This window comes from Pogoniulus pusillus, chromosome 16 (genome assembly GCF_015220805.1).
Source record: "Pogoniulus pusillus isolate bPogPus1 chromosome 16, bPogPus1.pri, whole genome shotgun sequence".
Lineage (NCBI taxonomy): Eukaryota > Metazoa > Chordata > Aves > Piciformes > Lybiidae > Pogoniulus > Pogoniulus pusillus.
Window position 1 is genome coordinate 18020207 of NC_087279.1, and position 286511 is coordinate 18306717.

Here is a 286511-nt window from a genome sequence, read left to right on the forward strand (position 1 = left end):
GCTGCACTAAGCATTTTTTTGGATTTCCTGATTGAAACATTGAAAGGGTCTTCAGCTGGTTTACCATCACACCATACTGCCACTCCAATTGCAAATGGACACATCTAATGAGGTTTAATTAATGTATAGTTGTACCTTACTTCCCTGTATTAATTTCCCTGCAGATGCCTTTATTGACTTTAGCCTTTTATTCAGTTAGAAAGGGCAAAAGATACTTTGGATTAATACATAAGAATCTCAGCAAAGTGGGGTCAGGGTAAAGGGAAAGAATCATAGAATCAACCAGGTTGGAAGAGAGCTCCAAGATCATGCAATCCAACCTGGCACCCAGCCCTGTCCAATCAACTAGACCATGGCACTAAGTGCCTCATCCAGGCTTTGCTTGAATGCCTTTAGCACAAGGAGCAATGGGTGTAAGCTGCAGCACAAGAAGTTCCACCTCAAGACAAGGGGGAACTTCTTTACTGTAAGGGCCACATAGCACTGGCACAGGGTCCCCAGAGAGGCTGCGGAATCTCCTTCCCTGGAGACTTTCAAGGCCTGTCTGGATGTCTTCCTCTGTGATCTGTGCTAGATTGTGTGGTCCTGCTCTGGCAGGGGGGTTGGACTCAATGATCTCCTTGGGTGCCTTCCAACCCATAATATCCTGTGATCCTGTAATCCTGTGACCTCCAGGGACAGCAAATCTGCTGCCTCTCTGGGCAGCCCATTCCAATGCCAATCACTCTCTGTGAAGAACTTCCTCCCAGTATCCAGCCTATACCTCCTTCAGCACGACTTGAGACTGTGTCCCCTTGTTCTGCTGCTGCTTGCCTGGCAGAGGAGACCAAACCCACCTGGCTACAACTTCCCTTCAGGTAGTTGTAGACAGCAATGAGGTGACCCCCTGAGCCTCCTCTTCTTCAGGCTGCACACTCCCAGCTCCCTCAGCCTCTCCTCACAGGGCTGTGCTCACCAGCTTTGTTGCCCTTCTCTGGATACATTCCAGTACCTCAACATCTCTCTTGAACTGAGGAGCCCAGAACGGGACACAGGACTCAAGGTGTGACCTGACCAGTGCTGAGTACAAGGGAATAATAACTTCTTTGCCCTATTGGCCATGCTGTTCTTGATAGAGGCTAGGATGTCATTGGCTCTCCTGGCCACCTGGGCCACTGCTGGCTCATGTTCCAGAAACTACAGAGCGAGTGCTTGGCCACAGCACCCACTTAGAACTAGGACTAACTTGACCAAGCAGTGAATAGCTTGCAAAGAAGGGCCTCACCTCTGGTTCTTACAGGCCAGAGCAACATAGAGGGGGTAAGTGATGTTGCTGGCACAGAGCCCCTTCTGACACTAAAACAGGATACTTCTGCTCTTACAAGAGGGTATTCTTAGCCTCCTGCTTTGTCCATTCACTGCTAAACAGACATGAAAAGAAAGAGGGGACAGGGGAAAGCTTCAGGGTGTTTAAGAACGATCAGCACTGAAAAAGCCATTAAGGGCTTGGTTTTAAACCCACCAGCATCTAAGACACTCGCAGCCAAGTGCCAGCCATCCAATATGCGAGCACAGTTGGATAACGCTAAGGGTGATGGCTAGCTGCAAACAGACCCTGGGCAACGCTTAGTTTGCTGTGAATTTCCATGCTCTTTGGAGAGTTTAAATCAGAACTTTAATGGGCTTTTGATGTTGTTTTAGTTTGGTGAATAGTTTCTGGTTGTATCTGCTTATTCAGTGAAATGGTGAGGAAGCGCTGCTACAGTGGAAGATGACAAGAGACTATAGAAGCCTATCTCAGCTGCATTTGCACAGCAGAAGCCTTTAAAAATCACTGCACTATGAACAAGACATTTCCATATTTCACGGCTATTTTTTGCTGGATGCCTAAAGTTGATGATGCAGCAAAAAAAAAAAAGAAAAAGAAGCCTTGAATGAAGGGAGGGGGGAGAAAAAAAAAAGTCCTTCTGCTGTTCCTTTCTTTCTAACAATTTACATCTCAGCCATGTTGCTTGGCAAAGCCAACAAAGCAAAGTGTGTTGTGGCTGTAAAATGATAAGCACATGGGCTCCACTGAGGATATTTTCTCCCTGGTATCTGGGTAGCAAAAATGGGGATTCGTTCTGAATGTTCCATTTTGTAGTGGAGACTCATTCTTTGCTTAGCTGCTTGTCTTTACCCAAAAAGCTTATCAGGGCAGTGCTGTCTTGTGTGAGAATCACAGAACGTTAGGAGCTGGAAGGGACCTCGAAAGCTCATCCAGTCCAACCTCCCTGACAGAGCAGGATGTCCTATAGTAGATCACACAGGAATGCATCCAGGCAAGTTTTGACTATCTCCAGAGAGGGAGACTCCACAACCCCCTTGGGCAATCTGTTCCACTGTTCTGTCACCCCCACAGTGAAAAAACTTTCTCATGTTTATGTGGAACTTCTTCTGCCTCCACATCCATTGCCCCTTGTCCAGTCATTGGGCATCACCAGGAATCACAGAACTTTAGAGGTTGGAAGGGACCTTCAGAGATCATTGAATCCAAGCCCCCTGCCAAGGCAGGATCCCCTAGGGTAGTTCACACAGGAACACTCCAGGTGGGTTTTGAACACCTCCAGGGACAGTGACTCCACCACCTTCCTGGGCAGCCCATTCCAATGCCAATCACTCTCCCTGGCAAGAACTTCCTCCTAACACCCAGCCTAGGCCTCCCCTGGCATAACTTGAGACTGTGTCCCCTTGTTCTGTTGCTGGTTCCCTAGCAGAAGAGACCAACCCCACCTGGCTACAGCCTCCCTTCGGGTAGTTGTAGACAGCAATGAGGTCTGTCCTGAGCCTCCTCTTCTCCAGGCTAAATACTGGAATTCCAGCATATACCAGAATGCTCAAATAAAAGCAGAGGTTCCTCTGCAATTAGCTCAGTTCCTACAGCATCATTAAAAAAGACAGCTCTAGGGTATTTTTTCCAAGGAGGGATTTGAAAAGACTTGTTTGGACTGTGACTAGGAAAAATATCCCATCCGTGCCTAGTACCAGTGGAAACTCCCACTTCAGTAACTGGCTGGCCAGAAGGAATTGGTGTGGCTTATTCTTGCAGCCCACTCAGCTACTCATTAATTATTGTTTTGAGTACTACATTTGCAAAATTAACAGTGGAAAATGATGTGTTCTTCAGCACTTGTGGAGTTTTGGAATGATTAACAGCATCTCAAGAGACAACTTTGGTTATGCTTTCTGTATGCTATGTCTTAACCTTATGGGATGCAGAGAGCCATGAAGATGATCAGAAGGCTGGAGCATCTCTCCTGTGAAGACAGGAGAGTTAGGGTTCTTCAGCCTGGAGAAGAAATGCTCCAGCATTTGAAGGGGTCATAGAATCATAGAATCAGAGAGGTTGGAAGAGACCTCCAAGATCATCCAGTCCAACCTAGCACCAAGCCCTAGCCAGTCAACTAGACCATGACGGTGACTCCACCACCTCCCTGGGCAGCCCATTCCAATGGCAAATCACTCTCTCCATGAAGAACTTCCTCCTAACACCCAGCCTATACTTCCCAAGGCACAACTTGAGACTGTGTCCCCTTGTCCTATAGGATAACTAGAGAGGGACTTTTTACAAGGTCATGTGGTGACAGGATAAGGGGAAATGATGTTGAGGTGCTGGAATGTGTCCAGAGAAGGGCCACAAAGCTGGTGAGAGGCCTGAAACACAAACCCTATGAGGAGAGGCTGAGGGAGTTGGGGGTGTGCAGCCTGCAGAAGAGGAGGCTCAGGACAGACTTCATTGCTGTCTACAACTACCTGAAGGGACACCGTAACCAGGTGGGGGTTGGCCTCTTCTCCCAGGCAACCAGCAACAGAACAAGGGGACACAGTCTCAAGTTGTGCCAGGGGAGGTCTAGGCTGGATGTTAGGAGGAAGTTGTTGGCAGAGAGAGCGATTGGCATTGGAATGGGCTGCCCAGGGAGGTGGTGGAGTCACCATCCCTGGAGGTCTTCAAGAAAAGCCTGGATGAGGCACTCGGTGCCATGGGTGCTAGGTTGGACTGGATGCTCTTGGAGGTCTCTTCCAACCTGGCTGATTCTATGATTCTGTGTTAGGAAGAAATTCCTCACCATGAAGGTGGTGAGGCACAGGAACAGGTTGCCCAGACAAGCTGCGGCAGCAGCCCTGGAAACACTCAAAACCAGGCTGGAGGGGGTCCTTGAGTAACTTGGTCTAGTAGTAGATGTCTCTGCCTATGGCAGGGGGGCTGGAACTAGATGATCCTTAAGGTCCCTTCTGACCCAAACTATTCTGTGATTCTGTGATACCCGGTCAGTGGCACACAGCCCAGCACCCCAGGGGCCTTTCTTGTGCATCACAGAGAGCAAATGTCACTGAAGAAGTTCTCCTTAACTCAGAATTATCTTGTCCTTGACCTACCTTCAATAGCTGTGAAGGGGATGCATTATTTTCCCTTAGATCAGCAGAGAACTGCAGTTATCTTCCACTAAAGGATTGGAATTTCTCTAGGTTAACACTATTACAGTTACCACAGGCAGCCCCAGACTAGCTTAGGGGCTGCCTCTGGGGCACAGGTTTAAACTGCAGGTTGAGACACTAAATTAAGGAAAGCTGCTTCATCCAAAACCTTGGCTTCTGAGGCTGAGGCATGTCTCACACACCCCACAGAGGAGCTGAGCTGGAGGCCACGGCGCAGAGCTGGCGGTCAGAAGATCAGCCAACTCCTCCCAGGTCACTGAAATCATTATTGCTCACTCCCTCCATCTATAAAATCCCAGGATTCTAACACTTGTCTCAGACGGGTGTGTGAAGATCCGTGGCTGCAATAAACCTTGCGGCTGTTGGCTGGAGCACACCATACCAACACTCACTGTTTTTACTAAGGAATAATTCTTTGCATATGACCAAACTAAACTGAAGGAGATTTTGGAGGGTAGCTCCATGCTGTCTGAGTTACAGTGAGACACTGGCTCAGCATAAGCAAATGGTTTGAATAAGACAATCCACTACCAAAGTCTGAAATACAGAAAAAGGCCATTTGATTGGTTTTTAACAGTGGAAAAAAAATCACACTGGGTTTATTTTGTCTTCACATGCATTTGGTTCTGGGAGCAGTGAAAGAGCATCAGAAGTACTCAAAACCACTGGAAAAGCAAAGAGAACAACTCACATTAATCTGACCCTTGACAGAACAATGTGAACAAAGGCCACTTTCATCAGATTTCCACTATGTTCATAGGAGAACTGGGAGCAATTCTGGATATAAAATCCAAAATATGAGATCTGTTGCAGATTGCATCTGCTGAAATATCTGCAGAAGCTAGCAAGTCCTCCTGCAGACTGAGGTGGAGTTTGTGGAAACAGCTACAGCTTTCCAGCAAGTAACATTTTCCTGGCTTTGGCTCTGTTTGGGTCAAAATTTGAGGGATTATTGGCTAAAAGCAAAAGTCAAGGGATGTAAACCCATATGAAATGCAGTGACCCTAATGCTCATACCCTAACACACATGTGTCTAACACTAGAATTGAATCCAAAACCAGTGGAGCCACCAAATCCCTCCTGTCCCTTCACCGTTCCTGTTTTGATTGAAAGCCCTCTCTAGGCTAAAGAAGCGGGGGGGGGAATGACAATTAGGTCAGAGCTCTGAGCTCCCTTTAGAGACACTGAGGTCACTGTGGTTGTTACCAGAATAAAGTCTTTGGCTGCAATGAGGACACTTGGAAAGAAGCTGGTGCCACGTGCTCCAGCAGGGACTCACTGGCCCCAGAAAGGCTGTGGTATAAGGTTTAATCAGGTTAGCTAGGTTTTCTTTCTTGATTTCACAGCCTCCATTCAGCACACCAGATTATAAACTTTCAACATGTAATTGGACCTGACTCAAGGAGCCAATTGTATTACAGCGAGCTTTAAAAGGGGGAATGGCAAGGGCTAAAGTTTTCATTCAACGAATGCAATTTCTATGCACAGAAATCAATTCAATTGACATCAGTTGAGCTTTAATGCTGAATTAAAGAGCTGCCAGGTTTCCCCCATGGGGCTTTTACAGTCCAGGTTTTATGAATTCATTAAAATGCACACACAAACTTTTAGGGAAATAGCATTACACTGTAATAAGAGCTACAAATCGACCATATTCCTCGGAGAGAGAAGTCTAATTTGAGTTGCCTAGTTGGCAAAATTGTTTTCCATCGTTTTGCATTTATTAGCAGAGGGTGTCATATTTTCCCTTGTTTCCATTTTGGCTCCTTGCTGTTTGCTTAGCAATGGACAGCATCATCTTTAGAAATACCAAGGAGAGATGGAGTCTTTCAAAGCTGCGTGTCTGAAAGACTCAGTGGACACTTAGAATCATAGAATAGAATCATAGAATCGACCAGCTTGGAAGAGATCTCCAAGATCATCCAGGCCAACCTAGCACCCAGCCCTAGCCAGTCAACCAGACCATGGCACTAAGTGCCTCATCCAGGCTTTGCTTCAACACCTCCAGGGATGGTGACTCCAGCACCTCCCTGGGCAGCCCATTCCAATGCCAATCACTCTCTCTGCCAACAACTTCCTCCTAACATCCAGCCTAGACCTGCCCTGGCACAACTTGAGACTGTGTCCCCTTGTCCTATCATTTATAGATTGATGGTCTCTGCCAACTGGAAGTTGGAGTCCCTCAACCAAGAGGGAGATAGGCAGGATTTCTACAAAGACAAGTGTGCTAAAGGAGAACTCGGCTTTAATGTGAGCTGAAACTGGATATGAGGCCAGCGCAGAAGTGACAGAGCCAGATATTTTAGAAGCATATCTGGAGTTTCAGTACCCTTCCCCTCCATTAATCTCACAAGCTCAATGAAACGAAGTAGACTTGCAGCAGCCCACAGCTTCCATCTTCTCCACATTAGCTTCAGGCACAATTAGACTCATAAATACTGGTTTCCTCTGAGATATTGACAATGGCTGGGAAGCTGCAGGGGCAGCCACAGAAACTATGCCCATGGCAAAGTTCTTTAAACAGGCCAGCATCGTGGGGTTGTCTCTGTGTTTGTGGTGCTGTGCTCCTCCTATCACACACATCACAGCACTCTTTCTGATAATGAGCATTCACAGGGTTTTGTTAATATGCTCTCTAATTGGATTGATGACCCTGGTGATTGGAGGTCTTGACCTAGCCATAAAACAAGTGGGACTCCGATAGCACAATTTCCTCATCCTGCTGTTTTCCTAGCAGGATTTGGCTCCAGCCTTTGACAGATGAGGGAGTCTCTAGGGCTAATTCAGCCCCTGCAGAGAAGGCACAGTTGATGTCATTTGGGATGGTGAATTTTGCAATGGGGGCACACATGCCTGTGCAAGGAGACTCTACAGACGAATCTGACAGGCAGCCAACCCTCTCTTGAGTGGTAATAGATAACAGTCACTGCCAGCTCCCATTTCCAGGCTAACTTAGTGATGTGGAATAACTCCATATGCTCTAAACAGATCAGTTGTCCCACTCTGATGGGTCAGGAGGACCTAGAGAAGCAACAGAAAGAGTCACAAAGGTAATAATCCAGGACAGGGCCTTTTGCTCCTGAGGTAGAAGATATTCCAGAAGATATTTCTGGATGGGACTCCCTCCAAGCAAGCAAAACTGAATGGCACCTCCATCTCTAGAGACAGCATACAAATTATGCAGAGTAGCTTAAGAGGACATGTTGGAAAACAGATTTATACAAAAGACATTTGCATCTCTTCAGCTGATTCTCCAGATGCCAAAGCAGACAACAGATCACAGTGCAGCACGGTGGGCACTGCACCGAGGAGTTACTCATGCCATTTCCTCACTGTTTTACATAGACTAAGTTCCTTGTGAAAGGTTCAACCTTCTCCATGAAAGGTTGTGAAGAAGAACCTAGGAGAAGATTAGTTCAAAGTCTGCATCAATGCATTTTGCTGGACAGCTATTGCTGTTAAATAACAGAGATTTTCCTTTTTCTCCCTCTCTGCATCCTTTCTTTTTTCTTTTCCCAGCAGGGGTTTGCATACAACCAGGGAAATAAATACATTGCAGATTTGATGACAAGCCAGCTAAGATAGCAGAGATGGAGTATGGGGGTTCTTTCCTCCTTCCCCCCCTTACCTCCCCCCATTCCCAATGGATCATTCTGAGTCTTTCTAGATGAAAATAGGACAAGCTATTGTCTCTTCACACTTAGACATCTCAAAGGAGAAAAGGGACAGCCAGAGGTAACTAGACCAAGAATTCTTACAATGAAACCTGGTGGACTGCAAGCCAAGAAGGTAGCACATCTTTGACTCATATCCCAAAACATTGAATATCCAGGTGGAAGGTTCCAACCAAGCTGTTTGGAGACCCAGCAGCAGCAGGACTGGGAGCCATCTTTTTAACCTGTAAATTGACACAAATGGGGAAATTACAGGCTCAGCAGGAGGGGATTACGCCTGAGGCATGCAAGATGTGATTCATGCAGCCAAAGCAGTGAGAAGGGGAAGGCTCAGAGACTCGATTCCCTGCCCAACCCCTTTTCCCAGGTCAAGAAGCAAACTGGGTTGGAAATGGCAGTTGCCTCAGCAGGGCACAAATCCTGCTGCTGGCCAAGCCCTGCAGGCAGTAGCAGAAGCCACATGCTGAATCAGCTTTCCCGAGGCCACCTGGTTCACATGCCAGAAGCTGCCAACTCCAAATGTAAGCCTTTCAAGCTAGAAAATCTGAAGATACTTGACAGGGTGGCTGTATGTGCAGAAAATGCATGTGACAGATAGACTGCTAGATAGATCTTAATAAGACTTGTTCTTAAAGCCAAATGTTCCAAGAACCTGATCCAGAACAGAAATATCCTGAGGGTCTAGGAAGAATATGCATTAGTTTTAATAGCCTTGTTGGTGCTGGCCCCTTCCATTGAAAGGCTTTTGGAAATGAAGTGCAGGAGACAGTTGGAAATGTGCAAATATTAACAGAGCAAATCTCCATATATTTAATCCCCCTCTCCTTTATACTCCCACACACATCGCCCCCCTCTAGACCTGCTTCTGTCTGCACTGGACCATGAGAATTCATTTCCTGGGAGACTTTCTCTGGCTGTAGTGGATGGAGAGGGAATGTGCGGGCTGCAAAACCTGGCGGCACCCAGGCTGTCCAAAGAGCTGTGGAAGAAGGGCTCCGTTCCTCAGCAGCAGCAGCAGCAGCAGCAGCAGCCAGCTTTGCATTCTCCCGTTCCGGGCTGTAACCACCCAGGCTTTGCCCAGCCCTCCTGCCCCGGGAGGAGCGGCGGGTCCGGCAGCCGTGGAGAGCTTCACTCGTGGGGTGCGAGTGACACCCTGTGGCTACCTCTCCCCGGGAGCTTCTGGATGCCTTAGCTCCCACAAAGAGCAAGGGGATGGGAGTGGGATGAGCTCAAAGCCTCCCCACGGGGTTTCTTTCCTCTCAGCGTCCACGAAGCAGTGCTTGTCCCCGCGGGGACGAGGAAGAGGAGCTGCTGCTTGGCTCAAACAGCAAATGGCTCTGAGCCTCCCGTGAGCTTCAGCCAAAGCCGAGGCTTTGGAGCGGCCCCAGTGGTGGTTTTCTGTCTCTGTGTGGCTAATTCCTTTTGACCAGCTGCTCTCCTGCCCATGGTCCTAGCTGGCACTGCACAACTCATCACCAATCAGTGTGATTCCAGGGCCTTTCTGGAATGAGTATAGCAGGAAAGTTAGCCTTTATTTCCAAGGATAACTTTGCTTGTGAACTTGCCAGTTGTGCCCAGACAACGGTGGGGAGTTTTTCCAAAGACAGGAGAATCACTCTGTACTTAGAGTCATAGAACTGGTTTGGTTGGAAATGACCTCCAAGATCATCCAGTCCAACCCCACCGTGGCCATTAAACCATGCTCCAAAGTGCTATGTCCACCCATTTCTTGACCACTTTCTAGGGATAGTGACTCCATCACCTCCTCGGGCAACCTACTGCTGAAATTGATTGCCCAAGTGGGGTGTTTGCAGATGGGGACTTTGGGTAGAATCTAACAAGTTCTTCCAAAACAAATGAAGAAAAAAACCCAAACAACTTTTTTTCTCTCTCAGTTCTTATTTTGTTGTGGGTTTTTTTTCTTTTCTTTTTTTTAGTGTGTAGCACTTCGAGCGTGAAGGAGGTTCAGAAGCCAATGTAAAGTGGAGCAGAGAGATCCAGACATCTTTTAATCCAGATCCACTCTCCAAGCTGTTCAGGTAAACACAGTAAAACCAGCATGATGCAGCTGCAAAACTACTAATCCAAAGTGGCCCCAGGCTTGCCAACAGCCAGTCAGGCTTAGATGGAGGTCTGTCCCCACTCAGACCCAAGCCCCAGCTCTGCATGTGCTTCTTTCCATGGGCAATTGCATATTTAGACCACTGTCTTAAACATGTTTTTTTTTTTACATGATGACATTAGCTAATGAAGATGTCTTATTCCCAACGCATAGAAGCAATCATCCAATCCACCACTGCTTAATTCTGCAGGCACAGAACATTCTGGTTTGCTGTTGTGAGCAGGGAGGGAAAAAAATATCTCTTAGCAGAAGAAAAACCCCACAGTGCAATCACAGAGTTGCTGTATTACTTGTCTGGATCAAGCGTTGTTTTGTTCAAAATGTCAAATGCTGGGTGTCTGTGTTTCAGCAATCCAGAGAAGAGGTATCTTGAAAATCATCCTTCTGTCACTGAATTTCCAAATTACAGGGGGAAAGCAAGTGAAAGGAGCTCTGCCATTAGATTTGCCAACTCTTTCCATTTCAGCAGCAGGCCAACAGTTTTCACATTAATTCACTGCCCTCGGCCCTGGTAGGTGTTTATGATCTTAGGTTTTTTGCTGCAGTAGGATGGAGATAGTGATTAATCTCTTTATTAGGAGTGGGTTGGAGAAGAGATTGCAGTGTATATTCATTCTACTGAACCATCAAACTTTGGGGTACCTGCCCCTCATAGAATCACAGGAAGGGCTAGGTTGGAAGGGACCTCAAGGATCATCCATCTCCAACCCCCCACCATAGGCAGGGACACCTCCCCACTAGAGCAGATTGCTCAAGTCCTCATCCAACCTGGCCTTAAACACCTCCAGGGAAGAAACAGCCACAACCTCCCTGGGCAACCTTTGCCAGTGTCTCACCACCTTCACTGGAAAGAACTTCCTCCTAACATCTTGTCTAAATCTCCCCTCTGCCAGTTTAAACCCATTCCCCCTTGTCCTGTCATTACAAGACCTTGTCAGTAGTCCCTCCCCAGCCTTCCTGTAAGCCCCCTTCAGCTACTGGAAGGACACTATAAGGTCTCCTCGAATCCTTCACTTCTCCAGACTGCAGAGCCCCAACTCTCATAGTCTGTCCTCACAGCAGAGCTGCTGCATCCCTCTGAGCATCTTCGTGCCCCTCCTCTGGACTGGCTCCAACAGTTCCATGTCCCTCTCATGTTGGGAGCTCCAGAACTGTACACAGAACTCCAGGTGGGGTCTGACAAGAGCAAAGGGGCAGAATCTCCTCCCTTGCCCTGCTGGCCACACTGCTCTTGCTGCAGCCCAGGACACAGTTGCTGTCTGGGCTGCATGTGCACACTGTCAGCTCATGTTGAGCTTTTCATCACTCCAGACCCCCAGGTCCTTTTCCTCAGGGCTGCTCTCCAGCCATTTGCCACCCACCCCTCCTGATACTCTCACAGTATTCCTCTCAATTGGATAATTTTAGATCTTTGCATACCTGCTAATATCCTCTGCAAAAGAAGGTGGGGGAAAAGTAGATTGCAAATTTGCATACATTTGCACACATTTGCATACATTTCAGCACATTCCCTCACATATACACACTGTCCTGGTAAGGTGTGACTGTCCACCAAACTCCAGTATGAAAGCACTACCACCTTCCCCTGTGAATCCATGAATGAGGCACACATGGGCAGCATGAGAGATTCAGAAATGCTCATGGGCTGAACAGTCCACAGCACAGCATCTCAGTAATGGAGCAGACCAGCCCCAAATACAGATTATATTAAGTAATGCCATATGTCTCAGCTTCTATCTGTCTCAAAACCCATACCAAAAGCACAGACCACACCACAGAAGCACCTCCCATTCTGCTTCTATTGGATGGCTGTCTGCAGACCCTTCTAAAGTCTATGGGTTGTACCCTAAACTATTTGATTCCTCCTTCCACAAGTGTGAAAACATGGACAAACAAACCCCAAGCTTGTACATTCCAGCAACCATATATAAAATCATAGAATCAGTCATGGTTGGAAGGGACCACAAGGATCATCTAGTTCCAAGCACACTGATATGGGCAGGGACACCCTACCCTAGATCAGGCTGGCCACAGCCTCAGCCAGCCTGGCCTTAAACACCTCCAGGGATGTGGCCTCAAGCACCTCCCTGGGCAAACCATTCCAGCCTCTCACCACTCTCATGCTCAACAACTTCCTCCTCATGTCCAGTCTGAATCTCCCCACCTCCAGCTTTGCTCCATTCCCCCTACTCCTGTCACTCCTTGGGAGCTTAAAACATCCCTCCCCATCTTTTTTGTAGGCTCCCTTCAGATACTGAAGGGCCACAAGAAGGTCACCTGGGAGCCTCCTCTTCTCCAGACTGAACAGCCCCAACTCTTTCAGTCTGCCCTCACAGCAGAGCTGCTGCAGCCTTCTGAGCATCCTCGTGGCCTTCACAAGAATGATAAGAGTCATAAAATCTGACCAGCCAAGAAATCACAGAGGCTTGGATTCTGCCAGGCATTTTCCAATGCAGTAGCCTAATTCAATCATTCTCCATCTTGAGAGAGATTATTATGACAAATGTCACTTTCATGGTCCAATCTGAAGTTCAGTGATGGTCCTGGAGGACAGTGAATCAGGTTCTTATTTTTCCAGGATCAGAAGACTAAAGCTTCACTGAAAATCAAAACAAGAGAAAATATAAGAGGCCACTGGCATCACCTCCTTCTAATCCTTCAGGTTGTGAAAATTGTCTTCTTCATGTAAATAGCTTCAGTAATTAGGATTGTTGAACACACAGTGCTAAGGAATGTGCAGTTCATGATTTTTGCAATGAGAACATAGTAAATTATGCCTTTTGATATCTCTTTTAGAAATGTGGATTATCAAATTTTTATGTGCTGGTTGTGTGTGCTGCCTCTATCCATACATAGCAAATGCACTTAAAATACTAACATTTCCTCGTGATAGCTTTGATTGGTGAGATTTTGCTTTAAAAAAGAAAAAGGGAGGAGAGGGAAATCAGATAAAAGAAGCTGGCTTGGGGGAGTTCTGATAGGAATATTTGTGAGTCCAGATTCACTCAACTTTCAAATGATCCACCAAATGATTGAGCCCCTTCTGAGCAATCAAGGAATAAAACTGATTGCTGTGGGCCAGACCTCCAATCTTAGTTGCAGCGACTTGAATAAACCCACTGCTTTACAGCAGGTAGCATTTGGCCCTGAAGTGCAGGAGCACAGGAAAACCTTTCTCTTTTGTCATGTGTGCAGCCTGTTTGGGGTGGCTACTCCTTCAGAAGCTCTGTCCCTGGGCGCATCAGGTCTCAGGCTGACCCTGTGCTCAGCTTTAGTAAATGATGAGCAGAAGACATGGAACATAACACCCAGGATGTTATTCTTCACAGAGAGCTACCATCCTTATTACAGCTCTCCCATACCTGTCAGGTTTCCCTCTGGCTGTAGGAAGGACTAAATATGAGGGTTCAGCCTCAGAAATCTGAGGTCCTGTCTTAGACTTGCCCTGGCTTCTAAGCAGATGGTTCATTTTAAGGGAGCCGAAGCTCCAGTAATTCCCCTCATGCTGCTGCCTCAGATCCATCATCCTTTAGCTATTAACAGCCAGAGGGAGACAGGCCATCTCTGCTTCTGGAAAGGGGCTGGAAGATCAGCCAAGGCAATCCACATATAAATCCAGCACCACCAGGTCTTTCCCTGCAGCTATATACTGTCTCACATGTGATTTCAGGCAACATTTTCAGATCTACTTTCTGATAACACCACCACTTAAGACACTATCCCAATGTTAACACACACACAAAACCCTTCTCCCTGCAATCAAGTATTTCCTTCCACCAAGAGAGCTACCAGGTTGTGGGCACATCTGCTGGTTTCTTTGGACTTTAATGTCATCCAAGCAATAACAGCATCAAGAGAAAGAAAACAAAACACAGAAAACCCTCTAGTGAGGTCGGTGCTGCTGTGTCTGCCTCTGGTAACTACTGTGAGCATTAAGATGAAGCTCTCCAAGCATGAATAATAATTATTTTTATTTAACTCTAAAAGATAGATTAAAGCACCCCAGCCATTTGTAATGGTATTTGTAATGCAGATAAAGTGTTTGCACTCCAGTTTCCAACCCCTCCAACAAAACAAGTGCACTAGGGTTGCATTTTTCTTTCCCCCCCACCAAAAATATTTATATTGGAAGCAACTTAAACTGAATTTAGAAACACAATGCAAGTGGGAAAGTTACTGGCTGTTATCAGCATGACAAGTGCAACCTGTTTCTTTGATAAATGGTGCTCGAAGAAAGACACAAAGCTCATCTGCTTTGTGTTTTAAGTTTAATTAAGTAGTGAATTAATGTTTGCAAAGTGCTTTGAGATCCTTCATCAGATGGTGCTCATACAAGTGCAATGCACTTCCAGCATGAAACACATTTCCAGGAGCTGTACTAACCTATTCATGTCTTTCTGACAGCCTGATCTGCAGCCTGGTCAGGGAAGAGATCCCTGCTGACTTCAAGGTGTGGCAGACCAAGCCTGCAGGACACAAGTCTTGATTTAGTAGGCAAGTCCCACAGAAGAGAGCTGAAATATTTCTATGCTTAGTGTTAGGCACACATTTAAGTAGCTTGCTTCAGAGAGCATATTTTGATATGCATGCTAATGACAGAGCTTTGGGCCAGAAAAGGACATTAGCACAGCCTGGCCAATCTCCTCTTCATTTCAGGCCATGGCATTTCATCCAATAACCCTGTGCTCAGTGTACAACCTCTGTCTGCTAAAACAGGTCTTCCAGAAAGTGCTTCCAGGTTTGCTTTAAGGCCAGATGAATACAAGGAATCTAGCAGCTTCTTTGAGCTAGTGGTTAATCAACCCCACTGTTTGAAAGGTGAGCCTTACTTCCTTATTCCTCCTCTGAATTTATCTGGCTTCAGCTCCCAGATGTTAGTTTCCACTATCTGTTTCTACCCTAGACAAGGGAGACCTTTAGCAGAGAAATGTTCTGCAGTGGCATTTGCTGAAGTAGCATTGGTTATTCTGTCAGGATCTAAATGTGGTAGGTCTGGGATAGAGACAACAGTGCTCCAAAGACCCTATAGCCTACAAAGACAGAAACAGGTAAGTGAGGGAAGAGTAAGACTAGGGACACGACTGCCACTGGGAAAGCATCCTCTTAGCTCTGGTTTGTGGCTCTTATTTGCACTGAGAGGGCTGGAAGTGCACAAAGCCCTCTTTTTTGTTTTTTCCTGGCCTGTTGCAGCCTGTGCCTTGGCAGCTCTGGGTTCCCAGGAGGAGCAGCAGAACGAGGACTGATTCACTGTAGCAAACCTGGAACCCAGCAGGGCTGAAATCCCACCGCATTTCCATGCCAGTATGGAAGTTTTTGGGAGATGTGGATAACACTGAGGCCAGCTTCACAATATTGCTCCTGCCGTGGGAACATGTAGTCAAAGTCAATGGGAACTGCATTTGGCCCACCACACTGGCAGGCAGCTGAAGCACAGCGCCGAGGACCTGCTGGAACTTAGGAGCTGGATACAAACTCAAACCTCTAAACTAAACACGTTTAGAAAGCCATATGCCACCAACCCAGGCAACAAGGAGAAACAGTCTGCTTGCTCAGAGCCCGCTGCAACTCCCACGCGTGGCAACGGAGGTGGAGCTAAACAGGGCCCTTGGAAGGTAACTCCTGTTTCTTATTTTACTGTTATCTCCAGGCTCTTCTCATAAAGGCTCCACTTCAAAAAGGCAAAGAATTTGTGAACAGACAGGGGATGTTCCCTGCTGCATGAGCATCCAGCATTTCCATGTCTGGGATGCCTAACTGCTCCGTGATGGCTCTGCCCATGCTTCCGAACACCATCTGCAGCACCTCCCAGCCCCAGTGCGAGGGCTTCATTTCATTTACTGTTGGTTTGGTAACAGCTGCTGCTACTGTTTGAGGTGGCAAGAGGGCAAAAAAAAAAGTGCTTATTGCTTTAGAGCTCTTCAGGAAAGCCTTGTAGTGTCTTTGGCAGCAGGCAGGCACTCCCTGGAGCAATGTCCAGTGCTGCTTTCGGGTTGTGCCCTTTGGTGTTGTAACAGTGCCCTCTCTGCTTCTACGCAATGCCAAGGGCAAGGGGGCAGAGCTCAGGGCCAGGCTGCAGCACCGGGAGCACCAGAGGAGCAGCTGGGAGCAGCTACTGGACACAAACAAACCCTGACATAATAATTGCATGATGTGTATCTCTGGGAACAGCGAGGGTGAAGCAGGCAATGCTTCAGCACTTCCTGAAGCATGAGGTTTTGCATGAGGTGGCTTAGGTGATCCGACACGCATCCAAAATGCCACTTGCCTCCCCCTCTCAGTGCATCAGCTAAGAGATGTCTGGAATGAAAACTGGGGTCCGTGTTCAGATTTGAGTAACAGCTCTGTGTAATGCAAGACATAATGCAATTGCCACCCACTTTTAATATGCTTTAACACAGGCTACAACAAACCCAGGTCTAGTTCTTATTTTTACTCTGGTTTGGGTTTCTTTTTCCCTGCAGTTGTCAAGGGAGTAACACAAAGCAACGTAGTAGCACCCTGCTGCAGAGGACCCGGGGTGCTCAGTTGTGCATCAGCCTACAGAACTAGCAAGTGACAGGAGAGAATGTGGTGGGAGCCAATGCTTTTGGGTGGGGCAGAACTAGGCAGAGTGGTGCTGCAGAACTTGGTAAGCTAGCAGTGGGGTGACAGTCACAAAACACAGGTGTCACAGCTGTCACGGCGTGGATCTCACTTGGCAGATGAAGCTGGCAGTTTGGGACAGGTTACCTAGGAAATGTGACATTAAAATTACAACAGCAACAAAATCAAGATGTTTAACAAGGTTTAACCCCAGGTTCCTAATGGAGAAAGAGCTGGGGCAGAGCTCACTGCCTCAGAATTTCCAAACCATGAGGACCTCAGACATTTAACAAGCAGTTCTCTGCACCTGTAGGATATGAGTGGAGAGAAATTCAGTGACAAGCACATACAGATGCAGGAGCTGCCATTGCACATCACCTTTCTGCCCATGAAGCTGTGGTTTCATACACAGCTGAAAGCTTTAAACCTCAGCCTTGCCAAGCCACGCTAGGTTCAGCTGACACAAATACTTTGGAGAGTGAAATTTTTTTCTGGGTGAATCTTCCAACCTGGTTGATTCTATGATTCTATGATTCTATTCTATTTTGCCTCCACCTGATTATAATCAGGATGTGGCCAACCTTTTTTTTTTTTTTAAAGGCTACTATTTTGAATTGTCTCTCTCCTCCAACTCTTTGGCTCCTTTGACCTACTGCCATAATGTGCTCGCAGGGAAAATCAATTGTGGGCACTCTCAGCCTTTGGGCATTGTGAAGGACAGGACTATCTCCAGGCTGCCATTCATTCCATCAGCCACCGCTCGGGGAAAGCACAATTTGCTGCAAGCCGATAGCAGCACGCTGACACTTAGTGGGATGGAAACGTGCTCCTGCCTGACAAGGAACAATCACGCATTGCATTAAAAGAAGAAAAGGGACAGGACAGGGAGGAGAAAGGAAAAGAGGTAGAGAAGAGAAAAGGAAGAAAAGGAGGAACAACCAAAAAAAAAAAGGGAATGGTTAGCTATTCAGAAGATGCCCTGTAATTTGAGTGTCAGTACTAAAATGTTAGGTCAGATGTTTTGATTGCATGTCAGTAGGAATTGTATCTGGAGAGCCAAGCTTCTCACTTCACTGACAGAGCAAACCAATGGGAAAGTAGTCCAAAGTGTCTGATTTCGGTGCCCAGAGTCTTTTACTGATGTCTCAAATGAGCACAGGAAGTGCCACTGCGTGAACAAATATATTTTCCCCGGGTATTTGAATAAGCATATCAAAAATTGGAAAGTACACTCAAACTCAGCTGAAAGAGCAGCTTGGAGCCAAGTCCCTACTGCCCACCAGCAAGAGCTGGCAAGTCCATAAAAGAAGCAAGTCTCTCCTTCTTCTTTTTGCTCTTCCTCTTCTCCTCCTCCTTCTCCTGCTCCACCTCCTCCTCCTCCTCTTTCTCCTTCTCCTTCTCCTTCTCCTTCTCCTTCTCCTTCTCCTTCTCCTTCTCCTTCTCCTTCTCCTTCTTCTCCTCGTCTCCTCCTTTCTCCTTCTCCTTCTTCCTCTTCTCCTATTCTCCTCCCTCTTCTCCTTCTTCCTCTCCTTCTCCTTCTCTTCTTCTCCTCCTCCTACTTCTTCTTCTCCTTCTTCTTCTCCTTCCTCTTCTCTTCTTCTCCTCCTTCTCCTTCTTCTTCTCCTCCTTCTCCTTCTTCTTCTCCTCCTTCTCCTCCTCCTCCTCCTCCTCCTCCTCCTCCTCCTCCTCCTCCTCCTCCTCCTCCTCCTCCTCCTCCTCCTCCTCCTCCTTCTTCTTCTTCTTCTTCTTCTTCTTCTTCTTCTTCTTCTTCTTCTTCTTCTTCTTCTTCTTCTTCTTCTTCTTCTTCTTCTTCTTCTTCTTCTTCTTCCTCTTCCTCCTCCTCCTCCTCCTCCTCCTCCTCCTCCTCCTCCTCCTCCTCATCCTTCCTCTTCTTCCTCCTCCTCTTCCTCCTCATCCTTCCTCTCTTCCTCTTCTTCTTCTTCTCTTTCATCTTCTTCTTCTTCCCCTCTTTCCTCTTCTTCTTCCCTTTCCTCTTCTTCCTCCTCTTCTTCTTATTCCTTTTCTTTGTTTAACTCTGCCAGTGAGATCACCTTGACGCTCTTCCCTCTGCAGGCTGTGTCTCTGGCAGAACAGCAGAGTTAATTTGCTCTCTCACATGACTGGATGTAATACAGTTCCATAACCTTTTACCACTCCGCCGCTCGCATGCCATACCTGTGTCTTACTTATTGCTCATCACATTATGCAGGGAACCCAGAGCCCCGCTAAGATGTTTTAAATACATCCGCATCAGGAATACGCTTTCATAATCCAGGCAGCACAAAGTCATTATCTCAGCCTCATCTGCATATTAGGATTCATTCTCTCAGCCCGAGAATGCAGTGCTGAAATAGCCAAGCATAAAAGAGACAGAGAATTTTCCTCAGGTGGCATCTCGTAAATCATCGCTTTCTAATTTATGGATTTTTTTCCCCCCCTCTGGATCTTCATCTATTTATTTATTTATTGCTTTTCAGAACACACAGTAATTAATATTATCTCCTCTGCTGACGGGGGAAAAAAAAACCCAACGTTGTCTGAGCATGTTCAGTAAGTTCTTTTCATTAAGAATGAGTGCAGAGGGGGGTGGGTGTGGATCGAGAAGAATGTGATTCAGGTTTGGCCAAGGGTGCTGCAGAACGTGGTAAGCTGGCAGTGGGGTGATGGTCACAAAACACAGGTGTCACAGCTGTCATGGTGTGGATCTCAGCGGCAGATGAAGCTGAAGTTTAGGGCAGGTTACCAAGGGAAGGCACTTCTGAGTGCTGGGTGATTCAGGTTTGGCCAAGGGTGCTGCAGAACGTGGTAAGCTGGCAGTGGGGTGATGGTCACAAAACACAGGTGTCACAGCTGTCATGGTGTGGATCTCAGTGGCAGATGAAGCTGAAGTTTAGGGCAGGTTACCTAGGCAAGGCACTTCTGAGTGCTGGATGATTCAGGTTTGGCCAAGGGTGCTGCAGAACGTGGTAAGCTGGCAGTGGGGTGATGGTCACAAAACACAGGTGTCACAGCTGTCATGGTGTCAAGTGGCTGGGGCCAATCTCTTTTTGCTGGTCAGCAGCAATAAGACAAGGAGCAACAGCTACAAACTGGAACATAGAAGGTTTCACCTCAACACGAGGAAAAGTTTCTGCACAGTGAGGGTGACAGAGTCCTGGAACAGGCTGCCCAGAGTGGTTGTGGAGCCTCCTTCTCTGGTGACTTTCAAAGCCCACCTGGATGCATTCCTGTGTGAACTACCCTAGGGGATCCTGCCTTGGCAGCGGGGTTGGACTCAATCTCTGGAGATCCCTTCCAACCTCTAAGGTTCTGTGATTGTGTGTGATTCTGTGACTGTGTAAGCATGCTCTGGGTTGTGTTCTATTTGAGGCACAGCCTGGTTTCCTCATTGTGTGCCTGTAAAGGTGACAGGTGTTCCATTAAGACCAATAAGTTTCACTGTATGCATAAAAGTAGGAAGTTTGGAAGGCTACCTGGAAACAAAGATTAACATTTTCTCAACCTGCTAGTAGTTTTCAGTACCTCTACTTATACATGTCCAGGCTGATAAAGGTTAGGGTGACCTGATTTAGAAAGAGTAGATTCTCAGCACTTCTGTTGAAGCTGAATGCCAAACAAGAAAAAAAATCACTACTGTGATGGAAAATGTAAGCCAAAGCTTTTTACTTGCAAATCTCCAGTTCAATTCTGGCTCAGGCAAGTAGGCACTGGAAGTTGTTCCTGTCAGACAGTTGCATCAGTGGCATCTGGAAAATGAGCTGCTAAGTTTCAGCTTCATTTCTAGTGAATACATTACTGAAACCTCATTCAGTGGATATATCCTGGTACCTACCAACTGCAAGTGTCTGTGAATCATCAGGGATGCTTTTGTACAAATGATGCTACCACAAAAGCAAATGGTAGTGATTGCATCATTCTATCCTTCAGCATGAAAATCAGGCACTAAGTCATAAAATCCATTTTGTTTCTTGAGGCCAAGAGCATAGGAGGGGAAAAAACCCACATTTTGGAATCCAGAGCTAAAAAGGTTTTTCTAGCCTGTGAGCAACTCCTGAAGTGATGCTGTGAGATGCTTTGAGGACTGACAGAGGCAATGCCCTCAAGGGGAGACAGTGAGAGCAAATTAATTACAATGTCAAAGTTAAACTGGAACAAAAGCAAGTGGAGGCATAGCCAGCTGTGAGCACAATGAACAGGAATTTTGCAGCAATTAATGGGACTGTACCCTGATAAAGGTTACTCTGTCACTGCTAACAGTATGTGATTCTTTCCCCTGTACCCATATCTATATTGTTTGTCAGGAATGAACTTTAATAAGATTATGCTGTCAGAACTCATCACCAGAGTGACCACACACATGGTACAGTAGATGCAGTGCAAAGATCTGCTTTGACTTTCTCCTCTGTGGTGCCCAGCCAGTTTCAAACATGCATTAGAACCCTTAGCAACAAGAGAATCATAGAATCATAGAACCAACCAGGTTGGAAGAGACCTCCAAGATCATCCAGTCCAACCTAGCACCCAGCCCTGTCCAATCAACCAGACCGTGGCACTAAGTGCTCCATCCAGTCTTGGCTTCAACACCTCCAGGGATGGTGACTCCATCACCTCCCTGGGCAGTCCATTCCAATGCCAATCACTCTCTCTGCCAACAACTTCCTCCTAACATCCAGCTTAGACCTCCCTTGGCACAGCTTGAGACTCCCTCATCTTCAGCTGCTATCTACCAGTACCCCCAGGTCCTTCTCTGCCTGGCTGCTCTCCAGCCACTCTGTCCCCAGCCTGTAGTGCTGCTTGGGGTTGTTGTGGCCATAGTGCAGAACCCTGTACTTGGCCTTGTCAAACCTCATCCCATTGGCCTCTGCCCACCCATCCAGCCTGTCCAGGTCCCTCTACAGGGCTCTCCTACCCTCCAACAGATCCACAACTGCTCCTAGCTTGGTGTCATCTGCAAACTTACTGATGCTGTACTCAATCTCCTGGTCCAGATCATCAATAAAGATATTGAACAGGACTGGGCCCAGCACTGATCCTTGGGGAACACCACTAGTGCCAGCTGCCAACTGGAAGGAGTCCCACAACCCCATGGCAGGACCCATCTACATCATAATGGGAAGGAGAGGTGCAGAGACAGGGTGGTAAGAGGTGAGATGCATATTGTGGTAGCATCTCTACTAATAGCTTTTGATAACTATGTCAGGGGCTATTTTCCAGCAGTGGTTGAAGTTCAATGTGAAATTGCTCACACAACTGGATTCTCAACTTGGCCAAAAAACAGCAGTGGTGGAGCATAGTGATGTGAGGCTTCCACACCAAGCCTGCACCTGGGCTAGGGTGTGGAATCTAGACACAAAATTACACCTATCCATCTGGGGTCATAAATCTGCACATGCATGTCCATTTTATCCCCACATCTTCAGTTCCTTTTCCATCCCACTTTCCTTATGCCCATTAAGAAAACAGATAAGATTTTCAGCCACCTTGCCAGATTATTTCTGGGAATTAAATAATGCCTGTAAAGCTCTCTGTGATTCTCGGCCAGCAGGTGCCATAGGCACAGAGATTATAATTAAACTGCTAAACTCTGCAGTTGGATTTACTCAAAGTGCTGCCCATGATTGTGTGCTGCACTTTGAAACAGAGCCACACACACCTCCTTCCCACCAAAGGGACAGACATGTCCAGAGAAGGGCAACAAAGTTGGTGAGGGGCCTGGAGCACAAATCCTATGAGGAGAGGTTGAGGGAGCTGGGCCTGTTTAGCCTGGAGAAGAGGAGGCTCAGGGGTGATCTTATTGCTGTCTACAACTACCTGAAGGGGCATTGTAGCCAGGTGGGGGGTGGCCTCTTCTCCCAGGCAACCAGCAATAGAACAAGGGGACACAGTCTCAAGTTGTGTCAGGGTAGGTATAGGCTGGATGTTAGGAAGAAGTTCTTCACAGAGAGAGTGATTGGCATTGGAATGGGCTGCCTGGGGAGGTGGTGGAGGCACCGTCCCTGGAGGTCTTCAAGAAAAGACTGGATGAGGCACTTAGTGCCATGGTCTAGTTGATTGGATAGGGCTGGGTGCTAGGTTGGACTGGATGATCTTGGAGGTCTCTTCCAACCTGGCTGATTCTATGATTCTATGATTCTATATGTGTGCCCTTAAGGCTCCTTGACAAAAGAGCAACCAGCAAACTCCATCAAGCTCAGGAGGCAGCTCAAGGAAACAAAAGTCTCCTTGGTAGTTCTCTGGGGCAATAAACCCACTGAAAACCACCTCCCATGACCCAACACAACAACATTAAGTGACACTGAATATTGTTGTTTTATTCAGCACAGAGGGCTGAACCTAGACCTCTGATCCATAATGGAAGAGCTCAGTGAGGCCATTTCATCTTGTCAAGAGATTCTTCATAGGATGAACCTACCTGCAAGACACAATTTCACATGAGGACCCTTTATCACAAGGTCTCCTCCATCAGGCTGGAGGGACATGCCATTTGTAAGCCCTCAGCTCTCAAAAATCCTTTTGGCTCTTATAAGAAAGGCACAAATGTTTGTATCTCTAATCTACCATCTCCAAACAACAGAAAGAGTATCTCTGAGGTCAAGTGGCCATCAAAGCATTAAGCAAATCATCTTCCTGTCATTCTTTCCACAGACAGTTACTGCTGATGCTGTACACATTCTCATGACCTGAGCTAATATTTGGATCTCTGGAGAGAAAAAGCCTGAAAATACTTTAGTGAGCACTTTGACAGAAGGGAGGTGCATCCCAGCCCAGCCTGCTTCAGTCCAAGGTGAACAGAGTAAGGTGAACAGCCATGGTGACAGTCACAGCACTGGCATCACGAGCTTGCTCTGTTTGCTCTTTCTCCTCTGCTACAGCCAGACTCCCAGGAACTGTTCCCATCCCTTTCTCCAGATATTCTTAACCACTGTAGGGAGGGCAGGACCCATGTTGGGTGTTCACATTTCCTAGCACTGTGGCTTTACAGGAGTCAAGGATATAGGGACAATAGGAGCCTGGGGAGGATTGGTGAACTGCAGTGGTAACACATGATGGAGGAAGTGATAATATCTGTAGGACACTTATTTATTAACCATTTTGCCATCACAATACATGCAATTACCTTCTGACAAGACACTGCCAACGGGAACAACATCTGTAGGTATACCAGGGTCTTCAAAATGAGTACAGTTTCATTTCCATTATGGTTTGCTTCTGCTGAGAATGGCAGTAAACAGTAGTTAATAAAGGAAAGCCAGCTTTTATGGGCGAGGAAGACAGTAAATATATGCAAAATGGTTTGTTGAATCTAGCAGTGGGGTGCCATAAGAGGCTTCATAAAGCTGAGATGGAGTTTAGCATCACTCTTCTAAGACTGGGAGAGATACAAAATAAATCTCTCTTGAGTCTACTTACAGACTGGCCCAGTTCAGACAGTGTATACACAGTCAGCGCTTCCTCCTCTGCAGACTTTGTGTTAATCACTGCTAATGCCAGCCATCAGATCACTAATCATTTGAAACAAGGAGCTGCAGATACTAAGACAGAGATTCAGGAGGAGATAAATAGCACAGATCTCCCCCAGGTGTAGGAAGAAAGTTTGTGCCCACCTGCCACTGACGCTGCCTCGTGCAGCACAAGGCTGTTTGTCTTCCTAATCTTTATTCTGACAGGAGCTACTCTACACAGGCATACAGAAGGGAGTAGCAAGCTTGAGAAACCTTCACATGACACCAAGCTAGGAGCAGGTGTGGATCTGTTGGAAGGTAGGAGAGCCCTGAAGAGGGACCTGGCCAGGCTGGATGGGTGGGCAGAGGCCAATGGGATGAGGTTTAACAAGGCCAAGTGCAGGGTTCTGCACTTTGGCCACAACAACCCCAAGCAGTGTTACAGGCTGGGGACAGAGTGGCTGAGAGCAGCCAGGCAGAGAGGGACCTCGGTGTACTGGTAGAGAGTAGCTGAAGATGAGGCAGCAGTGTGCCCAGGTGGCCAAGAGAGCCAATGGCATCCTGGCCTGCATCAGGAGCAGTGTGGCCAGTAGGACAAGGGAGTTTGTTCTGCCCCTGTACTCAGCACTGGTCAGGCCACACCTTGAGTGCTGTGTCCAGTTCTGGGCTCCTCAATTCAAGAGAGATGTTGAGGTGCTGGAACATATCCGTAGAAGGGTAACAAAGTTGGTGAGGGTCTTGGAACACAAATCCTATGAGGAGAGGCTGAGGGAGCTGGGGGTGTTTACCCTGGAGAAGAGGAGGCTCAGGGCTGACCTCATTGCTGTCTACAACTACCTGAAGGGAGACTATAGCCAGGTGGGGTTGGTCTCTTCTCCCAGGCAAGTAGCAACCAAACAAGGGGACACAGTCTCAAGTTGTGCCGGGGGGAGGTCTAGGCTGGATGTTAGGAGGAAGTTGTTGGCAGAGAGAGTGATTGGCATTGGAATGGGCTGCCCAGGGAGGTGGTGGAGTCACCATCCCTGGAGATGTTCCAGCAAAGCCTGGATGAGGCACTTAGTGCCATGGTCTGGTTGACAGGATAGGGCTGGTTGCTAGGTTGGCCTGGCTGATCTTGGAGGTCTCTTCCAGCCTGGTTGATTTATGATTCTGTGGACACATGAACACAGGGATGGATATAGCCAGACCCTGGCCACGTCCCTCTGCAGCAGATGGGAAGAGCACAATAAACCTACCTCATGGCTATGCCCTACCACACTCAACCACATGTTTTGTAGCAGTTTGATTATCTGCAAGTGCCCATAGCCATGCACTGAATCACTGCAGCAGCCTTGGTGAGAAGCCACGATGTCTTAAGATATCCCACATCACCCTTCTGGTCCAACCTGATTCTTTCTGTTGACTAACCCGAGAGCTGAAGCAACACCATTTTCTCTTGCCATTGGGGAAGGTTTAAGAGCAGCTGCAGAGGCAGAAACCGTGGTTCTGCTGATGGTCATTCCTGTCTCAGTTTATCACTTGCAGTCCTGAGAACACGTCCTGAGTTGTCTAAAACAATCCACTTCTCTGCTCAGAGCAGAGGCGATGAAAAGGTTACGCCACTGTGGTGCAAATTTTCCTTGTAGATCAGATTCAGAAGCCTGTGCCTAGCAGCCACCTCCTCTGACATGTTTAAGATCTCAAACCAAGGGCACGTGCCTGCAGATGTCAGGGTGTGGATTTACAGAGCAGTTTAGGATTGGGGGGAGCTTTGGCTGAATGTGCATGTACTACCAACATCAACTTCATCTCATCTAATGGCAACACTGAGTGTCCTTTACAATACAGGATCTGCCATTTGAACACAGGCTGACCTCAGAGCTGCTGGAAGGGGGTAGACAGCAGTACAAAAGCAGTACCCAGTGATGCTTCAAGGCAGGACATCACAATAGAACAAGCAACTAAACTGGATGTGCAGGGGAAGAGGGAGAATAGACTCGTGGCTTGATCTTGCCTGGAGCTGATTTCAACATACTCCATGGGAGTTAGGACTATTCTGTACTTAACAGTGGGAGTTCAGGTAATTGTGAGATTGAATCTTACAGGAGATCATGACTTGCCAAAGGGGAAGTCAAATAACATCAAAGCAATCAAAGGAATTCTTCAGGAACTACTGAGTGAAACTCTCTGGCTCAAAACAGAACCCTAGGATAGATTAATTAGAATTGGTGAATCTAGATGCAGGATCTGCAAATATCACAAGTTATGTCCATTTCTATTTCGTTCTTGTTTCCAAGACTCTGTCTGGAAACCCTGATCTGGCTGAAGTGAAACAAGGAACAAAGAAAAGTGGAGGCATGCTGCCAGGTGATGAAGAGCTGTCTAGACACAGGGAGGGTGAATGCCTTTGGAGCAGATGAGCAGGGGCTAAATCCTGCCTTTGTTCAGTGAATAAACTGAGACAGAGCCAAGCAGGCTGGACCCATAAAGCTTGAGTCTAAACAAGTCTGGAGATATCTACATAATGAGACTCTCTCTAGCTGAATTCCTTATCACAGCTCTGAGACCCACACAACTGCCAGCGGGACTGGTTCCAGACCAGCCTTTGCAATGCCACAGTACAGAACAACATCACAACCATTATCCCACCCATCAGAGAAGAACTGCATCCCCCTCGAGGTCTCACCATCATATTACATCCCAAGCAGAAGGCAGTTGTGAAATCCTGCAGCACTCATTTTGCTATGGAGGAAGGCCAAGGTGCACTATCACTACTCAGGCAAAAGCACAATTCCAGTCTCATCTTCAAGACCACTTTTCAGAGTAACCCTTCAAGTCCTATCAAACATGTCATAGAATCATAGAATTGTAGAATCAAGCAGGTTGGAAGAGACCTCCAAGATCATCCAGTCCAACCTAGCACCCAGCCCTGTCCTGTTAACTAGACCATGGCACTAAGTGCCTCATCCAGGCTTTGCTTGAACACCTCCAGGCCCCTCACCAGCTTTGTTGTCCTTCTCTGGACTCATTCCAGTACCTCAACATCTCTCTTGAGTTGAGGACCTTATGGCTTTGAAGAGTGGGTCCTGCCTTAAAAGCTGTTCACTAAATGAGAAAGCCATATGACATAGGTAAAAATAAGACACACAAAACTTGGGAACTGCTCTCATTAGAAGTACTAGATCCATCATTATAGACATTCCAGTTTACTTACACTACATATGTCCTCCTAACAACTTTGCTCAGGTTGAACTATCAGTGATTCCTTAAGGCCCCTTCTTAGGCACATGTAGGAGGTTTATGATGAATGAGCTTCCAAGAGCTCAGATATTTAATCTGCAGCCACCACGATTAGTGATGATTAAGATCCTCTTGTTTTCACAGTGTTTCTTAAATAAAGGATAAGCACATCCTGTCCAACTCTGTTAAACAGTGAGACACATGGCAATTGGTGGTGAATGGTGCCACATCCAGCAGGCATCCAGTCACTGGTGGTGTTCCCCAAGGATCAGTGCTGGGCCCAGTCCTGTTCAATATCTTTATTGATGATCTGGACCAGGGGATTGAGTCCAGCATCAGTAAGTTTGCAGATGATACCAAGCTAGGAGCAGGTGTGGATCTGTTGGAGGGTAGGAGAGCCCTGTAGAGGGACCTGGACAGGCTGGATGGGTGGGCAGAGGCCAATGGGATGAGGTTTGACAAGGCCAAGGGCAGGGTTCTGCACTTTGGCCACAACAACCCCAAGCAGCACTACAGGCTGGAGACAGAGTGGCTGAGAGCAGCCAGGCAGAGAGGGACCTGGGGGTGCTGGTAGAGAGTAGCTGAAGATGAGGCAGCAGTGTGCCCAGGTGGGCAGGAGAGCCAGTGGTATCCTACACTCTATCAGGAGCAGTGTAGCCAGTAGGACAAGGGAGGTTATTCTTCCCCTGTACTCAGCACAGGTCAGGCCACACCTTGAGTGCTGTGTCCAGTTCTGGCCTACTCAATTCAAGAGAGATGTTGAGGTACTGGAAGGCTCAGCGGTGACCTCATTGCTGTCTACAACTACCTGAATGGAGGCTGTAGCCAGGTGGGGTTGGGCTCTTCTGCCAGGCAACCAGCAACAGAACAAGAGGACACAGTCTCAAGTTGTACCAGGGGAGGTCTAGGCTGGATGTTAGGAGGAAGTTGTTGTCAGAGAGAGTGATTGGCATTGGAATGGGCTGCCCAGGGAGGTGGTGGAGTCACCGTCCCTGGAGGTGTTCCAGCAAAGCCTGGATGAGGCACTTAGTGCCATGGTCTGGTTGATTGTCTAGGGCTGGGTGCTAGGTTGGCCTGGATGAGCTTGGAGGTCTCTTCCGACCTGCTTGATTCTATGATTCTATGGTGGAACAGTTAAGAAAGGTACTGACCGTGGCCAGGCAGGGATCAGTACAGATGAGCACACACACATGTGCACACCTATGCGTGCTACTCCAGTCATACATGGGAAAACAAAAGCATACTTTGGTGGATACAGATAAATACCCAGTCATGTGTACTCCTTCTGTCAGACCTTAACTGCAAGCAGGCGTAGTATCTAGGGGTTTCCACTAAAACACCAGCTTGATTTCCCACCAGGAAACGTGGGGAAATTAAATCAACCTGCCTGGGTACTCGGTGAAGATAATTCCCTATTCACAAGTGACGAATCAAACAGATAGGCCTAACCAAAGAGTACTTGCTGAGAAGTCACAAGAGAGAAGGAAGAGGAACAGAATAAGAGGCAAGAAGGAAGCCCCGTTCACAAAGAGCCCCTTCCCAAGGCATTCCCTGCAAAGGGGCAGCTGGCTTTGCTCCTTTTCTAATTGCACCACACGGTTTTAGCAAGCAACATGGGTGTTGTAAGGTAGCCTACAGCACTGCAGGTTGAAGCAGACGTCTTTACATCCATGCCTGGGAATCCAGATGTTCTCCCCATCATCCACTCCTTTTAGCTGCTTCCCTGCAACTTTCACTCGTTAGCAGGAGCACCGTGTAGGATCCCATGACAATGCCTATCAGGAGCCCCAGAAGCTTATTCAAAGCTGTGTTTTCCCCCATAGCTTGTCTCACAACTTCCATTCTCTGTAAGCTCCAGGATCACAGGAAGTTTCCCCAGGCTTTTCACAATGTGGGTTTTTATCCTTTACTTCCTTGAGTACACAACACGGCTGACTTTAGCAGAAATTGCCCCAAAATGTTCCATAACATAAAAGTGAATTTTCCCTGTGACTTTCTATTCAATCTCCTCGCTTCGCACCACACATCGAGGCAATGTTTTTATTCTTCTTGTTTTCTGCCCCTCAAGTGCTCTTCAGATGCAGCTGATCTTTTCTCCTAGGCTTCAGTCCACCAGGCAAATACATATATATATATTTAGAGACATCCATGCATGTATACATAGCTTTAAGAATTAACAAATAGGTAAATAAACAAACAGAAAAACCTGTTCCACGCTACAACTGCTCCATGAATTTATAACATATGGTGGCAGAGCACTATAAAAACTGCAAACTATAAAGAGGGTTCCACAGCCCCATTCATTTATCATGTTACAATGAGTAATTTGTGCACTAGGCAGGAAGGAGAGGGCCCACACAGTTGGAGAGTGCATGTGTATTTCTGAGGCTCACACTAGAGAGCCTTTAACAAAACACACACATGATTTGAATTCCAAAGCAAAGGCACCAAGAGGCAATGCACAGGCTAATATTGTTGTAACGGTGTATGCAGAGCTCAGGAAGAAAGCAGGCTGCCTGACATCCTTTAGAGGTAAGAGGACTTTCAAACACTCTGCATTGCTGTGTAGTTCAGCCCCTGTCCATTTAGAAGTTCAGTTCAAATCTACAGCTCTGAATTTTCTCCTTAATGCTGTTACAGATTTGACAAGATGGTTCCTAAAGAAGAAACCAAGACTGGGTGCTGCTTCTGTTTTCACTCTTCCTTTGCCTCCCTTCACGTACCTGGTGAGGGTTTGCTGAGCCATATTACCAGGTGGGTCCATGTCCCAAGCTGTGTTTTACTCTTGTATCCACACACCATGCAGAGACAAAACAAGAATAGTGCATATTGTTCATCTGACATACCTCTGGGCCACAGGACTATTTTAGGTAAGCAAAGAGGAAAAAATACATGTCCAGAGAAGGGCAACAAAGCTGGTGAGGGGCCTGGAACACAAGCACTATGAGGAGAGGCTGAGGGAGCTGGGGTTGTTTAGCCTGCAGAAGAGGTGGCTCAGGGCTGACCTCATTGCTGTCTACAACTACCTGAAGGGAGGTTGTAGCCAGGTGGGGTTGGTCTCTCCTCCCAGGCAACCAGCAACAGAACAAGGGGACACAGTCTCAAGTTGTGCCAGGGGAGGTCTAGGCTGGATGTTAGGAGGAAGTTGTTGTCAGAGAGAGTGATTGGCATTGGAATAGGCTGCCCAGGGAGGTGGTGGAGTCACCATCCCTGGAGGTGTTCAAGCAAAGCCTGGCTGAGGCACTTAGTGCCATGGTCTAGTTGATTGGATAGGGCTGGTTGCTAGGTTGGGCTGGCTGATCTTGGAGTTCTCTTCCAACCTGATTGATTCTATGATCCTATGATTCATTTAAGCACTCTATTTCTGCAGAGGATTTCTGACCAGTGTACTCTCTCCCCTAGTGCATTATTAAATCACCTGGATTCTCCACATAGCACAGAGCCCCATAATTCACATCTACCTGTTCCTGATTCAACATTTCTTTCTCTCTCTCTCTCCCTCTTTTTTTTGTTTCCAGTTGGCAAAGAGCTTTTATGAAACATAAAACCCATGCCACATACTCTGTCCCGGAAATGGATTTCTTTTCCCACTGGGGCAAGTGAATGATGTAGCCTGCGTCCCTGATGTCATGTCCCAGTGCAAATGGTTGAGATCTTTTTGTCTCAGCAAATGCCCCATGGAAGCTTCAGCTGGGTTTAGGCCCTAGGGTCATTGCTAAGCAGTTTCTCTTTCATCCTTTTTTAGCACCAGCAGACGCAGCTTGAAACATGTATACAAGATGCCGCTTTACAGCATCCCTTATTCACTGGTACCTTGGAGACTCCAGTTCATTGAAAGTAATAAAACCAGATCATCAAAAAGAATTCCTTTGAACAGGCTTTGGGCTCTGCTGTGCTACTTGGTTACAGATATTCATCTTCCTGGAAACTGTGCTGTTTGATACAGCATACTGGCGTGAAAGCATCAGCAGCCTCCCTGGTGCATTAACCCCTCGAGTGTTGAAACCACAATCCTTGAGTAGCAAAATAGCTACCACTTATAATTGCTTGAGGGGAGCAGCAAATTTTATTCTCCCAGATGCAGGGAGGCTGCACAGTGGGGTCAGATGTTTTCCCTGTCCTTATCCTTCTCCACTGAAGCAATGGGTTGTGTAGCGAAGGGAAGAGGGAGGTAAGGGAAGTAGCCTCTGTTGGTTACAGCTACAGGCAGGCTGTAAGGTGATTCCTGTATCAAAGAGTGCACTTAATCCAAACTGAAAACATGGATATGCTGAAAACATAGGTCTTATGGTACTTGGAGTGTTAACCTTTTGTTAACCTTACAGATCTTAGGCATCTTCTAGAGTTTTGATGTCAAGGCTTTAACCCAAACTAGGTTGGACTGCATGATCTTGGAGGTCTCTTTCAACCTGTTTGATTCTATGATTCTATGAAACCCTTTTTATTTGGCAGGGGTAGAGTGGTCACTGTTGTCAGAGTTGCCAGAGTTCTGGCACTTTTTCACTGCATCCAAACCCTCCTTCCTTTCACTTCTCTCAGCTAGGTAAAAGAGAGAGTTAATGGTGATACCATGACCATAGGTCTATCATCTCTGAGTTTCATTTCTCTAAATGAGGAAAGACCAAGGACAATGCAGCTGGGCTAATTTCTCCTGAGCTTCCTGTTTGAGGCACTGTCATACTTTATTGCATACTATTTGCATCTGTGTTCGTGGCACAAGAGGAGCACAGCCTGGCCTCCAAAAGGGCTGCTGTCAACCCCTGCCCTGAGATCTCTTTGCTTTGTTCTAGCTTCAGCCTAGGGCAGCAAACCCAGCTTCTCTGCAGAACTCCTCCTCTAGCACATCTGCTAGCTCCAAGATTGTCCCTTAAATTGCAGTTTGTTAGCTGCTGGGAAGGAGTAGCAGAGGAGGGCCACTCTATCCAGCTGACCTTTTCCTTATTCTTTCTTCCAGAGTACTCCATTCATGACTATACCAGAGACCCAGCTTAGAAAGTTATTTGATACGACCTTGCACAGCCACCCTCATGCTCTGTCTCTCATACTGCACTATGCTTGCTGAGGGTGAGTGAAGAGAATGCTGCTTTCTTAGCTCACTCCTTATTTCATCACTTCTTTTGTCAGCTTGGATGGTAGGAACACACACAGTGCTGTTTCACTCGTGGCTTGCAAATAGATGCAAAAAGGAGAACATTTAAGTTCCTGCTCTGAGTGTGCCTCTTTGTTCCCTGCCTGCATCTGAGCCGTGTCTGCCTTGCAGCACCCATGTCACCAGAGAGGCTGTCTCAGGCTCACAGATCACACACCAGCAGCTGGCTTCAGAGCATCTTTCTGTTTCCAGACCAGGCTCTATCAGGGACAATGCAAGAAGGAAAATGGCTGGAGTTTCAAATCAGCTGAGAATAAATCAATGCAGGATCCCCGGGAGGTCATTTCCACAGAATCGCTCTGCGCTAGAACAGCAAGCGGAGGAGCAGCAGAGTAGTACCTGGCATTGATCACATCTGATTACTTACTAAAGTTTATAAGGAAAGATGTTGGAGGAGAAAAACAGCAGGGGCACCTTTTATGACTAGACTAGAAGGGTTTGAGGAAAAGAAGCTCAAAATGGACTCCTGCAATGTTCCCTAGGTTTCACCACCAGTTCATGCATTTTGAAGCTAAGGTGGAACTGTCACCTCTGAGGGGTGTGAGTAGAGCAGGGTGCAGGCAGCATTACCTGCACAACCATTACACAAACGTTACAAAAAGATGTATCTTAACTGAAGTGCACATACAGGTGCAGAGGTACAGACACACGCCCCTGTGCATGTGTCTGAGGACAGGCAGTTCTCTGTGCGTGCATGGACATGTGTTTGCATGTAGCCATAAACCTGCCATTAGAAGACACAGGTTTCAGTACAGCAGCTGTATGTATGTGCAGTGGTGCATTTACAACCACAGGCCAGTATGTCTCCAGCCATGTCCATGTCTGAACACAGCCCACATCCTCCCTACTCCTCCCCACCACAAAAAAAAAGGCCTGGTTTGTATGCAGAGAGTCTAAAGCAAATGGGACCTCTGCAGAACTGCTCCTAAGCTGCTGTGGTGTTAGGTAAGAAAGCAACATCTCTTCATAAAACCCAGCATAAGCCCTACATCAAAACCAGTATAAAACAATTCTAACCCCCCAGGCTACTGCAGGATTATACAGTTGTGAAATACATTATCCAGCCTTTAAAGTCATCTTTGATTCTCTGCCTGGGGTCATCCAGACAGCCCAGAGTCTCAGCCACATCAGGCAAAAAAGTAAGAAGTTGAGCTTGCAGGTGTTCCCAGGAAGGCAGTATGTCCAGGTCCAAGTCCTTCCTGCAGACAGAGACCAATGGCATTACTCTGGAATTCCCTCTTTGCCAGAATGACATCTCAGCAGAGAATTAGCTCCAGTACAAACTGCTGTTAGAGAGAGATCTACTGTGTTTGGTGGCAGGAAGAGAAAAAAAACCCAAGAGTTACTGAGCTCCTGTGACTGAGTCATTGCACAGGAGGCCCAGAAGCAGATAGGCTATTCCCTAGCCATAAAGAAGCAAGACACAGTAATTTCCAGTAACAGTCTTTAGAAGGATTTGAAGGCAGAGTTTTCCATTTTATCCACTTCAACTCTAGCCTCCAGTTGCCGTTTCTGGTTAGCCAGCCAAGCTTCTAACTGGATCTCCTGTTGGACGTTATCTCTGAGGCACACCAGGGCTGAGAGAAGGGGACCAGGCTGCTACCTTGCCAACACAGCCCAACCATCAGGCCTCATTCTGCAGGCAGAGGATGCTATATGCAAAACCCCATCCAAAGAACCATGCAGTCATCAGTCATAGAATCATAGAATCATAGAACTGTAGAATCAACCAGGTTGGAAGAGACCTACAAGATCATCCAGGACAACCTAGCAACCAGCCCTGTCCAATCAACCAGACCATGGCACTAAGTGCCTCATCCAGGCTCTTCTTGAACACCTCCAGGCATGGCGACTCCACCACCTCCCTGGGCAGCCCATTCCAATGCAAATCACTCTTTCTGCCAACAACTTCCTCCTAACATCCAGCCTAGACCTCCCCCAGCACAACTGGAGACTGTGTCCCCTTGTTCTGTTGCTGATTGCCTGGCAGAAGAGACCAACCCCCATCTGGCTACAGCCTCCCTTCAGGTAGTTGTGGACAGCAATGAGGTCCCCCCTGAGCCTCCTCTTCCCCACAGTGAGCTGCTTAAGCCTTCACTCCAAGGCAGCAGCAAACCCAGCCAGTCCTGCCTGAGTCTCTCATATTGGATTGTCTTTTGTGTCCTCACACACCATGCTGCTGGTCCCTTCTCACAGGTAAATAGTGATAGAATAAAAGGCCATGGCCTCAAGCTGTTACTGGGTGGGTTTAGACTGGACATTAGGAAGCATTTTTTTCCCAGCAAGAGTGGCCAAGCATTGGAATAGGCTGTCCAGGGAGGTGGTTGAGTCACCTACCCTGGATGTGTTTAAAAGTCGTTTAGGTGTGGTACTTGAGGATGTGGTTTAAGGGTGAATTTTGTAGAGTAGTGGTAACAGTTGGAATTGATGATCCTGGGTGTCCTTTCCAACCCAAATGTTTCTGTGATTCTGTGATCAGTAGTCATGGCTGTCCATCCTCAGCCTGATTTCTTTTATTCTTCCCAACAAGCCCAGGAGAGGGCTAAAATCTCCAGGGAAAACAAAGCAGTGCGAATCAGCTCGTCAGCAGCTTAAACAAAGGATAAGCCAAACCAACACTGCCAGCACTGCTAATTCCAGCTTCATTTTGACAGGCAGCTGGATACTTCGAATGAAAGAAAGTAAAAGTACCCTGGAAAGCTCTGCAGCGAGTCTTTGGTTGACACTAGAAGTGCTCAGGCCAGGAGGTCCTTGTGTTGTGGGGGAAGGAGGCCTCCTGTGATACCATCTAGTGAGTACCTTCTATAAGACACCTCAAATTCAGATAATGAAGGTGTTGGGCTGTCCCCAGCATCCTGTCAGGATCCTTCAGGCAGCAGGAGACAGTATGATGTGAAGAAAATATGCTATGCTTTTCTATAGACAGTAATGGTAACTCCAAGTATTATTTTGTCTGCCTGAATGATTTAGACAACCTTTTTCTTCTCTTAGCTGCAACAGCCATTTGCCCACTCCTTTGGTTGCTTACCAGCTCCTGCAATGGTGAATTTTGTTATTCTTACTTGGGGAAAATTGGTACAATTAGCATCTGTGTTCCACACAAGAGCAACAAACACTGAAAGGAGCTCAAAATGAAATTTCCATAAAATCAAAGACCAGCTCCACTCCTGTGCAAAAGACCAGTGCCAGAACACTTCATCCAGTCACTCCTGGACAAGTTTCCCTGCAATCTCTCCTTGGCCTTGTTACTAACCCAAAAACCAATTTCCTTAGTGTGGGAACTAAGAGCAACTACTGGTTCTTAAGAAGTGATGAGCTGGGGTTGTTTAGCCTGGAAGAGGCTCAGGGCAGACCTCATTGCTGGCTACAACTACCTGAAGGGAGGCTGCAGCCAGGTGGAGTTGGTCTCTTCTGCCAGGCAAGCAGCAACAGAAGAAGGGGACACAGTCTCAAGTTGTGCCAGGGGAGGTCTAGGCTGGATGTTAGGAGGAAGTTGTTGGCAGAGAGAGTGATTGGCATTGGAATGGGCTGCCCAGGGAGGTGGTGGAGGCACCATCCCTGGAGGTGTTGAAGCAAAGCCTGGATGAGGCACTTAGTACCACGGTCTAGTTGATTGGATAGGGCTGGTTGCTAGGTTGGCCTGGATGATCTTGGAGGTCTCTTCCAGCCTGGTTGATTTATGATTCTATGAAGCCCCTGGCCTTGTACAGCATATCCACTGGTGCTTACATGTCAGTGTTGTTCCTTATGGGCTACAGCTGTGAAGTGCCTGCAGTCAGTTTATCCTTCTGTTGCTGGAAATTTATGGGGTGGGAGATAGGGAGAAAAGTAGTCTGTGCTTACAGAGGAGCAGCAGGGATTGTCTTGTGAGCTGTGTGCTTCCAGAGCTGAAGCCACCTTGACTATGCCTGCGTGTGCAGCTGACCGCTGCGGTGTCCCTGCTCCTCTGACCTTGGGATCAGCCTAACCAATGAGCCAGCTAATAAGTTGGTGTTAACATAAGCAGAGGCAGTGGCAGTCAGAAGAAAAGACATCAGAAATAAAACCTGAGGAAAGGAATTAGGGGAAGAGAATTCATTAATTTCCTCTTTGTGGTGACACATGCTTTCCACTCACTTCTTTTCTTTCAAATGACATTTTACCTTCTAGTAGTTTACTGAGAGCATCTCTAGCACTGCCTTCCCTCCCCACAGCCAGTTCCCTGAAGAACAAAATCAAATTTAAGCTACTAAAGTTGGACCTTTCTGAAGCAAAAAGAATCTTTAAAAATGGATTTTTTTTAAAGGTCATTTTGAACTTTATCTGAGCACACATGAAGACACAGGCCATTCAGCTAAATAATGCCACCTGACCACCTCCTGTCACCACTACCAGGATGAGAACATCATTTACGTGAGGGGGAGAGGGGAAAGCTTTCCACTCATTCCTTTTGTTCCTCCTCTTTTAATGCTGTTCATTTCTATAGCTGCTTATCCATTTCCCATTTCACAGAACCACAGAATTTCTTAGATTGGAAAAGATCTTCAAGCTTATCAAGTCCAGTCATGAGTTTCACACTGACAAGTCCTTCACTAAACCAAATCCCTCAGCATAACATCTCATCACTGTGAATCGCTGTGGTTGGAGAGGACCACCAGGATCATCCAGTCCAACCTTCATCCCAGCATCCTTAATCACTAGATCATAGCCTCAAGTGCCACATCCACTCTCCTTTTAAACACCTCCAGGGTGGAGACTCCACCACTTCCCTGGGCAGCCTGTTCCAGTGTCTGACCACCTGCTCAGGAAAGAACTTCCTCATAACATCTAACCTAAACTTCCCCTGATGCAGCTTGAGGGCATTTCCTCTTGTCCTATCATTAGTAAACTGGGAGAAGAGACCACCTTCAGGCCCACTACAACCTCCCTTTAGGTAGCTGTAGAGGGCAATAAGTTCCCCTCTTTTTCCTTTTTCCCTTTCTTATTTCCCTTAATAGTCCATAGGAAGGGTCAAGAACTCCCATTTAAATGGGACATCCTGACTTTCACACAATCACCAAATACATCTAGTTGGAAGAGACCTCAAAGATTACCCAGTCCAACCCTCAATCCAGCACCGGACAGTTAACACTAAACTATGTCCTTAGGTGTCAGGTCCACAGGCTGCATAAATACATCCAGGGATACTGACTCCACCACTGTCCTGGGCAAATCATCCCAGTGTTTGATAATCCTTTATGTGAAGAATTATTTCCTAACATCCAGCCTGAACTTGCCCTGGTCAGCTGGAGAAGAGGCTGGACCCCAAACAGGACAGACTGACCTCCTTGCTCTCATGAGATCAAGCTGCATTCTCCAGACTCTACCTGGTTCTCTCTCTAAGCACATCCTGCCAGTGTCAGAGCAGTCCATCCTCCTGCCTAGGTCTCTTTCCCTCTTCCAGTAATCCTGGTTTACAAATTAAATAAAGTATAATCTATTTTCATGTATCTAAGCACATGCTTAACTTCAGTCAACCACATGAGCCTCTTTTGTGGGTTTGTGCCTCACTGTGCATGAGTACAGCCTGTGAGACCAAAACTCTGCTCTGGGGGAAGCTCAGTGAAGTACTGCAGAGTAGGCATCTGACAGCAAAACCTTCACTACTGACCTAAACCTCCTAGAATTAATTAACAACATCTTCAACATTATCTTAACTGCAAAGGCTGGCATGGAGAGATGGCTTTGCACAGCCACATTCCAGTCTGAAGAAGCAGGGCTTCTTAGAACCATGGGCTTTGTTTCCAGAAGTGTCAGATCCAGCTCCTTGCTGCCAGCTGAAGAAAAGAGAGTTGCACCCAGATTGCTGTGTGATGAAGCCATGCAGCGGAGCTCAGTGCTGTGAAACTGCCTGATGAGGAGAGGCTGAGGGACCTGGGGCTGCTTAGTCTGGAGAGGAGAAGACTGAGAAGGGATCAAATAAATGTTTCTAAATATCTGAGGGCTGGGGCCAGAAGGGGGGACAGGCTCTGCTCACTTGCTCCTTGGGATAGGACAAGGAGCAATGGATGGAAGCTGCAGAACAGGAGATTCCAGCTCAGCACAAGGGGGAACTTCTTGACTGTAAGGGTCCCACCAGAGCACTGGCACAGAGCTCTGTGGTAAAGGGTTGGACTTGATGATCTGTGAGGTCTCTTCCAACCTTGGTGATACTGTGTGATACTGTGTGTGAAAACACTGCATGCTACTTACTGTACCCAGTCCTCTCCCATCATGCCTTTAACAAGGCCATAATTCTTGTAGAGACACTTCAAAATGTCTCATGACTTGCTTTGTGAAAATGGGGACTTCCTCAAGTGAAATGTCAGCACTCCACCTCCTCCCGCGATGGCATCCACGTCCTACTTCACAGCCGCCTGGCCTCCTTCAACAAGTTTCCCCTTCACAACGTTCAAATGTTTAATTTGCCAAGTGCTGTGGGAATCCCAAAGGTTTGGAAGAACTATCTATTATAAATGACAAAACATGACATTATTCTAGGTAGTCTGCCTCCTCGATGTCATCTGTGTTCTACACTGCTCCTTTAATGAGGCTGTCTTCCCGATCCTGTACATAACAGGAGAAGATCCTGATGCTAGTGCTCTAAAAATTAAACCACCCAAGTGCTTACAGCACAGAAAAGCCTGCTTGCTTTCTAAACCCTAAACCCCATCATGTTCAGAGGAAGGGCTGTTAATATTCTGTTATTTAGTGGTGCAGGCATTCAGAAGGAGGCTACTCCCAGCCGCCCAGCGCAATTCAGCAAGTGTTCCCCTGAAACCTAACAACACAGTGCCCTCTGCTGCATTTTTCTCTGACATATTAAAAGGAGGGAAAAAAAAAAAACCCAACCCAAAACAACCCTGGCGTGCTTTGCAGCCTATCCTCCGGCTCAAATTGAGATAAGCAGATGGTTTGTTAGTACTTATCAATGACTCAGTAACATCCAAGGTACTACATAAAACACTTTAGCCGGAGAGAAGTCAAAATAACAAAACGGATTCCATACGAGGGAGAGCAAAAGCAATTGAAAAATCAAGTAGGGAGTGCAGAAGTGCTAGCAGCTCCATGCCTTAGCCCAGCTGTCCTTCCTCTCTGAGCAGAACTCCAAACCCAATTATTTTAGTTAAATAACTGGCTGCTATAATCTCCTTGCTTTGTCTCTTCCACTACTACTCTCAGCCCCATCCACCACATCCTCCTATGACAAAACCCTTACAAGAGCACGAGCAAAACCGAGCACACACAAGATTGGTAAGAGCAAAGATCAAGCTATCTGCAGTCTCCATGCCAGGTGATATGCACCAAATGGAGCTGGCTGCAAGCAGCATCACTTCAGGAGAGATAGACAGGCTGGGAAGAAGTCATTTCTGTCATCTTGCTCTTAATTTTGACATAGTGCTGGCTGTCGACACTGCAGGGTACAGGGATCTATGTGGATTACTGTAGAAGAGGAGGACAAACAGGAGGCAGCCTTGGGAAACTGCAAAGCCAGCGACAGCACTTCAGCAATTCTTCCCTTTGAGCTGCTATCGCTTTGGACTCAGTTAATTAAAATCAATAAATGCATTTGCTTTGATTTGGATTTTAGGCCTTCACTGAACAGTACTAAGGCTTTCTTTCATAGATTCACCAATGATAAAGTCAATAATTTAAAATGAGGTAGACATACTGTGAATATTGTCTTGGCAATCTAATGCACCAGGAGGACTCCAGGCAGTGCACAGGCATTAGGATTTAAAGCAGCACCCCGCTGGTGGCGTGGCTGAGGAGAGAACGTGTTTGTGATACTCCAAAAGTCTATGCTCAGACCAGTGTTTGGGAATGTTTCACTCTGGTTCCTGGGTTGAGCTACAAGAAGAAGCGATGCCACCCGCAAACCGAATCAAGTGTCAGCCAGATAATAATCCCTAAAGAGCTGACTGTTGAGTCTCGCCATCAAAGAGCACAAAAATCAATTGTCTCTAAAACTGTGCCATTAAGAAATGTTTATTCTGTGCAGAGGCAGCCTGATACTGGAGATTGTCAAACTCGTGTTTCCAAGCCATTATTTGCAACAGAAGCTTAAAAAGAAGGTAGAGTTTCTTTTCCCATCACTGTTCTAAGCAAAACACAAAATGGGAGAGATTCATCTTAAAATGCTAAGATTTGACAACAGTCTCGGTTTGTGTCTGGGTTCAGCTGCTATCTAACAAGGACAGGAAATCTGTGCCAGCACAAATATGGTTTTGTTTGATCCTTCCCTGAAATCTCTAAATTCATAGAAAATGCAGGTCTGTTATGACATCTCTTCTTCACAACACCTTCTCTTGTGCTTCCTGCACCTTTTCTGGGTCCTAGCCAGGCCTGGAAGCATCAAATAACCACAAGAAAGATTGTTCCTTCAGATCACCACCCAGGAGCAGGAAATACTATGAGCCTCTTGGGCGGGCCTGTTTTTACTGAAGGAACCACCCTACTTAGCAGAGGCAAAACCTTGAATGGATCCAGATATTCAGCCAACAACTTCTCTTTGTCAGCATCAGCCACTACTACGAATCAACTCATTACACTGAAGCAAAGAAAATCCTTTTGACACACAGAGTTACCAGCACTGCTGTGATCAGCTGAGAGCACAGTACATGTGAACCCAAAGGCATAAAGGGCAGAGTTCTCAACTCCAAGTATTGAAAGATGTGCAGTTTCTTTGTCCACAGGATGAGAAAAAAACAGAAATGAAAGGATAATTGCAAAATGGATGGGAATCTGGATGCACAGAAAGATCTCTCTCTGATGCAGCTACCCCAAGGGTAAAAATCTGGGAGAATCCCTGCTCTTTTCAGCCCAGTCTTTAATTACCTAAAGGGAAAAAAAATGGTGCAAATAAACTTTAAGAGACAAGACATATTTGATAATAAATACATGACAAAAGGCAAGGTAGAAATCTGTGCTTTTGAATTTATTATCTGACCTCCCTGCTGAGCACTCCTGTGCAGCTGCAGGATAAAATAAATTGATCTAGCTAAAGAAACCATAAGAAACATTTGAATATTCCCAGTCCTGAAATACTAACCTGTGATACTTCTGACCAGATCTCTCTCTCAAGTGGAGAATGGCACAGTCAGAGTGGACAGATCAAGACACTGTGAATTTCAGTGGAAGTGAGAAATCCAAAAGGGAGTAGACTCTGGGCCAAGACCTCCACATTGCAAATGCAAAAGAGTTGCCTTGCTAAAGCTTACTGGGATGAAGAAAAAAACAACCAACCAAACAAAAAACAATCAACCAAACCAACCCAGCCTTCATTAAAATACTCTCCTGGGAAATGTGCAGCACATGATTACTTAAATGAAATGGGTTTGCTTAGAAACACAGCCAAGTTCCCATATTTCTATAAGATTAAAGACTTTTTGTATCTTTTATTTCTCCATTTCTTTCCTTTTTCTTTTGAAAAACATTCATAAGAAACTTAGCATAGAAAGGTAACCTCAGTGCACAGGAGATGGACACCATGCAGTTCATTAAAGCTGACAAATAAAGGGCTCATCCTGTAAAGCAACTGAGCACCAATACTTTCTTGTCAACCCTAGTAGAGCTCCTGGCTTGCAGTGCTTAGCACAAGTCATAGAATCATAGAATCAAGCAGGTTGGAAGAGACCTCCAAGATCATCCAGTCCAACCTAACACCCAGCCCTAGCCAATCAACTAGACCATGGCATTAAGTGCTTCACCCAGGCTTTCCTTGAACACCTCCAGGGCCAGTGACTCCATCACCTCCCTGGGCAGCCTATTCCAATGCCAATCACTCTCTCTGACAACAACTTCCTCCTAACATCCAGCCTAGACCTCCCCTGGCACAACTTGAGACTGTGTCCCCTTCTTCTGTTGCTGGTTGCCTGGGAGAAGAGGCCAACCCCCGCCTGGCTACAGCCTCCCTTCAGGTAGTTGTAGCCAGCAATGAGGTCACCCCTGAGCCTCCTCTTCTGCAGGCTGCACACCCTCAGCTCCCTCAGCCTCTCCTCATAGGCCTTGTACTGAGGAGGCCATTATTTTGCAGGTTTATGTCCAGCTTGAGTCACTCTGACTTCATTAAAGCTTCATCTGAGCAAAGAGTGCACAAATCCTTGGAGCCCAACAGCCTCATTGTTTTCCCTCTTGCTGCAGCCACCTGAGGAGGAAGACCTGGCACTCTCTGCACTAATGTTTATTGTAAAAGACATCTAACATCAGCTACAAACCATGTGCCCTGCACCTGCAGGAGACATTCCCCGAGCCTAAATGCTAGCAATCTAATTGGGATGCATTCAGAGAAACTTCATGCTCACCTTGGCCCTGTATAGTAATGCTATTAATAGAAACTAAACAGTGTTCAAGTTTAGTTTCTAACTTGAAAACTGTTAGAGCTGTACACTTTAGATGGAAAGGGTGATGGGTAAGATTAGATGAGACACATTCAGCAGACTCCCAGGGCCAAATTTTGAAACAGAGGACCACCAACATTGCATCTGCAGAAGAGCAGACACACACAGTCGACTCTCATTTGCAGGCACAAACTAACAGATGGTTTGCAAGGCCAGGAAAGCAAACTTAAAGCACTCACTCTGTCTTTTACAACTTCACAAGCATGAATTCTGCATGGAAAAAAAAATGTATGTGTACATCATTAACAGATGCAGGTCCTAACTGTTCCACTTTGATTATTTCTTTTTAACTGCCTTGTTTCTGATGCCATTTAAAAAAGAAGCAAAACGGCTTCTAACTGTTTATATCTTAAAGAAAAATCGTTCCTGGTGGGTCTTGAGCTCCCCCCATTGACTTCTCAATAGCAGCTAATATCCAGGCCTTATTTCAATGCTCTGCCGCTGTCCAGACCAGCTTTTCTGGGTGGGATGTTGAATCTTTGCAACAATGGAGATGTGATTGCCCTCTTGCTGTGTCCACGCTCACTGTATTTTAGCTGTACCACTGCTAACAGAAGTTATTGCTATGCCCAGCCCTTCCTGGAGAGTGCTGATACTCAGCTGAAGAGCTTATTTTCCTCTTTCTTCAGTGGAGGAAGAATAGTAATTTCTCCCTAAGATCTTCCCCCCCCCCTTCCTGGCCAAAATCTCTTAGGATGTGAAAGACTCTCCCAGTCTCAGAATGGGAGTTATTATGCACTCTGTATTGTGCGTACCAGCAGCACTCCAACGAGCTGATCACAATATACCTAATGGTGCCAAAACTTGTGAATGTGCCAGGAGGCTTTTGACATCATTTTTGCCACGAATACTAATCCATAAACTCTGAGCTGCAGGCCATCTGCATGCCACTGAAATAAGTGGCTATCAAATCAGATTTTCAGCAGCCTCCAGCGTGGCTCAGTTTCCATTAACTCTCTGTTGTTAGTGTTGACAAAGGGCGTAACGATGCTCATGGCTAAGGATTTTGGCTGTCTCCTGGCTTATGACTAATTTCTACAGTAATTCAAGGATAGTCATTTGTTGGTTTTTTTTTTTTTTCTGAAGAAATAATCAGCCTCTCTTGTCTTCCTTCTCCCCATGAAACACTCGTGGCTTTGGGAAGATCTAGAGCTCCTTCTCCAAACCCAGAAATGGAGTTCTAAAATGCAGCACCCTTATTATTCTCCTGGTACAAGCATAGTAAGCTCCTCGAAGGTCAAGGAAAGCATTGGGATAATACAAGAAAGAATAAGGTCACAGTTTAGGGCTTTTGTCACCTTCTTGATATTTAAGACACATTCTCTACTCTTTCTTAGCTGAGTTACAGCATTCTGGACATACAAGAGACAGCAGCCTTAGGGAATACCACTTCACAGACAGATCCACAATGGAATATAAAGCTGGAGGTAGGTCATGCTCTTTCCTTTCCTGTGCTATGACATAAGAACTGAGCCAGAGAACAAAGGAATATGGCTAGGAGAGAGCTCTCTGGCTATTCTTTACTATTAAATCAACTCCCTTCAGCAGCATTGAGAGTCACAGCTATCTGAATATACTTGAGGAATGGGAGCAAGCCCAGGTGACAAGAATTTGATTCTAAACAAAAGGACAGCTAAAGACTGTCACCCAAAACCAAGTCCCTCATTTTTTTTTTTCTCCTATCAGTCAGCTGCTTCTTTCAAATAGCTTCTTCCAAACAACTTCATTTGGAAACTCTTCCAAAAAACCTGCTGTCTGCATCACTTTGTTTCTTGCAGTCTTTTTAATGGCAGACACTGCGTCACTCTGTGTTTTTCAGAATGGTGTGTAGTTTTACACTTTTAAATATAGGATCAGACGTTTATGATGTGAAGTAGCCTTCTCCTCATGTGCAAGAGCTGTGGAAATTGTGCATATTCTAGTCTAGTCTAGTCCAGTCCATAAGCCTCCCTTACAAGTTTCTACCTCGATGCCTTCCCATGGCCCATTAAGCAACCTCATTAAAAACTGTTTTATGTGGTTTGCTTTTCGCTAGTCCTGAGACTAAGGTGAGTAATGTACAGGAGAGGACTGTATTAATGAGACCAGTTCCTTTTATTCTGCCTGTTTATATTAGAGAAAGCAGATCAAGGCCTTTCATGTGGAAGGTAGGGAAGCTTACTCTCATCCTGTCAGCTCTTTGTCTAGCTTCTTACTGGCCTGCGAGGAGCCACAGTTCAAGCATGTTTAAACCTTAATTAAATAAGTCTTTCACACTCCTCTGTCTTAAAAGAGTTTCCCAGTTCTTTCCATAAGCCACCTGCTCCTTCCTCAAAATCTCTCCTTTCAAACCACTTCATTCAGAGACATTTATTACACTTGTGTTGTTTCAAATATTTTCAAGGAGGAAAAAAACCACGCCACAGAACAGAAGCAAAATTCAGAGTCTATACTGATAACAACAATCAGTTGCTAGAAGCTACTGAGTTGCACAGGAAGGATACTAATGTGGCTGTCCCTTCCTCTTTCTTCTCTTTCTCCAGAGTTGAATTGTTTCTTTTTCTCTCAGCTATCAACAGCGACTGACAACACGTCAAGACCTCACCTCCCTGCTCTCTCCTCCACTCCAGCTTAAAGGAGAGCAAAGCTAAGCAAGACATTGCCATTACAGTGCTTTCAGATCAGCCATTTGTGTTCTGAGTTGGCATCGCTTTCCTGATCCATTCTTCATGGAATCACACAATCATGGAATGATTAGTGTTGGAAGGGACCTTTAAAAGCCGTTTAGCTGCCCCCCTGCAGTGAACAGGGACATGGAGGTGGTGGAGTCGCCGTCCCTGGGGCTGTTCAAGGCAGGATTGGACGTGGCACTTGGTGCCATGGTCTAGCCTTGAGCTCTGTGGTAAAGGGTTGGACTTGATGATCTATGAGGTCTCTTCCAACCCTGATGATACTGATACTGATACTGTGATGTTTAACTAGATCAGGTTGCTGAGAGCCCTTTCCAACCTGATCTTGAGTGTCTCCATGGTGGGGCTTTTACCACCTTTCTAGGCAACCTGTTTTCAGCATTTCCACCACCCTTACTATAAAAAATTGTCTTCCTCTTAGTTTGAATCTACCCTCTTTTAGTTTAAAAACATTACCCCATTCTTGTTCTAAGGCAACAGTGACAAAACCAGCCAACACTAGAGAGAGTGCAGAAGGGGAAAACATACTGCCAAGTGACATCACTTGCCTCAGACATTTACAGTATCACAGTATCATCAGGGTTGGAAGAGACCTCACAGATCATCAAGTCCAACCCTTTACCACAGAGCTCAAGGCTAGACCATGGCACCAAGTGCCACGTCCAACCTTGCCTTGAAGTGCCCCAGGGACGGCGACTCCACCACCTCCCCAGGCAGCCCATTCCATTTACTCCTCATGGGACTTGGCACATTGGCATCAATGTTAAGCATTTCAGCAGGAAAAGAAAAGATACTTCATTTAGTACAGTTTCTGACCTTCCTGAATCTGATGGATGCCAAAGTCAGTGTGAAAACCCACCTGCCGTCAGACACCCTTAAGCTTGTGATAGCAATTCCTGTGAGAATACTAAGGGTAACAATGATTGCCATCAGGCAAAGGGGGTATGAGTAGCAGGGGGGAAAAAACTAGGCAAAGCTAGGACTGAAACAAGCCATTCTGGCTGGATGTGGACTAAATCCAGTGGACAGCTCTGGCCCTTGCATGTTATGCCAAAGCTTGGTAGCTGCAGGTGCCGTATCTGCTTTCTTACGTGCTGATACTGAAATAAGAGGCTGTAAAACTTAGATTTGTTTTTCTCCATGGGGAGCATAGCAATGCTTAGTCTAGAACTCCTTCACTGCCAACATTCAAATAAATGTAATATATTTTTTCCCAAGCTCACTGGGCAGTGAGCACCACAGAGACATGTGATCAAAATGGAATTAAGCAAGTTAATTCAATTGTCTCCCACCAGGCTCATTTTCATCACAAGTGGCATTATAGGTTTTATATGTGATTATTTTTAGCATTAGTAAATAACAGAAGGCATGGGAGGGAGCACTGGACTTTATTACCTGCTTTGGTACAAACTTCCTATTGAGCCTTACTAAATTGCTCTGTTTCTGTGCTTTCCTCACCTACAGAAAATTACTTCTGCTATTCAGAAGCTTGCAGCGTTCGATTTAGTAACATTAGCCATAAGGGAAGACTTGTTCACGGAAAGCAGTTGCTGCAGTTGGTGAACGCTGTCTTGCACCGCAGGGAGACAAGCAGCTTCTTGGGATCTCAGCACACAGCTTGGCACTCCCCAGTGAAAACGCCCACAAAGCAGGGGAATACCCAGACAAGACTCCAGCTGCCTTGTGCCCTGATGCAAACTCTCTGCACTGTTCGACGACAGTTTCCCCCCAGCCTTTCGCTCCTGAGTTACCGTGATTAGTAAGAAAAGAGATGTGTGCAATGATAAGCAGCACCTGACACTTCAGCATCCCCTGAAGCGTGTAAGAAAATGGATCCAACGAGTTCTCAAGTCGTAACCCGTTTTATTACAGAGCTCCTCCTCCATCCACGTTCCCCTCCTTATATATGGACCCAGGCGGTAAGTGAAGGCACAAGGGACGACACTGTTCTCTAAGGGGCACACAGTTCTCCCCGGCTCAGGCTTTGCCCTGTTTTGTAGGGCACCGTATGAGCACAAAACCGGCACTCCACCGCCGCTGAGAGCCCTCGTTGCGCGCCGGAACGCGATGACTGCCAACTCGGGATCGAACTGTCCCGAAGGTGAGAACTGGGGTCGGGGGAAATGCCTAAGGCACTGAACCAAACCCAGCTCCCGTCTGTCCCTTCCAATCGATTCCCACTGAAACAATTTGGCCTGCCCCATTCCTGGACAGGCCGCTGGCCCGGAGATCCAGGAGAGAGCGGCAGGCAGGACCTCCCCTTCACCCCCCGAGCCCAGCCAGCCCGCCCGCCACCCAGGACACCGCCGCAGCCTCTGCGCCTGCGTCTTGCTGTCTCACTCCGATTGGGTGATTCCACACCGTCCCCACGGGGGGGGAGCGTGAAAACAGGGAGGCTTATCCTCTATTATTTTACCCTTACATTGAAAACAGCATTCCTACTTCTGAGAGAATGTTTTTACTATTTCACAACGCGGCATGGGTGGTGTAGCTAAAAGATCGGACCTCAAATGTCCCTCGGTATTTTACCACCCCCCCCTCCTGCGTAAGTCGGTCCGGCTCGTCACCTTCCGCGCTCCGGAAGGGGCGGGGGTCAGTGCGGGCGTCGGAGGCTGCGCCGCCTTTGGGCGAGCAGGGACCGTGTCGGGTATTTGGGGCTCTTCGCCTCAGCTGCCGGTCCAGCCATGCCGCCGCCCGGCCAGACCCAGCTCCCGGATTGGGATGGCCTGAAGCTTCGCGTGCAGACCCTCATCGCCTCGCACCGCGTCATGATCTTCAGCAAGAGCTATTGTCCCTACTGCAATAAGGTGAGGCGGCGGTGGGAGGTGTTTCGGCGCACTCCTCTGGCGGGCCCTTATCTGGGGCGGGCAGCCGCCGGAACGGGGGCTCTGGGAGCCACTTCCCTCGGCTCGCCGGGAGGAGGAGATGGGCCTGACGCGGGCCCCGGGCGAGGCGGGAGATACCAGCCCTGAGGGCGCCCGCGCCTGCTCGGCTGCTGGCCCGCCCCGGGCGGGAGAAGTGCCCGAGGGAAGGAGAGATAGAAGGCGAGGGGCATGTGGCGGCACCCTTGGGGTTTAGAGGGCACACGAGGAGGGCTGCAGTCATCCCATTGCACTGGATGCCACCCCGCAGAAATCCTCTTACCAAGCTTGAAGCGAGTCAAAGCGCCTAACTGTTGCCTTTAATGGTAGCTCTTTCCGTTTGCTACATGGGTGAGGAGACAGACGAATATGTAGGAAGCTTTGCACAGGTTGCTTGTTTCTGTTATGTGCTCTACTGTTCCCTGAAAGTCAGGCTGCTGGTTGCGATCCTTTCTTACGGAGTTTGGGCAGCACATTGGTTCAGCCTGCACCAAGTTGCATCTCTGGGGAGGGATAAATTATGTTTTCTTCTCTTTTTAAATTTAATGGAGAAAGTTGACTCCATAGTGAGTGTAAGTCCTAAATGTTGACTGTAATGTATGTTTTTTTGGGGGAAAAAAAACCCACACACAACAGTATTAATTGTGATGTTTAGAGAAAAATGCCTTTCTAACGCTCATTATGCACCAGTATCACAGGGTAGCTGTAACTAGTGAGTCACAGCCACTAATGAAAAACAGAATCTTCATTAGAATTTCACGATACCAACACACTAGAGTCACAGCCCATAGAGAATCTGTGTGTTTGTGGGCACTGTGATTCATGGATGTTTACAAAGAGCGTGTTGTGAAGTGTTAGTTAAACATCAGAGTACCGTATTTGATGTGGCCGTGGTGGAAAAGAGTAACTGGAACTGTAGAGTTCCTCAGTGGAACTGACTCAGAAGCAGCACTCCCGTGTGGAGATTAAGTTTAGTTCCAGGAACTCTTGTGAGGGAGGAGGACTGTGAGCTATGACCCTGTTATAGAAAACTTTAAGGAATATATCTTACCCAGCTTGTAACTTAAGTCTTGAGAAAGAAAGCTTCTGTGTACAAGAGGATAAGCGAAATCAATGCCTTCTCTCTGGGAATGTTTTGGCAGAAAGATAGTGAAACACATTACACAGATCAAAGCCTTAAAAAAATTGCTCACTTAGCAACCTACTTAATGGGAGTTTCAGCAAGTGAAAGGTGGGAGTCTTGCTCCAGTCTAGCTGACAAAAATATTGCCTTCTGTTGGAGAAAATATTTTTGTTGAGAACCCCAGTCCTTTGAGAAATACTTAGTTGTGGCTGGCTCTGTTGCTCTGTGTACTTTTAGTGATCATGATTGCTCAAGTGGTGCTGTTCAGTCTGATCATATGATATAATAGTAACTTTTTAAACCTTACAACCTTTTCTTTAATCTGTTTCTAGTGTTACAGTGGAGATAGACTGACACAAGGAGCTTAAGGGAAAACGACTTGATTGTAGCTCAGTAATTAAATTCCTGCGTTTGTTTAGAGCTTCTCCTTTAGGCAGCGTTACTTGCTTCAGGGATACAACCAGATATGAGAACTACTGTCTTTATTGTCTTGGAAAACGGGGAAAAAGTGATATTGCGAGTAGGAAGGTCTTCTCTCATGGCCCTTTCTAAGAGGGATAGTAGAAAGACTCTATGTGAATCTTTATGAAGGAGCGGGTGGTGAAATTGGGGGATGGGAGGAAGAGCTAATTGCTCTATTAGGCAGATTTTGTGGAGTTACTTTCCTGTCTGGAATAAAAGAGAAATTGTAACACAACCGTATAGAAGAATTATATATTGCAGAGAGACAATTAGGAGAAGAAAGATTATGAGGAACATCAACTGATAAACACAGATATCCACAATAGTGCAAGGGTTAGCAACCTCCACCACTGAAGACTTAGAAAATAGTGAAAAGAGTGAGACAACAATGGGTAATGCAGCATTCTTGCTAGCTGATCTAGTCTGTAAAATTAAGTGGATGTTATCTGAAAGAATAGTTATGCTCTGGTACTTAGCCTGTAAACACACAGTTTTGAGTTCTTAAAGATGGACAGACGAATAGTGTTCACTGTGTCTGCCTTTTACTGTGCTTGGTTATTAGCAGTGTGCCTTTGATAGGATTAATATGAAATCTGAATGATGTTTAGCGCTAGTGCAGAGAACACTCAAGCTTTATAAAGGCCTAATTTGGGGGGTGTGAAGAATTTTTTGTTTCAACTGGGAGGTAGCCGTGCTGAAAGAAAACATGAATATTGCTTTCTGTTGCAAAAGCACTGCAGATAAATTCTCTAAGTAGTTGATTCTGTTCACATTAACACTAGGGACTTGTGCAGTCCTTATTCTGCAAATTCAAATTTTGCTCAATTGCAGTAGTGGCGAGTGGGTGGTGTTAAAATTGTTTCCTTGTCAAAACTTAACTTGTCTGTTCTTTAATTTCTTGCCATTTAATATTAAGATAGAAATGCATAGAGGAAGCATAGGGTTTTAGCGTGGAAGATTGCCAACTCTGAACACTGATATGTTGAAATTATTTTAAGAGTGGCATACAATTATTGTTTAACTTTACTACTTGAGGATTGTTTCAAACCTGCTTAGCTACCCTAGTAACAAAAAGCATTTCTAGGAAGTTTTTTGAATGTTGGAATACACTCTCAATTTCAGAGAGCTTTACTGTTAAATAATTATCTTGAAATGTTCTAGTCTCTGTGAAAACTCAAAGAGTTTAGTAGATGAATCACAGAACTTTAGAGGTTGGAAGGGACCTCCAGAGATGATGAGTCCAACCTCCCTGCCAAGGCAGGATCACCTAAGGTAGTTTACTCAGGAACGCATCCAGGTAGGTTTTGAAAGTCTCCAGAGAAGGAGACTCCACAACCTCTCTGGGCAGCCTGTTCCAGTGCTCTGACACCCTCACTGTAAATAAGTTTCTCCTCATGTTGAGGTGAATGATTGCATTGATCAGATAGGAAGTAAATGATTGCAGCAGTGACCATGCAATGTTGTATCCTGTCCAGGATACTTGTTGGAGACATTACATTTTCAGGATTGGTGTATAAGGAAGTACATACCCCAGTGTGCAGCTGAAGTTTCCATCACTGTGCGGCTCAGGAATTTATTGACCTGAGTTTGTATTGATTTTATTGAGTTAACAATTTTCAGTGGATTTTTTTTTTTGTTAGTTGGTCTAGTGACTCTTTTGATCTCCTTTTAACTTTGGTCTTTGCAACGTCAAGTGGCTGTAAGTTCTCTGGTTTATGTGCTGCTTGAAGATATACTTCCTCACAAATTTGCTTTCTGGTAAATGCAGTTGTCACTGTTTGTTCCAGTGAATATTTCTCAGGTATCATTTCCTGTTCATCTTATCTAGATATTACTCATGATTCATGTATGCTATCTTTCTTCTACTCCTAATAATTTCCTTTTCCAAACTGAATAATCTATTATCTGTTGCCTGTATTGAAAAATTCATAACTAATCATGCACTTGTTGCTTTTCTTTCTCTCTGATTCATTAGTACAACACAAACATGATCTATTCCTAAAGTTCAATAGCTAATTAGGATGCTGTTTTTTTTTCTCTACTTCCTATTTTCAGTACAAAATAAAGGTTGCCTAAGTGCATTGTCTTAAATCTGTCCTTTCTTGAGTGGAACTCTTCCTTTTTCTGTCCCCTCCCTTGCCACCTGTTGTTACAATGCAAGCAGGTGGGGTTTTTGTTGTCTTTGTTTGGAAAAGCACTAATGGAAACTTGCCTGCTACTGTTGCAAACTAAAACAGTACCCAAATAACTGATTTTGTGACTTCTCTTCAGGGTCTTGGCCTGTCACTTTATAGTACCCATTCCTTTGAGCTTTACTTTCTGGGTCTGATATAGCATTCATCTAGGGCTTTGTAGCAGCAATTGTAGAGCAGGCGGTCTGGAACAGTAGTTCCACTGCTGTTTCTTTTCTGTTCAGTCTGTAGCCATAGTCATTCCAGTAAGCAAGTCTGAAGGCAATAGTGAGTTGATGACAGAAGTTTTTAGAGCCATCTAGATGGTTAGAAGACTGGAGCACAGAATGTGTGAAGCAGGAGCTCCATTTAATCAACCTAGAGAAGGCTAAGGAGGGATTTTGACTACCAAGTGGGAAGGCAACCATATTCTTCTCAGACTTGCAGAGTGAAAGGACAAGTGTAAGTTGCGACCAGTGTTACTCAAGTGAAATAAAATGGAATTTTTTATTATGAGTATGGGCAAACACTGGGAGAGCCCAGTGAGGTTATAGTATCCAGATCTAGAGTGAACAATGCTTGGGCAACTTGATCAGCCTTCACACTTGGCCCTGCTTTGAAAAGGATGTTGCATCAGATGACCTCTGAAGGTCCCTTAAAACTTAAATCATTCTACAGTTGAAGAAGTAATCTAATCAGTTATACAAGTAGTTGATAATGTGATGTAGTAAGAAGTTTACCATGTAGTCGGTACAGAATACAAAAGCTTTGTTTTCTGCATCAAGCTGGCACTCTAGCAGAAAGCACCAGAACACAGCCTTTTGCATAGTAACAGCATGGATCACAGCAACATTAAAAACATTTTATTCATCATATGTTTGACATCTTTAAGCTTATCAGATGTGTGTCAAATTACTCTGGTGAAATGCGGTCAATAAACTTGAGGTTCATCCGAAAGCTGTTTGTATAAGATTTCTCCTGAATTGGCAGCAGCTAAGCTTGCTTCATTGTCCCAACTCTGTGCTGGCAAAAGGATCTATCACACAGACGTTTAGTGCCTCCTGACATAGGTGTTTTCACATCCAGATAAGCCTGGATTAAAGCAGATCCATTTTTATGTGTTGCCTTGAAATATTTTTTTGCACAGGTAAGTGCAAATTGCATTTTGAAGTAGTAAATGCTGCTGTATGTAATGTTATATCCTGTACTGTGAGGTGTAGTGGTGTCCATCTGGAAGGACAGGTCAGTTTCAGTACTGCCAGTTTACCAAACAATGTTACCATAGAAATAGCCAGTTCTAAAAGGCTACCTGATGGTACACTCAGAACTGATGCTAGAACACCCGGAACTTTTGTCAGGGAGGGAAGCAGCACATTTCCATCAAGTTGTCATTTAGGATTTTTTTTTTAAAGAGTAGACTTTTATATAGAGGTTTTTATTGCTTTTATTGACTAAGTGTCTTTAGAATGGTTCTTCTGTTTAATGGAGAAGAATAGCAATTTAAATAGCCTCTGATTCTGGAGGCTGAGGCAGATGCTGTTAAACAGCAAACCCGAAATCAGAGCTGGAAGAGAATCTGAGAGATCATCTGCTCTTGTCCCTTGCCTCGGTAACAGAAGATGTAGTTCAGATGTTTTTGACATGCATTTTGAAGCCTCTCACTGATGAAGATTGTCATCTACCTAGGCAATATGTTTCAGTGTCTTGCTGTTAGGAAAAACTCTTCCTAAAGTCTACTTTCAAGCTCTTGATGCTGTTCAAGACCACTAATTCTTACTCCATCTGCTCATCTTCCTTGAGGTAGTCAGTGATGTATTTAAACACAGCTATTTCTTTCTCCATCTTTTCTATGTTAAACCCAACTCATTGACTCCTTACCAAAATTGTTCTCTGCTTACTCTAACAATTTTCTAAAGTACAGCAACCAAAAGAGAATGAAGGGCTGAGGCCACTTGGAGAGTATGACCTTGTACCTTATATGCAGGTTTTTATAATCTCTCACTTTTATTTACTTGGCAGTGTTTTGTTTTTGCATATTATCCTCCTTTGTTTTTTCCTTTCCCTTAGTACTATCAAGAAATCTGGCTGCTACTTTATGCCTCTTCTTGATGTTTTTCCATACAGTAGTTATTCTCATGGCTTTTGGTGTCTATTTGGGATGGAGAAGTCTGGAACATGGCAAGTGGTATTTAACATTTTTTTAATCAAGATAATGGAACTTGTGTTGAAAGGTTGCTGTGGACGTGGGATGCTTTTAAATAGCCCAGCTTAGAGTGAGGAATATGCAAAATGTAGCAGTGCTCAAAACTTGAGCAAAGCCATTTAGAGTAGAGCTGCACCCTTGAAGTGTAATAACTGAGGCTTAATTTACCTGTGTATGTCCAACAATGAAGTTTTACCCTGAGCTGTCTTATCAGAACTTGTGGCACCTTTGCACTTGCATTGTGCATTTTTTCTGTTGTAGGTTAAGGAACTCTTCCGCTCCCTGCGTGTGGAGTACTATGCTTTGGAACTTGATGTCACTGGTGAGTAGAAAATCTGTCACATGCTGCTTAATGTAAGTAAAACTGCCTGACTACAGCACTCTTTAAGCCATTTGAACTAATCAGAGTATATATAAAGCAATTAAAATCAATCGTTATGTATGCAGAGATAAACATGATTAGGCTTCAATGTGGGTTTTAACACAGGATGTGTCTTTAATGGAGCTGAAGGCTTTGAATCTTTCTGTACAGATCATTAACTGATAGTGGATGTGAGATCTGATTTTTCTCTGAGGAGCTGTTTTTGGTGAAAATCTTGTGATGTTTTTCTCCTGGCCCAAGTTCTTCTATGGCTTTGGTTGAATTGTTAATGGTTGACTTAGTGTATCAGTGACCTTTGTAGGGAAAGTTGCTGAGTCATTGGCAGGAGGGGTAAATTCCAGTAGCTTGGCTGTTGCTAGTTTTAGGTTATTTTTTTGAAAGCCCAATCTAGTTTTAGGATGAGTAGTGCATTCTGCCTAGAGGTGCATAATGTATTTAGCTTTTAATGTTAAGACAAGTGGTTTCTAACATAATTCTTGTTTAACTCTTAATTGCACTGTTGGTCAGCTGTTAAATGTGTATTATCTGTTTATGTGCAAAACTTAGTTTCCAGTGTTTTTTCTTTTAAGCTCTAATGGTTATTTTGGAATGCTTCTGCTCCAATTGAGGAAAATACTCTTATTTATTGATCTGTATTGTCTCTTACTACTTTTTCCTTTTTAATAAAACCATAATACTGTAAGCTATACTCAAAGATACACAAAGTACAATGCACAGCCTTTTCTCTTTAATTGCTTCTTATTAATAATGTTTCCTTTGCACCTGCTCTGATTATTGCTACAAAATAGATGTGGTTTGGGAGCAAAAATATTTTAGGCAAATTCATGACTGTAAATTCTTGTTTCCACATTTGCTGCTGAGCAGCTGCTGAGAGATCCAAACTGAGTCTGTGCGTAGGTGCTAATGATTCAGATGATGGGTCAATCAAGCAATGATAATCTCAAAATTGGAAGGCTTAAGATAGTGTAGTGGGTAGAAAGTCTGGAGGTAGCTTTAGTTTAAGTAGCAGAGACAGGTCATTCTTCCCAACCTTGCATTCTTACAACATAAAGCTGCTGATGAAACTACATGGACTTACTCTGAACATACTCCAAAACCAGACAATTCTCGTGAAAGAAAAACTGTCTGTATCATCTTCTGTGCTACCAAGATTTTTTTTGTTTTGTTCTGACTCTTTTTCTCCCTGTTGTACAAAGTGATGCTCTCAGGAACAGATCATAGCAATAGAGGAGACAGACTAAACTAGTTCTTCAGTTCTATGTTGTTGAATTACAGCTTGAAGCACCGATTTATCCTTGGGATTTAAGTATGTTCTTTTAAGAAGTAGTTTCTGAAGACTTAAGCTTATGTTCAGGAAGTTCATGAATGTGGTGTTTGTGGCAGAATTGTTCTCTTGTCAGGCCCACAGTATATTGTTGTTCAAACTTTTAATATTTGAGGTTGTTTTAAAAGCTCTCTTCTTAAATTCTTCTATTATATACGTGTTTCTTTTACTCTTAGATGATGGGCCCAGTATTCAGCAAGTGCTAGTAGAGCTAACTAATCAGAGGACAGTGCCTAATGTGTTTGTGAATGGAACTCACATAGGTGGCTGTGATGCAACTTACCAGGTAACTTTTCTTTTAAAATCAGCTGAAGGTAGACTATCGAGTGAATTGTTTTGTTTGATCTTAACTCTATTTTGAGTGACATAATAGACTGGGTGGTCCCTAGATCAGAGAAGACAATGTCATTTGGGTTTTGTTTTTTTAGTTCAGAGATGTGTGTGGTGATTTGATCTTTATTTCTGCTCCTAGGCTTATAAGGATGGATCACTGCAGAAACTTCTTGGGGATAGCAACAATATAGAACCCTATGATTATGACCTCATTATTATTGGTGGAGGATCAGGTGGTCTTGCATGTTCCAAGGTATGAAAAAATTGCACTGAAGAACAGGTTGTATATGAAACTTCTTCAAAAGTTAGTCTCTTCTATTAATCACAAGAGTATAAAACAGTCTCTATATTTTTATGATTATTATAGTTCAACTTGTTAATTAATGACTCATTAGTGGTCTAGTAATGTGCTCACTCAGAAGGTCGTGGTCTATGTGGACCAGTTTCTAGCCAATGTCTACTCAGGTCTTAATCCTAATAGTAGGTTTTAGGTTCCTGGCTGAGGGTGGAACCAGAAGGTTTTAAAGTATATCCTCTTCCTATGTGGTATACAGGCAGTTTAATACTTCCAGACAGTAATATGAAACATTTAAAAGACTACTTTTGAAAGGTCTGTTTAGGGTCATCTGAAATGAAGCACTTTCAGCTATTCTCTCAAGGAACTGGTTCATTCTTTAGTTCTTTCTAGCTGCATTTTCAGAAGTGGTAGTAGATGTTGTGTACCTCAGGACTGAAGCTGTGGATTCAGTTTTCTCTTCTACCTGAGAAATTTGAACACTCAATCCCCATCTCTCAACTGGGTGTCCTAATGACCAGTTTACAGTTTGGGCACAGAGATGTTATCCTTGACAGCCTTGGCAGTTGTTGCACAACGGCACAGTTAAATCTGCAACTTTCACTAGATAAATATAAGGCTGGCAGGAGAAGGTGATGATTGAATTCTTCAATTAACTAGTTGAGCATTTTCAGAATGTGCCAGATCTTTCCTCACAGTGCCTTCTGGGACTTCAGTTATATATTGAATTACCAAACTCTTCAGAGTGGGAGGAGTCAGATATTGGTTTGTTTGAGCCAGCGTTGCAGACACTGTGCAGAAATCCTTAAGCAGATTCAATAGACCTAAAGATCTGATTCAAAGCCCTTAAAAGATTAAATAATGGATTCATTATTTAATGAATAATAATGAATAAGCCTGGTAATTCCTTGGGTAGAGTGTCATAGGTTTATTCAGGGTGGAAAGGATGGTAGGAGGATGTGTCTAGGTTAAGTTCCTACTCCAAGCAGTCTTAACTGTGAGGGCAATCAAAATTGTGCATGACTTCATCCATTGGATTCTTGAAAACAGCCAAGGCTGGAGATGGCACAACCTTTCTGGGAAACCTGTTTCACTGCTTGAGTTTCCTCACAGTGTGAAAGTTTCCTTAGATTTGGCCTGAAACTCTTATTTCAAGTTGCAGACACTGTCTGTCATTTGCCAGTGTGAAGAACCAGACATAGTCATGGTAATGTCTTCCTTATAGGTATTGGAAAGTCGCTGTTGGATCCCTTCCGAATCTGACTTTTTCTCTAGGCTGAATGTGTCTAGTTTGCTCACCCTTCTTTCAAGGCATTTGCTCAGGTCCCCTGAGCATCTGTTAGCCCTGTGTCCAGTTGATTGATGCCACTTTTTGTCTGTGGACAAACCAAGGCTGTGCTGCCTTCCTGAAAAAGGGAGAGCTAGCAGTATAAATACTTCTTTGGGTGAGGCAGAAGAAGATCGTAGACTGAATTTTCTTCATGTCAGTGTAGGATGCTGTGGATGCAGCACTGAACGTAGGCATTCAGAGTTTGGAAGAAGGTCATAGTTTTTAGGGATGTCAGTTGTTTGTCTAACAAAGGAGGCACAAGAGCCATATGTGAGGTGAGTCTGTTGATGCTAAGTGTGTTGTGACCATAAATGAGCAGGCAGGCTTTCCTGGGCAGGCAAAAGTTCAGCAATGCTGACCTGTCTCTCCATCTTTTATAGGAAGCTGCTGCCTTGGGAAAGAAAGTAATGGTATTAGATTACGTTGTCCCAACACCACTTGGAACCTCATGGGGTGAGCTTCTGTGAACCTGTATTTTATGGCGTTTGAGTGGCAGTGATACGTACTGAGTAGTTTGATATTGTGGATTTGTGTCATTAGAAGTTGTGGCTGAATTCCTGTAATTCTAGAACATGGAAAACAAAGGACTTTTCCTGGCATGCCTGTTTTTCTAGACAGTCATTTCTGTTCTGTGCATTGTTAGCTCTGGGTTTTTTGTCGGATGTTGTTCTAGTCCTGTTCACTTTTAACTTGTGTGTGTTCACATTCTCATGTCTGTGGGGTGTTTTTCACTATTAGTTCTAGTTCATGGACTAGGCAGCCTCTATGACTGTATGGCTGTGCATGCCTCACCTTTCTGTAATTAAAGACCAACTGCTGTCTGACCTTGTTAATTCTGTTGGCATTGAAGGTGATTAATAAACTTCATTGGGCAAATTTTATTGAGTCAAGGTATGAACGTGCTTTCATAGCTAAGATTTCAAACAAATACATGTTTCTTATTCTACATAATAGGTGATTCTAAACTCTAGAAACAGGGCTTTTTGTCTCGCTTTCTTGCCAGTCTAAAACCAGAAGCACTCTGGAGTAAGTTTCCTGTACCTTTCTTGGTTCAATCAGTCAAGTAACCTCTTTAACTGAATACAAACCTGTAAGCTCGGTGTGTTCACTGTATTTTAAAATGTGTCTTAAACCAGAAATTTCCTGTTAATTTTGTGGCTAGAACAAACATCAACTGATATATGAGTGTTTATACTAAGCATGATAGGAAAAGCAGGATAAAGATCCTGTTTGTGCAGGTAATAACATGATTCTTTCCATCTTAGGACTTGGTGGCACGTGTGTAAATGTAGGCTGCATTCCTAAGAAGCTAATGCATCAAGCAGCACTTCTGGGTCAGGCGCTCCAAGATTCAAGGAAATACGGGTGGCAGTATGAAGAGCAAGGTTAGTAGGAGCAGAGGACAGACCCAGGCTGTACAAATGGCGCTCTGAACTTGAGATTGTTCTTGTACTTTGCATTTTGTAAAGCAGAGGCAGAATTCAGTAATTCTCTTAGGTGGATCAGAAGACATTTTCCTCCTCGAGTCATAAAACGTTTAGGACTGAAAGCCAAATGGTTTTTTTTTTTGTTCCTTGTATTATCTGTATTGCGTGATAAAGCTTCTAGAGTGGAACAGTTTCAGATAGTAACAAGTCAGGTAAATATTAGCATAGTAGAACTTCAATGTGTATCATCTTTACTGATGATAATGATGTTTTCTTTGCATTGTGTATAGTGAATAAAACTTAATACATTTTTCTTTGAAGGGTTCACTGCGCTTTAGTTTCTTTTAAATATGGCATTAATGTTTTGTTTCAGTTAAACACAACTGGGAGGTCATGGTAGAAGCAATTCAAAACTACATTGGCTCTTTAAACTGGGGTTATCGAGTGTCCTTAAGAGAGAAGTCTGTGACGTACATCAATTCTTATGGAGAATTCATTGAACCACACAAAATTAAGGTCTGTGCTGTATTTAAAATACTTTTGGGGGAGGGAGGACTTTTCAAATCCAACAAGGGAAAGGGTTCATCTTGACGCTGCCAACTTGTGAGCTGTAGTTAGTCATTTGTGAAACAACCTATTGGTTCAAATTTTTATTGCACTATAGTACATGCCACAGCGTTTGCAAACCTAGTGGGTGTCAGGTAAGAGTTACATGGATATCTGTAACCTTGTGTCTTGCATGAATAGACGAAGACTGTTTCAATTGCTGACTTCGTGACTTTACCTGTAGGAGTGATTCTCCTACTTTGAAAATCTTCATACAAAAGCATAAAAGCTATCGAGTACAGATGAAGCATTTGCATGACAGCACTGCTAGAACCTTGTGCTGTATCAGCCCTAGAGTTAACCTGTCAGTGTTGCAAGACAAAACATGTGCTGGCAATCACTGCAAATGATCACATTGTAGCAAGGCTACCTTGAAGTGCATGCATACTGAAGATAGCTGCTTGGTTCAGTGGGTGTAATTGTCTGTTTTCAGTATGAGGTTGTGAACTAAGTGTGTTTCAAAGGCAGGCCAGCACTGAAAAGGTAGTATGCTCAACTTGCCTACCAACTGTTCTAAGTGTCCTGTAAGCAGGTCATTTACTTAAGTGTCCTTACTCAGTAAATGAACAAGGATAGGAAAAGGTTTTCAGCAGAAGGCTGGAGTAGATGATCTCATGAGTTCCCTTCCAAATGAATTACATGATGACTTGACTGGGAGGAAGGCTTGCCTTCAACTGTTGGGAAATAACTGAAGAGCAAAAATGAAAGGTAGATTTTGAGATGCAGTGGCAGCATGAAATTTCCCAAGATTGATGGCATCTAGAGGTCAGATTAGCTTGAATTCATTTAAGATTGAGTCTTAAGCCTCCTGAAATCACGTGGTTAGATACTTCTGTATTTCTGCATTATCCTAAGAACTAGTTGATGTCACTCTTGTGTTGGACTTTTTCTGTAAGTAGGGGGAGCTGAATTTGTTGAGGCTTTTTTAAAGAATCATAGAAACATTCAGGGTTGGAAGGGACCACAAGGATCATCTAGTTCCAGCCCCCCTGTCATGGGCAGAGACATCCTACTCTAGATCAGGCTGCTCGCAGCCTCATCCAGCCTGGCCTTAAACACCTCCAGGGATGGGGCCTCAACCACCTCCCTCTGCAACGCATTCCAGGCTCTCACCACTCTCATGCTGAACAACTTCCTCCTCACATCCAGTCTGAACCTACCCATCTTCAGCTTCACTCCCTTCCCCCTAGTCCTGTCACTCCCTGACAGCCTAAAAAGTCCCTCCCCAGCTTTTTTGTAGGCCCCCTTCAGATACTGAAATGCCACAAGAAGGTCACCTGGGAGCCTCCTCTTCTCCAGCCTGCACAGCCCCGACTCTTTTAGTCTGTCCTCATAGCAGAGGTGCTCCAGCCCTCTAATTATCCCAGTGGCCCTTCTCTGGACACACTCCAGCACATCCACATCATTGTTGTAATGGGGGCTCCAGAACTGCAATGTAAATTTGCTACGAGCAATTCAATCTAATTGAGTACCTGAAACAGGCAGGATGCAAAGAGTGAATGATTTTAAGTGCTCTGATGTGAGAAGAGCCTAATCGTTTGTGATTTAAACCTACTGTTGATCAGTGACCTGCCTGGCTTCTCTAAATGCATTGGTTCTTGCTTGAAGCAGCTTGTTCTTGATTCTTGAATATATCCACAATAGTTAAGGGAAAGATAACATAATTTTTACTTTCTCTTAGTATCTGTTGCTATGATAAAGTCTTTCTTAATTGTATCTATATAAACAGGCAACTAATAGAAAAGGACAAGTAACCTATCACACAGCAGAGACTTTTGTGCTGGCAACTGGAGAAAGGCCTAGATATCTAGGTATCCCTGGAGATAAGGAGTACTGTATTACAAGGTGAGATGAAGATTCATATAGAGGTGAATTTGTCTCCTTTCATGCTTGCAGAGGCAAGCAAACTTGTGTAGAAAGCATCTCGTGACTTGCATTTCTCTTCTTTTTAGTGATGACCTCTTCTCCCTGCCTTACTGCCCTGGCAAAACTCTAGTTGTAGGTGCCTCTTACGTGGCTCTAGAGTGTGCAGGATTTCTTGCTGGTCTAGGGCTGGATGTCACAGTGATGGTGCGTTCTATACTCCTCCGGGGCTTTGACCAAGAAATGGCCGAAAGAGTAGGTGCTTACATGGAAACACACGGTGTGAAGTTCATCAGGAAGTTTGTACCTGTTCAGGTAAGTGTTCACTTTAGCTTTCTTCTCTCCATGCAAAATTGCTTTAAAGAACACATGTAGAATGCAGTGCTCTCTGGGAAGGCTTTGGCTCTATACAGGTAGAAATGTTTTATGAGCTTAAGCTTTCTCTTTCTTACTGCTCAGTGACAGATTAGTAGGTCAAGGTCTGAAGTGGCAATGGGGAAGTGAGCTCTGCTGTTCATGGGGTTGTTCTAAGCTTACAAATATTTATACAGGTTGAACAGTTGGCGGAAGGCATGCCTGGAAGATTGAAAGTGACAGCCAAGTCTACTGAGGGATCAGAAATCTTTGAAGAAGAATATAACACTGTAAGCATTTCTGGATTTGAAGTAGCTGAATACAGCAGCACATGAAAATAATTCTAAATTTTTTTTTTAGAAAAGAAAGAAATTATCTTGAGAATTTGTTCACATGAATTAATGGCAGGAAAAAATAGATTAAAAAAATCAATACTCATCTTCAAGTGCCTTGTGCCAGCAGAGTCAGTGAAACTTTATATGCCTGGAACTTAGTTCATAAGACCAATGTTGTTTCTGGGTTTGTTCTGATTGAATAGTTTTGCTGTTTGTTGCATTTCTGAAAGAGGTTGCACATAAAGGAGTCTGAACTGTTGGTGGCTCTTACATAAATATTTTGACTTCACTTGGATCCATGCTTCAGTTTCTTCAGGAAAAATATTAAAGAAAGTGTTGTGCAAATTATGCTTTTCTTGCATCAGTTTTAATTTTGGTTGTGCTTGGCTGCTTTTAGGTTTTGATAGCTGTTGGTCGTGACGCATGTACCAGAAATATTGGTTTAGAGACAATTGGTGTGAAAATTAATGACAAGTGAGTATTGCTCAACTCCTTTAAACCATCACATACAATGATTTTGTTGGGTTTTTTAACCTCTTTACCAGCAGCTAATGAATGATGATTTTTTTTGGGGGGGAAAAATATCCTTGCTCTTACACATGGTGATTATAAGAACCTTCAAAACCTTTTCTCTCCTGGCTTTGAGTACAGTTATTCATTAACTCCATTTCTTTTAATATGTATTTCAAAAAAGAACCGTTAGGAGTTAATACCTACTTATTGGCCACTGTAGTTAGGGAATACATTTAGCACATTAATATACTCATACACTACAGTTCAATATTCTGTTCAATTAAAGGTTTTATTCAGTTCATGCAGGAAGTTAATCTAGGGATTTGAAGAGACGGCAAACTACTTGCTCCTTACAGATTTAACTTTGTTCTTGTTTCTCCCTGGCTTCAGTGTAAAAGGTGTAAAGGAGGAGGCAGGATTATATTGTTCAGGAGGAAAGAAAAATTAAGATCAGGTTGCAGCAGCTAACAGCTTATGAAGCCAGCTTAAGCATGTGAGTTGATATTGCAGCTCTTTCCCCACAGGGGAAGATGTACGTTGCAAGCTGGATCAAGTTAAAGATCATCAGTGCAAAAATGTCAGTGACTGTCATCAGGCATGCATTGTGGCTCAGGTTAAAACTGGCCCACTGAATACTGGCTTCAAAGATAATTGATGTGTCAGTCATAGGTAATTGATGCTCTGAAGAGTTTGCAGTTGAAGTCAAAGAGGCCCAAGCATTATTTAATAAGATGTGTTTGGTAATCAGAATAATGTCTTTGTAGGAGGTACTGTTCTTCCCTCTTTTTGCTGAGCAATAATGAAGGTTGTGATACTGAACTCCATTCACATTTCTGTTTGTTTTAAAGGAATGGAAAAGTACCTGTAAATGATGAAGAACAAACCAATGTGCCTTATGTTTATGCTATTGGAGATATATTGGAAGGAAAGCTTGAACTTACTCCAGTTGCCATTCAAGCTGGGAAACTGCTAGCCCAGAGGCTTTATGGTGGCAGTTCCAAAAAGGTAAAGCTTTAAGAATACAACTTCAGTTTTTTTCTGTGCTTTTTGCCTCAGAGTTGTGGCACATGAGTTGATTTGTCCACTTGTCTGTGGGCACTGCAAATGTTTTGTTTAAAAAAAAAAACAAACCAACAGAATTGCTAATACAACTTTTCCTGTTGTGTACTGTGTGGAACTTGGATAGTCTAAATACAAGTTTTGTTTTTTCCTTTTTAGTGTGACTACATCAATGTACCAACGACAGTGTTTACTCCTTTAGAGTATGGCTGCTGTGGGTTAGCTGAGGAAAGAGCATTAGAAGAATATGGAAAGCAAAACTTAGAGGTGAGAGCACTCACAGCACTTGTCTAGCTTGTACCTTGAGGATGTTTTTCGTGAGTTTTGCTGCTTTACACTCAAGGCGTAGTATCAAAATAAGATTGTAGGGTTAATTAGATAAGTCTTTGATCCTGGAGGTGTTGTCCTCTGGCTAATAAGGTATGGAGCTCCAAGAAATCCATAACCAGACTGGATAACAGTAAATTGTATGTAGCTATTTGCATGCTGCCAAGAAGCATTTGACTTCAGGAGGCCAAATTCAGGTTGCAGGACTGTAGGTGTGCTTTTTGTTGTCATGTGTTAGAGAATTATTGCTGAAGTATACTGCACCCCTGGGATGAACTGTCTGTTTTATGCCTCTTCACTGTATTTGAAATGGGAATTAATTTCTTCCTGACCTTTTCTTACAGCTATAGTAGTATCAGACATAGCTTCCATGTTTTATGGTAATTTCTAGCTTCTGCACTTCTCTGAAGTTTCATTACAGCTGCTCACACAGCTTTGTGTTTAACTCCTTACATCTTTCAAATAATTGGCATTTTTCTAGCTTTTTCTGTGAACTGTTTTGCAGAATGGGTTCAAACTTCTTGTAGCTAGAGAGCAATTTTGTCCTACTAAAGCACTCCTCTTTCTGAAAGTAAGATGTTAAAATTCTGTGTCTTAGAGCTGTTGCTGTTGTCAGAAAGTATGTAAATAAGAGGTGCATGGTTTGAGTCAAATCTTCCTCTAATGACTTTTGGGGGATGGACTGCTTAGGTCAGAGAGGGACAAAATTCAGTCTTATTTTGTATGTTATGAAAATCTGGTGGATTAAATGTCAAACCCCTTGCTTGTAATGGCGTTGAAAATTAGAATGATGTCTAAATTAATGCTTTAAATTCTGATGCTTTTTTTTATCTCCTCAGATTTATCACACTTTGTTCTGGCCACTTGAATGGACAGTACCAGGCAGAGATAACAATACTTGTTATGCAAAGATTATCTGCAATAAACAGGACAATGTAAGTACCAAGTTGGAATGGATATGCTGACTGTAGTCTTGAAATGTCTTTTTAGACCAGCCAAAAGACTATACCTTTTATTTGGCCTGTTGGAGGCCAGCTCTACCCATTCTCTTAGTGTAAAATCATAGAATCAACCAGATTGGAAGAGACCTCCAAGATCATCCAGTCCAAGCTAGCACCCAGCCTTATCCAGTCAACTAGACCATGGCACTAAGTGCCTCATCCAGGCTTTTATTGAACACTTCCAGGGACAGTGACTCCACCTCTCTGGACAGCCCATTGCAATGCCAGTCACTCTCTCTGGCAAGAATTTCCTCTTAACATCCAGCCTAGACCTCCTCCAACACAATCTGAGACTGTGTCCCCTTGTTCTATTCCTGGTTGCCTGGGAGAAGAGACCAACCCCTACCTGACTACAGCCTCCCTTTGGGTAGTTGTAGACAGCAATGAGGTCCCCCTGGTTTGTGAGGTCTAATCAAGTTGGAGGGAGCAAATTATTTGGGTTTTTTTTTTGATGACAGGTGTTTGAGGAATTGGTAGCTTTATACACTACAAAACATCATCCTGAGTTCCTATTAAGGAGTAGACCTGTGAAGAAATTCACCAGGGTTTTTCCTTCCAAGTGGGTTTTTAATAACTTGCACTCTCTGGTGTCTTGTTTTGTTTCTGCACCTTGGGGTTTTTACCTTTGAAGTGTAGGTTTCTGGATGTTTAGAAAGCTGGAAAACCTGTGTTTGGTTCTAGAGAATGGGAATTTCTAGTAATGACTGTGTTGTTGTTGCAAAAAAAAAGTAGCAACACTGTTCATTGTGTTTCCCTCTGTGCTAGTCTGAAGCTAGCTAGAATGTTTTGGTTCTCAGCAAAACATTCTAGCTAGCTTCAAACTTGCACACCCCCAAACTATCTAAAAGACTAGGCAGTGGAAGAATCTTGATTTTTGTATGGAGAGAAGGAATAATATCATGAAACAGCATGGCTTTTAAGATAAGAGGAAGTAAGCTTTACTCCCTTACTAGCCCACCTAACACTTTATCAAAGCCTACAGACAGGCTCAAAGTTCTGCTTATATTGGAGCCTCTTTTGAAATAATCCAGATGAAAAAAATGCAGTGGAAGAAGGGACTGGAGATGTGATGGGTTCCTAGGATTCTGGAGGAAAATATGAGGGAAATAGGATACAAATTCCTCATAACACAAGCAATGTGAATGCATTGTCTTTCAAATCATGGCCACACCTGGGCTAGGACATCTCTGAATATAAGAGAACATCCTGGGAAAATGTTTTAAAGCATCCCTTTTGATAAACCAATTATAAAAACAAATTGAAAAGGACTGCACTCATTTTCAACTTGATTTTATAGCCCAGTGCCATCACTTCTGATCTTACTACAGAGACAATTTGCTCAAAATTCAAGACCATAATGGTTTTGTTTTCCTTATTAACTTATTTCCTTATTTCCATATTAACAGTTAATAAGGAGAGGAAGGGAAGAGCCAGTGAAGCTATTAAGTATCAGATTTTTAACAAGCAATATAAACAGGTCTGAACTAATTTCCATGTAGAAAAATAACTTAAAATCTGTGTGTACTGTGTGATGGTTTAGGAGTTATCTACCCCCCACACTTTAAGAAGAATCACCCAGGCTAGACTTAGGAATTAAGGAATGAAGCTGTGTTTACAGCTTAGCACAATATACAAGCATATATACAGTTACAGACAAATTAAAAGTAACACAGAAACACAATACCCCTCCCAGAAACAGAGTCCCCAGGAGGGCTCCTGACCCCAAACCCCCTTCCCCCTCCTGCTTTCCCTCTCTTCAGGAATAACCAGATCAACCCACATGTATCTCATGTGATAAATCTGGAGATCTGAGGTGAGATGTCCAAAAACATCAAGAAAAACCCCAAACAGCAAGGAGGTTAGAGGAAAAAGGGGTTAGATGGATTAGAGAGTTAAAGGCAGAATCAGCCAGAGACCAGACTGCCAGAAAGAAGGCACAGCCCAAAGTGAGAGCTGAGCAGTGTGTGTGTGAAGTGCCTGTCTCATCTGTATTTGACTGGTTGTCCTTCTCAGCAGAAGAATGGCGATACAGGGCACATGTTGTTTCTCTTCTTTCTTCTCACACCTAAGGATTTAATTTCTCTCAGGAAAAATTAGCCTCAAAACAGCACAATCTGTCAGCTGCTTTTATGATTTTATAAACTAGAATCTGTTTAGTTTTAGGCAGTATCTTTGAAGTAGTGCTGTGTAGCTAAAAACTCATTCAAAGTCTTGGTTCATTCTGCTACAACAAACTGAAAAGAACGGGTGAGCTACTTTCTGCAGAGTAGCTTTTGTTTTGTTTGTTTTTCAGAGATTTTGCTGTCAACTTGCTTGCATAACATTTTTAGTGTAGTAGGAGTTAAATGTTAAAACTTCTGTTAAACTTTACCAGTGCTAACTCCCATTTTCCTCTCACCTGTCTTTAAAGAATCGTGTGATAGGATTTCATGTCCTTGGACCTAATGCCGGTGAAGTTACCCAAGGTTTTGCTGCTGCAATAAAATGTGGTCTCACCAAAGAATTACTTGATGAAACAATTGGTATCCATCCAACTTGTGCAGAGGTAAGAGAGATGGGGAGGGCACAGCTTGATTTTAAGACCTGCTTTTAAAGATTGTTACTTAGATGCAAGTTAAAAATGCTACACTGTATTTTATGAGATTTTTTTTTGGTAGCATTTGCTTAACTTCCAACTTTGAGATATTGGTGTGTGATAGAAAACGTTACTGGGCTTTGCAACTTGTTTTCCATTGTAACAGCTGAAAGAAACCTATCTACTGTTGTTACACTTTTCAAGAGGAGACCACCAGGCATGCAGGTGATACTACAAAGCAACAGTAAACAAGCCCTTCTTTTGGTGTCTTACAGGTGTTCACTACCATGGATATTACAAAATCATCAGGACAAGACATCACTCAAAGAGGCTGCTGAGGTTAAACCTGCTGTTTTACATGTTTTCATGTTGTACACACTGGTTTCTGTGGAAGTCTTAAATACAACCAACTTCTTTGTAGCAAAGTATTTGCATCGGTACTGCTGTTTGTACTGCAGCTGGGGCAGTGCCTTTGCCTGGCTTCCTTAATAACCAGTGTTGCAAATGGAAACAGTAATACAGCAGGGAAACCTTCAAATCCTGACTTTGCTTGGAATCAGCACTTTCTGTGCTTTTTTGACGTTGTAGCTCAGAACCTTATCGTGAGGTGAGCTGCAACTGATGGCTGCCATGCAAAGTTGGGAGATCTCTTCGTCTGGTCAGATGACTAAACTCCTCCTGAAGGAAATTCTTAAAGTTGCACAAATTAAAGCTAATGCTTCTAAGCTCCAGTGTCTTGTACAAATGCCTGAGATAGAAGACAAATAAATAATTGAATGATTATTTCCAACAGGTTACACTTGATTTATCTCTTTTGATGCATTTTGTTTTACTTAATTGTGTATTGAGCTGAGTCAAGATGGCACAAGTAGGATGCAGTGTGGACTAGGGCAGGTCAAGCACTAGTCTGCCGCCTCAACTAGACTAAAACTTCAACATAATCCAAGACATCTCTGTTGTTAACATTCATAGATGTCTGACCTCAGGCGACGACATGTCTTTAAGAGAGAAATTTCAGCTGTAGGCACCTTGTTTGTCAGGGCTGAAGAGCATTAGAGCAAAGCCTTGTCAGTTTTCTCTTGCTGTGTTTGACTGTATTTAGTGCTAATACTCTCAAATCTGGTTTCAGCTCTGTAATGTAAAACATCAGAGAACCCAGAACTGTAAATCTCTGCTCTTACGTGGAGTATTGAAGCCTTGGAGGAGCAGGATCTGAGAATATCTGTCCCACTAATGTAGTGGATGCTTGCCCATGGTGGTCATAAGTGTTGTATAGAATTCTTCTTTGAAGCATGTGTTGCCACAGAGTACAAAGACTCGGTGTGCTGACGTGCTTTATCTGGCGTTGTGTACAGTCAGTACTCTGTGGAAGCTTCCTTTCACCCCTAGCATTCTAGGGGAATTGTGCTTGAATTTGGCTCATAGTTTTGCCCAAAGAGACCTTTTTGAAAGACTATTCTGAACATTGTATAATAGTAAACAGTTTTTAACTATTTAATCTATGATGTACCATGGAATTTGAAGTTCAATAAACAGTGCATACAACACTTTGTGGTGTCTGACTTGATGATTTATGTTATCATGTGCTTCAGGTTTGGTTTTGCTTCAGTTGCACTGTTTACAACATGCAGTGCTAAAACCTCTGCAGACTTGTGCATGCAGTAATCTTTCAAATGGAGAAACAAGTTTTGTTGCCACATCTAGGGCCTTGCTCAAGAAATCAAACATAATTCTACTTCACTCTGCAGAATCCTCTCAGTTCAAACTGAGAGAACAATTATATACCACTCTGTGTACATGTGTTGTAGTGTTTAGCCGCAGCACAGCCAAAGATACTCAGTAGAATCTAGAGTTAGCAAAAATCTTACTGATCTTCAGGTCTAGTAACTTGGAAACTTTGAGGTGTTGTGAATGTCTAATACTACTGCAGACTGTTTTCATTTGATAAGGAGGACACTTGCTGAGCTTCTTGTGTTGTTTTGCTGCAAAGCTCTGGGGAGTTACTTGTTCTTGTCCCATAGACACAGTTGATTGAGCTATCACTTCTGCAGCAGTGACCTTGAGTGACGCTGCCAAAATACTGCATGTCTGCAGGTTTGCCTCCTGTAACGTGACCTGTTTAGTTAGAAGTAAAATAAGCATAATAGTAGTGTAGAAGTGACCTTAATTTAAGTTGGAGTGGAAGAACCAGAGACTCACCTGAGCTGGTTTGAAAAGTGAAGGGAGATTTGGGTAGACATCTAGTAGCACAGAGTGTGTTACAGACGTTGCACAGTTTGAAAGCTGAAATGAAACTTGGTGAGCAAAGCATTCAGGAGAAACTGGTCACAGCAAAGTTTCCTTGTGTAGCCATCTTCAAGAGGAAGGCAAGGAGGAAACAAGCCAAGTCAAGGAAGAATTTCCTGAATTTTACTATTAGTCAGCACTAATTGAGTCTTATTTCAAATTAGAATTTGATTTGCAGCTTAGGGTTAATTGATCAATAATTACTACTTGCATATCTGTAACAGTGTGCTAATTGCAGATGTTCCTTATGCCAAACTTGCCTAGGCTGTCAGCTCTTTCTAAGCAGTACTTTACAGGTGTTGAGCACTCTATAGCAGGAGCAGTATTTTAAGTAATCATGTTGCTTGTGTATTGGTAGGCTCCCATGTGAAGTACAAAGTGTCATGACAACAAGGCTTAATTAGAAACTGAAATGGTGAGCTTGACAGTAGAGGAAAAAAAGTAGAATCTGAGAAGCAGAAATTCCATAAAAGCTAAGTAAGTATCCCTGAATGTGAAGTCTGACATTGTTTTTTCCAGCCTGCTTTGTTTGCCCTAACTGAAGTAAATAAGTAGCATGGCTTCCTGCTGAAGTCCTTTCTGAAGGAAAGGAGTCTGCAGCTGGAGTCTAGTTGTCTCACCCTAAGTGCTCACGTTTTGGTTTCTCCCAAGTACTGGGGCCATCCTGTCTCATTCTCAAAGCCCTTTTTGCCCAGCAACTCTCAAGTTTGGATCTTAGTAATGCATTGTCTGTAAAACTAAAAAGAAATGTTGACAAACTGCAGGGCCAGGGTAGTGGCCAGGTGTCAGGAGAGATTCCTGCTGTAGTCCTGAGAAGGCTTTTCCCCGCATGGTTACATTCTAACTTCTCCAGTTTCTGTTGGTCTGCCCTCTGACAGACTCGCAGGGCATGATGTATGTTGTGGTGCAGTGAGGTGTAACAGCTGCGTTGTTAGCTTGATAAAAGAACTGCAAGAAACAGACATCAGTTTACACAAAGTGATTAAGTGATTCTCTATCTGCCAAGTAACTGCGGGTAGTAAGCACCACTAGCAATTTCTCTGTATCTATCTGCTTGAGTGGCAAGAGCAGACGCTTAAAACTGCAGGGAGAGCCTTTGATTGCTTAAGCTACATGTGCAGACATATATGTAAATGCAACTTATGTTTGTCTTCAGTTTTCAAACTTGCTTTGATGGAAACTCAGTGCTGGTCAAGTTTAGAATGCTCTCAAACAGTCTTTCCCTTTAACAAGGAAATTTAGCCTGGAGAAGAGGAGGCTCAGGGGTGACCTTATTGCTCTCTACGACTACCTGAGGGGAGGTTCTAGCCAGGAGGAGGTTGCTCTCTTCTCTCAGGTGGCCAGCACCAGAACAAGAGGACACAGCCTCAAGCTACGCCAGGGGAAATTTAGGCTCGAGGTGAGGAGAAAGTTCTTCACTGAGAGAGTCATTGGATACTGGAATAGGCTGCCTGGGGAGGTGGTGGAGTCACCATCCCTGGGGCTGTTCAAGGCAAGATTGGACGTGGCACTTGGTGCCATGGTCTAGCCTTGAGCTCTGTGGTAAAGGGTTGGACTTGATGATCTATGAGGTCTCTTCTAACCTTGGTGATACTGTGAAATTCATTTACTCCAAGTCATTAGTGAGTTTGGGTAGTATAGACACTCAAGCAGTGGCACTAGAGGCAAAATAGTGCTTGCATTTCTCTTGTCATAAGCCATTTTCAGAAGGGATGGTCTGTGATCACAGAATAGTCTGATATTTATTCATACTGTAATACCAGGAACCTTTTATAAGCTGCCGTTAGACATGCTCAATACCTTACCGAAGTTGCTCTTAGGTAAAGCAATGTAGATCATAGAATCAGCCAGGTTGGAAGAGACCTCCAAGATCATCCAGTCCAGCCTAGCACCCAGCCCTAGCCAATCAACTAGACTATGGCACTAAGTGCCTCATCCAGGCTTTTCTGCAACACCTCCAGGGACGGTGCCTCCACCACCTCCCTGGGCAGCCCATTCCAATGGGAATTCACTCTCTCTGTGAAGAACTTCTTCCTAACATCCAGCCTATACCTACCCTGGCACAACTTGAGACTGTGTCCCCTTGTTCTATTGCTGATTATCTGGGAGAAGAGGCCACCCCCCACCTGGCTACAATGCCCCTTCAGGTAGTTGTAGACAGTAATAAGATCCGCCCCTGAGCCTCCTTTTCTCCAGGCTAAACAGGCCCAGCTTCCTCAACCTCTCCTCATAGGATTTGTGCACTGATAATTATGGCACTCAGCTTTGAAACAGTGGCTAAATAGCAAAGCTGTATGCTTGTGGGTTTTTAACTTGTTGGTGAAATTTGTCCTTTTCAGGTCTAGGAGTGGTTGTGATTATAGTTACTGTAAACATGGAAAACACTTAATCATCAAATTAGTAAATGGGTTTCCACATAGCATAACTTTTAATTGTATTTTGAGCACTGTAATTTGGCTTGAGTAATGCAAGCAGCTAGCTGGCCTGTGCAAGAACTATGGGGCAAGTCAGAGACAAAAGGGGGAGATGAATATTCTATACCAAGCCTTGAAATGCCAAAATAAGGCATGAAAGATATTTCCTGTATAACCTTACTGTCTAAAGCTTCAAATTCCCTTTGGAATGGCTTTTGACAAAGACTCGAAGTGGTTATTTATCTTTAACACGTCTCAAATACTGAAAGGAAAGTGAAACGTTTATCTCTAAACTGTAGTTTCTTTGTGTTTAAATCTTGCATTTGCCAAGCCTCCCCCACATATTTGCCAGGCAAAGATTCCTGCCTGTGCCTTAGAAGAGGTGTGAACAGCAGAGGAAGGAAAGGTCAAGTGTTCCAGCTAAAAATAAAGAGTGGATCTAATGAAGTAAAGCACTTTTTTTTCCCTGGGCTTGCAGCATTATATAATCTGTTCCGAAGGTTGTGATTCCAGTAAATGAAGAGACTGGTTAAGAACTCCTTGAACAACCTTTTTCAAGTGGCTGGACAAGGTGAGTGTGCGTTGTGTGTGACTGAAGATCTCCCCTCTCCTCTAAGGTAACATAAGCTCACAATTTGGAGGCGAATGCATATTTTCCAGTGCTGCCTCTAAAACTAGTAACTATCCTTTAAGGTAACTTCTTTGCATGGCAAAAACAGGCTCGGTCCTGTGCTCGAAAGTGGTGTAATGAGAAGTTTGGGAGGCAGCACTAATTGCCTGTTAATTGGAAGGCAGGATAGAAAATGCTATCTGTTTATTGGCTCTGCAGAATGCCACTTATCTGCTGGTTACTTCCTTTTGGGCCAGCAAACACGACAATCCCATTTGTGCCTGCATTGTGAAGCTGGCACTGCAAAACCACCAAAATCTACAAGAGAAGAAAAGACAAAAGAGAAGAGATTTGAGTAGAGAGGATTCGGAGAGGTTTTGAGCTATAGTATTTTCTAGTAGCCTTTTCTTTATGTTCTCTAAGTATGGCAAATTATTTAGAACATTTACTTCTGATTTTTCAATGGAAAAAGGTAATGAGTTTTGGGAAGATTTGTAGTAAACAATGTGTGGGGTTTGTTGGTTTACAACTTTTACTTTTGACCTTTCAGTCAACAAATATTTAATACAAGTAATATAGTTAATTTATTAGTAAAAAGTCACTTATTGCAGTCTCCTTTCCCCCACTCCCCTGAAATAAAAGAATAAGGGAGTATAACTTCCTACAAGCAACTCTGCCATTTTTTCTCCTTTTCCCCAGCCAAGTCCTCTAAGATAGATTGAACTTCTCTGTTTCTGCTGCTCTGAGTAGTGTGCCTCCTAGTTGCATGTATGTGTAAGTTACAACTCGGTGTACTGAGAACCAAGGTTTTGTGATCCTGAAAGTGCATGGGCAAGAAGCTCCCTTTAAATGCTGTTGTGGTTTGCTTGTAGCAGCAGCTGATAGTTGTAGGTAGATGCTGGCAGGGTTCACCACCACCTTGCCTTATAGAAATGTGTCTCTTGGAAACCTGGCGCTGACTTCCTTACGTAATCTTCCCTTTGACATGCTATGACTTGAGGTTTGCTCAGTGTGTGGGCAGAGGGCAATTTAGAGCACTGATGAAGTCTGAACTATTGCAGGTGGTGGTTGAGTGGAAGTCCTGCAATGGCATTGTGCACTGGGGGAGAGGTTGGGCAGAAGAGGGAAAAAATTGGTGTGGGTAGGAAGAATTGGTTTAATGTGGGATTTTTTGGTTATGTCTCTTCCTTTTCTCCCTCATCTTGAGCAGGAAGAAAAGTCATGGCAGAGCCTCTGGTGCCCTATGGTTAAATCTCTGTGCTGGGGCTGTATCAGCCAGGCTTGTTGCTAGGTAATGTGCTCCTTTGGTCCAGGGTGCTAGGCCATCTCATTAAAACTATGCTATCATCTAGAAAGGTTGGACCACATGATCCTTGGGCCTTCCAACCTGGCATTCTCTGATACCAGCAAGTGAGTGGACTGGGGAGCAAAGATTTTACTATGCACTGTTCCCTCCCTTTGCAGGCAGCAGTTCTCTCAGCCTGCCTCACTCTGTTCGTTTACCAATCTATCCCCCTTGACAAATGTTTCTGCCTACCCTCTGGAATATGACATCTTCCTGTTCTCTTTCTCTCTCCCCTAAATAAGTGGACTAAGCATTTTCCTGGAGCAAACACCTCTACAAAACTTTCCTAATTTTTACTCCCCCTTACTCTGTCATTTTTCAGGCTTCTAATGAGTTGCATTTCTATTGCTTTTGAATGTTAATTTTACTGACCTTTGTCAATCCCCTCCCAGGTGATGGAAGAGCTTTAGAAGGATTATTCCTCTTGAAGGTAATTAGAGGTGCTTTTCAATTGGCTTGTTGGCATCTCTGTAACATTCAAGGGCCAGGGAGGTGAAGAAACAGTGCAACTGCCACCCACATAGGATGAAAAACTGCTAACAGCCCCTTCCCTTCAGGCTCTGCTTTGTCTCTCCCCTTTAGTAAAGCGTTTCTAAATTAGGAAGCCTAAGGTTCAGCTATTGAGGTGTTCACATTTAAATGAGTTCCCAGTTCTGCAGGGGCTTAAGTTGACCTCAGTGACCCTGACCTCTGCCAGCAGGAAATGCACTCTTGTAAAATGTGTTTGTGTCCTGCTTGGGTTTGCTTGTCAGGGCAGTGGCAGTAAAGGTCAGAACTTTGGTTTGTCTTGCATCTGTGGTGTGACTGCTGGTTACTTAACATCTCTGAGGGTGAGCATATATTGCATGAGTGAGAGGATTAGTTGCTGTTTGCACAGCATTTTAAAGTTATAAAACAAGAGGTGCTAAGAGCAGTGTCACTGACAGGAGCTGTTTCATGCAGATCTACTTCTGGCCAATTGCCAGCAGTTTCGTTAGGCCTTGTTAGGTGCCCTGTGAGAAATTGAATTCCTGGACTTCCCTGTTCAAATTCTTACAAGCAAGGTGAGTTAACCTTGACTTGGCATCCAAATGCCCACCAAGCTGCACTCTCACTCTTACCTCCTCAGCAGGACAGGAAGAAAATGGAATGAAAAAGTCTATGAGTTGAAATAAGGATAAGGAGACTGCTCCCCAGTTGCTGTCACATGCAGAACAGGCTCTACTTGGAGAAAACTAATTTAACTCACTGCCAACTGATACCAGAGTAAGATAGTGGGAAATTAAAATGAAATCTAAATCAACTTCACTCCTAAGTCATCTACTTCCTCCTCAGCATAACAGGGGAATGGGGGATGGAGGGTTGTGGTTAAGTCATAAACTATCTCCACAGCTCCTTCCCCACACTGTTCTACTCCAGCATCAGACTCTTCCCAGGGGAGCCACAGTGCTTCACAAACTTTTCCAAGATGGATTTTTCCCACACTTAAGTTTACACTTCAGCTTTCAATCCCTGTTTCAGTACGAAGTGCAATAAGTAGTTAACACTTCAGAGCTGAGTTTTTGTGGTTTGGTATTTCTCTTGTGGTCCTGCTATTGTCCAGAGAATAGCATTAACAGGGCAGAGCTGTTAACATTTTGTATGGCACCATCTGTGTGTTGCTGCAGTATTCTAAAAGCCTGTACTTGTAACCAGGGATTAATGTCTCTTGCAATTCATCCTAGTGCTGTGTGATAGCAAGCATAGATTGCTCCTAAAGTCACAGAAGACTGCTGAGCCTTGTGTTGCTTCCAATAGAGTTAGAAAAGACAGGCACTGAGAAATCAGTACAGCTCAAAACCCCATCAATTCTGAAAGTGAGTTCCTGAGTAGGGCTTGGGCTTATTTCCCTCAGGTGTTTTTCTTCTGTAAAAGAATAAACTGGACAAAACAAAAGAGAAAACAGGAATTTCAGCACACTTCTTGTTACCATTCTTTTTTGTTTGCTTGGGTTTTGTTTAACAAAGAGATTGAAAACCCAAAACGTTTTGCTGCCTTTAAACCTAACATAAACAATCTGGATTAGTTCCTGATAGTTGTCAGCCCCCTTGTAAATCTCTGTCCTGTTGTTTCACTTGGAGGTCTTTTTCTGAGGGAAGCATAAGGCAAAGGACTGATTTAGATGTAACTGTCCTCCAAAGCCTTTTGATTTGTGCCAAGAAGTGAGCAATACAGTATGCAGTAGCGCGGAGCCACCTTCACCTGTGCATCTGAGTCAGGGCAACCCCAGGCACCAATACAGGCTGGGCAATGACTTGCTGGAGAGCAGTCCTGAAGAAAAGGACTTGGGGGTGCTGGTGAATGAGAAGCTCAGTAAGAGCTCCAGCCCAGAAAGCCAAACAGATCCTGGGCTGCATCAAGAGAAGTGTGGCCAGTAGGGAGAGGGAGGTGATTCTCCCTCACCACACTGCTCTCATGAGACTCCACCTGGAGTTCTGTGTCCAGTTCTGGAACCCTTTCTGCAAGAAAGATGTGGGTGTGCTGGAGCATGTCCAGAGAAGGGTCAACAGGATGATCAGAGGGCTGGACCTCTCCTATGAGGACAGGCTGAGATATTTGGGGCTGTTCAGTTTGGAGAAGAGAAGGCTCTGAGGAGACCTTATTGTGTCCTTCCAGTATCTTAAAGGGACCTATAGGAAAGCTGGTGAGGGACTTCTTTTTGAGTGTCAGGTAGTGATAGGTCTAAGGGAAATGGATCCAAGCTAGAGGAGGGGAGAATTAGATTAAACATTAGGAAGAAGTTCTTCACCATGAGGGTAGTGAGATGCTGGAACAGGTTGCCCAGGGAAGGGAGGTGGTAGAAACCCCATCCCTGGATGGTTTTAAGGCCAGGCTGGATGTGACTCTGGGCAGCCTGATCTAGTGGAGGGTGTCCCTGCAGGGGAGTTGGATCTACATGATCCTTGAGGTCCCTTCCAACCCTACAATTCTGTGATCTCTGCCTAGGGTCAGCATTATGGCTTTTTTGCAGTCTTACTGGAGGCAGCACTATGGAACTGTCCTCACTGGTGGAGGTGACTTGATGGATTAAGCTATGAAGTCCTCACCTTTCTCCTTTTTCATTGCTTCTTTGCTGCAAGCAAATGATTAATACCCTGAAGATCAAAATCATTTTTTCAATTAGCACTAAAAATAGTAACATACATTAAAAAACTTAATGATTTTCCAAGTGAAATATAAAAGTGTCAAGGTAATTCATACAGTAAATTGGTTTTTTTTTTTATTCTTGTGGTTTCCTAAGTCATCCTTTATTAGAGTGATGATACCTTAAATGTATTCATTAATTATTACAACATGAGAGATTATAACCTTTAATTTGAGGAGTTCTTACCTATTGTAAAAGAAACTAAGTGATGGTCTAATACTCTATCCTGGATTTGTGTTACAGCAAAATCAGGATGCCAGTGGCCTAGGCAAAGGCAAAACATTTTGTGGAGCACTTCTTCAGCCTCAGTCATTGCTTTTGTTTTTCTTATTTTCTCAGGTGAGCTCAAGGAGTCATTAAAAATGTTTCTTCCTGAGCTGTTTCTCCTCAGATACAGCAGTGAATGCAGAAAGCAGAATTGGTCTGCTTGAAAAGGCTACGGCTGATATCTGAACTGCAGAAGGCATCTAGAAGGAGTAATCTGCGCTCATTCAGTCCCTAGCTCTCGTGTTGAAAGCTTTGTAGGGTCAGAAATGATGTTTCTGATTTATGAAGGCCTTAGGGCAGCTCAGGGGTAAAAAAAAAAAAAGGGCAGATTGCTTAAATTGGTCCAACTTGATTCATAGAATCAGTCAGGGTTGGAAGGGACCACAAGGATCATCTAGTTCCAACCCCCCTGACATGGGCAGGGACACCCTACCCTGGAGCAGCTTGGCCTTAAACACCTCCAGGGACGGGGCCTCAACCACCTCCCTGGGCAACCCATTCCAGGCTCTCACCACTCTCATGCTAAACAACTTCCTCCTCACCTCCAGTCTGAACCTACCCATCTCCAGCTTCATTCCATTTCCCCTAGTCCTGTCACTCCCTGAGAGCCTAAAAAGTCCCTCCCCAGCTTTTTTTGTAGCCCCCTTTCAGATACTGGAAGGCCACAAGAAGATCACCTTGAAGCCTCCTCTTCTCCCAGCTGAACAGCCCTGCCTCTTTCATTCTGTCCTTGTAGGAGAGCTGCTCCAGCCCTCTGAGCATCCTTGTGGCCCTTCTCTGGACATGCTGCAGCACATCTGTATCCTTCTTGTAATAGGGGCTCCAAAACTGGATTGCTAGATTGTAACACAGGTTGCTAATTCATTTGGATCTTCATCTCCCTCAAAGCAAAAGAGAGGTGCTCACTGTCTGTCCAGTTGCCAAACTATGCCTTGTCACATATATATTTGCATGTACTGAAGTGAATCTGCTGTACAAGAGCAAACTCTCATCCCATGAGGATGTATGTCCATAGATGCTATTAAAAGAGTACAGCCTGGATGAATGCATACCATAGTCCTGACCAGGGTCAGGAAAAGGTCTGGAAAATCTTGATGGAGTACAGAACTGGACTCCTCTGAGGAAAAGAATGACTTTTCTATCTGCTTCTCAGTTGTGCTTCTGGAACCTCCCAGGCACCTATCTCCCTGAAGGCACCATGATGGGAAAACTCCAATCCTTTTAATTTAAGCAAAAGTGGAGGAAATTAATAATATTTTACTACTTGTGAAGGAATTGCCATAAAATGAGACAAGTTTGAGCTTTTTTTTTTTTTAAAAAGGCAAAGGATATTTTCTGGAGTTAGAAAAACAGAGGGTAAAATGCCAATACAATCTGTGCTCAGAACACAGATTTACTTGAAATGTGTTAGCTTGTGAACATTGATCTTTTGGTTCCTAGAATCAAAAAGGAAATGGGATGAGATTTAACAAGGCCAAGTGCAGGATCCTACACTCTGGCCCCAGGCATCACTACAGGCTGGGGACAGAGTGGCTGAGAGCAGCCAGGCGGAAAGGGACCCGGGGGTGCTGGTAGAGAGTAGCTGAAGATGAGCCAGCAGTGTGCCCAGGTGGCCAAGAGAGCCAATGGCATCCTGGCCTGCATCAGGAGCAATGTGGCCAGTAGGACAAGGGAGGTTATTCTTCCCCTGTACTCAGCACTGGTCAGGCCACACCTTGAGTGCTGTGTCCAGTTCTGGGCTCCTCAATTCAAGAGAGATGTTGAGGTACTGGAACATGTCCAGAGAAGGGTGATAAAGCTGGAGAGGGTCCTGGAACACAAACCCTGTGAGGAGAGGTTGAGGGAGCTGGGGGTGTGCAGCCTGGAGAAGAGGAGGCTCAGGGCAGAGCTCATTGCTGTCTACAACTACCTGAAGGGAGGCTGTAGCCAGGTGGGGTTGGTCTCTTCTCTCAGGCAACCAGCAACAGAACAAGGGGACACAGTCTCAAGTTGTGCCAGGGGAGGTCTAGGTGGTGATTTCAGCATGTAGCAGTCTACTCTTGTTGTTTGTTGGGGTTTGGGAAGATGGGACAAATTATTGCTAGAGATGGAAACAAATTCTATTGCTATCACAAAAGGGTATCAATAAGTCCTTTTAAACTGCTTTTATGTACTCCACTGTAGTTTGCATTGCTCTGATCTTATCAAGGATATTCTAAAATCAGATTTGATTTCAACACATGCACATCTGGTGTATGAGCACAGCTTGCTGTCACCAGGTTGAAACTTAGTGGCTTTTATTGGCTATCACATCTGCTATGAAAGCACAGGGAATAAACACACTACTTCAGCTTGTTTCTGCCCGTCAGAGCACCACATCTTCCTGTGCCTTTCTGTCATCCTCTGGTCTACTTTCAAGGACTTTGAAGTGAAAAGGATATGTGCTTGAGTCTGCTTTTCATCTGCCTCCCGGTTTTGTGAGGCAGTAGTGGACACTGCTTTTCTGAGCTACTGCTCTTTTATATTGAGCTGCCTCACATGGAATCATGCAGAACTAGCCAGGTTGGAAAAGACCTCTAGGATCACAGAGTCCAACCTAAAACCTTCTAATTAACTAAACCATGACACTAAGTGCCTCATCCAGTCTCCTTCTAAACATCTCCAGGGATGATGACTCCACCACCTCCCTGGGCAGCCCACTCCAATGCCAATCACTCTTGCTGTGACGAGCTTCTTCCTAGCATCCAGCCTAAACCTGCCCTGGTGTAGCTTGGGGCTGTGTCATCTTGTTCTGTCACTGGGTGCCTGGTAGAAGAGACCAACCCCTGCCTAGCTATAACCTTTTTTCAGGTAGCTGTAGAGACCAATAAAGTCTCCCCTGAGCCTTCTCTTCTCCAGGGTGAACAACCCCAGCTCTCTCAGCTGCCCTTCACAGGGCTTCAATTCTGAATGTAACTGTGGCAGTGCCTGCTGCCTTGCCAGGTGACCACTTCAGCTGTAGCCAGCTTTTCAGGAAGGTCTGGGCAGAAGGGCAGGCTGATCATGGATTGGAGCCAATGATAATCAATCTGTTTGTCTTCCTTTTGATTTTCAGAAATAAACTTCCTGTGGGTTTATAAACACCTAGAAAGAGAACGAGGTAGGAGGTTAACTTCTTAGGAACACAGATTTGGGTGGAACTTCAGCTGCTGAGCAAGGCAGATTTTCCTCCTTTTTATATTAACATTCAACCTTGCAAAAGTGCTGTTTCAAAAGGCTGTCCAAGATTAATTTCCTGGGAAGCAAAGACATTTGGCTGCTCAACAAATGGGACTGTGTGTGCCCTGGCTCAGGTATGTTTGTGCTTTTCAATTACCTTCTCAATTACTTATAATAAGGTGTCAATGCTTTTAATTGCCTGTCTTCTCCCAAGAATCACCTCCAGAAATGTGTGCTTCTCAGATGTCTGAAGGGAAGTGTTTATGGCAAACCTATTCCTAGGCTAGCTCAGACTTTGTGTTTGCTATTAAGCAGGGATTCCTGGTTGAGGCTATCAAAACTAATGCTAAATGTTAGAGAAAAGTCAAGACTCCAGAATTTTGTTATGGTCTTCATCAGGAAAAAGGTCTTGGGCATTATTAAAGCTTCATTAGAGGTTCACAGAATTTCCCAGATTGGAAAAAACCTTCAGGATGATCAAGTCCAATCCTTACTTTCACACTGACAAGTCCTTGACTAAGCCAAATCCTCAGCATAACATCTGATTGCTATGGTTGGAAAGGACCACCAGGATCATCCATTCCAATCCAGTTTAGGAAGCTCTCTGGCTAAAAGCCAACCCCAGCTTCTAATTTATTTTTTCTTTTTCTTTTTTTTTTTTCCTCTGAAGGCTTCAAGGAGACCTTGGAGTAGCCTTTCAGTATCTGAAGGGGGCCTACAGGAAGGCTGGGGAGGGACTATTGACAAGGCCTTGTAATGACAGGACAAGGGAGCAAGGGTTTAAACTGGCAGAGGGGAGATTCAAATCCTGTATTTAGGGTGGAAAATGAAAAAAATATGGGAGTATTTGCTTGTGAGCAAACACAAGAAGGACATCAACCTGTTAGAGCAAGTCTGGAGGAGGGCCACAGAGATGTTCAGAGGGCTGCAGCAGCTCTGCTATGAGAACAGGCTGAGAGAGTTGAGGCTCTTCAGCCTGGAGAAGAAAAGGATTCGAGGAGACCTTGGAGTGGCCTTCCAGTAGCTGAAGAGGGCTACAGGAAGGTTGGGGAGAGACTATTGACAAGGTCTTGTAATGACAGGACAAGGAGGAATGGGTTTAAACTGGCAGAGGGGAGATTCAGACTAGATGTTAGGAAAGGGTTCTTTGCAGTGAGGGTGGTGAGACACTGGCACAGGTTGCCCAGGAAGGTTGTGGCTGCTCCCTCCCTGGAGGTGTTCAAGGCCAGGTTGGATGAGGCCTTGAGCAACCTGTTCTAGTGGGAGGTGTCCCTGCCTATGGCTAGGGCTTGGAACAGGAAGAGCTTTGAGGCCCCTTCTAAGCTAAATCATTCTATGATTCTTTATCCTGTGATTTGTCTATTTTCTAATGGCTTTCTCAGGAAAATAATTGAAGTATTCCTTATCTTCTTTGGGAATTAACCCTCTGATTTGATACCTTCATTATAAACAACAACAGGCTGGAATAAAAAGGGCTGGTTACATGTGTCCTCGGCATACCTATGCTGCCATCAATCCTTTCCATCCAAACATTGCAGTTTTGTTTATCTCAGGTGGAGCAGTGATGTCTACAACTACCTGAAAGGAGGTTGCATCCAGGTGGGGCTTGGTCTCTTCTATGATTCTATGACTGATGAGGGGCCTGGAGCACAGCCCTATGAGGAGAGGTTGAGGGAGCTGGGAGTGTGCAGCCTGCAGAAGAGGAGGCTCAGGGGTGACCTCATTGCTGGCTACAACTACCTGAAAGGAGGTTGTAGCCAGGTGGGGTTGGTCTCTTCTCTCAGGCATCCAGCAACAGAACAAGGGGACACAGTCTCAAGTTGTGCCAGGGGAGGTCTAGGCTGGATGTTAGGAGGAAGTGGAGTCACCATCCCTGGAGGTGTTCAAGAAAAGCCTGGATCATAGAATCATAGAATCAACCAGGTTGGAAGAGACCTCCAAGATCATCCAGTCCAACCTATCCCCCAGCCCTATCCAGTCAACTAGACCATGGCACCAAGTGCCTCATCCAGTCTTTTCTTGAGGATGAGGCACTTAGTGCCATGGTCCAGTTGACTGGCTGAGGCTGGGTGCTAGGTTGGACTGGATGATCTTGGAGGTCTCTTCCAACCTGATTGATTCTGTGCTGTGAATATTTGTGATGAAACTGAGATGTGCAATGGACTTTTCAATTCACAGCGACAGCAACACCAGCAAAACCAAGTAGAGAGGCTTGTATCTTATTTGCAGTATCTTGTCAGCAGTGGAAAAAAAAAAGCTTCTCCCCTTCTGAAGCATATGTAACTCATAAAATCTGAAAATTGCTTTGAAGCATTGACCTTGTGCAGAGCTGTGCTGTGCAATTTGCTTTCTGAAAAAAAACTCAGCATCATATGCTTTAAGGTATGTACTAAGTGATTTAATAGGATATGTCATCTTTAATTACTGTGGAAGAGCATTCATAAGTCTAAAAATGCAAGTCATGCCCTCTTGGCATTACCTCTCCTAAAAGCATTTTTATGTAACCTGCAGGAACTGCAGAGTATGTTATTATTTTTATCCTGTAAGTGCATGATGGCTTCACATTTTTTGTGTGTGATCTTCAGGATTGAATTCAGTACATGATTCGAGGTAAATTAGTTTGAACAGAGCTCTCAAAAAAAAAAAAAAGCTGCTGCCAATTTCTGAGTTTAAATGGTCTAAAATTAGCTCGTCAAGCTCTACAATGCATCACTGTCTTAGGAGCATTCCAGTTCTCTCCACCCTCTTAATGCCACCTAATGCAATAGGAAAGCCATGTCACTGTAATTGCCCCATCCATATTACAGCTGCATCTGACTCCAGTGGCTATCTGCAGCAAGTAATTGATTTGGTTTTTATTTGCTATGTTGGTTTTAGGTTTGGTGGTGTTTTTTTTTCCCTGATCTTGACTCCTAAGCAAATTATTAGAATTTTAAAATGACAGAAAAACTTCTTTATAGGAGCAGGTGATTTGCTTTGGGACAGTGTCAGGTGCAGTTTAACCTGCAGTCTGTTGTAACCGAATCATAGAATCAACCAGGTTGGAAGAGACCTCCAAGATCATCCAGTCCAACCTAGCACCCAGCACTGTCCAATTAACTAGAACATGACACTCAGGCTTTTCTTGAACACCTCCAGGGACAGTGACTCCACCACCTCCCTGGGCAGCCCATTCCAATGCAAATCACTCTCTCTGCCAACAACTTCCTCCTAACATCCAGCCTAGACCTCTCCCAGCACAACTTGTTCTGTTCTGCTTGTCTGGCAGAAGAGACCAACTCCCACCTGGCTACAACCTCCCTTCAGCTAGTTGTAGACAGCAATGAGGTCTGCCCTGAGCCTCTTCTCCAGGCTGCACACCCTCAGCTCCCTCAGCCTCTCCTCATAGTGTTTGTGTTCCAGGCCCCTCACCAGCTTTGTTGCCCTTCTCTGTACACGTTCCAGCACCTCAACATCTCTCTTGACATGAGGAGCCCAGAACTGGACACAGCACTCAAGGTGTGGCCTGACCAGTGCTGAGTACAGGGGCAGAATAATCTCTCTAAGGTTCTGTGATTTGTCAAAGAAATGAAATGCCTGGGGAAGTTCCTAACCAATAAAGCAAGGTCTTGGTACTTAAAGAAGCACACCTTCCAGCAAAGCATCTTCAACTAGATTTGCTCTTTCATCATCTGCAACACTCTTGTCAATATTTGAAAGCTTCCAATGCTTTCTAATACTTTAAAATAGATCAAGTGTATGCTGCTAGCCAATTAAATCTGGCAGCTGGGGCAAGGTTTTAGCATAAAGCAGAGCTGTATGACTTCACTGGAAAACAGCAAGGCCCACTCTTCAGTAGAGGGCTGGCTGAATGAAAGCCTGCTAGAAGAGATTAAGAAAGCCTTTTCCTTTTAATGAAACTTCAGCTTTACATTAGAGCTTGCCCTCACTACTTTTTCATAGCTGGGATTAAAGCAGTTCTAAGTCTGCACCCAGACAAGATGGCATATAGCACTGTCTGTGTCCTTGTTACAGTCCACCTTCAGCCTTCTGTACAACTACCCCAGTGAGACAATTGCCTCTGGGTCCTGCAGGACTGCACTACCATGTGCTGGTTTTCCTTTTGCCCTTTCACTCTGTACCCTGTTCAGAACACTTCATTCCATCAGCTGCCCTTAGTTGCTGATGTGTCCTGTTCATCTGTTTCTTCACCTCACTTTATTGATAAGGAGGAAAACTGCACTGATTTCTGTCTGAAACCGTAGTACATGATTGTGTGGGTATGAGTATAGAGGAAAGTGGACAACAAAACACATCTCTATAGGTGCCTTACATGCTCCAGTGACCTCTGATTCTCTTCCTTCCATGGGGGAAAAAAAATCCAACCAACCAAAAAACCCCAAACCAACAAACTGGAGAAGCTTCAGGAAACAGAACAGAAAAGGACTTCTGGACTTCGTTGAGTGCATCTTCTTCGTGTAAGGTAGGCACAGCTACCCTGAAAATAACTTTACCTGATCTATTGCTGGTCTTGAAAACCTCTCTTCTGCTACTGATTTTCTTTGTGCACGTGTTGTGAGAAAGAGGTTAAAAAAGGTTTCTAAGGAAAACAAAGTGAGGGACTGGAAGGTGTAAGGTGCATGTGGTGGAAGAGAAGGAATTGAGACTCGTAGCCTGTTTGAGTGATAAACTGTAAAGCGTAGACTAGATGTGCAAGAGCCACTTCATCTTGCCTGGGCCAGGGAAGTATAAACACAAAAGGAGTGAATAAATACTCAAATAGGAAAGTAAGAGCTCCTGGTTATGTGCTGCTGCTTGCTTGCTTTGTAAGCCCTTGCTGCCTGAACCTGCTTATGGCAGATGAAGTGCTGAGAGCCTCATATTAACTGAATACATTAGCATCTCTCTTTTATGACCCTCATACTATAGAAATTGTTCTGTAAAAGCTGTGGCTTGACTATAAAGGAAGCTTTGTACTTCCACTCCTAATACTGGTAAAAATAGCCAGGCTTTTAGATGTTAGTACAGACATTCACCTTGCTAATGCTGCTTGTTCTGCTGGACTAGGTAAGAAGCTACAAATATAAAACTGTAACTTCAGTGAAGATGAGAGAACTGAGAGGGGAAAAAAAAGTTGTCATAAAAGAAGTCAGGAAAAATAATTTCTCTTTTAATGGGATTTCATAGAATCACAGAATGGTTTAGCTTGGAAGGGACCTCAAAGATCATCTAGTTCCAAAACCTCTGCCATAGGCAGGGACACCTCCCACTAGAACAGGTCACTCAAGGCTTCATCCAACCTGGCCTTGAACACCTCCAGGGAGGGAGCAGCCACAACCTCCCTGGGCAACCTGTGCCAGTGTCTCACCACCCTCACTGCAAAGAACCCTTTCCTAACATCTAGTTTAAATCTCCCTTCTTCCAGTTTAAACCCATTCCTCCTTGTCCTGTCATTACAGGACCTTGTCAATAGTCCCTCCCCAGCCTTCCTGTAGGTCCCCTTCAGACACTGGAAGGCCACTCCAAGGTCTGATCAAAGCCTTCTCTTCTCCAGTCTGAAGAGCCCCAGCTGTCATGGCCTGTCCTCATAGCAGAGCTGCTACAGCCCTCTGAGCATCTTCATGGCCTCCTCTGGATTGGCTCCAACAGTTCCATGCCCCTCTTGTGTTGGGGGCTCCAGAACTGCACACAGGACTGCAGGTGGGGTCTGAGGAGAGCAGAGCCAAGGGGCAGAATTCCCTCCCTTGCCCTGCTGCCCACACTGCTCTTGCTGCAGCCCAGCACAGGGTTGCTGTCTGGGCTGCACTCACACTGCAGGCTCCTGTTGAGCTTTTCATCACTCCAGACCCCAGGTTCTTTTCCTCAGGGCTGCTCTCAGCCATTCACCACTCAACCTGGAGTTGTGCTTGGGAAGTGCCAACCCAGGTGCAGGACCTTACACTTGGCCTTGTTGAATGCCATGAGGTTGGCCTGGGCCCACCTTTCCAGCCTGTCCAGGTCCCTCTGGATGGATCCCTGCCCTCTAGCAAGTCGACTGTGCCACACAGCTTGGTGCCATCTGCAAACTTGCTGAGGCTGCACTCGATTCCTCTGTCCATATCACTGACAAAGATGTTAAACAGCTCTGGTGCCAGCACTCACCCCTGAGGGATGCCACTCAGCACTTGTATCCAGGTGGACATTGTGTTCTGAGTATGTTTCAAGTCTAAATCCATCCCTTTAAAAGCTCATATTGCAAACAGTTGTATTTTCAGTGGAAGCATGTGTGGCTCCTGAAGTGCCTCCTCTTTCAGGCAGCACTCTGCTGGCTGATCTGGCTGAGGGATTGTTTGTTTACCTAGACTGCTGTGGGATGTAGAAGCTTTGCTAAGAGTGGTGAGTGAGATCCAGAGTCTTCTGTGTTGGAGAGAGTTCGTTTAGGCTAATTCAAAGAGGGAATAAATGAAGAAAACCAGAAATATTGATGGTCATAGAGTGCTGCATTTCCCTGAGCTGTTGCCACGCTTATCCAGCAGCCTTATCTGATGCAAACCTCCAAGTAAACCTTTATTAGTTTAGTTTTTGTTGTCTTTCAACCCCAAATTTAGTATTTCTCCCACAATCAAGTTATAAGGGAGAAAATCAAATAGCTTGAGTTTCATCAAAGAAAAAGCAATATTTATTTCTCTTCAGGCTCCCTAAAACTTTGTCTCTCCTAAGTAACAAAGAAAATCCTATTTCAGATAATGGCTGAATGTTAAAACCTTTCCAGGTAGACTGTGCTTTACTGTCTAATAAAATAATTCCAATCTTGCTAAATTGTAGCTCCTGTATAATAATGACTCTTAGATACTTTCATTTGCTTTGCAGTGGAGTCAATTCTCAAAGGCCATTCTATTGTGTTCCTAGGGAATCACCAAGTGACACAGAGCAGCAATTCCATTATCTCATTTGTATCTCAGAGAGGGGAAAATAGTAATAAAAAAAAAGAGAAGGATCAGATCTAAGAAATAAAAGGTAGAACCAAATTGCTACAACACTCACAATGTGGACTGCTGTTTCTGCTGCCATAATAAGTTAGCATCTCCCTTTTCAAGAGAAAAGCTTTACTGCATTCCTGCTCTGATTTTGGCCAGGAAAACATTACTTGTGCTGGTGTGCTCAGTGGATAGCAAAATTTCAGGTAGAGCATCAGCACAGCAGGTAACAGATGTCATTCATCATTAATGCCAAGGATCCTTCCATGAGTCTCTGGTGGTTGGGTGCCTTGGACAGCCAGTGTGAAGCAGGCAGAGGACTGGGGGTGGTGAGGTGACCTACTCTGCTGCTTGTGCCTGCAGCTTTTCGTGCCACCTCCAATAGGTAGTAGGCCTGATGGGGTAAACATGGGCTTATCCGTGCCCAGGCATGTTTGCCTGCCCCCTTCTCCTTCTGTGCTGGGGAAGCAACCTTTGGGGGGAGGGTGAAAGCCCTGGCTTTGCCTAATGTGGTGAGGCCTGGCAGAGTGCCATTCTGATTGCCTAATCGATGCCCAATGTCCCACTAGTCATGGGCTGGGTATTGATAAAGGGATGAGCAGGCAGCACGAGGCTGCTGCTGCCTCATTTTGCACCCCAAATTTGCCTGGAGAGCTGACCAGGAACAGGCTCCAAATGCCTGCAGGTGGTTGCCTTGCATAGCCCCCAGTGTGACGCTGTGCTGAGACCTTGCACACCTCAAGGCATCCTGCCTGCCTCTGAAAGTCTTCCTGCTAAGACTACAAGTCCTGGAGAGACACAGTTCATACAGCAGAGTCAGGGACAAGGTCAGAGATTGTCAGCCTCCTTTCAACAGAAGCCTGGGAGAAATCAAGTCTCAGTGGCCAATTGGACAGAGTTCCACCTGTTTTGAGTACTGTCTGATGTATAATTCTGTGAGTAAACACTTAAAAGCCTCTTCCAGTGTAATATTTGCATTTGCCACTTCAAGAAATAAGTGCTCTAGTTTTGCCTGTGCCCTGCCTGGATTTATTTCCAACCTGTGCATTGTTTTGAACCTGTGAATAAGTTTCTGGCAAGTTTTAATGCTAATAAACAGTTTTCATAGTAACAATCATCACCTGGATATCAAAACTAATACAGATATTCATGTTGCATTATCCCTTACACCTCTCCCCCCCTCTTCATTTTTTACAGTGTCCAGAGCTGCAGCACAAACCACCAGGTTGTCTTTTGGAGTCCAGCTCTCACTTCAAAAGGCTCCTTTGGCAAGGCACAATCAGAAGTGCTGTGAAACAAGTGGAAAAGAAGCTGTGTTGTGCACAGTCCAGCGTGCCCAGATGCATCTTTCATTCCCAAGGAGCTGTGGAAGCTTTCCACAAGCACACAAACTCCTTTTATTAAACCACTAGAGGTAAAGAAATCCTTGTTTCCTTCCCAGAGGCTAAGCTACCAAAGCACACCAGGGCTGGTTGGTTTGTTCTTTCTGGTTCTCATAGTTCTGTTCTGGTGCCTCTGATACAGACCTGTGGGTGGGAGAGCCAGAGTCAAATTCCTTTTCCACTGATTCAGGGCAGAGACTGGGACCAGAAACTAGCAGAAGAAAATCCCCATCACTGCATTTTACAGTGATGTAGACACTGGATTTATCCAAGTCTCTACATAGAATTATTTCTGTTTTCTACTTCTATGTTATCTTCTATTTTCTAATTTACTGTAGGATATTTGTATAGTCATCAGACCAGAATGAAAGAATAAGATGGTTTTTAAGCTACACATTAGAAATCATTAAGTCTAAGCCCATTATCCTCCTCTTGGCTTGTTTTCCAGAGTCAGTCTTTTAATTTGTATTTTAAAATCTGTGGGAGAGAACAAAACACATGTGTTTTGTCAAATATGGAATCATAGAATCAAGCACGTTGGAAGAGACTTCCAAGATCATCCAGGCCAACCTAGCACCCAGCCCCATCCAATCAATTAAACCATGGCACTAAGTGACTCATCCAGCAGTGGTGACTCCAGCACCTCCCTGGGCAGCCCATTCCAATGTCAATCACTCTCTCTGCCAACAACTTCCTCCTAAGATCCAGCCTAGACCTCCCCTGGCACAACTTGAGACTGTGTCCCCTTGTTCTGTTGCTGGTTACCTGGCAGAAGAGACCAACCCCACCTGGCTACAGCCTCCCTTCAGGTGGTTGTAGATAGCAATGAGGTCTGCCCTGAGCCTCCTCTTCTGCAGGCTGCACACCCCCAGCTCCCTCAGCCTCTCCTCATAGGGCTGTGCTCCAGGCCCCTCACCAGCTTTGTTGCCCTTCTCTGGACACCTTCCAGCACCTCAACATCTCTCTTGAATTGAGGGGCCCAGAACTGGACACAGCACTCAAGGTGTGACCTGACCAGTGCTGAGTTCAGGGGAAGAATAACCTCCCTTGTCATGCTGGCCACACTTCCTGATACAGGTCAGGCTGCCATTGGTTCTCCTGCCCACCTAGGCACACTGCTGGCTCATCTCCAGCTCCTATCTACCAGTATCCCCAGGTCCCTTTCTGATTGGCTCCTCTCAGCCACTCTGTCCCCAGGGTCTGCTTAGTTTTCTGTCCCAAATTGTTGCTGAATAATTGTTGCTACCATTTTAATGAAAGCTAGGCAGCAGAGGGTGAGCCATACAGAGATTTGATGGCCTAGGTATGTCCTTAGTGAAATTTAATGAGCCACTATTCTTCTGCAGTCAAGCAATTACAATCCAGTGTGAATCAATGGAAAGCTTAGCAGGAAAGAGCTGTTGTAGCTACTAAAATGGAAAACACAGTCTCAAGTTGTGCTAGGGGAGGTCTAGGCTGGATGTTAGGAGGAAGTTCTTCCCAGGGAGAACGATTGGCATTGGAATGGGCTGCCCAGGGAGGTGGTGGAGTTGCTGTCCCTGGAGGTGTTGCAGAAAAGCCTGGATGAGGCACTTAGTGCCATGGTCTGGTTGACAGGGCAGTGCTGGGTGCTAGGTTGGGCTGGATAATCTTGGAGGTCTCTTCCAACCTGGTTGATTCTATGAAAAGCAAGTTGAATGCTGTCAGCTTTGCCTTAGGAATAAAGTGACTGAAAGCAAGTGCAAGCTATTTCAGGTAACATTTTGGAGGTTGCTTTATTGGTTTAACTTCTTCAGGAAGTTAAGAGCAAAGTATATTAAAGTGTGTCTCTGTTAGGATGCACAATTAGTGAGATCTGTGTTTAGGTCTTGGTAACTACTATATCTGCTAGATTTATTACTAATCCATGGCTGCCTGGTTGACTTTCTGTTAAATCTGACTACTGCAGCTCACAGCACGTTGGGCATTAAGTGGAAATCCTGCTAGGTGGTTTCTGTGCTGTACTTTCATCGTGGCAGTTCTCACTGCAATTCCTACTCTGCTCTCCCTAATAACTCTGCAGCACCAGAAGTCTCCGTGGGGTATATAAAGGTGTATTAGAGGCAAATTAGTTTGGCTTTGCATCTGAGAACTGCTTGAAAATGGTACTGGTAGGATGTGAGGAATTACAAACCATGAACTGGATTCTCTAAGAGCCATAATGCTGTTTATAAGGGAAGTTATTAAATCATCTGTTTTCACAAAAATGGGTTAGCAGAAGTGGATTTCAAGCACAGGGCAGACCTGTTTTGTTGGTTGTCATTTCTTTCTAGCAGTGCTTTGTTTTAAAACTCACTGCACATGCCTCTGCCTGTGGATTTTACCTGCAGACACAACACTGATTTAAATATTTCCTCCAGAAAATGGTAAGAGAAGCACCTCTGTAGCACCAGGGAAAAAAACAGAGACATTCTCATTCTTCCTCTTTACTCATATACCTGTGCACTCATACACCCAGAGGTATAATAATCCCTGTTTAGTTACCAGAGCTACAGGGAGACTAGTGGTGGCCCCAGGCAGAGATTAAGGGTCAAGTGACTCATTGTGTTATCTAACATAGCTTTGTGGGGTCTCTGTGGAGTCCTAAGTAATTACTATCTGACCCTTCCTCTGCTGGAGCCAGCATTAAGTCTAGAATCGATAAAGGAAGTTGCACCATAGCTTTGAATGAATAATGCAGCAATTTTGCAGCACTGTGTAGCTACTGAGAAGCTGCAGTTTGCTATGATTCAGTAGGTGAGCAGACACCCAGGCAGTGCGTGCTGCTGTTGCATGCTTGGCCATGTGCACAGCTGAGGTTCAACTAAGTTTACTACATCTTCAGGACAAGATGAGTGTCAGGAAGATGATTGCTGACTTCTACGTGGCTCTGGATGAATGGGTGTGACCCTATCTGGATCCTAAAGGTAGTGGGAGTCATGTTGTGCAATCTGTGAGGCTGTTGCATATGAAAAAGGTTTTATAATACTCAATGCAAGAGCTCAGACTGAACAGGGCAGATCTCTCCAGGCATCAGGAAATGCTTGCTTTCTCGTACTGAGTACTCCCAACCTTTGGTGCAGTAGCAATCTGAGATGTGAAGATGGAGATATGAGTTATAGTCTATAATTACAGACACTCCATTTCCCTGAAAAGTGTGTGGAGAGGGAAAATCACAGCATCATAGCAAGAGCACAAGTAGGTAGGAAATTAAGTGACTGCCCAGAAGTTATTCTGAAGTTTGTGGCAGAGCATAAAATTAAAACACTGAAGTAGAACTAAAGACACTTTAAAGCAAGATGAACGATTTTCAACTAAATCAGCAGTCAGTAAGAGATGTAGACTTGTCAAAGCTCCAAGTTTCCCAGGAGCATGCCAGCTATGTTGAAATCTGTGTCAAAAGAAAAATCCTAAAGAGCAGGATGAACTGGCTCAGTGGTGAAGATTTCACCTAGGATGTGTAAAAAAGTGAATTCACTTTTTTTGCTCTTTCTCATTCAGGCTGGGTACTTGATTCTGAGTTTCCTTCATCCCATAATTTGAAGTTTTGCTCTTGTATCGTTTCCAGGCACTGGCCTCATCAGCTTTGCTTTTTTTAAAGGGATGTGTAAATATATTTGGAGCTGTTAGAGTTCAAAAAAAGTGACAATCTTCCCGTCTTCCTTTAAGCACAGAAATGAGACAGCTGCATTGCCCATGCTGCTAGGAGGGGTGCAAGTTGCAGCAAAAGAGGTTCCACCTCAACACAAGGGGGAACTTCTTTACTGTAAGGGTCACAGAGCACTGGAACAGGCTCCCCAGAGAGGTTGTGGGGTCTCCTTCTCTGGAGCCTTTCAAGGCCTGTCTTGGGCAACAAGGCTGGTGAGGGGCCTGGAGCACAAACCCTATGAGGAGAGGTTGAGGAAGCTGGGCCTGTTTAGCCTGGAGAAGAGGAGGCTCAGGGGTGATCTTATTACTGTCTACAACTACCTGAAGGGGCATTGTAGCCAGGTGGGGGGTGGCCTCTTCTCCCAGGCAACCAGCAATAGAACAAGGGGACACAGTCTCAAGTTGTGCCAGGGTAGGTCTAGGCTGGATGTTAGGAAGAAGTTCTTCACAGAAAGAGTGATTTGCCATTGGAATGGGCTGCCCAGGGAGGTGGTGGAGGCAACGTCCCTGTGGGTCTTCAAGAAAAGCCTGGATGAGGCACTTAGTGCCATGGTCTAGTTGATTGGACAGGGCTGGGTGCTAGGTTGGACTGTATGATCTTGGAGGTCTCTTCCAACCTGGTTGATTCTATGATTCTATGATGTGTTCCTCTGTGATCTGTGTTAGATAGGATTGTCCTGCTCTGGAAGGGGGATTGGACTGGATGATCTCCTTGGATCCCTTCCAACCCCTAACATCCTGTGGTCCTGTGACAATACTTCTGCTTCACCATCCATAATTAAGGATAAATTTAGTCACAGCCAATTTATTATACTCACCTATTCTTGTGAAAAGATTGAGCTTCAGATTGTCTTTCCTCTCTGATCTGCTGATCATGGCAGTGTTGCTATATGTTGTCATTAATGGTAATTATTCTGTAATAACATTTCATGCAAAGCATGAGGAGACAGCAGTGTGAAAATTGAAAAACACATGGGGCCAATGGAGTCTTTCAGGTATTTATGCAACCCTCTATTGTTCTTCTGGGCTTTCTTGTATGCTACTTTGGTTTTGGGTTTTAAGGCTTCTAAAGGTAGCAGAGACCTTAAGCTGATACCTCTGTTCTTTAAACCCATCCTTTTTGCTTGGATTCAATCCCAAGCACAAATCCAGGCTGGGCAGTGAGTGGCTGGAGAGCAGCCCTGAGGAGAGGGACTTGGGGGTGTTGGTGGATGCAAAGCTCAACATGAGCCTCCAGTGTGCACTTGCAGCCCAGAAAGCCAACCAGAGCCTGGGCTGCAGCAGGAGAAGTGTGGCCAGCAGGTCGAGGGAGGTAATTCTCCCCCTCTATTCTGCTCTGCTGAGACCCCACCTGGAGTACTGCATCCAGTTCTGGAGCCCCCATTACAAGAAGGATGTGGAGATGCTGGAGCATGTCCAGAGAAGGGCCACGACAATGTTCAGAGGGCTGCAGAAGCTCTGCTATGAGGACAGACTGAAAGAGTTGGGGCTGTTCAGTCTGGAGAAGAGGAGGCTCCCAGGTGACCTTCTTGTGGCCTTCCAGTATCTGAAGGGGGCCTATAAAAAAGCTGGGGAAGGACTTTTTAGGGTCTCAGAGAGTGACAGGATTAGTGGGAATGGAGCAAAGCTGGAGATGGGTAGGTTCAGACTGGCCATGAGGAGGAAGTTGTTGAGCATGAGAGTGATGAGAGCCTGGAATGGGTTGCCCAGGGAGGCAGTTGAGGCTCCATCCCTGGAGGTGCTTAAGGCCAGGCTGGATGGGGCTCTGTCCAGCCTGCTCTAGGGTAGGGTGTCCCTACCAATGGCAGGGGGGTTGGAACAAGATGATCCTTATGGCCCCTTCCAACTCTGACTGATTCTATGATTATGTTGCACATAGCTCTCTGGCTCCTTCAGCCTATTCACAAAAGGGCTGGAGACATGCAGCACTGTGAGGTATCCAGTACAAAGGGGAAAGGATTACACCATCATTGTTTTGAGGCTCTTGGCTGCCTCAAAACACACAGAAATACTTTAATTGCAGCAGGAATAAATGTAAACCCAGGATTCTGAGAATATTACTTTAATGATGTTCTCATCCTCATGAAGGCTTGAAAAGCTGAAGTTTTCTGGGCAGTTGCCAAATGCAGGTAATGAATGGTTGTTAGGCACTTTGTAAATGCACTAAGCAAATGCTAAACACCAGCTCCCTTCTGCTACCCAAGTCACAAGACTGCCTGGGGAACTGCCTGTGATAAATGTCCACAATTACAGTATATAAATACCCACAGGAATTATTTAGGGTGGAACAAGGCAGTGCCAACTAGGAGTGATTAGATGGGCTTAAGGAGAGGAAAACTTCCTTAAGAGAGAACTTCTGAAACTGACACAGATGACCAGAGAAATGCTGACTAAATAGGAAGAAACACTTTTGTACAAGCCTGTGATGGGTTAAATTTTGCCAATTCTGGTATGCAATGTATCCCAAATCATTCACAGAGCCACTGCATCCAAGGGCCAAATGTAGTACTTCTAGTTGCAGTACTTTTCACTGCATCTGCAAGAATTCAGGAAGCCAGGAGAGGGGGGAAAGGTTCAGTAAGGATGAGCAGCCCCAACTGCATTTCCCAGCCAGGTTTTCTTCATGCACAACAGCACCAAAAGTTTGTTAGCAAGCAACCACATTAAGACTGATTTCTTTCATTTGTCCTCCTTATTGCTTTTATTAGCAATTCCAGGGTAATCTGTTGTTCTGAACTAATTTTGCTATCTCTTAGCTGGATTAGCAATAGAACCATTACAATAAATCAGTTGTGGACATTGAAACGCTTGAGGTTTGCTCTCCATTTGCACCTGGTGAGCGGCTGTGCAGCGTCTGCAGAGAAGCAGTGCAGGCTGCAGGAAGAAACCACAGTACCATCTGAACAGAAGGCATGCCTTATCTTCATGAGCTCCCTTAATTAGCTTGGCATAGAATTGAATTGCCTTCCCTGTGGAAAGAAAAAGAAGTTTGTGCTCATTTATTCCTTGTTTTCTGAATACTGCTGAACTCAAACCATCTCTATACATGGGAAAGGGTTTTTTTTTATTCCAAAGGGGTCTTGAAGTGTTTAAGCTTAATGCAGGATGAGAGACAGGTCAATGAGTTAGGAGATTACTCCTGGGGAGAGGGAAGAACTCTTCTGTGCGTGACAATGCAATATCTGTATTCTGTAAGAAAAGAGGAAAACTAAAGAAGGTGAGCAGAAGGAAGTGCAGAGAAAAGCTACAGAAAGGGAGAAGCACAGACATAAGTAAGGCCATAGAGACAGTGCAGGAGCTAAATTTGAAATGGTAGGAAGAAAGCCAGAACACAAACATCTTCTTGACAGACCGTTAACAGGATGTTAGGGGTTGGAAGGGACCCAAGGAGATCATCAAGTCCAACTTCCCTGCCATTAAATCTAGCTCAGGTAATAGAGGAACACATCCAGACAGGCCTTGAAAGTCTCCAGAGAAGGAGACTCCACAGCCTCTCTGGGGAGCCTGTTCCAGCTCCTCTTAAAGCAAAGAAATTCCTCCTTATGTTGAGGTGGAACCTCCTGTGCTGCAACTTGCACCCATTGCTCCTTGTCCTATCCCAGGGAGCATTGAGCAGAGCCTGGCTCTTGACACCCATCCCAGTTGTGCTGGTTTGAGGCTAATTGGAATATTTTAATGGGAGAACTTAGATCATTGGTTGTGAAAATAAAATAATGATGAAGACTACATCATTCATTGGTTTGCTGAAAGGGATAAAAAGCCAAAATGTAAATAAGCTCCCTGACCTGTGCCCTTGGATCTGTTCTTTTTCTCTTCACTCTGCTGTAATATCTCTCCACTAATAGCTAACATGTAAGGGTTTTGGACTGGTTGTTTTGGTTTCTGGTTGAGAAAGGAGATAGAGAGGGTAGCTTTGAGCCCTTCTGGGCAGTTTTTGTTTGGGAGGGAGTTTGGATTTCTGTACTATTATTTATGTGTGTATAATTGTAATTACTTGTGAATACATTGTGTGTGTGTGCCTGTGCATTTAGCTGTGCTATAAACATAGCTTCATCTTACTTTCAAGCCATCTGAGCTGGTCTGGTAATTTCAATAGTGTGGGAGGAGAAAGTTCCTAACCTACCTCATCTGTAAACTGGATGCTGGCAATAAGGAGCAACACAAAGGTTCTAAAACTCTGTGTTGCCCCTACCCTTAAGTGTAGGATTTTACTGTAGAAGCAATCAAATCAGGTTGCTGCTGAGGACGTATAACCACAGGACCTGCAGAGGAAGAAGACAGAAGTTGTCTTCAAATAGCCACATTCCTGTTAGCAGTGCAGTTAGTTGTCTTTTATGAAGTCACTTTAGGGCCACCACCAAAAAGTGCTTTGAATATGATTGGCAATTCCTGTGACTGTTTGCTTTTCCTTCTTGTGGATCAGGACAATGTAATCAGAATTAGGCTCGGTATAGTAAGCTTGCTAAAGCTGAATTCTCAATGGCTTTCCCAGCACTTTTACAATCTGGCCAAATCTTAAATAATGAGAGACAGATGAAAACAAAAACAAACCCATTTTTCTATTAGAGTAATAGAATCAAGCAGGTTGGAAGAGACCTCTAAGCTCATCCAGTCCAACCTAGCACCCAGCCCTATCCGATCAACTAGACCATGGCACTAAGTGCCACATCCAGGGACAGCAGCTCCACTGTTCCCCTGGGCAGCCCATTCCAAGGCTAATCATTCCCTCTATGAGGAGTTTACTCCTAATAGCAAACCTATGCCTCCCCTGGCACAACTTCAGACAAGTTTGAATGTTAATATAAAAAGGAGAAAAATCTGCCTTGCTCAGCAGCTGAAGTTCTACCCAAATCTGTGTTCCTAAGAAGTTAACCTCCTACCTCATTCTCTTTCTAGGTGTTTATAAGCCCACAGGAAGTTTATTTCTGAAAATCAAAAGGAAGACAAACAGATGATTATCATTGGCTCCAATCCATGATCAGCCTGCCCTTCTGCCCAGACCTTCCTGAAAAGCTGGCTACAGCTGAAGTGGTCACCTGGTAAGGCAGCAGGCACTGCCACAGTTGCATTCAGAGTTGAAGCCCTATGAGGAGCATCTGAGAGAGCTGGGGTTGTTCACCCTGGAGAAGAGAAGGCTCAGGGTAGACTTTATTGGTCTCTACAGCTACCTGAAAGAAGGTTATAGCTAGGCAGGGGTTGGTCTCTTCTGCCAGGCACCCAGTGACAGAACAAGGGGACACAGCTTTAAGCTGTGCCAGGGCAGATTTAGGCTGGATGCTAGGAAGAAGCTTGTCACAGCAAGAGTGATTGGCATTGGAGTGGGCTGCCCAAGAAGGTGGTGGAGTCACCATCCCTGGAGGCAGCTGGATGAGGCACTTATGCCGTGATTTAGTTAATTAGAAGGTGTTAGGTGATAGGTTGGACTCAATGATCTCAAAGGTCTTTTCCAACCTGGTTGATTCTGTGAATGCAACTTCATCAAAACTGAATCATCTTAAGTGAATACATTGATTTAGATTAAATGCCATGGGAAAATATCAAAATGAATAATTTTACCTTATTTCTTTCTGGCCACATTGAAATATTTCATGTTGGCATTTTATTCCTTTCATTTCAGCTTCCCTGATATTTACATTATTTTGATATTCCTCTGCTATTGCAGGTAAGAGTTTCAGCGATTCTGACTCAGTGTGGTTTTTATTTGCTCTGAAAACAAATGTCAAAATGCTGGAATTTCCCATGGGATAAGTATTCCCCCTTCTATTTACACTATGATGTGAAAAGCAATAGTGCTCCAGAGCAAGTCTGACCTTCGTACTTCTTGGCTCTGGAATGCCATTCAATCTAATATATGGATCAGGATTGTGTAATGAGATTTCTGAATGATTTATGCCAATCAACTTTTCATTATTGGCAGTGGTAAGTCCTTGCACACTAATGCATTTCATTCCCCCCCTCCCCTAGATACGACTCATATGAAATAAGCTACAAAGGAGTCTCCTTGGAAGGTGGTTTCCAATTGTAAGTACTGTTCAGATATTTCTTCTTGTTGAATGAGGTCCAGTGCTGCTCAAGATGTGATTTGAACCACCTCTAATACCATCATCAAGATTTATGTTACAAATTGTTCTGCAGTTTGGATGGATTTTGGTCCATGTGGAGAGAATGGCAACTCTCCTGACGTGGATTAGGAGCTTTCCCCCCAGCCCACTATTGACATTTACCAGACTAGCTCAGACATCTTGGAAGTAAGATGAAGCTATGTTTACAGCAAAGCTACATTTACAAGCATATATACACAATATGCTTACAAGCATTTGCAATTAAATACAAATTAGAAATAACACAGAAATTCAAACTCCCTCTTGGGCAAAGAAACTGCCCAAAAGGGCTCAACCTTACCCTCTCTCTTTTGCCCTCTTTGTCTCAGACAGGCAAACAAACAAAAGCCCGCAAAGCCTATGTTGTTATTTGTGAGTGAAGAGATTAGAGTGGAGTGAATAGGGAAACGTCCCAGGACAGAGTGAGGGAAGATTAATTACATTTCAGCTTTTTATCCCTCTCAGCAAACCAATGAATGATGTAGCCTTCATCATTATTTTCTTTTCACAACCAGTGATCTAATTTCTCTCATTAAAAAGCTCCAGTTGGCCTCAAACCAACACATAGAATCAGTCAGGGTTGGAAGGGACCACAAGGATTATCCAGTTTCAGGTCCCCTGCAGGGACACCCTACCCTAGATCAGGCTGGCCACAGCCTCATCCAGCCTGGCCTTAAACACCTCCAGGGATGGGGCTTCCATCACCTCTCTGGGCAGCCCATTCCAAGCTCTCACCACTCTCATGCTCAACAACTTCCTCCTCATGTCCAGCCTGAATCTCCCCATCTCCAGCTTTGCTCCATTCCCCCTAGTCCTGTCACTCCCTGAGAGCCTAAAAAGTCCCTCCCCAGCTTTTTTTGTAGGCCCCCTTCAGATACTGGAAGGCCACAAGAAGGTCAACTTGGAGCCTCATAGCAGAGGTGCTGCAGCCCTCTGATCACCCTCGTGGCCCTTGTGTACTTGCTCATGAAATTGTATTGCAAGCAATCAATGAGGTGCTGAGTCCTCCTTTAAGACATCAGAATGACACTTAAAAATATTAGCAGGAGATAAATATTCTTTTTAATGAAGCACACAACCAATCTGGATGTAAAGAAAGATGGCTTCAGCTCGTGGTGAGGAAGTAATTAACACATTAGCTGAAAGTTAACCTATTCCAATAGTGTTCCCTCAGGAAATTGGATATATGCTATGTTTATTCAGTAGGAATAGACACAGATAAAACATAGCTGGTTTGCTACTTTCCAAAATCACTAACAAGGTCTGCAGATGCTTTCATCAGCTTGACTAATATGCAAACCCTCTGCAGACCCTTTCTGAAACCTTATATCTGAGGTAAACTTCTTGATTAAAATGTTGGAACTTGTCTGCCTTCCAATTCAGGTCAAGTTACACTATCTTAAAGATGCTGGCTTTGATCTCTTAATAAGCTGCCTTCTCTCTAAACACTGGCAAGGAAGTCAGATAACAGCTTCAGATTATAAGGCACCTGATGGTACTGATAGAGAGGAGCTGAACATGAGCCAGCAGTGTGCCCAGGTGGCCAAGAAAGCCAATAGCATCCTGGCCTGGCTCAGGAACAGTGTGGCCAGTAGGACAAGGGAAGTTATTCTGCCTCGGTACTCAGCACTGGTCAGGCCACACCTTGAGTGCTGTGTCCAGTTCTGGGCTCCTCAATTCAAGAGAGATGTTGAGATACTGGAAGGTGTCCACAGGAGGGCGACAAAGCTGGTGAGGGGCCTGGAGCACAGCCCTGTGAGGAGAGGCTGAGGGAGCTGGGGGTGTGCAGCCTGCAGAAGAGGAGGCTCAGGGCAGACCTCATTGCTATCTACAACTACATGAAGGGAGGTTGTAGCCAGGTGGGGTTGGTCTCTTCTCCCAGGCAATCAGCAAGAGAACAAGGGGACAGAGTCTCAAGCTGTGCCAGGGCAGGTCTAGGCTGGATGTTAGGAGGAAGTTATTGGCAGAGAGAGTGACTGGCATTGGAATGGGCTGCCCAGGGAGGTGGTGGGGTAGCCATCCCTGGAGGTGTTCAAGCAAAGCCTGGATGAGGCACTTAGTGCCACGGTCTGGTTGACTGGCTAGGGCTGGGTGCTAGGTTGGACTGAATGATCTTGGAGGTTTCTTGCAACCTGCTTGATTCTATGATTCTTATGCATTGCTATTTCTGCTGGCTTCTGTTCTCCTCCCTCTAGGATATACCTGGAAACTAAAAGTGCCATAAACACAAGCAGGAGTACACAAAAGGGAAGTGGTAACCAGAGCTTCCACAATCTGCTGTATTACACTGTCTAAGCTGAGAACAACACACAGAGTAAGTTCTTCTGTCATCAACAGAATCTGCTGATGAGCTGAAAACCCAACCCCACGAAACCCAACCAAACCCCATGAAACCCAACCAAACAGGGGTTTTGTCTTTAGTTTCTCAAAAGCTGATTTAGGGTGTGTTTGCTGATGCCTGCTGAGGGCCATGTGCCTGCTGGAAGTTTGCAGAGTACCTTGTGCATCCCACTCTACCAGAAGTACTGCAGGAAACCTGTTTGTATAAACCCTGAGGGACAAATGCTAATTAAAGCTTCTGAAGTTCTGTCAGATACAGAGAGAGAAAAAAAAAAATCAGAGTAAGTTGGGTGGGTTTTTTTTTTTTGCTGTTTCTGTCATCTAACAGAGAGTCAAACCTGAAAATGCAACATTTACCTCTGTTCCCTTTTAATCAGAGTAGTCTTATCCTCTTTCTGACTGTGGGGTAATTGGCCTATCTCCTGTGAAAGAACAATTATTGCACTGAAAAATAAATGTTTCTGGGCATGGATTTTGTGTTCCACTTTTTCTTTATTTCAGATATTACAGCTGAGAAAGCTTTTCCAACAGCCAAGTATCCCTTTGATTTGAAGAGCTCTGCCATCCTCTCTCCTCCTTGCTGCTTTCCCTGCTGTGTGTCTGCTGTGATGAGCTGGTTCCTGGGTATGGCAAAGGTAAGAGTTGGGTTCACTCTGCCTTAGAGAAGGTGTGATGGTTTGGGTGTAACAAACCCTCTACCCCCTCTTAAGTAAAATCACCCAGACTAGGCTCAGTCAATTTGGAAGTTGAACGAAGCTTTCTATTTACAGCTTAGCACAATATCCAAGCAGGTAGTTACAATCTATACAGCTACAGACAGGAATATACAAGTTAAAAAGTAATACAGAAACACAGCAGCCCTCCCAGAAACCTAAGTACCCAGGAGGGGCTCCCAAACACCCTTCCACCTCCCCACCTCTCTACCTTACCCCAGACTCTGCCTTACGTTCAAGGTAAGTTTGGAGGGTCAGCCAGGGGGGTTAGGAAGCAGAAGGATTAGTCAAGCAGCGAGTTAGGTTAGAGAGAAGTTCATGCAGCCCCAGAGTGATACTCAAGTTCCTTATCTATGTTTGTGTTCTTGTTTTTATACATCTCAGCAAGCCTATGAACGGAGTAGACATCACCATAATTTCCTTTTCACAGCCTATAACCTAATTCCTCTCACTAAAGTATCCCAGCTAGCTTCAAACTAGCCCATTGAGCAAGTTCATTTGGCTTTCAAGATTACTTGAATGCCACTCACTGCTGCTCTGTTTGGGCAATGGGAGTTGGACTCCTAAGTGCAGATGATTGCTTTATAAGACTTTACCTTTTGTCTCTGTGCTTTCACCTCAAACCCTGAGTGCAGAGCCATGAGGATGACTGAGGGACTGGCATCTCCCCTACAAAGAGGGACTGAGAGACCTGGGGCTGTTTAGTCTGGAGAAGACTGAGAGGAGATCTCATCAATGTGCACAAATATCTGAGGGGTGGGTGACAAGTGGCTGGGGCCAACCTCTTTTTGCTGGTCAGCAGCAATAAGAAAAGGAGCAACAGCTACAAACTGGAACAGACAAGCTTTCACCTGAACATGAGGAGAAACTTCTTTACAGTGAGGGTGAAAGCCCTGGAACAGGCTGCCCAGAGTGGTTGTGGAGCCTCCTTCTCTGGAGACTTTCAAAACCCACCTGGATGCATTTTTATCCATCTCAGCAAGCCTATGAGTGCAGTAGCCATCACCATTTCTTCCTTTTCACAGCCTATAATCTAATTCTTCTCACCAAAATATCCCAGCTAGGCTCAGACTAGCTCAGAAGGCCATCAGAGGTTGTCTGTTCCCTGAAACTCCCCTCCTGAAAAATGTATTTGCTAGACTGAAAACATCTTATCTTAGATTTTGTGCTGCCTGGCAGGCTCCTTTCACAGTGAAAACACCACAGGAAAGTGGGTTAGTAAAGATTTTGTGTTGTCAGCTTTTAATATCATCCTTGGGGAGGGGAGTGGGGGGTGGCATTTGCTTGTTTTTCTAAGCAGAACATATGTCCCTGTGTTTCAGGTGGAATGTTTGAACATGTTTTCAAGAAATATATTGTGCTGATTTGAGGCTAATTGGAGCATTCTGATGAGAGAAATTAGATCATTGGTAGTAAAAAGAAAATAATGATGAAGTCTATGGATGTGCTGGAACCTGTCCAGAGAAGGTCCATTAGGATGATCAGAGGGCTGGAGCATCTCTCCTGTGAGGTGAGACTGAGGGAGTTGGGGCTGTTCAGTCTGGAGAAGAGAAGACTCTAAGGAGACCTAATTGTGGCCTTTCAGTATCTGAAGGGGGCTACAGGAAAGCTGAGGATGGACTTTTTAGGATATCAGGTAGTGATACAACTAGGGGGAATGAAACAAAGCTAGGAATGGGTAGATTCAGACTGGATGTTAGGAAGAAATTCTTCATGATGAGGATGGTGAGAGCCTGGAATGGGTTGCCCAGAGAGGTAGTGGGAGCCTCAGCTCTAGAGGTGTTTAAGGCCAGGCTGGATGAGGCTGTGGCCAGCCTGATCTAGGATAGGGTATCCCTGCCCATGGCAGAGGGGTTGGAACTAGATGATCCTTGTGGTCCCTTCCAACCCTGACTGATTCTATGGTTCATTGGTTTGCTAAAAGGGACAAAAAGCCAAAATGTAAACCATTTGTCCCTCTTTGCTCTGGGACACTTCCCCTTTTCACTTCTCCTTTGCTCTAATATCTTTGACTAACAGATAACAAGTAAACTTTGCTGATTGTCTGTCTGGGAGAGAGAGAGAGAGAGAGAGAAAGAGGCTCTGAGCCTCTTCTGGACAGTTTCTTTGGGAGGGAATTTGGATTTCTGTATTATTTCTAATTTGTATATAATTGTAACTATTTATATTGTGTACATATGCTTGTAAATTTAGCTGTGCTGCAACTATAGCTTCATCTTACTTCCAAACCCCCTCAGCTGGCCTGGTAAATTTGAGTAGTAGTGTTGGGGGGAGGAAGTTCCTTAGCCCACCACATGAATTTAACAAGCCAACACCAACAACCAACCAAACACAAACGAAACAAAACAAATGAACCAACCTACACCCCCAAAACCAAACCAAGTGCTATCTCTCAGAAAGCTACCCACCTCTAAATTCACTTGGTTTCACAGTTTGGCACAGAGGAGAGCTTTGCAGCTAACACCAGCACGTGTGCTCGTCTCTGGTTGTTTGCCAAACTAAAGCATCCATTACACGACGTGTCACTTGTACAGACAATCTCTCTTTGAACTGGGGTTTCCAGATACCCCTTTGGGTTCTGTAAACAGAGGCTTAACTGATTGATTCAGTGCTGTTGTCTTTGTCAAGCAGAGTTTAAACGCTGTCCTCTGCTAGCAAGCTTCCCTCCCGGTTGCTGTGCCGCGGATGTCGTTGTAATGTGGCTGATAGCGGCAGCATTGTAAATTACAAGCTTCGTGCAAGGCACAGAAGAAAAGCCCCTGCCCTCTGGAACCCACTGTATAAACAGATAAATGTATGTTGAGTCTATAACTAGCGAGCCAGATCTTGCAGAGCCCTCATTTGTAGCTTTTACAACAAGGATCTGTCTTGTGGGGCTGAGCAATTAAGAGGCGAAGGGTGGGGAGGATGCGCCCGATGAGGGCAAAGCCAGAAATGCACCAGATGGATTGACAAGCATAAAGATGTAAACAGACAAATGTGCTAGGCTGAGCCTAGCTGGGATATTTTGGTGAGAAGAATTAGATTACAGGCTATGAAAGAGAAACAATGATGATGTCTACTTCACTCATAGGCTTGGTGAGGTGTATAAGAACAAGGACATATAGATAAGGCAGTTGAGTCTCTCTCTGGGCTCTGGGGTTGCATGAACGTCTCTCTAACCTAACTTGCTGCCTGACTAATCAGTCTGCTTCCTAACCCCACCGGCTGACCCTCCAAAGTCACCTTGAGCATAAGGCAATGTCTGGGGTAAGGTAGAGGGGTGGGGAGAAGGTGGAAGGGTGGTTGGGAGCCCCTCCTGGGGCCTGTGGTTTCTGGGAGGGCTGTTGTGTTTCTGTATTACTTTTTAACTTGGATATTTCTGTATATATTGTATATATCTGCTCGTACATTGTGCTAAGCTGTAAACCATAGAATCAGCCAGGTGGGAAGAGACCTCCAAGCTCATCCAGCCCAACCTAGCACCCAGACCTACCCAGTCAACTACACCATGGCACTAAGTGCCTCATCCAGGCTTTGCTTCAACACCTCTAGGGACAGCCACTCCAGCACCTCCCTGGGCAGCCCATTCCAATGCCAATCATTCTCTCTGCCAACAGCTTCCTCCTAACATCCAGCCTAGACCTGCCCTGGCACAGCTTGAGACTGTGTCCCCTTGTTCTCTTGCTGGTTGCCTGGCAGAAGAGACCAACCCCACCTGGCTACAGCCTCCTTTCAGGTAGTTGTAGACCAAAACTTCATTCAATTTCCAGATCGACTGAGTCTAGTCTGGGTGATTTTACTTAAGTGTGTGTGTGGGGGGGGTGGTGAACACCCAAATCATCACAACGAATTCTGTGGAATTCTGAGGCAGAGCATGTGGGTAAGCATAACAAACAGCATCAAGCATACAAGCAGGGCAGGGACACGAAAGTCTGGGTTTGCTGCCAAAGACAGGAGGAGAGAAAATGTGGGTACAATGGCTGTGGAGCTGGTGGTTGGGCAGGAAACAAGGAGGGGTTCCTAATGCTCTTTGCAGAGAATTGCAGCTGTGGGATGGGGTTTGCTGGGGAAGTCAGCAAAAATCAAACCAGCCCTGGGCCAACAATCATTTTAGCCACAAAATTTTGAGGGAAAACTGGAAAAAAACCCTAAAATCCAAACAGATGAAAACAACCCCAAAGTGAGTGTGTGCTAACAGCTGCGTGGGTATGCCGAGGGGGTGAATCAGAGCTCCGGAGACCGCACCGAGGCGCAGCCTCAGTGACAACATAAATGCCTTCTTCTGAGAATAATAATTACACTTAATTTATAGTTTCCCTTGAAGACATGCTCAATAATTCTCTTAAGACACTCCTATGTCCAAAAGCACATTCCAAAAGCTCCTGTTCCCTCCGGTAAAAGTAATTGCCCTCTTCTGTAACTTATGCAAACATGTTTAATCTCCTCTCATATCTGCCTCTGAGACACAGGTTTGGTGAACACAGGCATTATTACCACCCTGTTTGTTTTCCAATGAGGTGTGATTATAACACAGGTGATGAGCATCTGATGTTGATATGTTGTTTTTTTTCCTGCTAGTCAGGCCACACCTTGAGTGCTGTGTCCTGTTCTGGGCTCCTCAGATGCTGGGATACTGGAACGTGTCCAGAGAAGGGCAACGAAGCTGGTGAGGAGCCTGGAACACAAACCCTGTGAGGAGAGGCTGAGGGAGTTGGGAGTATGCAGCCTGGAGAAGAGGAGGCTCAGGAGTGACCTCATTGCTGTCTACAACTACCTGAAGGGAGGCTGTAGCCAGGTGGGGGTTGGGCTCTTCTGCCAGGCAACCAGCAAGAGAACAAGGGGACACAGTCTCAAGTTGTGCTGGGGGAGGTCTGGGCTGGAAGTTAGAAGGAAGTTGTTGTCAGAGAGAGTGATTGGCATTGGAATGGGCTGCCCAGGGAAGTGGTGGAGTCTCTGTCCCTAGAGATGCTCAAGCAAAGCCTGGATGAGGCACTTAATGCCATGGTCTAGTTGATTGGCTAAGGCTGGGTGCTAGGTTGGACTGGATGATCTTGGAGGTTTTTTTTAACCTGTTTGATTCTATGATTCTGTGAGTGGGAAGTTTCTGTATTAATGATTGTCACCGTTTACATTTTTATTGTGTTCAGCTGGCTTTTTATAGCCTCTGATTAAAGCTCACAGTAAAGATGAATTCAAAAGACTTCAAGTTTGTTAGATGTGTTATGGCTTGCCAGTCATCTTACCTAAATGTTCTGTTGTGTGCTTCCTATAGTTCTGCGTGGTCTAAACTTAATGGAATGAAGATGAGAAGCTTTATTCTGGATCCATCACTGCAGCCCCTCTCCATATGTTTCACTAGCTGGAATGAGCACTCACTGGGTTTGTTTCTGACCTAATTCACAATGATGTAAAGCAGCAGTGATTTCACAGAAGAGGAAGCAGATTTAGCTGTTGAGAAAGCAGAGCTGGGCACAGCATTGCTCCAACAGCACTCATTTACAGGTGAGTGGAAGATTAAAGTCCATTCACAGAATCACAGAAACATTCTGGTTGGAAGAGACCCTCAGGATCTTCAAGTCCAACCCACATCGCTACTCTACAATGTTCAACCTTAAACCATATCCTCAAACACCACATCCAAATGACTTTTAAACACATCCAAGGCTGATGACTCCACCACCTCCCTGGGCAGCCCATTCCAATGCCTGACCACTCTTGTTGGGCGAAAAATATGTTTCCTAATGTCCAGTCTAAACCCACCCAGACACAGCTTCAGGCCATTCCCTCTTGTTCTATCACTATTTACCTGTGAAAAGAGACCAGCAGCAGCCTCCCCACAATGTCCTTTCAGGTAGCTGTAGGCAGCCATGAGGTCTCCCCTCAGACTCCTCTTCTTCACGGTTAAAACACTTAATTTCAAGCTTACAGGAGCAGAGGCTGCTCAGCTGATATAACAACAATTCATCATTTTATTTCACTGATTCTATTAAGACAATACTGGGAAAAAAAAAGAAAAGAAAATTATCTGGGCTTTGCAGCTAAGCCTCTTTATGCTGCTTAATTGCCTTACCAGGAGCAATGGCCTAAAGATCAGCAAGTGGACAGAGATGTATTCACCACACAAAGTCACAAGGGCTGCTAATGCTATTTTTGCCTGTTGAAATATTAAAATTCCAGTAGTCTCATTTCAGTCAATTCATGTAAATGAATTTACATGTTGATGTCTAGATTTGTCTGTGCATTGATTTATCAAGTATGTCTTGTTTATTAAATTCCCCTTACTGATAGCAAACAATTACTACTTCAGGTAATTGATTTAGAACCATTGTCAGCTGATGCCATGCCAAGAGCTACAGAACAAATTAATAGAGGCCAGAAGTTTACGTGCCTTGTACTTGCTCCTCCAGATCGATATGTGAAGTAAGACTGTGGCATCTGCCAGGATTATAACAAGATCTTGTTTGGAATACAAATGTGCAGTGCATTGCTGGCAAGATGTGGGAAGTTATGCATATGATTTGTATTAAGAGCTGAGTTTAGGAGAACAGAAAGGACTATGGCAGGGATGGGACATGGGACAGGCTCTGCTCACTGCTCCCTGGGATAGGACAAGGAGCAATGGGTGTAAATTGCAGCACAAGAGGTTCCACCTCAACACAAGGGGGAACTTCTTTACTGTAAGGGTCACAGAGCACTGGAATAGGCTCCCCAGAGAGGTTGTGGAGTCTTCTTCTCTGAAGACTTTCAAGGCTTGTCTGGATGTGTTCCTCTGTGATCTGTGTTAGATAGGATTGTCCTGCTCTGGCAGGGGGGTTGGACTGGATGATCTCCTTGGGTCCCTTCCAACCATTGACATCCTGTGAGCCTGTGAATTTTAAAACTCCCTTCCTATTTTCCTCCTGCTTTGAAAGGATCCAGATGAAAATGGCACTATGATCTTAGTGGGAGCATGAAGGGAGACATCGAGACTGTGATGATCTTGGCTCTGTTAAAATTGATTGTAATGGGATGGATTGGGTCTCTCTCTAATCTGGGCTGATCTCAAAAATTCCTGAGAGTCTTCCTGAGAAATGCAAATCTGAGATTGAAACGGGGAGTCACACTGCACTGCCACTAGCAGTCTTTTTAGACCTCTAATTTAGGAGGCAAGAGGAATTGAGACATTTTTAAAACAAAGCCCTCATCAGAGCAGGAATGTCCAATTTCCTGTCAACACCACCAGTTAAATACCTCAGGGTTGCTTAAAACAATGGCTTGGACTGGAGACAGGAGCTGTAAGCATCTTTTGCTCTCCTAAAGAAAGCTCGGTGAAGTCACAGTAGAAGGATCAGAATAAACATGATAGTTGTTAACAGGAAAGTGAAAAATTGTCCTCCACCCTCACAAATTCAAAGTAGAGGGCAGTGATTTATCACTCAGGAAGAGGCTGCCGTGGTATGACATGGCTTATTGCTTTTCCAAATCAGAAGTTCAATGTTATTATATAATGAATCACTAAAGGTAAAGGGTCAAATTGAGGTTTGGAGGTTCCTTCCTTGATTACTTAGTTTATTCCATAGCTACTTCAGTGGGCTTTACCTGTCTGAGGTCTACAGAAATGTCTCTAATTTTCTCTCAGAATGTAAGTCTATTCACATAATGGGTACAGCAGGTCTTCCCATTGGGTCACTTCACCCACTTGGAGTATTTCCATGTACAGAGAAGATCCATGTTAGGACTTGCAAATTAGAGTTTTCAAAATGTAGTCCCATAGTAGGCTGAACATGAGCCAGCAGTGTGCCCAGGTGGCCAAGAGAGCCAATGGCATCCTGGCCTGCATCAGGAGCAGTGTGGCCAGCAGGACAAGGGAGGTTATTCTGCCCCTAGACTCAACACTGGTCAGGCCACATCTTGAGTGCTGTGCCCAGTTTTGGGCTCCTCAATTCAAGAGAGATGTTCAGATACTGAAACGTGTCCAAAGAAGGGCAATGAAGCTGATGAGGGTCTTGGAGCACAGCCCTGTGAGGAGAGGCTGAGGGAGCTGGGGGTGTGCAGCCTGCAGAAGAGGAGGCTCAGGGCAGAGCTCTTTGCTGGCTACAACTACCTGAAGGGAGGCTGTAGCCAGGTGAAGGTCACTCTCTTCTCCCAGGCAACCAGCAACAGAACAAGGGGACACAGTCTCAAGTTGTGTTGGGGGAGGTCTCGGCTGGATGTTAGGAGGAAGTTGTTGGCAGAGAGAGTGATTGGCATTGGAATGGGCTGCCCAGGGAGGTGCTGGAGTTGCCATCCCTGGAGGTGTTGCAGAAAAGCCTGGATGAGGCACTTAGTGCCATGGTCTAGTTGATTGGCTAGGGCTGGGTGCTAGGTTGGACTGGATGATCTTGGAGGTGTCTTCTAACCAGGTTAATTCCATTTTATGATTCTATTCTATTCTAAATTCTGTAGACAATACAGACCTGCCTTCTGACAGAATGTGTAGCTTGGGCTTCTGGCCTCAGTGCTTTCAGAAGGACAAACCCATCCTCAAACACTGCCAGCAATAAAGACTTCCAGTTTGCTTTAGCTTTTTAGACCTGCAAAAATGTGTTTTCTGCTGTATTTTCTACTAATGACTTGTTTTTTTCACAAGAGTGCTTGCAGAAGGCAAAGTGTAGCTAATAAACATGCAAATGTGTTCACAGGGAGGTTCGTGCCAGAATTTTTTATGGATAGCTGTTCTGCTCCTGACTGAGGAAATCACAGTGGTTGCTCTAACTCTCTTCCTCTTTCCAAATCTGGCTAACCAGTGCTGAAGCAGGAAAAGAACTGGGTGAGTAAATTGTGTAATAGTGAAGCTTTACTGAAACGTGCTTCTCTGTTTCAGGCTGCTAACTTACTTGCTTCTCTTGGTAGCATCCTTTACTCTCCATCTCTTCTCCACTTGGGTCTTCAAAAGGAACAATACTTATGACAGAGAACATTTTAAGCCTAAACCAGTTCCATTTCTACATTTTGAGTAATAATCTAAAAATAACCAAAAATATAGTTCCTCCACTCACCTTCCACTCTCAGTGTTTAGTATTGATTTAAAGGACTACAAGTGTGGACTGTGTAAACTGGTGCTGAGCCCAGCATCACCTTGTCCTCAGCCAGTAGCTCACCCTTCCCTCTGCACTGTGCAGCATACTCAGTCTGGGTAGGTTTTGCTTTATGAACCTATATCTGGCTCATGTACTGGAGCAAAACCATCTCTCATTTGCCCTACTCCTCAGGACACAGACTGAAAGCTCAAATCTAGTTTTTGTACTTCTGTTATGGCAGAGATAGAAATAAAGCATATTTTAGAGCTAGTTCAGGTAGTCAGCTGGGAGAATACCACAGGATATATCAGCTCATTTAATATCCTCTACTACAAACAGACTTTCTCTCCCTCATCACTCAAAATGAGTCTTTAGAATCTGTAGTACCAAACATAAAATTATCCCACAAAAGAAATTGAATATTAAGTCTATGCCCTATAAAGTACTAAAGAAATTTGGGTCAAATTCAACAGGACCAATCCAAATGCCATTGGGAAGATCTAATTAGATTGTTATCATTTGGTAAAGCATCTTTTACTTCTGAAAGGGCACATGGCTGCTGTTACAGCTGCATCTTTTACTTCTGAAAGGGCACATGGCTGCTGTTACAGCTCCCAGCAACACTGGTTACAGCCAAAGAAAGGCTTGGTGTGTCATATAGAAACTTAATGCAGAAAGTGTATATTTTTAAGAGAGCTATTTGGACTGCACAGCAGGGCAAACAGAAAGACATCACTGCTGTGACTGACCTAAGGAGTACTTTTGGGTAAAGAAGAATTGGTGTGCTGGTGCTTATTCTGTCAGAAGGAAAAGAGCAAGTGGAAAACAAAGCTGAAACCCCTTTTAGGACATACACAGATAAATGCCTCCCAAACCTGCCTCAAGCATCTGCTTTTACTACCTTTATGATGTGGTGAGGACATCTGTAGACCCAACTTGCAAAGAGATTTTCACTTAAGTATCAGTTGCTGTGGTAACAGCATGAAGAGCAGATCAAATGGATGCCAGGGCCAGATGAGTCTTTCTGAGAGCTCCACGTGCATGAAGGATTGGTGATGACCCAGTTCAGAAAGGTTATCCCCACAGATGTGTGCTGCAGCTGACTTCATGTTGCCTTCTCCAAGGGGCTGGATCTTGTTTCTGGTTCCCAGGGGTTCTCATGAATTAGTACCCCTGGCATTTCATCAGAAGCTCATGGGCTGCCCAGAAAGGAAATTCTAGTGGATTACCAGAAGTGATACAGTTTCACACTCACATGTTTATGCTGCCTTCTCATTGTCAAGGGCTGGGCTGAGCTGAGCCTTGGGCTCTGTCAAAACGTTGAGTAATTATCACATGGTAATCGTACACCACAGTTTCTCCCAGGCTTAATCTGATTGCTGCACTGTAGTTGCTTACAACCCACTTAAATTCCACCCACATGTAGTTTGGCCAGTATAACTGATTAGATTCAATTTTCCATGGTCAGAGCTGTGTTATGTACAAGCTTCATCTCAGCAATTGTTTGATCTTTTGGGTTGGTTTCTTCACATTTCGAGCTGGCTTGCTAGTTTCTTAGGAACAGTTGAGTTAAAATCACCGTGATGATCTGGTCCTTACTGCTCAGTAAAATCCTGACTTTCCCATACTGCTTTGGAAGGTTTGGGTTTCTGCTTGGTTTTTGTTTTTCCCTAGACATGAGTGAAGGGAGTGTGCACGTGGTGGTTTAGACACAATTACGTGGGCTGGACCAGCCAGTGTCACAACTTTATCTGGAAAGGGGATGGAAGGCAACTCCTTAACCATTATTGCCCTTCCTCTCCTGCCTCCAAAATATGTTTCAGCATGTTGATTTGTTTAATCTCAATCCAATCTCAAGTATGTTGAGGGTTTCCAGGGAAGTGGTGCTGTCAAAGATTGGGGGTATTTGGGCACACTCCGAAAGCAAAGTCCTGCTGGTTCTCTATAGCTGATGCACATCCTTTGCCCACTGATGTGTTCTCTTCTCCACTTGAAATTGATGCATGTTTAACAATTTGGGTGCTGTGTTAGGCAGTTTCTGCCTAGCTGTGCCTGCATGGGTACGCTGTGCAGGGGGCAGATTGTCCCCTGGTCTTCAAACATGGGCTCAGTCCTGTTCAATATCTTTATTGATGATCTGGACCAGGGGATTGAGTCCAGCATCAGTAAGTTTGCAGATGGCACCAAGCTAGGAGCAGGTGTGGATCTGTTGCCCTGAAGAGGGACCTAGTCAGGCTAGATGGGTGGACAGAGGCCAATGGGATGAGATTGAACAAGGCCACATGCAGGGTTCTGCACTTTGGCCACAACAACCCTAAGCAGCACTACAGGCTGGGGACAGAGCGCCTGGGGAGCAGCCAGGCAGAGAGGGACCTGGGAGTGCTGGTAGAGAGTAGCTGAAGATGAGGCAGCAGTGTGCCCAGGTGGCCAAGAGAGCCAATGGCATCCTGGCCTGGATCAGGAACAGTGTGGCCAGTAGGACAGGGAGGTTATTCTTCCCCTGTACTCAGCACTGGTCAGGCCACACCTTGAGTGCTGTGTCCAGTTCTGGGCTCCTCATGTCAAGAGAGATGTTGAAATGCTGGAATGTGTCCAGAGAAGGGCAATGAAGCTGGTGAAAGGCCTGGAACACAAACCCTGTGAGGAGAGGCTGAGGGAGCTGGGGGTGTTTACCCTGGAGAAGAGGAGGTTCAGGGGTGACCTCATTGCTGTCTACAGCTACCTGACAGGAGATTGTAACCAGGTAGAGGTTAGTCTCTTCTGCCAGGCATCCAGCAACAAAACAAGGTGTAGGCTGGATGTTAGGAGGAAGCTTTTGCCAGAGAGAATGATTGGCATTGGAATGGGCTGCCCAGGGAGGTGCTGGAGTTGCCATCCCTGGAGGTGTTGCAGAAAAGCCTGGATGAGGCACTTAGTGCCATGGTCTAGTTGATTGGCTAGGGCTGGCTGCTGGGTTGGCCTGGATGATCCTGGAGGTCTCTTCCCACCTGGTTGATTCTCTGATTCTAAGGCTATTGCTGCATGGCCTCACTGGATGGTGTTCAGGCTGTTCACACAGCAGAAGAGCTTCGACTACAAACATCTCTTTTTTTTTTTTGTTTTGTTTGGTCAGTAAGTACAGTTCCAAAAATGTCTTTGTTTTGATAAAGCCTTTGGGAGCTGGGAGTAAGTCTCCACATCAATGAGATTCTGTCAGCTTTGGCAACCACTTAAAGCAATTAGATCTGAGAACATGCTGGCTAAATTTACATGGAGCACATTCTTTCTTCCTGCCCCTTGCTTGCATCTATTAGATTGCATTGCAGCTGGAGATATATCACTAGCACCAGGGAACACACTGTGCCTCCAGCAAGAGCTCCAGGCTGTTTGTGGAGACCAGCCTCCCAGTTTCTCTGGTCATGCTCAGCAGATTTGTCTGCCCATGTAGCTGAAATGAACCACAGTCTGCTGGACCTCATCAGAGACAGGCAGCACAAAGGGAAGTTTCAAATGTGATTAATCTCTGCATTTTTCACTTTGTGCTTTGAACACACAGGATGAAGTAAGAAGAAATAATTGGTAGAAAGCCAAAGAGGAGCAGAGCAAAAGAAGCAGCAGAGTTCTGAAAAATCCCTGGAAGCAAGTGGAGACAGTGGGGAATTTATGGGACCAGGTCAGTGAGTGAGCTGGTACAACAGTCTATTTACACATTTCTGGCTTTGCACCAGATTTCACATGAATACAGCAGGTCTGGGAGATGTTCTTATGCAAGATCCAAGGCATTATAATGCCCACATCTTCTGACAGAAATGGTAAGAGTTCAGCTTAAGTTTCCTGTTTCCAAAGAGTCAGAGCTCAACCTGCAATATTTGAGCTTTAATCAAGCCAGCTTTAATCAAGTTTTAATCAAGCCAGCTTCGTGCTGGCTCAAGATGCCACATATTAGCATTTGTCAGAAGGCTCAGCTGTTTGTGGATGGAGAGCAACCATCTCTAAATCCCTATAGTAAAATGCTGCCTCATCCTCAACTGGGAGTGGCTGTACTTGTCTAAAGGTAATTCAGTTTTTGCTTGCAGAAGTTACTTACTGCCTCACAAATGGAACAAAATTACCAGGTGATGGATTCTTCCTGTGGCAATATGGCAAAAGTATTATTCCCCAGAGAGGAATCCACATGCAGTGTCTGCATCACTTAAAGCTCCATTCATGACCTATTTTGGAGAGCTGATGGGTCTTGGGTCTCTTGAGCCTCATCTAGTCTGAGATTAGTTGTGTTCACAGGCAATTACTATATCAGCATTAAAATTGTTTCATAGATTGCCTTGATTCCTTGATCTTCCAGTTCAAACTGTAAAATAAAGCTCTGGGCTACTTAGGAGAGCTTGCTGGCTGAGAGCTGTTTTGATGCTTGTTTCCTGACTGCTTTTGAAGATATCTTTAGAAGCTTTTTAAAATGATCTTTATTTCTTGCTGTGCAGTTAAAGCTCTAAGTTTCTCACTAGCATGTACAGATACTTCTTGACCATTGGCAAGTGGGAAGATGTAAAAAACCCTTCTCTTTATAGGCTAGTGCATCCTTCCTGGTTTTCCTCCCACTGTTTTTTTGTCTCTATCATCTGCAAAATCCACTGCACCAAGATTTCAGCTAACAGCACTTGAGGAAAATGTGTCCATTGCAAGAGATTGGCATAATCTGAATTTCAACAAGATTCAGGTCTAGCTTTTAGAATGGCTTAATGCTGACCTGTTGACAATGTTAAAGAGTACCTGTGAATTGGAATAAATGCCCAAATAAATATAAAAGCTTTATTAGGGTTTAAAGGATATGAACCCAAGGATAATTCTGTGGAAAAGGTAAAGAATCATAGAATCAGTCAGGGTTGGAAGGGACCACAAGGATCATCTAGTTCCAACCTCCCTGCCATGGGCTGGACACCCTACCCTAGAGCAGGCTGCCCACAGCCTCAGCCAGCCTGGCCTTAAACACCTCCAGGGATGAGGCCTCAACCACCTCCCTGGGCAAACCATTCCAGGCCCTCACCACTCTCATGCTGAACAACTTCCTCCTCACATCCAGTCTGAACCTACCCATCTCCAGCTTTGCTCCACTCCCCCTAGTCCTGTCACTCCCTGAGAGCCTGAAAAGTCCCTCCACAGCTTTTTGTAGGCTCCCTTCAGATCCTGGAAGGCCACAAGAAGGTCACCTGGGAGCCTCCTCTTCTCCAGACTGCACAGCCTCAACTCTTTCAGTCTGTCCTCATAGCAGAGCTGCTCCAGCCCTGCGAGCATCCTTGTGGCCCTAAAGAAGCAAGGCTCATCTTTTAGATCCAAATCTGAGTTGGAAAGAAATCCTTCTAACACTTGTATCTATTTAAATGTGTGTGTGGGTGTTTGTGTTTCTTCTATTTCAGAAATATCTTTGTTTTCCCTTTCCACCTTCCACCACCTAAAGTGGTGTCTGTCCATACTCAACAGCACTGGGCTATTTAGTGTGGAGAATCCAGAACAAATCACACTCTCTTCACTTTGGCACCAAACAAATCCCTAAAAGAAGAAAACAACATTATCATGTGGAGGAAAAATAAAGCAGGAATGGGGTGAAGCTCCTAGAGTGAAATCTGGATTTGGACCTCTGTAAGCATATTCATAGAATCAGAGAATTGTTTCAGTTGGAAAAGATCTTTAAGGTCATTGAGTCCAATGTGCTAAAGTGCCATGTCTACGTGCTCACTGGGCAGCCTATTCCAATGTGTGACTGCTCTTTCAGTAAAGAAATTGTTCCTGCTATCCAACCTAAACCTCCCCTGGCACCATTTGAGGCCATTTCCTCTCTCATTCTGTCACTTGAGGGTAGAGAGAAGAGGCCAACACTCACCTTGCTACAACCTCCCTTGAGGTCTCCCCTCAGCTTCTGCTTCTCCAGACTAAACAACCTCAGTTCCCACAGCTGCTTCTCACAAGACTTGCTCTCCAGACCTTTCACAAGCTTCATTGTCCTTCTCTGGACACACTCTAGTGCCTCAGGGTCTTTCTTGCAGTGAGAGGCCCAAAAGACGTTGGTGAGGCCACACCTTGCATTCAAGTACAGGAGCACAGTCACTTCCCTGCTCCTGCTGGCCACGCTATTCCTGATCCAGGCCAGGATGCTGTTGACCTTCTTATCCACCTGGGCACACTGCTGGCTCATATTCAGCCAGCTGTCAACCAACACCTCCAGCCCTTTTGTATTGGCTATTTCCCAGCCTTTCTGCCCCAAGCCTGTAGCACTGCTTGAAGTTGTTGTGACCCAAGTGCTGGACCTGGCATTTGGCTTTGTTAGACCTCATACAGTTGACATCATCCAGTCTGCTCAGATCTCTCTGTAGAACCTTCCTACCTTTGAGCAGATCAGCACTTCCACCCACTTTGGTGTCATCTGTAGGTAAGAGAGGTGTGAACCTCAATAATGTCCTGTTTTATTATCTTCATAAAATATTACTCTCTTTGTATCTTTACCAGACTCATCCACCTTACAAAGCCCATCTTAAAATAACAAAAGGGAGGAGAAGTTGATGTTAACTACTGCCTTGAAAGCTTCTCTGGGTGAGAATGCAACAGATGAACAGCCATAATAAGACAGGCTAAAGGTCCATATGTCTCTTATAGAGTGCAATATAAAGGTTAGGAGAAACATACCAGAGTAGTTCTCCAGTACATCTTCACAGCATCCAGTGCATTGTAGTATTGCTGTTACCTGAGCTTTAATTGGGACCTCACATGGATTTTTCTGTCTTGGGTTTGCCTAATTGCTTTTTGAACCAGTAAAAACTTTAGGTGAACTTGTACTGCTGTGAAATACAAGGGATTGAATCCTGAATGAGCTGCTGCATTCAGGGACATAAGAATCAGTTCAGAGTAAAGAAGAATTGATCCCAGCAGCTAAGTCTGCCACCATGTGCTAAACACACTTAACAACAATCCTTTGCTGCAGATATCTGGAGTCGTGTAGTAGGCAGTGGAAGAGAGAAGGCAGGAACCTTGTGTGAAATCCAGAGGCAGGGCACAAGTTTCCCAAGAACACCTGCTATTCTGGCCAGAGATTGGAAGATCTCACATCCTCCTTCACTGAAGAGCTTAGAATAGAATAGAATCAACCAGGTTGGAAGAGACCTCCAAGATCATCCAATCCAATCCAACCTAGCACCCAACCCTATCCAGTCAGCTAGACCATGACACCAAGTGCCTCATCCAGGCTTTGCTTCAACACCTCCAGGGACGGCGACTCCACCACCTCCCTGGGCAGCCCATTCCAGTGCCAATCACTCTCTCTGCCAACAACTTCCTCCTAACATCCAGCCTAGACCTCCCCTGGCACAACTTGAGACTGTGTCCCCTTGTTCTGTTGCTGGTTGCCTGGGAGAAGAGCCCAACCCCTACCTGGCTACAGCCTCCCTTCAGGTAGTTGTAGACTGCAATGAGGTCACCTCTGAGTCTCACCTGCTATTCTGGCCAGAGACAGGAAGATCTCACATCCTCCTTCACTGAAGAGCTGCATTCAAAGCAGAGGTTACTGTCCACTGGAGAAAAGTGAACCTTTCCTTTACACACAGACACATCAAATGCACCTACCAATCTGACCATGCAAGCAAGATAGCTTAAGAGTAGGAATTTTTCTCTTTGTGAGCCAGAGTAGCACTGACTTTCCTCTTTTGCTTCCACCTACCTCCCTGCTACTCCATTCCTTCTACATTCTGCTCACTAAAGGCACAAAGCTGAACTGGGACAGAAAGTGAACCATGGTTTCTTTGTGAAAGTTCTCTCCTTGCATTTGCCATGGGTCATGTTTTGATAAAGAATCCACGTTTGAGGTTTTTCATTGAACTTTAAATTTTGATGAAGACAACAAAGAGAAATTACCAGGGAGGAAAATGCCTTTTGATTTATTAGAGTTAGGAGTTTTCACTTATCACAAATCCTTTGTTCAGCTTCTAATCTTTTTTTTTTTCTTCCTGAGGATTATGGAAGAAAATTCTTACATGTATTTTTTTTTCTACCAGATACTAATAACTAAGATCTAGCAAAAGAAAAGATTCAGAATGCTTTGTCAGGATGCTGTTGCTGAAAGCAGTATGGAAGATTAAATGTCCATTTCTCCTGGAATGCAGATGGTTTGTAAGCCTTGAGTTCTACCTTTACTTTTTTAGTGTGAAATATTGGCTTTTGCCTATTCTAATACAAAAAGGCATAGCACAGCATCTTCCTTAGACTGCTTAGTATAGCTGCTGGTCTCTCTTTAAGCCTCATTTAAACATCGTGTTTGAATTTCACTCACTGATGGAGAAATATTTTCCCAGTAAGACTTCATGGCTGTGAACCATTTTTCACTGTGTAGCATATAGGAGAGGGCTTGGTGAAAGGCCTGGAACACAAACCCTATGAGCAGAGGCTGAGGGAGCTGGGGGTGTGCAGCCTGCAGAAGAGGAGGCTCAGGGCAGACCTCATTGCTGGCTACAACTACCTGAAGGGAGGTTGTAGCCAGGTGGGAGTTGGTTTCTTCTCCCAGGCAACCAGCAACAGAACAAGGGGACACAGTCTCAAGTTGTGCTGGGGGAGGTCTAGGCTGGATGTTAGGAGGAAGTTGTTGGCAGAGAGAGTGATTGGCATTGGAATGGGCTGCCCAGGGAGGTGGTGGGGTAGCCATACCTGGAGGTGTTGAAGCAAAGCCTGGATGAGGCACTTGGTGCCATGGTCTGGTTGACTGGCTAGGGCTGGGTGCTAGGTTGGACTGGATGCTCTTGGAGGTCTCTTCCAACCTGGTTGATTCTATGACACACACAAGCTGGAATCTCATGCTCTGTGGGCAAGGGGAGGTTGGTTTCAAAGGCATCTGGGTTTATTTTATAAACTTTTGGGGTCTGTTTCTAATAAGAAAGTAGATTTTTAAACATCCTGACATCTTGCATTGCCAGTGCCCAGCCTGACAGGAACCTTCATCGTCGTGTTCCTAGACGCATCTCACAGCAGCGAGGGATAAAATCAACGTGGGGATTACCTTTATCCGAAGGAACGATTGTGACAGGCTCTTTCAACAATCACCAGGGCCAGAGCTTGCAGGTGACAGGGGTTTGGAAACTCCTCAGTTTGGAATCTCCCTGCACTCTTCCTTCGTCAGCTTACGTCGTTCAGAGATGCAGCCTGAGGAACAGGTTTGTGTGAAACCCTTTTGCATTTGTGTACAAAGTGCATCGGTGTGTCACGCGTGTCTTCCTCCAGCCCTGCTCCCACTGGCTCAGCAAGCAGAAACCCTGATGATTCATGGCTGCTTTGGCAACCTCCTGCTCAGGTTCTTTCTCAAACCTCTTGTTGGAGCTGGGTGACTTTTGACACACAGGTGGGACCTGCTAGAGCTTCTTGATGCTTTTCTCTTCTCCTAGTGACATCTACTGGTAGAACAGCCTCAGCTTGTGAATTCGCTTAGATCTACGTCAAGTTTAATATATGTACCTGCATGCAATGCAGAATTTATTAGTGTAAACGTTTCTGCATTTGTTTGGGTTATTCTGAGAGCAAAGGTAGGCAGATTTGTAGCAGGAAGGCAGAGTTCTTGACAATATTGAAATGAGAGCAGAATAAATCACCACGGTGGGTTTTATAGGCAGCACTTCAGCTGAGCTATGAATAAGTGGAATTATGCTAGCGGTGCCTTGGAGGCTTTTCTGTGGTTGTGTTCAGTTTGCTGCTTCTGCTTTCCTCATGCAAAGGATTTTTTGGTAGAAGTGTCACACTCTCAGAGGTTGCTGAAAGCCAGGCTCGCTATGGGCCTCCGAGATGGTGCTTAATGTTTGTAATTAATGCTTTCTGGCTTCGGCATGTCACAGGCTGCTGGCTTAGGAAACAATGGTGAGGATGCTTTTCTGGCTGCTAATGGCCTCTCTTTTGTGCTCTTGTGTGGCTTTTGGGCTTTTATTCAGTTCCTGACACTGAAAATTAATCCACTGGAAGACCTTCAGAATACACTAAGCAAAGAAGGAGAAGTTGTAAGCAGAGAAAGAGACAAAGAAAGATGATATTATTATTATTATTATGATGTACCCCTTTTGGTAGTCAGAAAATTCTGTTTGGCTAAGGCATAGGCTTCATTGAAAAATAAAAACAGGTATTTAAGGATAAGATCTCTCTCCACATTATTAGTGATGGTATATTTATTTTGGTCTGTGAATTCAGCAGTGAAATTCACTGTAACTACAATGGTTTGAATCTGGGGGCTTGAATTCTTTTCAGGTGCCTGCAGCTTGTTTGGCTTTACCCAGGTTTAAGTCTGCTGGGTTCTGCACTTTGGCCACAGCAACCCCATGCAGTGCTGCAGGCTGGGGACAGGGACCTGAGGCGTACTTGTTGACAGCCAACTGAATATGAGCCAGCAGAGTGCCCAGGTTGCCAAGAAGGCCAATGGCATCCTGGCCTGGCTCAGGAATAGTGTGGCCAGCAGGACCAGGGAAGTCCTTCTGCCCCTGTACTTAGCACTGGTTAGGTCATATATTGAGTACTGTGTTCAGTTCTGGGCTCCTCAATTTAAGAAAGATGTTGAGGTACTGGAACATGTCCAGAGAAGAGTACCAAGGCTGGTGAAGGCCTGGAGCACAGCCCTGTGAGTGGCTGAGGGTGTTCAGTCTGGGGAAGAGGAGGCTCAGAGGAGACCTTCCTGCTCTCTACTGAAAGGAAGTTGCCAGGTGTGGGTTGGTCACTTCTGCCAGGCACCCAGTGACAGAAAAACAGGACACAGCCTCAAGCTGTGCCAGGGCAGGTTTAGGTTGGATGTTAGGAAGAAGTTCTTCATGAAAAGAGTGATTGGCATTGGAATGGGCTGCCCAGGGAGGTGGTGGAGTCATCATCCCTGGAGGTGTTTAAAAGGAGGCTGGATGAGGCACTTAGTGCCATGGCTTAGTTAATTAGAAGGGTTAGATGCTAGGTTGAACTCGATGGCCCTAGAAGTCTTTGCCAACCTGTTTAATCTTGTGATTTTGTGATTCTCTCTCTCACCTTTCACATGTAAATTTGCACAGGGTTCCATAGGCACAGTGTGTGAGATTTTGGAGGAAAGTAAAGCCTTTTTCTGCTGATATACAGAGTATGTGATTGAGGGCCCAGCATGAATGTTGCCTGTATTCTTTATGCCTTGCTCCTGCAAGACCTGAACTCACCAGGGGCATTCATTGATGGGGAGGAAAATTAGAGCCTTATTCAAAATGCTTTCTCAATGCAATACCCTCTCTGCTCAGGAGCTGAGCTCAGGCTTGCTCAGCTCTTCTGGACACGTTCACACACACACGCACACATCAATATGCACACAATTAAGCACAAGAGACCAATCATGTGATAAGTTCTTATTGATCCTCTTCTGATACTCTGGAAAGAGAACAGAAAAGCTTTCTAAGACAGAAAGCTCTTCAGTGGGGGGTGGAAGAGGGAGGGAAAAAGAAAGAAAGAAGGTACACTCCATTATTGCAAGGACTTGAGTTGTCAGGGCATCCCCAGTGGCTTGTGCTTTTAATAAGTTACTACAAGAGTCCTAAAGATGGTAGCTGAGATAGAGCACTGCTTAGCACAGCAGAAGGGGAGATAAGAAATTTAAGCTCTTTGCATTCAGAGGGAGATTTGAAATAGCCCAGCACATCGATAGCTCGCTGAGAACTGGAGCTAAACCAAACCTCAGAGTGCTGTAAGGCTGATTTAATGCCCTGAACAAGAAACGATCCTGTAGGGGGGCAAAAATGGAGATCATACAGGAATTACAGAGTCCTGCAAGACAAATTAAGGTAGTAAGAAAAGGTTTGCATTTGGTGTAATTTCTTTTATTTACAGATTTGGCTTTGCAATAAGCAGACATAAAACTCAACAGAGATTTACTCTGCTGAGGACAAGCGGGATTCTGTTTGGTCTCATGGCTCTATAAAAACACTTTAGAGCTATACTCCTAATAGTTAAGCAGGATGTTGCTGTGCTCACAATGTCAGCTCACTATACAATATATGCTTAAACTTGTCTTTTAATTATGGCTTAGAAGATTGTATCCAGGAAGTTTACTAAACCAGGAAGTATTGGTCCCAGAAAGACTCAATGCCAAAGCAGTTAGGAGTTCTCCCAGTGGTGCAGCAGGCACTTATGTAGGTGCTTTTCCATGGAATCACAGAACCTTAGAGGTTGGAAAGGACTTCCAGAGATCACCAAGTCCAACTCCCCCTGCCAAGGAAGGATCATGGAGAGTAGTCCTCGTAGGATTGCATATAGGTGGGTTTTGAAAGTCTTCAGAGGACACTCCCCTGGGCAGCCTGTCCCAGGGCTCTGTCACCCTCACTGTATAGAAGTTTCCCCTCATGTTGAGGTGAAACCTTCTATGTTCCAGTTTGATCCACTGCTCCTTGTGTTATTGCTGCTGATCACCAAAAAGACATTAGCCCCATACACTTGACACCGACCTCTCAGGTACTTAAACACACTAATGAGATATCCTCTCAGTCTTCTCTTCTCCAGAGCAAACAGCCCCAGATCTCTCAGTCTCTCTTCGTGGGGGAGATGCTCAAGTCTCCCAGGCATCCTCACATTTCTTCATTAGATTCTTTCCAGCAGGTCCCTGTCTCTCCTGAACTGGGGAGCCCAAAACTGGACACAGTATTCCAGGTGTGGTCTCACCAGGGCAGAGTAGAGAGGGAGAACAGCCTCCCTAGACCTGCTGGCCACACTTTTCCTGATGCAGCCCTGGATGCCACTGGCTTTTTTGGCCACAAGGGCACATGCAGAGCTTGCTGGCCACCAGGACTCCAAGATCTTTATCCACTGAGCTGTTTTCCAGCAGGACAGCCCCCAACGTGTACTTGTGCCTGCTGTTATTTCTCCCCAGCTGCATCTGCAGTTTGTCATCATTGCTGTTGTGTAAGAGGCAAAAAAAGCCCCTGATGCACTTAGACAATTCAGTTGGGCGGTGGAAGAATGACACTGCCAAGGGATTCTGATGAATGATGATAAACTGGAGAAACTCCTACTTTCATAGGATGTGTCTCTTGGAATGAAACCAAATTTGGAAGGGCCTTTGGAAGTTTTGATGTTATACCTCTGGTAAAGAATAATGTTTGTGTATGACTATTTTTTGCTATCTCAAAAGCAAGTCCTGAAAGGATTTCCTGAAGCTGGCCACACAGACAGGGTACAGAAAAGAGGGAACTCCTGAGGGATGTTTATGATAAGCAGAAGCTTCCCATGGTCCAACTGGACTATTCCATCCTTGGATAGGTATTTTCTCCAGTTGTTATCTGCTTGGTATAACTCATAGGGAATGACATGATTTGTCACCGTGCTGAGATGCTAATGACCTGTAGCAGGATAAATTATGCTGTGCTCTCACCCGGTGGCTTCCTTGAAACATGTTTATTTTTCTGCGCACGCAGACTAGGACCACAGCTTCGTTAGCAACATCAAGACTGTCTTGTGAGCACATTTGGCTATTCCTGCAGGCAAGGTCAGCTATTTCTGTCAAATTTACACATAAATTAGTTGACTTAAAGATCCATTTTCTCAGTGCAATTTGTAAGAAAATTAATGGATCATCACTTGATAGATATTGTAAAGATGAACGTGAAAACTTTTGTAATTAACTGCACTACAGTGCCTGCCTACTCTGACTGTCCTCAAAGCTAGGAAGGCTGTAGACCTAGGAACATGGGGGACTGCCCAGTGTTGTGTGAAGGACAACCCTGAGTTTTAGCCTTTTTAGTGCCTCACCTGTGTTTCTTGTCCTCTTTCCCTGGCATAAATACTTATTGTGCTCTTCTTTCACTTCTGCTGGTAATTCCTTGCCGTCTCCTTGCTCTGTCTGGTAGTTTCCCTGTTGTCCCTTTCCCCATAATGAATAATCCAACAGCAGCTTGAACCTGAGAGCATCAGATCCCTCACAGCAGGAGAATTTGAGATTCCTCACCACTAAGACACTGACTGACCACAGCATCACATTGTGGTACCTTGGAAACCAGCTGGTTAGAAATGTGATATTAGGCAAGGCCACAGACATGCCAGCTTTATTAACAGCAACCATTGCTCCATTGAGAGGCTGAGAGACCTGAGGCTGTTTAGTCTGGAGAAGACTGAGAGGAGATCTCATCAGTGTCTATAAATATCTGAGGGGTGGGTGTCAAGTGGATGGGGCCAGCCTCTTTTCAGTGGTCAGCAGCAATAAGGCAAGGAACAAAGGATACAAACTGGAACAGAGAAGGTTTCACAACATGAGGAGAAACTTCTTTACAGTGAGGATGATGGAGCACTGGAACAGGCTGCCCAGCGAGGTTGTGGATAGAGTCTCCTTGTCTGAAGACTTGCCAAACCCACCTGGATGTATTCCTGCATAAACTACCCTAGGGGATCCTGTCATGGCAGCAGGGTTGGACTTGATGATCTCTTGAGGTCCCTTCCAACCTCTGAAGTTTCTGGGCTCCGCAATTCAAGACAGAGGTTGAGGTACTGGAATGTGTCCATAGAAGGGTAATGAAACTGCTGAGGGGCCTGGAACACAGTCCTGTGAGGAAAGGCTAAGGGAGCTGGGGGTGTGCAGCCTGCAGAAGAGGAGGCTCAGGGCAGACCTCATTGCTGTCTGCAACTACCTGGAGGGAGGTTGTAGCCAGGTGGGAGTCAGTCTCTTCTGCCAAGCAACAGAACAAGGGGGTTGGACAGGGCTGGGTGATAGGTTGGACTGGATGATCTTGCAGATCTCTTCCAACCTGGTTGATTCTATGATTCTATAAGTTGTGTCAGGGGAGGTATGGGCTGGATATTAGGAGGAAGTTCTTCACAGAGGGAGTGATTTGCCATTGGAATGGGCTGCCTGGGAAGATGGTGGAGTTGCCGTTCCTGGAGGTGTTGAAGAAAAACCTGGATGAGGCACTTAGTGCCGTGGTCTACTTGACTGGACAAGGCTTGGTGCTAGGTTGGACTGGATGATCCTGGAGGTCTCTTCCAACCTGGTTGATTTTGTGATTTCTATGATTCTATCTCGTGTGACCTGATACAGATCTCCACGGACAATACAAAAGATGCTGCTGTCTTCCCTCGCGTTTTACTTCACCAGGCAAGGCAGATTAGTATTTAGTAAAGCGTTTCGATCAGTGTCGTGTAGCAGTCGACACGACCCGGGTAAGGTAGCGGGTTCGTGAGCCAGCAAGCCTCTGGCAGCTGAGTTTCCTGCAGTGGCGCCGGGCAGCCAGCAGGTGGCGCACAGGCTGTGCTCACGGCTGCTCGGCTGCGCTCCGAACCCCGCGCTGCGGCTTTGCTGCGGTCAGTGGAGGGACGGAAGGAGCTGATTAACGCTGTGAAAGTAAACCACTGGCGAGTTAGAACCCTTCTTAAATTCAAACCCAGTTCGTACTGGGCACTGCTGGCAAAGGCACACGCACGCAGGTGACAGAGGAATAGAGAGCAGCCAGACAGAGAGGGATCTGGGGGTGCTGATTGATACCCGCCTGAACATGAGCCAGCAGTGTGCCCAGGTGGCCAAGAGAGCCAGTGGCATCCTGGCCTGCATCAGGAATGGTGTGGCCAGCAGGAGCAGGGAGGTCATTCTGCCCCTGTACTCTGCACTGGTTAGACCTCACCTTGAGTACTGTGTGCAGTTCTGGGCCCCCCAGTTTAGGAGGGACATTGAGATGCTTGAGTGTGTCCAGAGAAGGGCAACGAGGCTGGGGAGAGGCCTTGAGCACAGCCCTACGAGGAGAGGCTGAGGGAGCTGGGATTGGTTAGCCTGGAGAAGAGGAGGCTCAGGGGAGACCTTATTGCTGTCTGCAACTACCTGAGGGGTGGTTGTGGCCAGGAGGAGGTTGCTCTCTTCTCTCAGGTGGCCAGCACCAGAACGAGAGGACACAGCCTCAGGCTGCACCAGGGGAAATTTAGGCTGGAGGTGAGGAGAAAGTTCTTCACTGAGAGAGTCATTGGACACTGGAATGGGCTGCCCGGGGAGGTGGTGGAGTCGCCGTCCCTGGAGCTGTTCAAGGCAGGACTGGACGTGGCACTTGGTGCCATGGTCTGGCCTTGAGCTCTGTGGTAAAGGGTTGGACTTGATGATCTGTGAGGTCTCTTCCAACCTTGGTGATACTGTGAAATAGAGGGCACAGAGCAGCAGGGAGTTGACTTGAATGAACATCGCTCAGGGGTTTTCAGTCTGCCACTGTTTCCAGGACTGGCTTTTATTAGTTGACGACACTGGGCTGTGTAGAGTTCAGCTTTAAATATGTGTCTTCTACATTCACAGCAAGGACTAGGCAAAATTCTGTGGAAAAATTGAATCATAGAAACAACCAGTTTGGAAGAGACTTCCAAGATCATCCAGTCCAACCTAGCACCCAGCCCTAGCCAATCATCTAGACCATGGCACTAAGTGCCTCATCCAGGCTTTGCTTGAACACCTCTAGGGACAGCGACTCCACCACCTCCCTGGGCAGCCCATTCCAATGCCAATCACTCCCTCTGGCAAGAGCTTCCTCCTAACATCCAGCCTAGACCTCCCCCAACACAACTTGAGACTGTGTCCCCTTGTTCTGTTGCTGGTTGCCTGGCAGAAGAGACCAACCCTCACCTGGCTACAGCCTCCCTTCAGCTACTTGTAGACAGCAGTGAGGTCACCCCTGAGCATCCTCTTTTCCAGGTACCCCCAGCTCCCTCATCCTCTCCTCACAGGGCTGTGCTCCAGGCCTCAAACCATGACAGTCCTCTAGCAGCTGTGAGTTTTCTCTGCTGTAATTGTGAGCAGAGCCATTTCCAGTCTCTGGATGAGCTGCCAGAGACTCAGTCTGAGCTTTATGACATACAGCAGTTGCAGTGGCACTTGGCAGGTTTTGGTTCTAGGTCGACAAACACATAATCCCAACACGATAAAACTTAGAACAGCACTGCTTTGGTGCCCACAAAGAATTTTTGTCCTCCCCTAAGCCAGTGCCTGGCTTTGGTGCAGTCAGTACACATCTCTGTTGAGGAGCACGTAGTAAAAGGGGCATTCAGATGTTTGGAAAATTCCATAACTGCCCAGAAATACCTTCTCTGAGACAGCATTCTCAAGTATGCCATTAGGTTAGCATATTTATCCACTCTGAATGAACTGAAATTGTTTATTTCATAGTTTATAAAGTTGTATCCTCTGGGTACACTCCCCCAAATACCCTGCAGGTAAAGGTCTCTGTGATTGCATGAGGTTATCAGCATGTTCTGAATAACTTGGGCTTTCCCTCAGATAAAGCAACCACAGAATCTTGTACTAACTACACGATGGCACCAGCACCTAAATATTTGTGTCCAGCATGTTACATGATGCATTTAAACTGTTCTCAGCTCTGAGGATGAAAAGTAATAATGGGATTGCTGTAATAGCCAAGGGCATTATCAGTCAGAGGCATCATGAAAAGCCTTCTCCTCTGCTCTCATCTCTCACACCTGAGAATGTAGAATCATAGAGTTGTTCAGGTTGGAAAGGACCTTCAAGGTAATCAAGTGCAACCATTAATCCAGCACTGTCAAGTCCACCACGAAATCATGTTCCTATGCACCACATCTACATATCTTTTAAATAGCTCCATGGATGGTGAGTTCACTTCCCTGAACAGCCTGTTCCAGTGCATCATAACAATTTCAAGGAAGATTTTTTCCCCTGATGTCCAGCTTAAGCCTCCTGAGCTGCAACTTTAGGCTGTTTCCTTTTGCCCTATCACTTGGGAGAAGAGATCAACCTCCTTTCAGGTAGCTACAGAGAGAGGAAAGGTCTCTTCTCAGCCTTCTTTTCTCTAGGCTGAACCCTAGCTCCTCAGCCACTCCTCAAAAGACTTCTGCTCTAGATCATTCATCAGCTTTGTGCCCTATTTTGAACATGCTTCAGCACCTCAATGCCTTTCTTGTAGTGAGGGGTCCAAAACTGAGCACAGCATTCAAAGTGCAGCCTCAGCAGTGCCTGAGTACAGGGGGACAACCTCTGTTGCTGATGCAGGCCAGGATGCAGCTGGACTTCTTGGCCACCTGGACACACTGCTGGTTCACCTTCAGCTGTTGACCAACACTCCCTGATCTTTTTCTGCTATGTAGCTGCCCAGTCACCACTCCTCAAGCACGCAGCGTTGCATGGGGTTAAGATATAGATATATTGCACAACTCATCTTAAAACCTGCTAGTGATTTACACAACGCTTTTGCCTGTCAGAATCAGACCTTGTTAAAAACTTCTCACACCCTAGCAGCTGTCAGATACCTCTCCCCAGTTTTCAAATGAAGAGAATTATCCCCATTTCCCCATTTTCAGTGCTCAGTGCCACGATGCTAGTCCTGATATTGCCACTGGTGCTGTAAAAGCAGGTTGGTCTCCCTTAGGTTTGAGAGCCTAGACTTTGGGAAGAGTAAGTAAAAGCACTCCCCTAAGTCAGGTAAGGTCCTTCCTTGGCAGCTCACTTTTAATTATAATTGCTGCCATCTTCCTATCTTTGTGAGGGCTGCAAATCCAGTTGGAGATCTGGTGAGCTGATCTCTGACAGTATCAGATGTTCTCAGAACTCTTAATCGAAGGCAGCCCATGAAAGCACCCCGGGGAGTGCTTTATTCTCTGTGTTTAAAAGGACATGAAAGTACAATGGTTCTCTTTATATGGGTACAAAGCAGCCAATTGATCTTGTCAGTTTAATAAATAATACAATTGCTTCCATCAGACACTGTTAATAGACTCCTGTCTGGACTAATGTTGTACAGAATGGTACAAGTACAGAAATGTTATCTACCTCCGCTTGCCCTGGATTAACTACCTCTGCCTTTATCACCTAGAGGCAAAGCTTCCAGCAGTGGTCCCTGAAGGGCATAAGGTCCCCCTGATCTTCATCTTTTTCTTCATTGTAATGCATGTTCTTGGAACAGACAAGCCAATTTCCTGATGCATCTGTCGTCTGGCTGGTTCCTAACATTTATACAGATTCAGAGAAGCTTGAGAATGTAAAATAAGCAGCAGGTGGGGGCAGGGAGGGGGAGTAGTGTTTGTTTATTTTTCAGTCGTTCCTTGTCTGTGTGGTCTCAAAATGCAAACGTTTGGTTCACGTTTTTCAAGCGTGGCAAAAGTGCAGCCTCTTACCCTGGGATGCTCTGAACAAGTTATGAACAGCAAGTCCTGCATGGGACAGCCGTTTGCCCTTGTGGCCAAAAGAGCCAATGGCATCCTGGGCTGCATCAGGAGAAGTGTGGCCAGCAGGTCTAGAGAAGTTCTTCTCCCCTTCTACTCTGCCCTGGTGAGACCATACCTGGAGTAGTGTATCCAGTTTTTGGGCTCCTCAGTTCAGGGGAGACCTGCTGGAAAGAGTCCAGCAGAGAGGCATGAAGGTGACCGAGGGACTTGAGCATTTCCCCCACGAAGAGAGACTGAGAGACCTGAGGCTGTTTAGTCTGGAGAAGACTGAGAGAAGATCTCATTAGTGTCTGTAAGTATATGCAGGGTGGGTGTCCAGTGGATGGGGCTAATCTCATGTTGATGACCAGCAGCAATAAGACAAGGAGCAACAGCTACAAACTGGACCACATAAGATTTCACCTCAACATGAGGGGAAACTTCTTTACAGTGAGGGTGACAGAGCCCTGGAACAGGATGCCCAGAGAGGTTGTGGATGAAGTCTCCTTCTCTGGAGACTTTCAAAACCTGCCTGGATGAATCCTATGAGGGCTACCCCAGGTGATCCTGCCTTGGCAGGGAAGTTGGACTCAGTGATCTTTGGAGGTCCATTCCAACCTCTAAGGTTCTGGGATTCTGTGAATAGAAGGGCCAGACATCAGCACAATTGATAGAAGGTTTTGGTCACAGAAGCTTACAGCTCAGGGGTTTGGGATGTTTCTGGCTGTGTGTCAGCATTATCAGCACCGTGCTTTAGGTGAGCATTAGATGGGATGCAGACACACAAGTGTGCATTGAGAAGCTGCTGGTAACATTAGCAGAGGTGGACTTCAAAATATTCATTGTCTTGGTTTGGGTTTGTTTTCCCAGTTTTCTCTCTCAAGACACAGAATGGTTCTGGGTTTTGCAGTTGAGGCATGTGATGAGTACAGAGGACGAGAAGGCATTTGTCACTGGGAATGGGTTTCTAGGGTTTTCAGGACCAGAATGTTATGCTGTGAAAATAGTTAAGTTTCCAACAGTTGTGGAGTTTGCATTTTTACAGCTTTTTGTCTATGTATCTACCTCAGTATATACTGATATAGAATCAAGCAGGTTGGAAGAGACTTCCAAGATCATCCAGTCCAACCTAGCACCCAGCCCTGGCAAATCAACCAGACCATGGCACTAAATGCCTCATCCAGGCTTTGCTTGAGCACCTCCAGGAACGGTGACTCCACCACCTCCCTGGGCAGCCCATTCCAATGCCAATCACTCTCTCTGCCAACATCTTCCCCCTAACATCCAGCCTAGACCTCCCCTGGCACAACTTGAGACTGTGACTCCTTGTTCTATTGCTGGTTGCCTGGCAGAAGAGACCAACTCCACCTGGCTACAGCCTCCCTTCAGGTAGTTGTAGACAGCAATGAGGTCACCACCTTCTCCAAGCTAAATATTCCCAGCTCCCTCAGCCTCTCCTTACAAGGCTGTGTTCCAGGCCTCTCACCAGCCTTGTTGTCCTTCTCTGGACATGTTCCAGCACCTTAACATCTCTCTTGCATTGAGGAGCCCAGAACTGGACACAGGACTCAAGGTGTGGCCTGACCAGTGCTGAGTACAGGGGCAGAATAACCTCCCTTGTCCTACTGGCCACACTGTGTCTGATCCAGGCCAGGATGCTGTTGGCTCTCCTGGCCACCTGGGCACATTGCTGGCTCATGTTCAGCTACTCTTTACCAGTATCCCCATATATATGTATGTATATATATACATATGCACATATGGGTAAATCCAGTCTTTGGTGGCAGAGTCTCCATAGGTTATTTCCCTCTAAGTATTGCTGAGCTATGCAGCTTGGCCTGTCAAAGGAGATACTGTGATGAGTAAAACCCTGATTGATCCCCTTCCTTATGTTTGCAAGAAAAATGCCTCTGACATTGATGCTGAAGCCACTAATTCAACTGCTAATGACATTTTGTTTATCTGCAATAACCTGAGTGAACATTGCAATCAGCTAAAAGAGCTGCTGTTGACAAGTTATTTAGATTCTCTGTATTTTGGTTTTCCCTGCTGTAAAAGGTAGGAAATAACAGTGCCAGAAGGGGCATTAGGAGGATAAATGGATGGTTCACACTGAGTTGCTCAGGTATTTCAGGTACTGAGGCAATATATGAAGCCAAGAGATTTGTATCTTAGTAGAGACATATTCTGGGTTCAGCAATGAGGACCTACAGCATTAGGAGAAGTTTTTGGGTCAGTGGGGAAAGAAATTTCTGGGAATTGAGTGCTTTCCCTTGGATTCCTGAGTGATCAAGCCTGTGCTTGCACAGACATTGTTTTCTCTGCAACAATGCAGCAACACTCATGCTGCTGCCCTCTGATTGAAAGGTGGATTCAAATGCTTCTTATTTCAAATTCACAACCTAATTGAAAACCAGATGCCTTGTCTAGTTTCAGATATAACTTCAGTAAGAAAGCTCAGACCCTTAAATAATAAAATGCTTATGCTGAAAATCACTTTTCTTTACTCCCACATCCATTTTGAATTGAGTCGAGTGCGTTTGAAGGGTAAAACTCAATAATGCTTCTGAAGTCACAAACAGCATTTGAAAGGCAGCTCTGTGCTCTTCTTTGAGTGCTATTGATGCTTTCAGCTGTGGCATGAAAGACCTAGAACTCTGATCTCAGGTTTTGGCAAGTCAAGTCATTCAATTCAGTTTCAGAACCGTGCAGCTGTGAAGCTTTATAGGTTTTGATGTTTAAAAAGGTAAGGATTATTCCTGTTCTCTGTGATTTGTGAGCAACTGCTGCTTCTGTTAGCACACCCAGGAAGAAACCTGTCTGTCTGATGTGCACAGACTGTTAGTGATACCTGCACAAGCACCTGAGTAGGTGTTACACATCTGGCTGGCATCTCTGGGATCAAAGCACTCTCTGACGCTCTGCTGCCCTTTGAACAGCATTTAATTGGCCACGAGACCACATTTGAGGACCTGGGACTGAGCTTTGCCTCCTCAGGTCGTTGGGTGAATTCAGTTTAGGTCTGTAGGAAACTGGTTGGTGTTCTCAGCCTCCTTTGTAGTGGAGAGAGGGCTGTGTTGTTTTTGCCATTGCTCCTCTTCTCTTACTTGCAGAGACTCATGGCAAAGATGCTGAGCTTGCAGTCCCTTCTCTTTCTTATGACAGTGTTTCTTCAGGTTGATTGAAGCATGTTAGCATGGGCCAGGTGTTCTCTGCAAAGATTTCAGGCAGCCTTCCTGATCTACAGGGCTTGTTCCAAGCTCCCCAAAGACCTGCTTCCCTGGGGAAGGGAGGATAGCTGATTGGTGCCAACCAGTACATTAAGCTGGGCTGCAAAGTGAACAGACAAAGCTGGCCTTGGCAGTCACTCCTCACCCACCTCCTTCCATGGTAGGAGGAAAAAATTAGCTAGTAGCCTTTTTCCAACCCACTTTGTGTGGGTCCTATCATGGAAACCCTATTTGCACTCATTGTGAGGCACTGACTGGTCACTGATGCAGACTCTGCTATCACTGTTGCAAACTGGGCCAGACCTGGCTCCAGTCAAGCTGTATGAGGAGAGGCTGAAGGAGCTAGGGGTATTTAGCCTGGAGAAGAAGGTGACCTCATTGCTGTCTACAACTCCCTGAAGGGAGGATGTAGCCAGGTGGGGGTTGGTCTCTTCTCCCAGGCAACCAGCAACAGAACAAGGGGACACAGTCTCAAGTTGTGCTGGGGGAGGTCTTGCCTGGATGCTAGGAGGAAGTTGTTGTCAGAGAGAGTGATTGGCATTGGAATGGGCTGCCCAGGGAGGTGGTGGAGTCACCATCCCTGGAGGTGTTGAAGCAAAGCCTGGATGAGGCACTTAGTGCCATGGTCTGGTTGATTGGACAGGGCTGGGTGCTAGGTTGGACAGGATGATCTTGGAGGTCTCTTCCAATAGGGTTGATTCTATGATTCTAATAGCCTCCTGAGATTAGTGCTGAGCCCAGGCTAAGAGATGAGCCCTCCTCTTGGTGTTCAGTGCCTCGCTACTGCAGAGGACTCACTTCCTATCCAGCTTAATGATAGTCATGACTTATGTGTTGCTGTCAGTTTGCAACAGCTAACGGCAGTGGTCCTCATTTCCAGTGCTGTCAGACCAGCCTTGTCCATGAGCTCACACTTCAAGCCTTCTCCTCAGAGGATTTTGGTGCATGTTCTTTTATTTTCACTAGAAACAGAGGCCATTTGGTTCAGCTGTCTGCCAAAATATCTTCATCAATGGAGTGGATGAAGGGATAGAGTTTGCTGATGGTATGAAATTGGAAGGGTTAGCTGATACAACAGAAGTCTGTGCTGCCATTCAGTGAGATCTGGGCAGACTGGAGAGCTGAAGGGGAACCCAGTAAGGTTCAACAAGGATAAGTGTAGAGTTCTGTACCTGGGGAAGCATAACACTGTGCACCACTACAGATTAGAAGTTGACCTGCTGCAAAGCATCCCTCCCCAAGAAGGACCTGGGAGTCCTGGTGGACAGTCTATGAGACAGCAATGTGCCCTCATGGCCAAGAAGGACAATGGTATCCTGGAGTGCATTAAAAGTGTGTCCAGAAGGTAGAAGAAGGTGCTCCTCTGATACTACTCTACCATAGGAGACATGAGACCATATCTGGAGTATTTGTTTCTAGTTCTGGGCTTCCCATTTCAAGAGAGACAAGGAACTGCTGGAGTCCAATGGAGGGCTACAAGGGTGATGAAGGGACTGAAACATCCATCCTGTGAGGAAGGGCTGTTTAGAGAAGGGAAGACTGAGAGATGATCTTATTAATGTTTATAAATACTGAAGAAAAAGAGGCCAGTCTCTTTTCAGTGATGCCCTGTGATAGGACAAGGGACTATGGAATCACAGAATCATAGAATTATAGAATCAGGCAGGATTAGAAGGGACCACAAGGATCATCTAGTTCAAATACATACAAGCTGGAGCACAGGAAGCTCCACCTCAGCACGAGGAGATACTTCTGTACTGTAAGGGTGATGGAACACTGAAACAGGCTGCTCAGAGAGGTTGCAGTCTCCTCTGAAGACTTTCAAAACCTGCCTGGACACCATTCCTGTGTGGCCTGACCTAGGAGATCCTGCTTTGAGTAGCTGGGTGTTGGACTAGATGATTTCCAGAGGTACCTTCCAAAGCCTACCGTTCTATGACTCTGTGAAAAAAGGGCAGAGAATTGGAGAGCTGGGATGTGAATGCAGAATCTGCTCTGCAATCAAAGCAGACTCTTCCAGACACTGTTTCCCCTCTGCTAAATAATGCATCATTACAGCATGTCTGTCTTGAGTTGCTGTGTGGCACACATCTTGCTGCTATGACCAGCAAAGCCAAGCTGTGCTTGCTTACTGAGGGAGAAGCATAGTGCAGGCTTTGCTCTTGGGGTAGGGCAGAAGGCTGGCTCTGGTTGTTTCCACCCTCCACTGGAGGAAAAGGACCTGGTATTGTAGAGAAAGGCTTGGGAATACTCCTGCAGAGTGTGCAGAAAAAAAATGTTCTGTGTGCTAACCACATCTGATGGATTCCTACCGAAGTACTGTGGTGTGCTTTGTTCCTGCTTGATTCTATGAGAGCTAACAAGTGAAGAAATTGGGATGAGTTCATAGGAGCTGGAATCTTTTCATGAAGAGCTCTGATTAATTCAGCCAACACAGGCTCCAGAGAGAAATAAAGACCTTATTTCTCCAACACATCTCAAGGAAAAAACTCTGAAACCTCAAGACAGAGGAACTGCTAAGGCAAAATTCTAAATTTACTGAACTGATTTTCATGTTGCTCATTATTCCATAAGGAAAAAAGAGATGGGATGTTGAATTATGGCTATGAGATCTTCGGGTACTTCTGGCTTCAAAAAGTTATACTTTGCACCTGTAATTGTTGTTACCTTCATCAATAATAACAAAATAATTTTCTAGTGGGAAAGAAACTTGATGTCATGAGTTCTAACAAGGCCAAGTGCAGGGTTCTGCACTTTGGCCACAACAACCCCAAGCAGCACTACAGGCTGGGGACAGAGTGGCTGAGAGCAGCCAGGCAGAGAGGGACTTGGGGGTACTGGTAGAGAGTAGCTGAACATGAGCCAGCAGTGTACCCAGGTGGCCAAGAGAGCCAATGGGATCCTGGCCTGTGTCAGGAATAGTGTGGCCAGCAAGAGCAGGGCAGTCATTCTGCTCCTGTACTCTGCACTGGTCAGGCCACACCTTGAGAACTGTGTCCAGTTCTGGGCCCCTCATTTTAAGAAAGATATTGAGGTGCTGGAAGGTGACCAGAGAAGGGCAACAAGGCTGGTGAAGGGGCTGGAGCACAGCCCTGTGAGGGACAGCTGAGGGAGCTGGGGGTGTGCAGCCTGGGGAAGAGGAGGCTCAGGGCTGACCTTATTGTTCTCTACAACTAGGAACAAAAGGAAGTTGTAGCCAGGTGTGGGTTGGTCTCTCCTTCCAAGCACCCAGTGACAGAACAAGATGATGCAGTCTCAAGCTGCACCAGGACAGGTTTAGGCTGGATGTTAGGAAGAAGTTCTGCATGGAAAGAGTGACTGGCATTGGAATGGGCTGCCCAAGGAGATGGTGGAGTCATCATCCTTGGAGGTGTTTAAAAGGAGACTGAATGAGGCACTTAGTGCCATGGTTTAGTTAATTAGAAGGTGTTGAGTGATAGCTTGGACTCGATGATCCAGGAGGTCTCTTCCAATCTGGCTAGTTCTGTGCTACTGAGTAGCTTTCTGTGACTCATGACAAGGTCACCACGTTGAGGGTATTTACTTACTATGTGGTTAAAAATGCTGTTTAGATCCTTCTTAGGTAGATCTGAGATCCAGGCCTCTTCTGTGATGATTTCATAGCCTGGACAGACGTTGAATGGATGAGGGGTAAGGAGCTGGGGATGGTCAGAGCAACCCGAATTGACAGTGAGTATCAGGATGCTAACAGCACTCTGTGCATAACACGTGTGAGGAAAAAGAAGAGGAGGAGGAGGAAGGTGGGACATGGACAGATGTTTACTATGGAAGGAAGAAAGCAAAGGCATCCTGTACAATGTCACTTCTGTGCGGAGGACTCTGCTAAGGCTCAATTTGGTGGCATGCTGAATACTTGCTATTTGCAGCCAAGGCACCAGAGATGCCTGTGCCTTGCAAGATTCCAGCCTCTTTAGCTAGAAAGCAATCTTGTTTTATCTAATGCTTGCCTCTGTCTGTTTTAGGCTGTGGTGCCTGCTGAGGAAAGGTATGCATAATGAAATTACTAAATCATGTGCCTCCCAGTGATCAAAGTCATGCTGTTTCAGCTATGCAGAAACCCTGCTCCTCTTAAGAGACATCCAGCCAGATTCAGATATTCTTTTGGAGTTTATTTCTGCTAGAAGAGCTCCAAATAAAAAAGAGAATCTCGTTAAGGCCAGTTCTGCTCCCCTGTATGCCCAGGGCCAGATATGATCACATTCATATTCTTCTTGTGTCGCTGCAGACAGAAAATAACTTTGCAGCTTGATTTTATGCTCCAAAGAAAATCATTCACACTGTGACAGCACTTCAAAATATTTCAATCCTTATTCTGTGTATGCTGCTGGCTATGACTGCAGCTCAGAAGAAAGAAAACCTGCTTCACTGAATCAGTAGTAATGGGAAGGGGGAAAGTCTCCAAATCACTCCTTTCCATCTTGATATTGTAACTAATCCCTCATCCCTGCTGTATCTCCAGTTTAAGATGTCTCCCCTGCAACTCCACACTACTTCAGGCTTGGGCATCCTTAACACTGTTAGCTGCTCTTATTGTGTGTGGTCAGGTGAGGTGAGATGGTGCTGTGTAGGCTCCTACATATAGAATCCTGGCTGGGGGGAATCTCCCAGAGGAAACATTCCCTGGAACAGGTAGTGAAGAAATCAAATCAGTTGATTAAGCACTGGAATGGGCTGCTGTGATGGTTTGGGTGTTACCCATCACTCCACACTTAAAGTCACCCAGACTAGATTCAACTGCTCTGGAAATTGAATGAATGAAGCTATATTTACAGCTTAGCACAATATCCAAGCAGATACTTACAATATCTACAGCTACAGACAGGAATATACAAGTTAAAAAGTCATACAGACACACAACAGCCCTCCCAGAAACCAGAGCCTCCAGGAGGGGCTCCCAACCACCCTTCCACCAGCCTCCCACCCCTCTACCTTACCCCAGACTTTGTCTTGCATTCAAGGTGAGTTTGGAGGGTTGGCCAGGGGGGTTAGGAAGCAGAAGGATTAGTCAGGCAGTGAGTTAGAAAAAAGAAAAGTGCAGCCCAAAGCGAGACTCTGTTATCTGTGTTTGTGTTCTTGTTCTTAAACATCTCAGCAAGCCTGTGAGTGAAGTAGACATGAGCATTGTTTCCTTTTCACAGCCTATAATCTAATTCTTCTCACCAAAACATTCTAGCTAGGCTCAAACTAACACAACTGCCCAGAGGGATGCTGGAGCCACCATCCCCAGAGGTCTTTAAGAAAAGATTGGATGTGGCACCTTGGTGGTGTGGTTTAGCTGATGTGGTGGAGTTAGGTTATAGGCTGGACTTGATGGTCTCAGAGGTCTTTTCCAGCCTCAGTGATTCTGTGTGATTCAGAGGGACCCTTGTGGTCAGAGTGCAGAGATTTCTGTCCATCCATCAAGGTAAGGTCTTCTCAAAAGCATGCTGTCAAGGCTGACCTAAAATGAAACCTTGTCTGCCTTTTAGAGTGATGGGCCTGCATGTGTTCTCATGTTCCCCTGTTTATGGTCACTCGCAGGAGCATGCCAGAAACCAGTTGAAAACAAACCAGGATGTTGTTAGCAAGGAGGACTCATGGAAGTGACAATGAACTGATGGAGGTTAGTAGGCTTATTTTAATGAATCATAGAGTCAACCAGGTTGGAAGAGACCTCCAAGATCATCCAGTCCAACCTATCAACCAGCCCTATCCAATCAACTAGACCATGGCACTAAGTGCCTCAGCCAGGCTTTGCTTGGAGACTCCCAGGGATGGTGCCTCCACCACCTCCCTGGGCAGCCCATTCCAATGCCAATCACTCTCTCTGTGAAGAACTTCTTCCTAACATCCAGCCTATACCTACCCCGGCACAACCTGAGACTGTGTCCCCTTGTTCTATTGCTGGTTGCCTGGGAGAAGAGGCCACCCCCCACCTGGCTACAATGCCCCTTCAGGTAGTTGTAGACAGTAATAAGATCACCCCTGAGCCTCCTCTTCTCCAGGCTAAACAGGCCCAGCTCCCTCAACCTCTCCTCATAGGATTTGTGCTCCAGGCCCCTCACCAGCTTTGTTGCCCTTCTCTGGACATGTACCATGAAGGTACAGGGGAGGTGGCACAGCAAAGACATGAGAACTGCACCATAAGATGTTCTTTCAGGTTGATTTCTGCAGATCCAAAATACAGCCTCAGGGAGAAGAGCAGTGAATAAGTCTCTCCCTCATAGTGCCACATCTGGGAAACTGAGTGACAACTGCAGTCTAGCTAAGAAGGCAGAGAAATTGAATTGACTAGCAGAATATCAGGTCTACATTTCAAACAGAGGAATTATCTTTTGGGGGCAAGCAGAAGAGTTTACTTTTGACAAAAGGAGTTATAAGAACTCATCTGCTTTACCATAATGGAAACTGTCACCATCAGCCTCATTTTTATAACAATAATGTAGCTCCAAGAGACTTCAGATTCTCTTGTGCAGTTCTCAGTCTTAAAACTGAAGCAGCTCAGACCAAATGGCACTTGCAGTTTCAGAGAGCCACACTTCTGTACTGCAGCAAAAGAGCTAGAGATCATACGGTTGCACTGCTGGGATGCCAGTCTCGTTCTGCAGATCAGATGCTGAAGAGGGTGTAGGGATAATGGAGAAGGTGTTCCTCCAGCAGAAAGTGTCAATCAGGGACATTGCAAATTGTAAGCTTGAGTAGCTATAAGCAGACAGCAGATGGAGATGGAAGAAAAGAAAATAATCAAATCCTGCATTAAGACAGTGACAGCTTAGATGACTCTTTTCATTTACATTCACCTTGTAAAATGAATTTGCTCGAGCTACTCTAGATACAGATTTCCACAGATGATAAAGTTAAAAACAACAGGAAAAAAGGCAACAGAAGCTAAACCACTCCACATACTCCTAGCTTAGCAGCACTGCAGAGCAAACTCAGCATCCAAAGAATAAAGAGCAATTTCTTCTCTCCAAGTGAGCAAACCTGGATGGCTATGCTGAGTGCTCTCAGTTTTAAGTGCTTGAGCAGAGCTTGATGCTGTTCTTTTGGGTTTTTTTATGGCACTGCACAGTGTGGCTCTGTGGGACAGGAGGTGACACTGCCATGGAAAAAACACACCTTGTCAGAAGAGTTTGACAGCTGTTCACAAACAACTCATGTGGACCTTAAACCTTTTCCTAATTAAGAGCTAATGTCACCAGTGCCCATGTTCAGCCTCCTTGCAGAGTTCTGCCTCAGCTCCTCGGCTGCTTTCACAGAGTGGTTTAGGTTGGAAGGGACCTCAAAGTTCATCCAGTTCCAACCCCCTGCCATAGGCAGGGACACCTTCCACTAGAACAGGTGGCTCAAGGCCTCATCCAACCTGGCCTTGAACACCTCCAGGGAGGGAGCAGCCACAACCTCCCTGGGCAACCTGTGCCAGTGTCTCACCACCCTCACTGCAAAGAACCCTTTCCTAGCATCTAGTTTAAATCTCCCCTCTGCCAGTTTAAACCTATTACCCCTTGTCCTGTCATTACAAAACCTTGCAAATAGTCCCTCCCCAGCCTTCCTGTAGGTCCCCTTCAGATACTGGAAGGCCACTCCAAGGTCTCCTCGAAGCCTTCTCTTCTCCAGGCTGCACAGCCCCAACTCTCTCAGCCTGTCCTTATAGCAGAGCTGCTGCAGCCCTCGAGCATCTCTGTGGCCCTCCTCCCGACTCGCTCTAACAGTTCCATGTCCTTGCATTGTGGGTTCCAGAACCTAAACTTCAACCAGCAGCCAAGAGGGAGAGAAGAGCTGTGTGGGGTTTAGAGCCTTCAGTGCCATCTGTATGGAAAATGTCCATCACTAAAAGGTGTAAAGGCTTTAGCAGTCAAGTAGAACTACATCATGTAACTAACAGATGATACCAGTCCACACTGAACTTTCTTGACTGAGAAATTCCCAGATCAAACATGCTCTTTCTACGAGTCAGAAAGTGATATTTGCAACTCTAGCCACACCAGACTTTGCAGAGCTGAACCACAAGTTTTCCTTTCTCTGCTCCATCACTGTTGTGGATAAAAACCTCACAGTGAAGACAAGCCTTCCCATTTTGTTACTGGTAAAACTTACTTCTCAAACAAGAAAAGAGCTTCTCAGCTCTGTAAAACAGGGATGTCTATTAGCCAGCAGGGATGTCTATGAACTATTAGCTGCACACATCTATGCCGTTAAAGGCATAGTTGTGTGCAGCTTTTATACTCCCAAATGTTCTGATGTGCTCCCTACTCCTACTGTCTGACTTGCAGACTCAGGTTCCAGTGGACAGGAGCACGTGAAGTATGTACTCCTCTCACCAAGTTCTCTCTGCTCCAATCAGACAGTAGCAGATCTGTGCACACAACGTTGACAAGAAATGCAGAGCACAGTGGAGCAAGCAAACCCTTCAAATCAGATGAGCTCACTCTCAAATTACTGCCTCCTGGAGGTCAGCCAAGGAGATTCTGCTCCTGCCAAGAGTTCGGTGATGTTGCTTGTTTGAGATCCATTGGCAAAGCTGGCACCAGTGATGCTATCACCTCTGCACAAAGGCACGGGTTGAGAAGAGTCAGGCCCCAAACAGACTTGCAGCAGCGTGGCCTCAAGTAACATTGCTCAGCCACGATGAAGATGAATGAATTTAACATTTATCCACAGGTGCATTCTGGAAGGATTCTTAACATCTCTTTCACTGACAACAACAACACAATTGGCATTTCAAAATGCAGAGACAAGATATCAAATACCAAAGCGACGTCCTGTTGAGGGAGAGGAAATCAAGTTGATTTGACTCCAGAAATAAAACCTGAATACTTCAAATATTTCTCCCTGTACAACTGATACAGTGCCTGAGAATTTTTTTCTTCTTTTCCAAACAAAAACTACACTTCTGTTTTCCTTTCTTTTTGTTTGAAGTATTGGTTCAATATCTTTGTCATGAAGGTGCACGGAGCGGTGCTGACTTTCATTCTCCTGCTGTCCTAAGGAAACAAACCTATTCACAAAGAGGTGATGGTGACCAGACTTTGACTAAGCTTTAATAATGCATAATGATGATCTTAAAGGTCTTTTCCAACCTTAATGGTTCTAATGTATTTTCTGAACCTGTGTTGGAGCCCAATCCACATTTTATACAGTCTTACCCTCAAATCCTGTACCAAAGCGGTTGCATAAAGCTCTATGGTGCTCAGGCTGTCAACAACAGGGTTGCTGATGAACCTCAAAGGTCCAGACCCTGCAGCAGGGTCATTCTGAAACCCTTCAAATAGGAGGAAACTCATTTTTATCAATTTATCTCTAAGTTGTACATCTTATTATCACTGTGTAGTTTTTTTGTGTGTGGCACATGCCTTTCTGTTCCTGCAGGGTTTCTTCTGGTCTTTCATAGAATCATAGAATCAAGCAGGTTGGAAGAGACCTCCAAGATCATCCAGTGCAACCTAGCACCCAGCCCTGGCCAATCAACCAGACCATGGCACTAAGTGCCTCATCCAGGCTTTGCTTCAACACCTCCAGGGACAGCGACTCCACCACCTCCCTGGGCAGCCCATTCCAATGCCAATCACTCTCTCTGCCAACAACTTCCTCCTAGCATCCAGCCTAGACCTCCCCTGACACAACTTGAGACTATGTCCCCTTGTTCTGTTGCTGCTTGCCTGGCAGAAGAGACCAACCCCACCTGTCTACAACCTCCCTTCAGGTAGTTGTAGCCAGCAATGAGGTCTGCCCTGAGCCTTCTCTTCTGCAGGCTGCACAACCCCAGCTCCCTCAGCCTCACAGGGCTGTGTTCCCTCACCAGCTTTGTTGCCCTTCTCTGGATGGACATGTTCCAGTGTGTCAACATCTCTCTTGAATTGAGGAGCCCAGAACTGGACACAGTTGCAGATCTCCCAGCCTTTTCTGAACCTGCATCTCTCCTTTGAGCTCCTTCCTTCCCAGCAGGAACTGGTGAGTCTTGCATTCCTTTTTTCCTTTTTTTTTTTTTGTCTGGAGATGTCCTAGATACCAGGTTAGATCTGAATACCAGACATACTACATCTGCAGGAAAAAGGGCGCTGTGTGGTTATTTCCCTTGTCTCAGCTAAGTGTGTTGTGCTCTTTGTATTCAAACACAGCACTTGACCTTTCTTAGACAATTTATCTCCCTCATTCTTTTCTCTTACAGTCTCCCACAGCAAGGTCCCAGAAGTTATCTAATAAACATGGATGTTAGGACATCCTCCCCCAATAACTCTAAATATCACACAGGAAACATCACCTAACAAACGACCTAATAACTGCAGAAATGAGAGCCTGCATTCCTGCAAACACACAGTCGATTGTCTTTTATCTGCTACAAATTACACCCCCCTTTTTTTTCCTTGTGGTTCTCAGAGTGCTTTGTTTTGTCACACTCTGCTTTTCAAGCTCTTATGCTCCCGTGCAAGAAATGTCTATCTGCAGGCACAGCAATGTAAAGGGCTGTCATTCTGAGCTGCCCTGGGTCCACCCAGTTAATTTCTTCCCATTGTACTGGGTGGAGTGGCTCCACAGATCCACTCAATACACACACCCTTTCTTTTTTTGGTCCTGTTGATTATTTCAAGCTACTCTTCAGGTCGGTAGCATAGCTTATTTCTGTGGAAAATGGGCAGTTTCTCTCCTTCTGTGGTGACTAGTAAGTTATGAAAAGCTTTTTAGCTTGATTTATTCCAACTTCTGCCATGTCTTGCTGATTTATCTATTATGCTCTGAAATAAGGCCAATTAAACCCAGCAGTTACATGAGACAGAGGGAAGGGCAGGCATTTCCCTACCCAAAAGGTATATTTGAAACAAAAAGACGTGCTTGAAGCCAGTAAATGCTGTCTTTTGCTTTGAACTGAGGAGGGTACCATACAATTATCACTGACTGTTGTCACGGGCACGTCGCATTATCGCTCTGCTTGGCTTTGTTAGCGCGTTCAGCCGATGCAGCGGAACACAAAGGGAGAAGGCTGCTCTGTCAAGTGCTCCAAGGATGGAATTGCTGAGTGCTGGATTTTAATAATCTGCCTTGTTCACATGAGCCAAGCCAGCCACAGCCAAAGAGGAGAGCAGTTGTTGGCCAACCAAAACACAGCTGTTGTAGCTCGTTTTGAAGTCTACCAGCCTTTCTGCTGGCCCTTTTTGAGAGATTAAGCTTAATCTTCTGTATGCGAGGCTTATGTCACCTTATTTAAGAACAGTTTCACTGACAGCCTTGGAGGGGGCTTTTTTCCCCCCCCTCTCTGCCTCATCTTTTGTGGCTTTTGACAAGGAGACAGCTTTAGCAGAAATGTACCCAAGCGAAAAGCAAAGCTGTGTGTAAAACCTGTGTGGTACTGCCACGCAGCCAGCAGCCAGGTCGTGGCCATGCAAGCAGCCCAGGGAATCTTAGGCTTTTTGAGAGAAGTGCAAGCTGACATTTTGGTCTGGTCTCAAAAACTGGGATAGGATGAGCGTTTGGTGTGATTTGAGCCAATGGGCACATGCACAACACAGAAGCTGTGTTTTAATCTGACTTTTATGTCCATTTTTTCACCCTGCTCTGAAACTCAAGTGAAATCAAAGGGTAGGAGAGGAGGCAGTTGTCTAGTCCACATGGATCAAAAATTCATGAAACACAAAGTGAGTTGCAGCAAAAGGAAGCAGCTGAGCCTCCTCCTTTTCTTGAACACCCCGGAGGTGTTCAAGAAAAGACTGGATGAGGCACTTAGTGCCATGGTCTAGTTGACTGGATGATCTTGGAGGTCTCTTCCAACTTGGTTGATTCTATGATTCTCAGATTCTATGATTCTCAGCCTGCCTCTTTCTGTGGCCTCATCTGTGCTGTGCAAAAGCTGTGCAGAGTTATAAGTAACTCTGCTCTACTGCCAAGAAACTCATCACATTGGTTTATCCAGAAGGGCTTCTGTACCAAAGATAGCCTCTGGCATGTGGGTTACATTTGAGGTCTGCTGCTCCAAGAGAAGCTGGATGCCTGTCTTCAGGTCTGTGATTATTGTAAAAGTCTGGATTTGAGGGGTTATTTTTCACTGCCTGCATGTCACAGCACTTTCCTAATGACTTCTGGTTGCTGCCTCAGTTGAAGAAGCTTACCAGAAGCATCAGGAAAAAGAGAAACCTTCTCCCCTTGGTTCTTTTTCATTTTATAATTATCTGCTGTTTCTCTAGAGTTGCTCTTTTATCCTGATGTTTTGCTCTGGCCTGGATGTACCCAGCACCTTGCAATTAAAATGAATGCCTCTATACAGTTCACAGTCTAGGATCACATGCTGCAAAACCTTGCTCATTAGAGCAATCCCTCCGGAGTGAATAAAGCTGTTTCACATCAGGGCTGCTTGCTTGGTGGAGTTTAGGAGGTTCTGACCTTAAGTTACATGCTTTAAAACAGCAGCAAAACGTCCTCTGACTCACTGTTAATAGCATAATTGCTAATGAGCTGAAGCTCTAAAGAAATAAAAGTAGATCCAAATATGTTTATATAATATTCAGAAAACTTTCATTCCCAAAGGGAAGGAGTAGTTGTACTTTGAACATCAATTGTGTTTTGGCCTGGAGGTGTTCTCTGTGCTGTGCCAAAAAGTGATAATTAAAGGGACATGGTTGACAAAGAACTAAATTTATTGCCATTCCTTACCTGTGCTGCTCAGCAATGCAGGGAGGTGTTCAGAGTGAAGGGTGTTTTCTCAGCAAGTTTGGTTTGCACCACTTGGGCTCTTTGTTTTTTCTGCAGTGCTCAGTTTTAAGCAGAATATATACATATATATTTTTTTCCCTGGTTTGTTTTCTAGTTTGTGTTCGATCACTCAGTGTTTCTGTGCTGCATGTGTTCAGAATTTAAAAGACATCTGCTTCACTTCAGCTGTATCCCCCACTGTCAGTCTTCGCTTCCTCCTGTTATGTGCATGCTAAAATATTGCTGGCATGAATATGCAAGGAAAGTAAATGCAAAGCCAGCACCACAGATAATTGCTGATCCTTTCAAAGTGTCCAAACCCCCTCATGAAGTCTTTGTTGCAGAAGCTGTTAAGCAAGACAAAGATTTGAGTGCTCCCTTGCAAGCAGCTAGAGCGACTATTATAGAATCATAGAATCAGCCAGGTTGGAAGAGACCTCCAAGAGCATCCAGTCCAACCTAGCACCCAGCCCTAGCCAATCAACCAGACCATGGCACAAAGTGCCTCATTCTGGCTTTTCTTGAACACCCCCAGGAATGGTGACTCCACCACCTCCCTGGGCAGCCCATTCCAACTGTCTGCAATCACTTTCTGAAAACATCAAGTTTTCTCTCTCTCTCTGCTGAGAATTACAAATCAATACATGCAATGTACTTGGTATATTTTATTTTAATGAAATCCTGCTTCACATAGCATTTGGATTTTATCAGCTGCCTTGTTAGACTGCTGGCATCAAGGCCTGGTGCCAGAGGGGTGAGCCACCTCTTCCACAGCTAGGATCACACGGCAGGTGCTGCAAGTAACCCTGCACACTTTGCTGCTTTGTTTTATTGCTGTTCTCCCTGAATGGATGGTGTTGCAAGGAGCTCACCAAAAATCACAACTCACTTGGTAGCCAAGTGTTTGCAACCAAAATTGCAAGAGGTGTGCATTTAAAATGCATTTTAAAATGCACAGTCCCGAGTCTGCTACCAGGCATGAGCCTCTCTTGCCAGCGTTAGATCAGGCCAGAATGAGCATGTGGGTTGTGTGGAGCAGACATGCCCTGTCCAGATGTTGGCACCCATCCAAGCTGAGCCTCAGACAGAGAAAGGACAGTCAAGTCATAGAGCAAAGCCAGAGGTGGGTAGGTGAGGAGGAAGTTGCTCATCATGAGAGTGGTGAGAGCCTGGAATGGGTTGCCCAGGGAGGTGGTTGAGACCCCATCCCTGGAGGTGTTTAAGGCCAGGCTGGATGGGGCTGTGGCCAGCCTGATCTAGGGTAGGGTGTCCTTGCCCATGGCAGGGGGGTTGGAACTAGATGATCCTTGTGGTCCCTTCTAACCCTGACTGATTCTATGGTTCGAAGTCCCACTCCTGCATTTGTGTGTGGAGGGCTCAGGCTGCAGCACTGGACTCAGTGCCATGCTCCTGCAGCCCAGCGGCTCCTGGCCTGGAGCCGGCTCACATCTGGCCAGATGCAAACTCAGCTGGAGGAATTTAAAGCCATCTGCACCCATGGCCCATAACTGTTCAGGGTGCAGTTTGAGGTTAAAGCTAAAACAATCCTTTTTCTAGGAACAATGCCCTGGGCTAGGCCTGTCTGATCCAGAAGATTTGATGTTCTCAGGCAGAGAAAAAAAGTCAGCCTCCTTTACTTCAAAGCTGTGCTTTCCCCTTACTGCCAGGGGTCATAGCAAAAAGGTCTGCACATCTCACCCGCTCAGCCACAGCCCAAAGGCTGACTGATTGCCTGCTCTGTCACTGAACTCCTTGTAGAAAGTCCAGAGAGAGGAGAAACAGCCCCCCCAAAAGAGCAAAATGCCATCAGAAACTGTAAGGTCAGCTTGAGTAGCAGGTGCACTTGAGAAAGCCACATCCTGCTCCTAAAGATTGCTCACGCTGAAATAGAGCCAAACTGATCTCTGCCAGGGAGCCATCCCATGGTGGCAGGGAGGAGACAACCCAAACAAGGACAGTGCAGACTTCCTCAGCTTCCAAAGAGCATTGTGAAATAAAAACTATAAATATATAAGTAGTGCAAATGCTCAGTCAGGCGAAAAGCCAAGGGAGAGCACTCTGCAAGAGCCAGGCCAGTCCACCCGGTGCGGCTGGCAGTCAGCAGGCTTTGCAACCAGCAGATCAATGACCTCCAAAGGAACGTCCTTTCACTGGCAATTGACTTGTGACTGATTTCAGCCACACATCCTTGCATGTGGTTCCTCTGAGCTTGCTGTGATCAGCGGGCCAGGATGCCCTGTGCAGGACATTTAGGGCAATCTGTTCCAGCTGCGGCACTGAGGAGAGGCAGGCGGAGCCCCAGCAAGGCAGCGCTGCTGGTGGATAAATGCTCTTTTCCCCAAGGGCTGCAGGCTTTGTCATAGCTGTGTTATTTCTCCTTGGGTTTCATTCTTCATTTAAATCTCTTTCAGCCTTGGTTTGTAATTGTTCAGGATAACTAGTTTGCTGGTTTGGGGTTTTGGTTGTGTTTTTTCCTCCTAGGGCTGGATAATTGCTTGGCTTCTTTCCAGCTGATGCCCCCCATGCACAAAGAGGGAAGTATGCTCTTCTGTATGAAAGCTTTTATATGGATTGCTTCCTTTGACTGAAATGAAGAGGCAGTTCATCTGCACTGCATTTTGAAGGGGTGAGGGTGGGAGCCTATGATGCCCACCAGGTTCAAGGATGAACGTGGATAATATTACAGAGCACGGGCAGGGGATGGTTTGGGAGTATGCAGCACCTTTGTGGATCTCAGCAGAGCTGGCAACTTAGTGTGGCATCAGCAGAGCTGCTGGAGGCTCAGTTCCTCGGATGCATGCAGGCACTTGGCAGGAGAGGCTCTGCTGTTCTCCTGCTGAGAGGCAGCCGGGGATATTGGAGAGCACATTCTGCTCTTGGCTGCTCTTTAAAGAGCAGCATAACCTCTCTGCAGATAGAGGCTGTCTTTGTGCTAGAAATGGCATTATTCCCTATGTCATTCAGCAGTGTCCTGGGAAGATTTGGGTGTAAATACACTGATATTATAACATGAGCTTAACCTGTCCAGGACTTAGCCTCCTGCTGCAGTGGGCAAGTGCAGCTTTTGGGGTTAGATTGACCCCAGCAAGGGGGGAAGAGCTCTGTGCATCTCTGCTAAAATGCTCCTGCTGTTTTGATGAAGCTGTGCCCCCCATGGAACAATGCCTCATTTTCTTGACATTCAGCCAGTTCCTCTGCAACATTTTGTTTCTAATGTTCAAATGCACATCCAAGCAGGCTGGCCTCTGTGCTGCAACAGAACCCACTCCTTTGGACTGAATTGAACATGTGCTGAAGGGAGATCCTGCTAAAACTACAACAACCCAGCTTACAGACCCATGTCCATATTTTGCCACACTGATAGCATAGTATTCTGTGGGGCAAGTTGAAGCAAAGTGACAGGTTTACCCTTTGTGCTGGAAGTGAACTTGAAGTGAACTCACACTTTGAGATGTTTAAGTAAAAGAATTTGATTGGAACAAGAGAAAAAGGAATAGTTAGAGATCTCTTGGTAACTTGGCAGGAGTCAGGCTGACAGAGTGGGTGGAGAGCAGCCAGGAAGAAAGGGACCCGGGGGTGCTGGTAGAAAGTAGCTGAACATGAGCCAGCAGTGTGCCCAGGTGGCCAAGAGAGCCAATGGCATCCTGGCCTGCATCAGGAGCAGTGTGGCCAGTAGGACAAGGGAGGTTATTCTGCCCCTGTACTCAGCACTGGTCAGGCCACACCTTGAGTGCTGTGTCCAGTTCTGGGCTCCTCAATTCAAGAGAGATTGCTGTCTACAACTACCTGAAAGGAGGCTGTAGCCAGGTGGGGTTGGTCTCTTCTGCCAGGCAACCAGCAGCGGAACAAGGGGACACAGTCTCAAGTTGTGCCAGGGGAGGTCTAGGCTGGATGTTAGGAGGAAGTTGTTGCCAGAGAGAGTGATTGGCATTGGAATGGGCTGCCCAGGGAGGTGGTGGAGTTGCTGTCCCTGGAGGTGTTGCAGAAAAGCCTGGATAAGATATTTAGTGCCATAGTCTAGTTGACTGGCTAAGGCTGGGTGCTAGGTTGGGCTGGATGCTCTTGGAGGTCTCTTCCAACCTGGTTGATTCTATGATCCTATGATTCAACATTAACACACAGAAAGCGTAAGAGACTGTAAGTTAGTAGTGAGAGATCATTAATTTCCATCTCCTTTCAACCTATGGAAAATTATTTTCCTCCAGTTCTTCTGTTTTCTGCCCCCTTTGAATGCAATCAAATATAACTCAGCTTTTCAATTCAGCAAGCCCTTTTAAACCTGCCTGTGTGTCAAACACTTCATACCATAGTGTGGCACTTCACAGTAAATTAAATTAACTCCTCTGTATACTCCTGAACTGTGAGAGAACCTCAGTAAATAAAACAAATCTGCAAGTAAAGAGAATTTAGTAGAAGGCTGAATGTTTTTCCATTCCCCTCAGAGACACAGAGATCAATGCTACCCTCACATGCTTGTGTACTTGTGTAGCTTCAGTCAGATGCCTGATTTCTCTGCAACTCTCCTTCTCTCCTTTTACTTCAGATCAGAACCTGATGTCTTCTGGAAACATCAAGGAGACAATGACTGCAGCCTGCTTGGTTGATCCAAGCAGTCCTTCATTCCTTCCACTGTGCTGCAGCAGGACTCCTTGAGGTCTCCAACTTCTTTTGCAGGTCAGGAAAACAGCCAAAAATCCCCTCCAGGTGCCTGACACAAGGAGTGGATGTTCAGTATGAGCCAAGAAGAGAAGGCTACTTTTGATGGCAGCACAAGGGTTTCCCTGTAAGTTTCATTTTGAAGAGAATCTCCATCACAACAGTGAGGGCTATTTGGAGCCCATGTTTGAAATGCTTTGTGTTCCTGCAATATGTGACTGCTGCTGCCCCAACAAGGTGCAGGACAGGCAGATACCACCTGCTAGTACTCTCCAAAAAGTCACATCACAGAATCATAGGATCAAGCAGGTTGGAAGAGTCCTCCAAGATCATCCAGCCCAACCTAGCACCCAGCCCTAGCCAGTCAACCAGACCATGGCACTATGTGCCTCATTCAGGCTTTTCTTGAACACTTCCAGGGATGGCAACTCCACCACCTCTCTGGGCAACCCATTCCAATGCCAATCACTTTCTTTGCCAACAACTTCCTCCTAACACCCAGCCTAAACCTCCCCTGGCACAACTTGAGACTATGTCTCCTTGTTCTATTGCTGGTTGCCTGGCAGAAGAGACCAACCCCCACCTGGCTACAACCTCCCTTCAGGTAGTTGTAGGACTGCTCATCCTCAGAGACTGACCTTCAGCACCGAGCACAGGACTCTGCTACACCTCTAGCTTTTTGGGGAGGTAGAAGAGGGAAACTGGTTTGCTAATAAGCCTGGCTGTCTCACAAAGAATGTTCTCCAGGTGGAGACTAGGAAGGAGGACATATTAGTGTTTTGGAGAAAAGTGCTAGGAATCAAATTACCTGTTTTGCTCTGCCACTGACTCATTCTTCCATCACAGGCAAATCATTTCACCTTGATGCAGGGATCAGAAGAACATGCCTTCAGCAAAAAGAAGTCTGCCTCTCACCTTTCTGGTAAGGGTGCTGTTTACTTTCTATTTTGCCCATGTTCAGTTGTTGTGGAGTTATGACTTTCCTATTTGGAAGAGGACAGTGCAGGCTAAAAGTTCGTGTTACAAGAACCAAATGTGCAGCAGGCAGTTATAAATGGCCATGAATGTGCAGTTGGCTGAAAAGCAAGTTAAATGGAAAGGAATCTTTGGCTACTGGTGAGGCACAGAGCTCCATGTTCTCACTTCATCAGCACATGGAAGTATTTATGGGGCTCCTACAAAGCTTTCAAGATTCATTGTACACTTGGTTGTGCAGTTTTTGCCACAAGGAGCCATAAATGCCTGACGTTCCCCATGGCATTATCTAGCCTGGCAACATGGCCTCTTCCAAATGAAGTGCTTTTACAGTGGCATCACTGAAACCCTTTTGGAGCTTGCCATGAAGCACTGAGTAGCCCCTTTCCAATGCAGAAGTATGGTGGGGAGAAAGCTGTTGACACCCCCAGGCCACTGGGTTTTTATCTAGTCTGGGCTGGCTTCGGGAAGCTTTGTTGAACATGTGAGCAGAGCACTGCCCCCACATCTGCTTTCTCTTTGCTTTTACACAGGACTCAGCACTGCAGTAAACTGGAAGCAGAGCCTGTCAGCAAGTGTGGTTTTGTGGGACTCCTCTTCCTTTGATGAGAGGCTTGGTAAGGGATTCCTTTTTGCACATCTCTTTTATGTTCTTGAATGCAAGTGTAATCCCAAAGGGTACCACTCTGGAATAGCATCCATCCCAGTGTGTCTTTAAGGTTCTTTGTGTTTGAAGTTACCTTGACAGTTCACCTGTCCTGCTTGGGTAATAACTACAATATTCCCCTAGAATCTGGCTGAAATATTTAAATTCAAAGCCCAGGGCACTGACATTACACTAATCTCTTTTTCTACAGCTGTCATTCCAGCTTGTAGGCCAGGGCACCTCTTGTGTGCTCCTTCTGCATGCCATAACACTGCTGGAGCACCTCTTGTGTGCTGCTTCTGATTTCAATCACCTCCTTCCCTAGCCTCAGACTTCTGCACAACTCTGCCCACTCACAAACTATACCCATGCCTTCATCCTCAAATTTCTAATGCCAAGAAGCCATGGTGTGTGTCTACTAACTCAGTGGTGTCCCCTGATGTTTTCACTTCTGGCTTCTGTACTGGAATGGGTAACAAAAATGCTGCTCATTCCATTGTTGTTAGGCTTTTCAACAAGGCTTGGAAAATGAGATGGTCTCTATCTGAGGGGTCTCGAAATTCATAGGTTCAATTAACTGCATGGATGGGAGGCCTGGAACACAAGTCCTATGAGGAAAGGCTAAGGGAGCTGGGAGTGTGCAGCCTGCAGAAGAGGAGGCTCAGGGCAGACCTCATTGCTATCTACAACTACATGAAGGGAGGCTGTAGCCAGGTAGGGGTTGGGTTCTTCTGCCAGGCAACCAGCAACAGAACAAGGGGACACAGTCTCAAGTTGTGCCAGGGGAGGTCTAGGCTGGATGTTAGGAGGAAGTTCTTGCTAGAGAGAGTGATTGGCATTGGAATGGGCTGCCCAGGGAGGTGGTGGAGTCATCATCCCTGGAGGTGTTCAAGTGCCACTGGATGAGGCACTTGGTGCCATGGTCTGGTTGACTGGATAGGGTTGGGTGCAAGGTTAGCCTGGATGATCTTGGAGGTCTCTTCCAACCTGGTTGATTCTATGATTAGAAACAACCTGGAGAGCTTTTTCTTGCTCTGTGAAAATTTAAATTCAGCAGCCAGTGTTTTCTTTGCCAGAGAGGGTGAAATTACCACCCCTCAACTCCAAGGGAAAAACTGCTTTCCCTGACTTCCTCACAATGCTCTGGTTGTTAGTGATTAACAGTATCAGGCTCACTTCTGTCTCTGACATGGCAATACCAAATTTTGTGCAGGTGCACCACTTCTTGCTGTAACAGATCAGCACTTCTAGCAATGATTACTCATTTCAGATGCTTAGTTTTGCCAGATTGCAACTATTTGGGTTGAAACTTCCCAACTAGAAAATGTCTGTGTTGTGCTGCACAGTCTCAAGCTGCACCAGGGGAGGTCTAGGCTGGATGTTAGGAGGAAGTTCTCCACAGAAAGAGTGATTTGCATTGGAATGGGCTGCCCAGAGAGGTGATGGAGTCACCATCCCTGGAAGTGTTTAAAAAGAGACTGGTTGTGGCACTGTCCCAGTTCACCGCTATCTTATTAATCCCCAAACCCAAATTTACACACAGTGAAATAACAGCTATCCAGTACCATTTCTCCCCCAAAATATCTGGAGCTTCTGTGCTCCAATGCATATACTCAGATTGATTCCATGTTCCAGAAACATTTCTAAACACAGTGATATTACTAACAGAATTCAGGAAATAGGCATAGACTCGGGCAGGCAAAAGCTTAGAATATTCCCAGAGCATATCAATGACAATCCAGAAGACATGGTAACTTATAAACTTTAACAGCCAGCCCCACAACAGCCATGCAAAAGCGTTAATGATTAAGACTTTCAGAATATCCATTTTTTAACTTCCAAATCTTCTCTGAAAGAATTCTTTCTACCTAGCCCCACATTGGGCACCAAATAAATTGTCTTGGGTTCAAATGCAAGTTCCCAGAGACTCTTATAAATTTGGTAGACCCAATGACAATTTATAGAATTTATAGAGTTTATAGAGTGCCCTCCCCTCCTCCCCCTCCTTTCCCCAAAAGACAGGGAGAGAGATAAAAGGTAGGGACACCCCAATAAATCAATCTCACTCGATTTGGAAGTTAAAAAGGAAAAGTTTAACAATAACTTAGAAAAAGGGATTGGAGGTAGGGGAGTTTACAAAGGATAAGGAAGGGAAAACAGCAAAATACAAAACAGGGATGGATACAACCCGAGTAGTGTGATGGTGTCTCTGCCTCGTGGCTGGTATGCAGTATCAGTGTGTGTGTGTGTTCGTGAACGCAGGTAGGGAGAAAGAGGGCGAAAAGAGGAAGAGACAGGAGAACTCCTGTCTTTTATACCACAGGAAGTGGGGGGAGTGGGCTAACCATCACCTGGAGTGTGGCCCACCCCTGAGGAGGGGCCAAGACCCCTAGGGTCAGGTTCAGGGTCACTCCCCCAGGAGTGTTAACCCTATACAGGCACTTAGTGCCATTTGATCAGATGGTAATAAGTTGGACTTGATGATCTCCAAGGTCTTTTCTAACCTGCTAATTCTGTGACTCTGTGTCATGGCAGGCTAATAGGCCTATTAGATGTCCTGGCTTGCCCCACCCTTCTGCTGATGAGGGAAAAAAGGGTGGGAGGAAAACAAAGGCTTGGGCCACGATGTCCCCTCCCAAAGTGATAAACAGGTACCCACAGGTGTTTAGGTTCTTGTTGATGTCTTGCCCAAATAAGGGTGAGCAAGCCCTGGTTTCACCTAATTTGGTCAGCTTTGCAAATGCCATTTGATTGGTGACTCTCTGGGGATAAAAGAGCCACTGCACTCAAGCAAGTAATACAAACTGTGCTAAGCTGCAGGCAGTTGTGCTGCTTCTGCTTCCCCTGCTCCTGACCTCTCTCCCAACATTTCAGATGAGTTGCTCACCACTGTATCCTCCATCCTTCTCTTCACCAAATCCACTCAAGGTCTTGTCTCCCCTTCCCCATTGCATGGCTAACCTCTTCCTCAACATGTTCCTTGGCTGCCAGGTTCATTCCTGTTTTAGAATACTGTCTTGGCATCTGCCTCTGCCCAGCTATGTATAGGGGCTCTGTGAACTGAGTAATTCAGGCACTGATTTGGTACCATGTCCTGTACTGTCAGGAATGGAACAGGTTGCCCAAGAAGGTGTTTGAGGCCCCTTCCCTGGAGACATTCAAGGTGAGGCTTGATGGGGCCCTGGGTGACCTGGTCTAGATTAGGTGACTCTTAGAGGTCCCTTCTGGCCTGGACCATTCTATGACTATTCTAAATGGCATCATCTGCATCTGGAGAGAGTTTGGACACTGATCTGCTGAGAAATGTTTTTGCCAAGTGGTGGTCTTCATTGTTTTTTCAGACCAGTGTCTGATTTTGCAGCCAATATTCTCGAGGGCAGGCAGGTAGAAGGGCTTTTTTGACCAGGAGGGAAATAGATCTCTGAAGCTAGTTAAGGAAAGGTTCCTCCCCCTCTATTTTGCACTTACCATGATTTAAAGTTGTCAGGATTGGCTTGGCAGAGGACAGCAGTTATTCACATCTGCCACTGTAATTAAAAGGGGCTTTCTCTGGGTGCAGCTCAAGAAGTCAGGTGCGTTTGCAGTCGCTGTCACCAAAGCACAGGTTTTAAAGCATTTGGTTCCCCAGCAGGATTTCCCACTCAGGTTTCTGTGAGATTAATTGTTTCAAAAGCTGGAGTGGATGGAAAATGTTGTTGGCTAAGTCTGCTTCTCCGTGCAGGAGAAGTTGATGCATTTAGCAATGCCATGTGTTGCTGTGCAGTCTAGCGTTGCGCTCAGCTGCTACACATTCCTACTTCATTCAGCCCTCATTTAGCACCTTAAGGAAGCACAACAAGCGAGTTCGTGTTGCCACTGCTTGATACCTTTTCCTTTGCAGTCTTCTCACAATAATTTGTCAAGTTTCACTGCTGTATTCACAAATGCCAGCAATGCAGTTGCCTGTCAGACTGCTCTGAAGGTAGAACAGGTGCTTGAGATGCTGCCTTCAGAGCGAGGAGATCTGCTTTGCGTCGCTCATTGCTGTCCCCAGCCTCGCTCACAAAGGATGGGATTCAGGATTAGGCTTCTCTCTACAGTGTCCTTGCCCTAACTGCAGAATACATTTCATGGGGTTCAGCAGAGAATGGTTTTCTTCCCTTGGCCTCTGCACAGCCCAATGAAGGTTTCATTGGAAAATGTTAGTTTCTTCAGCTAAAGCTGCAGTGGCCACTGTAAATTACACAACTGTAAATCCCTGTGTAGTCAAACAGCAGCTCACGAGATCTGTGGAGCTGTGCCCACTTTGTCAAGCTTTGGCAATCTTGAGGGGAGGTCCTGGAAAGCCATTGTTAGCCTTGACTGCATGCTTGGCCAGTTTAGCCTTGACTGCATGCTTGGCCAGTTTAGCATTGACTGCATGCTTGGCCACGAATCTCTGCTGGACTCTACAGGAATAGTTTGGCTGGCTACAAACCAACTACCAGAGGAAATAGAGCTAAGAGAGCAGAATAGGAGAGTACAGTAAAGCCATATGTGCTGCACTGCAGTGTGGATGAGAAGCAACTGTCAGAATAACACAGCTTTATTACACTTCTTCCCCCCCCCCCCCCAAAGTTCTAATCTTTTCCTTGCATGGGGCCAGAGCTCATATTCTAAGCCAGCCATATTTCTAGATAATGTATAATCATGGTTCCCTCTTGTTCCTTATCTTGCTGCTCAGTTACAGCTGAGTAGCATGAAGCTTTTCCATATGCTCTGTGGGCATCATTAAAAAGTGATGTGAGTTTGGTGCTTTCAGCCCAGAGGGATTTAATTCCTCTTCAGCACAGGGCTGATGCACAGCAACAGCCACTAGATCTCATCAGCTCTGTTGGAGCAAAAAGGAGCTCTGAACCAGAAGCCTCAGACTGCACACACCACACAAGCTTGGATCAGGGCTGTGTTGCAGTATGACTCATATTTCATTCAGAGCATGTTCTTCTCTGCCACCCCTGCAATCTGAGCAGTCTCCCTTTTTTGTTTCCTCATTAGCTGTTAGGTATTCCCTGTCTTGCTTTGAGAAAACCAGGAGGCTGGGAGTGGCTTTACTCTCCCAGCTCACGCTTGGGAGAACCCACTGGAGGACTGAAGTACTGAATTGTTGGGCAGGGGCATTTCAGGGCATAAGCCACAGAGAGGATGACTGAAGCACTTTGTTCAAGCTCCTCCACTCCATTAGCTCCAGGATGCCAAATGGAAGTAAAACAGAGCAAGCTTCAGTGCAGTTCTCATTGCTCCAGGTTTTAAACACTGCAACATATGCCTGAGCTATCTTCTGCTGTGTCCAGCTGGTGGTTTTCCCCATTGAAAGAGATATGAAAGAGATAATTATGTTTTGTTTAAATACATTTCTGGAGTTTGAAAACCAATTTCTTCTTAAGACTGCCTAGTTCACTGAATTGAACCTCTGCACAGTAGCATATTCAGTTTCTGCTGTAACCTGCTACCGCTGCTTTTAGCTGTAGCTTTAACCACAGAAATAACAGCCAAAAAAGAAAGCCAACCCAACTATTTGATTCATTTTTTTCCCCTTTCAATGACACTAGCTGTACTGTTAGCTGGGAAGAAGGTTTGAGGAAGGCATATGACTGTTCTTTCTTCCTCAGCTGAGAGAGGCATTTGAATTCTCTCTGGCTTTGCTGAAATCACAGTATCACTGAGAACATCTGTAGAAAAGAGCTGGCTTTTTCTCTCCTCGCCTCGTGGACAACAAGCTTCAGAGCATGTCAGGCTCACAGGTGTTTCTGTGGATTATTTCAGAGCCCATCTCATTGCAGCCAGGCACATACACAGCCACTGCTTTAAAAAAGGTACAGGAGTTAGCTGCCATCAATATATAGATTTGGTAGCAGTCAGCCTGTTCTTTCACATCTGCAGCCCTGCAAGCCAAGTGCTCTGAGAGGAAGTCTGGCCATGCCCTGAGCAGTGCAGAGCATCAATTAACCAGACAGACTATGTCTGATTAAATGGGAGGCCACCTTGTAGGTCACACTGATACCTCCTCCAGGGCTGCCCATGGTAGAGTGACAGGCATATTCTCACTGGGCTGCAAGTAAAATCCTTTGGAAACTAAAACTGGAATTCACAGGCTTAGGTTTCTAGGAGTACATGGTGCAGAAACTCGTGAATCGTCACTCCATGGTTAACATCTGCAAGGAGAGGCTAAGGCAATACCTGCAAACCTTTGAAGTTGTTTGGGCTGCTGTCTCCAAGGCCACTTGGGTTGTTTCTCTTGAATTAATTGTGGTAGTAATGAGAGCTCCATCTGCAAATACAATGCCCTAACCCCTGAGAGCTCCATCTGCAAATACAATGCCCTAACCCCTTCTGTCTACAATGGCCTGTGCAAACACTGGACCAAAGTCCTCATTTGAAAGCTTTCTTTATAAAAGAGAGGAGCCAGCCAGCTGGGCTTTCTCCACAGTGGCTCAGAGACTTGGAATGTGCTTTCTCTCCACTTCATACTAAGCTGATTTGGTAAATTTCCAAGACTAAACTTCTAGCAAAAGACTTCTGGATAGAGTTTCTGGAGAAGGCAGACACCAAGCCTCCTAGACATTCCTCCTAGACATTATGGGTAGGTGGCTGTCTGATTTTACAAGTGCTGGAGTTTACTAATGCAGACATAATTAAATTAGGGAACCCAAAGGATTGGAGAAAAGCCTTTATTATTTTTGGTCTTAATAAAAATAGTGTCTCAGGCTTTTTAGGCCAGTGAAAACACAGAGTCTCATAGATGACTGCTGGACAGAGAGCATTTCTATGCCTTTTCAGCCAGGGTTTCCATCAAACAGAAGCTGTTTAGATTGCCTTTGACCAACCCTGTCACGTCTAGACATATGCAATCAGTTCTCTGTGATTAAAGTTGCAGCAACAAACCTGAGCTTCACTTTATGGCAGCACTTGTAGGTTACAGTTTCACAAATGACATTTAGAGGATGATGACTATTTTAATCATAACCCCTTCAGTAAATAAGAACCTCTGGTTTTAGTCATGAGAGAATGTTTCAAGCAGCAGTAGAGGTATTTAGGAACCTAAAGGCTTGATCTAAATGTGGCTGGTGAGGGCACACAGGTTTCATTGCAAATATCACTCTGTTTCTTTCATTCTTCTCTTCCTCCAGGGCCAGTTTGCTTTGTGGTAGGGAGATTCAGCAGTGTCAGGGTCTGGTTATACACTCGGTATATGAGGTGCTGAGGAGGGAAGCGACAGAGCTGTCTGAGCATCCCTGATGTGAGAGAGGCAAGAAAATATGTGACCTCTGTCCCTCTGCCTATAAGACAAAGATTTAAGGAGAAATGGAAGTTTCTCAGCATGCTCATTCTGTGGTCAAGGAGACTTTTATAGCACTGCTCTGACCGCTGATGGCAATTTATGTTGTTCTTTACAGTGTGTTCTTTTCCCTTCCCTCTGTGTTTAGAGCCACTTCAGAGGGATGTGTATATAATAGCAGCAAAGTGACTGCTGCAGGGAAGAGAGCTCTCTCCAGCATGCTCTGCCCCACCAAGCTGAGGAGTTGATTCATTTGGCCATGAGCTCTTGTTGTCCTAATACACCCCCTCACTCCACTCTCAGGGACAAATTGCCTGCACTCAGCCCTAGGGAGCTGGAGAAGGAAACAAACACACCGGATCACAGTCTTGTTGTGCTCACTGCTGTTTTGCTAAGAGAGGCAACTTCCCAGGCAAGGTACCTTAACTGGAGATGTCTCTCATCCTGGCTGCCAGCAGGTTGGGAATAGAAAATCAAAAGACCAGGTCATTTGGTCCTGGGATTGTGGTCATGAACAATTACCCTAAATGGACTGAAGTCCAGAAAACAGGAGTTTTCTTAGAATTGCTGAGAGGTCTTTGCTACCTGCTCTGCTTCAAAAATCCCAGGCTGTGCCACTGGGTCATTTGCTTCCAAGTTAATAAAGCCCAGCTTAGAATAATCTGGTTTATAGTTTTGGTGAAGAAACAAAAGCATGCTGTTGGCAAGTGTCTTTCTAGTAAATGTATGTGTAGACTTCCTGGACATGGTCCCTTGACTGAGATAAAAATGGCTGCAGGCTCTGAGCAAATGCCTAGAGCAGCCAAAGATCTGGCCTTTTCATTACAGGCTTCAAGCTAACAATTCTAGGCTTGCAAACACATCAGCAGAGGAGCTGTGCCTGTGTGGGCAAACACTCCCTCCCTCTTAGTTATCACCAGCTTCAGCCAAATGCTTTATAGAGCACAGTGCTCAAATTGCTCTGAAATGCAGAGAGATCTTTGATGGCATCTACTAGCCTCTGTTTGCCCATTTTGGGAATCTTTTGAATGCAAACCATGCTCAGGCTCCAAGGAGAGCATTTCACAGTTCCATGGTGGAACTGTGGTAGCAAGGTCAGCATGTGCCCATCTCACCTTTCACCTATGGGGAGGTCCAAGGGGGGTTTGAACTAGATGATTCTTGTGGTCACTTCCAGCCCTGATTCTATGATTGTAAATGTTTAACGCCGAGGACTGCAGGTAAATGTCCTAGCAAGGTCAATGTTGTGAGGTTCATAGGATGTCAGGGGTTGGAAGTGACCCAAAGAGATCATATAGTCCAACTCCCCTGCCAGAGCAAGACCATAATCTAGCTCAGGTCACAGAAGAATGCATCCAGATGGGTCATGAAACTCCAGAGAAGGAGACTCCACAGCTTCTCTGGGGAGTTTGTTCCAGTGCTTTGTGACCCTTAGAGTAAAGAAATTCCCCTTGTGTTGAGTTGGAACCTCCTGTGCTGCAGCTTGTATCCATTGCTCCTTGTCCTATCCCAGGGATCAAATGAGCAGAGCCCGTCCTCACGCTCCTGACCTCCAGCCCTCAGGTATTTATAAACATTTATTAAATCCCCTCTCAGTCTTCCCTTTTCCAGACCAAAAAGCCCACAGGTCCCTCAGCCTCTCCTCATAAAGCAGTGTTCCAGTCCCCTAAACATCCTCATAGCCCTCCATTGGACTCTTCTCCAGCAGATCCCTGTCCCTCTTAAACTGAGGAGCCCAAAACTGCACGCAGGTTTGATGCTGCCCAGCAGTGCTGACTTCCCACTGTTTTCCTCCAAGTTGAAGGCAGTAGGGAAAAATAACCACAGGGTAGTTTCTCCTGTTCTGGAAGAGTTTCAGGAGAGCAGGCAATAAAACTCAGCTCGCTGGCACTTGGTGCTTTGCAAAGCACTTGAGAGTTAGCCACTACACCAAATAAAACTCTTCCCTTCTTTAGCCTTTGCCCAAGCAAAACCTAAGTGATTTCTTTCTGAGGAAAAGCTTTCCTGGGGATCGAAGCAGGACCCACAGAGGAGTGGAAGGCTGTCACAAACCTTTGCCATCCCCACTCCACATATAAACTGCTGTGGTAGAATGCATTCAAGATAGGTGTGCCTGCATCAGTGTGCATGAGAAGAGCTCTTCTCAGTACCACACAGAAGAGTGTGTACTGTAAGTTTTTGTTTCATGGAGGAGTTTCAAAACAAGCTTTGGGCAGCTGTCAATGGCTTTCTCCTAGTGCATAGCTGGAAGGCATCCCTGTGCCAGTGAGTGCAGTGAAATGGTGGTGTGCTTCAAGTGGGTTTAGATGTTCATCAGTGTAACAAAAGCTGGCAGCTCCTCTACTGCCTGCTGCTTGCCTTCAGTATCATCCCTACCTTGTGATGCTCTGACACTTGAAACAAAGTGATTTCTGTGCATGCTCTGCTTTCCTAGAAGCAAACAGCAGCTCTCAGAAGCGAGACACTTGGCTGTTGTTCATAGGATACTTTCCAGTGCTAGTGCCACCAAACCACCCAGTCAAAACATGCTGGCATGCACCTCTAGTCACCGTTCTGAGCCCAGCTGTTTCTACCAGGGGAAGATTATTCTGCCCCTGTACTCAACACTGGTCAGGCCACACCTTGAGTCCTGTGTCCAGTTCTGGGCTCCTCAATTCAAGAGAGAAGTTGAGGTACTGGAACGTGTCCAGAGAAGGGTGACAAAGCTGGTGAGGGGCCTTGAGCACAGCCCTGTGAGGAGAGGCTGAGGGAGCTGGGGGTTGTTTAGCCTGGAGAAGGAGAGGCTCAGGGGTGACCTCATTGCTGTCTACAACTACCTGAAGGGAGGCTGTAGCCAAGTGGGGTTGGTCTCTTCTCCCAGGCAACCAGCAACAGAATGAGGAGATACAGTCTCAAGTTGTGCTGGGGGAGGTCTCGGCTGGATGTTAGGAGGAAGTTCTTGCCAGAGAGAGTGATTGGCATTGGAATGGGCTGCCCAGGGAGGTGGTGGAGTCCCCATCCCTGGAGGTGTTGAAGCAAAGCCTGGATGAGGCACTTAGTGCCATGGTCTAGTTGATTGGAGAGGGCTGGGTGCTAGGTTGGACTGGGTGATCTCGGAGGTCTCTTCCAACCTAGTTGATTCTATGATTCTATGAACTACATCCCCAGAAAGGGATGTCCCAGTCCTGGCATGCATCTGGCCATTGCAGGATGTTAGGGGTTGGAAGGGTCCTCCATAGATCCTGCCAGAGCAGGATGACAAAGGCTTGTTTTCTTTGGGGATGACTGGCCATGACTTGTCTTTAATCCAAAACTTGGGCAGTGGGATGTGACTTAAACATGACTGTGCTACACTGTGAGGTGATGAAGGCATAGGGTACAGTCAGGCTTTTCCATCTATTCAGAAACTTACAGCCTTGAGCCCTTGAAAGCCCATCCCTCCCTGAGGCACTTGAGTATGTAACTGTAGGAGTATGTGAAGGGTCTTTTCCCCACAGCAGGATTTGGTTTTATTTGTTGGGTCTTGCAGCAGAAGGTAAGAATGTGACAGAAGGTATTTTTACTAAACAGTGAATATTCAGGGGCCAACTACCCTAAGGAACCCAGAATAGAAGGCACTTTGGGTTCTGTGAAAAGTCTGGCAATATATGTGTTCTGAGTTAGGTGTTTGTAAGTTTGAAGAACCCTTTTGGTTCTGTTTGAGGAGCTTTTGCCTTCCCTTCAGCGCCCTCATGATGTTGCAGATAACTGCTCTTCCTTGGAAGAGGAAACACTTTAAGGATTGAGAGGGAGAAATTTCCACTTCCAGAGGAAAAACTGAAACACATGTTTTCCTTGCAAAACCTATTTGTGCTTGATATGCTCATATTCCTCTTTCCCAGACACCACAGTCAGACTGTAAAAAAGAGCACTGGGTATATGAATCCCTGCTCTGTGCAAAGCCTTGCTCACAGGAGATCTATGTGCCACAGTAGAAAAATGACTTGTCTCCACCTTTTCCTTCTGAATTGTACTTCTTGCGATGCAGGAGAGGCTATATATTGAGTCATCTGTTGTGGACTGATGTATGATGGGCAGAACTGTGGTGGCAGCTTGCTCCAGGGCTTTACAAGGTTCCTTTGAGAAGAAGGGTCATTAGCTGGCTCCCACCTCAGCTGTGCAGCGGCGTTACAGAATCCCCTCCCCTTTGTATCACTCTGCATGCAGCTGTTAGAGAGCTGGCAGATAGCACTGATCAATTGCAGCCCCTGCTTTGGCTAGCAAGGAGAAAGGCTGCAGCTTTCTGCTGCCAGCGTGCAAGAAATATCAGAGCACGAAGCAATCCCCAGCTGCGGGACTGAGTCTTGTGCTCCTGGTGGGAGGCTTGACAGGTTTGCTGCTCTTGCTGTCGGAGGTAACCGCAGCTCCCAGCGCCGTTCTAGGATCAAGCGCAATTGGTTTTCCAGTGGGTGTCTGTAAATCACATCCCTTCCTCATGCGAGCCTCTGCATTAGGCACCAGCAGAGAACACACTCCCCACTGGTGCCAGTGTATAAACTAATGACATATAAATGTCTGGCACAAAAGGCAAACACAGTCCCTCGCTGCCACCGCTGAATAAAACGGGCAAAGGGAGTTTCCATCATACCAGTCGAGGCAAGCACTATAGGCAGAGAGTAGTCCTTGGAGCCTCTAATTTGGTTTGCTCCCATCACCACTGCTGCTTTTAAAAGAAAACAGCTGCTGCTTTCCCACCCCCTTTTTTTTTTTAACTTAAATTATAGCAGCAAGAAAGTTGAAGGAAGCATCTCCTGAAATCTATTTTGACAGAGGCCAGAACTTCCTGATGAAAAGCAAGAGCCCAGTTTTTAGTTTCACGGTATCACAGTATCACCAAGGTTGGAAGAGACCTCATAGATCACCAAGTCCAACCCTTTACCACAGAGCTCAAGGCTAGACCATGGCACCAAGTGCCACGTCCAATCCTGCCTTGAACAGCTCCAGGGACGGCGACTCCACCACCTCCCCGGGCAGCCCATTCCAGTGTCCAATGACTCTCTCAGTGAAGAACTTTCTCCTCACCTCCAGCCTAAATCTCCCCTGGCACAGCCTGAGGCTGTGTCCTCTCTTTCTGGTGCTGGCCACCTGAGAGAAGAGAGCAACCTCCTCCTGGCCACAACCACCCCTCAGGTAGTTGTAGACAGCAATAAGGTCTCCCCTGAGCCTCCTCTTCTCCAGGCTGACCAATCCCAGCTCCCTCAGCCTCTCCTCGTAGGGCTGTGCTCAAGGCCTCTCCCCAGCCTCATTGCCCTTCTCTGGACACGCTCAAGCATCTCAATGTCCCTCCTAAACTGGGGGGCCCAGAACTGAACACAGTACTCGAGGTGTGGTCTAACCAGTGCAGAGTACAGGAGCAGAATGACCTCCCTGCTCCTGCTGGCCACACCATTCCTGATGCAGGCCAGGATGCCACTGGCTCTCTTGGCCACCTGGGCACACTGCTGGCTCATGTTCAGGTGGGTAGTTTCTAGAGAGATGTCTCAGGAGATCAAGAGATAATTGGCAAAGGGTCTGTGGGAAGTGATCAGTACTTAGCCTGAGAACAGAAGGGTTGTTAAGCTATGGAATTAGCCACCACTCAGTATCAGCTACTCAGAATCAGAGGCTGCTTGCACTACCCAACCTTCAGTACCTTGGTCGGTTGGTTGTTTTTTTTTCCTGACAAGCTGTATGAACCTCCTTAACTTCAGGCAAAACATGGTGTCACTCACCAAATCAACCCACCCTGGATCCCCCAGTGGCTTTGGCTGCTTATTCCTCACCCTGTCCTTCTCTGAGACAAGACATCACTATTACTCTGTATGAACAAATGGCAGAATCTGACCACATTTAAAAGACCCATCAAGAATCTTGGTTTATTATACATACTTCTAATTCTCCAGGTACCTCTCCAGAGTACAGACTGAAAGAGTTGGGGCTGTTCAGTCTGGAGAAGAGGAGGCTCCCAGGTGACCTTCCTGTGGCATGTCAGTATCTGAAGGGGGCCTCCAAAAATGCTGGGGAGGGACTTTTTAGGCTGTCAGGGAGTGACAAGACTGGGGGGAATGGAACAAAGCTGGAGGTGAGGAGATTCAGACTGGACGTGAGGAGGAAGTTGTTCAACGAGAGCCTGGAATGGGTTGCTCAGGAAGGGATTCAGGCTCTGTCCCTGGACGTGTTTAAGGCCAGGCTGGATGAGGCTGTGGCCAGCCTGATTTAGGGTAGGTGTCCCTGCCCATGGCAGGGGGGTTGGAACTAGACGATCCCTACCTGATTCTATGATTTAATGTAAATTCTACCTTTTCTCAAACACATTTCTCTTCTATACTGAGCCTGCAAATGCTTACTCCAGCACTTAATGGTGAAGAGTCCATTCCTGCATGATTCTCTGCTGCTTTGAACTCTGGCAGTTGTACAGCAGTGAAAAGTGGCCATAAACATTAGTGTCATGATGAAATAATGCTTGAAAACTCACATTCTGCAGGTGGAAAGGACTACTGGAGACAATGGAATATCAATGCACTGCTTGAGAAAGCAAATATTCCAACTTGGTGCTATTAGCAGAATTGACCCTCCCTGGTCAACATAAAAATGTGCCTGTGCTTATCGGGGCAAAGTGTTGTGGGTGCCAGTTAGGACAAGGATAAGGTGGCAGGTAAAGTTTTGGAGAGTTTGTGGAGCTGGGAGGGATTGCTTGGCAAGATTTGAAGGTGTCCACCTTGGGGAAAGTTTCAGAACAAGCTGCACATCTCTGCTGGCAGCCTCTGAAGAAAGCCTGTGCTGCATTAGTGTAAATCACTGTGCATATGCCCAAACCCCTGCCAGCCGGGTAAGATATGGGGGCTCCGGCAACAAAGGCAGTGTGCACTGGTGGCTGGCCACCAGCAGATGGAGGTGTCACCAGCATGAGGCCAGGGGAAAATGTTTCTGTGGCATTCAGTTTCCAGAATTAAATCACTGAGCACAAAGTCAAAATATCCTCTACAAAGGCTCCTTTCCACCATACGTGGAAAACCAGGACTTGGTGGGGGAAGAGTTCAACAGATTCCTCAGTTTCCAGCAGAAATTAGCTGCTGTTCAATTTCCATTCAACATGGTCATCAGACCAAAGTTTGGGGTTAATCTCAGTTAGTGGCATCAAGGTCTCGGGAAGCAGCCTGGCATTTGGGATAGACCTGCTGAGAAGGCAGTAACAAGTACTGTTAATGAGCAGGGAGGGAATCAAGCAGCATCTTTCTGCAGGCAGAAAGCATTCCCTCTTCCACTGCAAGTCAGATGGTTCTTCCAAACCCCAGCAGTAACATTTTTTTCTGTTACACAGTTCTGTTTCTACCTTTTGACCTTTCTGGTTATCAGTATTGCCTTTACAGTCATGAGTAGCTCCAGCTATGGACTGAACCTCTGCAGTGTGCACTTGCAGCCCAGAGGGCCAACCAGAGCCTGTGGAAGTGCTGGAGTGTGTCCAGAGAAGGGGAAGGAGGATGATCATAGGGCTGGAGCACCTCTGCTATGAGGATAGACAGAGCTGGGGCTGTTCAATGTGGAGAAGAGGAGGCTTCAAGGTGACCTTCCAGGATCTGAAGGGGGGCTACAAAAAAGCTGAGGAGGGACTTTTTAGGCTGAGAGTGACAGGAGTAGGGGAAATGGAGCAAAGCTGGAGGTGAGGAGATTCAGACTGGATGTGAGGAGGAAGTTGTTGAGCATGAGGGTGGTGAGAGCCTGGAATTGGTTGCCCAGGGTTAAAGTGGTGATTATTTTCCTTAGCTCCTCTGAGAGCACAGGGTTAGATTTTCCAGTGTTCCAGTACTGGGAGATGCAAACAGTGAAAAACTCACAAACTGAGTGAATCTTCTAGCTCCTGGAAGGAGACTCCCACTGCAGAGTCTAGATATGCCTTCAGTCTCTGAACCTCTCTCTGCTCCCTTAAGAGGTTCAAGAATAGCAGCAGCAAGCATCACTTTTGCTGAAGCAGACACCCAGGAAATTGCTCTGGTTTCTTCTCATGCTGGCAAAACCCCTAACTCTTTATTCTGAGGGGGCTGGGGTTGTTAAGCCTGGAGAAGAGGAGGCTCAGGTCAGACTTCATTGACTACCTGAAAGGAGGTTGTAGTCAGGTGGGGGTTGGTCTCTTGTCTCAGACACCCAGTGACAGAACAAGAGGACACAGCCTCAAACTGCACCAGGGCAGGTTTAGGCTGGACATTAGGAAGAAGTTCTTCACAGAAAGAATGGCCATTGGAATGGGATGCCTGTGAGGTGCCTGTGCCCTGAAGGTGTTTAAGAGGAGGCTGGATGAGGCACTTGGTGCCACGGTTTAGTTAATTAGCAAGGTTGGGTGATAGGTTGGACTCTATCCTAGAGGTCTTTTTCAACCTGGTTAATTCTGTGATTGCCCTCTGAGGTTGTTGGTTGTTTCTTCAGAAACAAAAATAAAGGTAGGTTTCACTTTGTGGCGCATCCCAAATGCAAGGGTAATGCCTGCTAGCAGATATAAAACTGTATTCACAGTCCCTGCTCCCCACCCAGACTCCATCAGCCTCTTTGCATGTAAGGCAGATCCCAGCTCTATGCATGCTCATCAAGGGAGCCAAAATTGCTGCTCCACTTGCAGCCGAGAGCAACCAGCATCAGCAGAGCCATTCCAGATAGCAGGCATCAGCTTTCCCCTGACACCACCCATCTCACTGCCCGTGACAGGGGTCACAGCCTGTACACCAGACAGGCACAGGACTCGAGGCAAGGTTATCTTTCCAACCAGTTACTGCAGACACTGGTGTGTCCTTGCAAACAGATATATTAGAGTCTCAGCTGTGGTCTCATATCTATTGCCTGTCTCCAGACCATCCAACAGGGACTTTAAAGAGCTATGTAACATCATGGTCATAGCTCAACTTGGCCTGCAAGATGCTGCTCAGGTTCTTATTTCACTGCAGCTTTTTCACTGCAACGGGTTCCTGGGTTTACTCTGCCCTAAATGAGGGCAGGGTGAAGCGCAGCATATGCACACACCCAGGCTTTGTCATTCCCAGGGGTGCCAGCTTGAGTTGCCCTTTTTCTTAAAGCTAAGTGTTCAGGGGATGAAGGTAGAAGTATTGGCTGACATTGGGAAGGCAGCTCTCAGCCTGGCTTCCCAGCGTGGCGAGTGGCCTTTGAGTAGATGTTCAGTGTTTTACAGCACTGCTGCTGTTTCAGAACTGGGGCAAGAGAAGCTCAGAGCTTGTTTTGCCTGCAATTACAGAGCCCGGAGGTTAGAGAAGGCGGTAAGAGAGCTTTGTGCTCTTGCTTTCCAAAACCATGCAAAGACTGCTGGAAAATGACGTCCTTCTAGATAACTTTATTGCTTCAGTTAGCATCAGTCAGAGGCATTATTACTTTCAGTTAGAGACTGCAGGGCCAGGGAGATAGTCTGGAAAAAAAATGAACCCAACCAAAAAAGCCAGGGGATGCTTTAAGGCCACGAAACTTGGTGATGCTTAGGAAGTAGTGGCTGTGCTGAGAAAAGTCAGCAGGAAGAAACTCCGCGCCTGGCCAGCACAACTCAACTCCCTTCCCTCAGAGGAGTTCCGAACAGGGGAGTGCGTACCCCCGAGCGCTGGCAGAGCGCACATCCAGCACGGGGCGAGGAACCGCACCGCCGCCGCGGACCCCAGCCTCGCCGCCGTTCCGTCGCCCCCACCGCTCGGCGGGGCTGGATAGAACCATCCCCGCAGCGGCCCGTGGCCGACGAGCGCTGGCGCTGCGGGGCAGCCGGAGGGCGAAGTTTCCCTTCCCGCGGCTGAGCGGCTCCAGTGTCACTTCCTGCCGGCGGCGGGGCGAGGCGAGGCAGCCCCGGCCGCGGGCGCGGAGCGGGGCGGGGCGCGGAGCGGCGCCCAGGGCGGCGCGGGGCCGGCGGGCGCTCGGCGGGCCCTGGCCGCGGGGCGCTGCGCTCCGCCGAGCCGCGGCGGAGGATGCGGTGGAGCCGAGCGCCGCGGCTGGCGCTGGCCGCCTGCCTCGGCTCGTTCTTGCTGGTCGTCTTCTACTTCCAGAGCAGCCTCAGCCCAGGTGGGTCCGTCCCGCTCCGTGCCTCGGCCAGCACTGCCAGCAGTTCGCGGCGGGACGCCGGCGGTCCGAGGGGGGGAGTGTTGGGGGCAGGGTGCGCGGTGCTGGGCACAGTGGCCAGCCCCGAGCCGGCTTCTAACATCACTTTTGTGTCGTCGGGAAGCTGGTCAGGTCCGGAGCGAGCGATTCACGGCAGGAGTGCAAGTTGGGTTCTGCCCGTGAACTCGCCCGAAGGTTGCGCGCTTCTCGGCCGACAGCAGTGAACTTCGCTGTCGCGTTTGCGAGCCGTGCCCGACCCACCAGCACCGCTTGGCCGTGGCATTCATGTTTCATTTTTAGGGAGAACTTCTTTTGGGTGACTGTCTCAGTCAGTGCCCCTGCCTTGAAGTGGAAGCGGCTCGAGAAAGTGCACAGTTCCCTCGGAGGCTACGCTCCGGGGTCAGGACGCACCAGAGGACCTGCTCTGTTCCTCAGGTGCCTGCTTCGCACCAGCCGTTCGCTGTAATTCCTGGGGGATCTGGTTGAATCGCTCAAGGGATTTCTTTCGTGTGTACTGCTCTTAGAACTATCTTCCACGCTGGGAAGCAATTGAGAAGTGTTCTGGAGGCGTTTATTTATTTCCCTGCCTACTTTCTGCTCTTTTGGGGAAATTAGCTCCTCTTCCCTGAGAGACTTCCTTGGGTAATTCCCCGAGTTTTAACAACGTCCTAAAGTTGGCCGATTACAGCAGCAATCCATCAATGGGGCCATTAAAGTTAGATCTTAAAATTCGGCAGATTGATTTGACTGAAATGTTAGTGGAATGTTAGTCTGGACTAAATAAAACGCGATTTTCCTTTTTACAGGGGCTGCTCTGGCACTTTAATGTGTTGTTTTGTTTGATTTTGGGTTGCTTTCCCCCCCCCCCCCCCCCCCCCGAAAATAGCTTTTAAAAGGCTTGTTGGCTGAATAAGAGTGAAAAGGAGATGAAGTTAGTAGTCCCAGAGGACCACAACCAATGCTGCCTGCCTTAGTCGTTGTTATTTAAAGAAAGGATATATATGTCTTTTTTTTTTTTTGGTGTGGGGACTGTTCAGCATTGGGTCGGATCTCATCTCCGTGGCTCCTAACAGGGGCAGTGGTGGTTTCTGTTCATCTGCTGCTGTTTGCCTGGAAAATGTGGTTCTTTTCAGGACTCCGGTTTTCCAAAGGAGTCTTCTGTGCGTCTGAGTCAGCAGAACTCTCTGTGCTTACTTCGCTTTAATCCTTTGCATGATCTCAGCACGGTTTCACAGGGTTCCCGTCAGGTCAGAGCAAACGAGGTAATGGGGATGGCATCTCATAAGGAGTTTGGGGGATGTGAAGTATCACTCCCATGAGAGATGCTGGCCAGGTGAGGCTTTGGGATGTGCAGCGCTCTTAATCGACTGCAAATCTGTTTTGTTCACGTGGAGCAAGTGCAACTTTTGAAAAGTCCTGTGCTCAGTCTGGGGTAGGCATCCACTCGGTGGAAACCCATTTGCAAAGGTGGTGAAAACCCCCTGCCGATTTGGCCCTTGAGGTTCGCCAAAGAGGTGAATTAAAGCAATGTTCTCTAAAATCTGGTTATTTTCTAGCCCCATCGTGGTCTCCCTGGGTGCAGCCTTCATTTTGATGCTATTTCCTTCCCTTATTGTTTTTCGTTTTGCAGTTTTTCCTTTTCTCTTTAGTCGTGTGAAAACTTACACTAGCAGAGGAAAGGTCATTACCAAATACAGAAAAGCAGCGAGCTAGAAATTGGTTCTTTTTGTTTGGTTGGTTTTGTTTTATCCCACGGGAAAGCAAACTGAGGCCAACTGCTTGGGTTTTCGAAGTTACAAGTTACAATAATACGTAAACAACTTGCAGGCTGAAAAATGTCACCTTTGAAGTGATGGTTGCCTTGAGGTTATTTGGAGTTGTCTGGTGTCGTTTGATTTCTCCATGACAATGAAGACAAATGCTAGAAACAGCAGCAGTGCTATGATTTTCTTCTAAGAGAAGGCAAATCCATTTCTCCATCTTCAGCAGGCTTCAGCAGGTCACCTTTCTTGGGCCACCTACAGTCCATTAACGTGAAATGTGATGAATTAATCCTTACTAACAGCACATAGAGATTGAACTATCCTTTAACCAGGACAAAAGGTACAACAATGGGTAGAAAGGTGATGCAGCCTTCAGAAACCTTTGGCGTTTGAGGGTGCTAAGGGCTCGTTCAGCCCAGGGCTCAGGAATTAACTCCTCTGTTTGCATTTCCCACTTTTACCTCCATCTGGGCAGTTGTCTGCTGGAGCAGTTTGCCCTGAGCTCCATGGCTGTGCTGAAATAAGGCTTTCTTGTTCTGCCCTAGGAACACCCACACGCCACTGTGTGCTGAAATAACTGCTCCTAAATGCTGCCCAGTTGGTTATTTTGGTGCTGGGCTTAAATTGCTTGTTCTTCTGTTTGTACTGAGGGCAGTGATAGAATCTGCTATTGTACCTCCTGGCTGCAGAAATGGGCTTGGGCAGGCTTTCCAACCTCACTGACTCTCAGGAGACGCTAGTGAGACAAGCCTCGATGTTCCCAAGAGATCTTGTATGTGTGAGTTTGAGTGTGCATTGACTTCCTATCCCCAACTGCTTTGCTTTGGCTTTCCATGCTGCTGGCTGTGCCAGTGGGCGTGTGTGGGGCTGCAGACTTTGTTCTTGGCTGTGGGGTGCAGCTGCAGCATATGGAGTGGGCACTGCTCCCTTCAAAGCAGCAGTGACCTGTCTGCCCTGTTGGCCTTCAGCTGTCTCACTCCAGACTCACAAACACGTGTCCAGGGGCATAATGTCTGCATCACAGGAAGGTATTACAGTGATGCTGAGCACACTAGCAGGTGGAGTTTGCAAAGACTGTCACAGTGTGTAGTTAAAGGATTTGGCTGGAGCAGACATCTTCCAGCATCTGCAGGCTTCAGCGTCTGGACCAATGGTGTGGGCACATATGCTTAGCTCCTGGGGGACTTGGTTGCACCTGTGTCAACCTACAGCTATTCAGGAGATCCCACCTGGCCTCAGCACAATTGTCATCTGCCTTTTGGATTGATCTTTCTCTGCTGTCTCCTCCAGGGATGTCACATTGTTGGTGGTTCTGCTGACTTCTGCACACTACATTTTGTATAGAGAAGGTGGAAATAAGCAGTGGGACTGAGTGTTGCTTTATCTATCTCTGGTCATAGTGTGGCCAGACTGGCACAGAGGTAAATGCTGCAGGCTGCTGATCCTTGTCTACGTCAAACCTTTGATCACTGCTGTTTTAAGGGACCTGCACTGATCTTAGCAACAGGGGAGAGCTGGGGATGACTCTGACAGTGCAGGGTGTGGAGAGGGAAGTGAGAACATCTGAAGGAGGGAGAGGGAGGGGAGTGGCAGATGTTAAGACTGCCTTCATCTGCGCTTGTGATTTCTGCAGACCTTTATTGGCAGTGCTGTGAGGCCACCCCAATGGTAGGTCTTTTGTGGCAACTGCTCCACTTCCTCTTCTTTCTGGTTTGTTGCAGCACTGAATCAACTTCTCTGATAAGGCAAAAGGAAGAAAACTCGATCTTGAAATGCCCCTTTATTTTTGTTGTGGTCAGACTGCAGCATCCAGCTGTTGCTTCTTACCTCTTTTTAGCAGCACTTGCTTCACTCTGGGAGTGCTTCTGCGCTTCCTTTGTCCTTTCATGACCTGCTATTAGCATGAGTTGCTGGATTTCCACCGGGCTTTGTGGGTTAGGTGTACTCAGCTTTCAGTCTGACTCCTTCACAGCAAGAGATACCAGAACCAGGATCATGGTGATGCCAGGGTTGTGATACCGCTCCAAAAAGGTTTGCAAGTGGGGAAGTAGCAAGATCTCTCTCTCCATCCTTATCTGCTCTTGCATCAACCAGTTGGATCTCCTCTGGGCACTGACAAAGCCTACTCCAGCCACTCCTAAAGCGGACATACCTCTTCATCCTCTAAGAGGAGGATCAGGGATGTTACAGGAGGATGAGCAGCAAACGACAGGAGCCATACAACTACATCTAGCACATATCAGGAGTAGGAAACTCTGCTTCACCATTTTGGTGTGGTTAGCAGCCCTCTGATGTGCCAAGGTGGATATGGAAGATAGTAATTGCCACCACTCCCTGCCAGCTTTGGGATGGTTTCTGTTGTGTAACTCAGCATCTCTCAACACCAGCTGACACTGGAGAATCTCTTGGTTTTGATCACTACAAGTCTGGCTTCATCCTCCTGCCTAAAGACCTTTCCTTTCACAGGGGGACAAATTGTTACAGAGTGAAAGAGATGAGAGAGTTCATAAATGGATTGACTGAGGTCCTGCAGAGCCCTAGTTCCTGAACCTAAATGCCACTCAAACGGAGATACTTGCACGCTTAGGTAGTAGCAGATCTTACAAACCAGAGATTCTTTTCCAGAACAAGGCAAGAGCCTATTTTAGGCCTCAGTTCCTCCCAGTTGTTTAAAGGTATTTTCAGCCTGAAATTCAAGCGCTGCCTTGGGACGTGAGTGCAGTTTGGCCAGACGAAGGCTGAGACTGGGTCATGTTTGCAGGTGGCTGACACATGTCCTCAGCCTTCCAGATAATGAGGGCTAAGCTGCCTTCACCCTGGTTAACGCTGCAGGCATGGGCAGGGATGTGAAATCTAAGATGCTCTCTGAGATGGTGTTGGGTTTTGTGTTGTGTTTTGTTTGCCTTTGTCACGGAGCAGTTTTGCCCAGCTCAGATTCCTGGTCATGGCACTGTGATGCCCAGGAGGCAGCGGCTGCCCTTCGAGGAACCAGTGCTCAAAGTACACTCTTGTCAGCTGAGACATTGGGCAACACGGGCTGAAAAGCCCTCAGATCTGCTATGTTGGAAGAGGACATGAAATGCTGGAGCTGTGACCTGTCGTGGTAGAAAAATATGCCCAGTCCAGTGCTGAGAGCAGGGCAGTAATGAAGCCCATCTGCTCCTGAGGGCCAGGCTTTTCATGAGGAATGCTTTCTCTACTCTTTCTTGGCTTTCTGCAGTTTCCTGAGAATCTCTGCTACGTGTGAGAGGTTTGGGAGGGGGAAGGAGGGACTTAGCACACTGGAAGTTAACTCTGTGCCTGCAGGAGAGGTTCACATCTTGGTGGCTTTGCTAGGTGGATCCAGGTTTTGCTGGCCACACATCCCTCTGACCTCCCTGCCTGGCTGTTTCTCTCTGCAGGCAGGTTGCACCTGCACTTCCTTCTTTGTCCCAGCACCCAACCCCTCAGCGATTCTATTTACCCTGCAAAAAGAACTCTGCAAGAGCATCTTCTGGAAGCAGCAGAACCTTTTGGTGCAGGGAAGACCTGCTGGTGTTCATCAGTGAGGTCAAAGATATCTGGAAGATGAGTGCTCATGCAGTGGTCAGGGCACTCCTATGGGTGCTGGGGTCTCTTGTGTGCTGGATCTTCTTTCTTGGTCCTTGCTTCCTACAAGCATCTGAATGGAGAGCAAGACAAGCTATCTTAATCCCAGCGCAAATACAGCTGTCTGGCCCTCGACTGTCAGAAGCCAAGGAACTACAAAGGCATTAGGTGCTAAGTACCCAGAGAGGAGCTTAACTCCCCAAATACCTCTGTGGGGCCAAGGCTGGGGGATGTTTCACATCAAGTTCTGAGGCACAGCTGGGCAACTGCCGTAAACTTTCCTTGTTAGAAGGCTGTTAGAGACTATTAGTAGACTGAGAGGGAAGGACCAGGTCATTGAGTAGCTCTGGTGGCCTGAATGGCCTGGGATAAACATGATCATGCCTAGGGCCTGCCTTTGCTGCGTGGCTTGAACTGATGCTGAGAGCTGGGACAAATGGAGCTACCCTAAGAGCTAGGTACTTTCATTTTTTTAATCAAGTAGAAACATTGTTGGGTAGAAAGGAGTGAGTGGCCTCAGTGGAGAGCTGAACCCATTGTTCCTAACCCCTGCTGTCCAGTTCAGACCAATCTGCTCTCTCCTATATTTGTATCTGCACCTGTGGAGCTTGCACTGCTATAAACCAGGACACCCTCTCTCTCTCTTCTCAGGATCTGCAACTTTGGGACAGGCCTATATTCAACTACAATCCCTTTGTGATTTCCCCACATGTCTTTATTTTCCCTTTCAAATATAGCTCCCCTTGGCAGCAAAATCCTTCTGGCAGGGCTGGATGCTGGGAGTTATTGCTAAATGCACATTAGATGTGTTGCTGCCCTATATAGATGTCACCTTTCCATGGTGCTCATCTCCAGGTGCCAGAATCCTTGTTTCATGGCTGGCTGACATGGTTTATTGTGGCTAGCTTGGTTTTTACTCTGTGGCAGGTTTACACCCCATGTAATATCAGTGACTTATCCAGTAAAATAACTTGTAGACCTTTGGTAAATAGATTAATTTTAGAGTAGAGTAGAGATTCATTTTAGAGTAGAGGAGAGATTAATTTTAGAGTTCAACCACTGAGTATCTCCTCCACAGCCTGGACTCACTCTATTCTCCCATGTCTCAATAACCTGTGGCTTCAACTTGGAAGCTAAAATCTCAGTCTAAGTCAAAGCCCTACAGCTGGGCAAAGGTGGGAAGAGTTGCTCTGTATCCTCAGAAGCTGGGTGTCTACTGCTCAAGATAAACTCTTTCTGCATCTCCTCCACCAGAGATCACCCAACACAGGAGGTAGCACCAGGAGGTGGGTTCTGTTTTGTTTCCCTCATAACGTTAATGAGCTGAGGAGCAAAGACAATGCTCTGTTTATTGTGTTGGAAGGAGAGCTTGACTGTGTGAGAGAACACACAGCGTGCATGAGGACAGAGAAGGAGAGCCAGAGGACGTGGTGGTGGAGGCACCGTCCCTGGGGGTCTTCAAGAAAAGCCTGGATGAGGCTCTTAGTGCCATGGTCTAGTTGATTGGATAGGGATGGGTGATAGGTTGGACTGGATGATCTTGGAGGTCTCTTCCAACCTGGTTGATTCTATGATTCTAAGTGGCTTTGTGCAGCTTGGGTCTGCTGCAGAAGCGATGCCCAATATTGCCACTGCAACCCTTGTGCTGTTAGGAGCTGTGGCATGCTGGGTGCTCAACAAATGGGCTGCAGCAACCCCAGCCAGACGCTGGGATGTCACAGACTTTGCAGGAGGCAGCATGTAGGTTTTCAGCAGCCTCCCGTGCCTATGCATAGTGCCATCAGTGCCCTCTGCATGGAGTCGAGCAAGCCAAGGAGAGCCAGTATTGAGATTAACCTGCACTGGCCTATTCCTCAGCTGCTGCACCACCATTTAACAGCCCCCAGATTTCTGCTTGCCTCTTGCTGGGCTGGATGTCAGGGTAGGTACAGTAGTGCCCTGAAGTATGCTTTCAGTCTGCAGCCAAGACAGTGATTGCAAAAAGCAAAGGCACCCAACTGCACTCCCTGCAGCTGGCAAATACATCTCAGTGTGAGCCCCAGGCGTTGCTGTGATTCACTCTCAGCAGCTGCCTAGTAGATGGCCTTTCCTTAGGAACAGTTAGTGAATGGCTGCATGAGAGCACTGTGTGGGATCTGGCCCACAGCTGTGCCATCAGAGATCCATCTTGAGCCCAGTGCTGTCCTGCTGACCCACCCAGCTCAGCAGAACCTGTGGATGTGAGGACATCTTTAACTGGCTTGCTGCTGGACAGGTTAGTCTGAGAGGATGAAAGCTCTCCTCCAGCGTTTCTTTTGAATGCCTCCAAGCAGGTTTTGTGTTTCCCAGGCCCTTTGCAGCAGCCCTTATTGGAGTGGCTGAAGTCAATATGCTTCCTAAAGATTCCTGTCTCATAACCCTTTCCAGCTCCCATTTTTGAGGGCTCAGAAGCAAAGATCTGCAAAAGCCTGAATCTTGTTTCTAGATAAACCAAATCTTCCTTGCCTATGAGAAGGAATTCAGAATCTGTTCTGCTTGTGCAAATCCATTTCCTCTGGCTCGCTGGGATGGCACTGAGCGGGTTTAGCTTTAGGGCACAGAGGTGTCCAGCCTTGAGACAGCCAGTGGGGAATTCCTGCAGCCTGGCAGAGGAGCAGAGTGCCCCTGAGCTCTTAATATTTGGATGAGCTTTGATTATATAAAACAGTTGTAAATTTACTGGCAGGCAGACTGATGGGAATTCATTTGGGAAGAGCTGGAAGTTGGTCTTGTCTGGGAGAAGAGAGCAATTTTTTGTTCCTGCTGGTTAATATTGCAGGAGCTCTGAGACTCTTGGTTTCACCAGCTACATAGAATCAAAGAATCAGTCAGGGTTGGAAGGGACCACAAGGATCATCTTGTTCCAACCCCCCTGCCATGGGCAGGGACACCCTACCCTAGAGCAGGCTGCCCACAGCCTCATCCAGCCTGGCCTTAAACACCTCCAGGATTGGGGCCTCAACCCCCTCCCTGGGCAACCCATTCCAGGCTCTCACCACTCTCATGCTGAAGAGCTTCTTCCTCATGTCCAGCCTGAACCTACCCATCTCCAGCTTTGCTCCATTCCCCCTACTCCTGTCATTCTCTGATAGCCTAAAAAGTCCCTCCCCTGCTTTTTTTGTAGGCCCCCTTCAGATTCTGAAAGGCCACAAGAAGGTCACTTGGGAGCCTCCTCTTCTCCAGACTGAACAGCCCCAACTCTTTCAGTCTGTCCTCTCAGCAGAGCTGCTGCAGCCCTCTGAGCATCCTCGTGGCCCTTTTCTGGACATGCTCCAGCATCTACATATCCCTCTTGTCCCAGGGGCTCCAGAACTGGATGCAGTACTCCAGGTGGGGTCTCAGCAGAGCAGAATAGAGGGGGAGAATCACCTCCCTCAATCTGCTGGCCACACTTCTCCTGAAGCAGCCCAGGCTCTGGTTGGCTTTCTGGGCTGCAAGTGCACACTGCTGGCTCATGTTGAGCTTCTCATCCACCAGCACCCCTAAGTCCTTCTCCTCAGGGCTGCTCTCCAGCCACTCACTGCCCAGCCTGGATTTGTGCTTGGGATTGCCTCGACCCAGATGCAGGACCTTGCACTTGGTCTTGTTGAAGCTCATGAGGTTGGCTTGTGCCCACCTATCCACCCTGTCCAGGTCCCTCTGGCTGGCATCCCTGCCCTCCAGCCTGTCTGCTGCACCACACAGCTTGGTGTCATCAGCAAACTTGCTGAGGCTGCACTCAGTGCCACTGCCCATGTCATCCACAACCAAAGTGGCTTGTCACCATCTACCCATGCAGGAAAGCCTGGCCACATGGCCCACATCCTTTGGCAGCTCTGTGCTGATGTGAAAATCAGAATTTGTGTTAAAAATACAATTAATTCTCATTGCAGATGGGAGTCAATGTGGATTCAGTGTCTGCCTACTTCACCTGTCCCAGCTGCGTACACCTCCTCCTGCAATCTTTGGAGGGCCCTTCCTTGGGCAGTGAGGATAGCTTCCTTACCCCATGGACAGCCCAGCCTGGCTCCTTCAGGCCCTATTTGCCTCTGTCTCAGTTAGCATGTCCTGCTTTCCCTCCTCCTTGTCGATGATCATCCCCAATGCATTGGAGCAGTCAAAGATAAACGCGTTCAGTGTTTCCCGTGGTGCTGCTCTGCCTGATGGCCCTCACTGAACCCTTGTGGTGGTGTGTCACAGTGTGGGACTGTTTCCACAGCTGGTAGATGCTGCAAACCACACTGCCTCAGATCCAAGTCTGGTGTCATGCTCAGATGAGTCTGTTGTGTGACCACATAGACAAACTGTGGCTGAGCACAGATGCTGAGAGCTGCTGTGCTGAAGAGGCACGCCAGGGGAAATTTGGGCTGGAGGTGAGGAGAAAGTTCTTCACTGAGAGAGTCATTGGACACTGGAATGGGCTGCCCGGGGAGGTGGTGGAGTCACCATCCCCGAAGCTGTTCAAGGCAGGTTTGGACGTGGCACTTGGTGCCATGGTCTAGCCTTGAGCTCTGTGGTAAAGGGTTGGACTTGATGATCTGTGAGGTCTCTTCCAACCCTGATGATACTGTGATACTGTGACCCTGTGTGTTCATAATGGGACTTCATTTGCATAGACTTCTCCAGAGCATTTTCCATCTGGACTTGAAGTTACTTTCTCCCCAAAAGGGCTCTTCAGCCACGACAGAGACAGTGCCACCTTCAGAAGTGGCAAGTCAGCAAGCCTCTAGCCTGGGCACAGCAGATGGGTAGGTGTTGGCAGCTGTAGCCATGATGTCTGTGAAGATATGTGCCAATGAACATTTTGGGTGTGGACAGCTGTGGGTCTGTGGGTTCCATCCCTTGTCACTTCTGTGTCCACTTGTCATGGCACTACAGCTTATTCTTCTCTTTGTAAATGCCACTTGATTAATAGACCTTCATGTCCTGGCTGCTCTCCCAGCCCTTCTGGGGAAGAAACAAGAGCCGTGGGTTTGAGCCATCCCTCTGAGTGGTCTCTCCAGGAAGGCTGCTCTGCCTGTGGATCTGCTAACAAGAAACCTGATCCAAGCCTCCTCTCTGGCCAGATTTTGCTTCACTGCACTGTGGCATGAATTCCTGACTCATCAGGAACACAGGTAATATTGACATGAGGTTCAAAGGTGATGTTTATTTGGAGCTGACGGGTGTGCATGTCTCTGCGACTGCCCCCCACTCTGGTTCCAGAGGGCTTCCTTCAAGGCAAGAACCTGGGAAATTAGCACAAACTAATTGGAGGTGAGGAGCTCCTCAACAACCCTTGATCTTATTGAGATCCTTACAAGCATGTGGCTCTGCCCCCCTTCCCTGGGCAGTGGAGAGTGTCTCTGCACTGTCATGTTTCTCCATGGCACAGGAAGGTGGCAAGTTCAGTCCTGCACATGTCTGCTGAGCCAGAATGTTCCTCCTGTAAAGGCTGCAGGGACACCATATTCACAGCTAGGTCTTTTTCCAAGTTTACTCCTTAGCAGTATTGGAGAGATTCCTGTTCCTGTACTGCCACAGGATCAGCAGACACAGGCAATGTGAGACTCGAGCAAGGTTGACTTGATGCTGGTGGAGTTTTGCTTTGGCTGCCCACGAACAGCCTCTGTTGGGTAGGTGAGTGTAGGTGTAAGACTCATGGTCCCCTTCTTTTTGAGGTCTCCATTAGCCCTTGCTCATTCCATGTAAAGACCAAAGAGATACCTTCAGAGCAGCTTCTGCTAATGCCTGTTCTCAGGGCTTGTCTGGCAACAGGGAAAGAAATCCAGCAGCCACTCAGACAAGTTGCTGCCAGTGATGTTGGCTCTGTGTGTCACAGTGACACTGGAGATGTCTGATAAACATGCTGGCTGAGCTGACAGGGCTCTTTGGTGGCCTCGGTCTGTGCTCACTACTAAATGCAGCAGTAGTCGTCACAAGGAGCTATGTGGCGAGAAGTTACACGCTGGAGATGGTTCTGCCTAGACTTGCACAGGCTGCAGTTAGCTCCTCTCCTCCTCTGCAAACTCCTGAATCTCTTCAGCACGCTGTAAAGCCTCTTGTTCTGTATCTGCTGGCAGTGAGTCTCACAGCTTAGTGATCTGCTGTCACGTAGAAAGGCAGGACACAGACCCTCATCTGCCTCCACTGGGAGCAGAGGAGTGAGAGCCATGGAGCAAAGCTGGAGAGGGAGTGGCTGTGTTGGGAAGGGTTTGCTGAATGTGCTTTTTTGTTTTCAAGATCTCCTTGTAGAGGCTTTCATCAAATCCAGATGCACAAACTGACAAGATGGCTTGAAAAATACTCAGCAGGCAAAGTCACTGAGCCATGCTGCCTTAGAGAGACTTTCTTCCTTGTGTGCAGGTAGCCTTTGTGCAGGCACTGACAGCATCTGCCTGAACCAGACCTCACTGTGGGCAGGTTTTGAGCAAGTCCAGCCTGGTCCCTTGGCACCCTGGCCTGCCATGGCCCCAGCAGCTGAGCAGAAGGCAGCAGGCTGGTGCAGATGGGCTCTTGTCTTGTGTTGCTGGCTGAGCCCAAGAGCTTTCTGCAGCTGTGGCTTGCCTAAGCCTGCTCTGGTGATGGAAATGTGCGGGGGTATGGACACAGTGGGTGTGCAGGGGAGAGGTGGGGCTCTGCTGCAGCCTTGCCAGCTGAAAACCAGCCCCTGTGCATCCTGGCAGGGATCTCTGCCATGATACTGCCAGCACAAGCCCTTCTGCTGCAATTCCTGTAGAGCAGCAGACTGGAAAGGAGGAGTTTATTGACAAGGAATGGAAACGCTGGCAGTTCAGGCCTGCATTATATATGCAAGCAGCCAACTGGGGCCAGGAGAGAGACAGGCATAATGGGAAGAGAAATTGCTCTTGGAAAGCTTCTAGCTTGGCTTGTAGGAGGAATTAACCATTTGAAAACAGAAGGTTGCATGGCACTTATGCACAGATATCTTGATACTGTGATACTGTCCCTGCTGAATGCTGTTAGTTTTCTGTTTCCTGTAAAGATCTTAATCACAATCCATGTGACAGCAGAGAGCTGGGGCTGGAGTCCCAGCAAAGTGCAGCCCCCCAGCTCAACTGCCTATGATCCCTCTATTAAACCTTCCTGATACCTGCCTCAGGCTGGAACCAGAGCCTCCTGCCACCAAGGAGACTTGAGGGTTTGGGAGGCACCACTGAATGGGACAGTGTCCAGATGCAGCTGATATTGGCTCTGTCCCTGCTCTGATCCTTGCAGATGATGCTCTTGCATTTGGCAGGTTCCTTGAAGCAGCTTCTTTCTTTCCCACCTCTGCATGATTTATTGTGAGCTAATCCTGTAGCTATCAACCCTTTCCCATCACTTGATTAGAGTTTCCCTGGCTGATCCTTGACTCAAGTTGACTTAAATTGGAATAAGAAAACTGTCCCTGAAAAACAGAGACTGAGCCAACGCTGTCTTTGAGGAGGAGAAGGCCACACAGCCAAGGGCCAGCTGTGCTTGGGTAGATCTGATGACACTGTCATGGTCTAAGAGGTGCCATCAGTGAGAAATGAAGAAAAATTGCCTTCTGAACCATAAAGTAAGCTGTGTGAGAGAACAAGAATCAAGAGAAGAGCTTTCCTGAGGCTTTACAGAAAACAAGGAGCTTCCATGTGTCATTTTAATGCCTTCCTAATGGCAATGGCAGCAATCTCTTCCTTAAGTAAACCTCCCAGAGTCTTGAGCACCAGCAATAATGCTCAAATGATCTTAAAACACATCCAGCAATCAGATCTCCGAGTCGCAGTTGCTTCTGAAACCAGCAATTGTACTGGCTCAGCTGTAGCCAACACTCCCTGAACAGGAATCATCTGGCTGAAGGCTGGACAGACCAGGGATTTCAGCCTTCAGGAGCTTCTTCCCTGTTAGGGAAAACAAAACAAAACAGTGGAAAGCAGAGGCAAAAGGTAAATGTAGAAAGGTGATAGTTTCCCAGCTCAGGGAGTGTGGCATGCAGTAGAAATCTAAACTCAAGGCAGGCTGTTCAGCCCCAATCTCACACCAGGAGTTTAATGTTCCTTTTTGTAGCAGGTCAAAAAAGGACATACATCTGCTGACACCCCCACAGACCTCTCAGCTACCTTTGTGGCTGCTCTCTGAGCAGTTGTGTGCAGCGTAGGGAAGACAAAGTTGGCTGCAAACCCATTTGCGCTAAGCTGCCTCTCCGCTCCAGCCGTAACTGCCGAGTGCTGAGCTTGCACTGCACATAGGAATCTCTGTGGGCTGGGTTTGTCATCCAGGCACAAGAAGCAAAATGTACACAGGAGTCCATTGTCTCTATTGACACACAAGTGCTCCAGCAGCCTGCTGGGACGTGCCCCTCCAGAGGGCACTGGGAGGGGGTGCACGCAGGGTCACGCTGGCTCTGTGGCCTCTGGGAGAGTGTGCACGCTTTGGATGGTGGAAAGTCATCACCAAACCTTCCAGGCCCTGCTAAAGCTCTGAGAGGATTAATGGAAGTGGACAGTGGAGATGACACTGTCAGCAGTGCTTGCCATGTTTCTTTGGAGCCCTTTCAGCAGTGATTTGGAGAGAAATCCAAAGAGCTCTGAATGTTGAGCTGCTGCCGCCCTCCTCCCAACCCACCTCCCACATGGTGTTGAATGTCAGTCTGGAGAAGAGGAGGCTCCCAGGTGACCCTCTTGTGGCCTTCCAGTGTCTGAAAGGGGCCTACAAAAAAGCTGGGCAGGGACTTCTTAGGCTCTCAGGTAGTGACAGGACTGGGGGGAATGGAGCAAAGCTGGAGATGGGGAGATTCAGACTGGATGTGAGGAAGTTCTTCGGCACGAAAATGGTGAGAGCCTGGAATGAGTTGCCCAGGGAGGTGGTTGAGGTTTCTGGAGGTGTTTAAGGTCAGGCTGGATGAGGCTGTGGGCAGCCTGATCTAGGGTAGGGTGTCCCTGCCCATGGCAGGGAGGCTGGAACTGGTTGATCCTTGTGGTCCCTTCCAACCCTGCCTGATTCTGTGATTCTGTGAGTGGGACAAACAGGCAGTGGTGCAGCAGTAGTAGATCTTGCCCAGAGACCTGTTTCCAGTCGTTGTCTGTGCCAAAGTCACAGGAGACCCTGAGGAGTGAGAATGAAGAAGCTTCTTTTGAAGAGACACTTTCTGGCTTGTTTCTGTGGAGGAGAGGGTGGGTGATGATGTGAAATAGGTTTTATTGTCACATTTCTGTAGTAATGGCAGTGCCAGCCTCATGTGTGAGCTGCCAGAAGGCTCTCCTCAGGTGTGATTCTTGGTGAGCACCTTGGCTGAGACACATTTGAGCTAGAAGATAGCAAAAAGTCAGTGACAAGGAGGACAGTCAGCGGGAGACTGGTTGGGAAAGGAGTCAGGTCAGCTGCAAGGATGCTGCCTCTGTCTTGCTGGCTGTTGAGGTGTCTGCCATCATTCTTTGGCACAGTGGCATTGCTTTCACAACAAAGGTTGCCACAGCATTTGAGGGGTTGAACTGAGGCATTTTCCTATGAAAGTCAATGTGTCTGCATTGAGCTGGATCCAGATGGAGAAACCTGCAGTCTGGTGGCACTTGATGCCAGTGACACTGCACCAGAGGCCAATGCCCCATAGCTGCTGTCTGCAGTTTGATGGCATCTGGTGTGAGCCATTGAGCATGGAAGTGTTTATGGGTAGGTGACAGTCATGAAGAAGGGGCATTGCAGCCCCACGCTGAGGAAGCAGGGAGCATCCATCTGCTTTTTGCCAGCAGGTGAAAACTCTTCTCTGCCTGGGGCTTCTGGGCTGTCTGTACAGCTCTCTGCCTTAGATTTCTGTGCGTGTGAGCCCTGTGCTAGGAGTGATTTGCACTTTGTGGGAATTACAGGTGTCTCAGTATCGCTCAGAGAAGCAGTGCAGCTCTGCTGCTACTTCATCCCTTGATGCCACAGAGGCATGCCAGAACCCTGGGCACAGGGTACCAGACAACAGATGCCTATGCACAGCCGTCAGGGATCTCATGCTTAGGTGGAGACAGGTGTGCTCAGATTCTTGGTTCCACTTCAGTTCCCTGAGGCTGTGCATTTCCACCCTTAGACATTCACCACAACCACTGCTGCTGCAGGCTTAGACGTTCCCTGTCTGGCTGGAACGAGAGCAGGACATTTACTCACCCTTCTGTGTGACTTGTCCCATCCATCACTTTCCATAGGATCTTGGTTCACACCCTGAATTAGTGTTTCCTGGAGGCATCACCCCCTCTTGCCCTTGGACCACTGCCTTCCAGCCAGCTGGGCACATCCCCAGAAGAGTCAATGACTTTTCCTTTTAAAGGCCACATGGTCTGTCAAATTATCCCATGTAAAACAGTGACTCATTGTCCCCTCTTTAGAGTGTGTTTCTTGGCTTGAGGGAGACTTAGTGCCAGGGAGCCTGGCTGCTCTTACCATCCAGCTATGCCACACAGCTTTGGGACTCTCAGGAAGCTGCAAGGTGGGGATTGCTGAAAACAAGGGAATTAATTTTAAGAGGAGGCAACTCCTTTCATCTCCTTCCCGGAGGAAGTCATTTTGGACAGTCTCAAGTTGTGCCAGGGGAGGTACAGGCTGGATGTTAGGAGGAAGTTGTTGTCAGAGAGAGTGATTGGCATTGGAATGGGCTGCCCGGGGAGGTGGTGGAATCACTGTCCCAGGAGGTATTCAGGCAAAGTCTGGATGAGGCACTTAGTGCCATGGTCTGGTTGATTGGCTAGGGCTGGGTGCTAGGTTGGACTGGATGACCTTGGAAGTCTCTCACAACCTGGCTGATGCTATGACATTGAGGAGAGCCCATGGTCACTTGGCAACTGTGCTGAAGGGGTCCCCAATACCTTCAGGTCTCTGTAGCCATGAAGAATGTGATGTGTATTTGATGGAAAGAGGTTGGAAAATGCTCTTCTCCCTGTTATCTGGAATTGTACAGCTAGACCTCCTCAGAGGTGGAAAGTGCTGTGGTACCTCTTCTGAGGAATGTGGCTGGGAAGGAGGTACTAGGGGTGCTTCATCAGCAGGGCTGCAGATGCCTGTTGGGATGGGGATCTGTAGCTGCTTGGATTTGGCCTTAGGTGGCTTCACAGGAAGCCAAGTGGGAAAGGAGGAAATTTCCAGGGGAGGAAGATGAGCATGGTAGGGGCTGGGAGAACCCTTCCATCAGCTCCACAGAAAAGTGACACGTTTTGGTCAGTTGCTAGAGAAGTGGAAGAGGGTAGACCATTTTCACACAGTATCACAGTATCACCAAGGCTGGAAGAGACCTCACAGATCATCAAGTCCAACCCTTTACCACAGAGCTCAAGGCCAGACCATGGCACCAAGTGCCACGTCCAATCCTGCCTTGAACAGCTCCAGGGACGGCGACTCCACCACCTCCCCGGGCAGCCCATTCCAGTGTCCAATGACTCTCTCAGTGAAGAACTTTCTCCTCACCTCCAGCCTAAATTTCCCCTGGCACAGCCTGAGGCTGTGTCCTCTTGTTCTGGTGCTGGCTGCCTGAGAGAAGAGAGCAACCTCCTCCTGGCCACAACCACCCCTCAGGTAGTTGTAGACAGCCTTCCTCTTTCTTCTTGCACCTCTCCTTCATCTTGCCCTAAAGCAGTACCTTATTATAGCACTTCTGGGTGACCCTGGTGCCTGTGGGGCTAGGAAACCACCTCTGACTGCATGCAAGTATGTATGGCTTCATGATGGGAGGGAAGGTCTGGGTTTTGCTGCTGCAGCTCGCTGCGCTGCTTGTGCGTGGGCTGTTCTCCGTGCACACCTCCTCATGTGCACGTCTTGTCTTGCCCTGCTCAGATTTGCCTTCGAGCTGCTTTTATTTGTGGTTTTTCTCTTGGCTTTGTGGGTAATCTCCTTGCACTGCATCTCTGTTTAGCCCTCTGCAGTTTCTCAGTGCTGCGAGGTGAGGGGGTTAATTATTTGGTTTGGCTGTTTGAAAAGGGCCGGTGGGGGTGGGGAGTGGGGTGGTAGGAAATGTGTAGCAGTAGAGGGGGAAAAAAGGCCTGAGCTAAGTTTTCAAGCAGCCTCATGCTGCTGGGACTCGGTTCTGTTTGTCCCAGCCAAGTTCAAGCCACTCAGTTGGTTTAATTTCTGCTGAACAAACCAGCATTGCATCAGGACCACAGAAACCACTGACTGGAGTGTTTTGATGGCTTCCCTTCCCGTGGGGAGCAGTCCCAGCAAGCTGGGCTGGCAGTAGCAGGCTATCTCAGGGCATCATTCTTTGCTTGGCTGATTCAGCAGGACCTCTAAACAAGGGCTATGTTGCACAACCTGAGCCAAGAAACTTCCAGTGACCTGTTCCTCAGCCCCAAAGTGAGCAGGTACATGTTGTCCAGCCCACTCTGCCATGTGGGTGCCTTTGGGACAATGCCTTTTACAGGCTCAGTCAGCAACAGTCTTGTAGCTGTGAGAGAAGTTAAACCCCTTTTGGTAAGCCTGCCAGTGGACAAGCAGATGAGCTTCAGACTTGTGTGTGTATTACTCCCCATCCCTGCAAGAGCAGACCTGCTGTGATTGTCCATGCTCCTGGGGGGCTGTGACACCAGTGACAGATGCTAAGCAGCATTGCTTCTTGCAGGAGATGCTGCTGGCTCTGCTGTGGGGGATGGTGGCTGTGTGTGAAAATGGAGTTGTATGGCCTCAAAGCAAGCTAGCTGGAGGCAGTTTCAGAACCTGAGAGTTAGGATGCAGTGCTGGTGAGAGAAGACACTTATCTAGTGGTTTCAGAGGAGCAGTTGAGCTCCCAGGTCCTGTTGCAGTGCCTGAGGGTTGTGGCTGGGTTGGTGACATGGGGGAATGCCATTAAATCACACGGTAGTTTTGCAGGGGATAGAGATGTGCCACAACAGTGATGCTTATCTTGCCCCTTGCTACATTGGCCTGGCTGGGTTATCTGAGGAGGACTTGCTCCAGGACCCTTGCAGGGATACAACTCACAACAGACCTTCAGCTTCCCATGGAGTCCTGTTCCTAAGGCTCCTTCCAGAGAGAGGTGGACAAGACTGGAGGAGTTCGTTGGGTCCTGGTGCAAATGCATGGGCAGCCTGTGCAGTGCTTTCAGCTGTGCCTAGCTGTCCAGCTCAGCAGCACCCTTAGCTCTGCTGTGATGTCTGAAGATGCTCTGGAGCAAGCAAGAGAAACATCCTGCTGCTGCCAGGGATGCTCTGGGCTGTCACTCTGCTGCAGGCAGGGGGAAGTCTGGTGGAGAACGGAGGAGTATTCCCTTTCTGTAAGGAGTGAACTGAGACAGATGTTTCCAACAGACTCTCTGCTGCCTCCACCTCAGCACAAAGAAATGCTCAGCCGTTGGCCTCCACCAAGGCTTGGCTGCAGAGCAGCAAGCAGTGCATGGAGCAGGGCACCTTAACCTCCTGCTGGCTTCTGCAGCAGCAGGGGAGGCCAACAGCAGGGGATGTGCCTGTGACCACACTGCATGGGGCTGCCTTAGGTGGCAACCTGTTCCACGTAAGTCCACCTAACCACCTGGGCAGGAGAGTCACTTGTTGGTCATCTGCTGATGGGAGGGGGAATGATCACCTGTGTTTCTTCCAAGCCTCTGCAGGAGGACCTACCTTGTCATGAGACAGAACAGGTTGAACAAGCCACAACTGGAAAGACAAACACCATGCAAAGAGGAGTAAAGATGTGAGGGGCCACAGGGGCATTTCCTGAGCTATAAAGATATTGGCCTGGGCTAATAAATGTTTGCTTGTATTGTGAGTATTTGAGTTACAAGCTCATCTCCATCACTCCTCCTGCTCACCCCTTGCTGGCAAGGATGAGCAAAAGAGATCCAAGAGGATCTGTTAGCTGCCACATGGAAGCTCTGCAAGGTGGGAACTATCAAAGGTCAATACCTGAGCTCTCACCTTCTCCATAGTGCCACTGCTTGGGGAGCAGTGCTGTGCCAAGTGTACCTGCCCGAATGGGACATGGGTGCTGCCTGCTACCTGTGAGTTTGCCCAGGGGGCACAATCTCCTACTGCTAGAGCATAAAGAGAGTGCAGAAATACCCATCAGCTGCCTGGGGGAGAAACCTCAGCTCTGGAAATGTAGCAAAAAACTTGCTCTGCTACTTGAGAGAGAGCTCCTTCCAAATCCCCCCAGCCTGGGCAGCTCCTGCAGGCCCTCAGCAGAGGTCTGGAGGCTGCCAGGCAAGTCTGAAGTGCCTTGTGCATCCCCTGGTTCTCTTGCCAACCCCCTGCATGTCCAGAAAGACAATGGTTGGGGATGCACTGGAGAACAAGCATTTGCTTGAGGTCTTTGTATGCAGTCATTGTGTTACTGTTTTACTTTGGGAGGCAGAATGGAACTTGTCATTTCAGGATTGATTCAGGAAGATTCAGGAATCCATGTTCTTAGCTGTGATTGATGCTCTTGGCTCTCCTCCAGAGAGAGGTGCAGCTCCCATGTTTGCACTGCCACACTCCTCAACCAGGTCTCTGGCATTTGCAATCCACTCCCTAGGGCCTCAAAGCCTCTGCCCTGCATCCAGAGTGTTTAGGACATTCCCTTTTGCCCTGTGAGCTGTGGGAATGCACATTTTCCCAGTGGTGCCACAGGATGTTGAGAGACAAAGTCCTACCTAACCGGGGGAGGTGTAGGCTGGATGTTAGGAGGAAGTTCTTGCCAGAGAGAGTGATTGGCATTGGAATGGGCTGCCCAGGGAGGTGGTGGAGTCATCATCCCTGGAGGTGTTCAAGAAAAGCCTGGATGAGGCACTTCGTGCCATGGTCTAGTTGATTGGCTAGGGCTGGTTGCTAGGTTGGCCTGGATGATCTTGGAGGTCTCTTCCAGCCTGGTTGATTCTATGATTCTGGAGCTGGCTGCCAGTGTGGCACAGCAGCGTGAGGGGGCACAAGGGCTGCTGTCAGTGCACCACATCTCAGAACAGCAGTTGGAGCAGATGCTGCTGGCCGAGCAGGTGGCAAAGCACTGCAGGGCCCTGCAAGAGGACACATCTTGCTGCGCTCTGGCGTTGTGCTCAGCCCCTTGGTGTGGCCTCACAGCAGCTGTGACTTCCCCTCCCCGCAGCACCATCGTATGTGGAGGATCATCAGCCTTGGCAGGGAGGATGCTCGAGCAGATCTGAGTTTTTTGAGGTCATCCAATAGGCTGCTGAACCAGTTCTGAGTGCAAACACCTGGCTGAAGCCCAGTCAGCTGTAACTCCTGCTTCTCATTTCATGTGCATCTCCCCAGTAGATGCAGTTATGTCTTGAGTTCACAGAGCTGAAGGATGAATTTAAGCAGATGAAAGACAAATTTAAGCAAACCAAGCAGGTGGCTCTGTTATATTTCTTTTCCTTTCTTCTCCACGTCTTTAATTCAACCTCTTGGTGTTTACATCCCTGGCTTGCTGGATGCAGTAAAACTGAGAAGTCTCAGGAATTTCAGTAGATGAGATTACTCCTTTGCTGAAGCCAAAAAAAATTGTGTTCCCTAATCAAAACTTTCCAGTAAGAATAAAGATAGGAAAAGATTTTGGGGTTTAACTCCCAGAGGTGCTCTCTTAGCTCTGAAGATGCCTGAATGCCAGAATTGCTGAATGCAGCCTGGAAGCAAGCAAGTCACCTCCATCACAAAGAAGTCACTCCCTTCAGCAGTGTCACTGAATCTGGGGTTACCTGTGGGGCTTTGCTGTTTGGGCTCCCACAGCATCTTCCTTTGGGGAAGCATCTGTCTTAGAAAACACCTAACCAACCCTTGTGCTTAGGTGGAAATGGCCCCATCCCTGGAGGTGTTTAAGGCCAGGCTGGATGAGGCTGTGGCCAGGCTGATCTGGGGTAGGGTGTCCCTCCCGTGGCAGGGGGGTTGGAACTGGATGATCCTTGTGGTCCCTTCCAACCCTGACTGATTCTATGGTTCTGAATGTTTTCTCCACAGTACCAGCCCAAGCATAAAAGCCAGAGTTTCCTAAACTGCTTCCTTGAGACCAGCCATTGGCTCTCCTGGCCACATGGGCACACTGTTGGCTCATGTTCAGCTACTCTCTACCAGCACCCCCAGGTCCCTTTCTTCCTGGCTGCTCTCCAGCCACTCTGTCCCCAGCCTGTAGCACCGCTGATACATCAGCTCCTTTTGCTATATTCAGAGCCAGAATCCATCACCAGTGCAAATCTATTGCAAATGCATCACAAATGTGATGAATTCACACACACACACACACCCGGCCCCACCTTCAGAGCTTTTGTTTTTGGTCTGGGAGCATCCATTCCCTTCCAAGAGGGGCTGCCCTGAGGGCTGTCTCCCTGCAGTCCAAACAGCAGCTATCCCACTCTCCTGCCAGGAGCTGCAGGCTGTAATTAGCACTCAGACTGATCATTTTGGGTGCCTGAGCACCACAATTATTATTTTTCTCTTTTTTTAGCTGTTGTGCAGACACAACAGGAAGTGAAGCTGGGGTTGTGAGAGAGCAAGTGGGGAGACTGTGCTGGGGTCAGGATTAGCTGCTTTGGGCCTCGGGGATGTGTGCTCACATGCATGCACATGTGCTGTCTCTTCACTTCCCTTGGCTGGAGACCCCTGAATCTCCAGCTTTTAAACCTCTCCTGTGTTTTGTGTGGGAGACCACAAGTGGAGCTTTTGGCTTCTCATTGCCCCAAGGTTCAGCCCTGAAAAATGCCTGAGGAGTTCCATCCTCCAGCCCAAAAGTAAGTGGGATTCCTCCTACTGCATCTTGGCCAGGTTCCCACTGATCTGGAGTCTGCAAACCTCTTCCTGTCTTGCTCAAGAGCAAGTGGACATGGAGATATCCTGTACATGAAACACTTAACAGCCCCTCTCTGCCCCAGGGGACAATCACATCCTGGCTCAGCTTATACAAGCATCCAGCCCTCACAGCCTCCCATGGGGCAGCAAGGTCTGGGACCAGATCCCATTGCAGCCCCCTCCTCAGCAGCCCTGGATCTGCCTTGGTCCCAAGAGAACAGAGCTGTGACCACTGCAGGGGAGGGTCACAATGCTATGGATAATAGCATTCCTGCTTTTTTTGCTGCTAGGGCAAATACCCTCACCTGATTTCAGGGCTTCATTTGCCCTTTTTTTGTGACTGGCACCCTGGCAGCTGATAGAATCACAGAATCAACCAGCTTGGAAGAGATCTCCAAGATCATCCAGTCCAACCTAGCACCCAGCCCTAGCCAGTCAACCAGACCATGGCACTAAGTGCCTCAGCCAGGCTCTGCTTCAACAGCTCCAGGGACAGTGACTCCACCACCTCCCTGGGCAGCCCATTCCAATGCCAATCACTCTCTCTGCCAACAACTTCCTCCTAACATCCAGCTTAGACCTTCCCTGCCACAACTTGAGGTTGTGTCCCTTTGTTCTATTGCTGGTTGCCTGGGAGAAGAGACCAACCCCACCTGGCTACAAGAGCCCAGAACTAATGCATCTGGGACCTCCTGCCACTTCCAGCAGCAAAGTAGCAAAAGCTGCTGAACTCTAACAGTGTGAAATTAAATTCCCTTGAATTTCCACTCCCTTGGTCCAGGATGAAGTGTTAATTTCCCTCCTGTTTGGAGTTGCAGTCTCTCCCTGCCGTGGCAGCCTTTCCCAATGCTTTGTCCATCATCATATCTTTCTGTTTTGTGTCAGCTTGCCCCTGAAGTATTGATCCTGAAGTCAGTCTTGGAGGTCTCTTGCTAGAAATCCACCTTCTGCCCAGCATTTCCCATTTACATACTGCCTGCTTCCCAGCTGCTTGTGTCCCTTACAGCTCCATTTTTAAACTTCATCATCTCTAACTGAAGTACTTCCTGTGGTGTGTCACATCTCATGCACTACCTATGTCTGGGTGAAGATCTACCACAGATGCTGAACCTACAGTAGTGCTTTATTTTATCCACATGACTTTGAATGGGTATGAGCTGTGCTGAGTAAATTCCATGTTGATTTTATTCCCCCATCCAGTTGCACCCACATCTTTTGTTTTCTTTCCTTCAGACTGTCTTCTGAAGCCTTGGTAATGCTGATGTCAGCCTAGCAGGCTTGTCACTGCCTGAATCCTGTCTCCTAGCCAAACTCTTCAGTTCAGGCATTGGGCTTGCTGTGGTGGTTGCAGAGAATCCTCCTCCATAATTAAGAGCCTCTGCAGCCAAAGCAGCAAATTCTTTCACTTGTGCTTCCAGAAGTCTGAGATGGGCATAGTCCAGTCTTTCCCTCCCCTCACACGTGTCTGCTGTCTTTGCAATCAGCTAGCACACCTAAATAGCCACAGCTTGAAAATCTATTCCCTTTTCCAAAGAGAGCTGGCAAGTCACTGAGACCCTAAATCCTGCTGTGGTGTTGATGTCTGCAGGAGAACAGCTTCAGTTTGGATGGGACAGCACTAAAACCTGGGCTGTAAGGGCAAAGGAGGGAGGGAGCATGTTGCCTTTCTGAGCTCAAAGGAAAGGCTGGAAGCAGTTGTAGCACAGGGGACTCCTAAATGTGCCACAGCTCTCTTTGAGGCTCACCTAATCCAGCCAGTTCTGGTCAAGGTTACTGCCTCAGCACAGGGATTTCAGTCTCTTGCTCTGAGTGACTCCTATTCCCTTGCAAAGGTGCAAAGAACAAATGTGGCTTTTCCTTCTGCCTGTCTCAGTGAAGAACCACTTTGGGTTTGAATCACAGATCTCTGTTGTGATGCTTGTGACCCCCCAACGGTGATCCAGCAGTTGCCAAGGGCTGATGTTTTCTACCTTTTTGCATCTCCATATAGAATCACAGAATCAACCAGCTTGGAAGAGATCTCCAAGATCATCCTGTCCAACCTATCACCCAGCTCTATCCAATCAACCAGACCATGGCACTAAGTGCCTCATGCAGGCTTTGCTTGAACACCTCCAGGGACGATGACTCCACTGCCTCCCTGGGCAGCCCATTCCAATGGCAAATCACTCTCCCTATATACCTTGGCTAAGTGACATCCCTGCTTTTGGGCAATTGTGGCAATGCTAAATTTCCAAGGATTGCCCCTGCATGGGGTGGAATCTGGGAATCTCAGTTACAAGCTATAAAGTCAGGAGGAAAGCCAGGGTGCAGAGCTCTTGGCAGCTCCCCTGTGATGGAAGATCGTGCTGTACTCAGGGCCATGGTGACAAAACGCAGCATGAACTGCTGATTTACTCTCATGATAGTGTCTGCTCAACACTGTCATGTATCTCTCTGGCTTTCTCAAACCTCTTGGAGTCCCAGGAGCATCCCAGGGATGGGTAGGCTAATGGTGCAAGGGATGGGGAAATTGACTTGCTTTCAGCGTGAAAGACATGTAAATGCCCCTGTTTGTCTGCTCCCCTCCTCCTCTTCCTTGCAATCTAGGCTGTATCCCAGATTTGATGGAAGAAACAGGCTCAGATCAAGAATTGAGCCTTTCCTTGGTTGCCCCCCATACTTGTTTTTCTCATCAGCTGTGAGGTTCAGCCAGCTAAGGAGACCCCTGAGCTCAGCTGTCCTAAGGCAAGCTATTGCCTGCTTGGGGTAGGTGGTGAAGACAAGGACAGGAACTGGGACAGCACTTAAGGAAAAGGATGGGGAGAGACCCCAGGATGAGAGCATGCTCTGGGTTTGCATGATGAGGTGGTTGGGATGGAGCTGCTGGGGAAGAGGGATTTTGTGCTTAAACTAGGCCTTCACTATGTTCATGTAGCTGCATGATGAAGACATGGGGGTTGGTGATGTGGGGAGGACTGGGAAAGGAATGCATCAACAGACGTGGTGCAGGGGCTGAGGAATGGTGAGAAAGGGATGGCCACAGCTGGGGTCATGCAGCAGAGCTGTGTTAGGTGGCAAACACTGCTCTTAAGGGGATTGAACTCCATTAGACAACCATCACCAGACCTCCCACTGCCCTGGCAGGTTACAGCAGCCCTGGCATGCCTACCGCTGTTCCAGCCAGTGTTGCTCTGCTGGGCTAGCCCAGGTGATTTGGAAATGCTTTGGGCACAGGAATCTCAGGCTTCATTCATGCACACACCGCTGGCTGCAGGCATTTGCAGCTGCTCTGACCCCAGCCCCGTGGAGGATTTGGTCCTGTGGGGCACACAGATCAGCTACAGCTCTCTGCTGGGCTGCACACAGTTGCAGCTGCTGCATCTTCCCCTCTGCTGCAGGATTCAACACTTTGGAACAAAGTCATCATCGGCGCAGCCAGGAGCCTGTGTGCTCTTCTCTCTGGGATGCTGCGTGCAGCATGAGCAGAGGGTTTCCAAGGAGGGAGGGTTTCCAAGGAGGGAGGCTTCCTGCGGTTGGAGCCTTGTGAAAACTTGCCACTGGGCCAGACATTTGCTCTGAAGGGCTTGGCGAGTGCCCCAGGCAGGGATGGTGTCATCACTCTGCGGAGCAGAAGCTGTCAAGATGCAGTGAGTGGGGAGCGCTGCTTCTTCCCCTGCCAGCTCAGCACTCCAGCAGCCTGGCAGCCTTTTTTCCCTTTTCTTTTGGTCTCTTCCTCTTTTTCTCTGGAACTCTGTGCAGCATGAGCATAGCAGGGATCCCAGGGGCTCTGCTGCTATCTGGAGAAGATGCCTTGTTCTCTGCCAGATCTTGTGCTGGGGAAAGGCTGAAGGAAATCCATTTTGCAGTGTTTCTGCTGGGGCTGTTGGTAAGAGTCCTGCGAGGTGCAGCAGTCCCTGACCAGCCTTGTTGCCCTGCTTCAGCAGTGCTGAAAGCACAGTCTGGAGGGGTCAGAGCACAGATCAGTCAGGCAGAGTCTGGAGGGGTCAGAGCACAGATCAGACCTGCCTGACCTCTGCTTGCTCCCTGTTGTACTGCAGATTTGCTTTTTGTTCACCCTAAGGAGCCTTCTGCTTAGCCAGTCCACTCCTCCCAGGCCATGACCTGACCCTGCACCGGGTGCCTTTCCCTGAGACTGTTTCTGCACAGCCCTGGCAGGAGGAATTTGCATTTCCAGCAACTTCAGATCAGCTTCCAACCACCCAGAGTTTACTTATGGCTCTCGTAAGAAGGGTTCTGGTCCATGCATGTGTTAATCTCAAAACCAAATGCCTCCAATTTGCTTTGAGTAAAAGCAGGACCATTGTCTGCTGCGGTACAGGGCCCTTGCAGGCAGCCCCGCAGCAGGGTCATGCTTTTAAGTTGAACTGGAGTTCATCAGCTCTGGCTAGGGAAGAGCTTCAGGTTTAATGCAATCTGCTGGCAGGTCCAAGCTGCACTGAGGCGAGTTTGCAAGGTCAATCTCATTCCCTATCAGTGGGTCGAACCTGGAGATGTGAAACAGGGATAAGCATCTCAGCCCAGTGCTCTTCCACTTATCTCTCATTAGCAGAGATGCTGCTTCACCCTCTGTGGGGTGACTGATGCAGGGGCCTGAGGAGGAAGCTCTACCCTCTTGGTTGAGTCACATCTCGGTCAATCCAGCGCTGCAGGAAGTGTCATGTCCCACGAACACGCAGGCCTTACACTGCTGCTGAAATCTAGTGAGGGCAGGCAGTCACTTCCCCCTAATTACAGCTCCAGGAGTTAATAATGCTTAGCTTAGACCCTGGTGACTTTGTGCTTTGAAGCAGATCTTGTTGAAGCTAAATATAAGCAAGCCAAGATGGTATTTGGGCTTTTCCTTCTGGTTGCTCTGGCTGAAAATGTGCCTTCTGGGGCTCGTAGAACAGACAGGGGTTTGTTTGGTGGTGGTCAGTGAACAAAAAGATCCAGAGCCCCAAACTGTGGTGTAAAAAGCCCCCTGTGTTAAACAGCAGAACTGGTTTGTGGGAGATACTTTTCCCCTCTGCCACATCACATCCCTCTGAGGTTTTAGAAAGTCCCTGTAGAAACAGGAGCTTGCATTACTGGAAGAAGCTCCCAGGCCATGATCTGCAGAACAATGTGTCCTGTCATCCCCTTCAGAAAGAAACATCATCTTCCACTCTAAAACTCACCCTGGGAGTTCTTCTGTGGAAGCCAACCCCAGCGCTTCGCAACCTCCACCATCAGAAGTGTGCTTCTCGTATGGAAACTCTCATGGCATCCTCTGCCAGTGGGGAGGGCCAGAGGCAAGAAGCAGAGGGTAGGTGAGAAGTGGAACAGGTGCTTGGAGGTGTTAATGCAGTCAAGAGTCTGCTCTCCTGTTGTGGCTGGTTCCATGCATTGGGTTTGTCCATGCATTAGGTTTGGGATGTTCAGGCCATGTGCCTCTGCCCATGCTGTGCTGGAAAGAGGTCCCTGGGGCTGAGGGATGGCAGCTAAAGCAGATGCTCCACAGCCTGGGAGATGGTTGCATCCTTACATAATTTATGAGCATGAGAACTTGAGAATCTGTCACAGATCAGCAGATCTGTGGCTGGCCAGATCCAGCTTCAGATTTGTGCTTCTGCAAGCAGACCTCCAAAATTAAACCAGCCAATGTGCCTGGCAGGAGAGGGGTGAGGACTGCTTGCATGGCTGTCTTCAGCTTCCAACAAGTCCAGGAGCTGCTGATGGTTTAGAATGCAAGGAATTAAAACAGGCAAATAAGAACTTAAAATGACTTTTCAGTCAGACAGCAAATCTGACCAGCTTCTGCTAATGACTGTCTTCTCGAGATGGAAGTGGAAACTTCAAGCCTGTGGGGACTCAACCCAGGGCTGCTGGTGTTGGATCTGCTCTGTATCTCTGCCAAGCACTGATATTGTCTCACCCCTCATGGGACATTGGCAGTGCTGGTCAGGGTCCTGTTGTCTCCTGGGTCATTCCTTTACCAATGCTGCTGGAACAGAGTGGCATTTCCCAACTGCACAGGGATCAAACTCTTCCCACTTGCTCCTGAATTTGTAACAAGCCATTATCTTTATGGTCTTCTTTGTTTGCTTGTTTAGACGTTAGGTTTGGACCTTGGGAACCCTAACTGCAGGTGTTGTTAAAAAATCAGGAGGAGAAACAAGCAGTGCTGGAGTATCTTTTCCCAGAGCCAAATGGATATGTCTCTTCTCAGGGAATTGCCTCATCCCAACTTGGACATCTCCAGATAGGGCGAGGGAAGAAGCCTCTTACAACCCCTCTGACTATATTTTTGCTCCTTTTCCAGCCACAGAAGATGGAGTTTTGAGATCCACTTGGCAGGGGAAGGCTGGTCGCAGCCCGCTCCAGGCCCTGTATGAGAGTGACCAGGTAAGGGAACAGGAAGATGAAGATGAGGGGGATGGAAAGGCAGTGAGGTGCTAGAGGTTGATCCTTTCTTCCACCCCTCTGATGTGTGAGGCACTGTGCTGTCTGCAACCATCACCAGTGCCCTGTATGAGAGTGACCAGGTAAGGGAACAGGAAGATGGGGGGGATGGAGAGGCAGTGAGGTGCTAGAGGTTGATCCTTTCTCCCACCCCTCTGATGTGTGAGACACTGTGCTGTCTGCAACCACCCCCAAGGTTCCCACATCTGAATGTCTGGCAGTGTCCAAAAGAAAAGACCACACCACTTTGGGGAGTAATTGCTAATTAAAAGCTGCTCATGTCCCTTGCTGGTACTTGTGCAAATGTTTTCAGTGCCAGTGAGCTGAGCCATAGCTGGGCAGTCCTTTGAGATTTTGCCATCTGAGGACTTCAAAATCCATCTCTGGGCCACCACAGCAGGGCAAGACCATCATTGCTGCTCTCTCTGACCTAGTAATTGATAGATAGTTCTATGCTGGGTGCTACACAAGCACATACATAAAGCTGGACCAAGCCATGAGGGGTTTACAATCCTGGAACATCTCAGTCTTCTCCATCACCCTGAAGATTGCCAGCTACACCTGCTGAGAAAGAGGCAGCCTGGCAAAGTCTGGGCAAGGAAAATATTTCCCCCACAAAGTGAGCTTAGTGCATCCCTGCCCATGCAGAGGCCTGCTGCAGGACAAGCCATGGCTGCCACCTGAGACAGGGAGCCCTCACCCCTACCTTATGTACAGCCCAGCTGGCACTGGTGACCTGGCATCAGGAAAGGTGTCCAGTGTGCACCTGGAAGCTGAGTGAGAAGTTGAGGGTTTGTGGCTGAAGCTGCACAAGGTGTGTTGGTCTCCTACTGCATTTCCCCCTTGGGTGGGCATTTTCCCTCATCCAGCCAGGCTGGTCTTTGCAGAAGGTTACTCACCCACTGCTTCCCTGCAAGAAGTCCTGCAGGAAACCACCCTCCAGCTGGTGCAACTGACTGGGCCATAGCCACAGCCCCCAGCTCCAAACTGCCCTCTGCATTTCCCCACAGCCATGGGGCAGTCTGCAGCCCCCAAGAGGCAGAGGGCAGTGCTCTTGGTCCCTGCAGCTGGCTGCCATCCCCACCACCTCCCCACTGCCCACCCGTAATGCTCGCTGCAGCTGGAGCCTCCAGATCTCCTTTCTGTAGGCAATACTTAGTGTTACTGTCCAGGTCGATGCTTTTACATCTGAAAGCAGCCAAATTACTTTTGCTCAGGGAAAAAAATGGCAACTGTGGCCTTCCTTGGCCCTCTTGCCAGCAAACCCTAATGCTGCTGGAATGTCGTGGTGTTATTTCCTTAAGTGATACTTAATTTCCCTGCCTTTTAAAGAGAAGGAAATGAAGGGAGTCATTTTGCTCTGAAATAACTGCAAGGCATGCACTTATTCCAGTGGGTGGCTGTTGAAAAGTAGTCACACTTGTTGCCATGCCTGCAGACAGACAGTGTCTGTCTGTCTGTCTTTCTGGTCCAGTAGTTGTGAATTATGCCAAGTGCAGGGTAAAACACCTGGGAAAAAAAAAACCAGCAACCAAACCCTACTGTTAAAAATGCCTTTGCTTATTTCTGTGTGAAAGCATTTGCAAAAGGGGCTTCCACTTTGAAATGGTGGGGGGGAGCCTCTAAACAAAAGAGATTTCTACTGAAAGGCTTGGTGGTGTCCCAAGGAGCTGTGCCACCAGAATGCCTCTTCAGTTAGGGTTATCACCTACCCAAGTGCATCTTCATAAACAAGTAACCAGCAGTGTAAAACCCTTTTCATTGAATCAAACAGGTTGGAAGAGACCTCCAAGCTCATCCAGTCCAAGCTAGCACCCAGCCCTAGCCAGTCAACCAGACCATGGCACTAAGTGCCTCATCCAGGCTTTGCTTCAACACCTTTTGTTCATCTTTCCTCCATCTGAGCACTTTGTCATCTCCTTCTTGAAAGGAGCAGGGATGGGCAGCTTTATCCTGCCCCTGTCTCAGTTTACTCTCCATACAAGAAAGCTGTCACTATGGTGACCTGGATAAGGTTATTTCTTTTGTGGAGCTGAGATCCAGAAGGATCTCAGTATGGTTCTTCCCTTGCAGGAGGAGCTTTTTTTGCCGAGGTGTTGTTGTCCCTCTGAAGGTGACAAGTCTGCTGGATCATCCAGGCAGTTTGTCTGGGAATCTCAGCTTTATGAAGCTCCAACTCCACAAGATTGCTTCTACCAAGCTCCAGTGCCTCCCCAAAGCCTTTCTGGTCTCCCAGGAAGGTGTGAGGGTGCACCTGAAGCTTGGCAGGCCTAAATGGTGACAGCTGTCAGCAGGGACGTAGGGACCAAGGAGGCGTCTTGCCCTTGCCCTTCATCTTGAGGTCCCCATGTGTCTGTGTGTCCTGTGGTGCCCTGTGTTGCTGGCAGGACTGTCTTCACAATGACAAAGTGGAAGCTGATGTCTTGCAACATGGGGATCGTTGCAACAGGGAGCCAGAGCTGCCTCGAGTTAGCAAATGGGTGGTGAAGCCGTTAGCAGTTGGTCGTGGTCTGGACAAGGCTGTTGGAGGTTCTCAGCAATGACCTCAGAGCTGAATGCAAAACCTCCCTATCCTGGTGAGCAAAAGGAGAAGGGAGTGGGTAGAGGAGGGGACCTTCCCCTTCTGAGTTCCTGGAAATGGATGTTCCTCAGATGTTTTAATGATATTTTGGGATTTCTGATGAGAACCATGACAGGAAATGTCACATCTCCAAATCTTGCAGCTGGGCCAGGGGGCTCTGGGCTCGTGGGAAGCCAATGCAGCAGGTGCCAGAATCAAAAGGGATAAAGCACCGTATATGAACTCCTCATCCCTGTAGACAGAGACTGGGATTAGAGCTGAGGCACTGGACTGGCTGGTTTAGAAAAAGTCCCTCAGGAGAAGAAACCCAAAGCCCTCAGGAAGGCCTCCATCACCTTGCTCCTCCATCATGCCTTGCCATCCAGCGTGGTCTAAGGAAGGGCTTTAGCTGTGTGGGTGCTGTAGCAAATAGTCCATTACTGCCTGTCTCTTCGCTTCCTTCACCAAAGCAAGTTGTGTTCAAAGTCAGCGCTGTCCCCAAAGATCCTATGTGGGTGACTGACCAACCCAGGCGCAGGGAGAGAATGGGGACAGCTGTGGGGTGTGGGCAGGGCAGCAACCATCTCTTCATTTTTCTCTCCCCAGTTTGAGCAGTCGTCACGGCAGGCAGTTCACCAGCAGAGACGGGAGCTGTTGAGCAACATCTGCAACCGTTACACCCGCAAGCGGCGCCTCCTGCGGCCGGATGACTTGCGGCACTTGGTGGTGGATGACACGCACGGGTTGCTCTACTGCTACGTGCCCAAAGTGGCCTGCACGAACTGGAAGCGAGTAATGATGGTCCTCACGGGGCAAGGCAAGTACCGGGACCCCCTGGAAATCCCTGCCAACGAGGCCCACGTCTCATCCAACCTGCGCACCCTCTCCGAGTACAGCATCCCCGAGATCAACCACCGCCTGCGCAGCTACCTCAAGTTCATCTTCGTGCGGGAGCCCTTCGAGCGCCTGGTCTCGGCGTACCGCAACAAGTTCACCCGCAGCTACAACACAGCCTTCCACAAGCGCTACGGGACCAAGATCATCCGGCGGCACCGCCGGGAGCCCAGCGACCGGGCCCTGGAGCGCGGGGACGACGTGCGCTTTGAGGAGTTTGTCTACTACCTGCTGGACCCACGGACGCAGCGGGAGGAGCCCTTCAACGAGCACTGGGAGCGGGTGCACTCGCTTTGTCACCCCTGCATCGTCCACTACGACGTGGTGGGCAAGTATGAGACCTTGGCTGAGGATGCCAACTACATCCTCCAGCTGGTTGGGGCTGACACCAGCATCAAGTTCCCGTCTTCGTCCAAGAGCACCAGGACGACGGATGACATGACAGCACAGTTCTTCCAGGACATTAGCCCCTTCTACCAAAGGAGACTCTTTAATTTATACAAAATGGACTACTTGCTCTTCAATTACTCCATCCCCTCATACCTCCGCATCCGATGAGGCAGGGGCTGGGGGGAGAGGCAGAGGAGAACTGGGTAACTCTCGTCTTGCCATAATTCCTCTCCTCCCACCCTGTGTTCATCTCATTTGGCTATCTCCTCCATGCCTTCTGTGTTGTGGTCTGCTCCATATCGTGATGTCTCATGCATGGTCTGGAGGGAGGACACCTCTCAAAACACTGTGGCTGGAGCTTTTCCTTCCCTTTCCCTCCCACCCTATAGGGAATGGTGGTGGGACCAGACACTGCCAGGTAGCAGGAGCTTGCCTTGACTAGGACTTTCTTAAAACTAGGAGACTCCTCTGTAGAGCCAAGTCTTGGGAAGGCTCCTTTTTTTTTGGGCAGGATCCCTTCAGGTCTTTCTCCTCCTCACTGGGCTGTTTGGGGATGGACACAGTGTCTCAGAGGTAGGGGTGGAGTGCGTCAAAGACTTGCATAGAACCAGAAATAAAGCAATAATTTAATGTGGTTTTTCTTTCCTTTTGTTTAAAATTGCTCCTTCCTTTTTGCCTTGTTCTCCTCCACCCTCCCTCAGCTTTCCCCCCACCACCCTCCCTCCCCCACTGCTGTGTTACTGTGACCACACATTTCTCCCTGACAAAGCCTGGAAGGCTCTTTGGTTCCTCTCCTTCCACATGCTCTCAGCTGAGATGCAAAATACCCTAGAGAGAGAGAGACAAAGAGGAGCAGGCTCACAGCAGGTATGGGCTGATGCAGACAACGATGCTTTCTCCTCAACTACAGCAGCAGAGCTCTCCATGCCTTTGTCTGTCTCTGATTTCTGGTCAAATCAAATAAATCCAGGCCCCACACCTCCTGTATTTTAAGAACAAGTGCTAACTCTTTTGCAGAGCCATATGTACAGTATGAGTGCAGGTGTCTGCTCAGATGAAATCACATCGTCCAGGCCACGCTGGGCTGACAGGACCCATCTGCCACTACCAACTTCTTGTCCCCTACCTCTATGTGCTGCACCCATTCAGTGCCTCCTGCATGGGGTGGTCACATTTTAACAGGGGATGGAGGAAGGTGCTGGGGCAGATTTGAGTTGTAAAGCGCTTTATGGAGCATTGTGCTGGGATGTGGGAGATCACCATGGTAATGAAAAGGTGATGCTGGACTGGCAAGACGGGAGAAGAGAGTGCTTGTGTGTGTCTGTGTGTGTGTATGTGTGAATGAGCGAGAACTGAGAATAAAAATGGGGACAGAGACACCTAGAGGAAAAAAATCTCCTTTGCCAGGCTGCTTTTGGATGGTTCATGCCTTGAAGAAGAAATGGGGAGGGGATGGTGAACCGTGAAAAGAAAATGACAAACCCAGCCCTAGGATTTTAAATTGAAATCAGTATAAGGAGTAGTATTTTGTTCAAACCATATTTCACTCTTGCCTCTTCGGCCTTGGCTTGCTGGCTGCCTTTGGAAATAAACAGGCTGGTAAGGATGCTGTAGAGTGAGGCTGCTGGCTGGGCTGCGAGCACTTGACTTATTAGTGCAATACAATGGGAGGTTTTATAACCCCACAGTGCTCTCAGGCTCTCTTTTAAACAATGCTTTCATCTAACAACTCTCAGCTGTTGGATCTTAACCTTTTTTTTCCTCCCTGCCTCTGATTGCACCTCTACACTGCCGCTCCCTCCTTCATCGCTCCCACTGATGGTTTGCTTTAGCAAAGCAATGAAAAAGAGAAATAAAACTGCTTGGTGATCCTGGCAGTCTGATTGATTCTCCCAATCTGGACTGGAGATCCAGCAGAAACGGCCTTTCTGGTGCTATCTTAGTATCTCCTGGTCTAGCTGGAACTCAAAGCACAAAAACTAGGTTATATGATGCAACAAATTTCATCTGCAGGGTTCTGGCTGGGAGTGCATTCCTCCTGCTTGCTCAGGAGCCTCACCTGCCCCGCTCAGCACTGCCTCGGCTTGGAGAAAACATTCTTCAGGTCAGCACAAGCTCTTCTCATTGCCTTTGGTCATGAATCATAATTTGGGGGCAGATTCAGAGTCACACAGGGATGGATTTTTGGATGGACTTTCTCTCTCTCCCTTCCTTCCTTCCTTCCTCCCTTCCTTCCTTCCTTCCTTCCTTCCTTCCTTCCTTCCTTCCTTCCTTCCTTCCTTCCTTCCTTCCTTCCTTCCTTCCTTCCTTCCTTCCTTCCTTCCTTCCTTCCTTCCTTCCTTCCTTCCCTCCTTCCTTCCTTCCTTCCTTCCTTCCTTCCTTCCTTCCTTCCTTCCTTCCTTCCTTCCTTCCTTCCTTCCTTCCTTCCTTCCTTCCTTCCTTCCTTCCTCTCTCTCTCTTTTGCTCTTTCTTTCTCTCTCTTTCCTTTTCTCTTTCTTTCTCTCTCTTTCCTTTTCTCTATTCTTTTCTTCCTTCCTCTCTCTCTTTCTTCCTCTCTCTCTCTTTCTTTATTCTTTCTTTTTCTTCCCTTCCTTACTTCCCTTTTTCTTTCTCTTCTCCCCTCTCTTCTGTCTCTTCTCCCTTCTCTTCTGTTCCCTGCAGGTAGCTCTTAAAAGCTGATGGCACAGTGAACGCCAAGGGCAGCCATACCCAGGCGCTGTCTCCATTGTGATCTCTGGGGAGCAGAAGCAAAGAACGGCATGCTCTGGGCTTTGTCTTTTGGCCAGCTGCTTTCTAAGCTTTCCTGCCATTCGGAGGTGGCCTCAGCTGTCACAGCAATTTGATCAGCAGCCTGTCCCCCACCATCCCTACCAGACCCAATCCAGTGCCCCAAAACAGCAGCAAAGGCACTTGAGTATGGGAGCAAATGAAGCCCTCCAGCCTCAGACGTAGGCTGCTAAGGACAATACTCTGCTGAGATTTGAGCTGCGGCAGCACAGCCTGTTGGGGCTCGTAGGACCTTTGGAACACCATTTTGGGGCTTTTCCTGAAAAATAAAGGACCTCAACCAACAGCCACAATCCAGCCCATTTACTCCTGGCTTTTCCCCTGCCTAAATACAGCTTTCCAAAGCAAAACCTGCCCAACGCGAACAGAAAATAGCCACTTTGTGCTCGTGAAGAACCACCTTCAGCCCGGGATGGAGCTTTCCGGGGCTGGAAACGCTTTGCCCCTGCCAAACCAAGCAGGAGCCAGGGCCGGGGGCTGCGGGAGCCTCTCTGGACGCCGAGCAGCCGCTGCCCGACCCCTCCCCGGCCACCGCCGAGCGAAACCGCAGGGCTGGAGCCAAACGGAGGTAGGACGACACCGTGTGGCCACCGCGGGGAACTGCAGGCGTGCGCATGGCCGGCAAGACTTGGGCTGCTGGCAGCCGTTTCTCTGAGGGACTCCTAGATTGGCTTTATTACCTGCGTCACTGCATCCCTTTCACTTGCCGGAGGAGAACAATATCCACGTTCTCCACGCCACCTCTGCAAGTGTCATTGGGTTTTGTTTTCCTCTCCACTTGGGGCTGGGAACGTGGGGGCACCTGACATACACCAGGGGCTTGAAACATAAGCAGCTGCCTGGGGACTGTCTGCCAGGAGCACAGACTAGAGTGTCATCCTCTCAGCCCTGTCGCAGCACCCTACTGCTTCCAAGAGGATGATGATGGTCTGGGTGATGAAGGACACGTAGGCACTGCTGAGATTCCAAATGGGATCAAACTGCAGCCCTAAGGGATGTGTCTGGCTTAGTGGCAACAGGACTTTGGTGCAGTTGGCTTGTGGGACTGCCCCCCACATACTCTATTGTGTTTTGGCCAAAGTTTGGTAGCAACAAGAGGTGAAGACTCCTCTTAAGCACACCTGTAACCAGTGAGGTGAAGACAGGATGAGCCATAGCACAGAAACGTGCTCAGCTGCTGTCACCTGGACAAAGAGCAAAGGGAGCATCCCAAGGGCAGCAGGGGCTTTTCTACTGGTGCATGGACTTCCTTTGGAGCCCTTAAATCCAAGCCTCACAATAAAAGTTCAAACCAACTTGCCCTTTCTGCAGGGACATGAACCTTCTTTGCAGGGCCCAGGGATAAGTGTGGCTGCTACACCCCACACTGACCTCCTGCGCCTGAGGTGTGCTGGGAGCAGCTCGGCTGGGGGCCATGGAGGGAGTGTCCTGCTGCAAACCCGGGAATGCACTCGGTGTCTCTACTGCACTCATTGCACCAACCCTGCCAAAAGGACTGGAGGAATCTGGCAAGCATGGCTGCAAATAACAGCCTACCCCAGATCCAAGCAGCTCATCTGCTGGTACGTGTGTGGTTGGGCACTGTACCTTGCTGATTGGGCAGCGTTGTTTTCTGCCCAGGCTGAAGTCCTCAGTGCCAGTGATGGGTATGGTCTAGCCTTGAGCTCTGTGGTTAAGGGTTGGACTTGATGATCTGTGAGGTCTCTTCCAGCCCTGATGATACTGTGATACTGTGACCAGGGTGTCAGAGAGAGAACTGTGATGCCCAACACCACTAAGGTCACCCCAACTCTGCCACAGGGGCCCAAAGACAGAATATTCTGAGTTAAATGTGGTGGTTGTACACAGCTCAGCCTCTGACGAGGAATAACCTTGAGAACTCTATTTAAACCTTCCCTTCTCCACTCCTTCATTGAATACCTATCAATTAAAGAAGCAAAAGGTGGCCCTTCCCATATGGAGTAGTGTTCAAGCAGCCTCACTTTGATACGTCCACCTGTGTACATAAATACAATGCAAATAATGATTGGAATGAACAATAAATTATTTCAAACAACTGAGATACCCCCAGGTGGTAATATATGTGCAGTATTTATATGTGTGGATTAAGTACATATTACAAGACCAATTAAACAGCATTTATAGGCATCTGTTGAGTGATGGCATTTGTATGGCTTTAATACTTGATGGCTCTTTGGTTTCTGGATGGCTGCAAACATATCTGTGTGTACAGTGTCATATATATTATATAAACACTCTCCCCACACTTCCTACAACCCTGAGCATTGCCACAGCTCATAATGACTCAGCAGCTGATGGTGAGCAGGCTCTAATGCCACCAGCAGCTCTGCATGCTCAGAGTGTGCCAGGCACTGCGCCAGTGCTGTGGGTATTTCATGCTTATGCAGCTGCTGGCCTCATCCCTGTGGCCCATGTGAAGCTGTTGAGCTTCTCCTTCCAGTGGAACAAAACTGTGTTTCAGTGATAGGGAGGTTTCCTTCCAGAGCTTACTGTGCACCACAGACTGGGTTGTTTACCAGTTGGAGGATTAAATAGACTTCTATTGAAGGGGGGAAAAAAATATGTAAGTGTTTTCAAGTATGTCTTGGAAGCAGTGTCATGCTTGAAGGACAGACTTTCTTGTGTTTGCTGGTTGGCACTTCACAAGGACATTGCATCTCACACAAAGTAGAGTTGCTGGAAAATTACTGTATTAGGATGGGGTTAGTGAGAGTGGAAGCTGCAGGGGAAGAAAAGAAATGCTTCGACTACCCTTGAAAACAAGCTCCTGCTTCCATCTCTCTCTAGGGCTGGTGATGGCACTTTCTTTGCTTGCAAAGAGAAACTGTTCTGCAACTAGCAATGAGGGAATATTCCTCCCTGATGTGGCTGGGATCGCCCCAAGGTCCCAGTAGCCACCCCAGCACCCCAACATGCTAGCTTTGGGGTGGTGCAGGGCAGGCACCCACCTCCTCTCAAATCCCCATGCTCTTGCTTGTCATCCACCCAACGACACTGACGTGGACCTGAGATTTAGCTTATTCTAGGACAAGTGATATTAGGAGGAAGATCTTGCCAGAGAGAGTGATTGGCATTGGAATGGGCTGCCCAGGGAGGTGGTGGAGTTGCCATCCCTGGAAGTGTTCAAGCAAAGCCTGGATGAGGCACTTAGTGCCATGGTCTGGTTGACTGGATAGGGCTGGGTGCTAGGTTGGACTGGATGATCTTGGAGGCCTCTTCCAACCTGGTTGATTCTATGATTCTAAGTAGTAGTCGATTTCAGGACCAAGCCTAAAGCTCACAACTAATATAGCATGAAGGAAAACCAAGGGAGATTAAACTCTCTAGATTTTACAGTTTTTCACTGCCTCCTACTACAACCTGAGTCAGCTGGCTGATGGCTGCACAGGGCTTGAAGGATCCATCCCAAAGCAGCTTGTTTATCTCTCTCTCTCTCTCTCTCTTTCTCTGTCTTTATTATTAAAAATAGCCAGTTTCATTCTTCCCCTGACACTCCACAATTTGCTTTATTTCTCACTGGAGCTTAGAACAAGGGAAGCCTTCAAGCCTAAGGGATCTCATGGCATTTGATGAGTCTCTCAGTCCAGGTCAGCCCAAATGGGCAGGTCAGCAGGCAAAGACAATGAGCAGCGAGCAGGGAGCTCTCTTCTCTCACCTTGTCATTTTTAAGGAAGCTCATTATTTGGGAGCCATGAGGGACAGATACAAACGAAGTTCACTTGCTTCAGATGGAGATGCTGGTGTGGTAGTGAAAAGCTGGGCACAGTAATGACGCAGGCACAGCAGCAGACAAGCAGGATCCACTGCTGACAAGGCATTCCCTGCTGGGTTATGCTGAAGACAGAAATCACCATGAAATGTCCACATCCTGTCTGGGCTCTGCTACCCACACAGGCTGTCTCTGAAACCATGTGAATTTTGTGATGGAAAAGGCAGGAAAGCAACCCCAAACAAAATTACTCCGATGCAACACCACGGGGAGCACAAAACCAGGTAGGGCCTGCTGTGGTGTACTGAGAGCTCTTAAAAGCTGAAGATCCTGCAGGCATCTGAACACTACATTTGGCTTTTATTGGGAGTGAAGTGAGATGACTACTGGACAACTCAGCAGCTTCTCTCCCTGCTGAGATGGGCACTGCGCTCAGGGAGTGCTGCCACCTGCTCATGGAAGAGCTGGAGGTGCTTTTGTGGAGGGGCACATTCAGATGGAGTTACAAGAGCACTAATTTCTTAAGCCATGCTGCAGGGTTACATATAACATTTGCTAGCAATAGGCCTTTCTAATTTGCACAGGGAAAGAAAGGAGGAAAGAGTGAGGCCAAAGAGCCAAGTGACTGCCCTTTTGCTGCCCTTGGGAAAAAAAAGGGAAAGGAAAAAAATCCCCTTTTATTGAAACCATTTCCTTTGGTTGTATCATTTCTCTGGAGGCTGGAAGACATTTTCAGCCTTGAGTGCATTCCCTGCACTAAGTGCACAGGCACAAGGCTGATGATGGTTGGCTGCCCCCCAGGGGGTAGCCTGGAGAGCAGCCCTTTGTAATCTTGCCACATCAGCTCATAGCCCCAGCACCTCCTGCAAGGGGGGTACCCCCAAGTCCAGCATGGGCAAGGTCGGTATAGGTCACCACAGCCCAGCTGGGTCCCACAAGTAGGACACAGATGGCATCCATTATGTGTTCCCCATCCATGTCCTCTGTCAACACTGACAACCAGAACAAGCTGAGCTCTGCCCAGAAATCCCCTGACGAAGGGATGCACCAGTGCCAGGGCTTTGTCACAGTCACACAGCAGAGAAGCAGCCACACTCTTGGCACTGGGAATTCGCACTGGAGGAGGCTGGCTGGATCTCTTTTAGACTGCACCAGTCATGGGCTCCAGCCTGGGACTCCTGAGGGATTGGAAGGAGCAAGGGAAAAACCTGTGCTGCTACTGCTAAAGACCTTCACAGCAGAGGGCTGCAGTGTCCTCAAGAGTTTTGCCTTAGGATTGGTCTTGCTTTAGGACCAGCTTTACCTGATTCATGGCAGCAGCAAAAGCATCGTGATCTGAAGATGACCTTTCCTGGGCAGTGGGGACATGCAACGACAAGGGAAAAAAAGCCTTTGTTGAGGCAGGAGTTGTTATTTTCCAGGACTGCTCAAGCCAATGCCACATTTGAGCTAATAAAGATGTACAAAACAAAAGTCTGAGCTTCCCGTTACTAAAATCTCTGCATAGGGATCTCCTAATGCAGCCCCTTGGAAGTGGAAGCAGCAAGCAGACGCTTGCTTTGCTCTGCCCACCCGCCCCCTGCGCTGCCGCGGCTGCAATTATCACACGTGGGTGCTCGGGGCGGACAGCAGCGCAGCCGAGCAGAGCTGACAGCAGCGCAGCCGAGCAGAGCTGACAGCACACAGGCTGCAGCAAGAGATAAACCAGCGAGGCCCAAGAAGGGGTGTGTGTGGGGGGGGAACATGTGTCTGGAATGCTGAAATCCGCCCCCCTGCCAAGCTGCTGTGCGCATACTCCCAGCACAGCCAGCACGGGGTCATTTATCCTTCCTAACAGAAAAAAGGCAGAGGAGGCTTGGAGATGGGGGGAGGAGGCAGCTGATTTGTTTTTTCAGAGGGTGCTTTTCCCCACGCTGGTTAGCCCAGAGATGAACAGCTTTTGCTGCTGGGGACCTGAAGCCACATACTGACCCTGTGCGGGGATCTCAGCTCTGCAGCTGAGATGAGAGCAGGACTGGGAGCAAAGAAATACCCAAGGCCAGCAGGCACCCAGCACAGCTCAGATCAAAGAGCTGGCAGGTCCTTGAACCTGGCATCTGTCTGCCAGCAAGCTGGGGCACTTGGCCTGCTCCTTTCACTTCTCTAACGCATACAAGGCAGATTATTATTGAAGCTGAGCAAAGTTTTGATCCACGTCAACTCCTGTCTATTGGGCATCTTCTTATCCAGAGGACCCTACAGCTTCTTGATTGCAGTGACAATTAGCTGCTTTCAGGCCCATAAGCATCCCAGATGTGTTCTGGTAGCAAAAGATACCTGCCCTGGAGCGAGAACCCAAGGACTCATTTGCCAAATCCTCACCAAGCCCAACAAGGTCCTTACACACAAGTGCAGATTCTACACTCAGCACACAGCAACTGCTACTGAGTGGATGGTGACTACGGGGGAGGGAATGGGCTTAAATGCTAACCTGAAACGTGTGGGCTGCAAACTGCTGCTCTTGGTGAGGTGACACTGATATTCCTGAAGCCCTATTAAAACTCTGCTGTCCTGCCCTGAGCAGATGAGATAGAAGACAAGAAGACACTGCCCAAGCCCACAGCGTTCCTGTTCTTTAATCACTGTTGCTTGTGTGTTTCTATAAACATTTCAGCTACACTGTAAAAACAAACCTCCCTGCCCCCCCCCGACCGCAATCGATCCCGAGTGTTGGTCAGGCCACAGTGACACTGCCAGGGCAGGGTCGTGTCCCCAGATAACCTCCTGCTACGTCTGAGCCAGCAGGGACCTCACTGAACCAGATCCTGAGCATCTGAGCAATGGAGAGGAGACAACTTAAAAGACTTGGTTGCTCTCCAACTCCAAGGATGCTATGGGAGAGGAAAGGGGGGTGAATAAAGAATTTCCCTTGATGGGAAGTCAGAGTCTGACAGAGGTTGTGACATCCACTTGGAAGATCAGATGCAGTGACCTTGGCAGGCTTTGGAGAGGGTCTGTGGGCTGTGACGTGCTAGGGGCTGAAACCCATCAAAATGCTCATTCGTTACAAATGGCCCAAATGCTCCCCAGTGTTGTGTGTGCTGGGCACAGGGGTCAGCAGCTGCTGCTGCTGCAAACCGGCCTGTGCACTTGTCAGGGCACCAGTCTGTGGGTGCTGATCCTATGGGCAAGCGAGCCCAGCTGTAAGGCACGATGGGGAGGAGAGATGGGGCCTTGGGGAGAGGTGGCAGGGGAGGCCCATCCAGCTGGGTGACCCAGCGTTCATCACCGAGTACCCCGTTATCCTAGAGGAAAGCACCGTGTCAAACAGGTGATGTGGAACAGCACATGGTCTCTCAGTTCCCCAGGTTCATGTCTGTACCATGGATGAACCAAACCAGGCGGAAACAGACAGCCAGGAATCCAGTGCCCAGGAGATCCCCCAGGGCAGTGAGGTAGGGGATGGAGAAATTATCTGGATCCAGAGCCTTTCTCCACATCAGGCGCACGAGGAGGTCAGCCACGTAGAGCAGGATTCCCACCTGAGGAGAGGCAAGAGAGGCCCTGCTGTGAGGCAGCAAGAAAGTAATGCATTGCTTCCCTGAGCTCACAGCCGAAATGATGTGGCCACAGCCAAGACAGCAGTGCTCATGGGGATCACTGAGAGGTAAAGGTCTTCCCCAGACAACTGCTGTTCCAGGAGGGGGCAGCACTGCGATGGGTGCAGCAGGCTTCAACCCCTGGGCACTGCATGGCATTGCCCATTGTGCCTCACCCCCAGATCACAGAATCACACAATGTCAGGGGCTGGAAGGGACCTCAAAAGCTCATCCAGTCCAACCCTTCCTGCACAGCAGGATCACCTAGAGCAGATCACACAGGAATGCATCCAGGCAGGTTTTCAATATCTCCAGAGAGGGAGACTCCACAGCCCCCTGGGCAGCCTGTTCCAGTCTTCTGTCACCCTCACAGGGAAAAACTTTCTCCTTATGTTTAAATGAAACTTCCTATGCCTCAACTTCCACCCATTGCCCCTTCTCCTGTCATTGGGCATCACCCAGCAGAGCCTGGCTCCAGCCTCCTAGCACTCACCTTTTACATATTTACAAACACTAACGAGGTCACCTCTGTGTCTCCTCCTCTCCCAGCAGCACAGCCCCAGCTCCCTCAGGCTCCCCTTGTAAGGGAGATGTTCCATTCCCTTCGTCATCTTTGTGGCTCTGCACTGGACTCTCTCAAGCAGTTCTCTGTCTCTCTTGAACTGGGGGTCCAGAACTGGACACAGTACTCCAGATGTGGCCTCATCAGGGCAGAGTAGAGGGGCAGGAGAATCTCTCTTGACCTACTAACCACAGCCCTTCTAATACGCTCCAGAACGGCATTAGCTTTCCTGGCCACAGGAGCACATTGCTGGCTCATGGTTGACCTCCCATCAACTAGGACCCCCAGATCCTTTTCCCCTTTGCTGACTTCCAAGAGGTCAGTCCCCAAGCTATACTGATCCCTGAGGTTGCTCCTTCTCAGATGCAAGACTCTACACTTGTCCTTGTTGAACTTCATTACATTTCTTCCTGCCAGCCACATGTGTAGGGGGCACACTTTAACAGCTCACCAGCACCATGTGGCCCAAAACGTCTCTCAAAGGTACAATTCCCACCTCTCATGCCATGAATTGGAATGCTCCCATTCACTGCACCTGAAACAGGGCTGCTGCCAATATGCAGGCAGCTCCAAAGGATAAGTCTGTAGCCAGATTCCTTCTCTCCGTGCTGCTTCTTTCCATTAGAAATTCACATTGCATCTACTTTGTTTTTCCTTAAAGTCTCAGTGAACAACTGGAGTTGGAGGCAGTTTTTACATCAAAGTTATCCCAAGCAGCACTGACATGTTAAAAAAAAAATAAAATGATTTCTGGGTTGTTTGTTTTTCATTCATCTCAACAGTTTTTAAATCTTAGTTGTGATTTAACTCCTATTTCATTCCCCATTCTGATAAACAGATGGAGGAAAGCAAATGCTTCAGTGAAAGATTAAAGACAGTCTAGCTAATTGAATTAAGAAGGGAGAAAGAGTTTGCACCCCCACATTTATGGTGCCTCCATGGGAGACCACAGCACAACAGGAGCCACAGCCAGAAGCAGCATTTCTAAAGGTGAAAACAGCAATCTGAGTGGAGGGGGGAGGGGAGGAGAGGAGGAGAAATAGGGGGAACAACTCAAATAACAGAGCCACAGAAATTAAAGCTGGGTGGAAACTCAAGAGCTTTGTAGAGACCATTCCTCTGCCTCAACACGGGATCAGTCGTGCCTGTATCCTTCCTGATGGTCATTTGTTTAACCTATGCTAAACAGCACTCAAAGACTGAGATGCTGTGCTCTAAGCAATCATTCTGATGGTGCTTTTCCCCTGTTGTTATTTTTCACAAGGTCAAACATAAATCTGCCTTTTTCCACATGAAACCCATGATTTCATAGTTCATCCCTAGCTACCACAGAGAAAATGCTCTTCTGTCTCTCCCTACAGAAACTTGGTAGTTTAAAGGCTGTTAACCAGATTTTTCTCAAGCCTCTCTTCTTTGGACTGGCTAACCCCAGTCTATTCAATCATTCCTGAGGTCATGTTTTCTAGGCCTCTGATCTTTCTCTTTGGGCTTCCTCCAGCTGACCCAAACTTCTCCCCCTCTCCCTCTTTCTGCCTTTCTTTATAAAGTATAATGGAGAGGAAGAAAGAACCAGCCTGAGCATATTGTCTTCCACTGGCCTCCAAGAGAATCTTCTGGGGTCAGTGGCGTTGCTGGGATCCTACTCTTTATGCTGTCATTTACTCTGCGTATTTTCATGCTTGCTTCTGGTTGAGGAGTTACCTCGGTGTGTAAAGAGAAGAATAAATATTTTCCTTTACAACTGTGGCTGTGCTGCTGGGCTTAAGGTTGTGCAAAGGTCGAGAAAAACTGATTGTTGACACATGCAAGGAATTCGCCCACAGACACAAGGCTGCTTGTAAGGCAAAGTGAGAAGTCAGCTACCTCACCCCGCACATTAATGAATCACTGATTTGGAAGGGCAAGTGAAGCCAGAGCCCTTGTGAGTTCAAGCAACAGCTGCATGCATTTCTGAGTGAGATGACAAAGTTTACAGGGCAGGCAACACAGCAAAGGAAAGAGGCAAAACAAGTTGGATGAACTGCCCATTGCCTACCCAGAACTTCTGCTTTTGAAGAACTTCTCAGGCCTGGGTTTTCCCTTTGCTTTTGCCCCATGTGGCCTTGCCCAGGGGAATCCCCAGGTCTTCACCTTCACACATGAATCTGGTTTTCAAAATGAGTGGGAAAATCTGCTGGCTGGGGTTCACAGCCTCTCCTGTGCCTCTTTGTGGCATCACCAGTGGCAGCTCAGAAACGCTAAGGGCTTGGAGACTCACAGAATGAACACAGTAAAGCAAGGTACTGCCTAGACTAAGAGGTACCTTGGTGCTAAGTCTGTCTGCACACTTCCTGCAGCCCAGTGCTTGATGGCAACTTGTTCTTCACTCACCCTTAAGGCCAGTCATGCTCATATGGGAGATGAGACTGAAGATACATGACACTTGGTAGGAAGCACACCTGAACTGATTGAAAATGTGGGCTGCTGCTGGAAGTTTTACCATGACTCCTTTTTAGCCTAGAGACTGTTTTGTTTTCACCGTATCTGAAAGACTGCTTTTGGATAAGAGTTTGCAATTTACCTGCAGCAAAGCAGCAGTCAGGTAGAACATCACAAAGGTGAAGGATAGAGAGGTGTGACCTCCCTGCAGCAGATGGATGGTGTAGAGGAACACGAGGTGCCCCGGGATAACCAGGAGGAACAGGACTCTTGCTGACTTGGAATTCACTTCTGCAGAGCAGAGAGACAGAAACAGTGATGACAGCAGCTGCAGACAGCAGACAGGACAGGACATGACACAGATACATATTTTAATGCATAGACTTGGGGCTGTCCTCTTCCACCAGCCACGTTATTAGTGTCACTTCTAGCTCATGCAGCAATCTGGAGCATCTGCTGTATCCAGCCTGGCAGCTTAGTCTAGCATTGAAAACTACATGCCAAAGGCATGCTCTGTGCTGATCCACTCCACTTCTTCCAAACAGTCCTCTCAGCTGCTCTCTGCCTCCCACTGCTTCTGCTCATGTTGCTGCAGCCCACCTCCCCAGTTTTCACAGGCTCACAGGAGGTCAGGGGTTGGAAGGCACCCAAAGAGATCATCAAGTTCCAACCCCCTGCCAAAGCAGAACCATAACCTAGCTCAGATCACAGAGGAACACATCCAGACAGGCCTTGAAAATCTCCAGAGAAAGAGGCTCCACAACCTCTCAGGGGAGCCTGTTCCAGTGCTCTGTGACCCTTACAGTAAAGAAGTTCCCCCTTGTGTTGAGGTGTTTGTTTTAGCAGTAACTTCCAATCTAGCAGGAAAAATCCAGAGTCTAAAAATAGAATAGACTCAAACACAATTTTGCCATTGCTTAGGTTTATCCACTGCTGAAGACAGAGAAATTGCTGACTTTCAGCAAATTTATGCTCTATTCACCTCTGTCTAAAAGTGATGGCTCTGGCTAGAACTTCCTCCTAACATCCAGCCTAGACCTCCCCAGGCACAGCTTGAGACTGTGTCCCCTTGTTCTTTTGCTGGTTGCCTGAGAGAAGTGACCAACCCCCACCTGGCTACAGCCTCCCTTCAGGTAGATAGCAATGAGGTCTGCCCTGAGCCTCCTCTTCTGCAGGCTGCACACCCCCAGCTCCCTCAGCCTCTCCTCACAGGGCTGTGTTCCAGGCCCCTCACCAGCTTTGTTGCCCTTCTCTGGACACATTTCAGTATCTCAACATCTCTCCCGAATTGAGGAGCCCAGAACTGGACACAGGACTCAAGGTGTGGCCTGACCAGTGTTGAGTACAGAGGAAGAATAACCTCCCTTGTCCTGCTGACCACACTGTTCCTGATAGAGGCCAGGATGCCACTGGATACAGTTCTTCCTTTGAAACCCACCTAGTCCTTTGCTAACCAGGCTTGGTAAAGGAGCTATCTGTGATGAGAGGCCTTGAGACATGGACACCTTGAGTTCAAGGTCTACCTGATGAGAAGAATGTGGTGCATGGGTTAGGCCAATTCTGCTTCATCTTGTATGGCAAAACTCCAGGCATGCTCCAGAAGTGCAGGAATGTGGAAATACGGCTGGCCTGGATGGCAACCAGGTTCCCTCCAACACCTAGGAGGACAAGACACAGTAAACCTGTAAACCACCTTCACTGCAGCAGAAAACAGCACTCTAAAACTGATCCCAAGGTGGCTTCACCTGTATTCACTTACAGGCTCACTGAGAGCAGCAGTGAGAGAAAGAGAAAGCATGATCCCACATGTCATGGTGGTGCTGCACTATTCACTTGGCAGGAACAGCTCTTAAAAATCAGGAAGGCTCCAGTGATCATCTCCTTCTGACTGCTTTATTGGGGACCATTTTCCCTTGCTTCCCAGCACAGGCTGCAAATGCCACATGGCCTCTGAAGATGACGTAACTGCTCCTGGCTTGACGCAGTCTGTGAGCAACACCTGGGGAAAGCAGCACAGGCAATGGCAGATGCTGCTCACTGCCACCTCTTAGATTTACTCACCCAGAGAGCCATCATTGTTTAAAAGACAACAAACATCACAGAGGGTGATTATATGTCTGTCTAAAGGCATCTAGCACACTTGTTAAAAGAGAAGGAATAGTATGAGAATGAATCAAAGCCCAAATAGGTTAGATAATTAAAAGGAAATCAATTCCCTCCAGACTGATTAATTCTAGCAAACATGAAAAAGCAGCTTTGCTTGCCAGCAGAAAATAGAGGGATGATGATCTACCGGGCAAACCTCTAGCACCCTGAGCACTTACAGGGTAGAAATGCCACAGAAAAGATAACAGTGAACCAGATCCTAGAGGCTTAGCATATTTTCCCTTCCTTGAAGAAGGAAATGCTCCATCATTACAGATGAGATTTGCCAGAGTGGAATCAAGTGAAAATCCTAAGACCAGCTCGACACAGCTCACGATGGAAGCTGTCTGAATTGAGCACAGTCGCCCTTTGCAGGACTCTGCTGCACATGCAAAGTAAAGAGCTGCCTCTGCAAAGACATTCTGCTACCAGCTCTGCCAAACAGGTTGTCCACCCCTACAGATCAACGTTGGGTCAATCCTTGTGCAGCTAAGGTGCTGCTGGTGTACTTTCCTAATCAGGTTCTTTGACTAACCATGCCGGGAGGAGTTTGTCAGCAAGGCAGCTGTCTTCTTGCAGATTCACTAAGGAGACAGCTGGGTGACACCCTCTGACACTGCAAGAGGCACCACGAGTCCAAATTTAGGAACCTGAGTTTCCCCTGGAATGGGGCAGAAAAATAACTGGGTAGCAATGCCAGGATCCCCAGCAGTTTGTACTGGCATGTGAGTCTTCAAACAGATATAAATGTACACATAAAAGATGCTAAGGGACACATATAGATATGTTAAAATCCATAAATATCATCTTTTGTATTTGTATCTGCACACACATGGCAGGGGGGTTGGACTTCATCCAACCCAGTGCAAGGTCCTGCATCTGGGTCAAGGCAGTGCCAAGCACAAATCCAGGCTGGGCAGTGACTGGCTGGAGAGCAGCCCTGAGGAGAGGGACCTGGAGGTGCTGGTGGGTGAGAAGCTCAACATGAGCCAGCAGTGTGCACTTACAGCCCAGAAAGCCAACCAGAGCCTGGGCTGCAGTAGGAGAAGTGTGGCCAGCAGATTGAGGGAGGTGATTCTCCCCCTCTGCTCTGCTGTGCTGAGACCCCACCTGGAGTACTTCATCCAGCTCTGCAGCCCCTGGGACAAGAGGGATGTGAAGATGCTGGAGTGTGTCCAGAGAAGGGCCATGAGGATGATCAGAGGGCTGCAGCAGCTCTGCTGAGAGGACAGACTGAAAGAGTTGGGGCTGTTCAGTCTGGAGAAGAGAAGGCTCTGAGGTGACCTTCTTGTGGCCTTCCAGGATCTGAAGGGGGCCAACAAAGAGCTGGGGAGGGACTTTTCAGGCTGTGAGGGAGTGACAGGACTAGGGGGAATGGAGCAAAGCTGGAGATGGGTAGGTTCAGACTGGACGTGAGGAGGAAGTTCTTCACCATGAGAGTGGTGAGAGCCTGGGATAGGTTGCCCAGGGAGGTGTCTGAGGCCCCAATCCTGGAGGTGTTGAAGGCCAGGCTGGATGAGGCTGTGGCCAGCCTGATCTAGGGTAGGGTGTCCCTGCCCATGGCAGGGAGGTTGGAACTGACTGATCCTTGTGGTCCCTTCCAACCCTGACTGATTCTCTGATTCTGTTCTATGATTCTATGACCTCTGGAGGTTCCTTTAACATTCTGTGATCCTGTGATATGTAATCTTAATGCATTCATCTCTCTCAACAGTCTGTATGGGAGATGATTGCATGGCTCATATTACTGAGTGGGGAGAGACAGGGAAAATGGATTTATTGTGACACCCTCAGTAGGTCTGACGTCATGAAAACAAAAGTGTCAACAAAGCTTTCAGAGGCCACTATCAGATGCTGTTAACCTTTCCCACAGCTCAGCCAGTATTGTCCAGCCCTGCCTGCTATTTTGCTCTAGAGATGTTTCAAGATATGAGGAAGCAGGGATGTAACAGGAACCAACAGTTTCATTTCCTCTTGTGATGGGAGCAGAGACTTGAACACAGACCTCTGTGTAGGGGCAGCAGTGGATACCATAATTCTTGGGGAGGAGGTGGAAGCATAAATAAAAGCATGCACATAACTCCCCTTGCTCAACCTACCATTAATCACAGGTGTGAAAACAGCCATGCCTTCAAAGTTTGGGTCAGTTACAGTTTTGTCCAAGATGAGCCCACCAATGCTGTTAAAAAAGGACAGGCAATGAGAGTGAGAGTGGATCAGTCTCTGCAAGGGTAATTCCTGTGCTGTGCAAATAGCACACTGAGATGAATTGCTGCTTCTTCCCCATTGCCAGGGCTGGACTGTTCGCTGCATTTCACTACCAGGTGGCCTTACAGTTTTTGTTAATGGCACAATGAGATCAGGAAGACCATCTTACCCACCCTTGAGCAGAGCTGGTAACAGCAAAGGAAGCTTTATCCTCCTCTGCAGAAGTTTTGCTACACTTCTATACTGGTCCTAGCAGCTTTTAGAGAATTTGCTCCCATATCTGAGCTGGCTCTGGGAGCTCCAGGGGAAAGGAACTACTCCACTCTACATTCACCAGCCTTCTGGATTTACAGCTGGACAAAAACGAGTTTGAAGCCTCATTACTGGTGATGGTCATCATCTCCCTCTTCCACTACCAGCTTCCCCCTTTACAGGTCATCATTTCCCTTTCCTAGCTTGCACCCACAAGGCACACAGATATGTGAGACTTAAAATGATGACTTAGTTTTTCCACTCAGTTGAGGGGACTTTGGCTGCTGTATTGCTGCCTGTTGGAAAGGCCACCAATGGCTGAGCAGCATTGGACAAATATCCTTCTGCTGTCCCTTCCAATTTCACTGTTGATAGCTTTCTAAATGAACACAGGGTGCATATGTTTGTGTTCCTCCACTCACCTGCTGATGCTCATTGCAACAATGACCGGCTGCCATCCAGATTTCAGGACTTCAGCAAGGGAAGGACTTTGCTTGGCAATAGCAACCCAGAGAGGGATCATGACAATGAAGACAGCACAGATCAGAGGAGAAAGGTATTTAATATCTGGCAAGGGAAAAAACATCTTGAATTAAATGCCTATGGCTTCACAGGTTGCCAAAAGTATACTGCAGAGTCTGGAAGAAAGGCAGCAGGGCTCTTGCTCAGACTGAGTAACTTGAGCATAAAATTCACATGACCCAACATATTTTCCACACAACCACCTCACTCCACCACAGAAATCCATAATTAATCCCTGAAACTCACTGCTAGAGAATACTGTTTGAGAATCAGCAGGATTCAAAGCAAGTTCTATTTGAAGATGAGCGAGTCTCCAATTCCATCTCCAACTAAGCAAGGCAAAAGTTCTATTTCTGGCTTTAGGGCACAAATCAAACAGCAAGGCAAGGGGAAAAGTCCTGTGTGCAAGCTGTATCACAGGACAGGCACCTCACCCCTTCACCTAGACCAAGAGGTAATAGGTACATTTAGTGGTAAGCCAGCAGAATGGCTGAGCAGCTGGTCTGCTCTGTAGGAACAAATGCTCTCTTGCATGCATAAGCCAGTTAAGACGCAGGGTTTCTTTCGTGCCCAGCTCCATGTGTTTCCACGAGGTGCTCCTTCCATTTGGTAGGGGCATAACCTTGCAGTGACCTTTAGAAGCAAAAGAACTGAAAAAATAAGTGGATGTGCAGCACCAAAAGCAAATAAACATGACTCAGAAGCATGAGAAACACCTCCCAGCAACGGGGATGATGCCAACCCTTTCGATAGAAAAATGCTTCCTCAACAAAGCACTCCATCTGGCCTCTGTGCTGGGGCCAAAACCAGCAGGCTGTAACACAGACTTTGCAGGTGATCTGGGAGATGGAGCAGGCTCAAAGTGGGCACTTTTCAGCCTGCCATTGCCAGGGCCTGGATGACATAGCACTGATGTGACAGTATCTTCCACGAAGAGCTGTAGTCTTCATGTGTGGCTCTAGTCAGCACCGAAATGCAGTTACTTCTGGGCTGCAAACAGCCTCTGCTTTGTCAGTGGACTTTACCACCTGCAGTCATTTAGGACAGATGGGTTGCATGACAGACTCAGCTGCTGCACTGGATCTCCTACCCTCCACCTCTTGTTCTGGGCAATTAATTCCTTCTTAAGAAATGCAGACACAGAGCACTGGAATTTATCAAACCTTATCAAGGCTGGGCTCTTCAGTCTGGAGAAGAGGAGGCTCCCAGGTGACCTTCTTGTAGCCTTTCAGTATCTGAAGGGGGGCTACAAAAGAACTGAGGAGGGACTTTTCAGAATATCAGGGAGTGACAGGACTAGGGGGAATGGAGCACAGATGAAGACGGGTAGGTTCTGACTGGACATGAGGAGAAAGTTGTTGAGCATGAGAGTGGCAAGAGCCTGGGATGGGTTGCCCAGGGAGGTGGTTGAGGCCCCAATCCTGGAGATGTTTAAGGTCAGGCTGGATGAGGCTCTGGCCAGCCTGCTCTAGGGTAGGGTGTCCCTGCCCATGGCAGGGGAGTTGGAACTAGATGATCCTTGTGGTCCCTTCCAACCCTGATTGATTCTATGACAGCCAGAGAGAGACTCCTGTTAGGATGGACAGACTTTAGTCTGCACATTCCAACTCTGCCACATTCTCTCACATGCAGCCCCATAAGTGAGCTGAAACCCTTTAACACAGCTTATTGTCACCATTCTAAGGCACTAGGAAGGACCAGGGTTGATTCTTTCAAAATTGAAAATCCTCCTTGGCAAAAGAGTGTCCTACAGAAAGAGGTGGCAGAGCACCAGATGGCACAGAGTATGCCAAACTTTACAGACTAACTGGAGTTGTCACAGCATGACCTGTCCCTTACCACACACTGAGGAGCAAATGGATTTACTCAACCACCATTCTTCCTACCTGCTTCACTTCACCTGCTCCCAGTGACTAGGTGTCTGTGTGCTTACTATTTTCCATCTCAAGAGACCATATAAACTACTCTGAAAACACCTCAGATGCTCTCTGGTCACAGCCACAGAGGTTATCGTGTTCTGCCATGTGCTCCCTGAGAGATATTATCAGAGGTGTAGGGACTGAAAGACAAACCAGCCTGCCAGGGGCAGCTGTGCTGGCGTCATGGAAAAAGCCTAAGGAAAAAGGGCACCTCTGAAGCTGATGGAGGACTGGACAGAAGCAATTTGTGAGCCTCTCCTGCAACGTGTTCTCCTTCGCTCTCTCACTTGCTGGCACATGGAATGAGTTATGCAAACTGAGAACAGCTGCCTCGCTGCTTCTGCTCTGTCTGAAAACAACAGTTTGGGTCTCAAATGCTCTTCAGGGTGATGGGTCTTTTTATTTTCCTGTTTCTGTTGTAGGTCAGGCTCACAGTAAACAGCTCAGCACTTTACAAGCAGCAGTCAGGCCCATATCACCAAGTTACAACATGTTTTGGGCTTTTCAGCATCAACAGGTGCCCAAGTCTTTGCCAACAGCAGCACAGCTAACCCCATAGCCAGAATAGAATAGAATAGAATAGAATCAACCAGGTTGGAAGAGACCTCCAAGATCATCCAGGCCAACCTAGCACCCAGCCCTAGCCAGTCAACTAGACCATGGCACTAAGTGCCTCATCCAGGCTTTGCTTCAGCATCTCCAGGGATGACGACTCCACCACCTCCCTGGGCAGCCCATTCCAATGTCAATCACTCTCTCTGGCAACAACTTCCTCCTAACATCCAGCCTATGCCTCCTCCTGCACAACTTGAGACTGTGTCCCCTTGTTCTGTTGCTGGTTGTCTGGGAGAAGAGACCAACCCCACCTGGCTACAGCCTCCCTTCAGGTAGTTGTAGACAGCAATGAGGTCTGCCCTGAGCCTCCTCTTCTCCAGGCTAAACAACCCCCAGCTCCCTCAGCCTCTCCTCATAGGGTTTGTGTTCCAGGCCCTTCACCAGCCTTGTCACCCTTCTCTGGACACGCTCCAGCACCTCAACATCTCCTCAGAGTCCTGTGAGCACACAACAATGCAGCACTGCCTCCTTCTCTCCAGTGTGACCACAGCTTGTTCATCCACGACTCTCCACAGGACAAGCTGCAAGGATCTCTTACAAATGCCAACCCCCTGAAACTGCTTTGGAAGGAAGGCCCTGCTACCACCCATGCACCATGCACAAAGTGGTTATGCTTGGCTCAGTGACAGATGCAGGAACAGAATCAGCGTCACATATGTAGACCACCTGTTCTAAAGCCATGCCACACAGATGGGTCCTTTCTTTGACAAATCCCAGTTGTGTTTCTTAGGCTCTGACCTCCAGTTTGCAACTAAAAGAGAACCTGGAAAAAGCCTAGTTGGTCATTCTGCTACCCCAGTGGCTTGGCAGGCTTTATTCTGAAACATGACAGAAATAGGCAAGCACCTCACAGTAATTTCACAAGGGTTCATCCCTCCCTTGCTGAGCTGCAAATCCCTGCTAAAGACTGTACCTCTGTATTTGAAGAGTGTACTGCTGATTCCTGCCAGCAAAGAAAGGGTTATCAAGTCTCCAAGGCTTGCTGCTATGGGTGTGGCCACATTGTCTGGATTGATCCCAACTTTCCTTGCTCCGATGATCACTCCAATCATCACCAGACCTAGAGAAGGCATAGAGCAGGCGTTAGAGAATGCATCCTGCTCCATTTCACCCCGGAGCTGCTGTTGTATTTCCCATAGGGAAAAGGGCTCTGGGCAAAGCAAGAAGCAGATTGCCCATCAGGGTGCCACGCAGCTGGAGATCAGACATCCCCAGGTATTTGTCCTCTTTCTTATTCACCAACCTCAAGGGCATGACTCTGCCCTTATGAACTGCACCGAAGGCCTAGAGGCACAGGAGCAAATTCCAGGGATCAAAGAAGATACCAGCAGGCAGCTCAAGTGTAGAAGCTCCTCTCCCGAGCAGCCTAATCTTTGCTGCCTTAAAGCAGGACCAGGCACAAAGCACACTCATAGATAAGGCATGAGGCAGTCTCCTGGTGCCATCCCCTGCTCTGAATTCCACAGCACAAAGATATTTTCCATATTAGATCAAAACTCGAAGTTTGAAGCACCAAGGAGCAATAAGCTACCTTACAGTAGCCCAAGCTAGTCCTTCAGCCTAGTTGGCAGAGTTGCCCCTCACGTCCCAACGTCTCTGGGGCTGCCTTAATTCACTCTGGGTGAATGTGATGCTGTGAGCAGCTCCAGAATCACGGGGATATGGAAGCAGACAACACCACCTCTCTCCCTGTGTCCTCTGAGCTGCACCTGGAAAATCGGCTGCTTTTCAGCACTGTCAGAGGGTAAGGAAGCTTTTCTCTCCCAGGAGAGTTAGGAATACAAATCCCAAACCCTGACAAGCATGTGGAAATCTCTCAGCCTCCGGATCTCTTGCAAACCTGGGATAAATCCTGCCTGGCCAGCCTTCACAGCTGTGTGACTAGCAAGGACAGCTTTGAGACAAGACACAAGACATCTGAGTTCTTCCATGGCTGATAGGATGCACCAAAGGCAGCCTGAGCTATGGTGGTTCCACTAGCTCACAATCTCTCTTGCCTGTTTGTGCAGGTCCATCAAAGCTGAGCGTGCACAGGAGCACTGGCACTCCCCTGAGCAATGCCACATATGCACCTTCCCTGACAAAACCTCCCTCACAAAGAAAAGCATCTTCACACAACACAGCATTCTCCACAAAAGCCCTCCCAGACACCCACGCCCTCCTCCTCACAGCACACTTTATGCTGCATCCCTCCCTGGCCATAAAAGCAGCAGCTGCCTGTCTGGTAGGCACGCACACAGGCTGCCTGTCACCACGTCCAGAGGAGAAACTAAAGCTAGCTGAGAGGCTGTGATGGGATGGCAGCAAAGCCTCCCTGCATCACACCGAGCAGGGAGATTGAAGGGAAGAGTTTAATGGAAACTGAGCTGCTGTTTTTCTCTTTTAGCAAGTGTCTCGTCCCATGGGTTTAATCAAAGACATCTACAATCACCCTTTGACTCCAGTTTCAGGCTAGGCACTTGCTTTACCTTGTGCCTCTCATTTACTGCTGCCAGCTGCCTCTATTCGAGGTGCCATGCTGCCCTCCCATGGCAGACCCGCAAACTGAGCCTCGCCAGGCGATGGCAGCTCCTTCCCACCTCGTCCACCCCATCCCATTCCCCTCGCAGAGGAGAGAGCCAGGGCAGTGCTTGGCTTACGGCTCACAGCAGGGCAGCCACTGGAGGGCACTGGGTGACCCAAGGCCATTTCGAGTGTGATCTGGAATAACCTAACTGCGCATGGCACTCCTTCATTCTCCCCTAGGAGAGGGACAGTACAGCTGGCCAGCATGCCACAGGAAGAAAAGCCTGTGGCATTTCACACACCAGGTGAAGTCAGACATTTTGATGCTGCTCTGGATGTCGTGAGCTCAGCAAACAACAGATCCTGGGAGAAGGGAAGCAAACGCAGGGTGTAGAGGGGATGAAAGCAGCTGACACGGGACTAAAGTTCCCTGCACCCCTTCTCCCTGTGACAGACCAAAGGGGGGGGGTCTAGCTGGGCCTCCTGGTAGAAGGGACAGTTTTTTTCAGCACCTGAGTGCAGCATCTTTGATCTGAGCAACCAAAATGACTCACCGAGAGAAAGCGCAGCTATAAAGGCTGTGGTCACGCTGCTAGCACACAGCACAGCAGCCTGGCTCAGCTCCACAGAGCCCTTAGAGATGGCACCTAGGATCACAGCAGCAACAGCAGCCAGAAGTCCCACCACAGTGGCCTGGACCTGGGGGCCAAAAGACAGCTGGTAAGCAATCTCCCACATCTGCTGAGAGGCAGCCCTGGCTCCACGTGAGCGCAGCACTCTCACACAGCTCAGCCTTGCCGAGATGCTGATTGCTTACGTATTTGATCAGCATCCCTGTCAGGCTGCAGTGCATTTAAAAAGGCAATAAATCCTGACAAAGCTGGGGGAAAGACTCTAGAGGCCTGTGAAGGGCAGATAACATTTCAGCACAGCACAGTGAGTCCATCAGCAAAGGGAGAGCTCTGGTCACCACAGAAATGGGCTCCCCATCAACGCAGCACTCTTAGCAAGCCAAAAGCTGTGCGAAGAGATAAGCGAAAGCACACAGACACACGTTGCAAGCCCTCTGGCCTTGCCATGTGCAACTTCTAGGCTGGTGGCTGGATTTTAACCAGCAGAGCTACAAAAGTCTCCCATCTCTCCCTTCCTGCCCAAGGCCACTTCCCAAACGCTGCCAGTAAATGACAGGCATTATCTAGGGGCTGTTGTGAAGCAGGGATTGTGCTGATGCTTCCCCTGCAAAAGAGGGATTTTTCATTACTTCAGTTTGTCCTCAAAAGAAATGAATGTCTGGATGTGTTTTGCAACCAAATTACAAGCTCTGGGGCCACACAAAGCTTTCTTGGAGGTCAAGTCTTGGGGTCTGCTTGGTTTTGTTGAAAAAAACCTGCTCCAAATCAACAGCTCAGGATTCGGCAGTACTGTGAAGAGATGCTGCTGAGCAGCAGCAGAGCAGAGCAGAGCAGAGCAGAGCAAAGTGTGTTTTCTCCTCTCCCAACCGGAGCAACTCACCTGGATAAGGGCTAAATTGCAGGTGGCCATTTTCCATTGCTTCTGGGCATCATCCATCTGTCCAGTGTTAGCCTAGGAGCCAAGAGAGACACCCTGAAAACCTGCTCCTGTGGCACAAGTGGTTGCTGAAGGCAGTTTGGTCTGTATCCTATGGGAAAGCAGGCTGCTAAATCCAGACAGACATGAGCACAGATCAGCCTTCTCTTCACTTTCATCTTGACATATCTCTACCATGCTTCAGCCCAGGAGTATCAGAGGCTCATGTGGAGGTGCAAAGGCATCGCAGGGCAGCCAGCTAAAGGTGCAGTGGGCAGCACAGTGCATACAGACCAAAGTACAGACTAAACTGATTTTCCCTTTTCATTCCCCCTACGTTGACCTGTTAAGCTGGAGTTCCTCCTGAAGCTTGCAACACAAACAGCCCAAAGGAAACAAAACAGCTTAAGGAGATAGGAGAAATCAAATGCTGAGTAGCAAAAGCTACTGTGGGTTCTAAGAAGCCTCTATCTGCTCCCCTGAGGTAGAACTGTTGGGAAGCCCTGGACCTCTCAAGGACCAACACCCACAGCAAAGCAATTCAGCAGTGAAGCTGACAGCTGCAGAGCCCTGTCTTTGTCTCTTTCATGTGTCACAGGGCCCCAGATATTAGCAACTGGCCACGAAGGGATTAGTTCACCTTCAAAGCACAGACAGAAATTCTCTGTTCCAGTTCCAAAACGAGGACAAACATATATTTTAACACTCATATCCCACTAGTTTCTGCTTGGCACAAAAGGGCTTTTCTCATACCTACAGCGTAGTAACATAAAAGCAGAGTCTCCTGATACCTGCTGCTATCCTGCCCCTCTCCACACACGCACCACCACAACCCTGTTAAGACTCACAGCAGTTGAAAGCCTGGATGCCAGTGTCATCTCAAGATTACCCTTCAGGCCAACCAAAGCAGGAACCAGGATAAAAACTTCTGTAATTGTCCGAAACACATCCCAGTGCTGAAAGAAAACAAAGACAATGACTTCACTTTGTGATGCTAACCAGCACAATGCTGCTGCTTCAAGGGGGGTTGGGTTCCCACCGGACCACCTGCTCTGCTATGCACATGGGGAGCGGATGCTTCCCTGCTCTGGTTGCATTTTGAGTGTGAAGGAAGGAATTTTTAGCTTGCAATGTTCTTTCTGACTTCACACACAGCAAAGCAGTATCCTAACTTGCCTTTCTGAGGGCAGCAGATGAATTTGGAAAGGCACAAATAAAACTGTGCCTTTAGCATTGGCCAAGAACAACATGAAAATTTAACCAGGGTTCACAAGCCAAATGAAATGCAGCATGCTCCATGCTTTGTACTGACACCAGCTACAGGAATGCCTATTGCTACCCAGAAGAAACACAAAGGTCTGGAAAAGCTCTAGCAACAAAAAGCTGTGCCTGTCTCTTTCAACCAAACTTTTAACAAAGCACATAAGACTGGTGGTAGGAGGGAAGGAGATATTTGTATCTCTTCTCCACAGGCAGTTCCTAAACCTTCCTGTTACCAAGCATGCTCCCAGCACAGCTGGAAAAAAGGATTTGAAATGAAGATATCCCATAAGCCCAAAATACTGGGCCAATATCATCATTATCATTGCTCCTCTGAAGCTGTTGAATCAGTTCCAATGCCAGAAATTAGCTGGAACCTTTAAGAAACTTTGTTGAGTAACATGTCTCCTCGAACTTATCTACCACATGGTGCCCTGCAATAAAATTAATTCACTCCCTGTGCATTCGAGGATGTTGGCAAAGTCCCACTACAGTCACAGGATCACAGAAATCACAGAATGGAGCAGCTCACTGTGAAGTAAAACCAACTACCTCGACACCTAAGAGCAGAATACAGGAGAAAAAGAGCATCTGCAGTGACTCAGACCAAAGGTCCATCCTTACCTCCACCAGCAGTCAAATTCAGATCTCTAAACCAAGAATCTACTAGTATGACAAGCAGTCAGATCATTCTCCTGGGTACTTTCCTGCCTACACCTACCTGCCCCAGGGTACTGAGCTGGTGGTTTTCTCTGCAAACTTATAGAATGGTTTAGATTGGAAGTGAACTCAAAGGTCATCGAGTTTTAACCTCCTGCCATAGGCAGGGACACCTCCCAATAGAGCAGGTTGCTCAAGGACTCATCCAACCTGGCCTTGAACATCTCCAGGGAGGGAACAGCCACAACCTCCCTGGGCAACCTGTGCCAGTGTCTCACCACCCTCACTGTGGAGAACTTCTTCCTAACATCTAGTCAAAATCTCCCCTCTGCCAGTTTAAACCCATTCCCCCTTGTCCTGTCATTACAAGACCTTGTCAATAGTCCCTCCCCAGCCTTCCAGTAGCCCCCCTTCAGATACTGGATGGTCTCCTTAAAGCCTCATCTTCTCAGGCTGCAGAGCCCCAACTCTCATAGCCTGTCCTCATAGCAGAGGTTCTCCTTACTGGAGTTCTAAGGATTTCTCTTTCAGATACTGACTCAATCTGCCTCCTCCAACCCATGTGCCATTCTGTGGCCCAAACTGTCATAGTTTAGCAACAGGTCATGTGAAGAATGAACTTGTTTATTAGCTCTAACTTGTCACTGGGTAGTATCATATGATGGTCTTGAATTCTGGTGCCAGAGGAGAAAATGAACAGATCCCTGCCCATCTTCTCCACACCCACTGGACAGGGGAGGTTATTCTGCCCCTGTACTCAACACTGGTCAGGCCACACCTTGAGTCCTGTGTCCAGTTCTGGGATCCTCAGTTCAAGAGAGATGCTGAGGTGCTGGAAGGTGTCCAGAGAAGGGCAATGAAGCTGGTGAGGGGCCTGGAGCACAGCCCTGTGAGGAGAGGCTGAGGGAGCTGGGGGTGTGCAGCCTGCAGAAGAGGAGGCTCAGGGGTGACCTCATTGCTGTCTACCTGAAGGGAGGCTGTAGCCAGGTGGGGGTTGGTCTCTTCTCCCAGGCAAGCAGCAACAGAACAAGGGGACACAGTCTCAAGTTGTGCCAGGTGAGATGTAGGGTGGATGTTAGGAGGAAGTTCTTCACAGAGAGAGTGATTGGCATTGGAATGGGCTGCCCAGGGAGGTGGTGGAGTCACCATCCCTAGAGGTGTTGAAGCAAAGCCTGGCTGAGGCACTTAGTGCCATGGTCTGGTTGATTGGACAGGGCTGGGTGCTAGGTTGGACTGGCTGAGCTTGGAGGTCTCTTCCAACCTGGCTGATTCTACGATTCTAGAAACTTGAAAATCCAGGAGGTTGGATAGATATGGTAAATGTCAACATACTCAGCTGCCAGCCCATTGGGAAATATAATACAGGGTGTAGCAGCTGGGTGTCTTGGTGCCATGGGAAGTCAGCGGTGTGGCTGCCTGCTGGGAAGACCTCACAGCTTCTTTCTGAGTCAGGATGAGTGAAAGTGGGGTTGAGTCAGCCCTGAGTATCTGGTGCAAGATGTTCTTCAGAGGTGTAGATAACAGACAAACCACTACTAGCAATAATAAGGGGGGGAGAAAAGGCACTTTTCCTGGCAGTGGTGACCTCAAAGAGTCACATTTCAAAATAACAGAGCTAAGTAAGAGCAAGTAAGAGGCAAGAGAACAGTCACCTTATCTGACACACTGCAGTTCTCTCTGAATTTGTTAAATGGAACTTAACTCTGACATCCTCAAAAGAAAGAGGAGAACAAACAAACTTCACAGTCACAATGCAAAAAGCTGAAATAACTTCACTTGCACAGGTGTGCAATGTTCATATTTAAAAGCTTGCATATTTTGCACATAAAATAAAAGTGCAACAGAAAAACTCAACTTTGCCTTCCCTGTGCATGTCACCTTTGGGAAACAGGACTTTGCTCTGTCAATTCTTGTGTGCTTGGGGAAGTTTACAGGTCTCAAGACACCATAAGCTAAGTTTCAGCATATGAGGTATGGTTTTTGGAAACTCTGCCTTGCATATAATTACACTGAAAGGCTTTGAACAGTTAATACAGAACCATACAAGTGTACTAATAAAAAAAGCTGACTTAATTGCCTTCATTTGAGCCTCATTAGTGACTCACCGAGAGCCTAAGGACACATCCACAGTGATTTATACCACAGCAGCCTGGACTCCATTGTGTTAGAGACTGCAGAGACAGAATAAACAGATGATCCCTGAGTCACTGCCTTGTGCAGGACTGTCAGCTGGGTGAGACAGTGAGTGTAGCAGGTCAGAACTGTGCAGGCACAGAGCTGCCTGAATGAAGACGCCTGGATTAGGTCTAGGAAATGTCTCTGTCCTCCAAGAGGAAAACTGGCCCAGAAGGAACAGAAACATTCCTTGCAGCACTACAGTGAGCCAGAGACACCTTCCCACTTCATGTTCCTGTAATGGAGTTGCAGCCCTAAAGCTCAGCTCTGAAGAAACTTGGTTACCCCATGATCTGCTGCTGCCGGTCCTCATGCCAGCTGGATCTGAGGTTATGATGCACTAAGCCTCCCCAGCTGTGGTCTAGCCCTGCTGTCCCTCCTCACGCTGTCCTCAAAGTCCCAACCATGTCCTTTTACCTCTCCAGGGCATCCATCCATGGCAGCAGCTAAGGAAGCTCAAAGGTTTCCATTGCCCTGAACAAGCTAGCAGAAAGATCAAAAGATCCTGAGCTATAAAAAGCAAGGCAGCTGAAAAGCTTTTTTAGTGCTAATCATCTCATGGATTTTCATCAACAAAGGACAGAGATAGCTTCTATCTGTGACTTTCATTTGGATTATGTTCCACTGCAGTGCTGTGAAAGAGAAGCTTTCCTCCTGAGTTGTCTGTTTTGAAATCTAACTGTCCAGCTTCAATCTGATTCCTCATTTTACTGCAGAAGAGTGGGCCAAACACTGTCCAGGGCCTGGAATCCAGATTAACCAGCTGGCCTAGGATCACTGGAGCAGAGGTGGAAATGTCCAGCAAGAAAAGACCTACACAGAGAAAGCTGAGAAGCAGAAATCCAAGTGGCTGTTCCTTTGGGCATCCTTTTGTTATAGTATGAGAGACCTAGGTTTGAGCCTTAAACTCAGCTGGGCTAGACAAATCTCTCTTGCTGGTTTGGGGTATGGTTTTTCCTTAACAGTAAGGTGAACAGCTCTTGTTCAGGACAGATCACAAACTGCTGGTTTGGGGTTTGGTTTTGTCTTAACAGTAAGGTGAACAGCTCTTGTTCAGGACAGATCACAAACTGTTGGTTTGGGGTTTGGTTTTGTCTTAACAGTAAGGTGAACAGCTCTTGTTCAGGACAGATCACAAACTGCTGGTTTGGGGTTTGGTTTTGTCTTAACAGTAAGGTGAACAGCTCTTGTTCAGGACAGATCACAAACTGTTGGTTTGGGGTTTGGTTTTGTCTTAACAGTAGGGTGAACAGCTCTTGCTCAGGACAGATCACAAACTGCTGTTTTTGGGGTTGTTTTAGCAGTAAGGTGAACAGCTCTTGCTCAGGACAGATCACAAATTGCTGGTTTGGGGGTTGTTTTAGAAGTAAGGTGAACAGCTCTTGTTCAGGACAGATCACAAACTGCTGTTTTTGGGGTTGTTTTAGCAGTAAGGTGAACAGCTCTTGCTCAGGGCAGATCACAAACTGCTGTTTTTGGGGTTGTTTTAGCAGTAAGGTGAACAGCTCTTGCTCAGGACAGATCACAAATTGCTGGTTTGGGGGTTGTTTTAGCAGTAAGGTGAACAGCTCTTGTTCAGGACAGATCACAGATTGCTGGTTTAGGGGTTGTTTTTGTCTTAACAGTAAGGTGAACAGCTCTTGTTCAGGACAGATCACAAACTGCTGTTTTTGGGGTTGTTTTAGCAGTAAGGTGAACAGCTCTTGCTCAGGACAGATCACAAACTGCTAAAATCCTCAAAACTTTGATAAGACACAACCAACCAATTTTCACCATGTTCTTGTCTTTACAACATCAGCCCTGCAAACAAGAGAGCCAGTTGGACTCTCAGCACAGAGCCATGTCATTTCAAGGTATTTTGCAGGTAACAAGGGCAGCACCATGAACTCACATGTATGCTCTAGATACCAGCCTTGAGCTTGCCCATGTATCTCCCTGTTGAAGGCAGACACAAAAGCTTCCTAAGACTTTTTTGCAGTGACTGCAAACAAAGCAATTCTTCAGCCAGCCCAACTGGCATATCCCAGGCTCCTAGACTAGAAAAGCCTGTGGTTTCACTAGCAATGGGCCCCAAGATTATCAGTGTAAGTCTTGTGGTACCTTGCCTCAAGCAAAGAAACACAGTCTCAGGTTTTAGCTGAACAGACAGTGAGTTTCTAGCTCCTGCAGGCCCCAAAGCTGAATATAAGCAGCTCCAAGACAAAAAAGCACTGGCAAATACTCCAAACCTGGACCTTTGGATTTTCCCAGCTGTTGGGCTTGGTTTTAACTATAGGGGTGGTGATGCCACAGCAGCTTACCTCGCTAACATCTCTCTCATGCTAGTTGTGACTGCCAGTGCACTAGCTCCCTCCTCTGGGAGCTGAACTGATGGCTTCTATTTCAACACAGTTGGAAACACTGTCACCAAAACCTCCACTTCCTACCATTGTGCTTCACGCATGACCCCGTTTCTAACAGTCTAGTGAAAAAATACACGAGGGAGATACTGCACTCTGGTATTCAAAGGACAGATGCACCACAGGCATACACAGCTTCTGTTTTCCATCAGTTTGGAGACTGTTACATTTCTGAACAGAGCCCAGTTCTTAGCAGGAGTATTCCATTTCTTTCAGACAAAGATCGATTCACCTGCTGTGGGTATGAAGTGGGTATGTAGCATGTCTTTATCTTTCTCTGAGATAAATGCTAACTATTAACCTAACATCTTGAGTGGTTTGAGAACTTCTGTAATGCTGCAGGACAGGTCTGTGCCTAAGCACAGCAGAAGGTGGAGACGACAAACACAGCACAGCAACAGCATGTGCCACTCTGGTTAACCCTTCTTTGATATTCCTCATATTCCCTTTAATTCAGCTTCTCTGCCTTCCTTCTTTCTTCCAATGCAAGAAAAAACCAGCAAGGTATTGTCTTTCCAAACACTCCAGTACCCATATTTAGCTCCTGCTGTGCTACTAATGCCAGCGAATCCAATGTACTCCAGTGAGCACAGAGCAAGGGATATCTCCTCAGGAAACTTTGCCAGCTCTTTGAATTGTAAACCCACTGGCATTAGATGCCCAAATTAAATCAAGTTTAGCATTTCTATTTGTGCCACTGGTACAAAGACAAGACAGAAGGACGAGATTCCGGCGGTGGGCACAACGGTGCAAATCCAGCAGCACTACTTGGAAGTCTATGGAAGTTACTCCGAATTTACACCCACCTCAGAATCTGGCCAAGAAGGACTCTGGTCATAGGCAGTGCTAATCTTTCTGTGCCAGCATGCCTCTCATCACAGTATCTAAATGCCTTCTAGAGCAGAGATTACATTAGGTTGTTTGCAAAGAACTGAAAGCACAACCTCGCCCCTAAGTGAGACAAGTAGTTAATAACAACCCTAACCCAGATCTCTTTAGCAGCAGTTTTTGAAGGAGAGAAATACTATCATGCAATAGGGGAATATGCCACAGTCTGACCACCACAGCTTCACAACAGCCATCACCCAAGTGTTTAGCTCGATACAGCAAAGGGAGCGCCCAACCTAACGCACCGAGGGCAGCGTCAGGCAGGCTGCCTGAAAGCCAATACCCCACAAACATCCCATGTGCTGATCTAAAGAAGATGGATAGTGTGACTCTAGCAGAGGGAAAGCCTACAGCCATCCTGCTGACTGGCAGCTAGGACCACACACATTACAAACAAACCCACACAGATACTCAAGGTCAGTGAATCCGCCCACCCTCTCTGTACAGTTTCCTAACCACAGGTACCTACTTGAACAACATCCATTAAGAGGCCAGCAGCTACCATGCCCAAGCCAGCCAGAAGGAATGGCACGAAAATCTGGGAGGCAATGGAGAGTGAAGTCTCAGGGAGAAATCCACTGGCTGACCTGGTCAACTTGCAGGTGAAACCTCTCAGCTTCCTGCCATGGAAACACAGTTCCAGTTGTACCTGGGTGACCACCATGGTCAAACACCGTTACCCCATGCTCAGCAAGGCAAATAGGAGATCAGGACATCACACAGATCTTCCTGGTAGCTCTCTTCAAAGTCAAAAGAGATGTTTTTCCTCTGACTACAGCAATGATGACAATTTTTTTTAGCTTCTTTTCCCAAGAGCACGTCCAGAGGCTCGCAGCAAGGATATCCTCTGAAACTACTTCAGCTGGGTTGAGCCCAGGTGGCAGCAAACTCGACGAATACTGTTCCTCTGATTTATGTCCAGGGGGAAATCAGAAAAGAGAAAAGAGGATTGTGGAGATGTCTGTGGGCAAACAGAAACGAGCCCACACCCCATTCAGCTCCCACCACCTCAGCAAAAACCAGTAAGACCTGCTCAGGCTAGAGCAGGGGAAGAGTGACAGGTCGTGCAAGAATCCCTCAGCCTGCTCCAGTGTACTAGTGTCCTTTCTGCTCAGGTTACACTTCTGCTCCGACTGCGGCTCGCCTTTGATACGATGGTTTAATATGTAAGCCTGCTGTGAGCCAGCTCCAGCCCCTCACTCTCACCGTAAGCACTGCTGAACTTTTCTCACTGTCCCAAAGCTGGGGAGGTGGGAAGTTAACAACCAGGATCCGTTTTGCTCTCCTTCAAGGTGAAGAAAGGTCAAGGAAAATCCTAAGTCCACGTTTCTCGTGGCTGACAAGGTTACGCAGGGCTCATCCCCAGGTGAGTGACACAGCTGAGCCAGCTGGTGAGAGAAGATCTGCTCTTCTAGACCCCAGCCCCTCTTGTCCCCTGCGTGGGCTCTGCAGGATAGAACAACCAGTCGGTGCCAGCTATACCTCTGAATGACTGGCTTTCAGGGGAAGAAAATACCCACACCAAAGCACCAGCCAATAAGCTTCAAAAGCTAACACCCTTATCTGCTGTCATCACTTCAACTTTCTGCTAGTTTGCAAAGGCCAAGATAAGAGTCATAGTCAGAGCTTATTTAAGGTAGCTCTGTGCTACTGCCCTGCACGCAAGGGAGAGAAAGGGTAGAACACTTCCACAGCATGCTTCGAGCTGGGCTTCCTTCCTGCCCCAAAGTGAAACGCTGCTTCTGCATGCTCCCAGAAAGACACTGTCTTTGAGAGAGGGGTGGGGGGGGTCTCACCCTCTGGTCATCGTGGTCAAACAGCTGACACAAGGTCAAGAATCAGAGCTGCGTCACAGCCACCTACAGCCAAAGAATTTGTGTCCTGTTCAAAGTCACCCATGTGGAGAAGGGAGTCAGAGAATTCTGTTGGGATTCCTTGACAATAACTAATTCGGGCAAACTAATTGGATCAGATGGTTGAAAAACTCTGAAAGCACCATTTTAGGTGGAAGGTCCTAATCTGAGCAACTGAGCTTTTTCACTATTCAAGCACAGGTTCAAATCTAACCATGCCCCAGTGAAGGTGAGCTAGTGAAAGCAAGTATTCAGTAGCAGGCACAAAAGGTAGAGGTTTCCTCAGTCCAGTTGGAATTCAACATCTAGATTGCATCCTTTACTTATCTTTTTGCACTAATCAACTCCTTCCCTGACATGCTCTGCAGAGAGACACAAAGACTGATGGCTTGTAGACTCTCTCCTTATGACCAGGTCCTCAGCTTGGAGCTAAATGCAATGGCAGGTTGGATAGAACAAGACAAACTTTTGCTTTGCAGATAAATAGGGAAGTGAGGAAGCTCTCAGCCATATGGATGGTGCGTGTCTTTCGGTCTGAATTCACACAAACCAAAGCCTAGAAGGCTGAGATGGCACAGCACATCTCTCTGCAAGCATGGCAGAGTAGAAAACAAGCTCATGGGAGACTGTCCTTCACTGCTTTCCAGGCTGGTATTTTGGTACAGCCCCCAAAGCCTTCTCCACTCCCAGCTGGCTTGGTGTGTACGTGTTCCATGTAACAATGGTCCAGTTAGCTAAAAGCTACCAAGAGAGCACATTTCAGCTAATCTAACTGGAAAAAAGAAAAGCTCACAATAGCTGGAAAAGGAAGCTTAATAAAAACCCTGTAATAACCACACGTGACCTAACCTCTTCATATCAGGCAGGAACTGAGAAGTGACCACATAAAGGCCTAGTTTGGTTAGAAACTCACAGGAGCTTCCAAGAAATACAGTACAATTTCTAGACAACTATCACAGGTTTTCAGAGGTTTGATAATGTGCATTCCTAGTCCTATATGCTACCCTATCTGCCAACCAGATTGCTGACAGGCAGAAACATTAATGTAAAAGAAATATTAATGAGCCTGAATGACTTAAATGCCATTTAAAAACTCAGCAGCAACACATCCTGTACTGAAGGGCCAGTCTGGCAGGGTTTATGAGTTTATCATGCTCCCTCTCTCCCTCTTTCTAAGCAAGCACTATAAAAAGCCTTCAAGCAATGAATCAGGATGCAGAGAAGCTAACTGGTTGAGGTGACCTGTGTGTGTATACTGGGTGATCTCAGTATGCATTTAAAGAGCCTCTGATAAAGATCCACACCAGACTTGTCAGCAAAGAGATACATCATATTTTCCTGGTAAAGAGATACACACCATATTTGTCCACAAAGAGTTGCATCAGTTGTGAGAAGAGAGAGAGTGCTGCTGAACTGTAGGGGAAAAAAAAACCCACTAGTTGGAATGGGCTGCCCCGGGAGGTGGTGGAGTCACCATCCCTGGAGGTGTTCAAGAAAAGCCTGTATGAGGCACTTAGTGCCTTGGTCTAGTTGACTGGCTAGGGCTGGGTGCTAGGTTGGCCTGGATGATCTCGGAGGTCTCTTCCAACCTGATTGATTCTATGATTCCATGAAACAATCTCCCCAGCTGCCTGGCTGCACCACTCATCCTGGCAAAACCCACGGTGTTATGCTGCTGCACTGGTCTGCAGAGAAATAAACTGTATCCTTATGCTTACAAACTTGCCAACAGGTAGCACTGCCCTGCAGGACTCAAAGCAGAAAAAGCCTCTTAGGCGAGCCCTGACTCTGACTTAAGGCCTCCATCCACTGCCACAGTACAAAAAGAAAGACCAGAGAGAAATGCCAAAGAGCAGACATACCTTCTCCTCCTGCAAAGAAAGGACAGGAATACTACTGAATGCTCTTACAACGCAGCAATGCTGGCAACAGACAGTGCTATTCTGACACCTCAGACTCATAGGAGGATGATGCTTTTCAGGGATTATACCTCCTAGTTACTGGAGTACTATTGCTCCTGTCAGATCAGACAGTGTATTTTTGCTTCTTACCTTGCTCCTATCTTCCTCCTGTCTAGGAAAGTGCAGAGAAGAGAGCTTATGTGGAGAGACTGAGAGTACCTGGGGCCAAACAACTCACAGCATCTCCTGTTGCCTCGCAGAAACAGCAGTAGACTGGCTTAGAAGGGAAGGGCAGTTCCTAGCAGCAGTGAGTCCACGATGAGACATGCCCAGGTAGCCCATGATCATGCACATAAGGTCACTTCTGCTAATTGCTTTTCCTATCAGATACTGCATGGACTAATTTCCCAGGCTCTAAGCACTACCGTGAAAGCTCTTTGTGAGCTCTTTATTTGCATAACACAGGAACTAAATCTTTGCAGTTTCAGAAGAATATGAGGTTTGTTTCACATCCTGTTTACATTAGTGGCTCAATCCTCCCTAGAAAAACAATACTCTAAGAGAAGAATATTGATTTAAAAAGCTCACCCCAACATCATAAACTCATCTGCAACCTATTTCACACACAGGCATCATACTCTTAATGTCAGAGATTCACAGGCATGAACAGCCTAAGAAATAGCAATGAAAGTGGCTGCTCAAAGCTCAGAATGATGTCTGAGGAGACAATAAGTAATTTGCCCCTGGGTTCTGTATTTGACTTGGTGTTTTCTGATCTGACTACATATTCTCCTGGATATTGAGCATATGCTAAGGTCAGTTAAGGATACTGTGCCACTCTTAAGCCTTTATAGCTCTTGTAGGTTAAGGAGATCTTCCCAGGGTTAATAGCAAAACAACACAGCTCCAGATTTGTGAAAGCTGTCAGTGTAAGCACAGTAGTGGCAGTGCCACTGTACCAGACATGTCAGGCCAGTCTGACCAACAGCTAGCTGGCCAAATAACAAGGGTTAACAAAAAGGCACACAGCAGCCAGGGTCACCCACAGTGCAAAGACACAGCAGTTTATGATTTGGAAATTAAATGCATCTTTAAACTGACTAAAATTAGGTGATCACCACTACCTTAAAGCTCTGCATTGCTGCATAGGACAAAAGGTCTGGTCCAGATTGTCACAGAATCAGAAATGGGACAAGAAGATTCAAGGAGCTGAATCATCTGATATAAGGCTTTAGAAGATGATGTGGTGTGCAGGCTGATCTAGGCTGGTCATATGAAGTGTTAACAGTGCTGAGCTGTCTGGCTTCTTGTGTAAGGAAGCAGGGGATGCAGGACCATCCACAGCTATGTCAGAAGTGATACAGCTGTATCTACTGCAGGGAAGTGCTATTGCCATCACAGCCCTTGGGGCTGCAGCTCAGCCACCCTCTTCCCAGGACCAAGGGGAGATTTTTGCACAGGACTGCATCTTTCTACATAGATTCCTTGGATCTTTTGCAGGCTCTTTAGCACCACACTGTGTTTTGTCTTCAGAGGAGAAAAAAGGCCATACAACCACCAAAGAGCTGCATAACACTACATAATAGCTAGCTCTGAAGGACATGTTGGCATATGAACATACTGCAAAACTTCCTTTACCACCCCAAGAGCAAATTCCCTGCCTCTGAAATGTCTTATGCCAGGTACATCAGATCAGTTTCCTTCCCTTACCTGAACATGATCCAAAACCATGCCTGCCATGACCATGCCAAGCCCAGCTAGGAGGTATGGCAGGAGCACCTGCAGGCAAATTGAGAGGGCTGATTCGTCCTGTGACTTTGCCATGGCCACCTTCTCCTCAGCCAGCAGCTTCTGCTGTGCGTGCAGAGAGACATCCTCTGTCCCCTGATGGCCAAGTCGACTCTCTCTGTGTTTACCCTTGCTCTTTCCTTTATGCCTGGGTCGCTCTCCATTTCTAGACCTGCCCTCTTTTCTCCTCTGCCGAACCTCCTCAACCTTCATGGTGGCTTTCTGGATTCACAGAGCTTTTCTGAAAAACAAGGTCAGAAACAACAAGATAACAGAGGCATCAGATGGGGCGGTGACCAGAAACCCCTTGTCCCCTCCACTAACCTGAAGGCAAACTACCACCTGCTCCTAAACCCCTAGATGCTCTGCTGACCCAAACGCTAGTGCTTAGTTTACTGTGAACTTTGCCTTTTCTGTAACTGCATCTCTTCCTAGGCCCATTTTGATGCTAGAGTGCTTGCTGTGCATCCTGGCTCGCACTCTGAGAACGCCCAGAAGGATGCAGAAGGTGCTGCATACAGCCTAAATTCTGGACCCATGAGCTCTCACACTGGGAGTCAGGTGAAGCTCAGCAGAATCCCACTCCTTTCAGGTCTGAGCCCTTGCCATGAAATAGGAGCAGTTCACATCCTAGCAACCTGCAGGCCAGCAAAAGGCCAGCATACCTAGCAGAATACAGCTAAGTACCACACGTAGCAGAGCACAGGTAGGCGTTCGCCATGCCCCAGTAACAAGAAAATTCTTTGATCAGCTTTCCAGCCTGGATACTTTCCCTTCCTTTTGCACCTCAGTTGACACACATGCACCATATGACTATAAGAAGCTGCCATGACCCCACAGCAGCCCATAAGAAAAAAGAAATATGCAAACTGCTGCCAGTTACCCTTTTCCTGCCATCACATCTCATTTCTGGATACCGCTGTCGTTCATCCTGCCTGACACACTGCTAGACCAGGCAGTGACCCAAATCTTTCCCCATCACCTCCTGCCAGCACTCACCCAGGTTAACTGCTGGCAGACGTTCTCTGATGCTCATTTTCAGGATGGACCCTTTATGCCCTAAGCCCCTGCACCACCCCTAGTGGGCTCAATCCTCTTCTTGCCCAGTATCTGGGGAGCAGAGGGAGGAGGGATGGACAAAACAAAACCACAGAATCAAACGGGCTGGAAGGGACCTCCAAAGGTCATCTAATTCAAAACCCCTGCCGCAAGCAGGGGCATCCTCAACTAGATCAGGTTGCCCTGAGCATCACCTTGAATACCTCTAGGGATGAGATCTCAACCACCTCTTTGGGCAACCTGTTCCAGTGCTCAACTACCTTCATTGCAAAGAACTTTTTCCTAGCATCCAATCTAAGTCTACTCTTCTCTAATTTAAAACCATCGCCCCTCGTCCTATCACTGCCGGCTTCACTAGAACAGTCCCTCTCCATCCTTCCTGCAGGCCCCCTTCAGGTACCGAAGGCGGTGTTTAGGTCTCCTCGGAGCCTTCTCTGCTCCGAGCGGAACAACCGCAGCTCCCTCGGCCTGTCCTCGCAGCGGTCCCTCTGTGCAGCAGGAGGAAACCCAGCCCTGCTTCCCCCCGCCCCAGCGCTTACCGGCTCCGTGCCCTGCCCGGGGCTGTGCCCTGCGCGGGGCTCTGCCCGCAGGGCCGGGGGCGCAGCCGGGAGGATGCGAAGGTGGGCAGCTCCGCGCCACATCTGGGGCGCGGCGCCACGGCTGGAGCCCGCCCTGCGCACGGCCGCGGGTTCGAGCCCGGCCCCCGGCAGCGGAGGCGGCGCGGCGCTGTGAGTGGCAGTCGGGGGGCCTGCCCCGGCACGGAGTACGCAGCGGGGCGGCTGGCCCAGCCTCTCTCCGCCGGGCCGCGGCTGCCGCTCGCCCGGCACCGCCGTCGGGATGGTTGCAAGCTGCTGTACGTCAGCTGCCGGGGGCACAGCTCGGGGCGGGGGCGTGCAAGGGCTCCGGGCACGGGCGGCGGACCTGGAGCGCTCGCATCAAGGACGGCTCCAGTTCGGGAAACAGCTCCCGGAAGGACGGGCGCAGGTTTCGGGGGGCAGGGAGTGCCTTCTACCGCCCCGTCGGGAAGTGCCGAGCCTCCTGCCCCGCGGCAGCGGATGGCACCGGGAGGGCTGAAACCCAGCGCGGGCAGAGCTGGCAGGAGGCTGCAGTTAGGTGAAGGGGAAAAATGCTTCCTCTGCCTGCTTGGTTTTTTTCCTTTGATGTTTGGCACTTGCCCGAGCTGTTGTTGCAATCAGCTTGTGCAAAAGCCTCTCTCCACCCCAATCACAGACAAACTCCTCGTTAGTCCTTATTCCCCCCCTCCCGTATCGAGCTGGCAGGTCAGAAACGTGATTGCAGCATCCCTCACGTTTAAGCACATAGACCGCATGAAGCACTGCAGTCGCTGCGGTCATGCAAGGCTCTTGAATCATGCAACTCGAATTTCCAGAACAATTGTGGATATTAAATCATACCTCAATGCCAGAGCAATCTTATATCCTGCTGAAGTCTCCCCGATGCCAGGCTATGCTAAAGGGCTCTTACTGATAAAATGGTGCCTCTAGGCCTGCGAGCTCTGGCTCCAAGCAGGGCACACCAAAGGGAGTTGAAGGTTTTTTTGTAAGTGACAGTAACGAAACCCTGCAGCTGCTGCATGTTGAGGGTGCACATTAACCGTTGAATGTCACTGCACTAACAGCAAAGCTTAAATTTCAGCTCACTTGGTGTAATTTTATGTCTTCGCTGTGCAACCGATGCCTCCTTCAGACTGGGCAGAAGGTTCCAGTAGTAAATAAGGGGGGGAAGGGACACAAGTGTAAAAAAAAAAAGCTAGCAGGCTTGCCAAGACACTTTTAGAGCTGATAAATCTATTCTGCTATCACTTTACCACTGAGCTTTGAGGAAAAGTATCTACAGAGCAAGTGGAAAGTCTCCTGGGGAACTTGACTGACAGGGGCATTTTGGTAGCGGTTCCAGCCTGAGAATGTCACCATCCTACAAGGGATCTCCCACCTGGAACTAACCAGCACCTGCACTCTGTGGGGCCTCGCTCCTCCCTGTGCAGAAGATAACAGAACTGCTTGGCTGGTGTAGCATGACCTGATGTCCCAGCCCAAAAGCCCTGGTGCATCACTGGTGGGTATAGAATCATAGAATCAGCCAGGTTGGAAGAGACCTCCAAGATCATCCAGGCCAACCTATCCCCCAGCCCTAGCCAGTCAACTAGACCATGGCACTAAGTGCCTCATCCAGGCTTTTCTTCAACACCTCCAGGGACGGTGCCTCCACCACCTCCCTGGGCAGCCCATTCCAATGCCAATCACTCTCTCTGGCAACAACTTCCTCCTGACATCCAGCCTAGACCTCCCCTGGCACAACTTGAGACTGTGTCTCCTTGTTCTATTGCTGGTTGCCTGGGAGAAGAGACCAACTCCACCTGGCTACAGCCTCCCTTCAGGTAGTTGTAGACAGCAATGAGGTCACCGCTGAGCCTCCTCTTGTGCAGGCTGCACACCCCCAGCTCCCTCAGCCTCTCCTCATAGGGTTTGTGTTCCAGGCCCCTCACCAGCTTTGTTGCCCTTCTCTGGACACACTCCAGCACCTCAACATCTCTCTTGAATTGAGGGGCCCAGAACTGGACACAGCACTCAAGGTGTGGCCTGACCAGTGGTGAGTACAGGGGCAGAATAACCTCCCTTGTCCTACTGGCCACACTGTTCCTGATGCAGGCCAGGATGCCATTGGCTCTCTTGGCCACCTTGGGCACACTGCTGGCTCATCTTCAGCCTACTATCAATCAGTACCCCCATATGTTTGAGAAGGCTGCCTTTCAGCAGCGCTACAAAGCTGCACTTTCTGAGAAGCGCAGCAGCAGTGTTTAGAGAGATCCTGGCTCTGACGTAAGGCAGCGGTGGCTGGACCTTGACTGCAAACAGAGCTCCTGTGACTCTTTAGATAGGCTAGATTAGCTGCTCGCTGCAGCCTAGGAAGTGCTGGCTGGCCTGAAGCTGAGTAAGTTCATGCTAAAATGTTTTACTGTCATTTTTTCAGTGTTCCACATCCCCCCCCCACTTTGGAAATCACCCAGACTAGACTCAGCTGGCTCTAGAAATTGAATGAAGCTTATTATTTACAGCTTAGCATAATATGCAAGGAAATATCACAGTATCACAGTATCACCAAGGTTGGAAGAGACCTCACAGATCATCAAGTCCAACCCTTTACCACAGTGCCCAAGGTTAGACCATGGCACCAAGTGCCACATCCAACCTTGCCTTGAACTGCCCCAGGGAAATATTTACAGTATATACAGTTACAGACAGAAATATACAAGGTAAAAGGTAATACAGAAACACAACAGCCCTCCCAGAAACCTGAGTCCCTAGGAGGGGCTTCCAACCACCCTTCCGCTTTCTCCCCCCACCTCTTCTCAACCTTACCCCAGTCCCAAGGAAGAACAGAGGTTTGGCCAGGGAGTTAGGAAGCAAAGTGGATTAATCAGAGAGATGGCAGAGAGGCTAGAGTGAGAAATGCAGCTTCAAGCTCCCCAGCAGAAGTGCTATCTATGGTTGGATTCTTGTTCTTGTATCTCTCAGCAAGCTTATGAGGGAAGTAGACATCATTTTGTTTTCACAGCCTGTAATCTAGTCCTTCTCAGCAAAACATTCTAGCTAGCTTCAAAGTAGCACATTTACTTTCCCACTGAAGGAGAATCCATGTCTGCTGCTTTTCTCTGCTCTCTCATACATGTGCAGGTGGAGTCGCCGTCCCTGGGGCAGTTCAAGGCAAGGTTGGACGTGGCACTTGGTGCCATGGTCTAGCCTTGAGCTCTGTGGTAAAGGGTTGGACTTGATGATCTGTGAGGTCTCTTCCAACTCTGATGATACTGTGATACTGTGGTTTCAGCAGTTACAAGCCCATTTGAGGACTCATAGCATTCATTTCTTTTTGCTTCCACAGCCCTTTTAAGGTCTGCTTCCTTCAGTAGGAAAATAAGTTTGATATTCCCTTCCTTTCCTCCACATTGCCTCATTCCAGGGCTTTCTTTCCAGCAACTATCCCTTCAGCCAAGCAGAGAGGAAATCTACAGAGTTCTTTCCTTCCCAGTTTCCTGTTATAAAATGATATTTCTTCAGTGTCTAGGGATTACTCGAGACACCTCTCAAATATAAAGCTTGGTAACAGACTTAGTTTGACTGCTAGGCCATGCAAGCTACCACTGGGGTTATACCAAGTCTGCTGGTGACTGTTCCATTGCTCTTCAGGCTGCCATTCCGTCACGGGACATCTCTCTAGACACACCACAGCTGCAGGAGACATATGCAGTCTCTAAGCTTGTCCCTCTGTGAGATAGAGTTAGCTAGAGTGGGTTGAAAGGGTTATTTGGAGATCTGTGTGCAGACACAAGTAGAGAGTGCAAATCTGATATATTGAGATATATATATATATATAATGAATATTTACTGCTTTATAAACCTGGGCTCTAGAGATAAAATGCAGCAAGAACTTCCTGGGGTTGGGCAAAGGAGAGACCTCTCTCCTTCACTTTTGCTTGTTTTCCTTTTGTATTATTTGAAGAAAAGTGACTTTTATTGTCTGTTAGCCTTTGGACCAAATAGTTTCCAGATAATGGAGTTAATTTTGTTCTAGTCTCCACTTTCTGTAGCAAAGTTCTTAAAAGTCCAGATATTTTGTGTGCACCAGTGGTACTCACAGAAACTGAAAGTCCTGTCTCCTACCTCCTTTCACTCATCTCTTCCCCTTGCCAAAGGCATCCACCACTCAGTTACCATTGCCACCAGGATGGTTAAGACAGGTTACAATCACGACATTCAGTTAGGTTTCATGCATGAAAAAAGACCAGCACAGGAGAGCAGAAGTAGGATGAAGATCTCTGACTTTGTAGTAGAGAGGGCACCTCTTATTTGACTTGCAGCACTCCAAGCCTTTGTCAAACTATGCTATAAAGGAATAAAGCCTTCCTAAATCACCATGCTTCTCTAGTACTTGGGAGAAGCCGTGCAAAACCTGAGTGCTAGAGTCCCAGGGACAAGATATTTAGACGGCATGAGGCCTTTTCGCTCCCCAGCTGCCATTAGATGGCAGCAACGGAATGCAGAAGGAGGGCACACAGCTCCGCACGTCCTATTTATCCTGTGGCTTGTGCAGGGATTTCAAGCTTTTCACTTTTAGGTCAATGGTTCAGCTGTGGCGCAGGTCAGGAGGGGGCAGAGATCTTTATAATCCAGCAGCTGCTCAGCAGCCTGTGCAAGGGCAGTTTGTGGGTTTCCGTTTCTGATCCCGTGGACAAGTGCCCATCTCATCACTGGCACTAATTGGCGCTCCTGCTTGACGCCCCAACAAAGAGGCGGAAGATGCTCCAGAAAGGCTGAATTCCCCTCCCTGCGCTCCAGATGATTTGACAAAGGGGAGCACTCATCTCTTTGCACAAGCCTGCTCTCAGCAATGAAGCCAGAAGAATATGTTGGCCCTGTTCCACCTCCAAGTGAATAACTGCCCAAAATGATCTCATTCCGGACAGGAGGGTGACAGTTTGGGTCTTTCAGCAGCTAAAATTAATTTGTTATTAATTTGGGATGTGATACTCAGATAGACTATTGATGGCGCAACCAAGTCCTGTCAAACGTGTTGGAACACCTCTGTTATTTACAGCCTCTCTAACTGCAGGGACAAACTCCATCCAGAACTGCCTTACAAGGTGACCTAATTTGGAAGAGGAAACAGTCACAGAATTTTCTCACATTAGAAGGTACTTTGCTGTAACTCCTTCTCTTAAATTTTAAAACCCTGTGAGGGACTGGAGCAACTGATACCCTCCAGAGAAACTCATAAGATAAGCAATGAGCCTAGAGAGCATGTGATTGTGATATAGTTCAAGCCTGTGTGTGTATCAATCAGCTTGTTCTGTTGAGATTTGAGGAGCATATCACTACGTAAATCCCTCTGGGCAGCTGGGCACTCCTCCAGCACACAGATTTCCCTTGCTGCTAATGAATCAGCCTCTTTTGCTAACTTACCTCCAAAGCTCGTTTACTTGGAAACCAAAGGAGCTTAGGGAACAGGGTTCTCTTCGTGCATAACAATGACCTATTTTAGATACTTCTCCTCACGAGGTCACAGAGAAGGGGCAGCAAGAGAGAGCTTCTATCCAAGAGGCATTTCCTGGAATCGGTGTTAAACAATGCTAGGCTATTTCCATTTTGAGACCTTACACTTCATGGTGCCAATGCTTTCACACAAGAGAAAATGCCAGTGTGAGCCAGAGATGCAATCCAGCTGCCTCATCCCAAGGACGTGCAGCCAGGCCCTCTGCATGTGTGATTGTTATTCTCACACAAAGCCCCCTCCCAGTGGAAAGTGGTAGCACAGAACACAACACCCACAGAGCAGCATGGCAAATGAGACCAAAGACATGTGTTCCACCCCTGGGCATGTTACATCGCTGTGCTTCCTCAGGCTGATACCTGAGCAGTACAATAAGGGAAACACAGACCTGCATTAAGGATTCTGTGCTGCCCCACTGAGCCCTGTGTTGCTAGACTGCACTGAATTAGTGATGCAGCCTCGTATGACACCAGAGAAGAGATGCATCTGGCAATCCAACAGGGAATGCTTCAAAACAGGAAATGTTATGCATGCTATCTCATCTCTGAGGCACAGGCAACTGCCTGAGCCCGCGAGGAAGCCACACATCTTGTGGTTTTCTCACAGTTAGCATCCCTAGGCAACATAAAAGGAACACACACATTGTAATGCATTCATTTTGTATTCTGTTTAACCTGAACCCTAAACCTTCACCAGCACAAGACTCAGATCTCAGGCTGGAAACTTTTGGTTTCAGTCCACCTGTGGTTTTACGCTTTGCAAAGCCAGAAAGGACCATGATCACATGGGACTCAAAGGACACAGTAGATTAACTCCTGGTTCAACTGCAGCATTCCTGCTAGAAAAGTACCCAACCTACCAGAACACAGCCAGTGTTGGAAGAGAATCAGACACAAGGGTTAAAAACATGCCCAGTGTCCACTTCTTTACGAGACTGAATGTTACTGGTTTCAGCTTCCAGCCCCCATGTCCATTTACATCTTTATGACTATGTAAACTCATTTCCAAACTGCCCTTTCTGTTTGGTTTTTTTTTCATTTCTCCTTGAGTCTTTCACGTTTAGACAAGCAGCTCAGCTTCCATTTGGTCATGTGGTGCTCCTCAAACTCATCCAATTAGCTAACATCTTCCTAAATAGCATTCTACCACATAGGGCCCAATATTGGGTGGTAGTGGTGAATCCAGAGAGAACCAAACCTATCTGCCCCAGTAGAAGACTTTTTCTGTCAGTGGAGTGACCATTTTAGCCCTTCCAGACTTCTGAAGACAGGCACATTGGCCCATAGGCTTCCATAACTAAATTGCTGGGGACATGTGCAACAGGAGACTATCAATGTATTATTACAGCATCATGGTCAGTCAATCAATTACTGCCTGTAAGCTGTCACTCAGCTGAGCACTAGGTTGTTTTGAAGGGATTTGTTTCTCTTCAATAAATGTTCACTGCTACTCATTAAAGAGTTATTTTCACTCAAGAGTCTCCTCTAAGATCCCCTGCTATTTTGACTAACACCACCTTATTAGCTCTCTTAAATGGTGACATACAGCACAGCTTTTGTTGTTTGGAAAAGACCCTCAGGATCACCAAGTCCAACTGATATCCCTACTATGTAAGGGTCACCCTAAACCATATCCCCAAGCCCCACATCCAAATGACTTTTAAACACATCCAGTGGTGCTGGCTCAACCATCTCCCTGGGTAGCCCATTCCAATACCAGTTCTCCTGCAGCAGCTGTGCCCCCACAGAGTCTGTTTCTCACCATCATTGACAATTAAGACAACTGAGTATATGAGAGGGAAAAAAAACCAGAAATGATTAATTTTCCTTACTGCCAAGAATGAGCTACTCTGCTTCATCTCCTAAATTTACTAATGGCAACACCAGATATGCTCCATTTGGATAATGTAATTTTTAGTATTAAAAGAGGAGTCATCTTCTCAACCCCCTGAAAACTCAATAGGATATCACAATGAATGATTCTCACCATGCTTAATGTAGCATAACTGCACCTTTGCCAGGAAACAAGATAGCTGTGTTCTTCCTCAGTGCTGAAAGAAGTTCTCTGTACTGTGCACCAGAACAAGAACCAAAAGCTTCAGTCCTTCTCTGGTTCATAGGATCACAGGATGTTAGGGGTTGGAAGGGACCCAAAGAGATCATCCAGTCCAACCCCCCTGCCACAGCAGGACAATCCTATCTAACACAGATCGCTGAGGAACACATCCAGACAGGCCTTGAAAGGCTCCAGAGAAGGAGACCCCACAACCTCTCTGGGGAGCCTGTGCCAGTGCTCTGTGACCCTTACAGTAAAGAAGTTCTCCCTTGTGTTGAGGCAGAACCTCTTTTGCTGCAGCTTACACCCATTGCGCCTTGTCCCTTCAGTCATGACTGTTGTCCCGTTTCTCCCACACACCAAACAAAGTACCAAGTTCCCTGTAGTTTCTTTTCCCTATCAGTATTTTCCTTCACAGGCGAGATAAGGAGACAAACACTGAAGTCCTGGGTAAAGCTCATCCTTAGCCTCTACAGCCCTACTCAAAGCACTAGGAACAGAGGAAAGGAGGGGAAAACTTACGTCCTCATTCTGCAGCTGAGCTGCAGCTTGTCAGCCTTTTCACGTGTTAAGTAGGTTCGCAGCTGCCTGTTAAGCTTCACAACAGAGCAGGTTCATTTGGGGCTATGCCAGGCTCTCCTGAAAAAAAAAAAAAGAAGAGGCATTTATTTATAACTGGCTTGTGAGATGGAAAACTGGTTCTATATTTAATAGAAAGTGCTTCTATCAGATTAATCATGGCAGTATTCGGCTTGGGTACTTGTTTGGTTCTTTTCTGAGTATAAACTACTACACTTACATTCCTAGGTTTAATCCTCAGCAGATCTGGGGTGAGTTATTTACTGGTTAGAGAAGGGCTGATTTATTCCCAGCCCTTTAGAAGGTTCGGGCTTTGAATTGTGCAGCCTAGAAAAAGAAAGATAGGAGCTTCCAAGGGTTTGCTGAGACTCACTTTAGCTTTGGAAAAGAAAGTTAGTGTTTGAATGCACTTTAGGTGCTGTGTGCTGCAGTCACAGGCACCACATCAACCCCAATCCTATAATATTACAGCCCCAATCCTATAACATTATAGCAAGACCACTTCTACCTTTTGAGGATAAATTCAAGAGCATTTTTCCATCTAAACTACAAGGTTTAGATTAGACATTAGGAAAAAGTTTTTCTCCTAGAGTGTGGTCAGGCACTGGAATGAGCTGCCCAGGGAGGTGGTGGAGTCGCTGACCCTGGATGTGTTTAAGGGTAGTTTGGATGTGATGCTTAGGGATAGAGATCTTGTAGAGTAGGATTATAGTTGGACTTCACAGTATCACAGTATCACCAAGGTTGGAAGAGACCTCAGAGATCATCAAGTCCAACCCTTTACCACAGAGCTCAAGGCCAGACCATGGCACCAAGTGCCACGTCCAATCCTGCCTTGAACAGCTCCAGGGACGGCAACTCCACCACCTCCCCAGGCAGCCCATTCCAGTGTCCAATGACTCTCTCAGTGAAGAACTTTCTCCTCACCTCAAGCCTTGGTGATCCTGAGGGGCTTTTCCAACCTGGATGTTTCTATGATTCTGTTAGCAACACTGCATCAGATTTTCTGGGGGATGCATACTTCAGAGCAAGTTAGTCAAAGTATTTCCCTGGCTGGGAAGTTGCTAGATGCATCCAGCTAGGCAGTGCAGTAGCTGCAATGCCCGTGTGCAGGCAACAGCTGGCTGCAGGCACAGGCTTTGCTCACAGCTGCTTCTGAAGCTGCCCTACCAATACAATGCAGATGGTGTTCTGCCACCATAGCACAAAGGCACAAGACACCGTGAGGGTATGGCTGCCAAACACAATTGCAGACTGAAGGAATGAAGGTTGTTATGCAGATGATGTCCCAGCTCCAGCCTAAGTAAATTGCAGTCTTCAAATCTGCGTTTCCATTGCTTCTTCAAAGGTATGCAGTGCCTGATCTCTCTGCCCTGTTGTGAACCACTTGCCAGGCAGTGAAAAAGCCCTGCTGTAACATTCAGTCCCAGACACGGGTACATTCCAGGAGCGAGGGACACTATTTCTGTGTATTCCCCTCTACCCACACCAGCTGAGTTTGTTTTGAACCTTTCTATTTGCAAAAGACTTTGGGGATAGTTGGCTAAAAAATATACAGATCTCCTTTTACGAGTTAGGTTGGACTTAGGTTTAAGTAGCTGAGACACGAGGGGTTCTAGCTGACCTACTCGAAGCTACAGTGGACAACTCCAAGCAGATAAAACATTTTCCTTGTTCAAACTCTGTAATCACTATGTTTTCTCACCTCCCATTATTCCCTGATCTCTTACTGCCTTCTCCCTGATAACGAGGAACAATTTTTTCCAGGCTCAGACTCTAACTTGGACTGTTCATGTAAAAGGAAATGTGAGGAGATCTCATCCTGATGCAGCAAACCCCAAAATAGCTTAGAAATCTGATTACATACAAGAATATACAAATGTAACATTACAACACCAGAGACAAATACCATTCTAGGAAATCCTGAGGGTTCATTTGCAGTCTGGACGTGGGGAAAAGACACTGTGCTCTTGCTTGCGTGCCCCCACTCAGTTTGTTCATGGAAACACTCAGTTCCTGAACACAAGAAGTGCAAGTGCCAGTTTTGCCAGTGTGGGTCAAGATCTTGCCCACAGGTACACAGCCCACATGCTGCCTTTAAGTCTCATACCAACATGCTGAGAGTAGCCTGCACATGCCTTGGTGGTTTAGGAATCTGTACCCTCCTTATCCAAACCTCTCTGTTCCTCTGGCCATAAGCAGGACCATTGCTTCCCTCTATCCACAGTGAGTGGTTTATATCAGATTCAAAGCCCTTCTGGTTCAGAAACAGAGAAATCATAGCACATGATATATGCTAAATAGCTATTTAAACTGTTTACCAAACGTTCTAAATTGACCCTGAAGGATACTGGCACTGCTGTGCACCTCAGAGGCAGCATGATGCAGCTGTTGAAAAAGAGGTCTTGGAGAAGGCAAGGCAAAGCTTACATTTACATCTAGGGTAGGGTGTCCCTGCCCATGGCAAGGAGGCTGGAACTAGATGATCCTTGTGGTCCCTTCCAATCCTGATTCTATGATTTACATGTGCTACCAGTCTGTACATTTTGGTCTCCTATGTTGAAAAAGAGGTCTTGGAGTAGGCAAGGCAAAGCTTACATTTAGATGAGTTACTAGTCTGAACATTTGGGTCTCCTATGTTGAAAAAAGAGATCTTAGAGGAGGCAAGGCAAAGCTTACATTTACATGTGCTACTAGTCTGAACAGCATTTTAATCTCCTATGTCTCAATCTCCTCATTTATGCTACCAGGTTAATTACAATTAACAACTGGGCATGGCCTGTGGTGAAGCTTTATGAAACACTTGGGTGAAAAGCTTCAGACATGAGAGAGATTGCATTTATGGATTTTTATTCCATTAGTAACTAGCTTCTGCCACAAATAGGACCCAAACCAGCTTTGATATCTTAAGGCAAGATCTATTTCTGTATCTGCATGCTAAGTAAAACCAGAGTCCTTGAAACAACAGATGAGTTGGTCTCTGTGTTTGGAGATTCTAGCTGACAACAAGAAGTGATCTGCTGAGCACAGTGTATTTAATCCTTTCCTGTGCCACAAGAGAGAGACATTGGTGAATGGACCCTGGCCTGCATTGCTTGGAAAGTCTGAGCTGGCAGCAAAGTGGTTCAGAGTAATGAGAACCATAATAGGTATGTGGGCCCTGAGCTTTCCATATCTGTGACGGGCGGTTGTGAGCCTGGGGCAGCAATGTTAGCAGCACCTTACATCTCGTGATCTGCCTGGTGGCAATAAGCCTGAATGGACAGTGACATTAAGACCAGAAGGTAAACGTTTTGCAGTGTGCAGTCCAGGATAAAGGTATTGATTTAATGAGCTTTTAAAGAATTTGCACCCTCCCAGAAACCTCTGGCTGTGAATAAGCATTAAAACAACTCCTTTACTATCTCTAGCACCAGGGGACTATCACTCTAACTGAACAAATACCAGGTCACAAGGCTATAAGAAGTACCAGAGAGAGTCTTGTAGAGGTGCAATAAAGATTTTGCTGAACTGCTCCTTAGTTTGTAACTCACTATCTAATAAAATGCATGTCATAGAATCATAGAATCAGTCAGGGTTGGAAGGGACCACAAGGATCATCTAGTTCCAACCCCCCTGCCATGGGCAGAGACATCCTACCCTAGATCAGGCTGGCCACAGCCCCATCCAGACTGGCCTTAAACACTCCAGGGATGGGGCCTCAACCACCTCCCTCCACAACCCATTCCAGACTCTCACCACTCTCATGCTGAACTTCCTCCTCACATCCAGTCTGAATCCTCCCACCTCCAGCTTTGCTCCATTGCCCCTGGTCCTGTCACTACCTGATATTCTGAAAAGTCCCTGTCCAGCTTTTTTGAAGGCCCCCTTCAGATCCTGGAAGGCCACAAGAAGGTCACCTGGGAGCCTCCTCTTCTCCAGACTGAACAGCCCCAACTCTTTCAGTCTGTACTCTGGAGAGGTACCTGGAGAATTAAAAGTATGTATAATAAACCAAGACTCTTGATGGGTCTTTTAAAAGTGGTCAGATTCTGCCATTTGTTCATGGCAGAATAATAGTGATGTGTCACAGAGTAATAGTGATGTCTTGTCTCAGAAGGACAAGGTGAGGAATAAGCAGCCAAAGCTCCTCTTCTCCAGACTGAACAGCCCCAACTGTTCTCTTGGGGTTTGAGCAGGGCTGAGTAACTGAACAGACTTAGGTCATTCTGATAAGGAGGCACAGCTGCAGAAAAGTGGCCTTGGGGAGGCTAGTAGAAAAGCTGAGAAGTTAGCTGCTGTCTGTAGCTGAGCTGTGTGAGGGAGCCTCGAAGAGGGGGCAGGCTGGTTAGCCCTGGGAGCAAGCAAATGCAGCTAGCTGCACAAAGGGGGATTAAGGGGGGGTAGTTGGTCAGGTCTGCCTCTATGCATGTGGACAGCCCATTTCTGCTAGGTAAGGCTATCAGCAGTACATGCCCCTGTACTGACCTCTGCAATATAAGCATCATGCTTAGCTTCAATAGACTGATTGACCACCTATGTACCATACAGGTATGAGCTTGTGTCTGTCCCGCTCCCACACAGCCTGAGGCCAACTCAACACTGTTATTAACTTGAGCCCTTCAAAAGCCCTTTTGTAGTTTTGTCAAGCAAACTAGGTTTAAAAAAAAAAAAAAGCTAAATGCTTTATTTTATGTTCATTTTCCAAAAGAGTGCATCTGCTTAAAAAAAGAATCTCTTTAATACTGCAGGAAGTCACTGTCCTGTCGCTGCTGGAGTCTGGCTGTGTCTGCAAATGTACTGCAAGCTTCTCTTGCCCACTAAAATATCCTTTGGGAATTTTTGGCCTGTTTTCTTGTTTATTGATGTAGTAGCTTATCTGCTGAAATGCTAATGAGCACCCAGAAAGACAGGGGAAATTGGACTGCTTAGGAAATGCTTCTGAACTGCAGAGACAAAGAAATGTTACTGTATTACTGTGTCCAGTTCTGGGCTACTCAGCTCAAGAGAGATGTTGAGATACTGGAAGGTGTCCAGAGAAGGGTGACGAAAGCTGCTGAGGGGCCTGGAGCACAGCCCTGTGAGGAGAGGCTGAGGGAGCTGGGGGTGTGCAGCCTGCAGAAGAGGAGGCTCAAGGCAGACCCCATTGCTGTCTACAACTACCTGAAGAGAGGCTGTAGCCAGGTGGGGTTGGTCTCTTCTCCCATGCAACCAGCAATAGAACAAGGGGACACAGTCTCAAGTTGTGCCAGGGCAGGTCTAGGCTGGATGTTAGGAGGAAGTTCTTCACAGAGGGAGTGATTGGCATTGGAATGGGCTGCCCAGGGAGGTGATGGAATCACTGTCCCTGGAGGTGTTCAAGCAAAGCCTGGATGAGGCACTTAGTGCCATGGTCTAGTTGATTGCCCAGGGCTGGGTGCTAGGTTGGGCTGGATGATCTTGGAGGTCTTTTCCAACCTGGTTGATTCTATGCTTAGGCCATCACGCCTTGGGTAACGGAGCTCTTTAAATGCATAAACATCTACAGACAGGTAGCTACAGCCAAGGATGGATGAGATGGCTTTCAGAGTTCCCCTCCCACGCTACAATTTGCTAACTAGCTATGACAAATACTTGCTGAAAGTAATAAGCTATCAACACCTGGAGTTACATCCCTGAGTATTTTATGAATTGCAGTTAACTGCATTTCTCTGTCTCAGACACTCAGCTGAGTTCTCTGGTTTACTGAAGTACAGTGCATCAGCTGAGCTACATAAATCTTTGCCTTTCACAGATAAAAAAGGAAAATGTGAGCTCTGAGCACTCTTAGTCCTGTGGAATTTGACTAATGTCTGAGCCTCTGACCACGTGTGTCAAAATCAAAGGAAGCTGGATCACAGTATCACAGTATCATCAGGGTTGGAAGAGACCTCACAGATCATCAAGTCCAACCCTTTACCACAGAGCTCAAGGCTAGACCATGGCACCAAATTTCACATTAGGAAGGTAAGAGGGTTGGAGGGAAGTTCATCCAAACCATCTTAAACGCTTCTCTTCAGATGGGACCCAATTAAAGTGGTTCTCTTTCTCTGTTGACTATAGAGGGAGTCTACCTTAAACACTGAATTTTGAAGTGCAGCAAGCAGGCAATGTGAACCATAGGAAAAAATATCATCCCTAGCTGAAGCCTAGCATCACTGCCCACCCTTCTGCTCATATGTGAGGAAGGCTTCACCACAGTCTACAGTGATCACAATAGCCAAGTGGCTTCTGGGGTCAGCACAGCTCATGCTTGTGAATTGAGGTGTGCTGCTTCTCATCTGGTGTGGAACCATTTTGCCATACCTACTTATCTCAGCAGTGCAGCTGTGCAGGGAGGTTTGTCTATCACAGGAACACTGGGAGAGCTGCTTAAGGGAGATCTGCTCAGCATTTGCTCTCTTTAAAACCTTAATCCTGAAAGTTCACACACTTAAGTGCTTCAGCTTGCTGTGTCTATTGCGTGTGTCAATGGATTCTGTGCAAGGAGACACTCAAATCTGAATCTTAAGCGTTCATTTCCCTTTGTTCACAATGCTAAATCCAAAGACTGTTAGAACAATGAAAATGTAGAGCACATGATGAGTTATAGTCATATGGCTTAGCAGAACTTGTTAGAGTTAAGTATCACTAACTCTTCCCATTTTCTCAGATGCTTTGCTTGCCAGTATCTGCCTGATATTCTGCCCTGCCCCGGGCAGGAGAAAATTCTCTGACTACCTGTAACTGCTGGCAGCCCATCCTCTTCAGAAGTAGTAGTAGTTTTCTCAACACACTCATTTTTCAGCTTACTTAGACTTATAGAATCAACCAGGTTGGAGGAGACCTCCAAGATCATCCATCCCAACCTAGCACCCAACCCTAGCCAGTCAACCAGACCATGGCACTAAGTGCCTCATCCAGGCTTTTCTTGAACACCTCCAGGGACAGCAACTCCATTCCAATGGGCGACCCATTCCAATGCCAATCACTCTCTCTGTGAAGAACTTCCTCCTAACATCCAGCCTAGACTTCACCTTTACTTATGCCAAGAAGAAACTAATTCTCAAACTCAAAATTCTTCAGAAGTTAAAACCGTTGCAAATGGTGTAGAAAGTTGGAAAGGAGCAGATTAAAGTGGTTCAGTGCTGCAGAGAGCAAACTGGATGTCAGAACCCAGAGCTGCGGTCACAGCAAGCATCGCCACACCGCAATGGGATGTGGTCCTCAGCAGCTTGCGCACGAAGCGCCTCTGGGCAGCAGCTGCTCTGCAGCTGGCGAGGGCTGGCTCTCAGCTCCTTACATTCTCAAGCACGCAGCTGTGGAGAGTGTGTTTTGGCAGTGCATGTGGCTGACAGACACACTCAGTTTGGCCACAGTGCAGGTGCAAAAGAAACAGGGACAACTGTAAGGAGCAGCATTTTTCTTTCCACCTCCAACCTCTTGACACAGAGAAGCAAAGCATCACTTGTATTAGTAAGACTTTCCTTCAGACAGAGAAACTTGATTTATCTGGAGGCAGGACAATACTGCTTGATAAGGCTGACTATAGCAAAAAGAAGAGACTGGTTCTAGCTGAGGTCTTCGAAGCAACACAGCCTACTAAGGCACTCCTGCCCTCCTCTGGAGATGTGTACACCATGGGGGTAGTAGATGGGGCAGGAGACCACATGGCTTTTGCCATCGTTTGAGAACAAGGCACTGAAAACGTTTTTTGTTAGCTGCCTCTGCTTAGGTCCTTAGAAAAGGAAACACTTTATGATCCCATAGCCATCTCCTCTCTGCAACCTTACTGTTGTTTTCTGCTTTGAACATCTTCTGAAAGAGTGTGCAGCATAATATGGTCACAATGTGCTTGAGCCCTGAGCATTTTGGCTGGAGGCAGAGAGACTTCATGGCTTCATTATGATCTGAGAGGCTTCCCATCACTTGTGGTAATTTATGACCCTTCTTCTAAAACATATCCTCATAGATTCCATACAAATAGAGGACTTGCTCCAGAAATTTCTGGATGTGATTCTCTGGTCCATTTTATGTAGATGAGAGAATTTCCTCATGATGGTCCCTTCTGATCTTAGCATTTAATAATCTATGCATCATTCAATTTAGTCCTGTGATCTGGTCTCCACTATGTCACCAGCTCTTTTCAAAACAAAGCAAGGGGCCCATGTTCTCTTGCAGAGTAGAACAGAAAATCAAGGCAAGACGACCACAAAATTGTACAAAGGCAGTTACAAGCCTATTACTGGAAGAAAAATGGTGATTCTTTTTTTTCCCCAGTACTGGAAGAAGCAAATTTATTCACCTCAAGTGTCAGTTCATAGTTAAAGTAGCATCCTGGATAGCTGTGACCTCACAAGAGATAAGATGCTAAATTTTGGGGTGAGATGCTAAATTTTGGCATAAGATATAAAATGGAGATTAGATGTAAATTGAAGTAGGATGCTAAATTTTGGGGTAGGATGCTAAATTTTGGGGTAAGATAAAATGGAGATAAGGTGCTAAATTTTGGGGTAGGATGCTAAATTTGGGGGTAGGATAAAATGGAGCTAAGATGCTAAATGTTGGGGTGAGATGTCAAATGGAGATAAGATGCTAAATTTCAGAGCAGGATGCTAAATTTTGGGGTAAGATATAAAATGGAGCTGAGATGCTAAATTTTGGAGTGAGATATAAAATGGAGATAAGATGCTAAATGTTGGGGTGGGATGCTAATTTTTGGGGTAAGATGCTAAATTTTGGGGTGAGACATAAAATGGAGCTAAGATGCTAAATTTTGGGGTGAGATATAAAATGGAGATAAGATGCTAAATTTTGGGGTGGGATGCTAGTTTTTGGGGTAAGATGCTACATTTTGGGGTGAGATATAAAATGGAGATAAGATGCTAAATGTTGGGGTGGGATGCTAATTTTTGGGGTAAGATATCAAATGGAGATAAGATTCTAAATTTTGGGGTGAGATGCTAAATTTTGGGGCGAGATGCTAAATTGATGTAAGATGTGTCCCTGCCCATGGCAGGGGGTTGGAACTAGATGATCCTTGTGGTCCCTTCCATCCCTGACTGATTCTATGCTATTCTATTCTATGCTATTGTGTTGGTTTGTCTAAATGATGGCCATGTAGGAAGCCTGCTGTATGCATTGAGTTCTGCAGTTGTGGTGGCATGTCAGATATATCATGATGAACTCTGTGGACATAGCCATGAGTTCCATTGACAAATCACTAACAAGAGCTTGGATGCACTCAGTCTGGCTGGGCATTTAAGCTCTATGTGTCTCCCTACACCTGACTGTCTAAAGTACTAGCATATGCACTGAGTCTCTTACTCCAGCACCAGTCAGTTTCTCCCTAGCTTTCTATCAGGAAGCTCATTTAACAGAGTTAATGTAAGATGGCAGATTCATTCCTTGGGGGTGATTAATCCAGTCATTTCCCTACAATGCAAAGCACATCTTCCCTAAAGATTCCTCAGGGACATGAAAATCTGTATTTGAAGCTGGAGCCACACACAGGTGTTTCTGTCTAACATCATCTTTTTGGGATCTTGTCCCAGCCAGTGAATATTAAGAAAGAAAGCTACACAATACTGCTGTAAGGCAGCAATGCAGAACTTAAAGGGAAGGGAAGGAAAGAAACTTTGGATGCCTTCCCATTTGCTGGTGCTTTCATACTCTATATTATTCAGGACCCTACAGTAAAAAACACAGAGCAGAGGTAGATCTGGGCATGTTCCTGAGCTTCCCATGCTCCTGGACAGCACTTCTCCTCTAGCAATTCTGTGCTTTGCAAAGGAGTTAAATGTGCCAGTAACTATGGACAAAGTGTACTGCGTTTGCTCATCCTTGTGCCACAGGGTCAGGGGTATTAGTTCTGGCACTGCACTCTGCTAATGCACTTAGAGCACCTGGACTAGGACCAACTTGTGTCTGGCCACCTTGGAGATCATGAAGCAGAGCTTAGCTCTGTTTGTTCATATCTGCACAGATATAACCTACAAAGATAAGGGAGAGGGAAAAGCATTAAAACAGAGAGAGTGTGATGTGTACATCACCTTGTGTGAAATACTTCAGCTCTCTGCTGCATGGAATGCCTATCTTGCCCTCCCTGGTCTGAGGAGCAGAAACACAGAATCATAGAGTCAGCCAGGTTGGAAGAGACCTCTGAGCTCATCCAGTCCAACCTAGCACCCAGCCCTATCCAATCAACCATGGTACTAAGTGCCTCACGTACCAGTGAAGGCTCTTAAAGCTTTTCAGCTCTATGTAGTCATGCTGAGCATCCCCACACCAAGAAAATGACAAGGTTTGGGAGTTCACTAAGTCCTAGGAGCCTTCTGAAGGTCACTAAACATTTTCAGATGTTATGTAACATGAGAAACTGAACCAAATCTCAAACACTGCCTGTTCAGTTTGCATCACAACTGCCTGCTCTAGAGAGGCATTTCGCAGCTGTGCTCAGGCACTAGAAAGCATGAAAGAAGACACTTACAAGTGGTAACTCAATTCTACCTTCATCAGTAACAGGGAATTAATAGATAATGGTATTTTACCTAACTATAATTACATATTAGGTATAGTAATGAACAAAGCTGAGAAACATGAGAGGCTTTTTATGCAACATTATCCAAATTACTCAGTCCCTTTGGTTTTCTAAATGTTCAATCAGCAACCTCATGAAAAAAGCTTATAATAGAAGGACTTTCTGTATTTTCCTGCTTCTTCAGATATCCCAAGAGAGGCAGCATGCTTTGCCCAGAAGCTCAGGGGTGCATTTGAAGACAAATACATTTATTTTTTTCATCTGAATCAGCTGTTTGGGCCAACAGTTGGAGTAACCTGCCATGTTAGAAAGTTGCTGCCTACAACTACCTGAGGGGAGGTTGTAGCCAGGAGGTTGCTCTCTGCTCTCAGGTGGCCAGCACCAGAATGAGAGGACACAGCCTCAGGCTGCACCAGGGGAAATTTAGGCTGGAGGTGAGGAGAAAGTTCTTCACTGAGAGAGTCATTGGACACTGGAATGGGCTGCCCGGGGAGGTGGTGGAGTCGCCGTCCCTGGGGCTGTTCAAGGCAAGATTGGACGTGGCACTTGGTGCCATGGTCTAGCCTTGAGCTCTGTGGTAAAGGGTTGGACTTGATGATCTGTGAGGTCTCTTCCAACCTTGGTGATACTGTGAAGAGAACTGAAGTCTGATCTTAAACCTAACAAAAAATGTCTTAGCCTACTGCCATTATCAGTGTAAGCTAAGGTTTATACAGGGTATGCATTTTAAGCTTGTATTAAACTCAATTAACACTGAAATGAACAGCAATCAACCAAATGTATTTGGTATACTGTTTGGCCAGATAATGAGCACCACATACAACTCATTTATAGTGCATCAAGTTTGCAAAACAGAGATTAATAGAATCAATCAGGTTGGAAGAGACCTCCAAGATCATCCAGTCCAACCTAGCACCCTGCCCTATCCAATCAACTAGACCAGGTTAGCTGGGATCTTCTCTGAGGTTAGTGCTGATTAATACTCATCAGGAGCATCTCTCAGTGTAACACTCCTCCTTCTGCTATCCTGAAAGAGCTTCATATACCACTGAGAACAATCAACCTATCTACTCCTAACCTGTTCACCACCTTCTCAAAAGTTGTGCAGGATGTCATCTCTCCATAGCCATGATTAATGTCTGTGGGAGCATAATCCCTGGATATATCCCCTTTCTGGAGAGATTCAGAAGCCTGACACCAGCAAATAGGACTGTAGGTTCCACTAAGTGCCACAGTGTGATTTCACAGTCTGTTCTCTGCAGAGACAGCAGTAAGATCTTGGCAGCTTTCCCACCGCTGCTTTCCTAGTAGCAAAATATAGCACTAATAAGAACATAGCTTTTTCCCATGAGCAGCACTGTGGTCCAAAGCATGGCCTTACCCACACTGTCCAGGAGCAGCTAGAAAATTGCCCAATTAGTTAAATCATAGGGTGGTAACAAAGGAATTTGGTGGGCTGTCCCCGAGTTGCCAAACTCCAAAGTTGTATGAGTGGTAGCACCAGGAAAATGGAGCTCAGGATGTGGAAAGAAAGACTAGAACAAAACCAGTAAGTAGCTGCAACTTGACAACTCTCATTAGTGCCACTGAAGGGAACAGAAGGCCCCTGTGCACTCACAAGTTTCTTCTTGTTGACATGATTTTCACGTATCATGAGCTCCCTTGCTCACTTCAGGGGCTGGTTTACATCATTCCTCTCAGACTTGCTTGAGCTTGTATCACACACACTCACTTCTCTCCATCCTTTTTTCACATCCACTCCTCCTTTTCTTTCTGCAGCACTGCCTGTCCAGGATGGACCTGTCTACTTTTCCTCAGACCAAATTCTCCCTGAGAAACAAGTGCACCATTTTACCAAGTCTCAAGGCAAAAGCTCAGCTCATGATAAAAGGAAATATATCAAACTGCCCCCAGCTCAGAGTTCCCACCTGGCAGACATTTGCAATGCACTGCCAGGGGATTGTTTCATCTTCTGGATATCTGTTTCACTCCAGAAGACAGTTCTTCCCCAGGTGTCTTTCATGTGAAGCCTTCTTTGCCAAATGACAACCTGCTGCCTTTGTGCGAGATAGTGGCAATGGTTCAGAGAGAACAAGGTTAGAAGCAGCAGGTTAGAAGGGAAAACACAGAGAGAATGTCAGCATTGGAAGGGATTGTATCTCTGCCATCAAACTCCAAATGCTTCCAGTGATAGGGGTGGGGGGGAAGGAAAATATTCTGCATGCCAGATCTACAGCCAGTGCAAGTCAGCACAGCTCTGCTGCCATCTGGCTGGCTTCACCCACAGCCCCCCACCTCTTCCATGAGGAAAGTCATCTAAAGTACAGACACACAGGACACCTATCCCAAATGCAGAGCAGCAAAGATCCCCAGCTGCACAAAATCAACGCCCAGCTGCAGCAGCGCCATGTAAATCTGTGCCGGCTTTCAGCTTGCTTTAGCAAGTTTGTATAACATAAAGGAAAAGCTCAGGAAGGGAATTTCAGAACTAAGAATCAAGCTGAGTTACAGCCAGCTTCTCAATTCCCTCAGAGCCCTTTACTTAGGCTGCTCTCCAATTAGTGTCAATGAAAAGCTTTGCCTGAGCAGCGACCGAGTAAAAATAGATGCTGAGGATCGGGATTCAACCCAGAGCCTTTAATATACAGAAATAGACAGCCCCACACACAAATACGCACAGAGAGGGCAAACCTCAGGAGTGATAACGAGCTTTGATTGGGTTTTTTTTTTTCATCAGCCACAAAAATGTCAACTATGCTCCCAGCACATTCCACAACAGAGCAATATTGAGTTTTGATCTCCGCAGCGGTTTCGCACTGCGCATTACATAAGCCAGTCGAGTCCCCATACAGTAATGGAAACAGAAGGCATTTGCCATGGTTTATTTTTTGCATCAGGCATTCTTTGGCAGATGCTCATGGGAAACAATATGGCAGGGGAAAGGCATTAGACTTCCTCTGCAAACACCAGGAAGGCTGTGAACAAGCAGCAGAGGACTTTAGCTCTTTTTTTGGAGCTGCCGTGGGAGTTAATGGGCTCATCTTGCCCCCTTCACATAGCCAGGAGGTCTCACATGTTTTCAGAGCAGATTCACTAACAGAACAAATTTGGCTTTGATGCCCATAAAATAGCAGTCTCTGCAGTGGGCTCCACTCCTATTCCAAAGCAGTAAGGTGCTGAAGCTTTGTCTCTGCTCCTTTTACCTGAGTAAATGAGATTCAAACACTCCTGAGAATGAAATCACCCTTCCCACAAATGCCATTATTTCCCTGGGATCTCTACTAGGAGAGCACAGAATGAGCCCAAAGATGGGTTGCTTTTTTTGCTGAGCTCTAGACCCTGATATAAAATAGCAGTCTCTGCAGTGGGCTCCACTCCTATTCCAAAGCAGTAAGGCGCTGAAGCTTTATCTCTGCTCCTTTTACCTGAGTAAATGAGATTCAAACAATCCTAAGAGTGAAATCACCCTTCTCATAAATGCTATTATTTACCTGGGATCTCTACTAGAGGAGCACCATCCTGTACAGAATGAGCCCAAAGTGCCACACCTTGAGTACTGTGTCCAGTTCTGGGCCACTCAATTCAAGAGGGATGTTGAGGTGCTGGAACATGTCCAGAGAAGGGTGACGAAGCTGGAGAGGGGCCTGGAGCACAAACTCTATGAGGAGAGGCTGAGGGAGCTGGGGGTGTGCAGCCTGCAGAAGAGGAGGCTCAGGGGTGACCTCATTGCTGTCTACAACTACCTGAAGGGAGGCCATAGCCAGGTGGGGTCTCTTCTCCCAGGCAAGCAGCAACAGAACAAGGAGACATAGTCTCAAGTTGTGCCAGGTGAAGTATAGGCTGGATGTTTAGAGGAAGTTCTTCACAGAGAGAGTGATTGCCATTGGAATGGGCTGCCCAGGGAGGTGGTGGAGTCGTCATCCCTGGAGATGCTCAAGCAAAGCCTGGATGAGGCACTTAGTGCCATGGTCTAGTTGACTGGCTAGGGCTGGGTGCTAGGTTGGGCTGGATGATCTTGGATGTCTCTTCCAACCTGGTTGATTCTATGACTCTATGAAAGATAGGTTGGCTTCTTCGCTGAGCCCTAGACCCTTATGTAAAATACTAGGCTGAGTGAAATGAGAGTTTAATATTATTAAGAGGACTGACCAGTTAATATTGACACCACAAAACAACTTCTCAAGAACACACTGCTGCACAGCGCGTGTGAGTCTCCCCAGCTGTGCTTCAGGCTGAAGTTTGTACAGCCTATTTCCCACTGTTAGACATGGGAGGGAGAAAGTTGAAATATCAGGAACTTCAGAGAGTTGTTCCTTCAACTTTTGGAGACAAACTGAAAGGAAAAAAGGCTGCTTAAGCCATCCCTCCCACACTCAAGTAGAATCATTCAAGCTGGAGTGAAAAACTTCTCTTGTCATATCTGAGCAAGCCACTCTGTGCACCAGGTACTGAATATCTTGTGCCTCACTGACAGCGCAGAGCAGCCAGAAACACTTAGCATATGACAAGCTGGGCCCTAAACTCATGATTCTGCAGAGCAACATCTCTCCCTGGGCCTTGATCCACACTTGCACGGTGCTGAAAGCCTTGCAGAGGGCTTGGCATTCAGGGTACACTGTGCTCCGCCAGTTACAAGTGCTGCCCAATGCTTCCTGGGCAGACTGTTAACATCTGATTCTGCAACAGCAGAGTCAGTGGAAAAACTGATGGAAGAACTCAGAATATGCCCCTTGGTGAGCTAGCAAAATCTGGGAGCAGGTTTTATTGGCAGGGATCAGAAGACAGCAGTGAGATTTAAGTCTGCCTCTTCTCTGTAAGCCATGGGAAGCTGTTTTTCTTGGTGCATAATTGCTTACAAACTCTGAGGGAACATAATGACTGGAGGTTTAGCATGCCTTCTTCCAGCAAAAGATGTGTGCTTATTTTTTGCACCCTTGCTGGAGAGAACAGAGCAGACTGTACTCCAGCACTTTGTCACCTTAGGACATATGATCAACATTCGCATGTGTCACACTCAGACTTACGCCAGCCTTTTAGCAGAACAGAAATAGTAAAGGCAGAGAGAGATGAGCTGCATTTCCACAGCCCTCCAGCTGTCAAGAGGAGCAGAAATAAGCTGCACGGAGGAGACAGGCCAAACCAGAAATAATCCATCATGTGCCATGGTTCCCAGATTCCTCGGGATCTTTTCCGAGGCATCTGATGTCAGGCGTTGAGCGTGTCGGTACGACTTGCACTTTGGTGATTTTCCATCTGTAGCTGCTGTTTCTGACATTACACACAGGGTGGCCACTGACACGTAGCACTTCGTGAACAGCTGGAGGAGCGGTGGCCAAACTCTCTTCACGTAACCACAAGGCACACACCATATTGTTCTGCAAGCCTGGAAATGCGTCACACAGGCAAGGACAGAAGCTCCACTGGAATCTTAATGCTCAAGTGTGTGCTGGCAACAGGCTGTCCGTGCAGTGACAGCAACCTTAGACACCTCCTGCTTTATTTCCACATAGATCTGAAGCCACAGAGAAGCCCCCAGAGACGCCCTGCTGCTGGTTTTGTGACCTAGTCAGTACATGAGGAGATGTACTTATGAGACAACTATGGCTTCGTAACCACCTTGAGAAATATTAAACCCTTAATGAGAGGAGCCAAGAAAGCAGCTAGACAAAGGCAGATGTGTAGTTCCTTAGTACAAGCACAGCTAGGCCATTTTTGAGGGGGGAGTGTCTGAGTTTTCATTATCTGCTTTGACCAGCAAAATAACACTCAGAGGAAACACTAGCACAAGAGGGCAAGGATGCTGCAACAAGCCTCCCTCCCTTGTCTGTTACAACTGTCAAGAGAGACACACCAGACAGGGCACCCACTGTTGCTACCTTCCTCCCTCCATCAAATCAGCATTGCATTTGGCCCTCACTGTAGCCAGCTACTTACATCACTCTCAGCTTTGCAAGAGTGTCCAAATACCTCTCAAGCAAGACTATCCTAAAGGTGTCCAAAGGATAGAGATATCCATCACACTAATGTTCAGTGGTACAGTCTGTCTCACACAGACAGACCCAGCTCCTCCTGTCCACCTACCTCTGTCGCCAGCTCCCCTGCATGGGAGCAAGTTCTCCCAGAGAACCCTTTGTTAAGCAACAAAAGCTCTAAACTCATACAGGTTCCTCCAGCAGAGAATGGTAAAGACAACTCTTCCTTTTTTTTCCTCCAAACATGGCTCATCAGCCTTGTCCTGCTCATTCCTTTTAAAGGCAGATGCCAAATCCATGCAGATCTTACATGGCACTACACTCTGCTCCCAACCAGTCCTGGCCACGTGTAGAAAGGGAAAACAGAACACGGCACTGCCCTGGAGATGTTAGTCCACAGAAATAGATGCCTGGATCACCCTCAGTGCATGCATTTTAGCATCACTCTTCCACTCATTCTTCATGACCGTTTCTATCTATTCAAAACGTGTTACACATTTAGAGTAGTTACGAGGAGAAAATGATCCTTGCAAATGAGGCAGTTAAAAATTAGCTATGTTGGTACAGCTAAGATTGTTTTGGAAAGTAGAATGCCCTCAGGAAATAGTAACATTAACAGCTGGGCAGCTTCATCCCATCTCTGTTTCCTGTGTGGTTGGAGCTACAGCACCGCAAACGCTAGAAGGTGTGGAAAGATGCAGCTCTCTCACGTGTTCAGAAGTAAAATACTAAAGGTCAGCTGAGTAGCCACTGAAAACACACTAAACAAACAAGCAAAAAAATAAAAGGTACTCAAGAAATGCCAACCAACTGAGGAAAACACGGTCACATTTCTTGGCCATATGAGCCAGCTGAACTTTCTGTTCCCTTCTGTCATTTAATCCCAGCTTTTCCCAAGTGATCAAAGAGTGCTTCAAAGGAGACTGCTCACCAGAGTGCCCAGAAGCTGCACAGCCTTCCTCTTCCAAATTCAGCACCTCCTGAGCTACTGCCTCTCATACCTAAGGGGTCTTATGGCCATATTTTAGACCAGTTGCTTAAATCTTTTTCAGTGCCTGCAGCAACAAGTTCACTGCTTCTCCAGTTCTTGCCTTTATCCACAGAACTCAGGGGTTATTTCAAGACTCTTCTGATTGCTGATGGTTTTCTTTCCCTTCCTTTTTCCCTTCACTGATGTTTAATGTTCTCCCACAGTCTTGCCACCTTCCTCTGTTGCTCATTTCCTTTTCCAAAGGAAATCACCCTCCTTTCCCCCCCCAACCCCAAGCCTTATATGCTTCTTTTCTGTCTCCTCATTCAGTTGTTGCTATTGAGTTCCACTAGCCAACCAAATCCAGACAGATTTCTGCATAGGGCTCTCTTCAAATCTCAGCTCTCTCCCTGCCCAAGTGCACTCCCAGCTCACACAAAAAGAATTAGGTCATCTGATTGCAAGGGTACCCAACAAAAGCTACAGCAACAGATGTTACAGCAACGTAGAAACACAGGCTGTTAAATGATCCGGTTTACCATGACCTGGTTTTGAGTCGCTGTCTGTATCGCCAACGTTCTGAAAAGTAAGGTCTTGGTGTAAAAAAAAACCGTTGCATGCCTACAAAGCTCTGTGAGTAGTTGTAAGGCTGCAGTGCTCATGCAGCCAAAAAAAAAAGAAGAGCAAAAGAAGGCATTGGTGCAGAATAACACAGCTGCAACTGGCAGCATCGATTTCAAGCCGGAACGCTCCCGTGTGCCACCTCGGGATTCAGCGAAGGGTTCGGCGCACATGGCAACGCAGCGGCAAACGCAGTGGTTCCACACCGAGGTGGGTGAGCCCTGCTAAAAGGGATCCTCGCTGCTTCGTAGAGCTTGGTTTCACCACTGCCAACTGCTTGCTGCAGTCAATGCTGCTGAATGAGAAATATTTGTTGATGCCTGAGCTAGATTCCTACACATTTGTGTGAGGTGACTGCGGGTGCCACACCGCTCCGTCAGCAGAAGCGGGTTTCTGCAAGGTTAAAAAGCAGTCTGTGGTTAAGAGAGAGTTCTCCCATCAATGCCTCATCTGCTGCTGAGAATGAAGGTGACAGTAGGACCAGGACTACTGTTGAGAGTGGTTGTTTGACTAATTTTCTCATATAATGGCTCCAGCAAATGGCTGAGAGCAGCCCTGAGGAAAAGGACCTGGGGGTCTGGGTTGGTAAAAAGCTCAACATAAGCCTGCTATGTGAGTGCAGCCCAGACAGTAACTGTGTGCTGGGCTGCATCAGGAAAAGTGTGGGCAGCAGGGCAAGGGAGGGGATTCTGCCACTTTGCTCTGCTCTCCTCAGACCCCACCTGGAGTTTTATATACAGTCCTATAGCCCCCAGTACAAGAGGGGCATGGAACTGTTGGAGCAAGTCCAGAGGAGGCCACAAAGATGCTGAGAGGGCTGCAGCAGCTCTGCTACGAGGACAGGCTACAAGAGTTGGGGCTCTTCAGCCTGGAGAGGAGAAGGCTTCAAGAAGACCTTGTAGTGGCCTTCCAGTATCTGAAGGGGCCTACAGGAAGGCTGGGGAGAAACTATTGACAAGGTCTTGTAATGACAGGACAAGAGGTAATGGGTTTAAACTGGCAGAGGGGAGATTTAAACTAGATGTTAGGAAAGAGTTCTTCGCAGTGAGGGTGGTGAGACACTGGCACAGGTTGCCCAGGGAGGTTGTGGCTGCTCCCTTCCTGGAGGTGTTCAAGGCCAGGTTGGATGAGGCCTTGAGCAACCTGTTCTAGTGGGAGGTGTCCCTGCCTATGGCAGGGGCTTGGAACTGGATGATGTTTGAGGTCCCTTCCAGCCTAAACCATCCTATGATTCTAATTCTCATGTTTACAAGGATAGGAACTGCAGTTTTCATCAGGCCCCACCAGACAGCAAAGCTGGATCCCTTTCTGCTTCATTGCCTGCTCCTCAGCACTTCCATGTGATGCAAGAGCTGGACAGTTCTGTCCTCCATACCTTCAGCTATTCATGTACCACAAGCCAGCAGAGATGGTCACAGAAACATAACCTTTTACTAAAAGTAAACAAAAACAAACTATTCTGTCTAGAGGTGTTTCTGGAAACAATTCCATCAGTTCTTAATTAGGAAACTCAACACCTTCTGAAGTCAGCAGTGCAACCTATTGCCGCTAATTCCCAACTCTGGCAAAGGAGCTGAGGTTCATGTTTCTAATCAGTGCTTGGTTTTTTTTGGTCCCAGAAGGAAATCCCAGAGGAGAACCCAGGCATGGAGATCTCATAGCATCACCATCCTTGGTGTTTTTTAAAGAGAACTTCATTTAACCTGCTCCCACCCAAACCTTTTCCCCCTTTAAATAAAACTTTTGATCAATTGAATTCCAGCTCCAACTCCAACTTCTTTCTCTGTCTCTTATGGGGCCCTCTTGAAGGTTTTGGACTCAGCAGCATTAGGGATTAGACTGTACATGGCTGTCCTAGCACAGAACAGAGAGAACATCATGTAATTTCCATTTTTCTCCCGGTTGTGCTCTTTCAAAGCCCCACACTACTTATGGTTTCCACGCCACATATTCTTCTGTCCGTTGCCATGGTGCGGCCACTGGTTTGTCATTAATATTGTGGGTAACTTCAGATCCTTGACCTCAGGGCTTTCAGAGCTTTTCATGGTGTATTTTCCTCTTGATTGAATTGCTCTGCATTCCCAAGCACAGCTAAAACAAAAATAAAACACTGCTGCTTTTGAATGGGGAAAATTCATTTCACAAAGACGGGCTAGCACAGGCTGGAAACCACTGAAGAACAGCAGATTAAAAGGAAAACAGCCATTTTCTGCAGACCTAGTGGCTGTGGTGTGGATTTAAATTCACCTACAGCATCTGAGTGAAGCTACGGTCCCCAGGGCCCGTGCCTGAACTCAATATCTGGCCCATTTTTGACTCTAAAAATACATTGCCCCACAGCCAAAGGACCTCAGATCATTCTATAAATTCTCATCCATGAAGCTTCACAACAGCTTTGAGAAGTGCAAAGCTACTGCATATTCCCAGATTGTAGGTGGGATGGCTATGGTACAGAAACGGGTTGGCTGTGGTACAGAAACACTAAGCTAAAGGATGGAGCACCTGATGGCTTCCCCTTCCCAAGCATTTGCCATACCTTGCTTTGTGTTCTTGCTTTAGGGACCTGCAGGGGTATTTGCATGTCTAGGGACACTTCACTTCCACTGCAGGCCTATGCAAATGCTTTTGTGCCTTTCATTCTTGCCCAGCGGGACCTTGGTAAGTCAAATTTGGTTTGCCATTGGAATGGGCTGCCCAGGGAGGTGGTGGAGTCGCCATCCCTGGAGGTGTTGAAGAAAAGCCTAGATGAGGCACTTAGTGCCATGGTCTGGTTGACTGGCTAGGGCTGGGTGCTAGGTTGGACTGGATGCTCTTGGAGGTCTCTTCCAACCTGGTTGATTCTATGAAATGTCATCTCTCCTTCCCAATATTCAAACCTTGAACTTACTGAAAGCAGAACATCCACTTAAATGCATTTTAACACTAGTGACACTTCACATTCCAGAAAGAACTCATTTCCAGAGTTCATTAAAATAAACCTTTAAGTTCACATCTACCAGACTGTGTCTGTGGTATCTCTGCTTAACAGAAGTATGATTGTTTTTATCAGCCTGAAGAGAATAGATATTACCATGGTAAGTGTGATAATCAGCACATCAAAATCACAAAGTTAAACTACCCTTCAAGTTAACAGACCTTTAAAACTCCATGCTCTAAAAGATGTTGCTTTCCTACAAGGCTGTTCTGTTAAATGAGCTCCCAGAAACATGGATTTGCATTAAAAAGGCCTGAGCCATGGCATTTTTTGAAGGTCTAACTCTCCTGCCCAGCCTGGTAATTTGTTTGGTGAGGGGCCCTTCAGTACATAAAAAACCCCAAGGGAAGGGCTGCACCAGGATTTTCCTTTTTACTTTAGAGTATTATTTGTTTAAATGGAGAAAAGCATCTATTACCTGTTTGGGGAATATACTTCAGGAGTTGCAAACAAAATGCCTGAGCCTACATGTGATGCAGTACTGCATGCATGTAGGCTCAGGCAGTCTTATGCACTTCAAAATGCCTAATAGCAGGTCTGAGGATGGCAGTAACCACTTTACTGTATCAGAATCAATGCAAACACCTGCCTGGAAAAGGAAAGAGCAGCACATGGACAGTGAGGTGTTAAACCTCTGAAGACTTTTCTGCAAGTCATAGAATCATTAAGGTTTGGAAAGACTTCTTCAAGTTTTTCACAGAAAGAGTGATTGGCATTGGAATGGGCTGCCAGGGGAGGTGATGGAGTCAGTCACCATCTCTGGAGGTGTTTAAAAAGATGCTGGATGAGGCACTTAGTGCTATGGTTTAGTTCATTAGGTGTTAGATTGGACTCTATGATATTGAAGGTCTTTTCCAACCTGGTTAATTCTGTGTGATCCTAAGGTCATGAAGTCCAAGTGCTGAGAAAGCAAAGAGCAAGCAAAGGAGAGAAAGAAAAGCAGCATAAAGGTACATCTCCTCAGATCTGGGGCTTGGCTGATCTCATGTTGGCCACAGAAGCAACTTGAAGACTGCTTTCACTTCAAGTCTGTCTCCCCTCCTCCCCTTACAGAACAAGGAAGCCATATCCTGATGACAGTGTAGCCATATCACACAGTGTTTAGGGACAAAACCCTTTCCCTGCCACCAACGCGTCCCTCTTGCCAGAGGCTGGGAGTAAAGCCAAGCCCACAACTTCTTCCCAGCAGAATCAGGACTCCCTTTATGATTTGCTCAGTCAAGAGGACACTCCAGCTGGCTTTGCTCCCTTGAGAGGCCTTAACTCCTGTTAAGCTATACCAGAGCCACTCTTTCACTGGTGCAGTGAGGCTGAGTCTGCTGTAAGATCTCCCAGGCAGCCCATCTGAAAGCCTGTCATTGGGAAGGCTGGTCACATTCCAGCCTAGAAAAAAACCTGCTGCCTGACAAACAGCCTTGTTCCTTGGATCCCTGGCTGGATTCAGGAGAAAAGAGTTTGGGGGAAAGAAAAAAAATAGGAACTGTGAAATCCTGCAGTTCCTCAGGGAAAACTGTCTCTGTGTGCCAATGTGCCTCGTGACTTGCAGAAGGGCTGAACCTGATGTTTCCTCCTATGAAAGTGGCTTTATAAGAGGGAGGAAAAAAAATTAATGCTGAGGATTTATAGAAGTCCAGTAAAAACAAAGGGATTTGCCAAACATCCCTTCTGGGTTGAAGCAGAACATTGCCATCTCCTCATGAACACAGCACTTAAACCCCCAAGATTACAATTTAGTTTTCCTCATAGTATCAGCTTCATGCTCAAGATGCTCCTTTTGGATTCAGACACTGGAATGCTGCTTCCCAGTATCAGAAGTGGCTTGGTTTGGGGAGTTTTTAATGCATTTATCAACAATAAAAATGCTGCAAGTGAGATCTCTCTCTGTATATTGCACACAGTACATCATGCAGGATTAGATTAATAAGCTCTGCTATAAATCAGAGTCAAAGCATCTGCACTGTACTTACAAGGAGCAAAATGAGGATACCTACAAAAGCTGAGCTGCCTGGCCTTTTCCAGGCCTAAATCCATTCATTCATCTGCATCCCTCCCAGAGAAGAATCAGTGCTATCATGAAGAACATGGGGTTTTTCCTTCTCCAATTCTAGAGTTGGGTTGGAGTCCACAACAGGGGCTCAAAATGATGAGCCCAGAAGAGAATAGACCTGAACTCAAACCTTTATTTACTGTGCTGACGCACTTCAGCAGCCTCATCTTTCTGCCTTTACAACAAACTGACCTGATTTTAGGAGAGGAATACAACTGATAGCATTGAATGGAAAAGTTATTGCAGAAGCCCACAGTGAATTGACTAACTTTAAGCCCACCAAGGCAAGAAGTTCTTCACAGAGAGAGTGATTTGCCATTGGAATGGGCTGCCCAGGAAGGTGGTGGAGGTGTTCAAGAAAAGCCTGGATGAGGCACTTAGTGCCACAGTCCAGTTGACTGGCTAGAGCTGGGTGCTAGGTTGGACTGGATGCTCTTGGAGGTCTCTTCTAACCTGGTTGATTCTATGATACCTGTTAACACCCTCAAGGAGCTGTTCTATCCATACATAAGTATAGCTCTTAAATATAAGCAAACAGAACCTTAACCTGTATTTAATTTCCACATCTCTTCTCTGCAGGGGTCAAGATTCATCATGGACGTAGAACTGTACTTCCTTGTGACAAAGGAAAGAAATTAACATGCATCAGAACAGATTTTTTTTCACTTGGAAGCATTTCATTAGGCAAGCTTTATCCCACATGGAGAACATGATGCTGGGATGGAAATAGCTTAACCCATTTTGTTAAACTGGAATGAACCAAGGTAAACAGCAGGCTTTGATTCTGTTCATGGTGTTGCACGATTCTCTTACTGGATGATGATATAATTTCATCACTGTTGATTAACTGATTTTGTTAGCATCTACAGTAGCCATCTATCTGTGCCCTGAGGTCTCTAATTATTTCTCTACCAAAGTTCTGACCTACTTACATATCTTCCAATTACCTAACAGTGACAATAAAATGACACCTGGTAGTTAAACTGCTATGGTGAAAGTCAGGGAATAGCTCTGTCCCAGCTCTGTTATTTTCCTGCTGCTTGTCCTGGATTGACTTAAGCCAATCAAGATGTCCATTTGACATCAAGGCACAACATAGTCATTAAACCAATTTATCAGTGCCTCCAGGATTTCTGCCTGATGCCCCCCCTCAAAGGATGCCTGAAACACTTGCAATGCATATCCCTCTCTCCTGATCTTGCATCTCACACATTAAATGTGTCTTAAGGGGTCCTACAAGAAAGCTGGGGAAGGACTTTTTAGGCTGTCAGGTAGTGATAGGACTAGGAGGGGTGGAGCAAAGTTAGAAATGGGTAGATTCAGACTGAGTTTTAGGAAGAGGTTCTTCAGCATGAGGATGGTGAGACTCTGCAATGGGTTGTCCAGGGAGGTGGTGGAAGCTCCATTCCTAGAGGTGTTTAAGGTCATGCTGAATGAGGCTTTGGCCAGCCTGATCTGGGTAATGTGTCCCTGTCCCTGACAGGGTAATTTGAACTAGATGATCCTTGTGGTCCTCTCCAACCCTGACTGATTCTATGATTCTAAGTGTGCTGTAATAGCCACTCAGCTACATTTCTCATGCACAGCCAAGAAAAGAGGTCATAGTTTCACACTGTTTAGAGCTGGACCACTGCACAGCTCAAAGGCACCCCAAAAAAACATGTCCAGAGGCATCTGCATGGTGATGATCCCATGCTGCCGTACACAAACACGAGAGCAAAAAGAGCTCTGAAAAACAGGGCCAGGCCACACGCATGTCTGCCTCAGACAGACTCTAGCAGATCTAGTACATGCAAACTGATTCTCCTTTCCCCCCCCTCTTCCTCAGCCAACTCCTCAGGTCCACTGGGAGTACCTGGTTAGTCACTGTGTGCCCAGGAGATTGTAGCCAGGTGAGATTGGTCTCTTCCCCTAGACAACCAGCAACAGAACAAGGGGACATAGTCTCAAGTTGTGCCAGGGCAGGTCTAGGCTGGATGTTAGGAGGAAGTTGTTGGCAGAGAGAGTGATTGGCATTGGAATGGGCTGCCCAGGGAGGTGGTGGAGGCACCATCCCTGGAGGTGTTCAAGAAAAGCCTGGCTGAGGCACTTAGTGCCATGGTCTGGTTGACTGGCTAGGGCTGGGTGCTAGGTTGGGCTGGATGATCTTGGAGGTCTCTTCCAACCTGGTTGATTCTATGATTTCAGTTCCTTCACAGCAAAGGACTGCACAACTCTTCATTGTTACACTGTTCTCCTAAGTAGCTCAGCAACACTGCCATGTTCTTAATTCTGCAGTCTGGTTCAGAGGACACACACTGTTCCACCAAAACTTGGGTGTGCTCCCGACAGCAAAGCCAGAGCAGAATTCTGTGCTGAAGCTAGACCAAGGTCAACCCTTTATACAGTGGCACCTTACCCATGGAATAATATTCAAGCACGAAAACTGAAAGCAGTTGAGTTTGGCAGAAAGCTTTTTGCCTGTGCCTGGTGTGCTTTGGAAGCCTTTTGTCACCGCTCAAAGCGCTGTCTCTGGGGAGGGAGACAATTTTCCCCTCTTCCCTCAGCTGTGTTTTATGGTTTTATTCTAATTTTACAACACAGTCTGTGACAGCTGGTCACACGGTGTGTCTGGGCTGAACAAAACCCAGGGAGCCTTTGCCAAGCCTCTATGCAATGTGCTGAGCTTAATGAAATGTGTCGGCTCCGCTATGAGTCGTGCATTCACAGCGATGAATGAACCCAAGTTCTCAAGGAAAACTTAAAGGATACAGAACTGCACACAGCAAACCTCGGGGGGTGAAGAGAGGGGAGAAATCCCAGATCAAAATTTGGCAGCGAAGTAGATTTGGATTATCTGGAATTCGATTAACCTAAGTGATGATTTAAAACTCTCAGTTACTGCTGAGGCCCCAGGGGAGGACAAGTACGGCTCAGTGCGCCAGTTAAAACGCTTGGTCCCAGTGGCCAGGGTTATAGTGCAACTCTGCCACATGCATCCAGCACAATCCCTTCATTCTGGAGCCTCTCCCTCACATTTATACAACATAAACAAAAGTGCTTCCTTTGGGCTCACTTTGCTTTACTTACCTATTGAGGTTACGAGCCCAGAAGGACAGTGGCCACTCCTGAACACACAACAGTGCCTGCTCAGTACTTACTTGTTACCACATTGAGGAGGCTCAGGGGTCACCTCATTGCTGTCTACAACTACCTGAAGGGACATTGTAGCCAGGTGGGGGTTGGCCTCTTCTCCCAGGCAACCAGCAATAGAACAAGGGGACACAGTCTCAAGTTGTGCCAGGGGAGGTCTAGGCTGGATGTTAGGAGGAATTTCTTCGCAGTGAGAGTGATTTCCCATTGGAATGGGCTGCCCAGGGGGTTGGTGGAGGCACCGTCCCTGGAGGTGTTGAAGCAAAGCCTGGATGAGGCACTTAGTGCCATGGTCTGGTTGACTGGCTAGGGCTGGGTGCTAGGTTGGCCTGGATGATCTTGGAGGTCTCTTCCAACCTGGTTGATTCTATGATTTGCAAGAGGACAGCTATCTGTGAGAGTCTTGGTGAACAGTATTGTAAGCTACACAAAGCAAAGTTCATAATATAAACTGGATTGATATTGCTTCCCTCTTTCTCCCTCCTCACCCTCCAAGCTGTAGAACAAAAAGGGCCCTGACAAACATGAAAGAATGCTGATTTTAACTCAAAAAAAAGAAGAGATCTTTGAAAGGTTTCATGTTTTCCTGCATCTGGGAAAGTTAAAAGCACAGGAGTTCAGGAGCTGGAAGCGACCTCCAGAGATCATAGAGTCCAATGCTCTTGCCAGAATAGAATCTAGCTCAGATCACACAGGAACACATCTAGACAGGGCTTGAAAGTCTCCAGAGGAGACTCCACAACCTCTCTGGGCATCTCTGTTTCAGTGCTGCAACCCTTACAGTAGACAAGTTCTTCCTCATGTTGAGGTTGAACTTCCTGTACTGTAGTTTATATCCATTGCCCCTTGTCCTATCACAGGGTGCAACTGAAAAGAGTTTGTCACCTCCCTCTTGACCCCCAGCCCTCAGATATTACTAAACATTGATTAGATCCCCTCTCAGTCTTCTACAAACATTGATTAGATCCCCTCTCAGTCTTCTACAAACATTGATTAGATCCCCTCTCAGTCTTCTACAAACATCTATTAGATCCCCTCTCAGTCTTCTATAAACATTGATTAGATCCCCTCTCAGTCTTCTATAAACACTGATTAGATCCCCTTTCAGTCTTCTCTTCACCAGCCCAAAAAGCCCAAGGTCACTCAGCCTCTCCTTACAGGGCAGTGCTCGAGCCCCTTTGCCAACTTTGTAGCCCTCCATTGGGCTCTTTCAAATAGATCCCTGTCCCTCCTGAACTGGGGAGCCCAAAACTGAACATAATGTTTCAGGTGAGGTCTCACCAGGGCAGAGTAGAATGGGAGGAGAACCTCCCTTGATCTGCTGGCCATTGCACTTCCCTTCCTTGTGGTTTCTCACTACAAGTCACTCTATCAGTAAATGAATTAATTGTTTGAGATTCCCCATTGCAAAGAGAGGGAACCATAAGTGCTCAGCGTGCTGGAAAATGAGGCAGCACACGCTCTGGGAGTTTCTCTGATGTGAGAGATTCACAGGGGAAATGGCTCTACTGCTACCCTAACTGCTTGGAAGGCGTTGCTCTGTTTCCCTTTGCCTCAATGTCCTCAGTCACCTGTCACTGCTGGGAATCCAGAGCTAGCAGTGTCATACGCTGCAGAGCAGGGAAACCTGCAACCAAGCACCTGATGTTGGCTGGGCCTCGCTTCACTTTGCCGTCAAAGGCAGTCTGACATTTCTGGATCAGACAAGAAGCCACCTGCCCTTTTGCACATGAGTTCAATCAGGAAAACAGCAGGCACAACACTTGCACAAATATTGTAACACAGGAGTATGGATGCCAAAACATGGAAGTCCTTTTGGATAGAGTTATAAGTCAAACACAGGAGCCCTGAATACAGGGATGCTGCTTTCAACATTTCCTACCCCTCACCAGCAGCTTTTGCCTCAGAAGTGCATGACTAAGGGATTAAGCTTCAGAATATCCTTTCAGACAAGAGGCTCTTATTCTCTTTTACATGAAGAGAAATGGAAGGTTAAATGACTCCCCTAAATCTCACACCTGTGTTGGGAGCAGAAGCGTAACTCAGCTATCTTTGCTCCGCTCCTTGGCTTTAGCTCAAGACCATATTTTTCCACCTCCTAACCTAAGCCCTGCAGAAACATGCTCGAGGAGAGATTCTTTCCCTGCAACCAAGAGTAATCAGCTGGAAGTGTGCTCTGAACTGTGCTAACCTGCACATGTGCTAACAGTGAAATAAAGAGGTGAAAAGAAAAAGGAAAGCCATAGCCATTTGAGAAGCAGCCTTTCAAACATGGCCCCATGCCCACCGCTCTCTCTTCAGCTGCCTTTTTTTTGCACCTGAACCAAGCACACCATGCTTCTTGTCCCTGAACTCTCCTTCTCCTTCCACATCTGTTGCCTGCAAATCTTCCTGTCACCACCTACTTTTTTAAGTGCCAAGGCCTGGACTGCATCCCCATTCCTTCAGGCTGTGATCGCTTCTGGCCATGCAGAACAGCCAATTTCTCTTCTCTCATGGACCTCCCCAGCTGCCCACGACACTGACACTGCTAGCTGCAGTGTATAATTTCCCACCTTCTCACCCTGCACAGATGGGCATGACAAGGGCTAGCCTCATCCAAATGACAGCAGCCACGTAGTTTTGTAGACTCAGCTGCATCAGGAACACGAGATCCCACACGTCACGGGATGGCACATAAGGCAGAGCCAGTGGGATCCAGTCCAGAGCCCACAGCCCCCTGGTTTCACTAGTGAATCTTTGCCCCTTAGGCAAGCCTTGCCAGCACTGCCTTATCGACACCCCATTGCTTCTGGGACCCAGTTCAAACTGATCTTGCTGGATTTTCTACTCCCCTTTCTCTCCCAACTCCCTCAATTCCCAGTTTGCCTCTGTCATGACGCAAATGCACTGCTGGTGCAAGGCCATTCCCATTGTCCAGAAAGCCACAGGGTCTTGCTCTGATCTTCCTCTAATGAGTTTATGAACATTCAAACATATTCTGTGTGGTTTTAATCTGTGTGTGCTTTATGTACTTACTCACGTCTGTTCTCTGCCATCCTGTACATCACTGTGGAAATGGTTTGAGGGCAAGATTTATTATAGGCTATTGCAGTGTGTTCTCTGCTGAGCCTAATGAAAGCAGAGTTTACCCAAGAGGAGGGATTAATTTAAGCATCTTGTATCTCAGCTATAGCAATACTTTTAATCCATAGGTTTGTAGGCAAGCTGGCACATTTAATTCTAACGACCTGGGCAAGAAATACATTTTTCAAACAAGTTCTTAGCAGGACACCAAATTCTTCAACGTTTTGTAAAATGAATTCTTCATGAGGAGAGGAAAAGAGAGGAGAGGAAAGGAAGAGAGAGAAGAGAAGAGAGAAGAGGGGAGAAGAGGGGAGAAGAGGGGAGAAGAGGGGAGAAGAGGGGAGAAGAGGGGAGAAGAGGGGAGAAGAGGGGAGAAGAGGGGAGAAGAGGGGAGAAGAGGGGAGAAGAGGGGAGAAGAGGGGAGAAGAGGGGAGAAGAGGGGAGAAGAGGGGAGAAGAGGGGAGAAGAGGGGAGAAGAGGGGAGAAGAGGGGAGAAGAGGGGAGAAAGGAAAAGAGAGGAGAGAAAAGAGAAAAAGAGAAGAAATCAACCAGGTTGTAAGAGATCTCCAAGATCACCCATCCCTATCCAATCAACTAGACCATGGCACTAGGTGCCTCATCCAGTCTTTTCCTGAACACCTCCAGGGACCGTGACTCTGCCACCTCCCTGGGCAGCCCATTCCAAGGGGCTGAGGTGATGGAGTTTGAATCCTACATCTTACCCTGAAAGTGCTCTTAATGATGGTTGGGTTCTGCTTTTGTAGAAGTACTTTCAATTACTAAAGGGGGAAAAGAAATTATGTCAAAGCTGAGCCAGCTGCCAGAGCTTCCAGAAGACTGACTGCATTCACAAATCTTGTAATCTTTTTATGTTCATTATGAGAACACCAAAAAAAAAAAAGGCAATCAGATCTTAGCCAACAAATTAAATGCTTATTCAAAGATTAATTCACATCGTCTGTACTCCATTAGATGTTCTCCTTTGCCAGGGAATATAATGCAATATTTTCAGAGGGAATAGTTGCTGCTATTGCCAAGGGCTTGCAATTTACTAGTTCTTGCAGCACTGACATGGGAGTCTGTGGGCACAGCTAGAGCAGATAGTGTAGCAATATACAGTATGAAACATATGGAGTAAATCTGCTTCGTTCTGGTGTTAAAAGGTACTGATCATGACTTTGAGATGCAGCCAAGTGACAAGGGAGAAGCAAACCAATAAATCAATAAAAGTTTAGCCCTTCATTCCTTTGTTGTATCATGAAGAGAACAATTTGTTGCTGCTGGATGTAGGGGCGTGGGTGTGTGTGTGTGGGGTGGTGTATGTGTGGTGTCCCAACTATAAATGAAGATGTGATTTGAAAGTCAGAAGATATGGCTGAAGAGAGTGTGGCAGTTTTGATTTATCTAACCTGAGACATTGTAATAAGGCATTCTTTCCAAGAATAAAAGCATAATACTACTAAAGGTAGATCCCCAGAAGAAGAACAAAGCCTCAGCTTCCCTAATCAGTCTGTGAGATGTTTCAGAACACATGGTACTAGACTGCAGCTGTACTGCCCTGTCCATTTTTACATGTGCTAAACATGATCAACATGTGGCCTTGCAGGATCTGAAGAGGGGCTACAAAAAAGCTGGGGAGGGACTTTTTAGGCTATCAGGTAGTGACAGGACTAGGGGGAATGGAGCAAAGCTGGAGGTGGGGAGATTCAGACTGAACGTGAGGAGGAAGTTGTTCAGCATGAGAGTGGTGAGAGGCTGGAATGGGTTGCCCAAGGAGGTGGTTGAGGCCCCGTCCCTGGATATGTTTTAGGCCAGGCTGGATGAGGCTGTGGGCAGCCTCATCTGGGTAGGGTTGGTTGGAACTAGATGATCCTTGTGGTCCCTTCCAGCCCTGACTGATTCTATGATTCTATGAAGATTTCACCTTTTGTTTCCCCACCCCAACACCCAGCACTGTAGTGCCTGCCTCAGGGGATCTTATGTGTGGATGGTAGATGGGTGCCTGTAGAAGAGTGAGGGTCATGAACACCGCCATGCTTGGTGCAGAATTGCCTACATTAGCTGATAGGAAGCAGTCAGTACTTCATTTTTGATCCTTAAGGATCTATTAGTACTGGATTTAAACAGGTAGAAGGACAAATACAGAATGCAAAGGTGTTTGCACCTTTTACTGCATTTAACTCCTGATCCCTTTTCTGTGCAGACACTTCTTGAGACATCAGAGCAAGAAAGATACCAAAATAATGATCAATTATCTGAACCCAACTTTTTTCACTGCTTTTTTTTTTCTTGTTTTACATCCAAGCTTCCACTCACAGTATAAGCAAAGGACTCAGAGAGGTAAATATTTTGTGTAAAAACTAATGGCATCTGTATGACACAAAAGGTACTGCAGAGGTAAATAGCGCATCTAGGGGAACAGGAACATACTGCCAGATGTTAAACTGATTGAAAATTCAACTGATGAGACATAAACTGACCATAGAATCATAGAATCAACCAGGTTGGAGGACACCTCCAAGATCATCCAGGCCAACCTAGCACCCAGCCTTAGCCAGTCAACCAGACCATGGCACTAAGTGCCTCATCCAGGCTTTGCTTCAACACCTCCAGGCACGGTAACTCCACCACCTCCCTGGGCAGCCCATTCCAATGCCAATCACTCTCTCTGTGAAGAACTTCCTCCTAACATCCAGCCTATATCTCCCCTGACACAACTTGAGACTGTGTCCCCTTGTTCTGTTGCTGCTTGCCTGAGAGAAGAGACCAACCCCACCTGGCTACAGCCTCCCTTCAGGTAGTTGTAGACAGCAATGAGCTCTGCCCTGAGCCTCCTCTTCTGCAGGCTGCACACTCCCAGCTCCCTCAGTCTCTCCTTATAGGGTTTGTGTTCCAGGCCTCTCACCAGCTTTGTTGCCCTTCTCTGGACATCTTCCAGCACCTCAACATCTCTCTTGAATTGAGGAGCCCAGAGGCTGCATCTCAGTCTTAGGCAGACAGGTCCTTCACAGTTATTTTACTGTGGCTGTGTTATTGAGAATAACAGAATCACAGAATGTTAGTGGTTGGAAGAGACCTCTGGAGATCATCTAGTCCAACCCCTCTGCTAGAGGAGGGTCACCCAGAATTGGCTGCCCAAGATAGAATGATAGAATTGTTTCAGGTAGAACAGGCCTCTAAAATCATCCAGTCTACCTATTGAGCTCACAACACCATGGCCATTAAATCATGTGCTGACATGAAGTCACAGAGGTCACAGAAGTCACCTGCAGTTAGATTCTTTTCATTGTGCAACACTTCCAATAAACAAATCACCAAGAAATGGAGGTGCCATGCTGCCATATAATGTGCTCCCCTCAGCTGCTTTATCTGAGGTCCAAGTGAAAAGCAAATAGCATCATTCTTTGGCTTCATGGGTACTGGAAACAGTCCTGTTTAAAGTGGCCATTAAAAATAGTTAAAGGGCAAAACTAAGTAATGGGAAGGAGTTCCTTCTTGCAGCAGCTATACAAGACTTGGGCTATCTAGTCAGGCTTTTAGATACAGAGGTAAATAGGCTGTTCCTTTCTGCTAGGCAGATGGAAAATTAATCTCTACTCTGCATTATGATGTGCATTGCCTGTTCTTTTCATTAGCATTTCAGAAGTAAAGGGGAGAGATGCAACTGCTGTTTAATGAGCTGCTATAATTCTTATTCTTATTATGATGCCCAATAAAAATTAAGTTTTTATTTTCCTGAGCTCTTTCCTTCAGGAAATGTCAGCCAAACATAACCCAGCAAAAGTGAACACCATGTTTGCCTTGGCTTCTGGGACACATCATGTTCCCAGAATGAGGGCAGAACAAAATACTGGGGCCTAGGCACTCAGCCTGGCTTGAAAAATTGGGCACTGTCTGAAACTATTTTGCAGATATTGGAAGCCAAATCTGTATTCAGGGCTTTGCCAAGTCTAGTGCTTTTCCTTCACTTTCCCAAGCCTGTGGTAGTCACATCTCTATGTGTATTTCAGAAATGTTTGAGCACATCCAAGGTGTTATGCAAATATCCTCTCGAGTTCTGCTGCAAATATATCTATATTGAAATAACCTCTCATAAAGGCATTACAGTCGTCAGCAGTTTGGGATTAATTACCCAGCAAAAGCCAACACATTTTCTGCCTTCCTATATGTTAATATAATCAATTCAGTGCCTAGTTGCCAAACAGCATCAAAAAGAGGATGTCATGCCAGGTTTGTGAAGAAAAAAAAAACCCAGTTTGGACACCATGATTTCTGGGGTTGGCTCATATATTGTAAACAAGATGACACCCTCATTTCTTCAACTCTATCCCTGATGGAGCAGCTTCGTACTATAAATCACTCCAACTTAAATTGTGTGCTTCTTTGCTGCGTTAGAAATCCCAGCAGATGATTCATCCACTTGTCATTATGTTTTGACATGAATACCACTCCTTCACAATCAGTGGCCTCAGCAAACCCAAGGTACTGAAACAGGCTTTGAGGCAATGCTGGGTTTACTAAGCCCATCCTCTATGTACCTCCTGCTTTTGCAAAGGCAACAAGAGCAGACCACAAAATTATTCCATTCCATGATGTTCATTTGTGAAATCCACAGCATTCCCGTTGGAATGGGCTGCCCAGGGAGGTGGTGGAGTTGCCATCCCTGGAGGTGTTCAAGAAAAGCCTGGATGAGGCACTTAGTGCCATGGTCTAGTTGATTGGCTAGGGCTGGGTGCTAGGTTGGCCTGGATGATCTTGGAGATCTCTTCCATTCTGGTTGATTCTATGATTCTAGGATCACAGAATGTTAGGGGATGGAAGTGACCCAAAGAGATCATCAAGTCCAACCCCCCCTACCAGAGCAGGACAATACTGGCTAACACAGATCACAGAGGATCCTTCCCTGGAGGGAAGGATCCACAATCTAAGTGTGGGTTTCTTGAGATTGTACTAAACCCACACATAAACCCAAGCAAACCACAAAAGGGGCATGAATGCCAGCATGCCTCCCCTACCAGGGTCTTCTCCTGTGAATGCAACCTAAAAGTGAGGATGAGTTTAAGAACTGTGTTCCCAACCACCTTTCTGAAGGCATAAGAAAGCTTTTAAGATTTGATTGACAAAGAAGTTCATTTGACTGGGTTTTCAGTTGTATCTGCTAAGACAATCCTTTCCTCCAAGTGCAAGAGCACGATCATTGAACCCTACATTTTCATGATACACAAACACATGAGCACAACCTGCTCATCCCTCAGTTTATCTCGATCAGCATAGCAAAGTAGGTATGGATGTGATAGTCAAGTGGAACGATTACTGTGTCCAGTTCTGGGCCTACTGTGTCCAGTTCTGGGCCCCTCAATTCAAGAAGGATGTTGAGGTGCTGGAACATGTCCAGAGAAGGGCAACAAAGCTGGTGAGGGGCCTGGAGCACAAATCCTGTGAGGAGAGGTTGAGGGAGCTGGGGGTGTGCAGCCTGCAGAAGAGGAGGCTCAGGGGTGATCTTATTACTGTCTACAACTACCTGAAGGGGCATTGTAGCCAGGTGGGGGGTGGCCTCTTCTCCCAGGTAACCAGCAATAGAACAAGGGGACACAGTCTCAAGTTGTGCCAGGGTAGGTATAGGCTGGATGTTAGGAAGAAGTTCTTCCCAGAGAGAGTGATTGGCATTGGAATGGGCTGCCCAGGGAGGTGGTGGAGGCACCGTCCCTGGGGGTCTTCAAGAAAAGACTGGATGAGGCAATTAGTGCCATGGTCTAATTGATTGGATAGGGCAGGGTGCTGGGTTGGACTGGATGATCTTGGAGATCTCTTCCAACCTGGTTGATTCTATGATTCTATGATTGCACATCCTGCCTTTCCCAGGGCACTCTGCTATTTCTTGCCCCCATCATCCACTGCCATATGGCCTATCATTACAGGTCTCCCTGAATGTATGTCCCAGCATCTCTGCACATTGCTACACTAGACCAGAAAACTTTCAGCACAGTTACTCTCTCCTGATCTCCATCACTGTGATATTAGACTACTTTTACCATACACTCTTTTCAACAGCAGACATATTTTCATTGGCATAAAACTGATGTGAAACACCCTAGGCCTTTGGAAGGAAAATCCAGGGGAAGAGACAAAGAGAGAGGGAAAAAATCCTCTCCTTCCTCTAACAGCTTTCTGTAGATGCCCTGGCAAACTGTGAGCTGTTTTAGGGGAGAGAAGCTGATGCTGAGACTTGCATGAAAAAGGCAACCCATCACATGGCAATGCTATTTATCATTTACATTCCATTCCTGTGCCACTGGTAACATGCACAGACACTAAAGTGCACGTTTCTGTTGCTACACGTGGCTGTCAGAGAGCTTTGGTAGCAGCTGAAGCAGTAAACAAGAAAAAAAAAAAATGAATGAAAACTTTGGTCTCTGTAGAATTCTTTTAAATAGCTTTGATAGGGCTTGCTGAGGAGCCCTGAAGCTTTCAGGGTGGAAGCAGAAAGAGAAGCATAACAACCAAACTTCATTGCAGTTAGCACCTCTAACCTTGTAACCAGCAATACTCTCCCAGAGAAACACAGGCAGGAGACTGAATATGGAACTGAAAGACATTAATCCTGGGCTGCAACCCCAGCCCTGCCACTGACTTGTTAGGTGATTTCATCTGGGGTAGTTAGCCCCTGGTTACACTGCCTCCCCCACCAGCAAATAAACAAAAGGTTACTGAACCTCTTGGGTGAGGCTAAGGGATGTGTGCATGTTCTCTCATAGTGCATGTTCTCTCTTATGTTTGCCCTTCTGTAAAGTATGTCCACCTGGAGACCAGTGACAAGTGGTGTCCCTCAGGGGTCAGTGCTGTTGAACATCTTTGTCAGTGATATGGACAGAGGAATCAGTGCACTCTCAGCAGGTTTGCAGATGACACCAAGCTGTGGGGCACAGTCGACTTGCTAGAGGGCAGGGATCCATCCAGAGAGACCTGGACAGGCTGCAGAGCTGTGCCCAGGCCAGCCTCACGGCATTCAACAAGGCCTAGTGTAAGGTCCTGCACCTGGGTCTGCACATCCCAAGCACAGACACAGGCTGGGTGTGGAAGGGCTGAGAGCAGCCCTGAGGAAAAGGACCTGGGGG

General features: G+C 46.8%; 3 protein-coding genes across 9 annotated transcripts; 2 read left to right on the plus strand and 1 right to left on the minus strand.

Annotated features, from left to right (window-relative positions):
* Positions 1 to 48299: 48299 nt before the first annotated feature.
* TXNRD3 (thioredoxin reductase 3) lies at positions 48300 to 69800 on the plus strand. The gene is made up of 16 exons (XM_064156825.1): positions 48300 to 48516; positions 54791 to 54851; positions 56412 to 56521; positions 56708 to 56821; positions 58574 to 58646; positions 59459 to 59578; positions 59994 to 60136; positions 61956 to 62071; positions 62179 to 62404; positions 62641 to 62733; positions 63176 to 63252; positions 64140 to 64296; positions 64510 to 64617; positions 65517 to 65612; positions 68089 to 68223; positions 68529 to 69800. Exons 1-16 carry the CDS (start codon positions 48394 to 48396, stop codon positions 68589 to 68591), a joined length of 1815 nt encoding a protein of 604 aa, XP_064012895.1. The 5' UTR covers positions 48300 to 48393; the 3' UTR covers positions 68592 to 69800.
* A 38093-nt stretch (positions 69801 to 107893) lies between these two features.
* CHST13 (carbohydrate sulfotransferase 13) lies at positions 107894 to 203256 on the plus strand. Of its 5 annotated transcripts, XM_064156056.1 has the most exons (9): positions 107894 to 108115; positions 111274 to 111401; positions 120579 to 120815; positions 139542 to 139623; positions 143803 to 143951; positions 152184 to 152259; positions 152846 to 152929; positions 198643 to 198725; positions 201949 to 203256. In XM_064156056.1, the coding sequence occupies exons 6-9, from the start codon at positions 152202 to 152204 to the stop codon at positions 202792 to 202794; spliced, it is 1071 nt and encodes a 356-aa protein (XP_064012126.1). In that variant the 5' UTR covers positions 107894 to 108115; positions 111274 to 111401; positions 120579 to 120815; positions 139542 to 139623; positions 143803 to 143951; positions 152184 to 152201; the 3' UTR covers positions 202795 to 203256. The 5 variants fall into 5 exon arrangements, with proteins under 5 accessions (XP_064012126.1, XP_064012128.1, XP_064012129.1 ...); XM_064156058.1 differs by lacking the exons at positions 107894 to 108115; positions 111274 to 111401 and adding an exon at positions 118172 to 118212; XM_064156059.1 differs by lacking the exons at positions 107894 to 108115; positions 111274 to 111401 and adding an exon at positions 119730 to 119777.
* Positions 203257 to 211738: 8482 nt separating this feature from the next.
* On the minus strand, positions 211739 to 242084 carry SLC41A3 (solute carrier family 41 member 3). Of its 3 annotated transcripts, none has more exons than XM_064156063.1 (11): positions 241938 to 242084; positions 240262 to 240575; positions 228264 to 228371; positions 227380 to 227451; positions 226422 to 226566; positions 224276 to 224422; positions 220729 to 220873; positions 219946 to 220025; positions 217225 to 217359; positions 215844 to 215992; positions 211739 to 212664 (listed from the first exon to the last, which is right to left on the minus strand). In XM_064156063.1, the coding sequence occupies exons 2-11, from the start codon at positions 240550 to 240552 to the stop codon at positions 212479 to 212481; spliced, it is 1458 nt and encodes a 485-aa protein (XP_064012133.1). In that variant the 5' UTR covers positions 240553 to 240575; positions 241938 to 242084; the 3' UTR covers positions 211739 to 212478. The 3 variants fall into 3 exon arrangements, with proteins under 3 accessions (XP_064012133.1, XP_064012132.1, XP_064012134.1); XM_064156062.1 differs by having other exon boundaries at positions 240262 to 240580; XM_064156064.1 differs by lacking the exon at positions 217225 to 217359 and having other exon boundaries at positions 240262 to 240580.
* Between the last annotated feature and the right edge of the window lie 44427 nt (positions 242085 to 286511).

Coding starts and splice junctions, on each gene's coding strand:
- TXNRD3 (XM_064156825.1), top strand. CDS start 48,394: ATGCCGCCGCCCGGCCAGACCCAGCTCCCGGATTGGGATGGCCTGAAG. Junction 48,517..54,790: donor ATTGTCCCTACTGCAATAAG/GTGAGGCGGCGG, acceptor TTTCTGTTGTAG/GTTAAGGAACTCTTCCGCTC. Junction 58,647..59,458: donor ACCACTTGGAACCTCATGGG/GTGAGCTTCTGT, acceptor TTTCCATCTTAG/GACTTGGTGGCACGTGTGTA.
- CHST13 (XM_064156056.1), top strand. CDS start 152,202: ATGCAGGGATCAGAAGAACATGCCTTCAGCAAAAAGAAGTCTGCCTCT. Junction 152,260..152,845: donor GTCTGCCTCTCACCTTTCTG/GTAAGGGTGCTG, acceptor GCTTTTACACAG/GACTCAGCACTGCAGTAAAC. Junction 152,930..198,642: donor TTCCTTTGATGAGAGGCTTG/GTAAGGGATTCC, acceptor CTCCTTTTCCAG/CCACAGAAGATGGAGTTTTG.
- SLC41A3 (XM_064156063.1), bottom strand. CDS start 240,552: ATGAAGGTTGAGGAGGTTCGGCAGAGGAGAAAAGAGGGCAGGTCTAGA. Junction 224,423..226,421: donor TATAGCTGCGCTTTCTCTCG/GTGAGTCATTTT, acceptor TGCCTTCTCTAG/GTCTGGTGATGATTGGAGTG. Junction 212,665..215,843: donor TGACTGCTGCTTTGCTGCAG/GTAAATTGCAAA, acceptor GCCTCTCCTCAG/GTGGGAATCCTGCTCTACGT.